At 35.1% G+C, this 228,309-nt stretch overlaps 18 protein-coding genes, 3 long non-coding RNA genes, 2 other non-coding genes and 3 pseudogenes across 46 annotated transcripts; 2 read left to right on the forward strand and 24 right to left on the reverse strand.

Annotated features, from left to right (window-relative positions):
- Positions 1 to 5,749: 5,749 nt before the first annotated feature.
- On the reverse strand, positions 5,750 to 6,532 carry LOC148587228 (uncharacterized). The gene is made up of 2 exons (XR_015911568.1): positions 6,344 to 6,532; positions 5,750 to 6,256 (listed from the first exon to the last, which is right to left on the reverse strand). It is a non-coding gene; the product is annotated as an uncharacterized LOC148587228 (long non-coding RNA).
- Positions 6,533 to 15,054: 8,522 nt separating this feature from the next.
- LOC132186784 (rust resistance kinase Lr10 pseudogene) lies at positions 15,055 to 15,933 on the forward strand (annotated as a pseudogene).
- Positions 15,934 to 20,851: 4,918 nt separating this feature from the next.
- LOC132176946 (putative disease resistance RPP13-like protein 1) lies at positions 20,852 to 70,428 on the reverse strand. 2 transcript variants are annotated; one of them, XM_088513224.1, is made up of 10 exons: positions 58,891 to 60,775; positions 58,729 to 58,850; positions 57,885 to 58,247; positions 56,773 to 57,603; positions 56,633 to 56,694; positions 56,476 to 56,544; positions 55,498 to 56,356; positions 55,339 to 55,417; positions 21,793 to 21,921; positions 20,852 to 21,510 (listed from the first exon to the last, which is right to left on the reverse strand). In XM_088513224.1, exons 1-3 carry the CDS (start codon positions 60,729 to 60,731, stop codon positions 57,886 to 57,888), a joined length of 2,325 nt encoding a protein of 774 aa, XP_088369350.1. In that variant the 5' UTR covers positions 60,732 to 60,775; the 3' UTR covers positions 20,852 to 21,510; positions 21,793 to 21,921; positions 55,339 to 55,417; positions 55,498 to 56,356; positions 56,476 to 56,544; positions 56,633 to 56,694; positions 56,773 to 57,603; position 57,885. The 2 variants fall into 2 exon arrangements, 1 of the variants encoding a protein (XP_088369350.1); XR_015911420.1 differs by lacking the exons at positions 55,498 to 56,356; positions 56,476 to 56,544; positions 56,633 to 56,694; ... (2 more) ...; positions 58,729 to 58,850; positions 58,891 to 60,775 and adding exons at positions 67,696 to 68,535; positions 68,655 to 68,723; positions 68,812 to 68,873; ... (1 more) ...; positions 69,702 to 69,805; positions 70,068 to 70,428.
- LOC148587229 (uncharacterized) lies at positions 36,043 to 72,691 on the reverse strand. Of its 5 annotated transcripts, none has more exons than XM_088513233.1 (8): positions 72,533 to 72,691; positions 38,917 to 39,200; positions 38,603 to 38,829; positions 38,325 to 38,525; positions 37,661 to 37,775; positions 37,509 to 37,581; positions 36,694 to 36,817; positions 36,043 to 36,380 (listed from the first exon to the last, which is right to left on the reverse strand). In XM_088513233.1, exons 3-7 carry the CDS (start codon positions 38,609 to 38,611, stop codon positions 36,718 to 36,720), a joined length of 498 nt encoding a protein of 165 aa, XP_088369359.1. In that variant the 5' UTR covers positions 38,612 to 38,829; positions 38,917 to 39,200; positions 72,533 to 72,691; the 3' UTR covers positions 36,043 to 36,380; positions 36,694 to 36,717. The 5 variants fall into 5 exon arrangements, with proteins under 5 accessions (XP_088369359.1, XP_088369357.1, XP_088369360.1 ...); XM_088513231.1 differs by lacking the exon at positions 72,533 to 72,691 and adding an exon at positions 39,402 to 39,494 and having other exon boundaries at positions 38,603 to 38,826; XM_088513234.1 differs by lacking the exon at positions 72,533 to 72,691 and adding an exon at positions 39,402 to 39,494 and having other exon boundaries at positions 38,325 to 38,522.
- LOC148587230 (putative disease resistance RPP13-like protein 1) lies at positions 70,514 to 71,449 on the reverse strand. The gene has a single exon (XM_088513907.1). The coding sequence runs from the start codon at positions 71,447 to 71,449 to the stop codon at positions 70,514 to 70,516; it is 936 nt and encodes a 311-aa protein (XP_088370033.1).
- Positions 72,170 to 72,724, reverse strand: LOC132173612 (putative disease resistance RPP13-like protein 1). The gene has a single exon (XM_059585150.2). It carries the CDS (start codon positions 72,722 to 72,724, stop codon positions 72,170 to 72,172), a length of 555 nt encoding a protein of 184 aa, XP_059441133.2.
- Positions 72,725 to 76,994: 4,270 nt separating this feature from the next.
- Positions 76,995 to 105,801, reverse strand: LOC132167460 (uncharacterized). Its single transcript, XM_088513235.1, has 4 exons — positions 105,753 to 105,801; positions 104,581 to 104,803; positions 77,539 to 77,665; positions 76,995 to 77,214 (listed from the first exon to the last, which is right to left on the reverse strand). Exons 2-4 carry the CDS (start codon positions 104,781 to 104,783, stop codon positions 77,083 to 77,085), a joined length of 462 nt encoding a protein of 153 aa, XP_088369361.1. The 5' UTR covers positions 104,784 to 104,803; positions 105,753 to 105,801; the 3' UTR covers positions 76,995 to 77,082.
- On the reverse strand, positions 82,135 to 85,551 carry LOC148587231 (uncharacterized). 5 transcript variants are annotated; one of them, XR_015911421.1, is made up of 9 exons: positions 85,459 to 85,551; positions 84,974 to 85,257; positions 84,660 to 84,886; positions 84,382 to 84,582; positions 83,718 to 83,832; positions 83,566 to 83,638; positions 83,366 to 83,445; positions 82,751 to 82,874; positions 82,135 to 82,439 (listed from the first exon to the last, which is right to left on the reverse strand). XR_015911421.1 is itself a non-coding variant. In XM_088513227.1 (8 exons), exons 3-7 carry the CDS (start codon positions 84,666 to 84,668, stop codon positions 82,775 to 82,777), a joined length of 498 nt encoding a protein of 165 aa, XP_088369353.1. In that variant the 5' UTR covers positions 84,669 to 84,883; positions 84,974 to 85,257; positions 85,459 to 85,551; the 3' UTR covers positions 82,135 to 82,439; positions 82,751 to 82,774. The 5 variants fall into 5 exon arrangements, 4 of the variants coding, with proteins under 4 accessions (XP_088369353.1, XP_088369355.1, XP_088369352.1 ...); XM_088513227.1 differs by lacking the exon at positions 83,366 to 83,445 and having other exon boundaries at positions 84,660 to 84,883; XM_088513229.1 differs by lacking the exon at positions 83,366 to 83,445 and having other exon boundaries at positions 84,382 to 84,579.
- Positions 85,486 to 89,640, reverse strand: LOC132176926 (putative disease resistance RPP13-like protein 1). Of its 2 annotated transcripts, none has more exons than XM_088513223.1 (3): positions 89,542 to 89,640; positions 85,942 to 89,403; positions 85,486 to 85,660 (listed from the first exon to the last, which is right to left on the reverse strand). In XM_088513223.1, the coding sequence occupies exons 1-2, from the start codon at positions 89,555 to 89,557 to the stop codon at positions 85,997 to 85,999; spliced, it is 3,423 nt and encodes a 1,140-aa protein (XP_088369349.1). In that variant the 5' UTR covers positions 89,558 to 89,640; the 3' UTR covers positions 85,486 to 85,660; positions 85,942 to 85,996. The 2 variants fall into 2 exon arrangements, with proteins under 2 accessions (XP_088369349.1, XP_088369348.1); XM_088513222.1 differs by having other exon boundaries at positions 85,942 to 89,409.
- On the reverse strand, positions 98,898 to 100,233 carry LOC148587232 (uncharacterized). 2 transcript variants are annotated; one of them, XR_015911426.1, is made up of 5 exons: positions 100,174 to 100,233; positions 99,965 to 100,063; positions 99,812 to 99,881; positions 99,571 to 99,727; positions 98,898 to 99,388 (listed from the first exon to the last, which is right to left on the reverse strand). It is a non-coding gene; the product is annotated as an uncharacterized LOC148587232 (long non-coding RNA). The 2 variants fall into 2 exon arrangements; XR_015911425.1 differs by having other exon boundaries at positions 99,812 to 100,063.
- LOC132176673 (putative disease resistance protein RGA3) lies at positions 100,593 to 102,586 on the reverse strand. Its single transcript, XM_088513225.1, has 3 exons — positions 101,638 to 102,586; positions 101,251 to 101,354; positions 100,593 to 101,111 (listed from the first exon to the last, which is right to left on the reverse strand). Exons 1-2 carry the CDS (start codon positions 102,550 to 102,552, stop codon positions 101,277 to 101,279), a joined length of 993 nt encoding a protein of 330 aa, XP_088369351.1. The 5' UTR covers positions 102,553 to 102,586; the 3' UTR covers positions 100,593 to 101,111; positions 101,251 to 101,276.
- A 3,134-nt stretch (positions 105,802 to 108,935) lies between the features above and the next one.
- LOC132177004 (putative disease resistance RPP13-like protein 1) lies at positions 108,936 to 116,814 on the reverse strand. 4 transcript variants are annotated; one of them, XR_015911422.1, is made up of 10 exons: positions 111,821 to 112,283; positions 111,498 to 111,733; positions 111,358 to 111,417; positions 111,220 to 111,260; positions 110,981 to 111,100; positions 110,788 to 110,875; positions 110,556 to 110,670; positions 110,404 to 110,476; positions 109,589 to 109,712; positions 108,936 to 109,273 (listed from the first exon to the last, which is right to left on the reverse strand). XR_015911422.1 is itself a non-coding variant. In XM_088513236.1 (8 exons), the coding sequence occupies exons 1-2, from the start codon at positions 116,599 to 116,601 to the stop codon at positions 112,394 to 112,396; spliced, it is 429 nt and encodes a 142-aa protein (XP_088369362.1). In that variant the 5' UTR covers positions 116,602 to 116,814; the 3' UTR covers positions 110,557 to 110,670; positions 110,788 to 110,875; positions 110,981 to 111,100; positions 111,220 to 111,260; positions 111,358 to 111,417; positions 111,498 to 111,733; positions 111,821 to 112,393. The 4 variants fall into 4 exon arrangements, 2 of the variants coding, with proteins under 2 accessions (XP_088369362.1, XP_088369363.1); XM_088513236.1 differs by lacking the exons at positions 108,936 to 109,273; positions 109,589 to 109,712; positions 110,404 to 110,476 and adding an exon at positions 116,284 to 116,814 and having other exon boundaries at positions 110,557 to 110,670; positions 111,821 to 112,504; XM_088513237.1 differs by lacking the exons at positions 108,936 to 109,273; positions 109,589 to 109,712; positions 110,404 to 110,476 and adding an exon at positions 116,284 to 116,814 and having other exon boundaries at positions 110,557 to 110,670; positions 111,358 to 111,420; positions 111,821 to 112,504.
- Positions 112,501 to 115,370, reverse strand: LOC132176887 (putative disease resistance protein At3g14460). 2 transcript variants are annotated; one of them, XM_059589055.2, is made up of 2 exons: positions 112,789 to 115,370; positions 112,501 to 112,580 (listed from the first exon to the last, which is right to left on the reverse strand). In XM_059589055.2, exon 1 carries the CDS (start codon positions 115,263 to 115,265, stop codon positions 112,842 to 112,844), a length of 2,424 nt encoding a protein of 807 aa, XP_059445038.2. In that variant the 5' UTR covers positions 115,266 to 115,370; the 3' UTR covers positions 112,501 to 112,580; positions 112,789 to 112,841. The 2 variants fall into 2 exon arrangements, with proteins under 2 accessions (XP_059445038.2, XP_059445030.2); XM_059589047.2 differs by having other exon boundaries at positions 112,501 to 112,604; positions 112,789 to 114,488.
- An 8,450-nt stretch (positions 116,815 to 125,264) lies between the features above and the next one.
- LOC132173597 (uncharacterized) lies at positions 125,265 to 128,841 on the reverse strand. The gene is made up of 10 exons (XM_088513238.1): positions 128,092 to 128,841; positions 127,756 to 127,837; positions 127,332 to 127,481; positions 126,912 to 127,101; positions 126,771 to 126,830; positions 126,625 to 126,693; positions 126,372 to 126,497; positions 125,860 to 126,040; positions 125,710 to 125,773; positions 125,265 to 125,600 (listed from the first exon to the last, which is right to left on the reverse strand). Exons 8-10 carry the CDS (start codon positions 125,906 to 125,908, stop codon positions 125,498 to 125,500), a joined length of 216 nt encoding a protein of 71 aa, XP_088369364.1. The 5' UTR covers positions 125,909 to 126,040; positions 126,372 to 126,497; positions 126,625 to 126,693; positions 126,771 to 126,830; positions 126,912 to 127,101; positions 127,332 to 127,481; positions 127,756 to 127,837; positions 128,092 to 128,841; the 3' UTR covers positions 125,265 to 125,497.
- LOC148587233 (putative disease resistance RPP13-like protein 1) lies at positions 128,115 to 134,223 on the reverse strand. The gene is made up of 2 exons (XM_088513908.1): positions 132,218 to 134,223; positions 128,115 to 128,928 (listed from the first exon to the last, which is right to left on the reverse strand). Exons 1-2 carry the CDS (start codon positions 134,221 to 134,223, stop codon positions 128,115 to 128,117), a joined length of 2,820 nt encoding a protein of 939 aa, XP_088370034.1.
- Positions 134,224 to 140,559: 6,336 nt separating this feature from the next.
- LOC148587234 (uncharacterized) lies at positions 140,560 to 141,403 on the reverse strand. Its single transcript, XR_015911427.1, has 3 exons — positions 140,861 to 141,403; positions 140,703 to 140,781; positions 140,560 to 140,593 (listed from the first exon to the last, which is right to left on the reverse strand). It is a non-coding gene; the product is annotated as an uncharacterized LOC148587234 (long non-coding RNA).
- A 10,787-nt stretch (positions 141,404 to 152,190) lies between these two features.
- On the reverse strand, positions 152,191 to 154,541 carry LOC132176910 (cytochrome P450 705A22-like). Its single transcript, XM_059589072.2, has 2 exons — positions 153,642 to 154,541; positions 152,191 to 152,835 (listed from the first exon to the last, which is right to left on the reverse strand). Exons 1-2 carry the CDS (start codon positions 154,539 to 154,541, stop codon positions 152,191 to 152,193), a joined length of 1,545 nt encoding a protein of 514 aa, XP_059445055.2.
- A 4,056-nt stretch (positions 154,542 to 158,597) lies between these two features.
- Positions 158,598 to 159,133, reverse strand: LOC148587235 (uncharacterized; annotated as a pseudogene). The gene is made up of 3 exons (XR_015911424.1): positions 159,044 to 159,133; positions 158,893 to 158,956; positions 158,598 to 158,783 (listed from the first exon to the last, which is right to left on the reverse strand). The product of XR_015911424.1 is annotated as an uncharacterized LOC148587235 (transcript).
- Positions 158,598 to 166,253, reverse strand: LOC132176817 (putative disease resistance RPP13-like protein 1). Of its 5 annotated transcripts, none has more exons than XM_059589029.2 (10): positions 163,071 to 166,253; positions 162,232 to 162,437; positions 161,406 to 161,598; positions 161,102 to 161,207; positions 160,815 to 160,905; positions 159,967 to 160,163; positions 159,728 to 159,840; positions 159,040 to 159,224; positions 158,893 to 158,956; positions 158,598 to 158,783 (listed from the first exon to the last, which is right to left on the reverse strand). In XM_059589029.2, exon 1 carries the CDS (start codon positions 166,133 to 166,135, stop codon positions 163,445 to 163,447), a length of 2,691 nt encoding a protein of 896 aa, XP_059445012.2. In that variant the 5' UTR covers positions 166,136 to 166,253; the 3' UTR covers positions 158,598 to 158,783; positions 158,893 to 158,956; positions 159,040 to 159,224; positions 159,728 to 159,840; positions 159,967 to 160,163; positions 160,815 to 160,905; positions 161,102 to 161,207; positions 161,406 to 161,598; positions 162,232 to 162,437; positions 163,071 to 163,444. The 5 variants fall into 5 exon arrangements, with proteins under 5 accessions (XP_059445012.2, XP_059445011.2, XP_059445008.2 ...); XM_059589028.2 differs by having other exon boundaries at positions 159,044 to 159,224; positions 159,938 to 160,163; XM_059589025.2 differs by having other exon boundaries at positions 159,938 to 160,163.
- Positions 166,254 to 170,655: 4,402 nt separating this feature from the next.
- On the reverse strand, positions 170,656 to 174,206 carry LOC132163984 (disease resistance protein RPP13-like). 3 transcript variants are annotated; one of them, XM_059574389.2, is made up of 2 exons: positions 171,094 to 174,206; positions 170,656 to 170,980 (listed from the first exon to the last, which is right to left on the reverse strand). In XM_059574389.2, the coding sequence occupies exon 1, from the start codon at positions 173,809 to 173,811 to the stop codon at positions 171,145 to 171,147; it is 2,667 nt and encodes an 888-aa protein (XP_059430372.2). In that variant the 5' UTR covers positions 173,812 to 174,206; the 3' UTR covers positions 170,656 to 170,980; positions 171,094 to 171,144. The 3 variants fall into 3 exon arrangements, with proteins under 3 accessions (XP_059430372.2, XP_088369513.1, XP_059430364.2); XM_088513387.1 differs by having other exon boundaries at positions 170,656 to 171,004; XM_059574381.2 differs by having other exon boundaries at positions 171,078 to 174,206.
- Positions 174,207 to 185,530: 11,324 nt separating this feature from the next.
- LOC132176713 (putative disease resistance protein At3g14460) lies at positions 185,531 to 192,643 on the reverse strand (annotated as a pseudogene). The gene is made up of 7 exons (XR_015911576.1): positions 191,992 to 192,643; positions 190,458 to 190,621; positions 188,609 to 188,942; positions 188,465 to 188,554; positions 187,606 to 188,368; positions 187,262 to 187,349; positions 185,531 to 187,127 (listed from the first exon to the last, which is right to left on the reverse strand). The product of XR_015911576.1 is annotated as a putative disease resistance protein At3g14460 (transcript).
- A 4,086-nt stretch (positions 192,644 to 196,729) lies between these two features.
- LOC132192261 (uncharacterized) lies at positions 196,730 to 199,644 on the reverse strand. The gene is made up of 2 exons (XR_015911586.1): positions 199,129 to 199,644; positions 196,730 to 197,299 (listed from the first exon to the last, which is right to left on the reverse strand). It is a non-coding gene; the product is annotated as an uncharacterized LOC132192261 (transcript).
- Positions 199,645 to 204,227: 4,583 nt separating this feature from the next.
- Positions 204,228 to 207,313, forward strand: ATAB2 (RNA binding protein). Its single transcript, XM_059604233.2, has 5 exons — positions 204,228 to 204,733; positions 204,834 to 204,903; positions 205,880 to 206,051; positions 206,234 to 206,377; positions 206,926 to 207,313. The coding sequence occupies exons 1-5, from the start codon at positions 204,228 to 204,230 to the stop codon at positions 207,183 to 207,185; spliced, it is 1,152 nt and encodes a 383-aa protein (XP_059460216.2). The 3' UTR covers positions 207,186 to 207,313.
- A 932-nt stretch (positions 207,314 to 208,245) lies between these two features.
- On the reverse strand, positions 208,246 to 210,640 carry LOC132167690 (stress-response A/B barrel domain-containing protein HS1). Its single transcript, XM_059578700.2, has 2 exons — positions 210,444 to 210,640; positions 208,246 to 208,594 (listed from the first exon to the last, which is right to left on the reverse strand). The coding sequence occupies exons 1-2, from the start codon at positions 210,581 to 210,583 to the stop codon at positions 208,414 to 208,416; spliced, it is 321 nt and encodes a 106-aa protein (XP_059434683.1). The 5' UTR covers positions 210,584 to 210,640; the 3' UTR covers positions 208,246 to 208,413.
- A 3,253-nt stretch (positions 210,641 to 213,893) lies between these two features.
- LOC132168250 (U1 spliceosomal RNA) lies at positions 213,894 to 214,054 on the reverse strand. Its single transcript, XR_009438775.2, has one exon. It is a non-coding gene; the product is annotated as a U1 spliceosomal RNA (small nuclear RNA).
- A 993-nt stretch (positions 214,055 to 215,047) lies between these two features.
- On the reverse strand, positions 215,048 to 223,883 carry LOC132185945 (uncharacterized). Its single transcript, XM_059599767.2, has 13 exons — positions 223,756 to 223,883; positions 223,230 to 223,644; positions 221,372 to 221,549; positions 221,249 to 221,298; positions 220,553 to 220,645; positions 220,385 to 220,473; positions 220,032 to 220,110; positions 219,524 to 219,606; positions 218,545 to 218,623; positions 217,710 to 218,445; positions 216,955 to 217,041; positions 216,187 to 216,811; positions 215,048 to 215,624 (listed from the first exon to the last, which is right to left on the reverse strand). The coding sequence occupies exons 1-13, from the start codon at positions 223,785 to 223,787 to the stop codon at positions 215,483 to 215,485; spliced, it is 2,688 nt and encodes an 895-aa protein (XP_059455750.2). The 5' UTR covers positions 223,788 to 223,883; the 3' UTR covers positions 215,048 to 215,482.
- Between the last annotated feature and the right edge of the window lie 4,426 nt (positions 223,884 to 228,309).

The following is a 228,309-nucleotide window of genomic DNA, read 5'->3' on the forward strand; positions in this document are numbered from 1 at the left end:
GCAAAGCAAGCACAACATTAGCATAAAATAGTGTAGTCGATGTTTTGAAGACAAGTTTTTCGTGGGGCACGGCAAATTTGTTATAGTATTAATTAAATGATTAAATTTACCTATTTCTATCAGCTTAAGCTTTTGGGATAAATTGTAACTTAACAAAATTAAGCACAAACAATCACAACATTGTCATAAAACAGAAAAATAATAAATAGGGTGAAAACCCAAAAAAAAAAATTATGTCACTTCAACTATATATTATAGCTCTGTATTTTTCAGCGCAAGAGAACTTTTAGGATTAAAGAGCCTTGCAAGAGGTTAAGTGGTAACGGGAAATGTGGGAAACTTGGGATATCAGAAAGAGAGGAAAAATAGGTCATAAAACTCACAGGATTATCTTTTCTTTTTTTTTCTTCCTAATTTCACCAATCTCATACCTAACTAGTAGTCAAGAATAATTTTGATGGAAAACACCAAGTTTTATATTTGTTTACTACTTATGTACGTGTCTATACCAAAAAAATAGATGAAACCTTAGCCACTCCAATTTTATGATTTCGGGAGGAATTGAACTATATATATTGAGTATGTTTTTCAAACTTATTCCTTCTTGTGATGTTTTTAATTTTGGTTTATTTTAATTGATTAAGATGACCCGAAGAAAGATTGAGGTTAGGATTGAGCCTAGTAATGGTAATAGAACAATATTGATTGCTATATATTATGAGTCGGGTTTTAATCTTTGAAAGGCTACTCTGACTCTCTACATATATCACATGCAACAAATTAATCATTACAATCTTCAAGTTTATGTGGTTATGCCCAAAGAAAGGAGCCAAATGTGAATGAAAGAAATTTCAAGGACATTGCCTTTGAAAAAAGAGAGATTGCAATTTACAAAAAGAAATGCAAAGCACAACGGATATATTAATTTTTTAAGATCAATAATGGTGGGAGAGGCCCACGCCAACGTGAAAATACAGATCGAGATAAAGCAACCAAATGATAATAGTAGGAAAGATATCTCTTTCTATAGTTTTTTCTTTCTGTGGGGCATTTAGGTTTTAGGGTATGTAAGTATTGTTATAGTAGTATACTCCATCCCTAAGAGAAGAAATTTATATCTAGTGATTCAAGAGCCAAACAAGTGAAATAATTTTATCAAATCTAATTTTCAGTGCATAAGAGGTACCGTAAATATTTTATTCCGCTATGCATTATATTTCTAACTATAATAATGGTAAAAGATGTGAACGGGTATTCTCTCTAATATTGTTTTTAAAATGATAGAAACTTTTTACAAGTTGATTTGTATGAAATTTCTTACAAATTATCTTTTAAAAGTAACATGCATGTGTCATTAGAATTGAGAAACACGTTTTTTTTTTTTTTTAATAGCGTATACTTCTCATATGGTTTTTTTTTTTTTTTTTTTTTTAATATCAATAAGAAAGTATGTACTTTATCGCCTAAGATGTGGTTGTGATGTTTAAAGAAGGAAAGAAGAGTTTTTTTTTGTTTCCCCTCTTTCTCTGTTTCTTTTTAAGGTCACACGATGAATGTCTTGCACAGATAAAACATGTGAGAAAGAAGGGAGAAGATAAAGTCTAGAGGTGAGCGACACTTGGACTCCCAAGTGTTTGGGTGAGTCAAAAATTCAGACGTTGGGTTACTAAAAGGGTGAGAAAACATTTCAGACGTTAACGGATAGAAAGATTCAACGAAGGGTTAATCCCAGGGTTTGGCCCAAGTTGTGAAAACCTTGATCTTGGATGTTTGCTCCCTTTAAGATCTAAGGTTCAATATCTCTTGGGTGCAAATAATCCCTTGGGGCCACACCCCCTGGTAAAAAGATAGCGATTTATCCAGTTTCGTGTAGGAAAATTTTTGAGGGTACGGTGCACGGAACCGAGGTTTACTCTGCAGGGGTGGGTCCAAAGGATCCTGCCTTATAGAGGTTCTCAAAAAAAAAAAAAAAAAAATTCAACGAAGGGTGGAAATTCGTGATTTATGTGTCGGGTTTGCATCGTGTCAATGTATGAGCATAAGACTATATAGGTCAATTATAACCCAACACATTTAATTAAACGGGTCAGACTCCTTAACCCTAACACTTTAATTTAGTGTTGAGTTCATAGATTATGTCAAAAATTACCAGCCATAAAATTAACGGCCATTTTAAAACAAAACATATATTCTCATATATTAGAGACCACACGTTTTATTAGACTGGGTTGAGTAACTATAAGAAATTTCTATCTCAACATCAAAGCGGATAAAACATCTATAATCACTAAAATCAATAAACCCAAGTCATTTATGACCCATTGTCTATTATTTATGTGTATTTTTGCACTATAATTTTTGTTTTGGGTATCCTGTTGGAGAGTATATCTCTTTTTCGGTGTTTTAATCTTTCTACCCATCTCTCATTTGCTTAGAAAATACAAAATACAAAATACAGGTCATGCCAACTGCCCCACTAGGAAATGTTTCCACCACATAAAGATAAAGACAATCAGTATGTCATTATATTATAGCATGCGTTGAGATTTCAGCTTTGAGCGGACAAGCATTATTATTCATCATGTAATATAGCACGCGGCGTGCCATTTTTTTTTAACAAAAAAAAAAAAAATTAAAAAAAAAAATTTTGCACTATCGTGCGTGGGTGTGCCACGCACGACGCGTGCTGCCAATCATGTCTCATACTTTATGGGTAATGTAATATAGCACGCAGCGTGCCAAAACATTTTTTTTTAACACAAAAAAAAAAAAAAAAAAAAAAAAAAAAAATTGCACTGTCGCACGACGCGTGCTGCCAATCATGTCTCATACTTTATTATAGTTTAATTGAACTTTATGCCCAACGGAAATGTGAAAGCGAGAAATTCCATGGACATTGCCTTTAAATAAAGAGATTGCAATCTGAAAAAGGAAGTGCACGTACAACGGATATATATATATATCCTCAAATCAATAATTGAAGTAAATAGGGCGCCATTAATTACTCTAAGACAGCCTATAAAGTGTGTAAAAATGTTTTCCACAAGAGGGTGAAAAAGCAAGGCAATTTTCTTAAGGCTGTTTTTGTGAAAAAAACTGTAAATAGTGTTTGAAAGATATCTCATTGTATGGCTTTCTTGTGTGAGAGGCGTATTGCTTTAGTAGTATGCTTTCCTGCTGGAAGAAAAAAAAATGGTAATTCAAGAGCCAAACCTGTCTTTATCAAATCTAATTTTTGAAACATGAGAGGTACTGTAAATATTTTGTTCGAGAGCCAAACACGTAATTAGATTTGTATTATGGTTCTTATCATGATTCATGTCGTGTTATTAATAAAGAAAACAGAAGGGTCATTTTAGTCTGTTGATCTTTTTTTTTTTTTAGGATAAAATTTTCTTTTAAATTAGATCAGGAAAAATGTCTCCAAAACAGTCAATGAAATTGACATGCATCTATCTTAAAGCATGCAAAAATACATGTAAAAATCACAAGTTCTAATGACAAATATCGCATACTCTGTTTATTCAATTAAAAATATATATAAAAATTGCGTGTTTTAAGAACAAATGTAAGTTAAATAAAAAAGATTGTAAAAAATTTATTCCAAAGAAAACTTTATTCTAATATTAGCCCACTGTGACAAAATATATGTAGCCCATCAAAGTTGAAGGGAAGAACCAAATGTTGAGGTGGTGTTATATAGGCCGGCCTAGATAACAGTTGATGAGCTTGTATGAATTCCACACAAGGCCCTAAAATATGAATTTGAGTTAGTCGAATTCCCCATTCAAATATGAATTAAATATAACATTTAATGGTAATTTTCACTGTTACGTCATGAGATATACTTAAAAGTATATTTAGCATTTTTCATGAAAAAGAGGGGATGTTCTCCTTGATGGCAAATGACATTCAAATATTAAACATTTAAATACCGCTCAGCAACTCGTGTCATATTGTTCAAATTTTGTTGTTCATATGTGACAACAAAAACAATTTAAAAGAGTTCACTTTGAACAGCCAAAATTGAAAGGTAAACAATCTACGAGATTTTTTTTTTTTTTTTTTCAAATTAAAAGGAAAAAAGAATAACACCATCTCTCAATACTACAAAGTATTGAATGAAATATACAATCAGCAATAGTTCATCAATGCCCTGAGAACTATCTCCATCTCTAACAGCTTCCAAAAATAGTATTTACTACTATTTAATTGAAAAGCCAGTCAAGCTATTGTTGAGAACCAAATTCCTGCAGCTGATATCTAGAGAAGCTAATCTTGTCTGCACTGAAGAAATGATCGTTGTCACAAGAAGATAACCATTCAAGTAAAAGGTTTCTATTCCAGGAATTAATAGACAAGAAGGAATCTGCCCTCCTTCTTTACTTCAATTTCATATGCTGCCTTGTCTTTGATCATACATAGCCAGAAGTTGCACTATCCCACTTGCTCATTGGAAAATGAAGAAAGGATCATTGTCTCATAGATCTTTGGGATGATGTTTGTTGATCTGATTTTAATATCCATAAAACGAGATTCCACTGATTATACATGGCTGATTATGGACAGCAAAAGAAATACAAGCCCCAAAAGACAACTAGACAAGACAATTTCCTATGAGCAGAGACTATATATATCCCCTGCTACTAGGTAAAAATTATTGTTAAAGCAGGAGAGCTTACAAATTATTTTCACTTTTGTATCAATAATCTGAACCAGATAGATGATTTTTTTTTCTGAGCAATATGATAGATGAATTTAATTTTCTACAATAATTACTCCAAGAAATAAATTTTAAAGGTTCAAAATCAAAATGGAATAAGTTTCAAATGGGGAAAACTCTGCAACAAAATTGTTATTAAATAGTATATTAAAATCTCACCTAATTTAAAAAAGAAAAGAAAAGAAGCCTTGTAGTTTTTCTGCATTTGGAGTATGATAGTTGGGTATGAAGAAGAGAAAGTGTTTCTTTCCAGAATTTCAAGGGCCTAGTATTTGCAATGCTCAAGATCACTTTTCGACACCGCAGAAACAACTTGAAAGTGATAATAACTCATATGATGAGAGAGACATGTATTTTGAAAACAATTAATTCACAAGAAAGAATAACATCGTTATCTCTGATTTCTTCACACAAATTCAAATGTTCATTAGAGTAAAATCTGAATATTTGAACCACCAGCTAGAACACCTGCAGCAGAGGAGCTTGCCATCAAAGCAACAAGACACCCTGCTAATTACATCATAGGGTTTGCCCCCACAAAAATAACCTAGTCAGAGGAGAGATTCTTACTATGATTCTGTGCTATTGTTATAATAACTAGAAAAGTCTTTCATCTTTGAAAGATTTGATGGAAATTGAATTGTTCTAATTATCAAGTGAAATAGATTTCCTAGTTTAATAGATAAACCAAATCAGAACTTTTCAATGATGTTTGCTGATCTCATATTGTTGACAGCAATAATACTATCCTTGGTTCAATTATTAGACTAGAAATAATACCCTTTGCTTTTCCCTTGGTTTATTATTTAGACTAGAAACAACTATGTTTATATCAAAAACTCCAAATATATTTACATGATTTTAAGTGAAACAGCAATATGACAAGGCAGAATGGGGGAGTGTTTGCAAATCAAAATGAAAAATATCACATGCCAAAAATATAACAGAGAAGAAACAATAAAGAATTTCATCTAGCAACCTTCCAGGTTCTAACACTACATCACAGATATTACCAAACACACATACCAAGTTCTGTAAAGTGCAATGCCATCCCTTAAGATCACAAGTTCAGGTGACAGCTCATGGGAGCCAAAAACCTTAAGGTACTCCATTGCCGTTGTTAAAAGCCCATGACTTGCTAAAGTTTCAGCATATGTCTCAACAAGCTTACACAAAGATTTACCCAGTTGCCAAGGCAAGAACAATAGTCTTTTCCACCAAATCCTAATCAAAACCCTAATCAATCTCTCTCTCTGATCACTTTGAAGGCCCCTCTCCTTGATCCGCTGTATGCTTCTCGTAGTAGTGGTAGGCGGCTGCGCCAGAGAGCACCGCCAATGTCAAAGCTTGTGCGTGCATCCAAGCCACAAGAAGTGGACGCATTTTAGTATCTCACACACAAACTCAGGCCTCTGTGTTTTTTAGATGAATAGCTCAAGAAGTTCAGGCCTTGAAGAGATGGAAGTTACCTTGCATGAATATGCCTAAGGCTTGGCTTCAGGGGAGATCTTGTACGTGATGCCCAGAGCGCCCCTATAACACCCATTTCATGATACTAATTATTAGCTACTAGTAAAAAAAACATGAACGTATATATTAATTGAGAAAGAGGATTACTACGGACTTATGCTGGTCAGCTTGTGCTCTGAGACCCAAGACAGAATTGCTTCCATGTTCTTTTTCTTCTTCTTTTACTAAGTTCTCAGCATACCAGTGAGTAGAATGAGTGGGGTGGAAGTGGGTAAAAGTCTACATGATGAAGCAAATAGGACACAGAGCAAAGTCCATTCCTCTAACTCTGCAAACGGTTCATCGATGATGATTAAAAAGAAAAGGTACAAATAGAGAGAGTAGGGGTGAAATAGCGGTTGCGGTTAGCGGTTAGTGGCTAAAACCGCTAACCGCAACCGCCTAGGCGGTTAGTAAATTTTACTAACCGCCTCCGCTAACCGGGCGGTTAACCGCCCGGTTAGCGGTTAACCGCTTTGGAATAACCGCTTTTTTGGGCTGTTTTCTTTGGACCGATTTTGGGCCGGGTTTGGGCCGGTTTTGGGCTCACTTTAAACATTTTTTTTCTCATTTTAAACATTTTTTTTTCCCTTTCCATGGCCATTTTAGCATTAAAAATAGCTATATACCAAAATCTTGTTGGCCACCTTCTACAAATCTACACATCATATAATATACAAATAAAATTACAACAAAATCATCACTTCACTTGTAGTCTTATACATAAACTCACAAGCAAGTTCATAAACTCACACATAGAAATAAAATAAAACACAAACAAATTCATAAACTCACAAGCAACCAAAAAAACCAACATATATGGTTAAACTTGAAGCTTGAGGCTCATTTCAATCAACCAAAAAAAGTTCATAAACTCACAACTTATTGTTATTATATATATATAATATATAAATATATATTATATTTTAAAAAAAGCGGTTAGCGGATTTCCAAAACCCACTAACCGCTAACCGCAACCGCCTAGGTGGTTAGCGATTTTTACTAACCGCTTTCAAAGCGGTTAGGCGGTTAGCGGTTAACGGTTATAACGGTTAGCGGTTAGCGGTTGCGGTTAGGCGGTTTTAAATTTCACCCCTAAGAGAGAGAAGCTTAGCATTAACATGTTCTTAACAAAGATGTCGGGCCTGTTTGGAAAAGGGAAAAGCTATCTAGAAGCTGAATGGTAAATGGATGGAGGAGATGTTCCCATTGACTATAACTTTTCCTAATTAACAACAACTCCACCTGGAAAAGCTGAAATTTCCTTCTTCCACATTTGGCTTCTTCCTGTTTTCTAGTATGACGCTAATAATTTCAACTGAAAATAATTTCCCGAAAAATGATTTCCTGAAAAATATTTCACGCGTACGGAAAATGACAATTTCTTTTTTTTAATATACATATATTTTTTCATTAAATCATATTAAACTTTAAATGTACGGACAGGTCCAGGGACCCTGTTGGGACCCGCCTGGGACTTGACCGAGACTCGTCTAGACCTTGACCGGGACCTGCCAGGAACATGATCGGGACTCACCCTAAACCTACCCAGTACTCGCCCAGAACATGTCCAGGACTTGACCGGGACCCGACCGGGATCTGTCCGGGACTTGACCGGAACCTGCCCGGGATTTGACCGGGACTCGCTCGAGACCTACCCGGGACCCCCCAGGGACTTGACCTGGACTCGCTTGGGATATGCCTAGGACCCGCATGGGACTTGATTAGGTCCTGTCCAAGACTAGACCGGGACCCACCCGGGAGATGACCAAGACCCGGGTCCCGGTCAAGTCTCGAGCAGGTTTCGGGCGCGTCCCGGTCAAGTCCCGGACAAGTTCCGAGCGAGTCCCAGTCATGTCCTAGACAAGTCCCGGTCAAGTCCTGGGAGGGTCTCGGGCAGGTCCTGGGCGGGTCCTTGTCATGTCCCAGGCGGGTCCTGGTTAAGCCACGAGTGGGTTCCGGTTATGTCTCAGGCGGGTCCCGGTCAAGTTCCAGTTGGGTCCCAGGCAAGTCCCGGGCGGGTCCTTGTCAAGTCCCGGACGGGTCCTTGTCAAGTCCCGGACAAGTCCTGGTCAAGTCCCGGTTAGGTCCTGATCAAGTCTTGGGCGGGTCCCGGTTATGTCCCGGGTGAGACCCGGATAGGTCTTGGTCAAGTTCCAGACAGGTCTGGGTCAAGTCCTGGGCGGGTCCGAGTCAAGTGTTGACGGGTCCTGAGCGAGTCTTGGCAAGGTATGTAAATTTGAGAATGAGATACTTAAAGTCAGAAAATGGTTTACGGTTTTCAAAACCGTAAACCATTTTCTAAGCCATTTTACATCGAAAGAAACGGATAGATATATATATATATATATATATATATATATATATATATATATATATATCCCCTGCTACTTGGTAAAAATTATTGTCAAAGCAGGAGAGCTTCGAAATTATTTTCCCCTTTGTATCAATAATCTGAACCAGATAAATGATTTTTTTCTTTTTTTTTTTTTCTGAGCAATAATTAATCCAAGAAATAAATTTTAAAGGTTCAAAATCAAAATGGAAAAAGTTTCAAATGGGGGAAAACTCTGCAACAAAATTGTTTCATTCGGATTTAATAAAAATAGTATATTAAAATCTCACCAAATTTAAAAAAAGAAAAGAAGCCTCGTAGTTTTTCTTCATTTGGAGTATATGATAGTTGGGCATGAAGAAGAGAAAGTGTTTCTTTCCAGAATTTCAAGAGCCTAGTATTTGCGATGCTCAAGATCACTTTTCAACACTGCAGATGAGAGAGTCCTGTATTTTGAAAACAATTAATTCACAAGAAAGAATAACATCTTTATCTCTGCTTTCTTCACACAAATTCAAATGTTCATTAATTAGAGTAAAATCTGAATATTTGAACTACCTTTAGATAAGATGAAGGCTCATCCTAAATTATTGGTCCAATATGCTCTTCCATAAGGATGCACCTCCAACGTGAGCAGTATCTAATGCATCCAGCCCCATTTTATTTGCAGATATGCACTATGCAACAGCCCCCTTGTAATCTCCAACAACTAAAGCACGTACGACACCATCATCAAATGTTGTGTTAGCAATCTCCTCAAATCCATCTGGTTCTAATTGCAATTTTTCTGAATCGCGCAGTATTCCCGACAGCAGAATTACAACAAGAGCTTGACAAATGTGTATAATTCTTTTTTTTCCAATTGACTGACCAAATTGTCTTCAATAAATAAGTTGTACACATAAACTCTGAGGATGCTCATTGGCATCTCTAATGGTCCCTCGCCTTTCAAAAAAAAAAAACATAAACATAAACAAAAACAAACACAAAAACAAAAACAAAGTTTTGCTAGAACATGCAGAGTAACTATAAAAAAACAGATACCAAACATAAGAATGACATTGATTGAAATGCTACACGTCTAAATGAATCATGTTATATTAATCAAATTTTTGCTTTTGTATTAAAGATAAAATCACAAGGGCGACATAATTCAATGGCCCCAAAAAATGACACAATATGTAGATGAGAATAGAAAACAGCTTGAAGCACCATCTATTAAGACACTTTGAACACTCAAAACTGAAACCATCTAGGAATTGTTTAAATTAAAATGAAAAACAATCAGCGATAATCTTCAATATCCTGGGAAATATCTCCACTACAACCTCCAAAAATAGCATTTAAGTGAAAGGCAGTCGAGCTATTATGAAGAACCAAATTCTTGCAGCAAAAATCTTGAGAAGCATGCCTGTGCACATCACATTTATAGATTGACAGCTCACGAATCTTTGAGAATAATGGAAAGGACTTGAGAGAAGTGCAGTGGTCCAATGTCAAATATTCAAGGGATGAATAGTTCAGGTGCATTGGGAGCTTTAACATCGAACAGTTTTTTATGCTAAGCTCATGTATTCCAATCGACAATTCATTTAATCCAACCGTATTGCAATCTGAAAGCGTCACTTTATGTCGAGAAGAAGTCCCAGGGAGTGAAGCCACTAGCTGGGGACAATTTTGAATTAAAAGTTGGACTAAAGAAGGAAGATGGACAGGCAACTCCCCTGTTAGCTTAGAGCATTCAGAAATCCGAAGCTCTCTAAGATTAGGAAAAGCTCCACCTTTGTTTTCAGCCTCAAAAGGAAACCATACCTTCCACTCCAACATCTTCTCGAACCGTAGAAATTCCAAGGCTCCAAATGGTTTCCTTGAAGAAGATCTACGGCCGTAAAACTGACGACCTACGGTAACAACTCCATCCAACCGAACAATCCAGAGGCTCTGCAGAGAGGGTAGTTGCCCAAGTGGTGGCAAGCTACAACAAAATTTAGAGTGTTCGAGACGAAGAGATGCTATATTAGAGAATGAATCATCCCCAACCCAGTTTGGAAAACTTGTACCACCATAGCCGTAGATACTAAGGCTTCTCAATATTGACTGGGGCACGAGACAATTAAGTAGAATTCCATGACTTTCTGAAGCACTAGTATCAACTCTCCATTTCAATTCCAACTTCTCAAGGTACTTATCCCTCAAGTTTATGTCCATAGCATCTACCACAAATTCAACATTTTGGAGCTCTAAAACGAAAAGCGATCCTTGAAGATTTCTAAGTTTCCCTAACTCTTCAATGCCAGATCTACTACGTTTGCTGATGATAAATGTAGATAATGTCTGAAGACATTTTAGTTTACCAAGATTTATCGGCATCTCCCTCATAATAGTTTCTGTAATATCAAGATGACACAAATTAATGAGTTTATGCAAATCTCTTGGAAAGGCAACAAGAGAGCCACAATGTGATAAATTCAATATTTGCAAATTGCACAACTTATGTATGGAATTAGGCAATCTTTCAATCGACGTATGACTAAGGTTCAAATAACGTAGTTGTTTGAATTCACAAATTGCATCCAGCAATTCACTTAAGCCCATAGTGTGAGATAGAATGAGCACCTGTAGGCATCTTATCTTTGGTAATAAAAATTTGGTTCTAGAATCCCAAGAATTTATTTCTATGATAGTGCGCAACCCCTTAGCTTCGTGAAAGGGTCTTAAACTTCTTAATATCAAAGTTTTGGTAAGAAAACGAGAAATGACAAGTCTTCCTTAGAATTTCACGAGAGTTGTCATCTTCATGGCATAAAGTGAATTCTTTAGATATAAACTTTGTCAAATCGCTGACAACATCATGCATTATATATTCATCAAAATTGGATTGTTGGAATAATGATGTTGATACAAGAGCAAGAAAGTAATCACCACCAACTTCTTTCATTGTTTTGTTTTGGAGTTGTGGCAAGAAACCTTCTGCCATCCATAAAAAGATTAATTCATCTTTTTTGAAAGCATGATCCTTTGGGAATATGGAGCAATATGCAAAGTATCACCTTAAAGGTGGCAAAAGATATTGATAACTTAATCTTAGAGCAGGAAGTATGTCTGTCTCCTTAATTGGTGAATCCCATAAGTCACTTTTCAATACCTTATCCCATTCAATAAATATCTAAATTAGACCGCAAAAGAGCCCCAATTGCCTTGATTGCTAAAGGTAAGCCTTTGCACTTTTCTACTATTTGCCTTCCTATTTCTTCTAGTTGTGGATATGCATTAAAGTTAACCTCGTGGAATGCATATTTTGCAAATAGAAACCAACAATATTCTTTAGGCAACTCATTTATAGGATAAATTATACTAGCATGCATGATTGATACAACCTCCTGATCGCGTGTTGTTATACGATGACCCTACTTCCTTGTGCCCCCTGATTTAAAGGGTTTGCTTAGGAGCTCCCAATAAGCAAACTTCTTATTCCAAACATCATCTAAAACCATTAGAAATTTCTTCTTCATCAATTCCTCTTTTGAGTTTTGTTTGAACTTGATCTAGATCATTAGTATCATAAGTTTTTTTAGTTACTTTCTCAGCAATTGTTTTTGTTAGCTTTAACACGTCAAAGTCATCCGAGACACAAACCCATGCTTTATGGTCAAAATGCCCCTTTAGCCTGTCGTCTTTGTAAACAAGCTGAGCAAGGGTGGTTTTGCCAATTCCCCCCATACCGACTATGGCAATCACACCCATCTCATCGCCACTTGCACCATCATCAGAGAGCAGCGGGTGAATTACTGACTCCTTATCATCATGTCTACCAAAAATATATATGAGATTCATCAACCAAAGAAGTCGACCAAGTTTTCACCAGAAGTAAGTACCCTCCTAACCTATGATAAAATGTAGATATAGTTCTAGGAGTTGTTCATGGAATTAAAGAAGAGAAACGAAAAAATGGTAAAGTGAGAGAATGCAAAACACATAATAGTTAAAGTGTGACCCACATATGCATACCATGTATGGTTTAATTAGACAAGTAATTTATTCCAAATAAAGAATTAATTGTAAAATCATAATTGGAATTGATTTTTTATTCATTTATGGGAGAAATAATTGATGAAAAGTTTTAATTGTAGGTCCATATATAACTTAGCCTGTAAATGCATAATTTGAGTATTCATCTGTAAGGCATTATTGGGTATAAGTTAAAAGACAACTCTCTACAAAATTCTTTTCACGTTTATGTTGTTGAAATTCTTTAATTTGTTTGAATAAATATGATTAAAGTAATTCTAGTTTTATTTTATTTTATTTTGATACGTGAACAAGAAGTTGAGAAATATAATTGATACGGCAGAAATAAGACTAGTTCCAAGTCCACCATGATTGGTCTAGTCTCTCTGATTATCAATCAATTAGTGAGTTTTGGTTTCCACTGCTCGAATGAATGTGGCCAAGTGTGGTGGACTCCACACCATTTGATTGAATCAAATTCATGGAAGAAAAAGGGCACCACTGATTTTTCCACGCCATTAATATTTGACCAAGAAAACTTGAAAGGCGACTTGGTATGGAGAGCATCTTCTATAAGGTCATGCAGCAATTAAATGGGGTGTTTTTGCTACCAATCAGAAGTTAATCATACTAAATTTAAGCTTAGGAAAAAAAATACAACCACACCTGATTAATACCAAATTTAAGTTAAAAAAATAATTAATTATTAAAAAAAAAACGTATAAGGCAATCACCCATGGGGGAGCTCGCCGCCACCCCAGCCAGATTTGGGTTGGCTCGTGGCCACCCCTAGGCCATGGGGTGGACACTACCAATGGTGGCTGGGGTGGGCGCGCCGCCACCCCCGCCACCATTGGGGGTGGCTCGCGGGCCACCCATAGGCCTTGAGGTGGCTCTGCATACTTCTTAATTACAAAGGGATAAAAATTTCCTCCAAACCAGTTTGAAGAAAATATTTTCAAACTCATTTAAAATAGTGTCAAGTGTTTATAAACATTTAACAGGCATGTTAAATTTAGTCTAAATTAGTAAACTGATATTAATGACGTTAAGAATTTAATAAGCCTTTTAAATATTTATAGACACTTAACACTATTTAAATGGGTTGAAAAATATTTTCTTTAAACTGGTTTGAAGTAAATTTCAGTCCATTACAAAATTCTTTTGGGGTTTTATAAGGCATGACTATTAAAGCTCTTGTGGCCGTCTGCAATTAGCAGTGAGCTTTGGATTCCATTGATCGAATGAATCCGGCCAAGTGTGGTGGACTCCACTCCGTGATAATTGAATCAAATTGGCGAGGGAAAAGAGAAACCAGGAAACTGATTTTTCCACGCCATTAATATCTGACAAAGAAATTAGCTTGAAAGTTGACTTGGAGTCAAACAGCTGGTATATATACATTATTTACTTTGTCTACAGACTACAATCCATAGCCGTGGGAGCTATTCCCTCTCTTAGAATCCTCTCTCTCTCTCTCGCTCTCTCTGCTTTCTCTCCATGGCAAGAGGAATTATCTTCCCTGTTGGACTCACGATCCTAATTGTTGTTGTCTTAGGCCATCAAACTTGCAGTGCTACTGCTGAGGATAGTCATTACTGTCCTCCTTCTTCCTGCGGCATTAATATCCGTAACATTATTTTGCTTTTCCCTATTTCTTTCTTTTTCTTAATTCTAAAATTTCAAACCGCTGACGTTATTATTTTCTTTTTAATAAACAGGCATTGACAGACTACATGAGATATACACAGGTAAGGTTTCTCTATGTCTCCTTTGATTTCCATCTTCTTCTTCTTCTTCTTCTCCTTTGAAGCACGAATTGAAATAGTTCCAACATCATATGTAGACAAAAGATGAAATATTAAATTCCAAGTTTTCCAAACATACACTGATGTTAATATTGTTTTTCTTTGTCAAAACAGGACCAGATGCAAAACGACGAGAGCTTATCTATGAGAAACGTGAGGTTTCAATATGAAAATGAAGCAAGTAGAGGATAACCATGTGCTTGGGAAACGGTTAATTGAGATTGTTTATGCAATTTTATTAATTAATTTGTTTTTCCTATTTCTTGCAGCTCCTCCAATCAGATTTCTGACGTACAGGAGACTGGCGTATGGTAAGAACTAAGAACCTTCTGTACGTCTTTTGATCTTTAATTTTATTTAATTTTATTTTTTTTTCGTTTTCAGCGAATCATTAAACATGCAGCCAAAATGAAATATTAATTATTAACAAAAAAAAAAAAAAAGATTTACATCAATGCCGCAACATGTATTCGCTTACAATCTATTTTGGTGATGTTCTTCTATAGGAATATTCCACGCAGCAAAAATGCTACTGGCGACTCCATTTGTGATTGCATTCTTGATATTTAAATGTTATAGGAGGCGTTTATCAATGAATGATACTGTTAAAGAATTTCTACAAAGCCAGAATAACATCATGCCAATAAGACTCTTACTCAGAAATTAAGAAGATGACCAAAAGTTTCAAGGAAAAACTGGGTGAAGGAGGCTTTGGCACTGTATTTAAAGGAACACTTCCAAGTGGTCATTTCGTAGCTATAAAGATGTTCGACAAGTCCAAAGCCAATGGACAAGAGTTTATAAATGAAGTTGAGATTGTGGGAAGGATTCACCATGCTAATGTAGTGCAACTCATTGGTTTCTGCGTTGAAAGATCTAAGCGGGCACTTGTGTATGAGTTTATGCCTAATGGCTCCTTGGAAAAATACATATTTTCACCAGAAGTAAGTACCGTCCTAACCTATGATAAAATGTATGATATAGCTCTAGGAGTTGCTCATGGAATTAAATATCTACATCAAGGATGTGACATGCAGATTTTGCATTTTGATATCAAGCCTCACAATATTCTTATTGATGAGAGTTTTAATCCCAAGGTTTCTCAATTTGGCTTGGCAAAGCTATATCCAAAAGATGACAATATCTTTTTGACTGCTGCAACAGGGACGTTAGGATACATGGCACCTGAATTGTTCTACAAAAACATTGGAGACATCTCATGCAAAGTTGATGTTTATAGTTTCGGAATGTTATTAATGGAAATGGCAAGTAGAAGAAGGAACTTGAATGCATTTACTGACCATTCAAGCCAAATTTACTTTCCAACTTGGGTTTATGACCAATTGATAGGCGAAAAGGACATAGAATTGGGAGATGTTACAGAGGATGAAAAGAAAATAGTTAAGAAGATGATCATAGTTGCGTTATGGTGTATACAGATGAAGCCTATTGATCGCCCTTTAATAGACAAAGTCGTGGAAATGCTTGAAGGAGAAGTTGAGTTACAAATGCCTTCAAAGACTTTCTTATCATCAGCAGAAAGTCCATGATGAATTCTAGAGAGGATTCAAATCAAACTTGCTTATCAATTCAATCAAAAGAATCAAGTTAATCAACTCAGTTCTAACCGAGCCCTTTTGCCTTTGTGAACCGCTTAGTGCGGCCATTGGAGAGGCTCGGAAGGTTCCATTGCCTACTGTTTGTTTTCTTTTATATCTCTGTATTGCCTTTTTTGTTTGGTTTTTGTAGTTGGGGAGGCCACCTCGTTTTGTTTGTTTTCTCTCCCTGTAACCCTTGTCCTATTATTGATTAAAAAAAAAAAAAAATGATGTGAGTCTAGGCAATTAGTTTTATCATTTTTATTTGATAGCACAAAGATGCTTGATATTTATGTGTGGTAAATAAGAATTCCTTTGATTTATGATAACTTGCCTTATTACATCATCACTTTTGTTTGAACTCTATTTTCTCATATATAAGAAATGAATTTAGTTTAAGTTGGAGAAGGTACGATGCTATTCTTTTCCATTACCATTAATCATCTACTACTTTGTAAATTTGGCATATCAGATTGAACCCAAATTTTACTGGCACTATCCCAAAAAAACAATGTTGATGATGAGAATGGTTATCGCTAGAGGTCATAGTGTGAAGGAAATACAATTTACCTTACAAGCAAAATTCTTGTGCATGTACATGAAAATTTTGTGTCACTTTGACATTATTAATTATTTGAACAATTCCAAGCATCATGTTAATTCTTTTTCATGAAACTTTTGTATACGTAAAGTTCTCACCTGAGTAGACCCATTGGTCATATAATCTGTGTGAGAGGAAATACATAGAAGGGATGACTCATTATATAATAGTTTATTACCATATATGATTTATGTGTAGTACTCTCTAGAGAAAACCTTTTATTAGGACTATCCTGATAACACCTTTTTTACAGCTCCCACTTAATAACCGACATATAAGCAAAAACATAAAAAGTGCACAAAAATAACTTGGACCAAAATACACTAGATTTTAAGGTGATAAAATCCCTAAAGGGTTAACCTTTTACCTCTAGGTTTTAGTTTTGAATCCAAAAACGAGTTTTGAGGCATTAAAAACGGGTTTTAATGTATTTTTTTCTCTGATTTGGTGAGATTGTTCTCACTTTCATTTTTTTTTGCATTTTTCTTAAATTGATGATGTGTTGTCACATGGTAATTGGAGGCTGCAAAAGACGTGTTATCAGGATGGACCTAATAGTAAGGGCTCTCTATTCTTTATGTGAGAGCTATTCCAAGAAAAAAAAATTAGAATAAATAAATTTATGGTCATTATTGAAGTACCTAATACTATTAAAAAAAAATCATGTGTCATAAGGGCCAAGTGAGAGAATGCAAATCTCATAATAATTAAAGTGTGACCCACATATATATGCCATGAACGGTTTAATTAGACACGTAATTTATTCCAAATAAAGAATTATTTGTAGAATCATAATTGGAATTGATTTTTTATTCATTAATGGGATAAATAATTGATGAAAATTAAGTTTTAATTGAAGGTCCATAACCTAGACTATAAATACAGAATTTGAGTATTTCATCTTTAAGGTATTATTGGGTATAAGTTAGAAGACAATTAAGTCTCTAAAAAATTCTTTTCAGCTCTATGTTGTTGAAATTATTTAATTTGTTTGAATAAATATGATTAAAGTAATCCTATTTTTATTTTTTATTTTGATGTGTGAACAAGAAGTTGAGAAATGTAATTGACACGGCAGAAAGAAGACTAGTTCCAAGTCCACCATGATTGGTCTAGTCTCTCTGATTATCAATCAATTAGTGAGTTTTGGATTCCACTGGACGAATGAATGTGGCCAAGTGTGGTGGACTCCACACCATGTGATTGAATCAAATTCATGGAAGAAAAAGGACACCATGAAACTGATTTTTCCACACCATTGACGAAGAAAACTTGGAAGGCATAGGGCCAAGAACATAACTCTAATCACAAACACATTAAATATGATCGCACCATACACGTACGCATACATGGTCCATGTGATTTAATTCTCATCGTCTAAAATACGCTTGAAGTGGGTGTATAAATAAATGAACCATTTAATAATTGACTACTCCTTTTCAACCTAAACCACTCCCCATAATATTTGATTCGAAATAAATGTGGAAGTTGGGAGATCCAAGATAATGAAGGTTGAATCCATAAATTATGATATGTCCATAGAACTTAACGTATTTGAGTGGTCACAAGGAAATGCCAGAGTTGGAAATGTTGTTAATATCCCTTTCCTTCGTTACGCTGTGCCTCAAATTTCAATCACCATTGACTTGGTGTCAATCTGAGTAAATGCCCATCACGCCATGGGACCTACAAAATTTACGACACTGAAGCTTCAAGGAAAATTCCCTCGCTTTTTTTCTTCTGTATTGCAGACCATAGGGGAGACTCAGAAGCGTAGGCCAAGAGCATATATAACTCTAGTCAGAAACACATTAAATATGATCACCATACACACATACAAGGTCCATGTGATTGAATTCTCATCGTCTAGAATATGGTGTATAAATAAATGAACCATTTAATAATTGATTACGCCTTTTCAACCAAAATTAATGAATTTATAACCATAATACTCGCTTCCAAATAAATGCATTTGGAAGTTAATTGGAAGATCAAAGATAATGAAGGTTGAATCCATAAATTATTATGATAGGTACATAGAAGTTAACGTATTTGACTGGTCACATATGAAAAGTGGTATTTCAAGGAAATGTCGGGGTTGGAAAAATTGTTAATATCTCTTTCCTTCATTACGCTGTGCCTCAAATTTTAATCACCATTGACTCGGTGTCAATCTGAATAAATGTCCATCACGCCATGGAACCTACAAAATTAATTATGACAAGATAAATCAGTTTCAAGTCGGTTTAAAATTCATACCAGCATCAACAATAGCCTTTTGCTATTTAAAATTTGTTAAAAGTGATTAAGAAAAGCTAGTTGTGAGATTTTCGATTTCCATCTAAATATTTTAGGCAACAGATATAAGCTTCAAGCTTCTTCAAACTGCTCACACCGCAGTTTTGTATTGTGTTACATAATATGCTTGTCACCATCATCGACTTAATAGTGGCGATTAATTATGAAAATTTCATTCAATCGGAAAAAGTCAGTGATTATTCAGACTTTTTTTGTTGGCGGCGACAAGGGATTTTCGCCCCTACATTAAGCAATACCATGTCCCGATTAAACTTACATATGTTTTTAGAGCATAAATTTTTTCACATGCATTTTTAATAAAGCATGTCAGATTAATATTCCTACAACATAATTGGGAGTAAGTCTTTTTTTTTTTTCTTTTTTTTTTTTCGTACTTAACATGGATTCCGTCATTCTGAGGATGCTCCTTGGACCTTAGCATCTCTAATGGTCTCAGGCCTTTCAAGAAACCTAATCTTAAAAGAGCAAAAATAACAAAAACAAAAACAAAAACAAAAAAACAAAGTTTCGCTAGAACGTACAATTATAGCAACTATAAAAGAACAGATACTAAACATAAGAATGACATTAAATGAATCATGTTATATAACTCAAATTTTTGCAATTGTATTAAAGATAAAATCAGCATAATTCAATGTAGGGGTGTCAATGCTTTTGCTAACCGTTATAACCGCTAACGGCTTAACCGCTTAATCGTATTAACCGCTAACCGCCTAACCGCTATAACCGCCTAGCGGTTATTGGGTTTACTAACCGTAACCGCTAACCGCCTTTTTATATAATATATTTTTATAATTATAATTATAAAAATATTTATACATATAACATAATCACTTGATCATTAAATCACAATTTTTTTAAAAAATAATTAAATCACAATTTGAGTATTAATATATTATCATTATAATTTATATGATTATATCATATAATCACTTGATCATTAAATTACAATTTTTTTTAAAAAAATAATTAAATCACAATTTAAGTATTAATATATTATCACTATAATTTATATGATTATATCACATGATCAATTGATCATTAAATCATTTGAATGTATAATAACAAATTATACATATATAATATGACATAACTCATAAGTATACCAATTCATACTAATACAACAATTAAATATCTAGAGACTTATTTCAAATATACGTTATAAACTTATAAGTCTATATATGTTATAAGTCTATATAAGTCTACATATGCATATGAATAATATAAATGTATAATATTAATACTTAATCATATGATTCAATGCCAATTCAAACACTTTATTCAAGACTTTAAGTGAATCATATTATTAATGTACAATGATGATATGATTCGTATAATATCAAATTAAGTAAATGACATTGGATTGAACAATGACCAATGTGTTACTTATAAACACAATTTAAGTATTAATGTATTATCATTATATGTTGTGACAATTGTTTGAATTCTGAACTTTTTTTTATATGTTGTGTTGAATTTTTATTTTTTTTTATTTTTTTTTAAAAAATAAGTTAACCGGTTAGATTTAATATTTAAGGAAATTTTTTTAAAGTACAAGTAAATGTTAATTTTGGGTCAAATATTTTGATTTTTCAATATGGGCTCTTTTTATAGCAATTGGGCACAAGAAGACACTAAAAATACAAACAACCAAAATTAGGGTAAAAAAAAAGCCCAAAAAGGCCCAAAAACCCCAAAAATAAGAAGCTCAAAAAGGCCCAAAAAGCCCAATTTTGAAAAAACAGTTAGCGGGCGGTTATCTATTTCACTAACCGCTAAACGGCGGTTAATCGTTAACCGTTAACCGCTAGGCGGTTAACGGTTGCGGTCAGTAAAATTTACTAACCGCTAAGGCGGTTACAGTTAGCGGTTATTGTCAATAACAGCTAACCATAACCGCCTTGACACCCCTAATTCAATGGCCCTAAAAAATGACACAAGATGTAGATGAGAATAGAAAACAGCTTGAAGCACTTCATTAAGACACTTTGAACACTCAAAACATAAACCATCTAGGAATTGTTTAAATTAAAATGAAAAACAATCAGCGATAATCCTTCAATATCCTAAGAAATATCTCCACTACAACCTCCAAAAATAGCATTTAAGTGAAAGGCAGTCAAGCTGTTATGAAGAACCAAATTCTTGCAGCAAAAATCTTGAGAAGCATGCCTGTGCACATCACAGAAAGGATCATCGCTCCAAGAAGTTCTCAATCCATCACTCAGATACTATAAGGAATATGCGCCGTCTTTAGAAACAACTGAAAGTACTTCGCTCATCAGGTTTCAAAATATTGATTTTTAAGCCCATTGGGGAAGAATCTTGAGAGCATCATAACATCTAAACAAATTTTTGCTTTCTAGCGAGGAGAAAAGAGCTTGTCTAAGGTTTCTGGTGCAGAACTAACTTTTTGTAATTTCACAGTCATAGAAGAACAACATTTTTAAGAAGAGTTTTCAGATGCATTTGTCATTCTTTAGAAAAATACTTTCATAGAGGGTGAGAGATATCACACCTCAACTCTTCAAGAGACTCAGTAGTGAGTATGATGAAGCCAACACTCTTTCCTTGAATAAATGGCCTTGCAATAGGTTGAGTGGGAAATTCTGGATACAAGAGAAAGAGGAAAAAGAGGTCATAGAACTCATATCTAACAGGATTATTTAAAGTTAGTGACAGGTAAAATATTAAAAATAAGATGTATGCAAAATATTGTTAAGAGTTTGGGAATCAAACAATATCAACATGTTAAATGATAGAAATTTCTCAAATGACAAGCTAAAAAGCGCTTTACAAATGATATGCAGATACAAGGCATGAACGGTAGTTTATTTTCCATCAAATCCTAATCATACTCCAAAAGTTTTGCCTTTGGTTAGAGAATATACATGTCTAAGATCTCTCTCTGATCACTTTGAAGAATGACTCTCTCCTTGCTCCGCTGTACACTTCTCATAGTAGTTGTAGATGGCTGCGCCAGAGAGCACCGCCAATGTCGAACACTTGTGCGGTGCATTCTAGCCACAAGAAATGGAAATTTGTGTTTAAATCAAAATAGAATTATTAAACGAAAATAAAGGATAGTACCCTTACCCTTAACCCAGTTTGATCCGGCACAATCAGCAAAGCCTATTGGAAGAGAATGACAGCAATTGACCATCTGCAACGAGTGGAGTTTGCATTTCATTCCGGAGGACCTGCCCAAAATGCAAAACTCCACTAAGAAGTTAGAACCCAACTGATTTGAACTCTTTTGGGCTTTTAATTATTTTTTGAATTAGACAAATGAATGCAAATCAAAACAAAATTATTAAACGAAAATAAAGGAAGAATAAACAAGAGGACAAGGCAATGTGTTTCATCAGAGGTAGTAGCTAAGAAAAATTAAAATAGAAGCGGTATATTCATAAATTATAGGTGGCCGAAAAGGAAAGTACCTTACTATAAAATAAATTATACCTCATTCAAGCTGTATGTGAGAAATCTTGCAATTCAATATATATGATAATATATCTCACATTGAGATATAAACATAAAGCAAGAGAAGATAAAAAGAAAATTAAATAAAGAGGGAGAAATAGAGAATTTGAAAACCTTTTGTTTTTTTCATTAAGACAATTCAATGCATTACAAATAAAAAATCAAAAAATCGGTTCAAACATAAATTATGGGAGAAAGAGAGATTTAAGATATTTAAGTGGAGATAGAGGGAGAGAGAGAGAGACCTACGGATTTATGGGAGAGAGAGTTAAGACCAAAAAAAAAAAAGGAGTTAGGAGGACACATGTTGCAATTCTAAGCACTCCCTACGTCAAAACTCGGCTTTTATGGGAGAGTGAGAGTTAGCACAATTAATTAAAAAAAAAAAAAAGAAATCAGATATAAAATTATGAGAGAGAGATTTAAGACATTTAAGTGGAGATAGAGGAAGAGAGAGAGAGAGAGAGAGAGAGAGAGACAAAATTATGGGAGAAAAAAATAGTTAAGACACTTAAACCATATAATTAGTTTAGAGAGAGAAAAGAAAAGGTTCAAACATAAAATTATATTAAAAAAAAAACGGTTGAAACATAAATTATGGGAGAGTGAGAGTTAGCACAATTAATTAAAAAATAAAAAAAAACGAATTCAGATATAAAATTATGGGAGAGAGATTTAAGACAATTAAGTAGAGATAGAGGGAGAGAGAGAGACAAAATTATGGGAAAGAGAAATAGTTAAGACACTTAAACCATATAATTAGTTTAGAGAGAGAAAAGAAAATGTTCAAACATAAAATTATATTAAAAAAAAAAACGGTCGAAACATAAATTATGGGAAAGAGAGAGAGATTATGGGAGAGTGGGAGTTAGCACAATTAATTAAAAAAAAAAAAAAAAGAATTCAGATATAAAATTATGGGAGAAAGATTTAAGACATTTAAGTGGAGATAGAGGGAGAGAGAGACAGACAAAATTATGGGAGACAGAAATAGTTAAGACACTTAAACCATATAATTAATTTAGAGAGAGAAAAGAAAAGGTTCAAACATAAAATTATATTAAAAAAAAAAACGGTTGAAACATAAATTATGGGAAAAAAAGAGATTATGGGAGAGTGAGAATTAGCAAAATTAATTAAAAAAAAAAAGAAGAAAAAGAATTCAAATATAAAATTATGGAAGAGAGATTTAAGATAATTAAGTGGAGATAGAGGGAGAAGGAGAGATTGACAAAAACGATTGAAACACAAATTATGGGAGAGAGTTAGCACAATTAATTAAAAAAAAAAAACGATTGAAACACAAATTATGGGAGAGTGAGAGTTAGCACAATTAATTGTCTTAAACCATAGAATTAGTTTAAGACATTTAAGTAGAGATAGAGGGAGAGAGAGAGAGAGACAAAAAACGGTTGAAACACAAATTATGGGAGAGTGAGAGTTAGCACAATTAATTAAATGTCTTAAACCATATAATTAGTTTAAGACACTTAAGTTGAGATAGAGGGAGAGAAAGAGACGTGGGAGATGGAGTTAGGAGGACACGTGTCGCAATTCTAAGCATTCCCTACGTCAAAACTTGGCTTTTATATATATATATATATATGATTATACCTCATTCAAGCTGTATGTGAGAAATCTTGCGCCATTCTTCATCTCCTTCTCTCCTTTCCGACTCTTTCTCCAACAAAGGACATCCGACTATACTTAAAGTAGAAAGGGAGGCAGGCAGCCCGTCTTCTGGCATGCACTCGAGCTTAGGGCAGTACCAAATTTCCAATTCTTCGAGAGCAATGAGGTGTTGAAGCCCCTTCTTGTCCAAAGATTTCAATTTTTGAAAGGATCCGATGTTAAGATGGGTAAGACTGGTAGGAAGAAACCCCTCATTTGGAAAGGACTCCACATCGTTAGCGTTGTCCCAAATCTTGAATCTTCTAAGACACTGGAGTTTTTGCAATCCCCACCCCATTTGGTTCGCAAAGAGTTTATCGCAAAAGCTGATGGAAATTTCATTTAGATTGGAAGGCAATCCCCCTTTAGTAAATGACTCAACTTCTGGACAATCATGTATTTCCAATTTCTCAAAAGAAGGCAGTTGCCCTACCCAGTCCGGAAAACTTTTACCATCATAGCACCTAATAGTGAGACTTTTCAAGTTCGAATGGGGCTGGAGACTACTTAAGACAACTATTTGCCTTACTACAGTATTATCTTTCGACCAACATGCCCAGCTCAACTCCAACTCCTCAAGGTACTTCTTATCCACCAAGTTTAAGTCATTAGCATCCGTAAGAGATGTAACATTTTGGAGGTTCTGAATATAAAGTGATCCTCTCAGAAGATTAAGTTTTTTTAACTCTCCAATGCCGCATCCACTATCTTTGCCGACGACAAATTTAGTAAATGTCCGAAGACTTTCTGGTCTACCAAGATGTCTTGGCATCTCCGTTATATAGCAACTATAAGTAATATCACGATGACGTAAATTAATGAGCTTACATATCTCTTGGCAATGCTACAAGTAAACAACACGATCAATTCAATGTCTGTAAATTGTACAACTTACAAACAGAATCAAACAACCTTCTAATCGGAGTGTAAGAAAGGTTCAAATAACGTAGATGTATAAGTTTACCAATTGAATTTGGCAACTCAATTAAGTCCTTATAGTGAATTAGACTAAGCACTCTTGAAAGCGTGCAAAGTTCTTATGAAAAGATAAATGGCGAGTGTTGCTTACAATTTCAGTAGGACAATCATCTGCAAGGCTTACAGTGAATTGTTTAGATATAAATGTTGCCAAATCACTAACAAGATCATGCATTATATATTTATTGCGATAGGATTTTTGGAATAATGATCTTGATACAAGAGCAAGGAAGTAATCATCACCAACTTCTTTCATTGTTTTATTTTTGTGTTGCGGCAAGAAACCTTCCACCATCCATAATAAGACTAATTTGTCTTTTTTGAAAGCATAATCCTTTGGAAATATGGAGCAGTACGCAAAGCATCGCTTTAGCTTTGGCAAAAGATGTTTATAACTTAATCTGAGAGCAGGAAGGATGCCAGTCTCTGGCAAATCCCATAATTCACTTCTCAATACCCTATCCCATTCATCAACACCTGATTTAGACTGCAAGACAGTCCCAATAGCCTTGATTGCTAAAGGTAGGCCTTTGCACTTTTCTAGTATTTGTCTTCCAATTGCTTCACACTCTGGACGTTCATCAAAGTTACCATTGTGAAATGCATATTTTACAAATAGCAACCAACTATCTTTGTTGGGTAACTCATTTATATGATGAGTTGCATTAGCGAACATAGCCGATGCAACCTCCCGATCGCGTGTAGTTACTATTACCCTACTTCCTTGTGCCCCAGATTTAAGAGCATTACTTAAGACCTCCCATTTGGCATTATTCTTCTCCCAAACATCGTCTAGAACACGAAGGAATTTCTTTCCAGTCAACTTCCCCATGAGTTCATTTTGAAGCTGATTTAAATTCTTACTACCAACATTAGCAGACGAATCTACTGTCTCTCTAATTATTTTCATTACCGTGGATACATTAAATGGATCTGAAACACAAACCCATACTTTAAGGTCAAAATGCTCATTCACCATGTTGTCATTGTAAACAAGCTGAGCAGTGGTAATTTTGCCAATCCCCCTCATGCCGACTATGGCAATCACACCCATCTCATCGCCATTTGCACCATTTGAGAGCAGAATGTAAATTATTGCATCCTTATCATCATGCCAAGCAAAAGAACGAGATTCATCGATGACAGAAGTCGTGGCCAATCTTTCTGATGAATTCCCTTCATTAACTTCTTTTAGACCTATATTCTCCTTATGTTTTACTAAAGCTTCGAGTCTGTCAACTAGCTTCTCTATCTCTTTGTTTACATTGTTAACAAAACAAGTAGACTCTCCTTTTACAATATTGTTAACAAAACAAGTAGAGATGAGATTACGTACCTTACTTACACTGGCTCCAACTTTAGCCTTTAGCTTATGTGTATTCTCTTTAGTAGCATTCTCTTTCAAGATGTCATCTGCATCATCGATAGCATCTTGCTTCTGTACCAAAACTTCGGTAGCAATCTCGTCCAAGATGACCTCTGCATCATAAACGGCTTCTTTCAGCATATCAAGCCACACTTTACACATTATGATTGTTAAACTGCATGTCCTCAGCATCTGTAACTACTGCATTCACGGACAGCAATGTCAACCGCAACCTCCTTAAGAGTTCATCATTCACTTTTCGTCCCCGAAAGAAGTTAACGAATTCGAGAGACACCATTTTTTCAAAAACCACTTGGAGGAAGGGAGAGAGAAATATGCCTGCAATCTCAGCCATGTTATCTTGTTTGCAAATCGAAGGAAACGAAGGAAGGAATGCTAAGAGCAGAGAAAAATGAGTTTGGAAGTTGTGTTTTGCTTCTACACCGAAGAACATATATAGGAAACAGCCGACGAAAGAAAACAAAAAAAGTAATGGACCCACACGCCCTACCCACGTGTTTCTTCTTTTGCAGCGTTGGAGAAAATTAATCAAAGGAAATGCAAAGGTTTTCAAGACAAGGAAATGTAAATAAAACAAACACATTTTGAAAATTTCATATATTGTATAAACATCGATCAAAATGTAAGACTTGGTCCTCGATGAAAGAATTGGCCAAGACAATCTCTTTACAATGATGTTAAATTTTAATCATATTGGGATGAATTGAAGAAATTAGGAATGAGGTTATGATATTGTTAACTTTTAGGGGAAACTTCACTAAGGACCCCCAAACTTCCACCCGTTTTGAAATACCCTCCCTAAACTTCAAAATCTCTAAATTTAGTCCCCTGAACTTTTAATTGTTTTCAATTTGGACCACTCCGTCAGATTGTAAACGTCACATGACGTTCATACCCCTGACTTTTGTATAAAATTTCAACTTCTAAAACATTTTTTATTTTAAAAAAAAAAAAACAAAAATCAGGGATATTTTGGTCTTTTTTTGAATTTTTAACGGCTAAAATTAACGGAAGGGTCAAAATTGAGAGCAATTGAAAGTTCAGGAGACTAAATTGAGAGATTTTGAAGTTCAGGGGGGTATTTCAAAACGGGTGAAAGTTTGGGGGTCCTTAGTGAAGTTTCCCCTAACTTTTATTAGTTTCAATTTTATTGGGAAAAAAGAGGAAGAAGCTTGCAATTGTGTATTGAAAGCCTAAGGAAATAATTCATGCACTACTACGTACAGCCTAATGAGATATTAATTAGGGGAAACTTCACTTTCGCTCCCTGAATTTTCACCCCATTTTACAAACCCCCTTTGAACTTCCAAATCTCTCATTTTGGACCCCTGAACTTTTAATTACACTCAATTAGAATCCTTCCGTTAATTTTAGCCGTTAAAAATACAAAAAAAAAGACCAAAATGTCCTTATTTTCATGTTTTTTTAAAATAAAAAAAAAAGTTTTGGAAGTTGAAGTTTTATACAAAAGTCAGGGGTATAAATGTCATGTAACATTTAAAAGTTGACGGAGGGGTTCACATTGAGAGTAATTGAAAGTTCAGGGGTCCAAAATAAGAGATTTGAAAGTTCATGGGGATTTGTAAAATCGAGTGGAAGTTCAAAGGGTCAAAGTGAAGTTTCTCCTATTAATTATTACCCAAAAAAGATAACAAGTACTGCATTTAATTACTATGATTTGAGCTGTAACTATACTTAAAAATATATACATATTTACATGCAACAATGCCACAAGATGTGTTCGCAATAATTAAAGTGTGACCCACATGTCACCGTTTAATTAGACAAATAACTTATTCCCAATAAGAAATTATTTGTGAAATCATAATTGGAATTGATTTTTTATTCATTTATAGAAGAAATAATTAATGAAAAATTTTAAATGAAGGTCCATAACCTAGCCTATATATATATATATATATATATATATAGAAAAATCCATTTTACCCCTCTAAAGTTTTAGGAGTTTTTTCAATTTGAACCCCAAAGTTTAAAAATTGGCAATGCACCTCCTAATGTTTCAAAAGTTTTCAATTTAAACCTTCTGTTACTAACTTTCGTCAAATTAGACGGAAATCTATGAAATTACGTAATTACCCTCAGACACTTTCTTTTTTTCTTTTTCTTTTTTTAATTTAACGGAAATTAGTAACGGAAGGTTTAAATTGAAAATTTTTGAAACATTAGGGGGGTACATTGCCAATTTTTAAACTTTGAGATTCAAATTGAAAAACCTCTGAAACTTCAGGGGGTATATATATATATATATATATTAGGAGAATTTTTCATATTCATTCCTTGAAAAAGATCAAAAGCATAAAGTTCTTACATCAAAGAGTATAAAAGCTCTAATAAATCATAGCCAAAGCTATGAGGTTACAACATCATAAAGACAAACATAAAAATTTTACAATCAAAATCTATCTATGACTTTAACATTCGCTAATTCATGTCTAAACTTTAGTTACAGACTTAATCTAATACATAGGTAGTGCATATTCTCAACTCACCGAAACTAATCCTCCTCGACCCAAAGACCAAGATAAAAACATTCATTCAAAGATCGCTCATGAAAGTAGATCAAAGGAAAAGTTAAACCCTTATTTAAAAACACAATAAAAAAGCTAGAAAGCAATTACAGCAGTCGGAGAGAGGGAGGCGAAGCACACTGGCTGGCGCATGGTAGATGAGATGGTGCCGTTTTGCTCTAATGGGCAGCTGAGGAGTCGAGGAGCACAGTAGGGCAGCGCGTGGCTAAGCGAAACCAGTTGAGGAGACTAGATCTAGAGCCCAACCGATTTCGAGGAGGCGAAGAGCGATGAAGTATAGTGGAGGGTGGACAGAGCCAACGCAGCATAAGCAAATGGATGGCAGGAGCAACTGGACTGGTTAAACAAGCCAAAAAAATAAACTGAAGAAAAAAAAAAAAAAAAAAAGACGGAGAGGGTGAGGAAAGAAGGGAGGAGTAGGGGTAAGGGAAAAGGAGGGAGTAAGAGCTCCCTACTCCCCACAAGCTTTTTCTCTCTAGGAGAAAACCTAGGGCCGGCTATTCAGAAAAGTTTCAAGGTTAAAAAGAAGTTAATCTATAAATACATGCAGAATTTGAGTATGAGAAATGATTGATATCAATAATTTGCCAATATTTCTCTCGTATTTTCTTACAAATTTAATAGAACAATTATTAAATTTTGTTTATCTCTATTGGAATCTTCAAATCACCAATTATTAAAAGTTGATTTATCTCTATTGGTGATTTGAAGATTCCTTGCGGATGGCCCATTCCTTTGTCCGGTTTTGGTTGCATAGAAAGAGAAGAGAAAAGATAAAAAGAGATAAAGCAACTTTTAATACGTGAGCTTCGGATTCCATTGATCGAATGAATCCGGCCAAGTGTGGTGGATTCCACACCGTGTTGATTGAATCAAATTGATGAGAGAGAAAAAGAAAGCTTGAAAGTTGACTTGGAGTCAACCAGCTGATAAATGCCATTCATTTCATTGCGGTTATGTTTGGCAAGAGGCCGGACTGGAAAGAGGACTCATGATCCAAAACACAAAACACAAAAAAAAAAAAAAAAAAAAAAAAAAAGCACATTTTCTTTTCTCAAAATTAATCATAATATTTTTACTTTTTACATTAAATCAATAACTTTTTATTATTATTCAAATAAAAAAATCATAACAAAACAATTTTTTTTTTCTTTTTTATACAATATTTTTACTTTTTTTCCTTGCATCAATAAAATCAGCTACAGTACCAATTAACCCACTCCATTTTTCAAGCCCCTTCCCAAACACAGCCACAATAAAGTGGGCTTCTTTATTATTGGTAGGCAAATGTGTATTGTATGATACAGATTAAATTTAATTAATTTAATAATGTACATGATGTTGTCGCGTTATTTAAATTTTAAATAATGTGACAATATATACACAATTAAATGTAACAAAGCATATTAAAAATTTCATGTATCGTATAAACATCAAAATGTAAGACTTGGTCATCGATGAAAGAATTGGCCAAGGCAATCTCTTTACAATGATGTCAAATTTTGGTTGATCTCAATCATATTGGGATGAATTGAAGAAAGAATGAATTCATGATATTGTTAACTTTGATTGGTTTCAATTTTATTGGGAAAAAAAGAGGAAGAAGCTTGCAATTTTGTATCGAAAGCCTAAGTAAATAATTCATTCACTACTACAGCTTTAATTAGCTCAAGGTGAGATTTGTTTATGCAATTTTATTAACTATATTTTTTTTCCTATTTCTTGCAGCTCCTCCAATCAGATTTCTGACGTACAGGACGGTAGACTATGGTAAGAACTTAAAAGCTTTCTGTCTTTTGATCTTTAATTTTTTTTTTTTTTTTTTTCGTTTTTAGCGAATCATTATACATGCAGCCAAAATGAAATATTAATTATTACCCAACAAATATAACAAGTACTGCACTTAATCACTATGATTTGAGCTGTAGCTATATATATATATATATATATATGCAACAATGCCACAACATGTGTTCGCAATAATTAAAGTGTAACAAACATGTCCTGCATGTACGTTTAATTAGACAAATAATTTATTTCAAATAATTAAGGAATTATTTGAAATTGATTTCATCATAGTTGTACGCATTAGCAAGTTTGGTTGCTTTTACCAGGTTTTCCAAATTATTGCCACCAATTTGAAGCACTACAGGATGTTGTTCTGGAGAAAATGCCAAGAGTCTGTCCTGAGCAATAGAAATAAAAATATAAAGAATCAGGGGTATCCAGTTAGCAACACATCAAATGAACCGATATATTTGGGAAAATGAGAGTGTAATAAGTTGAATATAAATTGTTCTCAAAACCCAAACAATTAGTTGTATTAAAAATTTTCCTACTTAAACATGCAAATATAACACCAAACTCTTAAGACGCAAACAAATCATGTTTTTACAAATTTCAAAATGCTTCACCCTACAAAGTCACTTTCCTTTCAAATTCTAAATTCTTTAGTTGTTCATAATATTGGATGTATCCAAATTCATTCAAAAGGCAAGTCTTTTACTAACTTACCAGATTATCCTTCTGATAAACAATTGTTTCAGCTGCAAGCATCTCTGTATAGAGCCATGCGTGTTTTGATATGAGCCGAGCAAGAGTCCTGTAATGATTATCTGTCCAGTCCATCATTGGAGCAACACTGGAGACAAGCACCAAAATCAAACTAAGTTTAAAGAATCTATATACTTAATAGTATTCAGATATGGAATTGAAATAAATGAACATCCACCTAAACCAAGGAGGAAGATACTGCTCGGCAACCATCACGGCATTTGCAAGTACTTGATCTTTTTGAGTATGGACAGACACGCTACTTGACTTGGTCCAATTCCTGTTAAATATATCAAACGGCAATCTCGTATAGTTTTTAAGGATATTTGGATAAATAGGAGTAAATGGAGCTGTCAGAGAATATCCTGCAAACTTCATCATCCCTCTAATCAAACCATTGCCTGATCCATTAGGAACCCATCCATCAAATAAAACTATAAACACATGAAAAAAGAAGAAGATATATTTTTTGTTTTTGCGAGAGAGAAAAATTATTGACTGCATGCATATAAACTCCTAGAAGATGACATACAGTAAAGGAAACCCAAGTTGCATAGATACTACCAGAGCCGCAACAACAAGAATTTCATGTTTCCCTTTGAAAGAAGATTCAATCTTTATATAAGTCAATAAAAGAGCAATACCGCATGGATTGCAGTTTTGTAATTACAAAGCTTTTAAACGCAACCAGCTTAATATTGCTATATTCTAGAGAGGAATTCTTCAACGAAAACCAAAAAGGTGTCAACAATCTAAATGGTATCTTTGCTTTGTGTAAATTGAGCAAGTCATATCCTAAGCAGGGTTAAATTGAGCTTTGTGTAGCGTACTCGATCGACTTCAAAAACTTCAGAGCGACAAAGAATCATTAAGGAAAAAAGAAAAAAGAAAAAAAGGGGACCACTGAAAATTCTTCTTAATGCTACTTCTAGACCCAATTATCAAAGGCCAAAGCACAAAATTTCTAGACCATTAAATAACAGGGAATAACTTCAATGCAATAAAAGCAAGTACCACAAAAAACAAAGAAACAAAAACAAAAACAACGAAAGAAAAATAAGCACAATTCTTTTTTTTTTATAAGTGATTCAATCTCATTACAGAGCACATAGGGGCGCAACCCTAGAGAACAATAAGCACCAAATTAACATGAAATGCAACTGAAGCATACCTATTGAAGATTAAATTCAGAAGATAAGCAAATAAACAAACCGGCTGAGAGAATGAAACCAAAGCGGCATTTTCTCGAACAAGTGGTGAGCATGGGATTGTTATACGTGCATACACACTTTATACATAAATATATACAATATATCAGTGTATGCGTGTGCATATAGGGATTAGGGTTTACATGAGAGTTGTTGTGGAACTTCAGGGGCCTCGCCGGAGAGAGTTCTACCGTGTGGTTTTTCTTTTTTATATATGCTTTATCCACGGCAAATATTAATTTTATCATCTATGGTCGACCATACGAGGTCGTTTTGGTTCCAAATGGGCAAATATTGACTAAAGTAATTTCATGTTTTAGCCATTTTTTAATTAGATAATTTAAATTTTATTACTTTTAACAAATAATTTAGGGTAAAGTCCAATTAATCCCCTCAAACTATCACCCCAATGACAATCTACCTCTCAAACTATCAATTGCGACAATTTACTTCTCAAACTACCAAAACAATTTCAATGTACTCCCCAATGCTAGCAAAATGACGAAATTACCCTTGTAAAAATTTCAATAAGACAAAAATATCCTTAAATTTTTGAAAAAAAATTAAATTTTAGTATTTTTGTTTTTATTTTAGTAAGGGTAATTTCGTCATTTTGTTAAAATTAGGGGTACATTGTCATTGTCTTGGTAATTTATATGGTAAATTGTCGCAATTGATAGTTTGAGGGGTAGATTGTCATTAGGATGGTAGTTTGACGGAGCTAAGTGGACTTTACATAATAATATATCATTAAGCAAAATATATCATTAAGCAAATCTTTAGATGCAATTAATTAAGCAAAATATATCATTTTTTTTATAAATAATACGTAATAATATGATAAAAGTGAGCTATTTTTAGTTAAAAATAATGATTAATATTTTAAAACTTAACCAGAGAAGTATCTAAAGATTTGATCTATGGAATGTGAAACTATTTATTTTATATTTTGTGTTAAGTAATTGATTAAAAATAAATAAATTTAAACAAGAAAGATGATTAGGGAATTGCAAAGACCATGCTCATAGAAATTAGTTTACGTATAGAATAGAAATAGCAATCTATTATACTAGTGCTATTTCATTCTAATTTTCTTTTCTTTTCTTTTTTCAGATCTTGTGTACATTTAACAAATTCTCAAAATAGGAAGAAAATACCCTCTGCACTTTATTGATCAAGGTAGCACCAAAATATATGTAGATTTGAAGTTATATAATTGTTTAGCTAAAAGAAGAAAAAGAAAAGTTAAGAATTCTATAAATCCTTAAGAAGAAAAAAGATAAGAGAGTACTATTCTTTATCTAGCTACCATCTCATATTGAAAAACACTAATAGCATTTGGAAAAAAACGAAGTCAAAGTTTAAAATTTATACCATAATCAATAATACCCTTTTGCTATTTAAAATGTGTTTTATACACATTTCAATTTTTTTTTTTTTTTTTCAAAAGCTAGTTTCTAAATGATGTGTCACCATCTCATGAGATTTATTATTTTGGGAAGTGTGTCACCAACTCATGAGATTGTAACACATCATTTGGGAAGAAATTTTAAGATATACAGCATTTCTCGTTTTACAAATGATTGATAAAAGCTAGTTGCAGGAGTAGAAATAGGATTTGTAGTATGGAGGGCAATTTTTTTTTTTTTGGTTGGGGAGATGGACCGACTTATATAAATACAGAAGCACATAGATACATATAATCTTTTTATATGTGTTTGTGGGTGTTTACATAAAATAAAGCATAGAAATTTTATGTTTAATCTCATGTCATTGCAAATACACAATAGTATAAACAATTAGCAAATTAATAGCTTAAAAAAAAAAAAAAAAAAAAAACTTAGCAAAATAGACTAAACACAATCTATAGGGTCCAAGAAAAAGGTATATCTGAGTGTGAACTTTTTTTCCTAACGATTTTGCAATTATAAATTATTAAACTATTTAACTTGTGATGTTAAAAAAAATATTGTAAACCTAAATGACTCAAAATAACAACTCAAAAAAATGATTGCTATCGAGAAGCCACTCAAAGAACTAAAACCATTTAACTTTTTCTTTCACATATTCAATGAGAGTCCCAAACCGAATTAAGTTTTTGATTAGAAGTGAACTAGAATATAGATAGAAACTAAATGAATTGGGTATTTTAGGTGTTTTTATGTTGAAAGAGGGGGCAAAATAATAATAATAATAAAATCAAAAGGGGACACAAGTAAATTTATTTTTTTTTGGGGGGGGGGGGGGAACTAAAAAATAATAATTAAAAGGGACACAAATAATATTTTGGGGACGGGGACAAATATATGAATTTTGGGGAGACAAATTTATAAATTGGTATATTTGAAGGACATTTATGAAAATTTGTAAAATTTTGAGGGGTACGGGTCCGCCCCTAACTAGTTGTGAGATTTTCCTTTTCCAACGAAATATTGTAGGTAATGGAAAGAAGCTTCGAGCTTCTTCAAATTGCTCACACCGCAGTTTTACTAGTCACCACCACCAACTTGGTAGTGGCGATTAGTTATGAAATTTTCATTTAATTAGATAAATTCAGAGCATGTTTAGGATTGCGTTAAAGAGTTTAAAAATTACTTTTAGTATCTAAAAAGTTGTGCTAAACAAAAGTTGATATATTTGGTAAAAAATTTCAAAATTTTTTTTTTTACTCTAAAAATTGTCAAAACGTACTTTTGACAAAATCTTAAAAATGAAGCTTTTGTCAAAAAAACGTATTTTTAACTTAAAAGCTCTGTTTTTCAAACTCAATTCCAAACAGGCTCTCAGTAGTTATTCTGACGTTTCGGGGTTAGCGGTGGCAAGGGGCATTAACCAATATACCGTCCTAATTAAATTGACATATGACTTTAGAACATAAAATGTTTCACATGCATTTTTAATGAAACATGCCAGTTTAATATTTGTCCAATCGATTTTGTAAGAAAACTTTTTTTTTTAATTGTAATAAACATGGATTCCGAGGATGCTCCTAGGCATCTCAAATGGTCCCATGCCTTTCAAGAAACCTAATCTTAAAAGGCAATAATAATAATAATAATAATAATAATAATAATAACAAAAAAAAAAAATAACAAAAAAGAATAGATACCAAAACATAAGAATGACATTGAAATGCTACTCGTCTTAATGAATCATGGTATATTACTCAAATTTTTGCTTTTCGTATTCAAGATTGTTAGGGGTGAACACCAATTTTAGATGCTCAGCGGAATTAATTTACTCCTTTGTGCAAATTAAATAGTCACAGTAGTATAATAATAATAACAAAGCAATCCACAAGCAAGACAACAAGGTTTTTACGTGGAAAACCCTCTAATGCGAAGGTAAAAACCACGGGACCTAGTCCAGTTAAATTTTTCACTATCAACAATAATGAGTTTACAATTGTCTTTTCTAAAGAAATATCTAGAGGTTATCACCACATCAAGAATACATATATTTATAGAAAGGATATCGCTCCAAGAAGTTCTCAATCCAGCACTCAGATACTATAACAAATACGGTGCCATCTTTAATTCAATCTCACATTTAGCATTGTCTTCATCATTTTGCTTTCCATGTTACCGGAGAGAGATTCTGGAGATTGCCGAGCAACTCTTTATCCCATGATGAGAGCATTGAAACACATTCTGTTGAGAAAAAAAAAAAAAAAAAAAAAAAAAGGAAAATTTGGTAAGAGTGAAGAAAACATATGAAAGTGCTCAGCTCATCAGGTTTCAAAATATTCATTTTTAAACCCATTGGGGAAGAATCATGGAGCATCATAACATCTAACCAAATTTTTGCTGTCTACTGAGGAGAAAGGAGCTTGTCTAAGGTTTTTGGTGCATAACTAACTTTTTGTAATTCCACAATCAAAGAAGAACAACATTTTTAAGAAGAGTTTTCAGATACAACTGTCATTCTTTAGAAAAATAGTTTCAGAGGGTTTCGATTTCACACCTGAACTCTTCAAGAGACTCAGTACTAGTGAGTAAGAAGCCAACACTCTTTCCTCGAGATCATTATTTCAGCCCAGGAGGAGTTCCAAGAATAAAGGGCCTTGCAATAGGTTGAGTGGGAAATTCTGGATATAAGAGAAAGAGGAAAAAGAAGTCATAAAACTCATACCTAACATGGATTATTTATAGTTTGTGACAGGCAAAATCTTAAAACTAAGATATGTGCAAAATTATGGTTAGAATTTTATAATCAAACAGCATCAACATGTTATATGCTAGAAATTTCTCAAATGGCAAGCTAGAAAAGCTTTAGAAATGATATACAGATGCTAGGTAAATGAAGTTTGATTCAGAAGATTTATAAGTGAACTAATTCTAGCTCTAAGGGTGTGAAGCTAATTGATTCATGTAAAACTTGGGCAGTAGACAAATACAGTCGAAAAAGAAACATATTTTAGAGTTAATGCGAAGCTCTATATGCCAAACACCAAGTAAAAATTAATAGTACTAGATGAATCCTATAACACAGTACCAAACACCAACGCAAGAACACTAGTCTTTTCTATCAAATCCTAATCAAACTCCAAAAATTTTGCCTTCTGGTTAGAGAACACACATGTCTAAGATCTCTCTCTTATCACTTTGAAGGACTCTCTCCTTGCTCCGTTGTACGTTTCTCGTAGTAGAGGTAGGTGGCCGTGCCAAAGAGCACCGCCAATGTCACAAGAAGTGGACACATTTTAGTATCTCCCACACAAACTCACTCCTCTGTTTTTTAAGATGAATAGCTTTAGGCCTTGAAGAGATGGAAGTTACCTTGCATGAATAAGCCAAAGGCTTGGCTTCAGGGGAGATCTTGTACATGAATAGGCTGGTGATGCCCCAATTCCTGATGCCCAGAGCGCCCCTACATTAGCTACTAGTAAAAAACATGAACATATTGATTGAGAAAGGGGATTACGACTGACCAATGCTGGTCAGCTTGTGCTGTGAGACCCAAAACTGAATTGTTTCCATCTTTTTCCTCTTTTTCTTCTTTTGCCAGTGAGTAGAAGAATGAGTGGGGTGGATGTGGGTAAAAGTCTACATGATGAAGCAAGATTGTCACAAAGCAAATCCATTCCTCTGTGCAAACTGTTCATTGATGATGATTAAAAAGAAAAGGAATAAATAGATTGAAAGAGGTCTTTAAAAACCCACTTCCTCAAGTCAGCAGTACAGTCAACCAAGTTTAGAAAGAAAGCCACAAGGGACATCTTTAGAGGTCTGGTCACGAGCTTACATATATCTACATTTGCACTAACAAAAAGTAAGATCCTCTATAACTCAGAACGAAGTAATTCTAACCTAATAAGTGAAAACGATAGGCATAAACAAGCCACAGATAAATGACCTGAACAAACTAAATTCAAATTCAAAGATCTCCCCATTTCTCTCCAGGCCATTTGCACACAATCTTCAATCTCTTTGCAGCCTGAACAAACCCCAAAATGACCTGCAACTCGTCCATTTGCTTCACCACCATAAAAATGGAGTTTTTATTACAGAGTAATGCTATCTAGTATTAAAAAGCTGCTTGAACTAACAATGTAAGTACAAGGAAAAGGGAGAAGCAACCAGTTTTGAAAGTACCTGCGACATGAAATGCCTCTGAACAACATCAACTAGTCTCTCTTTTGATGGGTTGGGGATAGCATCAACATAGCAATCCAATATGTTAGAACACAAAAAAAGCGACTCAATTAACTTTCTCCTATTAGAAAAACTCACAAGGTTTAAGTGTCGCCAATATCTCCACGAAACAGCCATCTCCAATGTGCTTAAGTCAACCTTCTGCCGAAAAGATGTTTTAGTAGAGAACTAACAGTAAATAAGTTTGATAATAAACTCCAAAAACGTTTTTCACCTACCAAAAACATTGTACAACTCAAAATGGAAGAATCAGGATTGAGCTTGTGCAATGTTAATTGAATTGATTTCTAAATTCAAAATGTCAACAAACATCAGTTTCCCTCAAGTCAGTCTGACAAATGAAGAGGGAGCACCAATTGAGAAGAAGTGAGTAGACTCAGTTGACCATCTGCAACCGAATCCATGAGCACACAAGTGGAGTTTGTATTTCATTCTAGATTACCTGCTGCAAAGGCAAACACCACTCAAAAATTGGGCCAAGCATTCTATCCTCAACAAATAGAGAAATTAGCTGGTTGAAAAGAGAAAGCACCTGACTAAACAAATTGTCTTCAGTAAAGAGACACTGCCCAATAAATACACCTTTGAACCACCAATTGGAACAGCTGCAACAGAGAAGTTTGGCACGAAAGCAAAAAGACATCCCAACAGAACGTTTTCACCATAGCAAAAAGACATCCCAATTGAACTACTCTTATCCCAGTTTGTACCAGCACAATTAACAAGGCCCATTGGAAGATGTCATACTAATTAATGACGAGAATGGAACCCATTGAGAAGAAGATACGAAAACAATGCCCAGGAGCGGTTGACCATCTGCAGCAAAAGCCATGAGCACACAAGTAAAGATTGTACTTCACTCCTGATTACCTGCTCAAAACCCAATTGATATGAGATCTTTTGGGCTTTTAATTCTTTTATGATTTTGATTAGTTAAATTAGAAATTCGTGTTCAACTCAAAACATAATTATTAAAAGAAAATAAAGGAAGAATAAACAAGAGGAATGTACCCTTACCCTTAACCCAGTTTTTTGGCGCCAAGGGAGAATATAAAAGTAACTCATGCTAGTGAACTCAAGATAGCAGAACCTGTTACCCTTAATTTACCCAGGTTGATCCGGCACAATGAACAAAGCCTACTGGAAGAGAATGACAGCGCGCAGTTGAGAAGAAGATGCAGAAAAATGTGTAGAGTTTGTATTTCATTCGGATGACTTGCTGCCCAATTAAAAGACAAAACACCACTTAGAACGAACACAACTGATTTGAACTCTTTTGGGCTTTTAATTCTTTTCTGATTTTGGATGGGTTAAAATACCATTAAATTAGACAAATGAATTCAAATCAAGACAGAATTATTATACGAAAACAAAGGAAGAATGAATAAGAGGACAAAGCATTATATTTCATCAAAGGTAATAAATAGCTATGAAAAATTAAAATATAAATGGTAAAGTAAATTGATAAAATATTATTAGGTGGCTGAAAAAGGAAAGTACCTGACTATAAAAGTGGATTATATGACAGAAAGAGGAGACTCTTGATCAGCTAGTACTAAATACATTTGTTGGGCACGTGAGCAATCTTGCGCCATTCAGGTCCTTCTCTCCTTTCCAACTCTTTTTTCAACAACGGACATTGATATATATCTATAGTAGAAAGGGAGGCAGGCAGCCCGTCTTCTGGCATGAACTCGAGCTTAGGGCAGTTCCAAATCTGCAATTCTTTAAGAAAAGGGAGGTTTTGAAACCCCTTCTTCCCCAAAGATTTCAAATTAGGGAAGCCACGGATGCTAAGATAGGTAAGACTGGTAGGCAGCAATCCCTCATCTGGAAAGGACTCCACATCTTCAGAATCGTCATGGATTGAAAATCCTCTAACACACCAGAGATTTTGCAAACCCAACCCCATCCGGTTCGCAAAGAGTTTATCACAATAGTAGATGGAAATTTCATTCAAATTGGAAGGCAAGCCCCCTTCAGGAAACGACTCAACTTGTGGACAATCTTCTATAGTCAATGTCTCAAGAGAGGGAAGAAGCATGTGCATCTTGTCGGGTAGCGACCGAAGACTCCTACAATGCCGGATTTCGAAATCTTTAAGGTTGGGGGCACGCAATCCTCCTTGTGGAAAATATGCAAAATTAGGGCACTGATGGATGCGCATACTCGAGAGGAGTAAATCACGTTCATGTTGTTCTCCAACAGTAAGAGATTCTAGATCCCGACAAGCCTCGATTGACAGCTCACGAATCTTTGAGAATAATGGAAAGGACTTGAGAGAACGACAGTGCCCCAATGACAAACATTCAAGGGAAGAATAGTTCAGGTGCATTGGGAGCTCTAACATCGAACACTTTTGGATTCTAAGCTCTTGCATTCCAATCGACGATTCATTTAATATAACCGTTTTGCAATTTGAAAGCGTCAGTCTACGTAGAGAAGAAGCCCTAGGGAGTGAAGCCACGAGCTGGGGACAATCATGAATGGAAAGTTCGACTAAAGAAGGAAGATGGACAGGCAACTCCCCTGTTAGCTTAGGGCATCCAGAAATCCATAGCTCTCTAAGATTAGGAAATGCTCCACCTTCGTTTCCAGCCTCAAAAGGAAACCATTCCTTCCACTCCAACATCTTCTCGAACCGTAGATATTCCAAGGCTCCAAATGGTTTCATAGAAGAAGACCCACTGCCGTAAAACTGACGCCCTATTGTAACAATTCCATCCAACCCAACAATCGAGAGGTGCTGCAGAGAGGGTAGCTGCCCAAGGGGTGGCAAGCTACGGCAAAATTTACAGTCTTCTAGACGAAGAGATGTTATATTAGAGAATGAAGCATCCCCAACCCAGTTTGGAAAACTTGAACCACCATAGCCGTAGATGCTAAGGCTTCTCAATATTGAATGGGGCTCGAGACAATGAAGTACAATTTTATGATTTTCTGAAGCACTAGTATTAACTCTCCACTTCAATTCCAACTTCTCAAGGCACTTATCCCTCAAGATTACGTCCTTAGCATCGACTGGAAATTCAACATTTTGGAGGTCTAAAATAGGAAGCGATCCCCGAAGATTTGTAAGTTTTCCCAACTCTTCAATGCCAGATCCACTATGTTTGCTGACGATAAATGTAGATAATGTCTGAAGACATTTTAGTTTACCAAGATTTATCGGCATCTCCATTATCATAGTTTCAGTAATATCAAGATGACTCAAATTAATGAGTTTATGCACATCTCTTGGCAAGGCAGCAAGAGCCCAACAATGTGATAAATCCAATATTTGCAAATTAGTGAGTCCATGCAAATCTCTTGGCAAGGCAACAAGAGCCCAACAATGTGATAAATCCAATATTTGCAAATTAGTGAGTCCATGCAAATCTCTTGGCAAGGCAACAAGAGACGCACAATGTGATAAATTCAATATTTGCAAATTGCACAACTTACATATGAAATTAGGCAACCTTTCAATCGAAGTGTAAGTAAGGTTCAAATAACGTAGCTGTTTGAATTTACCAATTGCATTTGGCAACTCTTTTAAGCCGATATTGTGAGATAGAATGAGTACCCGTAGGCCTAGGCATCTTATATTTGGAAATAAAAAATTGGTTCTATAATAATGCAAAGGATTTATTTCTACGATAGTGCGCAACCCCTTAGCTTCGTGGAAGGTCTCAAACTTCTTAATATCAAATCTTTTGTAAGAATATGAGAAATGGCGAGTCGTGCTTAGAAATTTACAAGAAATGTCATCTTCTTGGCACAAAGTGAATTCTTTAGATATAAACTTTGTCAAATCACTGATAAGATCATGCATTACGTATTCATCGTGCTTGGATTGTTGGAATAATGATCTTGATACAAGAGCAAGGAAGTAATCATCACCAACTTCTTTCATTGTTTTGTTTTGGAGTTGCGGCAAGAAACCTTCTGCCATCCATAAAAGGACTAATTTATCTTTTTTGAAAGCATGATCCTTTGGGAATATGGAGCAATATGCAAAGCATCGCTTTAGAGGTGGCGAAAGATATTTATAACTTAATCTTAGAGCAGGGAGGATGTCTGTCGCAGTAATTGGCAAATCCCATATTTCACTTCTCAATACCTTATTCCATTCATCAACATCTAATTTAGACCACAAGAGAGCCCCAATCGCCTTGATTGCTAAAGGTAGGCCATTGCACTTTTCAACGATTTTTCTCCCTATTGCTTCTAGTTCTAGATATGCAATAGAGTTACTATCGTGGAATGCGTATTTTACAAATAATTTCCAACAATCTTCTTTGGGTAACCCCTTTGTACGATGAATTGCTTTAGCGCACATGACTCTTGCAACCTCATAATCACGTGTTGTTACGATGACCTTACTTCCAGGTGCTCCAGATTTAAAAGAATTATTTAAGGCCTCCCATTTAGGAGAACTCTTCTCCCAAACATCGTCTAAAACAAGTAGGAATTTCTTTCCTACCAACACACCCTTGAGTTTAATTTGAAGTTGATTCAGATTCTTAATATCATTGAGTTCCTTTCGAAGTTCATTTCGAACCTCAACATCACCATGTGACAGAATAATTTCCTCCAAAATTGTTTTTATTATCACGAACACATCAAATGGATCTGAAACACAAACCCATACTTTTAGGTTAAAGTGCTCTATCACCTTATTATCATTATATGCTAATTGAGCAAGGGTGGTCTTGCCAATTCCTCCCATGCCGGCTATGGCAACCACGCCTACTTCATTGTCACTCGCATCATTTGAGAGAAGCGAGTTAATTATCGCCTCCTTATCATACTTCCTACCACAAATATCAGATTCTTCAATCAAAGAAGTTGTGGGCAGTCTTTCTGATGTATTTCCTCCAACTCCAACGCCTTCTCTTAGGCCTAACTTCACTTTTTCTTCTACTAGAAAATCCAGTTTGTCAAGTAGCTTTTTTATCCTTTTTTCTACCTTCTTGACAAAACGAGAAGTAGAGATGGGGTTACGTACCTTACTTCCAAAGGTTCCAAGTTCAGTATCCAACTTGCGTTGCAGGGCTTTTGTAGCAATCTCGTCCAAGACGTCCTCTGCATCATAGACAGCATCTTTCAGCTCATCAAGCCACTTTTTCACATCGGTGTTTGTAAATTGCTTGTCCTCCGCATCTTCAGCCACTGCATCTACGGGCAACAATTTTATCCTCAGCTTCATTAAGAGTCCATCATCCACTTTTCGTCCCCGAAAGAAGTCAACGAATTCAGGAGACGCCATTTTTTCAAAAAACACTTGGAGGAAGGGAGAGAGAAATATGCCTGCAATCTCAGCCATGTTTTGTGCTTTTGCAAATCAAAGGAAACGAAGGATGGTGATCGTAAACAGCTGAGCAAAATGAGACTGGAATGCAAGCTATCTTACGCTTTCTTCGCCGATCGAAGAAGGTATATGGGAAACATGCTCATGAAAGAAAACAAAAAAAAGTAATGGACCCACACGGCCCTACCCACGTGTTTCTTCTTTGCAATGTTGGAGGAAATCAAAGGAAATGAAGGTGGGTGATTGACGTCAATTTAATCGGCCAAGTTTTGTATTTATACATGTCTAAACCCAAAAATAGATGCAAACATATTAATTTAATTGAATATGTTTTTCAAAGTTAATTAGTTTGGTTTATTTCAATTGATTAAGATGAATTCAAGAAAGATTGAGCAGCTAGCTAGTAATAGAAGAATATTGGTTGCTATATATTATCATGAGTCGGGTTTTAATATATTCTGAATTTATTGATCATATAAAATATTTCATCTTCTCGAAAATCACATGCACTGCAATCTAGAAGCCAAATGTGAATGAATGAATGAAAGAAAGAAATATCATGAACATTCCCTTTGAAAAAAGAGAGATAGCAATGTATAAAAAGAAGATCAATAATAGCGGAATGTCCACATGAAAATATAAAGATAAAGATAAAGCAACCAAAACCGGACAAAGGAATGGGCCATCCGCAAGGGCCAAGGAGTCTTCAAATCACCAAAGAGATAAACCAACTTTTGCGTAAAAAAAGAAAAAGAAAAAAGAGATAAAGCAACTTTTAATTCGACTAAAGTTTTTCCTGTTCCCCACTTCAGTACTTATTTACAATACAAAAAGTGACTTAGCGGTAGACAAGTTAACACCTGACATATTTTCATTCAAAATGCTTGTCAAAAAATAGAAGGTGCACTGCAATCATTTCTCAAACTAAACAGAAAAAAGAAACAATGTATCAACAATTCCAAAATTCTCAAGATATGGGGAAGAGAGGAGTATACGAGAATAACAGCTTGACACATCAGTCAATTTCAGCTTATATGGGAGGTTGCACAAAATTTCTCTTTTGTGCCCACCATTCACAACTTGACATATCAAGTTTATCAACCAATTTCACAACAAGGAAAACAATACATCCACAACAGATTATATACTATGAGATAAAAAAATTATTATTATTATTATTATTAAAAAAAAAAAAAAAACCAAAATTGAAGGGGTGGCTGGCTGGCCACCCCTCCCCCCAAAAGGAGGTGGGGGCGGTGGTAGCCACCACCTCTAGCTCATGGGGTGGCCGTGCGGGCCACCCAACCAGATGTAGGGGTGGCCACGCGCCACCCCCATGGGTTGGGGTGGCCCGCACAAGCCACCTCCATCCAGGCCATAGGGTGGCCAGTGAACCACCCCATGGGCCACCTAGCAAGATCTGGGGTGGCTGCCCTCCCCCCATGGGCTGAGGTGGCCCACGCGAGCCACCCCTTCAATTTTGGTTTTTTTTTTTTTTTTTTTTAAATAATAATAATAATAATAATTTTTTTTTTATCTCATATAGAGTATTGTTTGGTGTGGTTGTGTCTTTGTTTTAAGTGTAAATCTTGTGAAATTGGCTGATGTATTAGCTTTTGATTTTGTGCAACTTCCCACCAAAGATGCTCTCGAAGTTTATATGTGAATCTTATTAAGCAGTGACCTCAACTCTTACAACTATTGACCCAAAATCATGTAAGGTTGGGGCATACAATACTCCTCTTGTAAAAAGATACAAAATCAGGGCAAGAACAGATTATAATCTCCAAGGTGACTAAAATTATCAACCGAAAAATCACATAGGCAGTGTAATTCAATGGCCGAAAAACCGCATTTATGTGAAAGCCAATCAAGCTATTATAAACAACCAAATTGCAGTAGTTGCATATCTAGAATCCATGCTTTTTTTTTTTTTTAATTGAATCGGCTACAGGGAATCCATGCTTGTGTGCATCAAATAAGAAGATAGCCACTCAAGCAAAACAAGCACAATATTAGCATAAAATAATGTTGTTGATGTTTTGAAGACAAGATTTTCGTGGGGCAGGGCAAATTTGTTATAGTGTTAATTAAATGATTAAATTTATCTATTTCTATTAGCTTAAGTTTTTGGGATAAATTGTAACTTAACAAAATTAAGCACAAGAGAACTTCTAGGATTAAAGAGCCTTGCAAGAGGTTAAGTGGTAACAGGAAATGTGGGAAACTTGGGATATCAGAAAGAGAGGAAAAATAGGTCATAAAACTCACAGGATTATCCTTTTTTTTTTCCCCTAATTTCACAAGTCTCATACCTAACTAGTAGTCAAGAATAATTTTGATGGAAAACAAGAAGTTTTATATTTGTTTTCTACTGTACGTGTCTATATCAAAAAAAATAGATGAAACCTTAGCCACTCCAATTTTATGATTTCGGGTGGAATTGAACTATATATATTGAGTATGTTTTTCAAACTTATTCTTTCTTGTGATGTTTTTAATTTTGGTTTATTTCAATTGATTTAGATGACCCGAAGAAAGATTGAGGTTAGGATTGAGCCTAGTAATGGTAATAGAGGAATATTGGTTGCTATATATTATGAGTTGGGTTCTAATCTTTGAAAGGCTACTCTGCCTCTCTACATATATCACATGCAAATTAATCATTACAATCTTCAAGTTTATGCGGTTATGCCCAAAGAAAGGAGCCAAATGTGAATGAAAGAAATTTCAAGTACATTGCCTTTGAAAAAAGAGAGATTGCAATTTGCAAAAAGAAATGAACAGCACAACGGATATATTAATTTTCAGATCAATAATGGTGGGATAGGCCCACGCCCACGTCCACGTGAAAATACAGAGATAAAGCAACCAAATGATAATAGTAGGAAATAGTAGGACATTTGTCTTTGAAAAAGGAGAGATGACAATCTAAAAAGAGAAGATCAATAATTGTAGAGATGCTCATATTCACGTGAAAATACAGAGATAAAATAAAGTAACCAAAACCGGACAGAGGAATGGGCCATCCGCAAGGAATTTTCAAAATCACCAAGGTGGTGTTTAGTGAATGGGTTGGCCTAGACACTGTAGTTAATGTATATTGATGTGAAAAAAAATAAAAATATTTTATATAAAAAAGTGAAAAAATGGTATGAAAAAGTAAAAAAATTTTGTTTTATAGTGATTTTTTTATTTGAATAATAATAAAAAAGTGAATAATGTGATATAAAAAGTGAAAATATTAAAATGTTTTGATGATTTTTTTGAAAAATTGTGATAAATAGTGTCTAGGCCAACTCCAACTCTTTTACCAAACAAGGCCTTGACAGAGATAAACCAACTTTTGCGTAGAAAGAGAAGAGAAAAGACAAAAAGTACGTGAGCTTAATTTGGATTCCATTTTTTTTTTTTTTTTTTTAAGTTTTAATATATATATAATTTAAAAGTATGAATAATTTAAGTTTTGTTATTAAAAATTGTGTGATTTTTGACTGTCCAACCTACACATATAAGATGAAACAGTACCATTTTAACTACGGTGTCAACTCCGGGCTGTTGGCAAACACAGCCACCGTGTTGATTGAATCAAATTGATGAGAGAAAAAAGACACCAGGAAACTGATTTTTCCACACCATTAATATCTGACAAAGAAAGCTTGAAAGTTGACTTGGAGTCAACCAGCTGGTAAATGCCATTCATTTCATACAATAAAGTGGGCTTCTTTATTATCGGTGGGCAAATGTGTCTTGTATGATCCAGATTAAATTTTATTAATTTAAGAGAAAATGTATGATAAATCTTTGAGTTAGTCTTTCAAAATTTTAATATTCTTAAATTTTTTTTTTTTTAAAAAAAAAATTTAGTCCCTGGATCAATTAAAATAACAATAAAACCCTTGTCGTTAAAGACGTTAAATAACTTTAAAACGCACCATTTTAATGGACCCTTGCCACCCCTGGCCACTACCCAATCCCTATGGGATGGCCGTGAGCCACCCCAGAGGGGGGTTTGGGGTGGCCTCCTCCACCCATAGGATGGCTCGCGGCCACCCCATGGGGGTTTGGGGGTGGCCTGCGGGCTACCCCAAAACCGCAGGCCACCCCAAACCCCCCACGAGGTGGCCCGCGGCTACCCCATGGGTTTTGGGGTGGTTTGCGGCCACCTTATTGGGGTTGGGTGGTGGCCACTGCCACCCCTGGCCACCCTTAATTTTTTTTTTTTTTTAGATTTAATTTTTTAAATTAAATTAATATTTTGATGGAATAAAACAGTGCGTTTTGAAGTTGTTTAACGTTTGTTAAAAAATTTTAACGGCAAGGGTTTTATTGTCATTTTAATTGATCAAAGGACTAAATTTTCGAAAAAAAAAAAAAAAACTTAAGGATATTAAAATTTTGAAAAGTTGACTCAAGAATTTATCATACATTTTTCTTTAATTTAATAATATACATGTATACATTGTCACGTCATTTAAAATTTAAATGATGTGATAATAGACATATTATTAAATGGAAACACATTTTGAAAATTTCATGTATTATATAAACATCAAAATGTAAGACTTGGTCCTCGATGCGAAAGAATTGGCCAAGGCAATCTCTTTAGTCTTTACAATGATGTTAGTTATGATATTGTTAACTGGTTTCAACTTGATTGGGGAAAAAGAGGAAGAAGCTTGCAATTGTGTACTGAAAGCCTAAGTAAATAATTCATTCATTATTAGCTCAAGATTGTTGACAAGGCATAGAATCAAGCTCTCAAGTCTCAACCTAATTGAAAGCCCAGAGATATAAAGTCAAGAGGATTATATTGTTGCTTTTATTTCTTCTTAATCATGGCCCTACCCCTAGGTGAGATTTGTTTATGTAATTTTATTAATTATTGTGTGTTAATTTTGATTGATTTCAATTGATTAAGATGAACTTTAGAAAGATTTGAGGTTAGGATTGAGCCTACTAATGGTAATAGAAGAATATTGGTTGCAATATATTATCATCAGTCGGGTTTTAATCTTTGAAAGGCCTCTCTATGCAAATTAATCATTACAATTTACAAGTGTGTGCCCAAATGTGAATAAAAGAAATTTCACGTGTCGTCCTTTGCACCGATGAGGGGAAAATACATTAAATGCCAAGCATTAAAAGCCATATGTCAACTGTTATGATTGGTCCCTCTCCACCATAGCTGTTCAAGAAGAGATATGCTCCTTTGCATTCTCTGCACCATCTACTCACCATCTATGTGTCTTAATTTTATTTTATTATTATTTTTTTTTTTTGACAAAGTCAAGATGCACTCACATGAGATGGTGAGTAGATGGTCTTGGGAATGAAGAGAGGCATTCCTCGTTCAAGAAAGAAGACAACTCGCAATGGTTAATGGTCACATGGCTCTCTGCCCCAGTAGCTGCATATGGTCATTAATTGGTGAGCTGATCAAGAAAGAAGACAACTGGCAATGGTCAATGATCACATGGCTCTCTGCCCCAGTAGCTGCAGAGGTCATTAATTGGTGAGCCGATAAGAAAGAAGACACTGGCAATGCTCAATGGTCACATGCCTCTCTGCCCCAGTAGTTGCAGGTGGTCATTAATTGGTAAACTTTGGATTTGTGTTCATGTATCCTAAATTTAACTAAATCCTTTGAGTAGCTACATAATTTAGTGTTTATATAACTAAGATATTATTTTCATGTTATCCAGAGATAGTTTAATTGAGGAATATTATCCTCTCCAGTTCATAATAAATTAGAGAATATTCAGTTCATGATCAAAATTTTTTCTCAAAAATCTTATGGTCACAAATATGACACATATTCCATCAATAAAAATAATAATAAAATATTATTTTAAATTAAAAAACAAATTAATAAAAAATAAGGGGATGGCTGGCCACCATAGGGCCACCCCTATGGTGGCCAGCCACCTCCCTTATTTTTTCTTATTTTTTATTAATTTATTTTTTAATTTAAAATAATATTTTATTATTATTTTTATTGATGGAATATATGCCCCATTTGTGGCCATATGATTTCTAAGAAAAAATCTTGGCCATGGACTGGAGAGGATCCTGTTCCCTCAATTGGTTGGAACTATATTTAATAAAGTGAAATTTACTAATTTGAATTCTCTTCTCCCTTCTTATGTGGACATGTTAAAAAAAAAAAAAAAAAAATCATTTACATTATTTTAAGAACATAAATTTCTTTGGAGATTTTTTTTTTTTTCAACCCACTCCAATAAGTGACAAGTATCATCTCTCACATATATTTTTTAATATTTTAAGCGTAATTTATTGTCATTTCATTAATTAAGGAACTCAAACATTAATTTTTTAAAAACCCAATAATGTTGAATGGCACTTGCCACTTATTGGAGTGGGTTGAAGAAAATTTCCTCCAAACCAATTTGAAGAAAATTTGTGTTCTTATTTTAATATAAATATTTATCTTTAATCTTTAATCTTTAATTTTTTTTGTTTTTCATTGCGAATTGTATTAGAATTTTGTGAAAAATGTGAAAGGAGGTAGGGAATTTATATTTTGTAAATAAATAATATTTTAATGATATAGGAAAATGTAAGGAAAATTATTGTAAAATATATTTTAATAGGGAAGCAAAAAGTAGTTTTATTCCCTAAACTTATAAAATCAAATTGAAGCTGCTGTTAGTGCTCTAAGCCCTTTAAAAAGAATTTATACTACATGCTTTTCTAGCGTTTTTCTTGTGTTATTCTAGTCTTATATGGATATTATTTTATAAAAATTAAGTGAGATAAATAAGAGCAACTTTCTGCTTTGTTTTTTTTTATAAAATAATATCCACCTAGGATCAAAAAAACACAAGAAGAACACTAAGAAAACACCTAACATTCCATCTTAAAAAATGTCATCGTTTTTTTTTTTCTTATGAAAAAATGGTAGGCCAGAAATACCAATTGTGACTATCTTATCTTGACATTGTTAAATCAACCGTTATCCTCAAAGCTTAAACTTATAAGAAGATGTAAATTTAAACACTTTTAAAGTGTGTAAAAATGTTTTGCACAATAGGATGAAAAATCAAGGCAATTTTCTTAAGGCTGTTTGTGTGAGTATGGTGTGAAAAAAAGCTGTAAATAGTGTGTGAAAAAAGATATCTCTTTGTATGGCTTTCTTTTTGTGTGAGAGGCATTTAGACCGTGAGTATTGCTCTCGAAGTATGCTTCAGCTGCTGAAAGAAAAAAACAAAGGTAATTCAAGAGCCAAAAACGTCTTTTATCAAATCTAATTTTTGGAACATGAAAGGTACTGTAAATATTTTATTCAAGAGCCAAACACGTAATTAGATTTGTATTATGGTTTTTATCATGACTCGTGCCGTGTTATTAATAAAGAAACCGAAGGGTCATTTTAGTCTGCTGATTTTTTTTATTCCAAGGAAAATTTTATTCATGTTTGTCTTACATCCCAATATTAGCCCACTGTCACAAAATATATGTAGCTCATCAAAGTTAAAGGGAAAAAAAAAAAAAACTGTCTCAACATATCACTAAATAACCAAAGATTGAGGTGGTGTTATAGGCCTAGATAATAGTCAATGGGCCCATATGAATTCCACACAGGGCCTGAGGGCCCTAAAATATGAATTTGAGTTAGTCGAATTCCCCATTCAAATATTAATTAATAAACATATATAAGTCCAGCCCAATCCAATATTGCATTCCCCTCCCCCCCCCCCCCCCCCAAAATGATATTTTTTAATTTTTATGAAAGAAATTATTTTGCATCAAGTTTTATCCCAACGAAAAACACTCCAATCAATGAGTATTGGATTGGATTTTTTTTTTCCCTCTCTATTTAAATTGATTTTGTTTCAATTTAGTATTGATCGGAAATGGAGAACTTTATCTGCCAGGGAACCTATCTTAAGATTTGCAACCAATTTTTTTTTTATCATCAATCAACTCCATAACTGAAAAATCAAACATGACAATCTCCTTGTACGTCCAATTCATAAATGTTGGCAAAACAAAGTCCAAAATAGTCACTAACCCCATTATACATGATTTTTGGTGGAAAAAAGAAGTTCATCTGTACTATTTATTAATTTAGAGTAAATGCTCCTAGTCCTAGGCATCTCTCTAATGGCTCCACGTAACACTCTTTTTAAGTGTTCACTCTTTTAGGTGAGAGTGTAAAATTACTATAAGATGAAATAACAAATAAAAGTAAATATAACATCCAATGGTAATTTTTACTATCACGTCAAGAAAAATGTACTTGAAAGTATGTTTAGCATTTTTCATAAAAAGAAAAGAAAAGAGGGGATGCTCTCCTTGATGGCAAATGACATTCAAATATTAAACATTTAAATAATAGGGTTAAATACTAAATTGGTCCCTAGGGTTTCACAACTTTATTTTTTCCCCCCTGGGTTTTCATTTTTATCACAGGAGGTCCCTGTGGTTTTGATAAGTGACCAAATTAGTCCATCCGTTAGTTGACCGTTAGTTGACCGTTAAACTGGACACGTGGACCAATCAGACGTCGACACGTGGCACATATATTAATTTTTTTTTAATTTTTTTTTTAATTAAAAAAAATGTTTTTTTTTTAAAAAATATATTAAAAAAAAAAAAAAAAAAAAAAAAAGAAAAATCGGAAAAAACTGGGGGTGGCCGAGCCACCCCCTTGGCAATTTGGGGGTGGCTCGGCCACCCCCTTTGGCCATGGGGGTGGCCTGGCCACCCCCATCTGGCCGGATGGGGGTGGCCGAGCCACCCCCTGGGCACCAGGGGGTGGCTCGGCCACCCCCTTGGGCCCCAAGGGGGTGGCCGAAACCACCCCCGGTTCCCACTGGGGGTGGCTCGGCCACCCCCATGGAGCCTTGGGGGTGGCCGAAACCACCATTGGGGGTGGTTTCGGCCACCCCCAAGGCTCCATGGGGGTGGCCGAGCCACCCCCAGTGGGAACCGGGGGTGGTTTCGGCCACCCCCTTGGGGCCCAAGGGGGTGGCCGAGCCACCCCCTGGTGCCCAGGGGTGGCTCGGCCACCCCCATCCGGCCAGATGGGGGTGGCCTGGCCACCCCCATGGCCAAAGGGGGTGGCCGAGCCACCCCCAAATTGCCAAGGGGGTGGCTCGGCCACCCCCAGTTTTTTCCGATTTTTCTTTTTTTTTTTTTTTTTTTTAATATATTTTTTTTAATTTTTTTTTTAAAAAAAAACATTTTTTTTAATTAAAAAAAAATTAAAAAAAAAAATTAATATATGTGCCACGTGTCGACGTCTGATTGGTCCACGTGTCCAGTTTAACGGTCAACTAACGGTCAACTAACGGATGGACTAATTTGGTCACTTATCAAAACCACAGGGACCTCCTGTGATAAAAATGAAAACCCAGGAGGGAAAAAATAAAGTTGTGAAACCCTAGGGACTAATTTAGTATTTAACCCTAAATAATATTCAAATGCCACTCAACGACTCGTGTCATATCATTCAAATTTTGGTGTTCATATGGGACAACAAAAAAAAGCTTCAAAGAGTACACTTAAAAGACTTTAAACTGCCAAAATTGAAAGGTAAACCATCTATGAGTTTTTTTAAATTAAAAGCAAAAAAAGAATAGCACCATCTCTCTATACAAAAAAGTACAAAATGAAAAAAAAAAAAAAAAAATCAGCAATAGTTCATCAATGTCCAGAGAACTATTTTCGTCTTTAACAGCTTCCAGATATAGCATTTAATTGAAAGCCAGTCAAGCTATTGTGGAGAACCAAGTTTTTGCAGCCGATATCTAGCGAAGCTAATCATGTGTACACTGAAGAAAGGATCATTGTCACAAGAAGAAATCAAATAAAAGGTTTCTATTCCAGGAATTAAGAGACTAGAGGGAATCTGCCCCCCTTCTTTACTTCAATTTCATATGCTGCCTTGTATTTGATCAGAAGTAGCCAGAAATTGCACTATCCCACTTGCTCATTGAAAAATGAAGAAAGGATCATTGTCTCATTGAAAACTCCTGTGATGATTGGTTGTTGGTGGGCTGGGGAAAAGAAAGCACAAACAGGAACAACATTAGCATAAAACAACAGAGTGAACAATAATTGTAGCATGAAGAGTGAGGAATTCTGGGTAGAAGAGAAAGAAGAAAAAGAGGTCATATTATATCTAACACAAAATAAACATGTTATAGAAGGTCTATGAAGTTACTAAGAAGCTCTACATACCAAACACCAAATACAAATTCATATTATCGAATCTCCTCCACAAGAAGGACACCAGCAATTTCCACCATATGGACTGCTAGCAAGACTTGGCTGCAATTGTCTGTTGTTGTTTCCAAAGCACGAAACATCATTTGAAAAGCACACCTAAGAATCCTTTAAAGCAACACAACAAAATTAGAAATTAAATAGGAGCTAAAACTGCTATATCACATAGAAAAGAGATTCACGATTAAAGCACCTGATAATATGACCAAGGGGCATCAACCAAGCCAAAATTGGATTGTTCAGCACCATTTACTGCTACACCTTGTGTTTGAGAGTTTTCAAAACACAGCCCTGGCTTCTTTTTCTGCATCAAACATTAAACATATCTGTCAACATGAAACCACGTATTGAAATAAATTTCCACTATAATAAATAAACGAAATCAGATCTACTAGCAAAAACCACAATCCGCATTTGCGGATGCAGATAGTGCTTTTAGAGTATGAGATGCGCTAATAATCGATTCATGTAACACTTGGGCAGTAGATTAATTAATACAGTACAAAAGTATACATATTACAGAGTTAACACGAAGCTCTATATACCAAACACCAAGTAACAGTTAATAGTACTAGATGAATCCTATAACACAGTACCAAACACCAAGGCAAGAACAGTACTATTTTCCATCAAATCATTGTTCCACTGTATGCTTCTCGTAGTAGTGGTAGACGGCTACTCCAGAGAGCACCACCAATTGCAACACTTGTGCGTGCATCCTAGCCACAAGAAGTGGATGCATTTTAGTATCTCACACACAAACACACTTCTCTTTTCTTTTTTAGATAAATAGCTCAAGAAGTTCAGGCCTTGAAGAGATGGAAGTTACCTTGCATGAATTTGAATTAGCCTGAGGCTTGGTTTTCAGAGGAGATCTTGTACATGAATCAACTAGTGATGCCCCAATTACAGATGAGCGCCGCTATATTAGCCACTAGTAAAAAACATGAACATACTAATTGAGAAAGAGGATTACTACTGACCAATGCTGGTCAGCTTGTGCTCTGAGAACCAAGATTGAATTGCTTCCGTCTTCTTTTTCTTCTTTTACCAAGTTCTGAGTATACCAGTGAGTAGAATGAGTGGGGTGGAAGTGGCAAAGGCAAACGCCACTCAGAATCCAACCGATTTAGAATCTCATGGGCTTTTAATTCGTTTCTTTTTTTTAAAATTTTTGATGGATTAAATTAGACAACTAGCATCAAATTAAAACAGAATTATTAAATGAAAATAATGGAAGAATATGGTAGATGGCTGAGCCAGAGAGCACTGCCAATGTCAACACTTGTGCAGTGCATTCTAGCCACAAGAAATGGAAGCATTTTAGCATCTCACACACAAACTCACTTCTCTGTTTTTTAAGATGAATAGCTCAAGAAATCCAGGCCTTGAAGAGATGGAAGTTACCTTGCATGAATTTGAATTAGCCTAAGGCTTGGTATCAGAGGAGATTTTGTACATGAATAAGCTAGTGATGCCCCAATTCCTGATGCCCAGAGCTCCCCTATATTAGCCACTAGTAAAAAACATGAACATACTAATTGAGAAAAGAGGATTACTACTGACCAATGCTGGTCAGCTTGTGTGCAGACAACCAAGACTAAATTGCTTGCGTCTTCTTTTTCTTCTTTTACCAAGTTCTGAGTATACCGGTGAGTAGCATCAGTGGGGTGGAAGTGGCTAAAAGTCTATATGATGAAGCAAGTATGTCACAGAGCAAAGTCCATTGCTCTCTCTGTGCAAACTGTTCAATGAGGATGATTAAAAAGAAAAGGAATAAATAAATTGAAGTAAATGCAGGAACTTCATGATCAATACGAGCATGACACATTTTGTTATAATAACTACTATAAAGATCGTGATCATTGCAGACAGTTTTGATTTGGCTTGTCTGACTTTTTGGGAATAGTACAAAGGCCAAGATCATGTCAAAAATTCATAATCTCACAATATATTCATAACCTCATAATTTTGTAGAACAAAAAACTTAGCATTTATATAGTTTCACAAGATAGAGGTTGTCCAATGTTAATTGAATTGATTTCTAAACTCAAAATGTCAACAAACATCACTTGCCCTTAAGCCTGTCCAGCACAGATGAAGAGGTCTTTAAAAGCCCACTTCCTCAAGTCAACAGTACATTCAACCAAGTTTGGAAAGAAAGCCACAAGGGACTTCTTTAGAGGTCCGGTCACGAACTTACATACATCTACATAACTACACTACCAAAAAGTAAGAACCTCTGTAACCGAAAATGATAGACATAACCAAGCCACTGATAAATTCTTAGGTACCAGGATCATCATCAGTTAGCATAGACAACCGAATTCAAAGATCTCCCCATTTCTCTCCAGGTCATTCGCACAGTCTTCAATCAATTCGCAGCTGGAACAAACCCCCAAATGACCTGCAACTCGTCCATTTGCTTCACCACCAGAAAAATGGATTTTTCATAACAGAACAATGCTATCTACTTTTAAAAAGCTGCTTGGAATAACATTGTAAGTACACGAAAAATGGAGAAGCAACCAGTTTTGCAAGTACCTGCGACTTGAAATGACTCTGAACAACATCAACTAGTTGCTCTTTTGATGGGTTGGGGACAACATCCACCTAGCAATCCGATATGGTAGTACACAAAAATATGACTCAATAGTGGCAACAGATCAACATGTAACTTTCTCCTATTAGAAAAACTCACAAGGTTAAAGTGCCCCAATATCTCCACAAAGCAGCCATCTCCAGTTTGCTTAAGTCAACTTTCTGCGAAGAAGAAGTTTTAGTAGAGAACTAAACAAAAAATAAGTTTAATAATAAAACCCAAAAACATTTTTCACCTACCAAAAACATTGTAGAACTCAAATGGCAGAATCAAGATTGAGCAAGTCCAATGTTAATCGAGTCGATTTCTGAACTCAAAATGTCAACAAACATTATTTGCCCTTAAGCTAGTCCGACACAGAGTAGGAGCGGTTGACCATCTGCTACTGAATCCATGAGCACACAAGTGGAGTTTGTATTTCAACCCATCTGTGGTGGACAAAGTGTCTTCAGTAACCAAATTATGTGCAAAAAACCGGAGAAAGAGGGAAAAATGATCACATAAATTGATCATAAGAGCACAAAGAGACAACGCGCAATAAATACACCTTTGAACCACCAATTGAAACAGCTGCGGCAGAGGAGTTTGCCACCAAAGCAAAAAAGACATCCCAACAGAATATTTACACCATTTTAGAGTTCTCGTACCAACGGCAAAATCAACTGCTTTTAACCCAGTTTGTACAAGCATAATTAACAAATCGCATTGGAGGATGACATATTAATTGATGAAGTGAATAGAACCCATTGAGAAGAAGATACGAAGAAAATGCCTAGGAGCAGTTGACCATCTGTAGCATTAGCAAGGCCATGAGCACACAAGTACAACTTGTATTTCACTCCAGATTACCTGCTCAAAAGGCAAAACCCAACTAATATGAGATCTTTTGGGCTTTCAATTCTTTTCTGATTTTTGATTGGTTAAATTGGAAATTCGTGTTCAAATCAAAATATAATTATCAAACGAAAATAAAGGATAGTACCCTTAACCCTAACCCAGTTTGATCCGGCACAATCAACAAAGCCTATTGGAAGAGAATGACAGCATTTGACCATTTCATTTCGGATGACCTGCCCAAAATGCAAAACACCACTTAGATAGATAGAACCCATCTGATTTGAACTCTTTTGGGCTTTTAATTCTTTTCCGAATTTGGATGGCTTAAATTAGAGAAATGAATTCAAATCAAAACAGAATTATTAAACAAAAATAAAGGAAGAATAAAGAAGAGGACAAGGCATTGTGTTTCATCAGAGGTAGTAGCTAATTAGAAAAATTAAAATAGAAACGGTATATTCATAAATTATAGGTGGCCGAAAACGAAAGTACCTTACTATAAAATAAATTATACCTCATCCAATCCGTCTGGCCAAATCAATATATTTGTTGGAGACGTGAGAAATGTTGCGCCATTCTTCTCCTTCTTTCCTTTCCCACTCTTTCTTCAACAAAGGACATCCGTTGATCCTTAAAGTAGAAAGGGAGGCAGGCAGCCCGTCTTCTGGCATACACTCGAACTTAGGGCAGTATAAGATAACCAATTCTTCAAGAGCAGTGAGGTGTTGAAGCCCCTTCTTGTCCAAAGATTTCAATTTTTGAAAGAATCCGATGTGAAGATGGGTAAGACTGGTAGGAAGCAACCCCTCATTTGGAAAGGACTCCACATCGTTAGCGTGGTCCCAAATCGTGAATCTTCTAAGACACTGGAGTTTTTGCAAACCCCACCTCATTCGGTTCGCAAAGAGTTTATCACAACAGTTGATGGCAATTTCATTTAGATTGGAAGGCAATCCCCCTTCAGTAAATGACTCAACTTGTGGACAACAAGATATAAACAATTTCTCAAGAGAAGGCAGTTGTCCTATCCAGTCCGGAAAACTTTTACCACGATAGCCTATCATAGTGAGACTTTTCAAGTTTGAATGGGGCTGGAGACTATTTAAGACAACCATTTGCCTTCCTGAAGTATCCTTGGTATTATCTTCCCGCGAATTCCACTCCAATTTCAACTTCTCAAGGTACTTCTTATCCACCAAGTTTAAGTCATTAGCATCCGTAAGAGATGAAACATTTTGGAGGTTCTCAATACAAAGTGATCCTCTCAGAAGATTAAGTTTTTTTAACTCTCCAATGCCGCATCCACTATCTTTGCCGACGACAAATTTAGTCAACGTCCGAAGACTTTCTAGTCTTACCAAGATGTCTTGGCATCTCTTTCATGTTCCAAGTTTCAGTAAAATAAAGATGACGTAATTTAATAAGTTTATGCGTATCACTTGGCAATGCAACAAGACGAAAACAACATGATAAATTCAATGTCTGTAAATTATACAACTTACAAACATGATAAATTCAATGTCTGTAAATTATACAACTTACAAACAGAATCAGGCAACCTTTCAATTTTAGTGTAAGAAAGGTCCAAATAACGTAGATGTATAAGTTTACCAATTGAATTCGGCAATTCAGTTAAGCCTTCACGTCCAAATAGACAGAGCACCCGTAAGCAGCCTACCATTGGTAATGGAAATTGGGTTTCAGATGTGTCGGCCCTAAAGAAATTTAATGTTACGACAGTGCGCAACCTCTTAGCCTCTTGAAATCTCCCAAAATTCTTATGAAAAGATAAATGGCGAGTGTTGCTTACAATTTTGGGAGGACAATCATCTGCAAGGCTTAAAGTGAATTGTTTAGATATAAATGTTGCCAAATCACTAACAAGATCATGCATTATATATTTATTGTCATAGGATTTTTGGAATAATGATCTTGATACAAGAGCAAGGAAGTAATCATCACCAACTTCTTCCATTGTTTTATTTTTGGGTTGCGACAAGAAACCTTCGGCCATCCATAATAAGACTAATGTATCTTTTTCAAAAGCAAAATCTTTTGGGAATATGGAGCAGTACACAAAGCATCGCTTTAGCTCTAGTGAAAGATGTTTATAACTTAATTTGAGAGCAGGAAGGATGCCAGTCTCCTTAATTGGCAAATCCCATAATTCACTTCTCAATACCCTATCCCATTCATCAACACCTAATTTAGACCGCAAGAGACTCCCAATAGCCTTGATTGCTAGAGGTAGGCCTTTGCACTTTTCTAGTATCTGTCTTCCAATTGCTTTACGCTCTATACGTGCATCAGAGTTACCATTGTGAAATGCATATTTTAGAAATAGCAACCAACTATCTTCGTTGGATAACTCATTTATATGATGAGTTGCATTAGCGAACATAACAGATGCAACCTCCCGATCGCGTGTAGTTACGATGACCCTACTTCCTTGTGCCACACTAGATTGAAAGGGTTTGCTTAGGAGCTCCCATTCAGCATACTTCTTATTCCAAACGTCATCTAAAACAAGTAAAATTTTCTTTCCTATCAACGTTTCCATGAGTTTAATATGAAGCTGATTTAGACTATCACTATCGCTAGGTGAATCTAGTTCCACTAGAATTGCTTTCGTAAGCTTTAACACATCAAAATCATCCGAAACACAAACCCATGCTTTAAAGTGAAAATTCTCCTTCACCCTATTGTCATTGTAAACAAGCTGAGCAAGGGTGGTTTTGCCAATTCCTCCCATGCCAACTATGGCAATCACACCTATCTTATTGCCACTCGTATCATCATCAGAGAGCAACAATTTAATTACCTTCTCCTTATCAGAATCCCTACCAAAAATACTAGACTCTTGAACCAAAGAAGTCGTGGGCAGTACTCTTTCGAATGGTTGCCCTCCAACACCTGCGCTCAGACCTAAAGCACTTATTCTTTTCTCTAGTTCTTCTAATTTGCCAAGTGCAGCATTTATCTCTCCTTCTATCTTATTGACATTATGAGAGGGAGAGATGTGTCGTACCTTGCTTACAATGGTTCCAAATTCAGCATCCAGCTTCCGTATCAAATCTTTGGTAGCAATCTTGTCCAAGATGTCCTCAGCATCATAGATGGTACCTTTAACCTCATCGAGCCACTCTTTCACATTAGCCTCCGTGAATTGCCTGGCCTCGGCGTCTTCCAGCACTGCGCTCACGGACAGCAATGCTGTCTTCAACTTCCATAAGAGTTTGTCGCTGAGTTTTCGTCGACGGAAGAAGCCCTCGAACTCAAGAGATGCCATTTTTTCATAAAACACTTGGAATAAGGGAGAGAGAACTATGCCTGCAGCTGTAAGTGCAAGCTCAGCAGCCATGTTGTTATCTTGTTTGCAAATCGAAGGAAAGGAAAACGAAGGAATTGGTGATCGCAAAAAGCAGAGCAAAATGAGAATCGAAGTAGGTTATGTTCATATTGAAACAGACTTCCTAGTGGAGTGATGGACGCGTAAACGAAATTTCTTTGATGTTGTGTAAGTAGACCCAACTAATTAACGTTTGGATACTGAATTGAACCCGTTAGATTGCGACAGGTATCCCATAATACTGCATGAGGGACACGTATTTCCAATTTCAACGGGTTAACGCGTTGCCTAAGCCACTTCTTTAAACTTCTTTTATTTGTTTTGTGTAATGCTTTAAAAGTATATACAGTAGAAATAGATAGGCAATTAAAGCTATCATTATTGGTTTTGGCTTTAAACTTAGATAAGCAAAGCTACAAGGCACCGTCAATTAATTATGATCTTAATATATAATATTATATATTCCTGTGAATATACATTAAAAAAAAAAAAAAAAAAGGTAGAAGCAATAATGTGTAAGTAAGGAAGAAATTTCTTGGAGATTGCATTTTAAAATAGAGAGAGGACAATAATTAGAAGACGGACATATCCTCGATCAAACGATAATGCTAAAAAGCGCGCGATAATGCTAATGCTAAGAAGCAATCAAAGCAAAAGTTACAAAGTGCATGCCAATTGCCAACCAACAAGTTTTACCTTATCCTGAGATTTGAGTGAACAGATGTCTCATTACAGAGATAATAAGTGAGTGAAAATAGCATTATTATATGTTAGAACATATATAAGAACAATAGCATTATAATATTTTTTAAGTTGTTAGAAAAATAGGTGTTTTTATACTCTAAAAACAATTTCAGAAGACATATTTCTAGGGATCTTCTTGAATATGTTTTTCAAACTTATTCCTTATTTTGATGATGCTGAATTTGGTTTATTTCATTTGATTAAGATGAATCGAAGAAAAGACAAAAAGAGATAAAGCAACTTTTAATACGTGAGCTTTGGATTCCATTGATCGAATGAATCCGGCAAAGTGTGTTGGACTCCGGCCACACCGTGTTGATTGAATCAAATTGAACAGAGAAAAAAGATATATACTAGGAAACTGATTTTTCCACACCATTAATATCTGACAAAGAAAGCTTGAAAGTTGATTGGTTTCAATTTTATTGGGAAAAAAAGAGAAAGAAGCTTGCATTAATATTGTGTATGGAAAGCCTAAATAAGTAAATAATTCATTCACTTCTACAGCTTTAATTAGCTCAAGGTGATCGAGATTTGTTTATGCAATTTTATTAATTATGTATTTTTTTTCCTATTTCTTGCAGCTCCTCCAATCTAATTTCTGACGTACAGGACTGTGCACTATGGTAAGAACTAAGAACGTTCTGTCTTTTGATGTCTAATTTTTTTTTTTTTTCTTTTTTAACTAATCATTAAACATGCAGCCAAAATGAAATATTAATTATTACCCAAAAAAGATAACAAGTACTGCACTTAATTACTATGAATTGAGCTGTAACTATAGTACTAAAAAAAATATATAGATTTACATGCAGCAATAATGCCACAACATTTGTTCGCTTAATTACAATCTATTTTGGTGATGTTCTTCTATAGGACTATTCCAACAAGCAAAAATGATACTGGCGAGTAGTGGAGTACTCTATTTGTGATTGCATTCTTGATATTTAAATGTTATAGGAAGCGTTTATCAATGAATGATACTGTTAAAGAATTTAAACAAAGCCAGAATAACCTCATGTTTGAAGGAGGATTTGGTACTGTATTTAAAGGAACACTTTCAAGTGATTGATTCGTAGCTATAAAGATGTTCGGCAATTGTCCAAAGCCAATGGACAAGACTTTATCAATGAAATTGACATTGTGGAAAGGATTCGCCGTGTTAATGTAGTGCAACTCATTGATTTTTGCATTGAAAAATCTTAGGCGGTCATTCCTAATGGCTCCTTGGAAAAATACATTTTTTCACCAGAAGTAAATACCCTCCTAACCTATGATAAAATGTATGATATTATAGTTCTAGGAGTTACTCATGGAATTAAAGAAGAGAAATGAAAAATGGTCAAGTGAGAGAATGCAAATCTCATAATAATTAAAGTGTGACCCACATACGGTTTAATTAGACACGTAATTTATTCCAAATAAAGAATTATTTGTAGAATCATAATTGGAATTGATTTTTTATTCATTAATGGGATAAATAATTGATGAAAATTAAGTTTTAATTGAAGGTCCATAACCTAGACTACAAATACAGAATTTGAGTATTTCATCTTTAAGGTATTATTGGGTATAAGTTAAAAGACAATTAAGTCTCTAAAAAATTCTTTTCAGTTCTATGTTGTTGAAATTATTTAATTTGTTTGAATAAATATGATTAAAGGAATCCTATTTTTATTTTTTATTTTGATGTGTGAACAAGAAGTTGAGAAATGTAATTGACACGGCAGAAAGAAGACTAGTTCCAAGTCCACCATGATTGGTCTAGTCTCTCTGATTATCAATCAATTAGTGAGTTTTGGATTCCACTGGACGAATGAATGTGGCCAAGTGTGGTGGACTCCACACCATGTGATTGAATCAAATTCATGGAAGAAAAAGGACACCATGAAACTGATTTTTCCACACCATTGACGAAGAAAACTTGGAAGGCATAGGGCCAAGAACATAACTCTAATCACAAATACATTAAATATGATCGCACCATACACGTACGCATACATGGTCCATGTGATTTAATTCTCATTGTCTAAAATACGCTTGAAGTGGGTGTATAAATAAATGAACCATTTAATAATTGACTACTCCTTTTCAACCTAAACCACTCCCCATAATATTTGATTCGAAATAAATGTGGAAGTTGGGAGATCCAAGATAATGAAGGTTGAATCCATAAATTATGATATGTCCATAGAACTTACGTATTTGAGTGGTCACAAGAAATGCCAAAGTTGGAAATGTTGTTAATATCCCTTTCCTTCGTTACGGTGTGCCTCAAATTTCAATCACCATTGACTTGGTGTCAATCTGAGTAAATGCTGATCACGCCATGGGACCTACAAAATTTACGATACTAAAGCTTCAAGGAAAATTCCCTCGCTTTTTTTCTTCTGTATTGCAGACCATAGGGGAGACTCAGAAGCGTAGGCCAAGAGCATATATAACTCTAATCAGAAACACATTAAATATGATCACCATACACACATACAAGGTCCATGTGATTGAATTCTCATCGTCTAGAATACGCTTGAAGTGGGTGTATAAATAAATGAACCATTTAATAATTGATTACGCCTTTTCAACCAAAATTAATGACTTTATAACCATAATACTCGCTTCCAAATAAATGCGTTTGGAAGTTAATTGGAAGATCAACGATAATGAAGGTTGAATCCATAAATTATTATGATAGGTACATAGAAGTTAACGTATTTGACTGGTCACATATGAAAAGTGGTATTTCAAGGAAATGCCGGGGTTGGAAAAATTGTTAATATCTCTTTCCTTCATTACGCTGTGCCTCAAATTTTAATCACCATTGACTCGGTGTCAATCTGAATAAATGCCCATCACGCCATGGAACCTACAAAATTAATTATGACAAGACAAATCAGTTTCAAGTCGGTTTAAAATTCATACCAGCATCAACAATAGCCTTTTGCTATTTAAAATTTGTTAAAAGTGATTGAGAAAAGCTAGTTGTGAGATTTTCGATTTCCATCTAAATATTTTAGGCAATAGATATAAGCTTCAAGCTTCTTCAAACTGCCCACACCGCAGTTTTGTATTTGTTACATAATATGCTTGTCACCATCATCGACTTAATAGTGGCGATTAATTATGAAAATTTCATTCAATCGGAAAAAGTCAGTGATTATTCAGACTTTTTTAGTTGGTGGTGACAAGGGATTTTCGCCCCTACATTAAGCAATACCTTGTCCCGATTAAACTTACATATGTTTTTAGAGCATAAATTTTTTCACATGCATTTTTAATAAAGCATGTCAGATTAATATTCCTACAACATAATTGGGAGTAAGTCTTTCTTTTTTTTTTTTCGTACTTAACATGGATTCCGTCATTCTGAGGATGCTCCTTAGCATCTCTAATGGTCTCAGGCCTTTCAAGAAACCTAATCTTAAAAGAGCAAAAAAAAAAAAAACAAAAACAAAAAACAAAAAACAAAGTTTCGCTAGAACGTACAAGCATAGCAACTATAAAAGAACAGATACTAAACATAAGAATGACATTAAATGAATCATGTTATATAACTCAAATTTTTGCAATTGTATTAAAGATAAAATCAGCATAATTCAATGTAGGGGTGTCGCGGACGGTTAAAAACCGCCCGCTAACTGCTAACCGTTATAACCGCTAACGGCTTAACCGCTTAATCGTATTAACCGCTAACCGCCTAACCGCTATAACCGCCTAGCGGTTATTGGGTTTATTAACCGTAACCGCTAACCGCCTTTTTATATAATATATTTTTATAATTATAATTATAAAAATATTTATACATATAACATAATCACTTGATCATTAAATCACAATTTTTTTTTTAAATAATTAAATCACAATTTGAGTATTAATATATTATCATTATAATTTATATGATTATATCATATAATCACTTGATCATTAAATTACAATTTTTTTTTTTAAAATAATTAAATCACAATTTAAGTATTAATATATTATCACTATAATTTATATGATTATATCACATGATCAATTGATCATTAAATCATTTGATTGTATAATAACAAATTATACATATATAATATGACATAACTCATAAGTATACTAATTCATACTAATACAACAATTAAATATCTAGAGACTTATTTCCAATATATATTATAAACTTATAAGTCTATATAAGTTTACATATGCATATGAATAATATAAATGTATAATATTAATACTTAATCATATGATTCAATGCCAATTCAAACACTTTACTCAAGACTTTAAGTTAATCATATTATTAATGTACAATGATGATATGATTCGTATAATATCAAATTAAGTAAATGACAGTAGATTGAACAATGACCAATGTGTTACTTATAAACACAATTTAAGTATTAATGTATTATCATTATATGTTGTGACAATTGTTTGAATTCTGAACTTTTTTTTATATGTTGTGTTGAATTTTTTTTTTTTTTAAAAAAAAAAAGTTAACCGGTTAGATTTAATATTTAAGGAAATTTTTTTAAAGTACAAGTAAATGTTAATTTTGGGTCAAATATTTTTGATTTTTCAATATGTGCTCTTTTTATAGCAATTGGGCACAAGAAGACACTAAAAATACAAACAAACAAAAATGAGGGTAAAAAAAAAGCCCAAAAACCCCAAAAAAAAGAAGCTCAAAAAGGCCCAAAAAGCCCAATTTTGAAAAAACGGTTAGCGGGCGGTTATCTATTTCACTAACCGCTAGACGGCGATTAATCGTTAACCGTTAACCGCTAGGCGGTTAGCGGTTGCGGTTAGTGAAATTTACTAACCGCTAAGACGGTTACAGTTAGCGGTTATTGTCAATAACAGCTAACCATAACCGCCTTGACACCCCTAATTCAATGGCCCTAAAAGATGACACAAGATGTAGATGAGAATAGAAAACAGCTTGAAGCACTTCATTAAGACACTTTGAACACTCAAAACTGAAACCATCTAGGAATTGTTTAAATTAAAATGAAAAACGATCAGCGATAATCCTTCAATATCCTAAGAAATATCTCCACTACAACCTCCAAAAATAGCATTTAAGTGAAAGGCAGTCAAGCTGTTATGAAGAACCAAATTCTTGCAGCAAAAATCTTGAGAAGCATGCCTGTGCACATCACAGAAAGGATCATCGCTCCAAGAAGTTCTCAATCCATCACTCAGATACTATAAGGAATATGCGCCGTCTTTAGAAACAACTGAAAGTACTTCGCTCATCAGGTTTCAAAATATTGATTTTTAAGCCCATTGGGGAAGAATCTTGAGAGCATCATAACATCTAAACAAATTTTTGCTTTCTAGCGAGGAGAAAAGAGCTTGTCTAAGGTTTCTGGTGCAGAACTAACTTTTTGTAATTTCAGTCATAGAAGAACAACATTTTTAAGAAGAGTTTTCAGATGCATTTGTCATTCTTTAGAAAAATACTTTCATAGAGGGTGAGAGATATCACACCTCAACTCTTCAAGAGACTCAGTAGTGAGTATGATGAAGCCAACACTCTTTCCTTGAATAAATGGCCTTGCAATAGGTTGAGTGGGAAATTCTGGATACAAGAGAAAGAGGAAAAAGAGGTCATAGAACTCATATCTAACAGGATTATTTAAAGTTAGTGACAGGTAAAATATTAAAAATAAGATGTATGCAAAATATTGTTAAGAGTTTGGTAATCAAACAATATCAACATGTTAAATGATAGAAATTTCTCAAATGACAAGCTAAAAAGCGCTTTACAAATGATATGCAGATACAAGGCATGAACGGTAGTTTTTTTTCCATCAAATCCTAATCAAACTCCAAAAGTTTTGCCTTTGGTTAGAGAATATACATGTCTAAGATCTCTCTCTGATCACTTTGAAGAATGACTCTCTCCTTGCTCCGCTGTACGCTTCTCGTAGTAGTTGTAGATGGCTGCGCCAGAGAGCACCGCCAATGTCGAACACTTGTGCGGTGCATTCTAGCCACAAGAAATGGAAGCATTTTAGCATCTCACACACAAACTTACTTCTCTGTTTTTTAAGATGAATAGCTCAAGAAATTCAGGCCTTGAAGAGATGGAAGTTACCTTGCATGAATTTGAATTAGCCTAAGGCTTGGTATCAGAGGAGATTTTGTACATGAATAAGCTAGTGATGCCCATATTCCTGATGCCTAGAGCTCCCCTATATTAGCCACTAGTAAAATACATGAACATACTAATTGAGAAAAGAGGATTACTACTGACCAATGCTGGTCAGCTTGTGTGCTGAGAACCAAGACTGAATTGCTTCCGTCTTCTTTTTCTTCTTTTACCAAGTTCTGAGTATACCAGTGAGTAGCATCAGCGGGGTGGAAGTGGCTAACAGTCTATATAATGAAGCAAGTATGTCACAGAGCAAAGTCCATTCCCTTCTCTGTGCAAACTGTTCGACGATGATGATTAAAAAGAAAAGGAATAAATAAATTGAAGTAAATGCAGGAACTTTATGATCAATACGAGCATGAAACATTTTGTTATAATAACTACTATAGAGATAGTGATCATTGCAGACAGTTTTGATTTGGCTTGACTGACTTTTTGAGAGTAGTACAAAGGCCAAGATCATGTCAAAAATTCATAATCTCACAATATATTCATAACCTCATAATTTTGTAGAACAAAAACTTAGCATTTATACAGTTTCACAAGATAGAGGTTGTCCAATGTTAATTGAATTGATTTCTAAACTCAAAATGTCAACAAACATCAGTTGCCCTTAAGCCCGTCCGGCACAGATGAAGAGGTCTTTAAAAGCCCACTTCCTCAAGTCCACTGTACATTCAACCAAGTTTGGAAAGAAAGCCACAAGGGACTTCTTTAGAGGTCCGGTCACGAACTTACACTACCAAAAAGTAAGAACCTCTGTAACCGAAAATGATGGACATAAACAAGCCACTGATAAATTCTTAGGTACCAGTATCATCATCGGTTAGCATTGATAACCGAATTCAAAGATCTCCCCATTTCTCTCCAGGTCATTCACACAGTCTTCAATCAATTCGCAGCGGGAACAAACCCCAAAATGACCTGCAACTCGTCCATTTGCTTCACCACCATAAAAATGGATTTTTCATAACAGAACAATGCTATCTACTTTGAAAAAGCTGCTTGAAATAACATTGTAAGTACACGAAAAATGGAGAAGCAACCAGTTTTGCAAGTACCTGCGACTTGAAATGACTATGAACAACATCAACTAGTTGCTCTTTTGATGGGTTGGGGATAACATCCACCTAGCAATCCAATATGGTATTACACAAAAATATGACTCAATAGTGGCAACAGATCAACATGTAACTTTCTCCTATTAGAAAAACTCACAAGGTTAAAGTGCCCCAATATCTCCACAAAGCAGCCATCTCCAGTTTGTTTAAGTCAACTTTCTGCAGAGAAGATGTTTTAGTAGAGAACTAAACAATAAATAAGTTTAATAATAAAACCCAAAAACATTTTTGACCTACCAAAAACATTGTAGAACACAAATGGCAGAATCAAGATTGATCTTGTCCAAAGTTAATGGAATCGATTTCTAAACTCAAAATGTCAACAAACATTAGTTGCCCTTAAGCTAGTCCGACACAGAGTAGGAGCGGTTGACCATCTGCTACCGAATCCATGAGCACACAAGTGGAGTTTGTATTTCAACCCATTTGTGGTGGACAAATTGTCTTCAGTAACCAAATTATGTGCAAAAAACCGAAGAAAGAGGGAAAAATGATCACATAAATTGATCATAAGAGCACAAAGAGACAATGCCCAATAGATACACATTTGAACCACCAATTGAAACAGCTGCGGCAGAGGAGTTTGCCACCAAAGCAAAAAAGACATCCCAGCAGAATATTTACACCATTTTAGAGTTCTCGTACCAACGGCAAAATCAATTGCTTTTAACCCAGTTTGTACAAGCATAATTAACAAATCGCATTGGAGGATGACATATTAATTGATGAAGTGAATGGAACCCATTGAGAAGAAGATACGAAGAAAATGCCTAGGAGCAGTTGACCATCTGTAGCATTAGCAAGGCCATGAGCACACAAGTACAACCTGTATTTCACTCCAGATTACCTGCTTAAAAGTCAAAACCCAACAAATATGAGATATTTTTGGGCTTTTAATTCTTTTCTGATTTTTGATTGGTTAAATTGGAAATTTGTGTTTAAATCAAAATAGAATTATTAAACGAAAATAAAGGATAGTACCCTTACCCTTAACCCAGTTTGATCCGGCACAATCAGCAAAGCCTATTGGAAGAGAATGACAGCAATTGACCATCTGCAACGAGTGGAGTTTGTATTTCATTCCGGAGGACCTGCCCAAAATGCAAAACTCCACTAAGAAGTTAGAACCCAACTGATTTGAACTCTTTTGGGCTTTTAATTATTTTTTGAATTAGACAAATGAATGCAAATCAAAACAAAATTATTAAACGAAAATAAAGGAAGAATAAACAAGAGGACAAGGCAATGTGTTTCATCAGAGGTAGTAGCTAAGAAAAATTAAAATAGAAGCGGTATATTCATAAATTATAGGTGGCCGAAAAGGAAAGTACCTTACTATAAAATAAATTATACCTCATTCAAGCTGTATGTGAGAAATCTTGCGCCATTCTTCTCCTTCTCTCCTTTCCGACTCTTTCTCCAACAAAGGACATCCGACTATACTTAAAGTAGAAAGGGAGGCAGGCAGCCCGTCTTCTGGCATGCACTCGAGCTTAGGGCAGTACCAAATTTCCAATTCTTCGAGAGCAATGAGGTGTTGAAGCCCCTTCTTGTCCAAAGATTTCAATTTTTGAAAGGATCCGATGTTAAGATGGGTAAGACTGATAGGACGAAACCCCTCATTTGGAAAGGACTCCACATCGTTAGCGTTGTCCCAAATCTTGAATCTTCTAAGACACTGGAGTTTTTGCAATCCCCACCCCATTTGGTTCGCAAAGAGTTTATCACAAAAGCTGATGGAAATTTCATTTAGATTGGAAGGCAATCCCCCTTTAGTAAATGACTCAACTTCTGGACAATCATGCATGTATTTCCAATTTCTCAAAAGAAGGCAGTTGCCCTACCCAGTCCGGAAAACTTTTACCATCATAGCACCTAATAGTGAGACTTTTCAAGTTCGAATGGGGCTGGAGACTATTTAAGACAACTATTTGCCTTACTACAGTATTATCTTTCGACCAATATGCCCAGCTCAATTCCAACTCCTCAAGGTACTTCTTATCCACCAAGTTTAAGTCATTAGCATCCGTAAGAGATGTAACATTTTGGAGGTTCTGAATATAAAGTGATCCTCTTAGAAGATTAAGTTTTTTTAACTCTCCAATGCCGCATCCACTATCTTTGCCGACGACAAATTTAGTCAATGTCCGAAGACTTTCTAGTCTACCAAGATGTCTTGGCATCTCCTTCAAGTTCCAAGTTTCAGTAAAATAAAGATGACGTAAATTAATAAGTTTATGCGTATCACTTGGCAATGCAACAAGACGAAAACAACATGATAAATTCAATGTCTGTAAATTGTACAACTTATAAACAGAATCAGACAACCTTCTAATCAGAGTGTAAGAAAGGTTCAAATAACGTAGATGTATAAGTTTACCAATTGAATTTAGCAACTCAGTTAAGTCCTTATAGTGAGTTAGACTAAGCACTCGTAAGCAACTTGTCGTTAGTAATGGAAATTGGGTTCCATTTATATAGCCACTCAATCTTAGGACAATGCGCAACTTCTTAGCCTCTTGAAAGCGTGCAAAGTTCTTATGAAAAGATAAATGGCGAGTGTTGCTTACAATTTCAGTAGGACAATCATCTGCAAGGCTTACAGTGAATTGTTTAGATATAAATGTTGCCAAATCACTAACAAGATCATGCATTATATATTTATTGCGAGAGGATTTTTGGAATAATGATCTTGATACAAGAGCAAGGAAGTAATCATCACCAACTTCTTCCATTGTTTTATTTTTGGGTTGCGGCAAGAAACCTTCCGCCATCCATAATAAGACTAATTTGTCTTTTTTGAAAGCATAATCATTTGGAAATATGGAGCAGTACGCAAAGCATCGCTTTGGCTTTGGCAAAAGATGTTTATAACTTAAGCTGAGAGCAGGAAGGATGCCAGTCTCTGGCAAATCCCATAATTCACTTCTCAATACCCTATCTCATTCATCAACACCTGATTTAGACCGCAAGACAGTCCCAATAGCCTTGATTGCTAAAGGTAGGCCTTTGCACTTTTCTAGTATTTGTCTTCCAATTGCTTCACACTCTGGACGTTCATCAAAGTTACCATTGTGAAATGCATATTTTACAAATAGCAACCAACTATCTTTGTTGGGTAACTCATTTATATGATGAGTTGCATTAGCGAATTGAACATAGCCGATGCAACCTCCCGATCGCGTGTAGTTACTATTACCCTACTTCCTTGTGCCCCAGATTTAAGAGCATTACTTAAGACCTCCCATTTGGCATTATTCTTCTCCCAAACATCGTCTAGAACACGAAGGAATTTCTTTCCAGTCAACTTCCCAACAGTTCATTTTGAAGCTGATTTAAATTCTTACTACCAACATTAGCAGACGAATCTACTGTCTCTCTAATTATTTTCATTACCGTGGATACATTAAATGGATCTGAAACACAAACCCATACTTTAAGGTCAAAATGCTCATTCACCATGTTGTCATTGTAAACAAGCTGAGCAGTGGTAATTTTGCCAATCCCCCCATGCCGACTATGGCAATCACACCCATCTCATCGCCATTTGCACCATTTGAGAGCAGAATGTAAATTATTGCATCCTTATCATCATGCCAAGCAAAAGAACGAGATTCATCGATGACAGAAGTCGTGGCCAATCTTTCTGATGAATTCCCTTCATTAACTTCTTTTAGACCTATATTCTCCTTATGTTTTACTAAAGCTTCGAGTCTGTCAACTAGCTTCTCTATCTCTTTGTTTACATTGTTAACAAAACAAGTAGACTCTCCTTTTACAATATTGTTAACAAAACAAGTAGAGATGAGATTACGTACCTTACTTACACTGGCTCCAACTTTAGCCTTTAGCTTATGTGTATTCTCTTTAGTAGCATTCTCTTTCAAGATGTCATCTGCATCATCGATAGCATCTTGCTTCTGTACCAAAACTTCGGTAGCAATCTCGTCCAAGATGACCTCTGCATCATAAACGGCTTCTTTCGGCATATCAAGCCACACTTTACACATTATGATTGTTAAACTGCATGTCCTCAGCATCTGTAACTACTGCATTCACGGACAGCAATGTCAACCGCAACCTCCTTAAGAGTTCATCATTCACTTTTCGTCCCCGAAAGAAGTTAACGAATTCGAGAGACACCATTTTTTCAAAAACCACTTGGAGGAAGGGAGAGAGAAATATGCCTGCAATCTCAGCCATGTTATCTTGTTTGCAAATCGAAGGAAACGAAGGAAGGAATGCTAAGAGCAAAGAAAAATGAGTTTGGAAGCTGTGTTTTGCTTCTACACCGAAGAACATATATAGGAAACAGCCGACGAAAGAAAACAAAAAAAGTAATGGACCCACACGGCCCTACCCACGTGTTTCTTCTTTTGCAGCGTTGGAGAAAATTAATCAAAGGAAATGCAAAGGAAATGAAGGTGGGTGATAGACGTCAATTTAGTTGGCCAAGTTTTGTATTTATACATGTCTAAACCAAAAAATAGATGCAAACATATTATTAATTGAATATGTTTTTCAAACTTATTTTGGTTTACTTCAATTGATTAAGATGAATTAAAGAAAGATTGAGCAGCTAGTAATAGAAGAATATATTGGTTGCTATATATTATCATGAGTCAGGTTTTAATATATTCCAAATTTATTGATCATATAAAATAATACATATCAATTATCATCGTGTCGAGGATCACATGCATTATAATCTAGAAGCCAAATGTGAAAGAAAGAAATTTCATGGACATTGCCTTTGAAAAAAGTGAGATGTCTATCTAAAAAGGAAATTTCATGGATTATTGTACGATCCAATTAAATTTTGTATATTTAATAATATATACGTTCATATTGTCACATCATTTAAAATGTAAATAAAACAAACACATTTTGAAAATTTCATATATTGTATAAACATCGATCAAAATGTAAGACTTGGTCCTCGATGAAAGAATTGGCCAAGACAATCTCTTTACAATGATGTTAAATTTTAATCATATTGGGATGAATTGAAGAAATTAAGAATGAGGTTATGATATTGTTAACTTTTAGGGGAAACTTCATTAAGGACCCCCAAACTTTCACCCATTTTGAAATACCCTCCCTAAACTTCAAAATCTCTAAATTTAATCCCCTGAATTTTTAATTGTTTTCAATTTGGACCACTCCGTCAAATTTTAAACGTCACATGACGTTCATACCCCTGACTTTTGTATAAAATTTCAACTTCTAAAATGTTTTTTATTTAAAAAAAAAAAAACAAAAATCAGGGATATTTTGGTCTTTTTTTGAATTTTTAATGGCTAAAATTAATGGAAGGGTCAAAATTGAGAGCAATTGAAAGTTCAGGGGACTAAATTGAGAGATTTTGAAGTTCAGGGAGGTATTTCAAAACGGGTGGAAGTTTTGGGGTCCTTAGTGAAGTTTTCCCTAACTTTTATTGGTTTCAATTTTATTGGGAAAAAAGAGGAAGAAGCTTGCAATTGTGTATTGAAAGCCTAAGGAAATAATTCATGCACTACTATGTACAGCCTAATGAGATATTAATTAGGGGAAACTTCACTTTCGCTCCCTGAATTTTCACCCCATTTTACAAACCCCCCTTGAACTTCCAAATCTCTCATTTTGGACCCCTGAACTTTTAATTACACTCATAATCCTTCCGTTAATTTTAGCCATTAAAAATACAAAAAAAAAAGACCAAAATGTCCTTATTTTCATGTTTTTTTAAAATAAAAAAAAGTTTTGGAAGTTAAAGTTTTATACAAAAGTCAAGGGTATAAATGTCATGTAACATTTAAAATTTGACGGAGGGGTTCACATTGAGAGTAATTGAAAGTTTAGGGGTCCAAAATAAGAAATTTGAAAGTTCATGGGGGTTTGTAAAATCGAGTGGAAGTTCAAAGGGTCAAAGTGAAGTTTCTCCTATTAATTATTACCCAAAAAAGATAACAAGTACTGCATTTAATTACTATGATTTTAGCTGTAACTATACTTAAAAATATATACATATTTACATGCAACAATGCCACAAGATGTGTTCGCAATAATTAAAGTGTGACCCACATGTCACCGTTTAATTAGACAAATAACTTATTCCCAATAAGAAATTATTTGTGAAAACATAATTGGAATTGATTTTTTATTCATTTATAGAAGAAATAATTAATGAAAAATTTTAATTGAAGGTCCATAACCTAGCCTATATATATATATATATATATATATATAGAAAAATCCATTTTACCCCTCTAATACATAGGTAGTGCATATTCTCAACTCACCGAAACTAATCCTCCTCGACCCAAAGACCAAGATAAAAACATTCATTCAAAGATCGCTCATGAAAGTAGATCAAAGGAAAAGTTAAACCCTTATTTAAAAACACAATAAAAAAGCTAGAAAGCAATTACAGCAGTCGGAGAGAGGGAGGCGAAGCACACTAGCCGGCGCATGGTAGATGAGATGGTGCCGTTTTGCTCTAATGGGCAGCTGAGGAGCCGAGGAGCACAGTAGGGCAGCGCGTGGCTAAGCGAAACCAGTTGAGGAGACTAGATCTAGAGCCCAACCGATTTCGAGGAGGCGAAGAGCGATGCAGTATGGTGGAGGGTGGACAGAGCCAACGCAGCATAAGCAAATGGATGGCAGGAGCAACTGGACTGGTTAAACAAGCCAAAAAAAATAAACTGAAGAAAAAAAAAAAAAAAAAAAAGAAGAAAAAAAGACGTAGAGGGGGAGGAAAGAAGGGGGGAGTAGGGGTAAGGGAAAAGGAGGGAGTAAGAGCTCCCTACTCCCCACAAGCTTTTTCTCTCTAGGAGAAAACCTAGGGCCGGCTATTCAGAAAAGTTTCAAGGTTAAAAAGAAGTTAATCTATAAATACATGCAGAATTTGAGTATGAGAAATGATTGGTATCAATAATTTGCCAATATTTCTCTCGTATTTTCTTACAAATTTAATAGAATAATTATTAAATTTTGTTTATCTCTATTGGAATCTTCAAATCACCAATTATTAAAAGTTGATTTATCTCTATTGGTGATTTGAAGATTCCTTGCGGATGGCCCATTCCTTTGTCCGGTTTTGGTTGCATAGAAAGAGAAGAGAAAAGATAAAAAGAGATAAAGCAACTTTTAATACGTGAGCTTCGGATTCCATTGATCGAATGAATCTGGCCAAGTGTGGTGGATTCCACACCGTGTTGATTGAATCAAATTGATGAGAGAGAAAAAGAAAGCTTGAAAGTTGACTTGGAGTCAACCAGCTGATAAATGCCATTCATTTCATTGCGGTTATGTTTGGCAAGAGGCCGGACCGGAAAGAGGACTCATGATCCAAAACACAAAACAAAAAAAAAAAAAAAAAAAAAAAAATTATTTTCTCAAAATTAATCATAATATTTTTATTTTTTACATTAAATCAATCACTTTTTATTATTATTCAAATAAAAAAATCATTACAAAACAATTTTTTTTTTCTTTTTTATACAAAATATTTTTACTTTTTTTCCTTGCATCAATAAAATCAGCTACAGTACCAATTAACCCACTCCATTTTTCAAGCCCCTTCCCAAACACAGCCACAATAAAGTGGGCTTCTTTATTATTGGTAGGCAAATGTGTATTGTATGATACAGATTAAATTTAATTAATTTAATAATGTACATGATGTTGTCGCGTTATTTAAATTTTAAATGATGTGACAATATATATACAATTAAATGTAACAAAGCATATTAAAAATTTCATGTATCGTATAAACATCAAAATGTAAGACTTGGTCATCGATGAAAGAATTGGCCAAGGCAATCTCTTTACAATGATGTTAAATTTTGGTTGATCTCAATCATATTGGGATGAATTGAAGAAAGAATGAGGTTATGATATTCTTCACTTGATTGGTTTCAATTTTATTGGGAAAAAAAGAGGAAGAAGCTTGCAATTTTGTATCGAAAGCCTAAGTAAATAATTCATTCACTACTACAGCTTTAATTAGCTCAAGGTGAGATTTGTTTATGCAATTTTATTAACTATATTTTTTTTCCTATTTCTTGCAGCTCCTCCAATCAGATTTCTGACGTACAGGACTGTAGACTATGGTAAGAACTTAAAAGCTTTCTGTCTTTTGATCTTTTATTTTTTTTATTTTTTTTTCGTTTTTAGCGAATCATTATACATGCAGCCAAAATGAAATATTAATTATTACCCAACAAATATAACAAGTACTGCACTTAATCACTATGATTTGAGCTGTAGCTATATATATATATATGCAACAATGCCACAACATGTGTTCGCAATAATTAAAGTGTAACAAACATGTCCTGCATGTACGTTTAATTAGACAAATAATTTATTTCAAATAATTAAGGAATTATTTGAAATTGATTTCATCATAGTTGTACGCATTAGCAAGTTTGGTTGCTTTTACCAGGTTTTCCAAATTATTGCCACCAATTTGAAGCACTACAGGATGTTGTTCTGGAGAAAATGCCAAGAGTCTGTCCTGAGCAATAGAAATAAAAATATAAAGAATCAGGGGTATCCAGTTAGCAACACATCAAATGAACCGATATTTGGGAAAATGAGTGTAATAAGTTGAATATAAATTGTTCTCAAAACCCAAACAATTAGTTGTATTAAAAATTTTCCTACTTAAACATGCAAATATAACACCAAACTCTTAAGATGCAAACAAATCATGTTTTTACAAATTTCAAAATGCTTCACCCTACAAAGTCACTTTCCTTTCAAATTCTAAATTCTTTAGTTGTTCATAATATTGGATGTATCCAAATTCATTCAAAAGGCAAGTCTTTTACTAACTTACCAGATTATCCTTCTGATAAACAATTGTTTCAGCTGCAAGCATCTCTGTATAGAGCCATGCGTGTTTTGATATGAGCCGAGCAAGAGTCCTGTAATGATTATCTGTCCAGTCCATCATTGGAGCAACACTGGAGACAAGCACCAAAATCAAACTAAGTTTAAAGAATCTATATACTTAATAGTATTCAGATATGGAATTGAAATAAATGAACATCCACCTAAATCAAGGAGGAAGATACTGCTCGGCAACCATCACGGCATTTGCAAGTACTTGATCTTTTTGAGTATGGACAGACTCGCTACTTGACTTGGTCCAATTCCTCTTAAATATATCAAACGGCAATCTGCTATAGTTTTTAAGGATATTTGGATAAATAGGAGTAAATGGAGCTGTCAGAGAATATCCTGCACACTTCATCATCCCTCTAATCAAACCATTGCCTGATCCATTCGGAACCCATCCCATCCATCAAATAAAACTATAAACACATGAAAAAAGAAGAAGATAAAAATGATTTTTTTTTGCGAGAGAGAAAAATTATTGACTGCATGCATATAAACTCCTAGAAGATGACATACAGTAAAGGAAACCCAAGTTGCATAGATACTACCAGAGCCGCAACAACAAGAATTTCATGTTTCCCTTTGAAAGAAGATTCAATCTTTATATAAGTCAATAAAAGAGCAATACCGCATGGATTGCAGTTTTGTAATTACAAAGCTTTTAAACGCAACCAGCTTAATATTGCTATATTCTAGAGAGGAATTCTTCAACGAAAACCAAAAAGGTGTCAACAATCTAAATGGTATCTTTGCTTTGTGTAAATTGAGCAAGTCATATCCTAAGCAGGGTTAAATTGAGCTTTGTGTAGCGTACTCGATCGACTTCAAAAACTTCAGAGCGACAAAGAATCATTAAGGAAAAAAAAAAAAGAAAAAAAAAGGGGACCACTGAAAATTCTTCTTAATGCTACTTCTAGACCCAATTATCAAAGGCCAAAGCACAAAATTTCTAGACCATTAAATAACAGGGAATAACTTCAATGCAATAAAAGCAAGTACCACAAAAAACAAAGAAACAAAAACAAAAACAACGAAAGAAAAATAAGCACAATTCTTTTTTTTTTATAAGTGATTCAATCTCATTACAGAGCACATAGGGGCGCAACCCTAGAGAACAATAAGCACCAAATTAACATGAAATGCAACTGAAGCATACCTATTGAAGATTAAATTCAGAAGATAAGCAAATAAACAAACCGGCTGAGAGAATGAAACCAAAGCGGCATTTTCTCGAACAAGTGGTGAGCATGGGATTGTTATACGTGCATACACACTTTATACATAAATATATACAATATATCAGTGTATGCGTGTGCATATAGGGATTAGGGTTTACATGAGAGTTGTTGTGGAACTTCAGGGGCCTCGCCGGAGAGAGTTCTACCGTGTGGTTTTCCTTTTTTATATATGCTTTATCCGCGGCAAATATTAATTTTATCATCTATGGTCGACCATACGAGGTCGTTTTGGTTCCAAATGGGCAAATATTGACTAAAGTAATTTCATGTTTTAGCCATTTTTTAATTAGATAATTTAAATTTTATTACTTTTAACAAATAATTTAGGGTAAAGTCCAATTAATCCCCTCAAACTATCACCCCAATGACAATCTACCTCTCAAACTATCAATTGCGACAATTTACTTCTCAAACTACCAAAACAATTTCAATGTACCCCCAATGCTAGCAAAATGATGAAATTACCCTTATAAAAATTTCAATAAGACAAAAATATCCTTAAATTTTTGAAAAAAAATTAAATTTTAGTATTTTTGTTTTTATTTTAGTAAGGGTAATTTCGTCATTTTGTTAAAATTAGGGGTACATTGTCATTGTCTTGGTAATTTATATGGTAAATTGTCGCAATTGATAGTTTGAGGGGTAGATTGTCATTAAGATGGTAGTTTGACGGAGCTAAGTGGACTTTACATAATAATATATCATTAAGCAAAATATATCATTAAGCAAATCTTTAGATGCAATTAATTAAGCAAAATATATCATTTTTTTATAAATAATACGTAATAATATGATAAAAGTGAGCTATTTTTAGTTAAAAATAATGATTAATATTTTAAAACTTAACCATAGAAGTATCTAAAGATTTGATCTATGGAATGTGAAACTATTTATTTTATATTTTGTGTTAAGTAATTGATTAAAAATAAATAAATTTAAACAAGAAAGATGATTAGGGAATTGCAAAGACTATGCTCATAGAAATTAGTTTACGTATAGAATAGAAATAGCAATCTATTATACTAGTGCTATTTCATTCTAATTTTCTTTTCTTTTCTTTTTTCAGATCTTGTGTACATTTAACAAATTCTCAAAATAGGAAGAAAATACCCTCTGCACTTTATTGATCAAGGTAGCACCAAAATATATGTAGATTTGAAGTTATATAATTGTTTAGCTAAAAGAAGAAAAAGAAAAGTTAAGAATTCTATAAATCCTTAAGAAGAAAAAAGATAAGAGAGTACCATTCTTTATCTAGCTACCATCTCATATTGAAAAACACTAATAGCATTTGGAAAAAAACGAAGTCAAAGTTTAAAATTTATACCATAATCAATAATACCCTTTTGCTATTTAAAATGTGTTTTATACACATTTCAATTTTTTTTTTTTTTTTTTCAAAAGCTAGTTTCTAAATGATGTGTCACCATCTCATGAGATTTATTATTTTGGGAAGTGTGTCACCAACTCATGAGATTGTAACACATCATTTGGGAAGAAATTTTAAGATATACAGCATTTCTCGTTTTACAAATGATTGATAAAAGCTAGTTGCAGGGGTAGAACTAGGATTTGTAGTATGGAGGGCGATTTTTTTTTTTTTGGTTGGGGAGATGGACCGACTTATATAAATACAGAAGCACATAGATACATATAATCTTTTTATATGTGTTTGTGGGTGTTTACATAAAATAAAGCATAGAAATTTTACGTTTAATCTCATGTCATTGCAAATACACAATAGTATAAACAATTAGCAAATTAATAGCTTAAAAAAAAAAAAAAAAACTTAGCAAAATAGACTAAACACAATCTATAGGGTCCAAGAAAAAGGTATATCTGAGTGTGAACTTTTTTTCCTAATGATTTTGCAATTATAAATTATTAAACTATTTAACTTGTGATGTTAAAAAAAATATTGTAAACCTAAATGACTCAAAATAACAACTCAAAAAAATGATTGCTATCGAGAAGCCACTCAAAAAACTAAAACCATTTAACTTTTTCTTTCATATATTCAATGAGAGTCCCAAACCAAATTAAGTTTTTGATTAGAAGTGAACTAGAATATAGATGGAAACTAAATGAATTGGGTATTTTAGGTGTTTTTATGTTGAAAGAGGGGGCAAAATAATAATAATAATAATAAAATCAAAAGGGGACACAAGTAAATTTTTTTTTGTTTGGGGGGGGGGAAACTAAAAAATAATAATTAAAAGGGACACAAATAATATTTTGGGGACGGGGACAAATATATGAATTTTGGGGAGACAAATTTATAAATTGGTATATTTGAAGGACATTTATGAAAATTTGTAAAATTTTGAGGGGTACGGGTCCGCCCCTGACTAGTTGTGAGATTTTCCTTTTCCATCGAAATATTGTAGGTAATGGAAAGAAGCTTCGAGCTTCTTCAAATTGCTCACACCGCAGTTTTACTAGTCACCACCACCAACTTGGTAGTGGCGATTAGTTATGAAATTTTCATTTAATTAGATAAATTCAGAGCATGTTTAGGATTGCGTTAAAGAGTTTAAAAATTACTTTTAGTATCTAAAAAGTTGTGCTAAACAAAAGTTGATATATTTGGTAAAAAATTTCAAAATTTTTTTTTTTTACTCTAAAAATTGTCAAAACGTACTTTTGACAAAATCTTAAAAATAAAGCTTTTGTCAAAAAAACGAATTTTTAACTTAAAAGCTCTGTTTTTCAAACTCAATTCCAAACAGGCTCTCAGTAGTTATTCTGACGTTTCGGGGTTAGCGGTGGCAAGGGGCATTAACCAATATACCGTCCTAATTAAATTGACATATGACTTTAGAACATAAAATGTTTCACATGCATTTTTAATGAAACATGCCAGTTTAATATTTGTCCAATCGATTTTGTAAGAAAACTTTTTTTTATAATTGTAATAAACATGGATTCCGAGGATGCTCCTAGTCCTAGGCATCTCAAATGGTCCCATGCCTTTCAAGAAACCTAATCTTAAAAGGCAATAATAATAATAATAATAATAATAATAATAACAAAAAAAAAATAACAAAAAAGAATAGATACCAAAACATAAGAATGACATTGAAATGCTACTCGTCTTAATGAATCATGGTATATTACTCAAAAATTTGCTTTTCGTATTCAAGATTGTTAGGGGTGAACACCAATTTTAGATGCTTAGCGGAATTAATTTACTCCTTTGTGCAAATTAAATAGTCACAGTAGTCTAATAATAATAACAAAGCAATCCACAAGCAAGACAACAAGGTTTTTACGTGAAAAACCCTCTAATGCGAAGGTAAAAACCACGGGACCTAGTCCAGTTAAATTTTTCACTATCAACAATAATGAGTTTACAATTGTCTTTTCTAAAGAAATATCTAGAGGTTATCACCACATCAAGAATACATATATTTATAGAAAGGATATCGCTCCAAGAAGTTCTCAATCCAGCACTCAGATACTATAACAAATACGGTGCCATCTTTAATTCAATCTCACATTTAGCATTGTCTTCATCATTTTGCTTTCCATGTTACCGGAGAGAGATTCTGGAGATTGCCGAGCAACTCTTTATCCCATGATGAGAGCATTGAAACACATTCTGTTGAGAAAAAAAAAAAAAAAAAAAAAAAGGAAAATTTGGTAAGAGTGAAGAAAACATCTGAAAGTGCTCAGCTCATCAGGTTTCAAAATATTCATTTTTAAACCCATTGGGGAAGAATCATGGAGCATCATAACATCTAACCAAATTTTTGCTGTCTACTGAGGAGAAAGGAGCTTGTCTAAGGTTTTTGGTGCATAACTAACTTTTTGTAATTCCACAATCAAAGAAGAACAACATTTTTAAGAAGAGTTTTCAGATACAACTGTCATTCTTTAGAAAAATAGTTTCAGAGGGTTTCGATTTCACACCTGAACTCTTCAAGAGACTCAGTACTAGTGAGTAAGAAGCCAACACTCTTTCCTCGAGATCATTATTTCAGCCCAGGAGGAGTTCCAAGAATAAAGGGCCTTGCAATAGGTTGAGTGGGAAATTCTGGATATAAGAGAAAGAGGAAAAAGAAGTCATAAAACTCATACCTAACATGGATTATTTATAGTTTGTGACAGGCAAAATCTTAAAACTAAGATATGTGCAAAATTATGGTTAGAATTTTATAATCAAACAGCATCAACATGTTATATGCTAGAAATTTCTCAAATGGCAAGCTAGAAAAGCTTTAGAAATGATATACAGATGCTAGGTAAATGAAGTTTGATTCAGAAGATTTATAAGTGAACTAATTCTAGCTCTAAGGGTGTGAAGCTAATTGATTCATGTAAAACTTGGGCAGTAGACAAATACAGTCGAAAAAGAAACATATTTTAGAGTTAATGCGAAGCTCTATATGCCAAACACCAAGTAAAAATTAATAGTACTAGATGAATCCTATAACACAGTACCAAACACCAACGCAAGAACACTAGTCTTTTCTATCAAATCCTAATCAAACTCCAAAAATTTTGCCTTCTGGTTAGAGAACACACATGTCTAAGATCTCTCTCTTATCACTTTGAAGGACTCTCTCCTTGCTCCGTTGTACGTTTCTCGTAGTAGAGGTACGTGGCTGTGCCAAAGAGCACCGCCAATGTCACAAGAAGTGGACACATTTTAGTATCTCCCACACAAACTCACTCCTCTGTTTTTTAAGATGAATAGCTTTAGGCCTTGAAGAGATGGAAGTTACCTTGCATGAATAAGCCAAAGGCTTGGCTTCAGGGGAGATCTTGTACATGAATAGGCTGGTGATGCCCCAATTCCTGATGCCCAGAGCGCCCCTATATTAGCTACTAGTAAAAAACATGAACATATTGATTGAGAAAGGGGATTACGACTGACCAATGCTGGTCAGCTTGTGCTGTGAGACCCAAAACTGAATTGTTTCCATCTTTTTCCTCTTTTTCTTCTTTTGCCAGTGAGTAGAAGAATGAGTGGGGTGGATGTGGGTAAAAGTCTACATGATGAAGCAAGATTGTCACAAAGCAAATCCATTCCTCTGTGCAAACTGTTCATTGATGATGATTAAAAAGAAAAGGAATAAATAGATTGAAAGAGGTCTTTAAAAACCCACTTCCTCAAGTCAGCAGTACAGTCAACCAAGTTTAGAAAGAAAGCCACAAGGGACATCTTTAGAGGTCTGGTCACGAGCTTACATATATCTACATTTGCACTAACAAAAAGTAAGATCCTCTATAACTCAGAACGAAGTAATTCTAACCTAATAAGTGAAAACGATAGGCATAAACAAGCCACAGATAAATGACCTGAACAAACTAAATTCAAATTCAAAGATCTCCCCATTTCTCTCCAGGCCATTTGCACACAATCTTCAATCTCTTTGCAGCCTGAACAAACCCCAAAATGACCTGCAACTCGTCCATTTGCTTCACCACCATAAAAATGGAGTTTTTATTACAGAGTAATGCTATCTAGTATTAAAAAGCTGCTTGAACTAACAATGTAAGAACAAGGAAAAGGGAGAAGCAACCAGTTTTGAAAGTACCTGCGACATGAAATGCCTCTGAACAACATCAACTAGTCTCTCTTTTGATGGGTTGGGGATAGCATCAACATAGCAATCCAATATGTTAGAACACAAAAAAAGCGACTCAATTAACTTTCTCCTATTAGAAAAACTCACAAGGTTTAAGTGTCGCCAATATCTCCACGAAACAGCCATCTCCAATGTGCTTAAGTCAACCTTCTGCCGAAAAGATGTTTTAGTAGAGAACTAACAGTAAATAAGTTTGATAATAAACTCCAAAAACGTTTTTCACCTACCAAAAACATTGTACAACTCAAAATGGAAGAATCAGGATTGAGCTTGTGCAATGTTAATTGAATTGATTTCTAAATTCAAAATGTCAACAAACATCAGTTTCCCTTAAGTCAGTCTGACAAATGAAGAGGGAGCACCAATTGAGAAGAAGTGAGTAGACTCAGTTGACCATCTGCAACCGAATCCATGAGCACACAAGTGGAGTTTGTATTTCATTCTAGATTACCTGCTGCAAAGGCAAACACCACTCAAAAATTGGGCCAAGCATTCTATCCTCAACAAATAGAGAAATTAGCTGGTTGAAAAGAGAAAGCACCTGACTAAACAAATTGTCTTCAGTAAAGAGACACTGCCCAATAAATACACCTTTGAACCACCAATTGGAACAGCTGCAACAGAGAAGTTTGGCACGAAAGCAAAAAGACATCCCAACAGAACGTTTTCACCATAGCAAAAAGACATCCCAATTGAACTACTCTTATCCCAGTTTGTACCAGCACAATTAACAAGGCCCATTGGAAGATGTCATACTAATTAATGACGAGAATGGAACCCATTGAGAAGAAGATACGAAAACAATGCCCAGGAGCGGTTGACCATCTGCAGCAAAAGCCATGAGCACACAAGTAAAGATTGTACTTCACTCCTGATTACCTGCTCAAAACCCAATTGATATGAGATCTTTTGGGCTTTTAATTCTTTTATGATTTTGATTAGTTAAATTAGAAATTCGTGTTCAACTCAAAACATAATTATTAAAAGAAAATAAAGGAAGAATAAACAAGAGGAAAGTACCCTTACCCTTAACCCAGTTTTTTGGCGCCAAGGGAGAATATAAAAGTAACTCATGCTAGTGAACTCAAGATAGCAGAACCTGTTACCCTTAATTTACCCAGGTTGATCCGGCACAATGAACAAAGCCTACTGGAAGAGAATGACAGCGCGCAGTTGAGAAGAAGATGCAGAAAAATGTGTAGAGTTTGTATTTCATTCGGATGACTTGCTGCCCAATTAAAAGACAAAACACCACTTAGAACGAACACAACTGATTTGAACTCTTTTGGGCTTTTAATTCTTTTCTGATTTTGGATGGGTTAAAATACCATTAAATTAGACAAATGAATTCAAATCAAGACAGAATTATTATACGAAAACAAAGGAAGAATGAATAAGAGGACAAAGCATTATATTTCATCAAAGGTAATAAATAGCTATGAAAAATTAAAATATAAATGGTAAAGTAAATTGATAAAATATTATTAGGTGGCTGAAAAAGGAAAGTACCTGACTATAAAAGTGGATTATATGAAAGAAAGAGGAGACTCTTGCTCAGCTAGTACTAAATATATTTGTTGGGCACGTGAGCAATCTTGCGCCATTCAGGTCCTTCTCTCCTTTCCAACTCTTTTTTCAACAACGGACATTGATATATATCTATAGTAGAAAGGGAGGCAGGCAGCCCGTCTTCTGGCATGAACTCGAGCTTAGGGCAGTTCCAAATCTGCAATTCTTTAAGAAAAGGGAGGTTTTGAAACCCCTTCTTCCCCAAAGATTTCAAATTAGGGAAGCCACGGATGCTAAGATAGGTAAGACTGGTAGGCAGCAATCCCTCATCTGGAAAGGACTCCACATCTTCAGAATCGTCATTGATTGAAAATCCTCTAACACACCAGAGATTTTGCAAACCCAACCCCATCCGGTTCGCAAAGAGTTTATCACAATAGTAGATGGAAATTTCATTCAAATTGGAAGGCAAGCCCCCTTCAGGAAACGACTCAACTTGTGGACAATCTTCTATAGTCAATGTCTCAAGAGAGGGAAGAAGCATGTGCATCTTGTCGGGTAGCGACCGAAGACTCCTACAATGCCGGATTTCGAAATCTTTAAGGTTGGGGGCACGCAATCCTCCTTGTGGAAAATATGCAAAATTAGGGCACTGATGGATGCGCATACTCGAGAGGAGTAAATCACGTTCATGTTGTTCTCCAACAGTAAGAGATTCTAGATCCCGACAAGCCTCGATTGACAGCTCACGAATCTTTGAGAATAATGGAAAGGACTTGAGAGAACGACAGTGCCCCAATGACAAACATTCAAGGGAAGAATAGTTCAGGTGCATTGGGAGCTCTAACATCGAACACTTTTGGATTCTAAGCTCTTGCATTCCAATCGACGATTCATTTAATATAACCGTTTTGCAATTTGAAAGCGTCAGTCTACGTAGAGAAGAAGCCCTAGGGAGTGAAGCCACGAGCTGGGGACAATGATGAATGGAAAGTTCGACTAAAGAAGGAAGATGGACAGGCAACTCCCCTTTTAGCTTAGGGCATCCAGAAATCCATAGCTCTCTAAGATTAGGAAATGCTCCACCTTCGTTTCCAGCCTCAAAAGCAAACCATTCCTTCCACTCCAACATCTTCTCGAACCGTAGATATTCCAAGGCTCCAAATGGTTTCATAGAAGAAGACCCACTGCCGTAAAACTGACGCCCTATTGTAACAATTCCATCCAACCCAACAATCGAGAGGTGCTGCAGAGAGGGTAGCTGCCCAAGTGGTGGCAAGCTACGGCAAAATTTACAGTCTTCTAGACGAAGAGATGTTATATTAGAGAATGAAGCATCCCCAACCCAGTTTGGAAAACTTGTACCACCATAGCCGTAGATGCTAAGGCTTCTCAATATTGAATGGGGCTCGAGACAATGAAGTACAATTTTATGATTTTCTGAAGCACTAGTATTAACTCTCCACTTCAATTCCAACTTCTCAAGGCACTTATCCCTCAAGATTACGTCCTTAGCATCGACTGGAAATTCAACATTTTGGAGGTCTAAAATATGCAGCGATCCCCGAAGATTTGTAAGTTTTCTTAACTCTTCAATGCCAGATCCACCATGTTTGCTGATGATAAATGTAGATAATGTCTGAAGACATTTTAGTTTACCAAGATTTATCGGCGTCTCCATTATCTTAGTTTCAGTAATATCAAGATGACTCAAATTAATGAGTTTATGCAAATCTCTTGGCAAGGCAACAAGAAACGTACAATGTGATAAATTCAATATTTGCAAATTGCACAACTCACATATGGAATTAGGCAACCTTTTAATCAGAGTGTTAATAAGGTTCAAATAACGTAGCTGTTTGAATTTACCAATTGCATCTGGCAATTGGTAAATTGCCAGATTGTGAGATAGATTGAGTACCCGTAGGCATCTTATATTTCGTAATAAAAAATTGGCTCTATAACTCCAAGGATTTGGAAATACAATAGTGCGCAACCCCTTACCTTCGACGGTCTCAAACTTCTTAATTTCAAATGCTTCGTTAAAACATGAGAAATGGCGAGTCGTGCTTAGAAATTTACAAGAACTGTCATCGTCTTGGCATAAAGTGAATTCTTTAGATATAAACTTTGTCAAATCACTGATAAGATCATGCATTACATATTCATCGTGCTTGGATTGTTGGAATAATGATCTTGATACAAGAGTAAGGAAGTAATTATCACCAACTTCTTTCATTGTTTTGTCTTGGAGTTGCGGCAAGAAACCTTCTGCCATCCATAAAAAGACTAATTCATCTTTTTTGAAAGTATGATCCTTTGGGAATATGGAGCAATATGCAAAGCATCGCTTTAGAGGAGGTGGCGAAAGATATTTATAACTTAATCTTAGAGCAGGGAGGATGTCTCTCGAATCCCATATTTTACTTCTCAATATCTTATTCCATTCATCAACATCTAAGTTAGACCGCAAGAAAGCCCCAATCGCCTTGATTGCTAAAGGTACGCCGTTGCACTTTTCTACGATTTTTCTCCCTATTGCTTCTAGTCCTAGATATGCATTAGAGTTTCTATCGTGGAATGCGTATTTTACAAATAATTTCCAACAATCTTCTTTAGGTAACTCCATTATACGATGAATTGCTTTAGCGCGCATGACTCTTGTAACCTCACAATCGCGTGTTGTTACGATAACCTTACTTTCTTGTGCCCCATATTGTAAAGCATTACTTAAGGTCTCCCATTTGGGATATGTCTTATCCCAAACATCATCTAAAACAAGTAGAAATTTCTTTCCTTTCAACTCCTCCCTGAGTTTAATTTGAAGCTGATCCAGATTATTAACATTACAAGGTGGATGAGTTACTACCTCCAAAATTGACTTTATTACCATGAACACATCAAATGGATCCGATACACAAACCCATATTTTTAGGTCAAAGTGCTCAGTCACCCTATTATCCGAATATGCTAATTGAGCAAGGGTGGTCTTGCCAATTCCTCCCATGCCGAGTATGGCAACCACACCTACTTCATTGTCACTTTCATTGTCACTCGCATGATTTGAGAGAAGCGAGTTAATTATCGCCTCCTTATCATTATTCCTTCCACAAATACTGGATTCTTCAAATAAAGAAGTCGTGGGCAGTCTCTCTGATGGATTCCCACCAACTCCAACACCTTCTCTTAGGCCTAAATTCTCCTTTCGTTTTAAAAGAAAATCCAGTTTGTCAATTAGCTTTTCTATCCTTTTTTCTACCTTCTTGACAAAACGAGAAGTAGAGATGGGGTTACGTACCTTACTTCCAAAGGTTCCAAGTTCAGTATCCAACTCGCGTTGCAGGGCTTTTGTAGCAATCTCGTCCAAGACGTCCTCTGCATCATAGACAGCATCTTTCAGCTCATCAAGCCACTTTTTCACACGGTCGTTTGTAAATTGCTTGTCCTCCGCATCTTCAGCCACTGCATCTACGGACAGCAATGTCATCTCCAACTTCATTAAAAGTCCATCTTTGAGTTTTCGTCCCCGAAAGAAGTCAATGAATTCGGGAGACGCCATTTTTTTAAAAAACACTTGGAGGAAGGGAGAGAGAAATATGCCTGCAATCTCAGCCATGTTTTGTGCTTTTGCAAATCAAAGGAAACGAAGGATGGTGATCGTAAACAGCAGAGCAAAATGAGACTGGAATGCAAGCTATCTTACGCTTTCTACACCGATCGAAGAAGGTATATATATATAGGAAACATGCTCATGAAAGAAAAAAAAAAAAAGTAATGGACCCACATGGCCCTACCCACGTGTTTCTTCTTTGCAATGTTGGAGGAAATCAAAGGAAATAAAGGTGGGTGATTGACGTCAATTTAGTCGGCCAAGTTTTGTATTTATACATGTCTAAACCCAAAAATAGATGCAAACATATTAATTTAATTGAAAATGTTTTTCAAAGTAAATTAGTTTGGTTTATTTCAATTGATTAAGATGAATTCAAGAAAGATTGAGCAGCTAGCTAGTAATAGAAGAATATTGGTTGCTATATATTATGAGTCGGGTTTTAATATATTCTGAATTTATTGATCATATAAAATAATACATATCAATTATCATTTTCTCGAGAATCACATGCATTGCAATCTAGAAGCCAAATGTGAATGAATGAATGAAAGAAAGAAAGAAATTTCATGAACATTCCCTTCGAAAAAAGAGAGATGGCAATGTATAAAAAGAAGATCAATGATAGCGGAATGTCCACATGAAAATATAAAGATAAAGATAAAGCAACCAAAACCGGACAAAGGAATGGGCCATCCGCAAGGGCAAAGGAGTCTTCAAATCACCAAAGAGATGAACCAACTTTTGCGTAAAAAAAGAAAAAGAAAAAAGAGATAAAGCAACTTTTAATACGATTAAAGTTTTTCCCTTTCCCTACTTCAGTACTTATTTACAATACAAAAAGTGACTTATCGGTAGACAAGTTAACAGCTGACATATTTTCATTCAAAATGCTTGGCAAAAAATAGAAGGTGCAATGCAATCATTTCTCAAACTAAACAGAAAAAAGAAACAATGTATCAACAATTCCAAAATTCTCAAGATATGGGGAAGAGAGGAGTATACGAGAATAACAGCTTGACACATCAGCCAATTTCAGCTTATATGGGAAGTTGCACAAAATTCCTCTTTTGTGCCCACCATTCACAACTTGACATATCAACCAATTTCACAACAAGGAAAACAATACATCCACAACAGATTATACACTATGAGATAAAAAAATTATTATTATTATTATTAAAAAAAAAAAAAAACCAAAATTGAAGGGGTGGCTGGCTGGCCACCCCTCCCCCCAAAAGGAGGTGGGGGCGGTGGTAGCCACCACCTCTAGCTCATGGGGTGGCCGTGCGGGCCACCCAACCAGATGTAGGGGTGGCCACGCGCCACCCCCATGGGCTGGGGTGGCCCGCACAAGCCACCTCCATCCAGGCCATGGGGTGGCCAGCGAACCACCCCATGGGCCACCTAGCAAGATTTGGGGAGGCCGCCCTCCTCCCATGGGCTGAGGTGGCCCACGCAAGCCACCCCTTCAATTTTGGTTTTTTTTTTTTTTTTTTTTTTTTTTTTAAATAATAATAATAATAATTTTTTTTTTTATCTCATATAGAGTATTGTTTGGTGTGGTTGTGTCTTTGTTTTAAGTGTAAATCTTGTGAAATTGGCTGATGTATTAGCTTTTGATTGGTGCATAAAAATTACCTTTTGTACAACTTCCCACCAAAGATGCTCTCGAAGTTTATATGTGAATCTTATTAAGCAGTGACCTCAACTCTTACAACTATTGACCCAAAATCATGTAAGGTTGGGGCATACAATACTCCTCTTGTAAAAAGATACAAAATCAGGGCAAGAACAGATTATAATCTCCAAGGTGACTAAAATTATCAACCGAAAAATCACATAGGCAGTGTAATTCAATGGCCGAAAAACCGCATTTATGTGAAAGCCAATCAAGCTATTATAAACAACCAAATTGCAGTAGTTGCATATCTAGAATCCATGCTTTTTTTCTTTCTTTTTTTTTTTTTTTTAATTGAATCGCTACAGGGAATCCATGCTTGTGTGCATCAAATAAGAAGATAGCCACTAAAGCAAAACAAGCACAATATTAGCATAAAATAATGTTGTTGATGTTTTGAAGACAAGATTTTCGTGGGCCAGGGCAAATTTGTTATAGTGTTAATTAAATGATTAAATTTATCTATTTCTATTAGCTTAAGTTTTTTGGGATAAATTGTAACTTAACAAAATTAAGCACAAGAGAACTTCTAGGATTAAAGAGCCTTGCAAGAGGTTAAGTGGTAACAGGAAATGTGGGAAACTTGGGATATCAGAAAGAGAGGAAAAATAGGTCATAAAACTCATAGGATTATCCTTTTTTTTTTCCCCTAATTTCACAAGTCTCATACCTAACTAGTAGTCAAGAATAATTTTGATGGAAAACAACAAGTTTTATATTTGTTTTCTACTGTACGTGTCTATATCAAAAAAATAGATGAAACCTTAGCCACTCCAATTTTATGATTTCGGGTGGAATTGAACTATATATACTGAGTATGTTTTTCAAACTTATTCCTTCTTGTGATGTTTTTAATTTTGGTTTATTTCAATTGATTTAGATGACCCGAAGAAAGATTGAGCCTAGTAATGGTAATAGAGGAATATTGGTTGCTATATATTATGAGTTGGGTTCTAATCTTTGAAAGGCTACTCTGCCTCTCTACATATATCACATGCAAATTAATCATTACAGTCTTCAAGTTTATGCGGTTATGCCCAAAGAAAGGAGCCAAATGTGAATGAAAGAAATTTCAAGTACATTGCCTTTGAAAAAAGAGAGATTGCAATTTGCAAAAAGAAATGAACAGCACAACGGATATATTAATTTTCAGATCAATAATGGTGGGATAGGCCCACGCCCACGTCCACGTGAAAATACAGAGATAAAGCAACCAAATGATAATAGTAGGAAATAGAAGGACATTTGTCTTTGAAAAAGGAGAGATGACAATCTAAAAAGAGAAGATCAATAATTGTAGAGATGCTCATATTCACGTGAAAATACAGAGATAAAATAAAGTAACCAAAACCGGACAGAGGAATGGGCCATCCGCAAGGAATTTTCAAAATCACCAAGGTGGTGTTTAGTAAATGGGTTGGCCTAGACACTGTAGTTAATGTATATTGATGTGAAAAAAAATAAAAATGTTTTATATAAAAAAGTAAAAAAGTGGTATGAAAAAGTAAAAAAATTTTGTTTTATAGTGATTTTTTTATTTGAATAATAATAAAAAAGTGAATAATGTGATATAAAAAGTGAAAATATTAAAATGTTTTGATGATTTTTTTGAAAAATGGTGATAAATAGTGTCTAGGCCAACTCCAACTCTTTTACCAAACAAGGCCTTGACAGAGATAAACCAACTTTTGCGTAGAAAGAGAAGAGAAAAGACAAAAAGTACGTGAGCTTAATTTGGATTCCATTTTTTTTTTTTTTTTTTTTAAGTTTTAATATATATATAATTTAAAAGTATGAATAATTTAAGTTTTGTTATTGAAAATTGTGTGATTTTTGACTGTCCAACCTACACATATAAGATGAAACAGTACCATTTTAACTACGGTGTCAACTCCGGGCTGTTGGCAAACACAGCCACCGTGTTGATTGAATCAAATTGATGAGAGAAAAAAGACACCAGGAAACTGATTTTTCCACACCATTAATATCTGACAAAGAAAGCTTGAAAGTTGACTTGGAGTCAACCAGCTGGTAAATGCCATTCATTTCATACAATAAAGTGGGCTTCTTTATTATCGGTGGGCAAATGTGTCTTGTATGATCCAGATTAAATTTTATTAATTTAAGAGAAAATGTATGATAAATCTTTGAGTTAGTCTTTCAAAATTTTAATATTCTTAATTTTTTTTTTTTTAAAAAAAAAATTTAGTCCCTGGATCAATTAAAATGACAATAAAACCCTTGTCGTTAAAGACGTTAAATAACTTTAAAACGCACCGTTTTAATGGACCCTTGCCACCCCTGGCCACTACCCAATCCCTATGGGATGGCCGTGAGCCACCCCAGAGGGGGGTTTGGGGTGGCCTCCTCCACCCATAGGATGGCTCACGGCCACCCCATGGGGGTTTGGGGGTGGCCTGCGGGCTACCCCAAAACCGCAGGCCACCCCAAACCCCCCACGGGGTGGCCCGTGGCTACCCCATGGGTTTTGGGGTGGTGGCCAGGGGTGGCAGAGCCACCCCTGGCCACCCTTAATTTTTTTTTTTTTTTTTAGATTTAATTTTTTAAATTAAATTAATATTTTGATGGAACAAAACAGTGCGTTTTGAAGTTGTTTAACGTTTGTTAAAAAATTTTAACGGCAAGGGTTTTATTGTCATTTTAATTGATCAAAGGACTAAATTTTCGAAAAAAAAAAAAAAAAAAAAACTTAAGGATATTAAAATTTTGAAAAATTGACTCAAGAATTTATCATACATTTTCCTTTAATTTAATAATATACATGTATACATTGTCACGTCATTTAAAATTTAAATGATGTGATAATAGACATATTATTAAATGGAAACACATTTTGAAAATTTCATGTATTATATAAACATCAAAATGTAAGACTTGGTCCTCGATGCGAAAGAATTGGCCAAGGCAATCTCTTTAGTCTTTACAATGATGTTAGTTATGATATTGTTAACTGGTTTCAACTTGATTGGGGAAAAAGAGGAAGAAGCTTGCAATTGTGTACTGAAAGCCTAAGTAAATAATTCATTCATTATTAGCTCAAGATTGTTGACAAGGCATAGAATCAAGCTCTCAAGTCTCAACCTAATTGAAAGCCCAGAGATATAAAGTCAAGAGGATTATATTGTTGCTTTTATTTCTTCTTAATCATGGCCCTACCCCTAGGTGAGATTTGTTTATGCAATTTTATTAATTATTGTGTGTTAATTTTGATTGATTTCAATTGATTAAGATGAACCGAAGAAAGATTTGAGGTTAGAATTGAGCCTACTAATGGTAATGGTAATAGAAGAATATTGGTTGCGATATATTATGATCAGTCTGGTTTTAATCTTTGAAAGGCCTCTGTACATGAGGAATGCTTCACTTCATTCTGGCCATCATCTCCCCCACCATCTTCACTTCATCATTTTGTTTTTTTTTTAAAATAAAATAAAAAAAAGAAGAAGAAAGAAGTAGAAAGAGGAGATGGTGGGGGAGATGGTGGGTGGAATGCAAAAAAACATGGGTGCGCCCCTACTATGCGGTCGGACCTTAAAAGTGGTCTTTTGCAACAACCATTCATGTGTGGACACATAATCCAGTGCATTTTAACAAAATAAGATCAAAAACACTAGATAAACTCACGCCCAAACTACAAGGAACCCACGGCGCCAGGGAACCCACAACCAAACCACCGGCGCCGGCAAGCATCCCACGGCGCCGTCCATCCCTCTGCGCCGGCCAGACCCACGGCTGGGTCTGGCTTGACCCAGCCGCACTTCCGCCCAGACCCAGCTGCTGGGTCACTACCTCCGGTCACCCTCTCCGGCCTCTTTTCTGACAAATCCAGCTTCAAAATCAGCTTCTAATGCCTTAAAACTCGTTTCTAATGCCTCAAAACTCATTTTTGAATTCAAAACTAAAATCTAGAGGGGAAGATTAACCCTTAGAAATTTTTTCATCCTAAAGCCGGAATAAATGACTCACGGTGCCGGAGAATGTCACTCACGGCGCCGGAGCCAGACCCGCGACCAGACCCACGCCGTGGGTCTGGCCGGGTGGTTGGGTCTGACTGGCCGTGGGTCTGACGAGACCCACGGCCATCGTTTCAGCAGAGACTCACGGGGGTGTTTGTTAAACACCCCAGCACTGTGCATTTTCCATGGTACTGTTCATGAAAAAATGAATAAAAAAAAAAATAATAATGATTGGTATGGAAAAATGAAAAAGTGGTATTGGAAAATAAAAAATTTTGTTTTGTAGTGATTTTTTTATTTGAATAGTAATAAAAAGTAAATGATGTGATATAAAAAGTGAATGATTTGATATAAAAGTGAGAATATTTTTTTTGAAAAAAATGAAGTGAATAGTGTGGTGGAGAATGAATAGTGCCAAGGAATTTAACAAACAAGCCCTTTGTTTCTGCCTCTGTAGTTCAATTTTTCTTGCTTTTGAGTTCAAAATCCAGTGCATTAGGTTGTAGATTATTTGTGTGCATTTTTTGTGCTTTAGGTGATGTGTCTTTGTGCTATTAGTTGCTGCAAAAGATCCCTTTTGCAGATGGACCGCATAGGAGGTTTACTCAAAAAACATTCTCCCTCTGTACATATAGCACATGCAAATTAATCATTACAATTTACAAGTTGTATGCCCAAATGTGAATAAAAGAAATTTCACGTGTCGTCCTTTGCACCGATCAGGGGAAAATACATTAAATGCCAAGCATTAAAAGCCATATGTCAACTGCTATGATCGGTCCCTCTCCTCCATCCGTAGCTGATCAAGAAAGAAGACAACTGGCAATGGTTAATGGTCACATGGCTCTCTGCCCCAGTAGCTGCATATGGTCATTAATCGGTGAGCTGATCAAGAAAGAAGACAACTGGCAATGGTTAATGGTCACATGGCTCTCTGCCCCAGTAGCTGCATATGGTCATTAATTGGTGAGCTGATAAGAAAGAAGGCACTGGCAATGGTCAATGGTCACATGGCTCTCTGCCCTAGTAGTTGCAGGTGGCATTAATTGGTAAACTTTGGATTTGTGTTCATGTATCCTAAATTTAACTAAATCCTTTGAGTAGCTACATAATTTAGTGTTTATATGACTAAGAAATTATTTTTCTGTTATCAAGAGGCAGTTTAATTGAGGAACATAATTTTTTTCAGTTCATAATAAATTAGAAAATATTCAGTTTATGGCCAGAATTTCTTCTTAGAAATCCTATAGTCACAAATATGACACATATCCCATCAATAAAAATAATAATAAAATATTATTTTAAATTAAAAAACAAATTAATAAAAAATAAGAAAAAATAAGGGGGATGGCTGGCCAGTGGCCACCGTAGAGGTAGCCCCTATGGTGGCCAGCCATCCCCTTATTTTTTTCTTATTTTTTATTAATTTGTTTTTTAATTTAAAATAATATTTTATTATTATTTTTATTGATAGGATATGTATCCCATTTGTGGCCATAGAATTTCTAAGAAGAAATCCTGGCCATGAACTGAAGAGGATCCTATTCCCTCAATTGGTTGGAACTATATTTAATAAAGTGAAATTTACTAATTTGAATTCTCTTCCCCTTTCTTATGTGGATATGTTAAAAAAAAAAATAAAAAATAAAAAATCATTTACATTATTTTAAGGACAAAAATTTCTTCGGAGAATTTTTTTTTTTCAACCCACTCCAATAAGTGACAAGTATCATCTCTCACATATATTTTTTAATAATTTAAGCGTAATTTATTGTCATTCCATTAATTAAGGAACTCAAACATTAATTTTTTAAAAACCCAATAATGTTGAATGACACTTGCCACTTATTGGAGTGGGTTGAAAGAAATTTCCTCCAAACCAATTTGAAGAAAATTTGTGTTCTTATTTTAATATAAATATTCATCTTTAATCTTTAATCTTTTATTTTTTTTGTTTTTCATTGCGAATTGTATTAGAATTTTGTGAAAAATGTGAAAGGAGGTAGGGATTTTATATTTTGTAAATAAATAATATTTTAATGATATAGGAAAATGTAAGGAAAATTATTGTAAAATATATTTTAATAGGGAAGCAAAAAGTAGTTTTATTTCCTAAACTTATAAAATCAAATTGAAGCTGCTGTTAGTGCTCTAAGCCCTTTAAAAAGAATTTATACTACATGCTCTTCTAGCGTTTTTCTTGTGTTATTCTAGTCTTATATGGATATAATTTTATAAAAATCAAGTGAGATAAATAAGAGCAACTTTCTGCTTTGTTTTTTTTATAAAATAATATCCACCTAGGATCAGAAAGACACAAGAAGAACACTAATAAAACACCCAACATTTCCTCTTAAAAAATGTCATCGTTTTTTTTTTCTTATGAAAAAATGGTAGGCCAGAAATGCCAATTGTGACTATCTTATATTGACATTATTAAATCATCAGTTATTTTCAAAGTTTAAACTTATAAGAAGAGGTAAATTTAATCACCTATAAAGTGTGTAAAAATGTTTTGCACAAAAATCAAGGCAATTTTCTTAAGGCTGTTTGTGTGAGTATGACGTGAAAAAAGCTGTAAATAGTGTCTGAAAAAAGATACCTCTTTGTATGGATTTCTTTTTGTGTGAGAGGCATTTAGACCGTGAGTATTGCTCTAGAAGTACGCTTCAGCTGCTGAAAGAAAAAACAAATGGTAATTCAAGAGCCAAACACGTCTTTTATCAAATCTAATTTTTGGAACATGAGAGTAACTGTAAATATTTTATTCAAGAGCCAAACACGTAATTAGATTTGTATTATGGTTCTTATCATGATTCATGCCGTGTTATTAATAAAGAAAACCAAAGGGTCATTTGAGTCTGCTGATTTCTTTTATTCCGAGGAAAACTTTATTCCGAGGATAACAGTCGATGGGCCGTATGAATTCCACACAGGGCCTGAGGCTGAGGGCCCTAAAATATGAATTTGAGTTAGTCGAATTCCCCATTCAAATATTAATTAATAAACATAAGTCCACCCAATCCAATATTGCATTCCCAACGAAAAACACTCCAATCAATGAGTATTGGATTGGATTTTTTTTTTCCTCTCTATTTAAATTGATTTTGTTTCAATTTAGTATTGATCGGAAATGGAGAACTTTATCAGCCAGGGAACCTATCTTAAGATTTGCAACCAATTTTTTTTATCATCAATCAACTCCATAACTGAAGAATCAAACATGGGAATCTCCTTGGACGTCCAATTCATAAATGTTGGCAAAACAAAGTCCAAAATAGTCACTAAGCCCATTATACATGATTTTTGGTGGAAAAAAGAAGTTCATCTGTATTATTTATTAATTTAGAGTAAATCTCCTCGTCCTAGGCATCTCTCTAATAGCTCCACGTAACACTCTTTTTAAGTGTTCACTCTTTTAGGTGAGAGTGAAAAATTACTATAGTATGAAATAACAAATAAAAGTAAATATAACATTCAATTCAATGGTAATTTTTACTACCACGTCAAGAAAAATGTACTTGAGAGTATGTTTAGCATTTTTCATAAAAAAAAAGAAAAGAGGGGATGCTCTCCTTGATGGTAAATGGCATTCAAATATTAAACATTTAGATAATATTCAAATGCCGCTCAACGACTCGTGTCATATCATTCAAATTTTGGTGTTCATATGGGACAACAAAAAAAAGCTTCAAAGAGTACACTTAAAAGACTTTAAACTGCCAAAATTGAAAGGTAAACCATCTATGAGTTTTTTTAAATTAAAAGCAAAAAAGAATAACACCATCTCTCAATACAACCAAGTACCAAAGGAAAAAAACAATCAGCAATAGTTCATCAATGTCCAGAGAACTATTTTCCTCTTTAACAGCTTCCAGAAATAGCATGTAATTGAAAGCCAGTCAAGCTATTGTGGAGAACCAAGTTTTTGCAGCTGATATAATCATGTGTATACTGAAGAAAGGATCATTGTCACAAGAAGAATTCAAATAAAAGGTTTCTATTCCAGGAATTAAGAGACTAGAGGGAATCTGCCCCCCTTCTTTACTTCAATTTCATATGCTTCCTTGTATTTGATCAGAAGTAGCCAGAAATTGCACTATCCCACTTGCTCATTGAAAAATGAAGAAAGGATCCTTGTCTCATTGAAAACTCTTGTGATGATAGGTTGTTGGTGGGCTGGGGAAAAGAAAGCACAAACAGGAACGACATTAGCATAAAACAACAGAGTGAATAATAATTGTAGCATAAAGAGAGGAATTTTGGGTAGAAGAGAAAGAAGAAAAAGAGGTCATATTATATCCAACACAAAATAAACATGTTATAGAAGGTCTATGAAGTTACTAAGAAGCTCTACATACCAAACACCAAATACAAATTCATATTATCGAATCTCCTCCACAAGAAGGACACCAACAATTTCCACCATAAGGACTGCTAGGAAGACTTGGCTGCAATTGTCTGTTGTTGTTTCCAATGCACGAAACATCATTTGAAAAGCACACCTAAGAATCCTCCCTTAGAGCAACAAAACAAAATTAGAAATTAAGTAGGAGCTAAAACCGCTATATCACATAGAAAAGAGATTCACGATTAGAGCACCTGATAGTATGATCAAGGGGCGTCAACCAAGCCAAAATTGGATTGTTCAGCACCATTTACTGCTACACCTCTATATACCAAACACCAAGTAACAGTTAATAGTACTAGATGAATCCTATAACACAGTACCAAACACAAAGGCAAGAACGGTACTATTTTCCATCAAATCGTTGTTCCACTGTACGCTTCTCGTAGTAGTGGTAGACGGCTACTCCAGAGAGCACCACCAATGTCAACACTTGTGCGTGCATCCTAGCCACAAGAAGTGGATGCATTTTAGTATCTCACACACAAACACACTTCTCTTTTTTTTTTAAGATAAATGGCTCAAGAAGTTCAAGCCTTGAAGAGATGAAAGTTACCTTGCATGAATTTGAATTAGCCTGAGGCTTGGTTTTCAGAGGAGATCTTGTATATGAATAAGCTAGTGATGCCCCAATTACAGATGAGCGCTGCTATATTAGCCACTAGTAAAAAACATGAACATACTAATTGAGAAAGAGGATTACTACTGACCAATGCTGGTCAGCTTGTGCTCTGAGAACCAAGATTGAATTGCTTCCGTCTTCTTTTTCTTCTTTTACCAAGTTCTGAGCATACCAGTGAGTAGAATGAGTGGGGTGGAAGTGGCAAAGGCAAACGCCACTCAGAATCCAACCGATTTAGAATCTTATGGGCTTTTAATTCGTTTTTTATTTTATTTTTGATGGATTAAATTAAACAACTGGCATCAAATTAAAACAGAATTATTAAATGAAAATAATGGAAGAATAAACAATTGGGCAAAGCAGTATATCCTCAACAAAGAGAGAAATTAGCTAGTTTAAGAGAGAAAGTACCCGACAGTAACGTGGATACTTTTAACAATCAATTCCAAATCAACCCATTTGTGGTGGACAAATTGTCTTCAGTAACCAAATTATGTGCAAAAAACCGGAGAAAGAGGGAAAAATGATCACATAAATTGATCATAAGAGCACAAAGAGACAATGCCCAATAAATACACCTTTGAACCACCAATTCAAACAGCTGCGGCAAGGAGTTTGCCACCAAAGCAAAAAAGACAGCCCAACAGAATATTTACACCATTTCAGAGTTCTCGTACCAGTGGCAAAATCAACTGCTTTTAACCCAGTTTGTACAAGCACAATTAACAAATTGCGTTGGAAGATGACATATTAATTGATGAAGAGAATGGAACCCATTGAGAAGAAGATACGAAAAAAAAGCCTAGCAGCAGTTGACCATCTGTAGCAAGGCCGTGAGCACACAAGTACAACTTGTATTTCACTCCAGATTCCTGCAGAAAAGGCAAAACCCAACTAATATGAGATCTTTTGGGGTTTTAATTCTTTTCTGAGTTTTGATTGGTTAAATTGGAAATTCGTGTTCAAATCAAAATAGAATTATTAAACGAAAATAAAGGATAGTACCCTTACCCTTAACCCAGTTTGATCCGGCACAATCAATAAAGCCTATTGGAACAGAATGACAGAATTTGAGCATCTGCAACGAGTGGAGTTTGTATTTCATTTCGGATGAACTGCCCAAAATGCAAAACACCACTTAGAAGTTAGAACCCAACTGATTTGAACTCTTTTGGGCTTTTAATTCTTTTCTGAATTTGGATGGGTTAAATTAGACAAATGAATTCAAATCAAAACAAAATTTATTAAACGAAAATAAAGGAAGAATAAACAAGAGGACAAGGCATTGTGTTTCATCAGAGGAAGTGTAGTAGCTAAGAAAAATTAAAATAGAAATGGTATATTCATAAATTATAGCTGGGCGAGAAGGAAAGTACCTTACTATAAAATAAGTTATACCTCATTCAATCCGTCTGTCGAAACGAATATCTTTGTTGGGACGTGAACAATCTTGCGCCATTCTTCTCCTTCTTTCATTTCCCACTCTTTCTCCAACAAAGGACATTGGGAGATCCTTAAAGTAGAAAGGGAGGCAGGCAGCCCGTCTTCTGGCATGCACTCGAGCTTAGGGCAGGACGAGATATGCAATTCTTCAAGAGCAGTGAGGTGTTGAAGCCCCTTCTTGTCCAAAGATTTCAATTTTTGAAAGGATTCGATCTGAAGATGGGTAAGACTGGTAGGAAGCAACCCCTCATTTGGAAAGGACTCCATAGCTATGTCCTCCGCAATCGTGAAACTTCTAAGACACTGGAGTTTTTGCAAACCCCACCCCATTCGGTTCGCAAAGAGTTTATCACAACTGCTTATGGTAATTTGATTTAGATTGGAAGGCAATCCCCCTTCAGGAAATGACTCAACTTCTGAACAATGATCTATTTTCAATCTCTCAAGAGAAGGCAGCTGCCCTACCCAGTCCGAAAAACTATTACCACGATAGCCTTCAATAGTGAGACTTTTCAAGCTTGAATGGGGCTGGAGACTTTTTAAGACAACTATTTGCCTTTCTGAAGTATCCTCGGTATTATCTTTCGACCATCTCCAGCTCAATTCCAACTTCTGAAGGTACTTCTTATCCACCAAGTTTAAGTCGTTAGCATCCGTAAGAGATGTAACATTTTCGAGGTTCTCAATAGAAAGTGATCCTCTCAGAAGATTAAGTTTATTTAACTCTCCAATGCCACATCCACTATCTTTGCCGACCATAAATTTAGTTAATGTCTGAAGACCTTTTAGTCTACCAAGATGTCTGGGCATCTCCATTATATTGTGAGTATCAGTAATATCAAGATGACGTAAATTAATGAGTTTATACATATCTCTTGGCAATACTACAAGAACAAAACAACATGATAAATTCAATGTATGTAAATTATACAACTTACAAATAGAATTAGACAACCTTTTAATCCAAGTGTGAGAAAGGTTTAAATATCGTAGATATATGAGTTTACCAATTGAAAATTTGGCAACTCAGTAAAGTCCTTATAGTGAGTTAGACTTGAAAGAAAGCAAAGAAAATTGCTTTTGGCGGAATGAAGTCTCAGCTTCGTTCTCATTGTATATATAGGCAAAGAGTTACAATTGTAATCAAGTTTGACAAACCCAAACTTGATACAAACTAGGAGACCTAATTCAATACAAATAAGTAAAACAAATACAACTAGAACACTAAAGAGAAGAGATAAGAACAACTATAAGGATAATACTAAAAGATAAGAACAACTATAAAACAGACTCTATTGGTTCCTTAACAGCCCCCCTCAAACGAATGGGAGGGGGAGTAACCATGAGTTTGTCTCTGAGGAAAAGAAATCGAGAGGAGGTAAGGCCCTTTGTAAAGATATCAGCACATTGATCTTGAGTTGGGATGTAGCTAGCACAAAGATCTTTGTGAAGAATTTTCTCACGGATGAAGTGGTAGTCAACTTCTATATGCTTGGTACGAGCATGGTAGATGGGATTAGAAGCTAAAGCAATAGCTCCTATGTTATCACACCAGAGTACAGGAGGATCATGGAGAGAAACTTGCAATTCTTTGAGTAGCATTCGAAGCCATGAGAGTTCAGCAGCTGTAATGGCCATTGCACGATATTCAGCCTCGGTGCTAGACTAAGCACTCGTAAGCAACTTGTCATTTGTAATGGAAATTGGGTTCCATCTATATAGCCACTCAATAAATTTAATCTTAGGACAATGCGCAACCTCTTAACCTCTTGAAAGGTCGCAAAACTCTTAGGAAAAGATAAATGGCAAGTGTTGCTTACAATTTCGTGAACAATCATTTGCAAGGCTTAAAGTGAATCGTTTAGATATAAATGTTGCCAAATCACTAACAAGATCATGCATTATATATTCATTGCGATAGGATTTTTGGAATAATAATCTTGATGCAAGAGCAAGGAAGTAATCATCACCAACTTCTTCCATTGTTTTATTTTTGGGTTGCGGCAATAAACCTTCCGCCATCCATAATAAGACTAATTCATCTTTTTCGAAAGCATAATCCTTTGAGAATATGGAACACTACGCAAAACATCGCTTTAGATCCCACGAAAGATGTTTATAACTTAATCTGAGAGCATGAAGGATGTCAGTCTCTGGCAAATCCCATAATTCACTTCTTAATACCCTAACACATTCATCAACACCTAATTTAAACCGCAAGATAGTCCCAATAGCTTTGATTGCTAAAGGTAGGCCTTTGCACTTTTCTAGTATTTGTCTTCCAATTGCTTCACACTCTAGATGTGCATCAAAGTTATCATTGTGAAATGCATATTTTACAAATAGCAACTAACTATCTTCGTTGGGTAACTCATTTATATGATGAGCTGCATTAGCGAACATAGCTGATGCAGCCTCCCGATCGCGTGTAGTTACGATGACTCTACTTCCTTGTGCCCCAGATTTAAGAGCATTACTTAAGACCTCCCATTTGGCATAATTCTACTCCCAAACATCGTCTAGAACAAGAAGAAATTTCTTCCCAGTCAACTTCCCCATGAGTTCATTTTGAAGCTGATTTAAATTCTTACTACCAACATTAGCAGACGAATCTACTCTCTCTATAATTATTTTCATTACCATGGATACATTAAATGGATCTGAGACACAAACCCATACTTTAATTTAAGGTCAAAATGCTCATTCACCATGTTGTCATTGTAAACAAGCTGAGCAATGGTAGTTTTGCCAATCCCCCCATGCCGACTATGGCAATCACACCCATCTAATCGCCATTTGCACCATTTGAGAGCAGAATGTTAATTATTGCATCCTTATCATCATGCCTACCAAAAGAACGAGATTCATCGATGGGAATTGAAATAAAGGAACATCCACCTAAACCAAGGAGGAAGATACTGCTCGGCAACCATCACGGCATTTGCAAGTACTTGATCTTTTTGAGTATGGACAGACACGCTACTTGACTTGGTCCAATTCCTCTTAAATATATCAAACGGCAATCTCGTATAGTTTTTAAGGATATTTGGATAAATAGGAGTAAATGGAGCTGTCAGAGAATATCCTGCAAACTTCATCATCCCTCTAATCAAACCATTGCCTGATCCATTAGGAACCCATCCATCAAATAAAACTATAAACACATGAAAAAAGAAGAAGATATATTTTTTGTTTTTGCGAGAGAGAAAAATTATTGACTGCATGCATATAAACTCCTAGAAGATGACATACAGTAAAGGAAACCCAAGTTGCATAGATACTACCAGAGCCGCAACAACAAGAATTTCATGTTTCCCTTTGAAAGAAGATTCAATCTTTATATAAGTCAATAAAAGAGCAATACCGCATGGATTGCAGTTTTGTAATTACAAAGCTTTTAAACGCAACCAGCTTAATATTGCTATATTCTAGAGAGGAATTCTTCAACGAAAACCAAAAAGGTGTCAACAATCTAAATGGTATCTTTGCTTTGTGTAAATTGAGCAAGTCATATCCTAAGCAGGGTTAAATTGAGCTTTGTGTAGCGTACTCGATCGACTTCAAAAACTTCAGAGCGACAAAGAATCATTAAGGAAAAAAAAAAAAAAAAAAAAGGGGACCACTGAAAATTCTTCTTAATGCTACTTCTAGACCCAATTATCAAAGGCCAAAGCACAAAATTTCTAGACCATTAAATAACAGGGAATAACTTCAATGCAATAAAAGCAAGTACCACAAAAAACAAAGAAACAAAAACAAAAACAACGAAAGAAAAATAAGCACAATTCTTTTTTTTTTATAAGTGATTCAATCTCATTACAGAGCACATAGGGGCGCAACCCTAGAGAACAATAAGCACCAAATTAACATGAAATGCAACTGAAGCATACCTATTGAAGATTAAATTCAGAAGATAAGCAAATAAACAAACCGGCTGAGAGAATGAAACCAAAGCGGCATTTTCTCGAACAAGTGGTGAGCATGGGATTGTTATACGTGCATACACACTTTATAGATAAATATATACAATATATCAGTGTATGCGTGTGCATATAGGGATTAGGGTTTACATGAGAGTTGTTGTGGAACTTCAGGGGCCTCGCCGGAGAGAGTTCTACCGTGTGGTTTTTCTTTTTTATATATGCTTTATCCACGGCAAATATTAATTTTATCATCTATGGTCGACCATACGAGGTCGTTTTGGTTCCAAATGGGCAAATATTGACTAAAGTAATTTCATGTTTTAGCCATTTTTTAATTAGATAATTTAAATTTTATTACTTTTAACAAATAATTTAGGGTAAAGTCCAATTAATCCCCTCAAACTATCACCCCAATGACAATCTACCTCTCAAACTATCAATTGCGACAATTTACTTCTCAAACTACCAAAACAATTTCAATGTACCCCCCAATGCTAGCAAAATGACGAAATTACCCTTATAAAAATTTCAATAAGACAAAAATATCCTTAAATTTTTGAAAAAAAATTAAATTTTAGTATTTTTGTTTTTATTTTAGTAAGGGTAATTTCGTCATTTTGTTAAAATTAGGGGTACATTGTCATTGTCTTGGTAATTTATATGGTAAATTGTCGCAATTGATAGTTTGAGGGGTAGATTGTCATTAGGATGGTAGTTTGACGGAGCTAAGTGGACTTTACATAATAATATATCATTAAGCAAAATATATCATTAAGCAAATCTTTAGATGCAATTAATGAAGCAAAATATATCATTTTTTTATAAATAATACGTAATAATATGATAAAAGTGAGCTATTTTTAGTTAAAAATAATGATTAATATTTTAAAACTTAACCAGAGAAGTATCTAAAGATTTGATCTATGGAATGTGAAACTATTTATTTTATATTTTGTGTTAAGTAATTGATTAAAAATAAATAAATTTAAACAAGAAAGATGATTAGGGAATTGCAAAGACTATGCTCATAGAAATTAGTTTACGTATAGAATAGAAATAGCAATCTATTATACTAGTGCTATTTCATTCTAATTTTCTTTTCTTTTCTTTTTTCAGATCTTGTGTACATTTAACAAATTCTCAAAATAGGAAGAAAATACCCTCTGCACTTTATTGATCAAGGTAGCACCAAAATATATGTAGATTTGAAGTTATATAATTGTTTAGCTAAAAGAAGAAAAAGAAAAGTTAAGAATTCTATAAATCCTTAAGAAGAAAAAAGATAAGAGAGTACTATTCTTTATCTAGCTACCATCTCATATTGAAAAACACTAATAGCATTTGGAAAAAAACGAAGTCAAAGTTTAAAATTTATACCATAATCAATAATACCCTTTTGCTATTTAAAATGTGTTTTATACACATTTCAAATTTTTTTTTTTTTTCAAAAGCTAGTTTCTAAATGATGTGTCACCATCTCATGAGATTTATTATTTTGGGAAGTGTGTCACCAACTCATGAGATTGTAACACATCATTTGGGAAGAAATTTTAAGATATACAGCATTTCTCGTTTTACAAATGATTGATAAAAGCTAGTTGCAGGAGTAGAAATAGGATTTGTAGTATGGAGGGCAATTTTTTTTTTTTTGGTTGGGGAGATGGACCGACTTATATAAATACAGAAGCACATAGATACATATAATCTTTTTATATGTGTTTGTGGGTGTTTACATAAAATAAAGCATAGAAATTTTATGTTTAATCTCATGTCATTGCAAATACACAATAGTATAAACAATTAGCAAATTAATAGCTTAAAAAAAAAAAAAAAAAAAAAAAAAAAAACTTAGCAAAATAGACTAAACACAATCTATAGGGTCCAAGAAAAAGGTATATCTGAGTGTGAACTTTTTTTCCTAACGATTTTGCAATTATAAATTATTAAACTATTTAACTTGTGATGTTAAAAAAAATATTGTAAACCTAAATGACTCAAAATAACAACTCAAAAAAATGATTGCTATCGAGAAGCCACTCAAAGAACTAAAACCATTTAACTTTTTCTTTCACATATTCAATGAGAGTCCCAAACCGAATTAAGTTTTTGATTAGAAGTGAACTAGAATATAGATGGAAACTAAATGAATTGGGTATTTTAGGTGTTTTTATGTTGAAAGAGGGGGAAAATAATAATAATAATAATAATAATAATAATAAAATCAAAAGGGGACACAAGTAAATTTTTTTTTTTTGGGGGGGGGAGGGGGGGGAACTAAAAAATAATAATTAAAAGGGACACAAATAATATTTTGGGGACGGGGACAAATATATGAATTTTGGGGAGACAAATTTATAAATTGGTATATTTGAAGGACATTTATGAAAATTTGTAAAATTTTGAGGGGTACGGGTCCGCCCCTGACTAGTTGTGAGATTTTCCTTTTCCATCGAAATATTGTAGGTAATGGAAAGAAGCTTCGAGCTTCTTCAAATTGCTCACACCGCAGTTTTACTAGTCCCTACCACCAACTTGGTAGTGGCGATTAGTTATGAAATTTTCATTTAATTAGATAAATTCAGAGCATGTTTAGGATTGCGTTAAAGAGTTTAAAAATTACTTTTAGTATCTAAAAAGTTGTGCTAAACAAAAGTTGATATATTTGGTAAAAAATTTCAAAAATTTTTTTTTTACTCTAAAAATTGTCAAAACGTACTTTTGACAAAATCTTAAAAATGAAGCTTTTGTAAAAAAAACGTATTTTTAACTTAAAAGCTCTGTTTTTCAAACTCAATTCCAAACAGGCTCTCAGTAGTTATTCTGACGTTTCGGGGTTAGCAGTGGCAAGGGGCATTAACCAATATACCGTCCTAATTAAATTGACATATGACTTTAGAACATAAAATGTTTCACATGCATTTTTAATGAAACATGCCAGTTTAATATTTGTCCAATCGATTTTGTAAGAAAACTTTTTTTTTTTAATTGTAATAAACATGGATTCCGAGGATGCTCCTAGGCATCTCAAATGGTCCCATGCCTTCCAAGAAACCTAATCTTAAAAGGCAATAATAATAATAATAATAATAATAATAACAAAAAAAAAATAACAAAAAAGAATAGATACCAAAACATAAGAATGACATTGAAATGCTACTCGTCTTAATGAATCATGGTATATTACTCAAATTTTTGCTTTTCGTATTCAAGATTGTTAGGGGTGAACACCAATTTTAGATGCTTAGCGGAATTAATTTACTCCGTTGTGCAAATTAAATAGTCACAGTAGTATAATAATAATAACAAAGCAATCCACAAGCAAGACAACAAGGTTTTTACGTGGAAAACCCTCTAATGCGAAGGTAAAAACCACGGGACCTAGTCCAGTTAAATTTTTCACTATCAACAATAATGAGTTTACAATTGTCTTTTCTAAAGAAATATCTAGAGGTTATCACCACATCAAGAATACATATATTTATAGAAATGATATCGCTCCAAGAAGTTCTCAATCCAGCACTCAGATACTATAACAAATACGGTGCCATCTTTAATTCAATCTCACATTTAGCATTGTCTTCATCATTTTGCTTTCCATGTTACCGGAGAGAGATTCTGGAGATTGCCGAGCAACTCTTTATCCCATGATGAGAGCATTGAAACACATTCTGTTGAAAAAAAAAAAAAAAAAAAAAAAAAGAAAGGAAAATTTGGTAAGAGTGAAGAAAACATCTGAAAGTGCTCAGCTCATCAGGTTTCAAAATATTCATTTTTAAACCCATTGGGGAAGAATCATGGAGCAGCATAACATCTAACCAAATTTTTGCTGTCTACTGAGGAGAAAGGAGCTTGTCTAAGGTTTTTGGTGCATAACTAACTTTTTGTAATTCCACAATCAAAGAAGAACAACATTTTTAAGAAGAGTTTTCAGATACAACTGTCATTCTTTAGAAAAATAGTTTCAGAGGGTTTCGATTTCACACCTGAACTCTTCAAGAGACTCAGTACTAGTGAGTAAGAAGCCAACACTCTTTCCTCGAGATCATTATTTCAGCCCAGGAGGAGTTCCAAGAATAAAGGGCCTTGCAATAGGTTGAGTGGGAAATTCTGGATATAAGAGAAAGAGGAAAAAGAAGTCATAAAACTCATACCTAACATGGATTATTTATAGTTTGTGACAGGCAAAATCTTAAAACTAAGATATGTGCAAAATTATGGTTAGAATTTTATAATCGAACAGCATCAACATGTTATATGCTAGAAATTTCTCAAATGGCAAGCTAGAAAAGCTTTAGAAATGATATACAGATGCTAGGTAAATGCAGTTTGATTCAGAAGATTTATAAGTGAACTAATTCTAGCTCTAAGGGTGTGAAGCTAATTGATTCATGTAAAACTTGGGCAGTAGACAAATACAGTCGAAAAAGAAACATATTTTAGAGTTAATGCGAAGCTCTATATGCCAAACACCAAGTAAAAATTAATAGTACTAGATGAATCCTATAACACAGTACCAAACACCAACGCAAGAACACTAGTCTTTTCTATCAAATCCTAATGAAACTCCAAAAATTTTGCCTTCTGGTTAGAGAATTTACATGTCTAAGATCTCTCTCTTATCACTTTGAAGGACTCTCTCCTTGCTCCGTTGTACGCTTCTCGTAGTAGAGGTAGGCAGCTGTGCCAAAGAGCACCGCCAATGTCACAAGAAGTGGACACATTTTAGTATCTCCCACACAAACTCACTTCTCTGCTTTTTAAGATGAATAGCTTTAGGCCTTGAAGAGATGGAAGTTACCTTGCATGAATAAGCCAAAGGCTTGACTTCAGGGGAGATCTTGTACATGAATAAGCTGGTGATGCCCCAATTCCTGATGCCCAGAGCGCCCCTATATTAGCTACTAGTAAAAAACATGAACATATTGATTGAGAAAGAGGATTACTACTGACCAATGCTGGTCAGCTTGTGCTCTGAGACCCAAAACTGAATTGTTTCCATCTTTTTCCTCTTTTTCTTCTTTTGCCAGTGAGTAGAAGAATGAGTGGGGTGGATGTGGGTAAAAGTCTACATGATGAAGCAAGATTGTCACAAAGCGAATCCATTCCTCTGTGCAAACTGTTCATTGATGATCATTAAAAAGAAAAGGAATAAATAGATTGAAAGAGGTCTTTAAAAACCCACTTCCTCAAGTCAGCAGTACAGTCAACCAAGTTTGGAAAGAAAGCCACAAGGGACATCTTTAGGGGTCTGGTCACGAGCTGACATATATCTACATTTGCACTAACAAAAAGTAAGATCCTCTATAACTCAGAACGAAGTAATTCTAACCTAATAAGTGAAAACGATATGTATAAACAAGCCACAGATAAATGACCTGAACAAACTAAATTCAAATTCAAAGATCTCCCCATTTCTCTCCAGGTCATTTGCACACAATCTTCAATCTCTTTGCAGCCTGAACAAACCGTAAAATGACCTGCAACTCGTCCATTTGCTTCACCACCAGAAAAATGGAGTTTTTATTTCAGAGTAATGATATCTAGTATTAAAAAGCTGCTTGAACTAACAATGAAAGTACAAGAAAAAGGGAGAAGCAACCAGTTTTGAAAGTACCTGCGACATGAAATGCCTCTGAACAACATCAACTAGTCTCTCTTTTGATGGGTTTGGGATAGCATCCACATAGCAATCCAATATGTTAGAACACAAAAAAATTGACTCAATTAACTTTCACCTATTAGAAAAACTCACAGGGTTTAAGTGTCGCCAATATCTCCACGAAACAGCCATCTCCAATGTGCTTAAGTCAACCTTCTGCCGAAAATATGTTTTAGTAGAGAACTAACAGTAAATAAGTTTGACAATAAACTCTAAAAACGTTTTTCACATACCAAAAACATTGTACAACTCAAAATGGAAGAATCAGGATTGAGCATGTGCAATGTTCATTGATTTGATTTCTAAATTCAAAATGTCAGCAAACATCAGTTGCCCTTAAGCCAGTCCGACACAAATGAAGAGGAAGCACCAATTGAGAAGAAGTGAGTAGGCTCAGTTGACCATATGCAACCGAATCCATGAGCACACAAGTGGAGTTTGTATTTCATTCTAGATTACCTGCTGACTGCTGCAAAGGCAAACACCACTCAAACATTGGGCCAAGCATTCTATCCTCAACAAATAGAGAAATTAGCTGGTTGAAAAGAGAAAGTACCTGACTAAACAAATTGTCTTCAGTAAAGAGACACTGCCCAATAAATACACCTTTGAACCACCAATTGGAACAGCTGCAACAGAGAAGTTTGGCACCAAAGCAAAAAGACATCCCAACAGAACGTTTTCACCATAGCAAAAAGACATCCCAATTGAACTACTCTTATCCCAGTTTGTACCAGCACAATTAACAAGGCCCATTGGAAGATGTCATATTAATTAATGACGAGAATGGAACCCATTGAGAAGAAGATACGAAAACAATGCCCAGGAGCGGTTGACCATCTGCAGCAAAGCCATGAGCACACAAGTAAAGATTGTATTTCACTCCTGATTACCTGCTCAAAACCCAATTGATATGAGATCTTTTGGGCTTTTAATTCTTTTCCGATTTTGATTAGTTTAATTAGAAATTCGTGTTCAACTCAAAACATAATTATTAAAAGAAGATAAAGGAAGAATAAACAAGAGGAAAGTACCCTTACCCTCAACCCAGTTTTTTGGCACCAAGGGAGAATATAAGTAACTCATGCTAGTGAACTCAAGATAGCAGAACCTGTTACTCTTAATTTACCTAGTTTGATCCGGCACAATGAACAAAGCCTACTGGAAGAGAATGACAGCGCGCAGTTGAGAAGAAGATGCAGAAAAATGTGTAGAGTTTGTATTTCATTCGGATGACTTGCTGCCCAATTAAAAGACAAAACACCACTTAGAACGAACACAACTGATTTGAACTCTTTTGGGCTTTTAATTCTTTTCTGATTTTGGATGGGTTAAAATACCTAAGAAAAATTAGACAAATGAATTCAAATCAACACAGAATTATTATACGAAAACAAAGGAAGAATGAATAAGAGGACAAAGCATTATATTTCATCAAAGGTAATAAATAGCTATGAAAAATTAAAATATAAATGGTAAAGTAAATTGATAAAATATTATTAGGTGGCTGAAAAAGGAAAGTACCTGACTATATATAAAAGTGGCTAATATGAAAGAAAGTGGAGACTCTTGCTCATCTAATAATCTATATTTTTGTTGGGGACGTGAGCAATCTTGCGCCATTCGGGTCCTTCTCTGCTTTTCAACTCTTTCGTCAACAAAGGACATTTCCATATAATTATAGTAGAAAGGGAGGCAGGCAGCCCGTCTTCTGGCATGCACTCGAGCTTAGGGCATAAGTAAATCATTAATTCTTTAAGAGCAGTGAGGTTTTGAATCCCCTTCTTCTCCAAAGATTTCAAATTTGGAAAGCCATTGATATGAAGACAGGTAAGACTGGTAGGCAGCAACCCGTCATCTGGAAAGGACTCCACATCTTCAGATTTGTAACTGATTGAAAATTCTCTAACACACGAGAGATTTTGCAAACCCCACCCCATCCGATTCGCAAAGAGTTTGTCACAATTTTGGATGGAAATTTTATTCAAATTGGAAGGCAAGCCCCCTTCAGGAAACGACTCAACTTGTGGACAATCCTTTATATACAATTTCTCAAGAGAGGGAAGAAGTATGTGCATCTTGTCGGGTAGCGACCGAAGACTCCTACAAACCCGGATTGAGAAATGTTTAAGGTTGGGGGCACGCAATCCTCCTTGTGGAAAATATGCAAAATTAGGGCAACCATCGATTCGCATACTCGAGAGGAGTAAATCATGTTCATGTTGTTCTCCAACTGTAAGAGATTCTAGATCCCCACAATCCTCGATTGACAGCTCACGAATCTTTGAGAATAATGGAAAGGACTTGAGAGAACTACAATGCTCCAATGTCAAACATTCAAGGGATGAATAGTTCACGTGCTTTGGGAGCTCTAACATCGAACAGTTTTTGATTCTAAGCTCATGTATTCCAATCGACGATTCATTTAATATAACCGTATTGCAATTTGAAAGCTTCACTTTTTGTCGAGAAGAAGTCCCAGGGAGTGAAGCCACGAGCTGGGGACAATCATAAATGGAAAGTTCGACTAAAGAAGGAAGATGGACAGGCAACTCCCCTGTTAGCTTAGGGCATCCAGAAATCCAAAGCTCTCTAAGATTAGGAAATGCTCCACCTTCGTTTTCAGCCTCAAAAGGAAACCATTCCTTCCACTCCAACATCTTCTCGAACCGTAGATATTCCAAGGCTCCAAATGGTTTCATAGAAGAAGACCCACTGCCGTAAAACTGACGGCCTATTGTAACAATTCCATTCAACCCAACAATCGAGAGGTGCAGCAGAGAGGGTAGTTGCCCAAGTGGTGGCAAGCTAGAGCAAAATTTACAGTCTTCTAGACGAAGAGATGTTATATTAGAGAATGAAGCATCCCCAACCCAGTTTGGAAAACTTGTACCACCATAGCCGTAGATGCTAAGGCTTCTCAATATTGAATGGGGCTCGAGACAATGAAGTACAATTTTATGATTTTCTGAAGCACTAGTATCAACTCTCCACTTCAATTCCAACTTCTTAAGGTACTTATCCCTCAAGATTACGTCCTTAGCATCGACTGGAAATTCAACATTTTGGAGGTCTAAAATATTAAGCGATCCCCGTAGATTTGTAAGTTTTCCTAACTCTTCAATGCCAGATCCACTATGTTTGCTGACAATAAATGTAGTTAATGTCTTAAGACATTTTAGTTTACCAAGATTTATCGGCATCTCCATTATCTCAGTTTCAGTAATATCAAGATGACTCAAATTAATGAGTTTATGCACATCTCTTGGCAAGGCAGCAAGAGCCTTACATTGTGATAAATCCAATATTTGCAAATTAATGAGTTCATGCAAATCTCTTGGCAAGGCAACAAGAGACCTACAATGTGATAAATCCAATATTTGCAAATTAATGAGTCCATGCAAATCTCTTGGCAAGGCAACAAGAGACTTACAATGTGATAAATTCAATATTTGCAAATTGCACAACTTACATATGGAATCAGGCAACCTTTTAATCTGAGTGTTAGTAAGGTTGAAATAACGTAACTGTTTGAATTTACCAATTGCATCTAGCAACTCACTTAAGCCATACTTGTGAGATAGAATGAGTACTCGTAGGCCTAGGCATCTTATATTTTGTGAAAAAAAATAGGTTCCACCACTCCAGCATCTTATTATTGGTGGAACAAAAGATGTTCTATCACTCCAAGAATTTATTTTTATGATAGTGCGCAACCCCTTAGCTTTGTGGAAGTTCTCAAAGTTATTAATATCAAATGTTCTGGAAGAATATGAGAAATGGCGAGTCGTGCTTAGAAATTTACAAGAATTGTCATCATCTTCGCATAAAGTGAATTCTTTAGATATAAACTTTGTCAAATCACTGATAAGATCATGCATTACATATTCATCGTGCTTGGATTGTTGGAATAATGATCTTGATACAAGAGCAAGGAAGTAATCATCACCAACTTCTTTTATTGTTTTGTTTTGGAGTTGCGGCAAGAAACCTTCTGCCATCCATAAAAAGACTAATTTATCTTTTTTGAAAGTATGATCCTTTGGGAATATGGAGCAATATGCAAAGCATCTCTTTAGAGGTGGCGAAAGATATTTATAACTTAATCTAAGAGCAGGGAGGATGTCTGTCGCATTAATTGGTGAATCCCATAATTCACTTCTTAGTACCTTATCCCATTCATCAACATCTAATTCAGACCCCAAGAGAGCCCCAATCGCCTTAATTGCTAAAGGTAGGCCTTTGCACTTTTCTACGATTTGTCTTCCTTTTGCTTCTAGTGCTAGAAATTCATTAGAGTTACTATCACGGAATGCATATTTTGTAAATAGTGACCAACAATCTTCTTGTGATAACTTCTTTATATGATGAGTTGCACCGGCGTGCATAACTCTTGCAACCTCGAAATCGCGTGTTGTTACGATAACCTTACTTTCTTGTGCCCCAGGTTTTAAAGCATTACTTAAGGTCTCCCATTTGGGATATGTCTTATCCCAAACATCGTCTAAAACAAGTAGAAATTTCTTTCCTAACAACATCTCCCCGAGTTTAATTTGAAGCTGATCCGGAGTATTAACATTACAAGGTGTCTGAGTTACTACCTCCAAAATTGACTTTATTACCATGAACACATCAAATGGATCTGATACACAAACCCATATTTTTAGGTCAAAGTGCGCATTCACCCTATTATCCGAATATGCTAATTGAGCAAGGGTGGTCTTGCCAATTCCTCCCATGCCGACTATGGCAACCACACCTACTTCATTGTCACTCGCATCATTTGAGAGAAGCGAGTTAACTATCGCCTCCTTATCATTACTCCTTCCACAAATACTAGATTCTTCAAATAAAGAAGTCGTGGGCAGTCTTTCTGATGGATTCCCACCAACTCCAACACCTTCTCTTAGGCCTAAATTCTCCTTTTGTTTTTACTAGAAAATCCAGTTTGTCAAGTAGCTTTTCTATCCTTTTTTCTACCTTCTTGACAAAACGAGAAGTAGAGATGGGGTTACGTACCTTACATCCAAACGTTCCAAGTTCAACATCCGACTTGCGTTGCAGGGCTTTTGTAGCAATCTCATCCAAGACGTCCTCTGCATCATAGACAACATCTTTCAGCGTATCAAGCCACACTTTCACAGCAGAATTTGTAAATTGCTTGTCCTCCGCATCTTCAGCCACTGCATCTACGGACAACAATTTTATCTTCAGCTTCATTAAGAGTTCAGCATTCACTTCTCGTCCCCGAAAGAAGTCAACGAATTCAGGAGACGCCATTTTTTCAAAAAACACTTGGAGGAAGGGAGAGAGAAATATGCCTGCAATCTCAGCCATGTTTTGTGCTTTTGCAAATCAAAGGAAACGAAGGATGGTGATCGTAAACAGCAGAGCAAAATGAGACTGGAATGCAAGCTATCTTACGCTTTCTACACCGATCGAAGAAGGTATATAGGAAACATGCTCATGAAAGAAAACAAAAAAAGTAATGGACCCACACGGCCCTACCCACGTGTTTCTTCTTTGCAATGTTGGAGGAAATCAAAGGAAATGAAGGTGGGTGATTGACGTCAATTTAGTCGGCCAAGTTTTGTATTTATACATGTCTAAACCCAAAAATAGATGCAAACATATTAATTTAATTGAATATGTTTTTCAAAGTTAGTTTGGTTTATTTCAATTGATTAAGATGAATTCAAGAAAGATTGAGCAGCTAGCTAGTAATAGGAGAATATTGGTTGCTATATATTATCATGAGCCGGGTTTTAATATATTCTGAATTTATTGATCATATAAAATAATACATATCAATTATCATCTTCTCGAGAATCACATGCATTGCAATCTAGAAGCCAAATGTGAATGAATGAGTGAAAGAAAGAAATATCATGAACATTCCCTTTGAAAAAAGAGAGATGGCAATGTATAAAAAGAAGATCAATAATAGCGGAATGTCCATGCGGGCCACCCAACCTCCTTCTGGGCTGGCTGTCCACAGCATGACTGGTCTAATCTCTCTGGCTATCAATCAATTAGTGAGTTTTGGATTTCACTGGTCGAATGAATGCGGCCAAGTGTGGTGGACTCCACACCATTTGATTGAATCAAATTCATGGAAGAAAAAGTTTTGCAAGAACATTGTTAATTAAGTGATAGTTTAAAGGGATATGTTGGTTTTCCCCTTTAAAGTGCGTCCAAACACATTTTTTACTTTGTGATGCAGGTGAATAATAATAATAAAGTTGATTTATTATTTATACCTTAGTTTTCCTTTTACAATAAGGATTGTGTTTTTTCTTTCCTATTAAGATTTGTTTTCATTTTCCTTTTCAATTTAGGAGGTGCCTAGTCTATATAAAGACATTTAGTTTTTGTTATTTTTCAATTCAGTTTGAACTACCAATTAAATTTAAGTCTTTCAAAGTTATTTTTATGTTTGTTTATTTTGGTCAATTAGGATATTTCTCTTCCCTATTTATTAATTTTTCTCTTCCTGAACTTAGTTTCTGCTACTATTATACTCTGTGAGAATAATCTTAATTCTACCCGGTGTCACTTTGTCTGCACTCCACATGTGTGGGAGGTATACGCTCTCTTAGAATCACCTCTCTGGGCCGTGTATGTGGACCAACTCATTAGCGTCATACTAGAAAACATGAAGAAGCCAAATGTGAAAGAAGGAAATTTCATGGGCATTGCCTTTGGAAAAACAGATGACAATCTAGAAGGTTTTGATAGTTCTAATAAGATATTAGATACCACTTCTCCTCTCCATTTCTAATGAAATGGATAGTACTCATTTAATGATATATATTATTTTATTTTATTTTTAAAAAACGTGTCAACATTAACTTTATACATACGGCTAGATGGATTGGTTTTAAATCTTCAGCATAATAACAAAAAAAAATTATATATATAGGGTTCGTTTGGAATTGCGGTTTCAATAAGTGCAATTTTAAAAATAGTTTTTTTTTTTAAAAAAAAAAAAAATCGTAAAGGTGTTTGGTAAAACATGTCAAAAAGTATTTTTTTTATCAAATATTTGTTATGCAAAATCATAATTTTGGTTTAAATTCGCACTTTTTCAAATAAGCATCCCTAGCCTGCTTATAGAAATCGCAGTTTTTATTATTATTTTAATTTTTTTTTAAAAAAAAAAATTTTAGATTAAGTGCTTTTTCTTGGAAGAGAATATCAAAGAGAAAAAAGAAAAGATAATTTCCACGTGTCCTCGTCCCATTAAAAAAATGGAAAACATTCTCTTGCGTTGGTCAGCTGCCACCAATCTCAAGCCTAAAGTTCTATTTTGGCTTTCTGTTTGTACATGTCTATATGCTAAACAAGAAAAAAATTGTATAATCTTTAGAATTTAAAAAGATGATCGTGAGTTCTCTTCCAAAATATTTTTGTACAGACCTATATACAACCAGGGGCAGAACTAGAATTTCAAATTTTGGTGTTCATATGTGACAACAAAAACAATTTAAAAGAGTTCACTAAAAAGACTTTGAACAGCCAAAATTGAAAGGTAAACCATCTATGAGTTTTTTCAAATTAAAAGGAAAAAAAGAATAACACCATCTCTCAATGCTACAAAGTATTAAATGAAATATACAATCAGCAATAGTTCATCAATGTCCTGAGAACTATCTCCATCTCTAACAGCTTTCCAAAAATAGTATTTAATTGAAAAGCCAGTCAAGTATTGTTGAGAACCAAATTCCTGCAGCTGATATCTAGAGAAGCCAATATTGTCTACACTGAAGAAATGATCGTTGTCACAAGAAGATAACCATTCAAGTAAAGGGTTTCTATTCCAGGAATTAATAGACTAGAAGGAATCTGCCTTCCTTCTTTACTTTAATTTCATATGCTGCCTTGTCGTTGATCATACACAGCCAGAAGTTGCACTATCCCACTTACTCATTGGAAAATGAAGAAAGGATCATTGTCTCATTGAAAACTCTTATGATAATAGGTTGTTGGTGGGCTGGGAAAAGAAAGCACAAACAGTGAAAAACTCTAAACAGATAAATATCACAATTTTATGCGGAATTGACGGTTATTTATCAAACAAACAATCACCAAAATATAAACAATCACACACAAAAATTTTGATGACGAAGAGAAAACCTTTTAGAAAACGTTCTAAAAGTAAAACCTCTCCTGGGCAGCCAAACCCAAGAAATTACTATCAAAAGATTATCCAGAGATTACAAACACTAGGAACACTTATAATCTTTTGCAAGACCTTGACTCTGTAAGATCGACAAGCCTTCAACTTGTCTCCTCGCTTACAATCTTCTTCAACGTGATTCTCCTTTATCGGACCCTTCCGATAGACTTCAATTAAGTACACAATCAAAACTAACAAAAATCCTCTAAGAGGAATCAATTTGGCTCACAACAAAATAATCACTCAAGCACAGCCTCACACGAACTCTTTGGGGGTGAAAATTCGTGTTTCTCTCTTCTATAATGATGTATATATATCAGTACATCAAACCCTAGACTTGGGCCCATTAAAAACACGTTTTTGGGCATAATAGGTACAGGGTGTCCAGACAGGTTAATGGGCTATCCGGATACGGCCTTGTGGAGCAAAAATAAGGTTTCTGGAATTGCGGTCCAGACACGGGGAAGGCCTGTCCGGACCCGTCCTGTCCAGTCTTGATCAACAACACCGATTGATGGGTGTTTGTGGTCCAATTGAGCTGAAATTTTGCAGGGACGTTCATAACACATGAATCTACATTATGAACGGTAAAGATTGGATTCTGAGCATTCTATATCAGTGTTTGAGCCTGTGAATAGTAGCATCTGCATTTTGGAACTGAATTAAGCCAACACAATAACTAATAAACTCCCTCTTTGGCAATTCAGTGACAAGACCAAAATGCCGAGCCAATCCCATCATCTCCCCATATTTACTCCTCATTTTTGTCACAAAATGACAAAAGGTCTTCATATTTCCTGAAACACTTCATAAAATATATCAAGACATATGTGGAATAGGAATACAGAAATAAAACTCATGATCACAAAAAAATGACGTAGAATGCAAGATCATGAACACACATCACCAAAACCTCTCTCTCAACATATGACTCAATAATCAACAAGATGCTAAAAAATGCAAAACATGTTTCTCTCCCTCAAAAGTCAAATGAACACAAATGATAACACATCAATGACTCATGTATTGCACAATGAATATCTCAAATATGCTCCAAATATGCAAAATATACATGCATAAGACTAGAAATGGCAAGAAACTCATATTGCTTAACTCAAGCAAAGAAAAATGTTCCATTCAACCCATGCTTGTGTGGTGTGTGTGTAAGCCATCCAAAGAGAAAAATTTTCAACTTACAAAATGAGGAGAAAGTTTCACCACCATGAGGTTTTAACAAGTATATTAAATCAAAAGTCAAACCTTATCATACTAGGGCCTAACCACTCTCATCCTATACATTTCTCTTTGTAAAACATTTTGCACAAGTTTGACACAGAGATAAATTCCTTTTGGAATATGATCTTTTGATTTTATTTGTTTCACTATTTTGTTTATTTTTCTCTTTGAGAAAGTGTCCTTAAACTTTTGGTGCTTATCACAAAAGAGAAAGAAGGAATTTTTAAGCCCTAGATTCAACTAGCATATGGTCAATTTGAAAAATATGATTAGTCAAAAATCTCACATGGTTACCTAACCGACCTCACAAATAAAGTGAAATAAAACCTCAATTTAAGCTTAATTGTGCACAAGAGATAAAGCATAGGTAAAATGTATCACATAAGCTCAAGCTTTAGGTAACCACAAAAACAAGTCCATTGACATAAATTTTTATCTCATGCATATTAAGAACATTCCAAGACACAATGAATTAAATTCATAAAAAGCAACATGAGAAATTAATGAACTATCTAGGTGCATAAGACAAAAAAAAAAAAAAAAAAAAAAAAAAACTAAAGTAAAATATTTTTGTCTTTTTGTTATTTTTCACAAAAGAAATGCACACAAACAAAATACAATGAAAAACAAAATAAAACAAAAATGCAATGAAAAACGAAAAACAACATGCTCTATGATATACAAAGATATGCAAGAAAATCAATCCTAGGCATGTGGGTGACTCACCTAACATAAGGTGAGATCATCACCACTCACCCTCAAAGGGTGAATGATATCATCCTTCCTAACCCAAACTTGAGAAATCTTAGGTCTAGACTTATGACTTTGCTCAAACTTATCTAGCCTAGATAGCACTTCTCTCATCATTATGACCAGACCCTTACTTTCTTTCCTAGAATATGAATTTTCATTTATATGCACATGAGGTTTCAAATTAAAACAGTGAGGTCGAATGTGATCCACTTTGCCACAATGATGACATGTAGGGACAAACCTTTGAGAAGATAATTTCTTAGGAGGATGCACGACTCTAGGTGTAGGGTAAGATGCATGAGACTCAATGTAGATTTTCTTACCTTTCTTACCTTTAGGAGTCGGAGCAACTACTTGCTTTTCTTCACTTGAAGATTCTTCTACTTTCACTGGTTTAACAAAAACAGTCTTTGAAGTAGAAGCACGGTTAGAAGACAAAGAAGCAGTTTTATCAAATCCTAAGCAAGATCTGTCGCTAGAATGCTTTTGAATATGCAACATTTTATCAAGCTTTTCACTAGAGAATTTACTCAAGTGATTTCTAGATGCAATCAGATCATTTTGAAGGGATTTATTTTTAGCAATTAACACATGATTTTCAGATTTGAAAGTATTACAAACAGCATGTGAATTACTCAAAGATTTCAACAAATTATCACTTTCAAGCTCAAGATTCTTAAAATCCTTAACAATTTTCAAGTTAGTATTTCTAAGCATAGAAAACTTTTCCATTAAATTGTTAAAGGAGTTTTGAAGATCATTAACCCTATTTGATTCATTATCAGAGGCAGATTGAACATCTGATTGATTAGAATCATCAGAATCATAGGATGCAACAAAAGCCATATAATTAGGAGTTTCTTCCTCATCGGTGTCACTCAAGGTAATATTGAAGGCTTTTTGGTCTTTTAGCTTATTACTCTTGAGATTAGCACAATCATTGTGAACATGACAATAGCCAAAACACTCATAACATTTTGGACCACGTGGGTCTCTTTTATTTCTTTCCTGAGTATTTCCTTTTTGTTTTCCAAATCTCTTGAAAATTCTATGTTCATTCTTATAAAACTTTCTAGCTATCAAGGCAAGTTCCTCATCATCTGGTGATTCCTCATCAGATAACTCATCAAAGTTCTTCTTAAGAGTTCTAAGGGCAATATCCTTATTTTTCCTAGGTTGAGGCAAAGAAAACTCATAAGTCTGAAGAGCACCAACTAACTCTTCTATCCTCATGTTTTCCAGATTAGTGCATGACTCAATGGCTGTTACCTTCATTTTGAATCTTTCAGGGAGTGATCTCATGACCTTTCTAATAATCTTAGTGTCAGAAACTTTATTTCCTAGATTTATCATGGAATTTCTAGTTTCACTAAGTTTACCAAAGAAATCATTAAATGTCTCATCCTTTAACATTTTAATTTCCTCAAACTTAGAAACTAACATTTGAAGTTTTGAAGCTTTAACAAGATTTGTTCCTTCATAAGTAGTTTCTAGGATCTCCCATGCATCTTTGGCACTATCACAATTTAAAATTCTAGAGAACTCAGTTTGTGAAATTGCCAAGTATAAAGCACTCATAGCTTTGCCATTCGCCATACAAGTTTGTTTTTCATCATTAGACCATTCAGCTGTCGGCTTATCTAGAGCTTTAAATCCAGATTCAATGACATGCCAAACGTCTATAGATTTTAAGAAAAATCTCATACGGGACTTCCAATAGCCATAATTTGATCCATCAAAATTAGGCACAGTATTAAGGGTTTGAGACATCTTAAACAAGAAACAAAGATCACACTTAAGAATTTAATCTTTCACGGAGTGAACCCGCTCTGATACCAATTGAAAAACTCTAAACAGATAAATATCACAATTTTATGTGGAATTAACGGATATTTATCACAAATAATCATTAAAATATAAATAATCACACACAAAAATTTTAGTGACGAAGAGAAAACCTTTTAGAAAACGTTTTAAAAGTAAACCCTCTCCGGGGCAGCCAAACCCAGGAAATCACTATCAAAAGATTATCCAGAGATTACAGACACTAGCAACACTTACAATCATTTGCAAGACCTTGACTCTGTAAGATCGACAAGCCTCCAACTTGTCTCATTGCTCACAATCTTTTTCAACGTGATTCTCCTTTTTCGGACCCTTCCGATAGGCTTCACTTAAGCACACAATCAAAACTAACAAAAATCCTCTAAGAGGAATCAATTTGGCTCACAACAAAATAATCACTCAAGCATAGCCTTACACGAACTCTCTGGGGGTGAAAATTCGTGCCTCATCTATAATGATGTATATATATATCAGTACATCAAACCCTAGACCTGGGCCCACTAAAAACACGTTTTTGGGCATAATAGGTACGGGGTGTCCGGACAGGTTAATGGGCTGTCCGGACACTGCCTTGCGGAGCAAAAATAAGGTTTCTGGAATTGTGGTCTGAACACGGGGAAGGCCTGTCCGGATCCGGCCTGTCCAGTCTTGATCAATAGCTCTAATCGATGGGCGTTTGTGGTCCGATTGAGCTGAAATTTTGCAGGAACGTTCATAACACATGAATCTACATTATGAACGGTGAAGATTGGATTCTGAGCATTCTATATCAGTGTTTGAGCCCGTGAATAGTAGCCTCTACATTTTGGAATTGAATTAAGCCAACACAATAACTAACAAACAGGAACAGCGTCAACATAGAGTGAAAACCAGCTCTGCATTTTTCAGTGCAAGAGAAGTTAGATGTTGGCATAAAGGGCCTCACAACAGCTTAAATGGTAACATGAATAGTGAGGAATTTTGGCTATATCATTTGGAAAAGAGATGCAGGAAGCACCTGATAATATGATCAAGGGGCATCAACCAAGCCAAAATTGGATTGATAAGCACCATTTAGTACTGCTACACCTTGTGTTTGAGAGTTTTCGAAACACAGCCCTGGCTTCTTTTTCTGCATTAACCATAAAACATATTCGTCAACAGAAACCACATATTGAAGTATCATTTGGAGTATGATACTTGGGTATGAAGAAGAGAAAGTGTTTCTTTCCAGAATTTCAAGGGCCTAGTATTTGCAATGCTCAAGATCACTTTTCGACACCGCAGAAACAACTTGAAAGTGATAATAATTCATATGATGAGAGAGACATGTATTTTGAAAACAATTAATTCACAAGAAAGAATAACATCTTTATCTCTGATTTCTTCACACAAATTCAAATGTTCATTAGAGTAAAATCTGAATATTTGAACCACCAGCTAGAACACCTGCAGCAGATGAGCTTGCCATCAAAGCAACAAGACACCCTGCTAATTACATCATAGGGTTTGCCCCCACAAAAATAACCTAGTCAGAGGAGAGATTCTTACTATGATTCTGTGCTATTGTTATAATAACTAGAAAAGTCTTTTCATCTTTGAAAGATTTGATGGAAATTGAATTGTTCTAATTATCAAGTGAAATAGATTTCCTAGTTTAATAGATAAACCAAATCAGAACTCTTCAATGATGTTTGCTGATCTCATATTGTTGACAGCAATAATACTATCCTTGGTTCAATTATTAGACTAGAAATAATACCCTTTGCTTTTACCTTGGTTTATTATTTAGACTAGAAACAACTATGTTTATATCAAAAACTCCAAATATATTTACATGATTTTAAGTGAAACAGCAATATGACAAGGCAGAATGGGGGACTTTTTGCAAATCAAAATGAAAAATATCACATGCCAAAAATATAACAGAGAAGAAACAATAAAGAATTTCATCTAGCAACCTTCCAGGTTCTAACACTACATCAAAGATATTACCAAACACACATACCAAGTTCTGTAAAGTGCAATGCCATCCCTTAAGATCGCAAGTTCAAGTGACAGCTCGTGGGAGCCAAAAACCTTAAGGTACTCCATTGCCGTTGTTAAAAGCCCACGACTTGCTAAAGTTTCAGCATATGTCTCAACAAGCTTACACAAAGATTTACCCAGTTGCCAAGGCAAGAACAGTAGGATCTTTTCCACCAAATCCTAATCAAAACCCTAATCAATCTCTCTCTCTTATCACTTTGAGGGCCTCTCTCCTTGATCCGCTGTATGCTTCTCGTAGTAGTGGTAGGCGGCTACGCCAGAGAGCACTGCCAATGTCAAAGCTTGTGCGTGCATCCTAGCCACAAGAAGTGGACGCATTTTAGTATCTCACACGCAAACTCACTTCTCTGTATTTTTTTGATGAATAGCTCAAGAAGTTCAGGCCTTGAAGAGATGGAAGTTACCTTGCATGAATATGCCAAAGGCTTGGCTTCAGGGGAGATCTTGTACATGATGCCCAGAGCGCCCCTATAACATCCATTTCATGATACTAATTATTAGCTACTAGTAGAAAAACATGAACGTATTAATTGAGAAAGAGGATTACGACTGACTTATGCTGGTCAGCTTGTGCTCTGAGACCCAAGACAGAATTGCTTCCATGTTATTTTTCTTCTTCTTTTACCAAGTTCTCAGCATACCAGTGAGTAGAATGAGTGGGGTGGAAGTGGGTAAAAGTCTACATGATGAAGCAAATAGGACACAGAGCAAAGTCCATTCCTCTAACTGTGCAAACTGTTCATCGATGATGATTAAAAAGAAAAGGTATAAATAGATTGTAGTAAATGCAGAAACTTCATGATCAATACATGCATTAAACCTTTTGTTGTAATTCAGCGAATCATTTCTTTTTATTGAAATTTTGGTGTTCATATGTGACAACAAAAAACAGCTTAAAAGAGGTCACTAAAAAGAAAGCCACAAAGGACTTCTTTAGAAGTCTGGTCTGGAGCTTATATAATCTACATAACTACACTACCAAAAAGTAAGAATCTTTGTAACCGAAAACGAGCCACTGATAAATTGTTACAGATATCACTGCAGAAGGAAGTGGACATTTAGGTACCAGTATCATCAGTTAGCATAGACAACCAAATTCAAAGATCTCCCCATTTCTCTTCAGGTCATTCGCAGTCTTCAATCAATTCGCAGCCTGAACAAACCCCAAAATGACCTGCAACTCGTCCATTTGCTTCACCACCAGAAAAAATGGATTTTTCATTTTTCAGAACAGAACAATGCTATCTACTATTAAAAAGCTGCTTGAACTAACATTGTAAGTACACGAAAAAGGGAGCAGCAACCAGTTTTGCAAGTACCTGCGACATGAAATGCCTCTGAACAACATCAACTTGTTGCTCTTTTGATGGGTTGTGGATAGCATCCACCTAGCAATCCAATATGTTAGTACACAAAATAGTGGCAACAGATCAACAAGTAACTCTCTCCTATTAGAAAAACTCACAAGGTTAAAGTGTCACCAATATCTCTACAAAGCAACCATCTCCAGCATGCTTAAGTCAACCTTTTGCAAAGAAGATGTTTTAGTAAAGAAGTTAACAGTAAATAAGTTTAATAATAAACCCCAAAAACGTTTTTCACCTACCAAAAACATTGTACAACTCAAATGGCAGAATCAAGATTGAGCTTGTCCCACGTTAATCGAATCAATTCCTAAACTCAAAATGTCAACAACCATCAGTTGAGAAGAAGTGAGTAGGCACAGACGCACAGTTGACCATCTGCAACCGAATCCATGAGCGCACCAGTGGAGTTTGTATTTCATTATCGAATACCTGCTTCAGAGGCAAACACCACTCAGAATCCTACCGATTTGGAATCTTTTGGGCTTTTAATTTGTTTGTTTGTTTGTGTTTTTTTTTTATTTTTTTATGGACTAAATTAGACAATTGGCATCAAATTAAAACAAAATTATTAAACGAAAAATAATGGAAGAATAAACAATTGGGCAAAGTATTCTATCCTCAACAAAGAGAGAAATTAGCTGGTTGAAGAGAGAAAGTACCTGCCAGTAAATATTGTCTTCAGTATGTTTACACCAATCAATTCCAAATCAATAACTATCCTCAACAAAGGAGACTTTTAACAATCTATTCCAAATCAACCCATTTGCGCTGAACAAATTGTCTTCAGTGACCAAATTATATGCAAAAATCTGGAGAAGAGGGAAAAATGATCACACAAATTGATCATAAGAGCACAAAGAGACAATGCCCAATAAATACGCCTTTGAAGCATCAATTGAAACAGCTGCGGCAGAGAAGTTTGCCACAAAAGCAAAAAGACATCCCAACAGAATATTTACACCATTTCAGAATATTAACAATCAACTGATTTTAACCCTGTTTGTACAAGCACAATGAACAAACCGCATTGGAGGATGACATATTAATTGATGAAGAGAATGGAACCCATCGAGAAAAAGATACCAAGAAAATGCCTAGGAGCAGTTGACCATCTGTAGCAAGGCCATGAGCACACAAGTACAGCTTGTATTTCACTCCAGATTACCTGCTCAAAAGTCAAAACCCAACTAATATGAGATCTTTTGGGGTTTTAATTCTTTTTTGATTTTTGATTGATTAAATTGGAAATTCGTGTTCAAATCAAAATAGAATTATTAAACGAAAATAAAGGATAGTACCCTTACCCTTAACCCTAACCCAGTTTGATCCTGCACAATCAACAGAGCCTATTGGAAGAGAATGACAGCATTTGCGAAGAAGATGCAAAAAAAAAAAAAAAAAAAGAGTAAAGGAAAGTACCTGACTATAAAATGAATTATACCTCATTCAATCTGTTCGTTGTAATGAATATATTTGTTGCGGACGTCAGCAATCTTGCGCCATTCTTCTCCTTTCCTTCGCCACTCTTCCTCCAACAAAGGACAGAAGGGGATCATTAAAGTAGAAAGGGATTTAGGCAGCCCGCCTTCTGGCATGCACTCGAGCTTAGGGCAGTTGTAGATCCGCAATTCTTCAAGAGCAGTGAGGTGTTGAAGCCCCTTGTTGTCCAAAAATTTCAATTTTTGAAAGGATCCGATGTGAAGATGGGTAAGACTGGTAGGAAGCAACCCCTCATTTGGAAAGGACTCCACAACGTTAGCATTGTCCAAAATCTCGAAACTTCTAAGACACTGAAGTTTTTGCAAACCCCACCCCATTCGGTTCGCAAAGAGTTTATCACAGCCGAAGATGGTAATTTCATTTAGATTGGAAGGCAATCCCCCTTCAGTAAATGACTCAACTTGTGGACAATCGCGTATTTCCAATTTCTCAAGAGAAGGCAGTTGCCCTACCCAGTCCGGAAAACTTTTACCATCATAGCCCCTGATAGTGAGACTTTTCAAGTTTGAATGGGGCTGGAGACTAGCAAGTACAACTATTTGCCTTTCTGAAGTATCCTCGGTATTATCTTCCCGCGAATTCCACTCCAATGCCAACCTCTCAAGGTACTTCTTATCCACCAAGTTTAAGTCGTTAGCATCCGTAAGAGATGTAACATTTTGGAGGTTCTTAATACAAAGTGACCCTCTCAGAAGATTTGTAAGTTTCTTTAACTCTCCAATGCCACATCCACTATCTTTGCCGACGGCAAATCTTCTATATATAATAGGGGAGTTTTTAGTAGAATGGCATAAAATTGCGACATGTGGCGTTTTAAAATGCTACCAAGTGTCATTTTAAGTTAAAAACAATCAAAAGTTGTTATGTTTCACACTTTCACTCAAATACTGTTTCCTCTTCCATTAAATTTGATAAACTAACCGTCTTTACATTTTAAAACATTACATACGACAACGAAAAAAAGAAAATCATCTTCGTCAACAAGGTTCTCTTCTCTTTCTTTTTCTTTTTGTGCTTCTTGAGAAAAGAAAAAAAAATGTTCGTTTAATTTGCACAATTTTTTGTCTCTCCAAACGTTTTTCAGTTTGTTTCTAGATCGTCCTCCTGTTCAAAATATTTCAAAAATCAGATTTAATTACGTTTGTACAATTTTTGTTATCTCCAAATGGTTTTCTCCTCCTCTTCAAAATATGTCAAAAATCAGATTTAATTACGTTAGTACATTTTTTGTTCTCTCCAAGTGTTTTTCAGTTTGTTTTGATTTCAATATTTTGTTTCACTTTCACTCAAACATGGCTTCCCCTTCCATTGAAGGTGATAAATTAACCGTCTTTACAGTTTAAAACATCACAGACTACAACAAATAAACAGAAAATTATTTTCATCAACAAGGTTTTCTTATCTTTCTTTTTCTTTTTGTGCTTCTTGAAAAAAAAAAAGTTCCATTTAATTTGTACAATTTTTTTCTCTCCAAAATTTTTTCAGTTTGTTTCTAGATCGTCTTCCTGTTCAAAATATTTCAAAAATCAAATTTAATTAGGTTTGTACACATTTTGTTCTCTCCAAATGTTTTTCTTCTCCTGCTCAAAATATTTCTAAAATTAGATTTAATTACGTTTGTAAAATTTTTGTTCTCTCCAAATGTTTTTCAGTTTGTTTTGATTTCAATATTTTGTTTCTAGATCGTCCTCCTGTTCAAACTATTTCAAAATTTAGATTTGATTCTGTTTGTACAATTTTTTTACACTTCAAACGTTTTTAAGTTTGTTTTGATTTCAATATTTTTTCAAATTAAAAAAAAAAATGTATAAACACATACTAACAAGAAATCATATTTGCAATTGCAATTCATTTAACTACAAATATTTACACAAACTGTTCAAAAACAATGTCACTAAAACTATAGTAATATTTGTCTTGATTTTTTTCTTTTTCAAATTATCCTAATTTATCATGTTTGTAAATATAGAATACAAGTGATTGCTTTTTATTTCTTTTGGAAATAATTTACAATACGCCTAGAGGTATAGCCATTATTTTTCTTGAATTTTTATTTAATACCTTTATTTTGTTTTGTAGCATTAATTGCTTAATGTTGTTAGTGTACGTTTTTCTCTATAGATTTCCTTGCTATATAAATATTACAATTAATAAAATGAATTGTTATATAATTATATTATTTAGTTGAAATATGATTCAAAACAATGTCACTGAAACTATTGTTATATTTATCTTAACTTTTTTACAATATATATATATATATATATATATATATATATATATATATATCATGTTTGTAATTAAATGCAAGTGATTTCTTCTTCTTTTTTTTTTTTCATTATTCTTCTTAATTTTTATTTAGGTTCTTTACTTTTTTTTTCTAGCATTAATTTCTAACAATACATTTTGTTTGTATTGCACTCTTTAGTTAAAATAATTAACATGGCAGATCTATAATTGATATGCTTTTAAGGTTGTTTTAAAATGCATTCCTATTTTTCATTTTTGGTTAAATTGAAATTAAGATTGATGCCAATTTTTCACTTTTAAGTACAAAAACATAGCTTTATGATATAATAACTTAAATTGTTCTTATCCAATTTGTAGATTATCTCATTATCTATTATGTTTGACACATATATGCTTTTATGTGAATATATAATTTGTAAACACCCGCGCATGTCGCAGGTTATAGAGTTTTCTATTTGTGTTTTTGATAAGAGATATGACGATTTTTTAGTTTACGATATTGTACATTGATAGTTTTTTTCCTATGTTTAATGCACATTGTTTAGGTGCTTAATTGATTGTTATCATTGGCTTTAAAGGTTTTATTGGAGCAAAAAAAAAGTATATAGCGAAGACAACTCTTTTCTATTATATTAGTATTTTTCATTTTCTGTTTGACTTTATATTTTGTGTTCCTGTTCTTATCTTTTCAATTTTTGTCTTTATCTTCTATTCTAATTTATATATTTTGTTTAATTCTAATTGCTTAATTTTCCCTTTTTGTAAATTTTATAATGAATTAAGGGAAATAATGGTGAGAGAGTTTTCTATCGTTGTTTTTGATACGAGGTATGACAATTTTTTAGTTTACGCTGCTGTTCATTATATATATAAATATTGTCTGATCAAGGACATTGCGTAGGAAAAAATAAAGTATAGAATAAAGAATTGATCGACAACATTGGCTTTTAGAGTTTTTATAATAGATTTTGATTTTTACCTTCAAAATTTTTATGAGGTTATATCAAATTAATTTTTGGGTAGCCTAATAGTTAATATAAGAAATATGATGTGTGTGATAATGTGTTATTTTGATAGTCAGGAATATTTACAAGACTCATTTAGGTACTTATAAGATTGTTACAATTAGGCTTTTATGGTGGGTATGAAGAATGCTAAGCTTACAAACACATTTTACAAAAAATACTTTTTCAAACTGATGTGGTACAGAAAAACTAAAAATATATAAAAATAAAAGGTTTTTTTGAATGATTATATAGTCAAAAAAATATTTATAGTTCCTTTCGTTTTATACTACATCTATAAGTACAACTATTTAATTTGTTTCAATTTATAAGGATTACACTTTATAAAATTCTAATTTAATGATAACCATGATTTAATGAACGTTTTTTTTTTTTTTTTTTTTAATTTTTTTTTTTTATTTTGGATAGCCAATTAGTTAATTCAATGAGGAGAAGGAAATTAGTTAGTGTAATTTCTTAAACTTCTCTCTTTGAAAGTATTTTAAATAAAGTTATTTTTGAGAATGCAATTATGCAAGGATAAGGCCTAAGGGTGGAAAAATGACTTGAGCATTTGTGTTGTTGTAAAATGTAAATGGTCTCTCAATGATTTTCTTTTTCTTTTAAAGCTTTATAGAAGGTTTTTTTTTTTTAAAAAAAAAAAACAAAAACTTTATTTTTTTTGCTTATGTCATTTATACATCCACTAATTGTTATTATTATTATTATTATTATTATTATTATTATTTCTGTCCTTTCATTTTTAAAAATGTACAACCCGTGCATTGCACGGGGTACAAGCTCGTTCAGTTAATGTCCGAAGACTTTTTAGTCTATCAAGATGTCTTGGCATCTCCATTAGGTACAAAGTTCCAGTAATATCAAGATGACGTAAATTAATGAGTTTATGCGTATCTCTCGGCAATGCAACAAGATTAGAACAATATGATAAATTTAATGTCTGCAAATTGTACAACTTACATATGGAATCAGGCAACCTTTCAACACTAGTGTAAGAAATGTCCAAATAACGTAGATGTATAAGTTTATCAATTGAATTTGGCAACTCAGTTAAGTCTATCTGGAGAGTTAGACTGAGCAATCGTAAGCAGCTTGTCATTAGTAATGGAAATTGGGTTTCATATATGTTTTCCCTCAATAAATTTAATTGTAGGACAGTACGAAACCTCTTAGCCTCTTGCAAGCTCGCAAAATCCTTATGAAAAGATAAATGGCGAGTGTTGCTTACAATTTCAGGAGGACAATCATCTGCCATGCTTAACGTGAATTGTTTAGATATAAATTTTGCCAAATCGCTAACAAGATCATGCATTATATATTCATTGCGATCGGATTTTTGGAATAATGATCTTGATACAAGAGCAAAGAAGTAATCATCACCAACCTCTTCCATTGTTTTATTTTTTGGTTGCGGCAAGAAACCTTCCGCCATCCATAATAAGATTAATTTGTCTTTTTTGAAAGCATAATCCTTTGGAAATATGGAGCAGTATGCAAAGCATCGTTTTAGATATGGCGAAAGATATTTATAACTTAATCCTAGAGCAGGAAGGATGCCTGTTTCCTCAATTGGTAAATCCCATAATTCACTTCTCAATACCCTATCCCATTCATCAACATCTAATTTAGACCCCAAGAGAGCCCCAATCGCCTTGATTGCTAAAGGAAGGCCTTTGCACTTTTCTACTATTTGTCTACCTATTACTTCTCGCTCGAGACATGCGTCAGGGTTAAGATTGCGGAATGCATATTTTTTAAAAAGTGACCAGCAATCTTCCTCAGACAACTCCTTTATAGAATGAATTACCTCAGTGACCATGACTCTCGCAACCTCATAATCACGTGTTGTTACGATAACCTTACTTCCTTGTGCTGCAAATTTAAGAGCATTACTTAAGACCTCCCATTTGGCATAATTCTTCTCCCAAACATCGTCTAGAACAAGTAGGAATTTCTTTCCAGTCATCTTCTCCTTGAGTTTATTTTGAAGCTGATTTAAATTCTTACTATCATCATTAGCAGACGAACTCATTTCCTCTAGAATTGTTTTTGTTAGCTTTAACACGTCAAAATTATCCGAAACACAAACCCATGCTTTAAGGTCAAAATGCTTTTTCACACTACATTCATTGTATACAAGCTGAGCAAGGGTGGTTTTGCCAATGCCCCCCATGCCGACTAGGGCAATCACACCCATCTCAGCGCCACTTGCACCTTCTGAGAGCAGCAAGTTAATTATTGCATCCTTATCATCATGCCTACCAAAAGTACGAGATTCATCTATGACAGAAGTCGTGGGCAATCTTTCTAATGAATTCCGTTCATTAACTTCTCTTAGACCTATATTCTCCTTTAGTTTTACTAAAATATCCAATCTGTCAAGTAGCTTTTCTATCTCTCCTTCTACCTTGTCAACAAAACTAGTAGAGATGGGATTACGTACCTTACTTACAATGGCTCCAACTCCAGCTGCATCATCGACAACATCTTGCTTCCGTACCAAATCTTTGGTAGCAATCTCGTCCAAGATGTCCTCTGCATCATAAACAGCTTCTTTCAGCTTATCAAGCCACACTTTCACAGCAGGATTTGTAAATTGCTTGCCCTCAGCATCTGCAACCACTGAATTCACGGACAGCAATGTCATCTGCAACCTCATTAAGAGTCCTTCATTGAGTTCTCGTTCCCAAAACAAGCCAACGAACTTGTGAGACGCCATTCTTTCAAAACACACTTGGAGGAAGGGAGAGAGAAATATGCCTGCAATGTCAGCCATGTTTTGTGCTTTTGCAAATCAAAGGAAACGAAGGATGGTGATCGCAAACAGCAGAGCAAAATGAGACTGGAATGAAAGCAATCTTACGCTTTCTACACCGAAGAATGTATATAAGAAACATGCTCACGAAAGAAAACCAAAAAAGTAATGGAACAACACGGCCCTACCCACGTGTTTCTTCTTTGCAATGTTGGAGGATTTCAATTAAAGAAATAGAAGAATATTGGTTGCTATATATATATTATGAGTCGGGTTTTAATATATTCTGAATTTATTGATCATATACAATAATACATATCAATTTTCATCTTCTCGAGGATCACATGCATTACAATCTGAAAGAATTTTCAAGGACATTGCCTTTGAAAAAAGAGAGATGGCAATCTACAAAAGGAAGATCAATAATAGTGGATAGGCCCATGTCCACGTAAAAATACAGAGATAAAGATAAAACACCAAAACCGGACAAAGGAATGGGCCATCCGCAAGGAGTCTTCAAATCACTTTTGCGTACCAAAAAAAAAAAAAAAAACAAAAAAAAAGATAAAGCAACTTTGAATACGACTAAAGTTTTCCCCCTTCTCTACTTCAAATTCTTCAATGCTTATTTACAATACAAAAAGGGAGTCATCGGTAGACAAGGTTAACACCTTTAACTGACATAATTTCATTCAAATTAAATGCTTGTCAAAAAATAAAAGGTGCATTGTAAATTTGTAATCATCTCTCAAACTAAACAGAAAAAAAGAAACAATGTATCAACAATCCCAAAATTCTCAAGATATGGGGAGAAGAGGAGTATATATGTGAATCTTATTAAGCAGTGACCTCTACTCTTACAACTATATATTCACCCAAAACCATGAAAGGTTGGGGCATACAATACTCATTTTGGAAAAAAAGATACAAAAGTAGGGCAATAATAGATTATAATCTCCAAGGTGACTAAAATCATCAACAGAAAAATCACATAGGTAGTATAATTCAATGGCCGAAAAACCGCATTTATGTGAAATCCAATCAAGCTATTATAAAGAACCAAATTGCAGTACTTGCATCTCTAGAATCCATGCTTGTGTGCATCAAACAGAGGATTATGGCTCCAAGAAGATAGCCACTCAAGTAAAAAAGTCCCTAATCCAGCAATAAATACTAGAAGGGATCTGTGCCTTCTTTACTTCAATCTCTCACATTTTGCCCTGTTGCCCTGCCCCATAATAGCACAAACAAAACAAGCACAACATTAGCATAAAATAGTGTTGTCGATGTTTTGAAGACAAGTTTTTTCGTGGACCAGGGCAAATATAAGCACAAGCTTAGGGAAAAAAAAAAGAAGAAAAAGCACAAACAACTCAGAAATTAAAAAAGTGTCGAACACAAGAACCCAAAACGAAATTACAGTGTAAAAAATACACATAAATAGTAGGCAATGGGTCATAAATGACCCGGGTTTATTGATTGTAGTGATTATAGATGTTTTATCCACTTTGATGTTGGGATAGAAATTTCTTATAGTTACTCAACCCAATCTAATAGCACATGTCTTCTCTAATATATGAGAATATATATATATTTTTTAACTGTCATTAATTTCAGGGCTAATAATTTTTGAAATGACCTGTAAATTCGACATGAAATTAAAGGATTATGGTTAAAGAGTCAGACCTATTTAATTAAATAAATTGAGTTAGAGTTGATCTACATAGTTTTACACTCATGCATTGACACAATTCAAACTCGAAACGCAAATGACGCAATACGCTAATTCGCTACTGAAAGAAAAAGTGTGTAAAATTGAAGTAAATACGGTGCGTCCATTATTCTAAGACAAACTATATAAAGTGTGTAAAAATGTTTTGCACAAGAATGTGAAAAATGATGGCAATTTTCTTAAGGCTGTTTGTGTGAAAAAAGCTGTAAATAGTTTGTGAAAGATATCTCTCTGTATGGCTTTCTTTTTGTCTGAGAGGCATTTAGATACTGAGTATTGCTCTAGAAGTATGCTAATTCACTACTGAAAAAAATAATAATAATAAAATAAAATAAAAAATAAAATAAAATCCATTAGGAGAATAAAGAATAACAATAGGATAATAATAATAATAATATGGTCCATACTAACACTAGGAGAATGAAGAAAATGAATATGATAATAATAGATAGAAAAAGAATATGTAGAAAAGAAAAAAGGAGAATAAAAGAAGAACTCACTTACACTCCAAAGGAGAATATATACTAACTAGGAGAATGAAGAAAAGGAATATGATAATAATATATAGGAAAAGAATATGTAGAAAAGAACGAGTGAGACAAAAGGAGAATATATAAAAGAAGAACCCACTTACACTACAAAGCTTTTGATGAAAAAGAAAAAGGAATATATACTTGAATTAACCAAGCTGCATACCTGGTGAAAACTCATGGAAACAACAGACTTTCCTATAAAATGTCGATCGAGTAGGTATTTGATTAGTTCAACATATTCACAAATCACAATCCCCCAAACAAAACTTTATTCTTGTTTGTCTTAGATCCCAATATTAGCCCACTGTGACAACTTTATCTGCCAGGGAACCTATCTTAAGATTTGCAAGCAAAATTTTTTTTTTTTTTTAATCTATCATCAATCAACTCCATAACTGAAAAATCAAACATGGGAATCTCCATGGACGTCCAATTCATAAATGTTGGCAAACAAAGTCCAAGATAGTCACTAAGCCCATTATACATGATTTTTGGTGGAAAAAAGAAGCTCATTTGTATTATTTATTAATTTACAGTAAATGCTCATAGTCCCGGGCATCTCTAATGGCTCCACGCCTGTAAAAGAACCTCACCTAATACAGAAAGAAGAACATTACACATATTTTTAAGTGTTTCACTCTTTGAGGTTGCAGAAAAAAATTACTATTGAATGAATAACAAATAAATATAACATTTAATAATAATTTTTACTGTCACGTAAAAGAAAAACATACTTAGAAGTATGTTTAGCATTTTCATAAAAATAAAAAATAAAAAATAGTTTTTAGCAAATTCATACAAACTCATCTAATAAATTGACATGTGTCCCATGACTATTAAAAAACACATGTGAGAAGCACATGCTTTAAAAAAAAAAAACGTGTATTTCACAAATGTTAAGGTACAAGTGTCACTTTAGTAGATATGTTTGTACGTATTAGCTACAAATCAGTTTGTAACAAATTTTTGTTCGGAGGAAGATGCTCTCCTTGATGGGAAATGCCATTCAAATATTAAACATTTAAATAACATTCAAATGCCGCTCAGCGACTCGTGTCATATTATTCAAATTTTGTTGTTCATATGTGACAACAAAAAAACAGCTTTTAAAATAGTACACTTAAAAGACTTTAAACAGCCAAAATTGAAAGGTAAACCATCTGAGTTTTTTCAAATTAAAAGCAAAAAAAAAAATAACACCATCTCTCAATACAAATACAACCAAGTACCAAATGAAAAAACAATCAGCAATAGTTCATCAATGTCCTGCGAACTATTTTCGTCTCTAACAGCTTCCAAAAATAGCATTTAATTGAAAGCGAGTCAAGCTATTGTGGAGAACCAAGTTTCTGCAGCCGATATATAGTGAAGGCTTGAAGCCAATCATGTGTACACTGAAGAAAGGATCATTGGCACAAGAAGAATTCAAGTAAAAGGTTTCTATTCCAGGAATTAAGAGAGTAGAGGGAATCTACCCCCCTTCTTTACTTCAATTTCATATGCAGCCTTGTATTTGATCAGAAGTAGCCCGAACTTGTACTATCCCACTTGCTCATTGGAAAATGAAGAAAGGTTCATTGTCTCATTGAAAACTCTTGTGATGATAGGTTGTTGGTTGGCTGGGGAAAAGAAAGAACAAACAGGAACAACATTAGCATAAAACAACAGAGTGAATAATAATTGTAGCACATAGGGTGAAAACCAATTAATGCAGAAGCCAAGTTTTTAATATATGATAGCTCTGCATTTTTCAGTGCAGGAGAAGTTAGTTGTTGGCATAAAGGGCCTCACACAACAGATTAAATGGTAACATGAAGAGTGATGAATTTTGGCTAGAAGAGAAAGAAGAAAAAGAGGTCATATTATATCTAACACAAAATAAACATGTTATAGAAGGTCTATGAAGTTACTAAGAAGCTCTACATACCAAACACCAAATACAAATTCATATTATCGAATCTCCTCCACAAGAAGGACACCAACAATTTCCACCATATGGACTGCTAGGAAGACTTGGCTGCAACTGTTTGGTGTAGTTTCCAAAGCACGAAACATCATTTGAAAAGAACACCTAAGAATCCCTTTAAGCAACACAACAAAATTAGAAATTAAATAGGAGCTAAAACCGCTATATCACATAGAAAAGAGATGCACGATTAAAGCACCTGATAATATATGATCAAGGGGCATCAACCAAGACAAAATTGGATTGATCAGCACCATTTACTGCTGCACATTGTGTTTTGAGAGTTTTCAAAACACAGCCCTGGCTTCTTTTTCTGCATTAAGCATAAAACATATTCGTCAACAGAAACCACATATTGAAATAACTAGAAAAGTAGTACATCCTAGAAAGATTTTGTGGAAACTGAATTGTTCTACATATCAAGTGAATTAAAATTTTCAGTATAATAAATAAACAAAAACAGATCTTTTGGATGATGTTTGTTGATCTGATTTCAATATCCATAAAACAAGATTCCACTGATTTGCAGATATGATTATGCATGGCTGATTGTGGACAGCAAAAGAAAATACAAGACTCAAACTATATATATCCCCTGCTACTTGTTGGTAAAAATTATTCTCGGCTGAAATTAGGCAAAGACAACAGACTTTTCCATCAAATACTTGAACAACAAGCCTCCTAGCCAGAATATACATGTATAAATGCATCACTAAAGTAGTAATTAACCTGCAGAAGACCAACATAAGATTCCCTAATTTCCCTTTGCTCTTAGTCTGAAGGCTTGACCAAACTTCCACTGTTTTATCAATATATCCCACACGTATATATCAAAGAGTAGTAGCCAATGTGTTAGAGCCAGTCATTAGTATAGAAGCGTGTCACTTAAAATAGTCCATTCCTCTGTCTGCAATAATCGTTCGTCAATGATAATTAAAGAAAAACATAAATAGACTTTAGTAGATAGAATAACTTCATGATCAATTCATACATATCACATGCATGTGAAATTATTAGGATAACCTCCAGAGAGAGAGCCATATTTCCAAGACACAAAATGCAAACATTTCATTGAGCAGAGCCAAGGCTGCTTATCTTACCACCTGTTTATAAAATATTATTTTCAAAGCAGGAGAGCTTACAAATTATTTTCCCCTTTGTATCAATAATCTGAACCAGATAGATGATTTTTTTTTTTTTTTTTTTTTTTTATGAGCAATATGATAGATGAATTTAATTTTCTACAATAATTACGCCAAGAAATAAATTTTAAAGTTTCAAAATCAAAATGGAATAAGTTTCAAATGAGGGGAAAACTCTGCAACAAAATTCTTTCATTCGGATTTAATAAAAATAGTATATTAAAATCTCACCTAATTTTTTTTTTTTTTAAAAAAGAAGCCTTGTAGTTTTTCTTGATTTGGAGTATGATAGTTGCGTATGAAGAAGAGAAAGTGTTTCTTTCCAGAATTTCAAGGGCCTAGTATTTGCAATGCTCAAGATCACTTTTCAACACTGCAGAAACAACTTGAAAGTGATAATAACCCATCTGATGAAAGAGTCCTGTATTTTGAAAACAATTAATTCACAAGAAAGAATAACATCTTTATCTCTGATTTCTTCACACAAATTCAAATGTTCATTAGAGTAAAATCTGACTATTTGAACTACCTTTAGATAAGATGAAGGGTCATCCTAAATTGTTGGTCCAATATGCTCTTCCATAAGGATGCACCTCCAACGTGAGCAGTATCTAATGCATCTGCCCCATTTTATTTGCAGATATGCACTATAAGGGTGTGAAGCTAATTGATTCAAGTAACACTTGGCAGTATATAAATACAGTACCAAAATAAACATATTCTAGAGTTAATACGAAGCTCTATATATCAAACTCCAAGAAAAAAATCAATAGTACTAGATGAGTCTTATAACAAATATCGTACCAAACGCCAAGGCATGAACAGTAGTTTTTTCCATCAAATCCTAAACAAACTCCAAAGTTTTGCCTTCTGGTCAGAGAACATACATGTCTAAGATCTCTCTCCGATTACTTTGAAGAATGACTCTTTGCTTGCCCCGCTGTCCGCTTCTCGTAGTAGTGGTAGACGGTTGCTCCAGAGATCGAGCACTGGCAATGTCAACACTTGTGCGTGCATCCTAGCCACAAGAAGTGGATGCATTTTAGCATCTCACACACAAACTCACTTCTCTGTTTTTTTAAGATGAATCGCTCAAGAAATTCAGGCCTTGAAGAGATGGAAGTTACCTTGCATGAATTTGAATTAGCCTAAGGCTTGGTTTCAGAGCAGATCTTGTACATGAATAAGCGAGTGATGACCCAATTCCTGATGCCCAGAGCGCCCCTATATTAGCCACTAGTAAAAAACATGAACATACTAATTCAGAAAGAGGATTACTACTGACCAATGATGGTCAGCTTGTGTTCTGAGAACCAAGACTGAATTCTTCCGTCTTCTTTTTCTTCTTTGACCAAGTTCTGAGTATACCAGTGAGTGGCACCAGTGGGGTGGAAGTGGCTAAAAGTCTACATGATGAAGCAAGTATGTCACAGAGCAAAGTCCATTCCTCCATCTGTGCAAACTGTTCGACGATGATGATTAAAAAGAAAAGGAATCAATAAATTGAAGTAAATGCAGGAACTTCATGATCAATACGTGCATGAAACGTTTTGTTATAATAACTACTATAGAGATAGTGATCATTGCAGATAGTTTTGGTTTGGCTTGTCTGACTTCTTGGGCAACAATACAAAGGCCAAGATCATGTCAAAAATTCATAACCTCAAAATATATTCAGAAACAAAAACTTAGAATTTATATAGTTTCACAAGATAGAGGTTGTCCAATGTTAATTGAATTGATTTCTAAACTCAAAATGTCAACAAACATCAGTTGCCCTTAAGCCCGTCCGGCACAGATGAAGAGGTCTTTAAAAGCCCACTTCCTCAAGTCAGCAGTACATTCAACCAAGTTTGGAAAGAGATTCAAACTAGTAACCTTCACTTCATGAGGCGTGGTCCATAACCGATTGAACTATCTCTTGAGAATGTGTGAGAGGCATTTAGATCATGTGTATTGCTCCAGTAACATTCTTCATCGCTGAAGGAAAAAAAATTGGTAATTCAAGAGCCCAACATGTTTTTATCAAATCTAATTTTTAGAAAATGAGAGTTACCATAAATATTTTATTCAAGAGCCAAACGCGACGCATAATTAGATTTGTATTATATACATATAGTTCTTCTCATGGTTCATGCCGTGTTATTAATGAAGAAAAAAGAACGGTCATTTGAGTCTGCTGATTTTTTTTTTTAATGTGAATTACTCAAACATTGTTTGTAAGATAAATTTTTCATCCAAATTGGATCAGAGAAAATGTCTCCAAAACAGTCTATAAAATTGATATGCATCTATCGTGGAGCATTCTAAAATACATGTAAAAATCACAAACTCTAATGACAAATGTCGCATACTCTGTTAATTCAATTAAAAATATACGTAAGAATTACGTGTTCTAAGAACAATGTAAGTTTAATAAAATAAAAAAACTAAAAATTTATTTCAACTAGCTTGTTTACTTTATTCTTGTTTGTCTTAGATCCCAATATTAGCCTACGGTGACAAAATATATGTAGCCCATCAAAGTTAAAGGGAAGAAAAAAAAAAAAAAAAAGACTGTCTCAATTTTTTATTTTATTATTATTATTATTATTATTTTTTCCAAGTATCAATAAAATAACCAAAGAATGAGGTGGTGTTATAGGCCTAGATAATTGTCGATGGCCTGTATGAGTTCCACACATGGCCGTAAAATATGAATTTAAGTTAGTCGAATTACCCATTCAAACATGAATTAATAATTCAATCCAGAGAGAGCAAACGCTCTCTTCTCTCTCCTCTAGAATCCCCAACACCCTCGTTCGGCAGCCATGGAGGAGGGAGACGCTGTCTTCCTCCTCCCCCCTTTTTCTCTCTTTTTCCATTCTCCTTACTCCCCCTCCCCTTCTTGCCTCTTCAGAGGCCAAAACCGTCTCTTTAGAGACCCTATCTGCCTTCTCGGAGGCCTTATCTCTGTTCAAAAATTGTAATGGTCCATCCTCCTCCACAAAACCTCAAACCACCTCCATCACCAGAAGCTCCAAGTCTGGATTTCGCAAATTTTTTGAAAGCTTTGGATATGTTTTTTTCAAAATTTATTCTCTTGTTTTCAGGAAATCTTGGGTGCACACGAGCCATCCCACTGGGTTCCAGGCGGTCTCCGCCATCGTCTACCACCAGCGATCCACCCATCCAACCACCACGCGCCGATGCGTGTTCAACACGCGCCTGCGAGTAGATCTTACTCGCGGGTGCGTGTCCCTCACGCGCCGCTCCACCAATCGCCGACCTTCTGGTTTCCTTTCCGGCTCGGTGGCCTGTGTGTCTCCGACTGCACTGTTGCTGTTTTTTGGACATTTTTATCTGCTTTTTAGCTTGTCTTTGTTTTCTGTAATGTTGTGTTACTTTCTGATAAACCTGATCTGGTTAGATTTTAGACTTTTTGTAAGTGAAGTGGTTTTTTTCTTTTCTTTTTGGTTTCCTTTTGGAAACCTTTTTTCCACGGTTACTGTGCATCTAAATCTCCATGGCTTTTTTGAAAGTCTGTTTATATGCTTGATAGGAGTATTCGTACTCCCGATGGTAGTATCCATCAGATTGCGCCGCGGCAAGGGTTTTCTCTGGCTGCATTCGCAGATGACTTCCATCTTCATCTACTTTAAAGAGTTTGTAGTCTATTTAGATTGGGTTTATATGTCTAAGTTTTTTAGCTTTAAGTGTCTGTCCTGTAACTTTCTAATGCTTTAATGGATTTCGGTTTGTTACAAAAAAAAAAAAAAAAAAAACATGAATTAATAAAGATAAGTCCAGCCTAATCCAATATTGCATTCCTAAAATCCCCCCCAAAAAATAAAAGATTGCTATTTTTTAATGAAAAAAATTATTTTGCATCATGTTTTATCCCAGCGAAAAACACTCCAGTCAATCAGTACTGGATTGGAGGTTTTTATTTTTTTTATTTTTTTTTATTTTTTTATTTAAATTGATTTTGTTTCAAATCAGTATTGATCGGAAATGGAGAACTTTATCTGCCAGGAAACCTATCTTAAGATTTGCAAGCAATTTTTATCATCAATCAAACTCCACTACTAAAAAATCAAACATGGCAAGATCCTCGGACGTCCAATTCATAAATGTTGGCAAACAAAGTCCAAAATAGTCACTAAGCCCATTATACATTATTTTTGGTGGAAAAAAGAAGCTCATCTGTACGTATTATTTATTAATTTACAGTAAATGCTCTAAATTAAAAAGACTTCACCTAGGCATCTCTAATGGTTCTACACCTTTAAAAAGACCTCACCTAATACAGAAAAAAGAGTCTTACACATATTTTTAAGTTTTCACTCTCTGAACTGACAGTGAAAAATTGCTATTAGATAAAATAACAAATAAAAGTGCATATAGTATCAAATGGTAATTTTCACTGTAACGCTAGGGAAAAAGTGCATTTTTTCATAAAATAATAATAAAAAAGGAGGGGGGGGGGGGGGGTTGGGCGGGCGGGGGGCGGGGAATGCCGCTTAGCTCAATGACTCATGCATATTTTTGAAAAGCATATATAGCAATGAGCAATTATCAACAATGCAGGGAAGATTAAGGTAAACTCACCTTTGCACACAGATGACACACTTTCTTCCAATTAACTTCATGGTAAGGTTGAGTGTAGAGTTTCTCCCTCAATTGAAGAATGAGAGGTGTGATTGGGCCCACAAACCTTTTCCCATACAAGTAAGACATGGGCGCATGTACACCATGCGGCAGAAGCACCACATTTTAGCTGCATTTTGAGGGAATAGGCAATTGATACGCATTGTGTAGCAAATTTAATTATCAAAAAGAAGAACAAGCTCTCTATAACCGAAGTGCTAACCATTTTTCAGTTAAACACTATACTTAGTTTTCAACATTAAAATAAATAATTTCAAAAAAAAAAAAAATTCCGTTATGCAATAAGGATCTAAAGTACACGGACATTTTTAGGAAATACAATGAAGTAGTAAGCAAATATATGTACAAACCTGGATGCATGGGAAGACATGAAGGAAGGATCCAAAATTCCGGAGGCATTGGGTTAATTGGTTCCAATCCACTTGGTGTGGATTGGAACAAACATATTACTTGCATTTTTTTGGGTTAAAAAGAATACAACTAGCAGTTGCATCAAAGATGAAAACTGAAAAATTCTAAACAGATAAATATCACAATTTTATGCGGAATTAACAGATATATATCAAAACAAACATTCACCAAAATATGAACAATCACACACAAAGATTTTGGTGACGAAGAGGAAACCTTTTAGAAAACGTTCTAAAAGTAAAACCTCTCCGGGGCAGCCATACCCAGGAAATCACTATCAAAAGATTATCCAGAGATTACAGACACTAGGAACACTTACAACCCTTTGCAAGACCTTGACTCTGTAAGATCAACAAGCCTCCAACTTGTCTCCTCGCTCACAATCTTCTTCAACGTGATTCTCCTTTATCGGACCCTTCCGATAGACTTCAATTAAGCACACAATCAATACTAACAAAAATCCTCTAAGAGGAATCAATTTGACTCACAACAAAATAATCACTCAAGCACAGCCTCACACGAACTCTCTGGGGGTGAAAATTCGTGCTTCTCTCTTCTATAATGATGTATATATACCCCCGACAAAACCCTAGACCTAACCCACTTAAAATCATGTTTTTGGGCCTAAAACTTACGGGGTGTCTGGACATGTTAATGGGCGGTCCGGACACGGCTTTGCGGAGCAAGATTTTAGTTTCTGGAAATGAGGTCCGGACCCGGGGAATTGCGGTCCGGACCCGGCCTGTCCAGTCTTCATCAACAGCTCCGATCGATGAGCGTTTGTGGTCCGATTGAGCTGGAATTTTGCAGGGACGTTCATAACACATGAATCTACATTATGAACGGTGGAGATTGGATTCTGACCATTCTATATCAGTGTTTGAGCCGTGAACAGTAGCATCTGCATTTTGGAACTAAATTAAGCCAACACAAGAACTAACAAACTCCCCCTTTGGCAATTCAGTGACAAAACCAAAATGTCGAGCCAATCCCATCATCTCCCCATATTTACTCCCCCTTTTTGTCACAGAATGACAAAAGGTCTTCATGTTTCCTGAAACACTTCACAAAATACATCAAGGCATATGTGGAACAAGAAGACATAAATAAAACTCATGATAAAAAAATGACGTAGAATGCGTGATTATAAAGAAACATCAGCAAAAGTCCCCCTCAATGTATGACTCAATTAACAACAGGAAACTGGAAATGCAAAGCATGTTTCTCCCCCTTAAAAGTTAAAAGAACACACATGATAACACATCAATGACTCATGTATTGCACAATGAATATCCAAACATGCTACAAATATGCAAAATATACATGAGACTAGAAATGGCTAGAAACTCATATTGCTTAACCCAAGCCAAGAAAATGTTCCATTCAACCTATGCTTGTGTGGTGTGTGGGTAAGCCATCCAAAGAGAAAAATTTTCAATTTACAAAATGAGGAGAAAGTTTCACCACCATGAGGTTTTGACAAGTATATCAAATCAAAAGTCAAACCTTATCATACTAGGGCCTAGCCACTCTCATCCTATACAATTCTCTTTGTAAAATATTTTGCACAAGTTTGACACAGTGAAATAAATTCCTTTTGGAATATGATCTTTTGATTTTATTTGTTTCACTATTTTGTTTATTTTTCTCTTTGAGAAAGTGTCCTTAAACTTTGGTGCTTATCACAACAGAGAAAGCAGGAATTTTTAAGCCATAGGTTCAACTAGCATATGGTCAATTTGAAAAATATGACTAGTCAAAAACCTCATATGGCTACCTAACAGGCCTCACAAATAAAGTGAAACAAAACCTCAATTTAAGCTTAACTGTGCACAAGAAATAAAGCATAGGCAAAAAGTACCACATAAGCTCAGGCTTTAGGTAACCACAAAAACAAGTCCATTGACACAAATTTTCATCTCATGCATATTAAGAACATTCTAAGACGTAAGGAATTAAATTCATATAAAGCAACATGAGAAATTAATGAACTATCTAGGTGTATAAGACAAAATAAAGAAAAGAAAGAAAAAAAAAACAACCAAAGTAAAATATTTTTGTCTTTTTGTTATTTTTCACAAAAGAAATGCACACAAACAAAATACAATTTCAAAACAAAATAAAACAAAAATGCAATGAAAAACGAAAAACAACATGCTCTAGGATATGCAAAGATATGCAAGAAAAACAATCCTAGACATGTGGGTGACTCACCTAACATAAGGTGAGATCATCACCACTCCCCCTCAAGGGGTGAATGGTATCATCCTTCCTAACCCAAACTTGAGAAATCTTAGGTCTAGACTTATGGCTTTGCTTAAACTTATCTAGCCTAGATAACACTTCTCTCATCATTATGACCAAACCCTCACTTTCTTTCCTAGAATAGGAATTTTTATTTATATGCACATGAGCTTTCAAATTAAAACAGTGAGGTCGAATGTGACCCACTTTGCCACAGTGATGACATGTAGGGACAAACCTTTGTGAAGGTAATTTCCTAGGAGGATGCACGACTCTAGGTGTAGGGCAAGATGCTTGAGGCTCAATATAGATTTTCTTACCTTTATTACCTTGAGGAGTCGGAGCAACTACTTGCTTTTCTTCACTTGAAGATTCTTCTACTTTCACTGGTTTAACAAAAACAGTCTTTGAAGTAGAAGCACGGTTAGAAGACAAAGAAGCAGTTTTATCAAATCCTAAGCCAGATCTGTCGCTAGATTGCTTTTGAATATGCAACATTTTATCAAGCTTTTCACTAGAGAATTTACTCAAGTGATTTCTAGATGCAATCAGATCATTTTGAAGGGATTTATTTTTAGCAATTAACACATGATTTTCAGATTTGAGAGTATTGCAAACAACATGTGAATCACTCAAAGATTTCAACAAATTATCCCTTTCAAGTTCAAGATTCTTAAAATCCTTAACAATTTTCAAGTTAGTATTTCTAAGTATAGAAAACTTTTCCATTAAATTGTTAAAGGAGTTTTGAAGATCATTAACCCTATTTGATTCATTATCAGGAGCAGACTGAACATCTGATTGATTAGAATCATCAGAATCATAAGATGCACCAAAAGCCATATAATTAGGAGTTTCTTCCTCATCAGTGTCACTCAATGTAATATTGAAAGCTTTTTGACCTTTTGGCTTATTACTCTTGAGGTTAGCACAATCCTTTTGCACATGACCATAGCCAGAACACTCATAACATTTTGGACCACGTGGGTCTCTTTCATTTCTACCCTGAGTACTCTCTTTTTGTTTTCCAAATTTCTTGGAAATTCTATGTTCATTCCTAAAATACCTTCTAGCTATCAATGCAAGTTCCTCATCATCTGGTGAATCCTCATCAGATAACTCATCAGAGTTCTTCCTAAGAGTTCTAAGGGCAATATCCTTATTTTTCCTAGGTTGAGGCAAGAAAAACTCATAAGTTTGAAGAGCACCAACTAACTCTTCTATCCTCATGGTATTAAGATCAGTGCATGACTCAATAGCAGTTACCTTCATTCTGAATCTTTCAGGGAGTGATCTCATAACTTTTCTAATAAGCTTAGTGTCAGAAACTTTCTTTCCTAAATTTATCATGGAATTTCTAATTTCACTAAGTTTACCAAAAAATTCATTGAATGTCTCATCCTCTAACATTTTAATATCCTCAAACTGAGAAACTAACATTTGAAGTTTTGAAGCTTTAACAAGATTAGTTCCTTCATACGTAGTTTCTAGGATCTCCCATGCATCCTTGGCACTATCACAATTTGAAATTCTAGAGAACTCAGTTTGCGAAATTGCCAAGCATAGAGCATTCATAGCTTTGTCATTCGCCATACGAGTTTGTTTTTCAACATTAGACCATTCAGCTGTCGGCTTATCTGGAGCTTTAAATCCAGATTCAATGACATGCCAAACATCTATAGATTTTAAGAAAAATCTCATTCGGGGTTTCCAATAGCCATAATTTGATCCATCAAAATTAGGCACAGTGTTAAGGGTTTGAGACATCTTAAACAATAAACAAAGATCACACTCAGGAATTTAATCCTTCACAGAGTGAACCCGCTCTGATACCAATTGAAAAATTCTAAACAGATAAATATCACAATTTTATGCGGAATTAACAGATATATATCAAAACAAACATTCACCAAAATATGAACAATCACACACAAAGATTTTGGTGACGAAGAGGAAACCTTTTAGAAAACGTTCTAAAAGTAAAACCTCTCCGGGGCAGCCATACCCAGGAAATCACTATCAAAAGATTATCCAGAGATTACAGACACTAGGAACACTTACAACCCTTTGCAAGACCTTGACTCTGTAAGATCGACAAGCCTCCAACTTGTCTCCTCGCTCACAATCTTCTTCAACGTGATTCTCCTTTATCGGACCCTTCCGATAGACTTCAATTAAGCACACAATCAATACTAACAAAAATCCTCTAAGAGGAATCAATTTGGCTCACAACAAAATAATCACTCAAGCACAGCCTCACACGAACTCTCTGGGGGTGAAAATTCGTGCTTCTCTCTTCTATAATGATGTATATATACCCCCGACAAAACCCTAGACCTAACCCACTTAAAATCATGTTTTTGGGCCTAAAACTTACGGGGTGTCCGGACATGTTAATGGGCGGTCCGGACACGGCTTCGTGGAGCAAGATTTTAGTTTCTGGAAATGAGGTCCGGACCCGGGGAATTGCGGTCCGGACCCGGCCTGTCCAGTCTTCATCAACAGCTCCGATCGATGGGCGTTTGTGGTCCGATTGAGTTGAAATTTTGCAGGAACGTTCATAACACATGAATCTACATTATGAACGGTGGAGATTGGATTCTGACCATTCTATATCAGTGTTTGAGCTGTGAACAGTATCATCTGCATTTTGGAACTGAATTAAGCCAACACAAGAACTAACAAAAACCAAAACAAGTCAAAGGTAGGGATGTTGTCATTGATCCAATGGTACCGTTCATAGCCTGGTCAATCTAAGAAGATGTTTCTGTGTTAAATATCATTAGCAAAAGTTTGTTATGTTGTTGATGATTTATCTCGGTATCACAAAAAGTTCCCTGATGTATACTTTTACTTGAATATCAATGATGACACTTATTAAAGAAAAAATGATAATAATTATGAGTCTCACCAAGGGGGAAGGAAGAATAATGGGCCAGCACTTTCAGCAGGCCAATGGCCATCACTGGCTTGCAAGGCAGAAAAGAAATGGACCGCCCTTCTCAGTGCAGCTGTGGCCTTTTCATATGTGATTTCCTCTCCATCCTCGACCTTTACCGGGGGAATTGTTTGTTTGAAGTTTTTCTCCTTAAGAAACTGCAATCATTTTGACAAAGAAATGATCATATTGGAGTAAATAATTTCTGAATTATTAGATATCTTATGATATTATGAATTTTAAAGCTGTTAGATTATTCTATATTCAGAAGTTGGAGTGCAATGTCATCACCTACTAATGCCAAAGAATTTCATTTCCAAAATCAACAGGATTAGCGGCAGAGAAATACATTCCCTTAAGCCTGTGGAGCATCGGTCATTTGCACCATCTCTCCGGGCCCCTTGGCTCTACGGGTGACTATATTGGCGCAGGCTTTTGCTATTATATATAAGGGAAACTTCACAAAATTCCTCTAAACTTTTACGCGTTTTTAAATTATCTCCTCAAAGTTTAAAAAGTCTCTATTAGAGTATCGAACTTTCAATTTTTTATAATTTACCTCCTATGTTAGGATTTTTCATTAAATCTTATCAAAATTTTCAAAATACCTCTGTTTTTTATTAAAAAAAAATTTGCAAAGATTCAAGTATTGGCTAGGATTTAACGGACTTTGAAAAAATATTTACGCCAAAATCTTTGCAAAAATACCTACGCCTCAAATATATGTGAAGCGCTTTCCAACTCTCCATATTACAATGTGAATACGGATGTGGATATCTAAAATGATTATCTGCATTTTGGGGATGCGGCTATAGATATTACAAATAACCGCATTCACATGTACACTCCTACCTGACATGACCGAAATCTGATACACAATATATGGCTAGTACTAATTATTGACATGGCCCGTGAAGTTACACAAACCTAACACAAAATTAGTAGGTTGCATGGGTTTGAGAGATCTAACCGATTTAACTTAATGTGTCGGGTTAAAATAGACATATCGTGGACGCCGGCTTGCCATATCTTACCAGCTCATTCTTCGTTCTACATGACATGAATCATTATTTGATTTTATGGATGTTGTTTGTCATTCAGCTAATGTACAGCATATATATATATATATATATATATATATATATATATATATATATATATATATATTCGGAGCTCAGAAAATTTACATGTGACATTGTTCGAAGCCTTCCTAGCTAGTTCCATGGCACATAAAATTTACAGAAGTACTACTAAACCATGACACATTGACAGGAACAGGAAAGTAGATGTTTTGAGTGTAGAGGATCAAATGATATTGGTATAGATCAGAGAGAGAAGATGGGAATACCTGCATTCGCCACAGGAGATCACTGCTAGGTTTCACGTGAAATCGGTTCTTTTAGAAATTTTGACGAGCCCCTTCAACCTGAGCCCTCTCTTGTTGAGGGTCAAACTCCCATATCTGCCTTCAGCAAAATTGTTTGTGCTGAAGATAAAAGGGTCTTTTCCACCCTCTGCTATCTTAAGCCTCCACATATTCTTCCTTATTAGTTCTTTCAATCACTTCGATCTCTCTTCTCTTCTTCTCTGTATCATGCAGCTATTTTAGTCACCAACATATATACATATATATAGAAAGGATGCTGTTCACAAGTTTGAAGTACAAGCAAGAAGACTTTCGAGAGCAAGCTCCATACAACTCTTTCATCTTCACCAAAAGCTGTCTCTGTGACATGATTATATGTGTATGTCTGTGTTGGACCATTAACTATGAATCCACCTAAAATTAATTGGTGTGTGAAGGAAAACAAACTCAAGGGTTTGATGGACCTTAACATTGCGCTGAATGGATTTGTTTTTAGAACAATTGCGGGGAGCGCGTCTCCTAATAGTTTGGTATTCATTTGTCACTGTCTTCAGGGTTAGAACCATGTTGGGCCTTGGGACACCTTGGACCCCCCAAGGCCCAAGGTGGTCCCCAAAAAAAAATTACAAAAATTCTATAAAATTTAATTTTTGACCCCCCAAATTATTTTTTTAGAATTTTACCTCCCAAACACAAATCTCTAGTTTCGCCCTTGATTGTCTTGGCACAACATTTGGCAGTAGGTGTAAACCCAATTAATGACCTGAAGAAAATAACAATGAAATAAAAGTAAAAGCGAAAATAAAATAAAATAAAGACAAATGATTTTTAAGTAATTTGGTCTACGAACTATATCCACATATAAAGCCCTAAAAACTATATTATGATTTTACAATATAAAATGGTGTTTATTTATAGGAATGTAGAAAGAATACAAAATAATATAGTTGATAAAATCAAGTCAGAATTAAATGTATCTGATTTGATTTGATTTTATCGATTACGATTACATTGAAGCAGCAAATGGGTTGAAGTGAACAACTGGACGAGCTTTGAGTGGGTGAAGCATGCTCAAGCACAGGCCTGGTCCAAATTGCATATCAACCTTTCCTCCATCGTCTCCATCTCCATCAACCTTCCAATCAAAGCATTGAACCAAAGATGCAACCGTAGTATTCATCAAGCTGAATGCCAGTGTTGTTCCTGGGCACCCTCTCCTCCCCGCCCCAAATGGAACAAAATTGAACTTTTGTCCACTGTTCACTTGATCACTTTGATTCTTGAACGAAACCAAGAACCTCTCTGGGAGGAACTTATTAGGATCATCCCATGAATCTTTATCCCTCATGATGGCATAAAGATTGATTGCCACTTGAGTTTTTTCGGGTATATCAAACCCATTGATTTTGCAGTTTTGGCGGCATTCTCGAATTATCAGAGGGCCTGGTGGGTATAGTCTTAGTGCTTCCTTCACAACCGCTTGCAAGTAAGGGAGATTTGGGATATCTGATTCTTCAACAAGTCTAGTTTTTCCCACAACAGATTCTATTTCCTCTCTGACCTTCTTGAACACACAAGGATGATTAATTAGCTCAGCTATTGCCCATTGCATTGCGTCTGCTGAGGTTTCGGTGCCCGCAATGAAAAGATCCTGGCATGCATGCATGTATAAGAGAAAAATTCAAAGCCTTGATGAGTATAATTTCTCCTATTAGATGGTAGAGGGCTAATCTTAGCTGCAGCCTTCCTGTGAGGGGAAAGCAGCTGCCTACAAAAGGAGAATTAAGTAGGAGTGGGTATCGGTTCGGTCAGTGTTGGTAGGAACATTTTCACCTACCGATTCGTGAAAGTCGATTAATTAACTGACTTCATACCGACAACGAATAATTTTGACATTTTTGGTTAGTCGGTTTTCATATTAAGATTTATCAACTTCTTTATAACTATAGAATCAATAAAGCATATGCTTTATAAATAAAAAGAAAAAGTAAATTCATAGAATATAGACCAAAAAGGACAACCACAAATCAGCTTACAAACACAACAAGGAAACCTACACATAAAATTCAAAATTCACTTGAAAAATGGGTTAATTGTCGGTTAACTGACAAAAAAAAGTTTTTACTGCCTACCGAACTGAAATATTGATGTCGAAACAATATTTTAATTTCGCCTATCGACAGCTAGAAGTCAATTGTCTGTTGGTAACAGTTCAGTGGCGGTCATTAAACAGCCAGTAAGTAATAAACGGTTAATCTGCTTACCCCTAGAAATAAGTCTCGATGAATGCTTTGGCTAAATAGTTAATGGCGCAGAAAAAAGCTTTGTTAGTCATACAATATCAGTTAAGACTTGAGAATGTTGCTGTGCTTTTCTGAAGAAAGCAAAGGAAAACAATATATACTGACAGAGCTAAATAAAGAGAGAGAGAGAGAAGTAAAGGAAGGAGAAATTTACCATAATGAAAACCTTGATATGGGTCCTTGTAATCCTAACCTCAGCCTGCTCATCTTGGGAAACCTCCAAGAGTATATCAATCAAATCCTTACCCTGATCATCCCTGTGGCCGTTCCCTCTCTCTTCATGCTCCTTCATGGCCCTCTCCAAAAGCCCATCATACCTTCTGCTCAAATCCATAGCCTGTTTCCCGTACATCCAAAAACTCAGATTCTTCAAAGGCCCCAACACATCCCCAAAGCATATCTTTTCGACCAGCTCAAAGGACTCCTTCACCAACTCTCTAACCCTCTCTGCCTCTCCTCCTTCCTCTGAACACATACTGCTCATCACCATCCTGCATGTCACGTTGTTCGTAAGTCTCATCAGCTCAGCACCCACATCAACGACACCATCTTTCCTCTCGAACACTCTCCTCAACAATCTCTCCATTTCTTCACGTCGAACAGCCACTGACCGCTCAACCTGTCGAGTGCCAAGCAGTTGAGTCACGGACAGCTTCTTCATGAACCTCCAGTAGTCACCATACGGGGCAGTGAAGAACCGTGAAGTTTCAAACGGTAGCTTATCAGAAAAGGCGAATATAGGCCGAGAAGCAAAGGCGAGATCATGGGTATTGAAGATTTCTGCAGCTACGGTGGCTGAGGAAACGACTATACACCGTGTCGCACCAAGGCGGAGATAGAGTAGAGGGCCATATTTGGTGGAGAGGCGGTGCAAGGAGTTGTACAAGGATGGTGTGAGGAAGAGGTACTGGAGGTGGCCGATGATCGGGAGGGCCGGTGGGCTGGGCATCAAGTGAAGACCGGTGGGTTTGTTGAAGAAGATGGATCGGATTAGGAGGGTTGAGATGAGAGACACGACGAAGAGGAAGGAGTAGCATTGGATGTCGGTGATCATGATTATGAATTACTATTAGGCGGGTTGGTTTGATTCACTTTGTTTTGTTTTGTTTCGTTTTCTTTTATACTGCATGGTTTTCCCAGGTAAGAGGCATAGACGTACTATGACTGAATTAGTAGTTTGATTAATCATATATTATATATATAGAAATTAGGTATGCAGGCTGCAGCTCCTCTCATTCCCCCACGTTTAACATTTTGAGAGTTGAATATTGACGATATCCAACACTCTGATTTAGAGCAAGAAATAGAATGTCGAACAACTGCACGGAAATGAAATCTCTCTCTAACATGTCGTGAAACCAGTTGTTAGATAACAATAAATGGAACAAAATTTTTGCGGGCTGAATGTGACAGTTTTTTTTAAAAAACAACACAAAAGATTTTCGTTGGAGAGAAGAGCTTCTCTTTCTCTGCACGAAAAGAGAGGAAAGCCTACAAAAGAATCGCTGCAAAAATCTGCTGAACGTGACAGTTTTTTTTTTTTTTTCCCTTTAAAAAAAAAAAAACAAAACAAAAACACAGCAGAGAATTAGCAAAAGCCGTTAAATGAAGAGAAGTGCTGGCTTCATATATATTTCAAAGAGAAAAATGCAAAATCAGATATACGTAGTTTATCTAAATTGCAATAAGTTTTTAATTTTGTTGTGTCAAAATGTTTTGAAAATTTTCTAAGTATGTATAAATAACAACTTTCTTTCAGAGTAAATAACAAATTATTAAAAAAAAAAAAACAAAAAATTACACATGTTACTTCCACGTGTTCTAAGCAATTGACAATGTTCTTAACAAATTTTCAATTGTGACAATGTCATTTCAAACTATCACCTAATTGGGAGAATATTGACGATGTTAATTTTAATAGTTTGGAAGAATATTGTTAATTAAGTTGCAGTTTGAGGGGTAAGTAAACTTTCTCCTTTAAAGTGCGTCCAAACACATGAAATGTCTCACTCGTTTCTCCCGGAAAAAAAAAATAATAATAATAATATCTCTTTCCTTGAATGTTGAATGCTATCTTTCCCATTTTTCATGTTATGTAAAAAGAAACTATTCTTTTACTCCAAACTTACACTTCAATTGTAATATATATATACTTTTTTAAAAAAATAATAATAATAATTATTATAAGGGAGTTGTAATTGACCCTATAAACTATTAGCCTATTTTACTTAGCAATCTGCCATTAGGATTTTTGGTTAAATTAAATGAAAAATGGGTCACTTGCTACATGAACTAAAATGACAATAATACCTCTCTTTTTTTTTTAAATAAAAATAAAACATTGTTGCTAAGAGACAAACAACCCGGAGGGTCTCCATGGAGGAGAGCCATGGCCAATCGTGGATCTTGTGGGTCTCTACGGAGTGGAGACTCGCTTCAGCTAGCCACGAGTCGATCTTTGCATATTTATTTTTTAAAGTAAAGGTTATATTGGTATTTTCAGACTTTTTATCGAGGATATAATGAACATTTCATGTGTTTGTTGTCCAAGTTAATAAAAAAATTCTAATGTGGGAGGCTATAGTTTGGGAAGTCAATTATAACTTTTTAAAACTTGAGAGACGACATTGCAATTGAGGTGCAAGTTTCAGTAAGTCTAGTTTTTTCTTACTGCCACATTTAGCCGGGCTCTAACACAAGCTGTCAAAGTGTTGATAAACAATTAAATTTACCTTTTCTTAGTATAAACTTTTTTTTAAAAAAAAAGTTACGACTTGTAATTTAACATAGTATAGAGCTAAAAGATCAGAATTCGAATCTTTACTTCATCATTCACTTCTTCAAATTGGGTTGCCTTCAAGTCTTTTGGTTGGGAATAGAGATTACAAGATTAGTTGGGGTTTTTCTTTTTTGGTAAAAAGGAGCCAAGTCTTTCAAATTGTTGTTGGCTACGGCCAATGACGCTGATAATCTGATTTCACCTCGTAAAAATTTCATAATAATTAAAGTGTGACCCACATATGTCATGTACGGTTTAATTAGACATGTTCCAAATAAATAATTAATTGTATGATCATAATTGGAATTGAGTTTTTATTTATTTATGGGATAAATAATTGATGAAAAGTTTTAATTGAAGGTCCATAACCTATATAGACTATATAAATACAGAATTTTTTTTTTTGCTAATTGAATGAGGGAAAAGGACTACAGAGGAAAATCTTTCCCATTCTTTAAAGATAAAATACAAAATTTGAGTATTTCATCTTTAAGGTATTATTGGGTATAAGTTAGAAGACAACTCTACAAAAAAAATTTCAGTTTTATGTTGTTCAAATTCTTTAATTTGTTTGAATAAATATGAGTAAAGTAATTCTAATTTTATTTATTTGTTTATTTTTATTTTGATGTGTGAACAAGAAGTTGAGAGATGTAATTGACACGGCGGAAAGAAGACCAGCAAGTTCCAGGTCCAGCATGACGTACTGATCTAGTCTCTCTGATTATCAATCAATTAGTGCGTTTTGAATTCCACCGGTCAAATGAATGTGGCCAAGTGTGGTGGCCGGACTCCACACCATTTGATTGAATCAAATTCATTGAAGAATTGAAAAAGGGCACCACTGATTTTTCCACGCCATTAATATTTGACCAAGAAAACTTGAAAGGGGACTTGGTAATGCCATCAGAAGTTGATAAAAGTTTTATTAAAAAAAAAAGATGTTAATTCTCTTCTAGAATCATTTAGATTAAGTACTTTTTCTTGAAAGGGAATATCAAAGAGAAAAAGAAAAGATTATTTCCACGGATAGAGATTCCACTGATTTCCAGATATGATTATACATGGCTGATTGTGGACAGCAAAAGAAAATACAAGCCCCAAAAGACAAACGCAATTTTCTATGAGCAGAGACTATATATATATATCCCCTGCTACATGGTAAAAATTATTGTCAAAGCAAGAGAGCTTACAAATTATTTTCCCTTTTGTATCAATAATCTGAACCAGATGGATGTTTTTTTTGTTTTTGTTTTTCAGAGCAATATGATAGATGAATTTAATTTAATAAAAATAGTATATTAAAATCTCACCTAATTTAAAAAAGAAAAAAAGCCTTGTAGTTTTTCTTCATTTGGAGTATGATATACTTGGGTATGAAGAAGAGAAAGTGTTTCTTTCCAGAATTTCAAGGGCCTAGTATTTGCAATGCTCAAGATCACTTTTCAACACTGCAGAAACAACTTGAAAGTGATAATAACCCATCTGATGAAAGAGTCCTGTATTTTGAAAACAATTAATTCACAAGAAAGAATAACATCTTTATCTCTGATTTCTTCACACAAATTCAAATGTTCATTAGAGTAAAATCTGAATATTTGAACCACCAGCTAGAACACCTGCAGCAGAGGAGCTTGCCATCAGGCATCAAAGCAACAAGACACCCTGCTAATTACATCATAGGGTTTGCCCCACAAAAATAACATAGTCAGAGGAGAGATTCTTACTATGATTCTGTGCTATTGTTATAATAACTAGAAAAATCTTTCATCTTAGAAAGATTTGATGGAAATTGAATTGTTCTAATTATCAAGTGAAATAGATTTCCTAGTTTAATAGATAAACCAAATCAGAACTCTTCAATGATATTTGCTGATCTCATATTGTTGACAGCAATAATACTATCCTTGGTTCAATTATTAGACTAGAAATAATACCCTTTGCTTTTACCTTGGTTTATTATTTAGACTAGAAACAACTATGTTTATATCAAAAACTCCAAATATATTTACATGATTTTATGTGAAACAGCAATATGACAAGGCAGAATGGGGGAGTGTTTGCAAATCAAAATGAAAAATATCACATGCCAAAAATATAACAGAGAAGAAACAATAAAGAATTTCATCTAGCAACCTTCCAGGTTCTAACACTACATCAAAGATATTACCAAACACACATACCAAGTTCTGTAAAGTGCAATCCCATCCCATAAGATCGCAAGTTCAGGTGACAGCTCATGGGAGCCAAAAACCTCAAGGTACTCCATTGCCGTTGTTAAAAGCCTATGACTTGCTAAAGTTTCAGCATATGTCTCAACAAGCTTACACAAAGATTTACCCAGTTGCCAAGGCAAGAACAATAGTCTTTTCCACCAAATCCTAATCAAAACCCTAATCAATCTCTCTCTCTGATCACTTTGAAGGCCACTCTCCTTGATCCGCTGTATGCTTCTTGTAGTAGTGCTAGGCGGCTGTGCTAGAGAGCACCGCCAATGTCAAAGCTTGTGCGTGCATCCTAGCCAGAAGAAGTAGACGCATTTTAGTATCTCACACGCAAACTCACATCTCTGTGTTTTTTAGATGAATAGCTCAAGAAGTTCAGGCCTTGAAGAGATGGAAGTTACCTTGCATGAATATGCCTAAGGCTTGGCTTCAGGGGAGATCTTGCACGTGATTCCCAGAGCGCCCCTATAACAGCCATTTCATGATACTAATTATTAGCTACTAGTAAAAAAAACATGAACGTATTAATTGAGAAAGAGGATTACTACCGACTTATGCTGGTCAGCTTGTGCTCTGAGACCCAAGACAGAATTGCTTCCATCTTCTTTTTCTTCTTCTTTTACCAAGTTCTCAGCATACCAGTGAGTAGAATGAGTGGGGTGGAAGTGGGTAAAAGTCTACATGATGAAGCAAATAGGACACAGAGCAAAGTCCATTCCTCTAACTGTGCAAACTGTTCATCGATGATGATTAAAAAGAAAAGGTATAAATAGATTGTAGTAAATGCAGAAACTTCATGATCAATACATGCATTAAACTTTTTGTTGTAATTCAGCGAATCATTTCTTTTTATTCAAATTTTGGTGTTCATATGTGACAACAAAAAACAGCTTAAAAGAGGTCACTAAAAAGACTTTAAACAGCCAAAATTGAAAGGTAAAGCATCTCTGAGTTATTCAAATTAAAACAAAAAAATAATAAAACCGTCTCTCAATACTACCAAGTATTGAACAAAAACAGTCAGCAATAGTCCGTCAATGTCCTGAGAGGTACGTATCTCCACTAACAGCTTCCAAAAACAGCATTTAATTGAGAGCCAATAAAGCTATTCTAGAGAACCAAATTCCTGCGACTGATATCTAGAGAAGCCATTCTTGTTGTGTACACTGAAGAAATGATCTTGTTACAAGAAGAAAAACATTCAAGTAACAAGTTTTTATTCCAGGAATTAGATACCAGAAGGAATCTGCCCTTCTTTACTGCAATTCCACATGCTGCCTTGTCTTGATCATTCACTTTAGTGTACGTATCCAGAATTTGCACTCATCCCAGTTGCTAGCTCTAAGAACCTAAACCAGGCAGAAACAAAAGAAATTAAACAACTAGGACTTATGATCTTGAGTATTGCAACATAAATTAAATTTTATGTATTACAAAAAAGTGTACTTGGATTTGAAGAACAATACTGAAATCACCATTGTCCAAAGCCTGGCAAAGCTGAACAAGCTAATCGATAGCAGTTTTCAATATGTCCTCACTGTGAGCTTTACAAAACAATGCACTAAATTTCCTTGAATTATCTTCTATTTCATGCTTAGCTGAATTTGCATGTGAACCTTCCTATCTTCTGATGTCTAATTGAGAACTCTTGTGATGATAGCTTGTTGGTGGCCTGGGGCAAAGTAAGCACAATCAGGAACAACAACAGCATAAAACAACAAAGTGAATAATAAGTAGCACATAGGGTGAAAAACAATTAATGCAGAAGCAAAATTTTCAATATATGATGGCTCTGCATTTTTCAGTGCAAGAGAAGTTGGCATAAAGGGCCTCGCAACAGGTCTAAGTGGTAACATGCGTGGGAAATTTTGGCTAGCAGAGAAAGAGGAAAGATGTAGATAATAGGGTTTTCCGCATACAAATTGCTAAAATAACTACAAAAGTCATCCATCTTAGAAAGATTTGATGGAAACTGAATTGTAATAAAATTGAATTCTCTTGTGTAATAAATACAAAATCAGATCTCTTAGATCATGTTTGTTGATCTCATTTCAACATCCATAAAGTGAGATTTTACTGCTTTCCAAATATGATTATTCATGGTTGATTGTAGAAACAAGAGAAAAGAAATGCACCAAAAGAAACAAAAAAAAATAAATAAATAGAGATAGCTAAACAGAGATAGCTATGCTGAGCAAAAGTTGTCAGTGTTGTGTAAAAGTGACGGTGTTTTCACATATAGAGCCAAATTATTCAAGAACATGCAAAACACACAAACTCCTGGTTCTAACAGTATATCAAAGGCATTACCAAAAGCACATACCAGGTTTTGTAGACGGCAACATGAGCCCTCAACATCAAAAGTTCAGGTGACAATTCATCTGAGCCCAAGCATTTATAGTACTCCTTTGTTGCTGTTAAAAGCGCTCGACTTGTTAATATTCAGCATATTTCTCAACAGGCTTACACAAAGATGCACTGAATCACTTTTGCCTAGTTTCCTAGGCAAAGACAATAGTCTTTTCCATCAAATTATAATCAAATACCAAAACAATAAGCCTTCTAGCCAGAATATACATGTCTAAATGCATCTCTAAAGTGGTGATTAACCTGAAGAAGATCAACATAGGATTCCCTTTGCGCTAGCAGCCAATGTGTTACAACCGGTCATTAGTATAGAAGCAAGTGTGTCACTGAGCATAGTTCATTCCTCTATCTGCGATAACCGCTCGTCAATAATAATTAAAGAAAAACATAAATAGATTGTAGTAGATGGCATAGCTTCATGATCAATGCATACGTATTATGCGCACATGAAATTATTATGATAGCTACCAGAGAGAGAGAGCCATATTTGCAAGACCCATAATGCAAACATTGCATTGAGCAGAACCAAGGCCGCTTATCTTATCACCTGTTTATAAACTATTATTGTCAAAGCAGGAGAGCTTATAACTTCACAGCATCCTGTTTGGCAGCGAACTGTCAGCAATCATCAGGTCCATTGTTGACCTTGATTTCCAAGAGTCTGCTAACTGGTTGCCTACACATTGGGCATCTGTTTGACTGGAGTGTCAAGACCTTAGCACTGCCACTGCATCCAAAGACTGAAACAAAACAAAATTTAGCCACACCAAGCAAGTAAAAGCTCTTTATGTTCAGATTTTCAAAGCTAAAATAAATTTACAAATTTGTACATAAATGAAGACCAAAAACGGCATAGTTCACCACCCCTTACAGCACATGGGTGATTAATAGAGGATATTCTATTTAGTAGCAAAATTGCTCTGGAGAAAAAGTTGGGGGTGGCAATTGGTTAACAGAAGCAAAATCCACTTCTCCCTGCACCACCTGTGGCCTTGCAAGGGATAGTGCATGTCCATGTCCATGTCCAACTTAAAAACGAAAATGTGACAAATTATTTTCCCCTTAATACCAATAATCTGAATCTGATAGATGATTTTTTTTTTTTTTTCCTGAGGTCTATGATAGATGATGATACTTGCATTATGAATAAGAGAAAGCGTTTCTTTCCAGAATTTGAAGGGCCTAGTATTTGCAATGCTCAGTATCATTTTTCAGCACTTCAAAAACAACTTGAAAGTGATCATAACCCAAATGGTGAGAGAGACCTGTATTTTGATAACAGTTAATTCACGAGATAGATTAACATCTTTTTCTCTGATTTCTTCACACAAATTCAAATGTTCATTAGAGTAAAATATGAAGATTTGAACTACCTTTAGGTAAGATGAAGGCTCATCCAAAAATATTATTGGTCCAATATGCTCTCCCATAAGGATGCACCTCCAACGTGAGTAGTAACTAAAACACCAGCCCCATTTTATTTGCAGATATGCACTATGCAACAGCCCCCTTGTAATCTCCAACAACTAAAGCACGTACGACACCATCATCAAATGTTGAGTTAGCACTCTCAGTGGAGCTGCACAGACGAGATGGTTATAAAAAGAGCTATTACACTGGATTTCACAGTCAATAGAACTGACAATAGAAAAAATGATAGGCGTGGGTAAGGAAAGCTATAAATTCTTATGGCATGCATCAACACCTAAATTACTTCTTAGGATGTATAATTTCTTTCTTCCCTCTGTGAAGAGATCACTGCTCTAAAACTTTAAAATAACTTAATGATTAATTTCTGTTTCAATTCCCAATGAAATTCAAGATTTTTTTTATGCAAAATGATTAGCAAGTAGATCGAAAACTGTTGTTCCGAGAATGAGACGGGATCAGCCGAAAGGGAATTGCACCAAATAAAAGCCAGTTGAGAAGAAGTGAGTAGGAGCCTTTGACCATTTGCAACCAAATCCAAGAGCACACAAGTGGAGTTTGTATTTCATTGTAAATGACTTGCTCTAAAGGCAAACATCGCTTAGAATCCAACAAATTTGGAATCTTCTGAGCTTTTTATTCTTTTTTCGGTTTTTGATGGATTCAATTAGACGAATGACTTCAAATCAAAACAAAATTATTAAACGAAAATAATGGAAGAATAATCAAATGGGCAGAGCATTCTGTTCCATCGAGAAATTAGTTGGTTGAAGAGAGAAAGTACCTTTGTGCCTAAATTAATCCATTTGTGACGGACGTGAGCAATGTTGCAGCATTCTTCTCCTTCTTTACTTTCCCACTCTTTCTCCAACAAAAGACATCTGTAGATATGTAGAGTAGAAAAAGAGAGGCAACTCGTCTTCTGGCATGCACTCGAGCTTAGGGCAATTATGGATGTCCAATTCTTCAAGAGCAGTGAGGTGTTGAAGCCCCTTCTTGTCCAAAGATTTCAAATTTTGAAAGCCATTGATGTGAAGAAGGTAAGTCTGGTAGGCAGCAGCCGCACCTCTGGAAAGGACTCCACATCTTCATATTTGCCAATGACTAACAGACGGGAGGTTTTGCAAACCCCATCCCATCCAGATGATCTTTAACCTCCTAACTTCCCATAGCTTTGGATGGTAAGCTATAATGCATCAAATTGTCAGCGTCACGAATATTAAGTTCGGCTAAAGAAAGAAGATGGACGGGCAAACTTCCTGTTAGCTTAGGACATTCATAAATTTGAAGCTCTCTAAGATTAGGAAAAGCTCCACCTTCGTTTTCAGTGTCAAAAGAAAACCATTCCTCCCACTTCAACATACGTTTGAACTTTAAAACTTTCAAGGCTTCAAATGGCTTAATTGAAGAAGATCCGCTGCCATAAAACTCCTGACCCACTTTAACAACTTCCACGAACCCAACAATAGAGAGGTCCTGCAGAGAGAGCAGTTGCCCAAGTGGTGGCAACTTGCAACATTGGGTACAGTGTTCTAGACGAAGAGATGTTATATTAGAGAATGAAGTATGCCCGACCCAGTTTGGAAAACTTTTACCACCATAGCCATTGATAGCAAGGATTTTCAAGCTTGTATGGGGTTGGAGACAACTAAGTACGATTATTTGACTTTCTGGATCATTAGCATCAACTCTCCACTCCATTACCAACTCTGTAAGATAATTCTCCCTCAAGATCATACACGTAGGAGATTCAACATTTTGTAGCTCTAAAATAGTAAGCGATCCCCGAAGATTCGTAAGTTTTCCTAGCTCTCCAATGCCAGATCTACTGTGTTTTCCAACGATAAATTTAGTTAATGTCTGAAGACAGCTTAGTTCACCCATATTTATCGGCATCTCCATTATCATCTTAGCTTGAGCAAAATCAAGATGACGCAAATTAATGAGTTTATACAAATCTGTTGGAAAGGCAGCAAGATACCAACAATTTGATAAATTCAATGTTTGCAAATTGCACAACTTACATATTGAATCAGGCAACCTTTTAATCCTAGTGTAAGAAATGTCCAAATAACGTAGATATATAAGTTTACCAATTGAATTTGGCAACTCAGTTATGCTCTGATGGTGAGATAGAGACAGCACGCGTAAGGATCTTGAAAATTGGGATACATCCCTATAAATTGCAGACTGAACATCAGAATTTCGAATAAAAGTACGAGAAATGGTGCGCAACCTTTTAGCCCTATGAAAGGTCGCAAACTTCTTAATATGAAATTTTGAATAAAAATACGAAAAATGGCAAGTGTTGCTTGCAATTTCAGGAGAGCAATCATCTTCATGGCTTAAAGTGAATCGTGGAGATATAGACTTTGCTAAATTGTAAACAAGATTAGGCATTATATATGAATTGTGCTTTGATTGTTGGAATAATGATCTTGATACAAGAGCAAAGAAGTGATCATCACCAACTTCTTCCATTGTTTTGTTTTTCGGTTGCAGCAAGAAACCTTCTGCCATCCATAATAAGATTAATTTATCTTTTTCGAAAGCATAATCCCTTGGAAATATAGAGCAGTATGCAAAGCATCGCTTTAGATGTGGTGAAAGATATTTATAACTTAATTTTAGACCAGGAAGGATGCCTGTCTCCTCAATTGGTAAATCCCATAACTCACTTCTCAATACCTTATCCCATTCCTCAACATCTAATTTAGACTGCAAGAGAGCCCCAATCGCCTTGATTGCTAAAGGTAAGCCTTTGCACTTCTCTACGATTTGCCTCCCTATTGCTTCTAGTTCTAGATATGCATTAGAGTTACTATCGTGGAATGCACAGTTTTCAAATAGTGACCAACAATCTTTTTTGGATAACTCCATTATAGAATGAGGTGCACTAGTGGACATGACCGATGCAACCTCATAATCACTTGTTGTTACGATGACCTTACTTCCAGGTGCTCCAGATTTTAAAGCTTTACTGAAGACCTCCCATTTGTCATAACTCTTCTCCCAAACATCGTCTAAAACAAGTAGTAATTTCTTTCCTATTAACGCCTCATTGAGTTTAATTTGAAGTTGATTCAGATTCTTGCTATCATCATTAGCAGATGAACTAACTTCCTCTAGAATTATTTTTGTTAGCTTTAACACGTCAAAATCATCCGAAACACAAACCCATGCTTTAAGGTCAAAATGCTTTTCCACACTGTCTTCTTTGTATACGAGATTAGCAAGGGTGGTTTTGCCAATCCCCCCCATGCCGACTATGGCAATCACACCTATATTTTTGTCATCATCTGAAAGCAACGAATTAATTATCGCCTCCTTCTCAGCATGCCTACCAACAATATTAGATTCATTAACCAAAGAAGTTGTGGGTAGTCTTTCTGATAGATTCCTTCGTCCAACACCTTTACGTAGACCCAAACAACCCAATTGTCTTGCTAAACACTCCAATATGTGAACTGCATATTTGATCTTTCTTTCTACATTCTTGACAAAACGATAAGTAGAGATGGGGTTACGTACCTTACTTCCAAAGGTTCCAAATTCAGCATCCAGCTTCTGTCGCAAGTCTTTGGTAGCAATCTCGTCGCAGATTTCCTCTGCATCACACATAACATCTTCCAGCTTATCAAGCCACTCTTTCACATCAGGCCTTGTAAATCGTTGTTCCTCCGCATCTTCAAGCACTGCATTCACGGACATCAATTGTATCTTCAACTCTTTTAGGAGTTTGTCGCAGAGTTTTTGTCCCTCGAAGAAGTCAACAAATTCGCCAGACGCCATTCTTTTAAAAAACACTTGGAGGATGGGAGAGAGACATATGACTGCAACCCCAGCCATGTTTTCTGCTTTGCAAATCAAAGGAAACGAAGGAAGATAAAATGAGACTGGAATGCAAGCTATCTTAATATCTTTAGCTTTTTACACCGAAGAAAATATATTGGAAACAGCCAACGGGCAATGGACTCACAGGCTGCATTTTTTTTTTTTTTTTTTTTTTTTTCACTCACAGTCTCACAGGCTGCTTGCTCGTGAAAAATAATTTTTTTTCTCAAAAGGTGTTTTATCTTTGTCCGGATTTGATTGCTTTATCTGATCTCTATATTTTTCCGCGGGCATGGCCCCTCCCACTATTATTGTTTTGAAAATATATCCCTTGTGCTGTGCACTTCTTTTTGTAGATTGTCATCTCTCTCTTTTTTCAAGGACAATGTCCTCGAAATTTCTTTCATTCACATTTGGCTTCAAAATTGTAATGATTAATTTGAATGTGATCATCAAGAAGATGGTAATTGATATGTATATGAATTATGATCAATAAATTCAGAATATATTTGGAGAGGCAGAGTTGCCTTTCAAATATTAAAACCCGACTCATAATATATAGCAACCAATATTCTTCTATTAGACTATTACTTTACTAGGCTCAATCCTAACCTCAATCTGTCTTCTGTCCATCTTAATCAATTGAAACAAACTAAAATTAAAATCATCACAATAAGGAATAAGTTTGTAAAAAAAAAATTCAATTAATATAATTAAATTCAACTAGAAATTATAAAATTAGAGTAGCTAAAGTTTGCATCAATTTTTTTGGTATAGAGAAAACAAAAATAAAAATAAACACTTCATAAAGGACCCTTGAACTACCGCACGTTTTCCTGAATTTCAAAAACTCTTAATTTTATCCTCCAAACTTTCAATTTGATACAATTTACCCTATCCATCAATTTTTTCTAGTAAAACTCATAAAAAACAAAATTACCTTTGATTTTCTTAAAAAAAAAAAAAAAAAAAAAAAAAAAAAAAAAAAGGTCACAAGGTGGCCCAACCGTGGCCCCGCGGGTCACCTTGTGATTTTTTTTTTTTTTTTTTAGTAATTTCATTAAAGACCCCTGAACTTCCACCCAATTTGACAAACATCCAAAACTTCAAAATTTCTACATTTAGTCCCATGAACTTTCAATTGCAATCAATTTGGACCATTCGTCAGATTTTAAACATTAAATGACGTTTATATCCCTACTTTTATAAAATTCCAACTTTACCTATAATTTCAAAACTTTTTTTAATACTATAGTTACAGCTCAATTCATAGTAATTAAGTGCAATACTTGTTGTCTTTTTTGGGTAATAATTAGTTGAGATTCGCTGCAATCTTCTCTCTCCCCACCATCTTCTCTCTTCTTTTTTTTTTTTTTTTTTTTTTGTAACAAACCACTTTATAGAAAAAAAACCAACAAAACACAAACCCTTATAAAGAAGGACAAGAAGGGGGTGGATTCTTTCCACTACAGATGGGAATAGAAGGGGGGGGGTTGGGGGAGAATAAGGAGAGAATGCAGCCCGAGAGAACTCTTGCCGCGGCCCTATATGCCATATAATAGGCGCAGAAGTTTGTATTTCTGTTAACTTTTTTAGCCTCCAAATAGAGGAGGCAGGAAAAAGTGATAAAGTTTCAAAAATTACATGTTCAATATGCCAATCCAAAGCATTAGATGGATTCTGTAAAGATAAAATAACAATAGATCGAGGAGCCCCCTTCTAGAATGAACTTGTCAAGGTGCAAGGAAGCTGTCAGGAAACCAGCCAAGAGAGCTGCTTGAGCTTCTTCGGACAACAAGTAGGCCTAACTTGGGAGAAGATTTTGATGATCTGGCTTTTGAAGTCTCTGCAAACAGTTGCTTGAATAGAGAAGTTATCTCTAATGGCTGTATCAAAATTTACCTTGAAGTAATCTATAGGAGGAGGAGACCATAGCTCTAGCTCTGATTGGATGTGACTTTGAAGTCCAGGCTCCATCTCTCTCTTTTAACATCTTGATTTGTTTCAAAAAATAAATAAATAAATACCAGAGAGAGAAGATGGTGGGGAGATGGATGGGAGAATGCAAAAAAGCATTTGCCTAATTAATAACTCATTTTGGCTGCATATTTAATGATTAGCTAAAAACGAAATAATAATAATAATAATAACAATAATAATAATTAAAGATCAATAGATAGAAGTTTCTTAGTTCTTACCATAGTCCATAGTCCTGTACGTCAGAAATCTGATTGAAGGAGCTACAAGAAATAGGAAAAAAAAAATGAATATATATAATTAATAAAATTGCATAAACAAATATCACCGAGGGCCATGCTTAAGAAGAAAATGATTGAGATCAACCAAAATTTAACATCATTGTAAAGAGGTTGCCTTGGCCAATTCTTTCATCGAGGACCAAGTCTTACATTTTTGATGTTTATACAATAAATGGAATTTTCAATATGTGTTTGCGTTTAATAGTATATATATTGTCACATCATTTAAATTTTAAATTACATCATAACATCAACATGTATATTATTAAATTAATAAAAATTAATATGTATCATACAATACACATTTGCCTACCAAAATGGCATTTACCAGCTCGTTGACTCCAAGTCAACTTTCAAGCTTTCTTTGTCAGATATCAATGGCGTGGAAAAATCAGTTTCCTGGTATATATCTTTTTTCTCTGTTCAATTTGATTCAATCAACACCATGTGGCCGGAGTCCACCCATGCATGCACTTGGCCGGATTCATTCGATCAATGGAATCCAAATTAAGCTCACATACTTTTTGTATTTTCTCTTCTCTTTCTACGCAAAAGTTGGTCTATCTCTATTGGTGATTTGAAGATTCCTTGCGGATGGCCCATTCCTTTGTCCGGTTTTGGTTGCTTTATTTTATCTCTGTATTTTCACTTGAATATGGGCCTCTCTACAATTATTCATCTTCTTTTTTTAGATTGTCATCTCTCCTTTTTCAAAGACAAATGTCCTTCTATTTCCTACTATTATCATTTGGTTGCTTTATCTCTGTATTTTCACGAGGACGTGGGCGTGGGCGGCCTCTCCCACCATTATTGATCTGAAAATTAATATATCCATTGTGCTGTGCATTTCTTTTTGCAAATTGCAATCTCTCTTTTTTTCAAAGGTACATTTGGCTCCTTTCTTTGGGCATTAACCTGTAGATTGTAATGATTAATTTGCATGTGATATATGTAGAGAGGCAGAGTACGTAGCCTTTCAAAGATTAAAACCCGACTCATAATATTTAGCAACCAATATTCTTCTATCAGACTATTATTATTACTAGGCTCAATCCTAACCTCAATCGTTCTTCAATCCATCTTAATCAATTGAAATAAACCACAAATAAAAACATCACAATAAGGAATAAGTTTGTAAAACATATTTAATATATATAGTTCAATTCAACCAGAAATAATAAAATTGGAGTAGCTAAGATTTCATCTATTTTTTGGTATAGACACGTACAGTAGAAAACAAATATAAATTAAACTTGTTGTTTTCCATCAAAATTATTCTTGACTACTAGTTAGCTAGGTATGAGATTGGTGAAATTAGGAAAATAAAATAAATAAAAAAGATAATCCTGTGAGTTTTATGACCTATTTTTCCTCTCTTTCTGATATCGATCACAAGTTTCCCACACATCGCCTGTTACCACTCAACCTGTTTCAAGGCTCTTTATAATAGCTTGATTGGCTTTCACATAAATTCTGTTTTTCGGCCATTGAATTATACTGCCTAGGTGATTTTTCATTATAAATTATACGTATGGAAACAAATATTTTTACATGTTTAAATTTTTATGGATTAAAATAAAACAAAGTGTCTTATGATAGTTTTTTTTTTTTTTTGTAATTTATACATTCATGCAATGTTTTGTATCACTATTTTTAGTAATGTATTGGTTTTTAACTTTAAATGTTTTTTATTTAAAGATATGATATATATTTTTTATACGTCTTTTTTAACATATAATGAAAAGTACAATGAAAATGCGTTTAAATTTTAAAACTAAATTATAATAAAGAATCTCGCGGGTATACGTATATAAAAGACAAGCAAGAATTAAAGAATAACGGTTACATTAAAGAGAAAAATATCAATAAGAGAATAACGTACGGTTAACGTTTCCTTTGTTTGCAGTGAGTGCGAACGTTTCCTTTGCTGCATTGAACGTTTCAGAACAAATAACTGGAAAATTGAAACCACCTACCACGAAACAAAGACCTTTCCCCCAAAATCCATGATGGAGAGTGCTATTCAATTTCACGCACGTAACTCATAATAGCAATTGAACAGGACAATCGCATAAGAGCAATATATATATAGAAAGAAACACCATTTTAGTTTCCGTTGAGGTTCTCCGTTATCAAGTAATAAATTAATGTAATGCTCTGAAAAATTAATTGACTAATAATTAATTCATCAATATGCCTCTCCGTCTAATTCTCCAAAGAACTGCATGAGATACTCAGTTCTATATTTCCATGAATGAATGACAAACAGAGTTAACTAAAAGCATCACAACATATATATAGCATAACATAAGTCAAACATGGTCATCAAATGTGGTGGTCTAGGACCGACCATCAAGTCAAATATATAAATATTACAACCCCCAAGTAAAATCTTCAAACTCCAGACATATATATAATGAAAGCCCAAATAAACATCAAATACCAAGGTCACATTTGGTTCATCAGTATCCCACAAGCGCTTCATTAATTTACTCGAGATCAAACTCGATCGATCCTCAAACATAATCTTGATTATATATATCCTCCACGTACATGAATATACCATAATGCAGGCCGGGTTCTCCATCATCTAACTGATTAACTATAAAAAAACGTACACATGTTCCTAATTACATTAGGAAAGATAGAAGTGTAAAAAGGGACAAATTCGAATGAGAATAGAAAATAAAATTACTTACAGGGAATGAGAAATACCGGCATGATATTGCTGGCTCTCGATCTGGATGACGTCACCAAGTCAATGAGTCAGTCAGGTATAGGAGGTTGGATCAGTAGCTTAAACCCAACCTCCTTCTGCAACTCCCGAAGCATCTTTGCCCAGCCTGAACTTCGTATCGCCTCCACATCTCGCAAAGTGGTCAAACTCCATAGTTCCGGTGGGCTAATCAATTCATTGCACTCGATGATAATCAAACGTATAAGGCTTGGCATTGCACCTTTCTCCTGTATCCATTCTTTAATTTTCATTTGATTCAATTTGAGGACGTGGAGTTGAGGAAACGAATCAGCAATGACGCGGATACTAATATCATGCTGAGTTTCTAAGGCACGATTTGGCTTATAACCTCTACCTTCTAGTTTCAGTATCCGAAGATGGGGAAGCTTTCCCAGCATTGTCAGGCCGCCGCCGACTTCTAACTCAACACTCTTTAAGGTTAGCTTGGTGATTGTCGATGGAAATAAATTCGGATCGGTAGGAAGCATGCAACAATCCTCAATTCTCAAGATTTCAAGATGATTTAAAGAGCGGAGGCATGGAAATACATTGGGGGCCTGCCACACGTAGTCAAATGAACACCACTCAAATTGTATTTTTAATTTCCTAACATTAGGAAACTTGCCCAGTACGACCGGGAAACTTTTCTTTTGACGATCATACAGAAGAAATGCTATGGAAAGGACTTCGAGCTTCCCTAGAGCTTCCTTCGAATCCCAAGGTGACGACAATCTTTTTTTCCTGATGAAAGGTAACGGCAATCTATCGGACAGGTACAGATTCCTTAAACGTTTTAGCCTAAATATCCCGTTCGGCAAACAAGATCTGTCTGTAAGAGAGCCCTTTACGTAAAGGGTCTCAAGATTCGTAAGGTTGCCAATGCAATCTGGAAAAACACTCAGAGAATTACTGAATTCCATCCTCAAGTACCTCAAATGGATCAATTTTGCTAAGCTTTTGGGCATGGCTGGGATTCGCAGAATCTCAAAATTAAGCACCCGAACTAATTTGAAGTTTTTGTGGACCCAAGTCCAGGCATCTTCGTCAGAAAAACCATCATTGCCAAAGAAGAACAAAGAACGGGCATATATTGAGATAGAGGGGTTTGAAGACATGCATACACGAGTACTACTGCCATCAGTACCAAGGATGGATAGTCTACGGGAATTGTTTGTGGAGAAATTGTTACGTGATTGAACCTCAAGAAACTTCTCTTCCGCACTTTCTTTTATGCAGAGGTCTCGCAGAAGATCATGGATACGGCATGTCTTTATTCCTCTGTCTATTCTCCTACTAGCCACTTGGATCAAACTTCGATCTACGAGCTCCTCCAAGTAGCCTTCAGCAACATCCTCGATGTTTCGATTGTCATTGTGTTGTATGAAGCCCTCCGCTACCCACAGCTGCATTAATCGCCTTACTGGGATCTCAATGTCTTCTGGAAATATACCAAAATACAAAAAACATGGTTTCAAGCACATGGGTAGATCAGTGTAGCTCAAGAATAGTATTTTTGGACATATATCATCATCACGAGCAAGGAAAGTTGTTACATGACCAACATATTTCGACCATATGTGGAATGACTTCTCCTTGTTTGTTAAAATGCCAGCTAATACTACAATTGAAAGGGGTAAACCTCGACAACCTTTTGCGATTTGTCTTCCCGGAATTTCTAATTCCACAGGACATGTTTTCCCTCGAAACACCTTTTTCTTAAAAAGTTCCCAACTGTCCTCTTCGTTAAGAAATGGGAGATCGTAAGGAAGAGTATGGCTTACATGCAATGCCACTTTTTTTATACGACTGGTAATCAATATTCTGCTTCCCTTGGAGTTATCAGGAAATGCATTTCTTATCTTATCCCAATCCTCAGTTGTCCAAATATCGTCCATGACTATTAGGTACCTCTCTTCTTTCAAGTATTCGAACAACTCCTTTATTAATTCATCCTCACTCATGCCTTCAAGTTTCCTTCTCAACCCATCTGGTATTTGCATCTGCTTTAAAATTTGAAGCAACAAATCTCTAGCTCTGAAATCTTGAGATGCATATACCCATGCACGGCAGTTAAAGTGACTCATGACGCCAATTTTATTATTATAGACTTTCTTGGCGAGAGTGGTCTTGCCTAGCCCACCCATACCGATTATTGAAATGACATCAAGCTTGCGATCCCCATGAGTAAGTTGCTTCACCAATATCGCTGAGTCATCAACGAAGCCCACCACGTCATCTTCCTCGACTTGTCTCCTATGTCTGTGCAATGTTTCATCCTCCGCATCAACACTAGCTTCAGCTCCTTCAATGCCGTACCTTTCTCTATTGTTGAAGATCTGGCTGATTGTATCATTGATGCCTACTATCTTCGTTCCAACATTTCGAATCCTCTTTGCGTGAGAAGGGATATCAAGCATCCTCCCTATCGTGCTCCTCTTCCTGTATTCTGTGACCTCTAGGATGAATGTGTCGATAACATCTTCAGCCTCGTAAGCCGCCTCCCTGATTTGTCCGACTACCTCCTTCACCATTTCATCGTTCCGTTTTCCCAATGAGTTCTTCAGGAAGATATTTATCATTCTGAGCTCCCTAATAAGTGATTTGACTCTATCCTCCACTCCAGCAAGGAAATTTGCTTCGTCTATGAGTAGATTGGGCAAGTATCCTAGGAGGAAAGCGACAACACTGTCGGCCATGTTTGCTTATCTTCTCTCCCTTAAAAAATCTTCTACAAACTCACAAACTTGTCTGCATTTCTTTGTGTATGTGGATGGCATTCTACATCTGTTTGGTTACTGAGAATTACGTTGGAATGAAAACAAAATCGTTTGACTTATACTGGCACTTGGTTCAAGAATGAAAAAGAAATGGTGCGTGGTCGTTGTTTTCTGGGTTCGGAAGGAAATGGAAATGAAAATGTATAAGTCGATCTGAGAGGAAGAAAATGAGAAAGAAATAAATCATACAGATCTGAGAGGGCAGAGGCGCTGGTTGAGGAAAAAAATTGGAGAAGATGATCAGAAGGAATTGCAAGATTGACAAGCCCAAGGGTGACAAGCGGTAAGTCCCGTGAGATGAAAATGAGAGAACAAATGAGTGGGTTTGCTTTGTTTAAGAGATCCGGTGTTTTAGTGTACATGATATTTGTTTGGCAAATCCCACTCCCCTCTTCTTCCTTTATTTTTATTTCTAAAATAAAAATAAAAATAAAAATGAGTGGGTTTGCTCTGTTGCTAAAAACTGACCCGATGCTATTCTTCAAAAATTCAATTTATAACGTTTTTATTTTTTATATCACATCAATTATTTTTTATTACTATTTAAATTAAAAAATTACTATAAAACAAAAATTTTCACTTTTTTATACTAAATATATATTTTTTACATTTTTTTCACATAAATCAATTTTTACAATTAAAAAAATAAGTAAAAAAAAAAAATTAGGCATTACAAAACATAGCCCAAAGGAGATGATGGTGGGGTGCATAGGGCTGTTAAGAGAGCAAGCCGCTCGCGAGCGAGCTAGAACTCGACTCGTGCTCGACTCGAATATTAAATGAAGCGTTTCGTGAATATGAATCCTAGCTCAAATATTAAACAAAGCTAGCTCGGCTCGACTCGGCTAAGCTCGTGAGCAACTCATATAAGGCTCGAATTTGTAGTTATTCATATAATTCCTCATATTAATATTAAGAATTAATGATTTTTTTTTCCTAATAGCATCATTTTATTATAAAATTATGCATATCCTCTTTCTTCGAAACCAAGTGCCTTATTGTATTGACTCGGGCTCCATATACCGCTAGCCAGACTAAGCAAATGCGCATATGCAAGCTGGTTTCTTAAGTCGTTTAAGAATACTTGAAGTTTAAATTTATAATAAAAAAAATTAATTAATAAATTAAATTAATTAAATTAAATATAAGAGCTAGCTCATGAACTGGCTCGGCTCGGCTCGACTTATTATGAGCTCGAGCTCGAGCTCGAGTAAAATTTAAACAAGCCGAGCCCAAACAAGGGAAGCTTGTTCAAGCTCGGCTCGTTTACACCCCTCCGTGCATATCTACATCAATTTAGTTGGCCAAGTTTATGAAATAATTGTGCAAGTGGACATGACAGGTCGTGAACGGATCCGGCTTGCATCCGGTAGTGAAAAACGGTACCGTTTTCAACTAAACGGTAGCCTAAAATAAAATGGAGTGCCCGATTGGCCAAGGGGTAGCCGGCCACCCCATTTTTGGCTATGGGCGTGGTTGGAGCCACCTCCCATGGCCGGTCTGGGGATGGCTCTAAACTTGCTGCAAACTCACTGAAGTCCGACGAACTTGATGCGAAGTTTGGCAACCCTGTGGCGAGATTGATGAACTTGAGCTGAGCCTGCGAGGCCACTGGACGATGCTCACTGTGGAGTTTGTCACTCAATGGTGGAGATTGGAGCTCGCTGCTCGCGTAGTTGCTTGCGAAATTGCGAGCAGAAACTGCTAGATCGTGGGCGAAGGCCATTGGTTCGCTGGCGGGATGATGTTCGCTAAAGACATTGCCTTGTTTAAAAGCTTGGAAATAGGCAAAGTGTTCCGTTTTTATCGCCAAATTCATCAAACTCGTCGTCGATCCTAATTGTCGGAGTGGTTTGAATCACCATCCCCCTCGTGGGAAAGAACCGCCGTATCCTCCATAACAATAGCAACCTCTTCTTTGCCGCCAACGTCATACTCGATATCGAGTTCATCCACCTTTTTTTTTTTTTTTTTTTTTTACCTTTTGGGGGTGGTCCGAGGCCATGGGGGTGGCTCTAGCCAACCTTGGCCAAAAATATTTTGTTTTAGTTTTTTTAATATTTTTAGCTTTTTAATATTTTTTTATATATATAATTTTTAAGTTTTAATGAACTTTTTATTATTAGTTTTTTAAACCTAATTTTTAACTGAGCAAAACGTTACCGTTTAGTGGAAAACAGTACCGTTTTCCACTACCACATGCATGCGGTAGTTTTCACTAGGGGTGTCAACTCGGTCCCGGTTCTCGGTTATTGGCCAAAATTGGGAATCGAAACCGGGGTACCTCGGTTATTGATTTTGGGAAACCGGAACCAAGTAACCAGTTCCCGGTTAACCGGTTATACAATAACTGGCCAGTTTTTGTTTGTACCCGGTTATTCGGTTTTTTTTTTTTAAAAAAAAAAAAAAAAAAATTGTATTTTGAGCTTATTTTAGGTATTGAGCTTAAAATAAACCAATTTTTTGCACACAATTGATCCATTTATAAATACAGAAATAAATATAAAAGCAACCAAAGCTGGATAAAGGAATGGCCGAGTAGGCCATTCGCAAGGTGTCTTCAAATCACCCAACTTACTATCAAGAGTAGTTGTTCAATGGCCCAAGAAAATCTCGAAAGTGGTTAGGCATGTATTAGGGTATGGGTTCGAATTTTCGCAATGGAGAATGCCCACATATGTCTGATTAGTATTAGCTACCTTGGTTTCCCTTGATGCCCTAATAGGGCTGGGTCAGACTATGGCTCAATAGGCCTGGGTATCGGTCAAAACGGTTCGATTTTGTCTCTTATCGGTTATTAACCGATAATTTTCGGTTAAACGGTTTATTAACCGATACCGGGCCAATAAGAATTTTAACTGAAATTATCGGTTATAATGGTACACGGTTAAACGGTTCAGTTATAACCGGCTTAACCGTGGGCTTTATATTGATTTATTTTGTTAGGCCAAAATAAGTTTTTTTTTTTACTTTTGAGAGTCCAAATACTTTTTGTTGGGCTAAAATAACTTATTAAAATTGAGTTGTTTTAGGGTCCAAATACTTTTTGTTGGGACCCAAATATTTGTTTTTTAGGCTAAAAAGCTTCAAGCTTTTTTATATTGATCTACCACAACTTTTTTTTTTTATATATATTATAAAAAACATTTTTCCAAAGCAAATGGATTAATTAACATAATGAATGCTAATTAGAGTAAGAAAACTAGTTAATGAAAAATGTTTTTACCAAAGGCAAAGAAATCTCATCCAATGCCATCACTAAAAAAAAATCAAACATACCCAAACCCAAATTAAGATAAGGTTACATAGGTATATATATAATCCCAAAACTACATCGTTTTGGCATCCCTACTTAACGGTTTATACCGGTTAAACGATTAACTGATATGAAATTTCTAACCGGACCGATAAGCATACCAGTATAAAAAATTTAACCGATAAGAATATTGATATATCAGTTACGGTTAATATCGGTTCGGTCGAAACTGGCACACAGTCGATAATCAGTAACCGGTTAATTTGCCCACCCCTATGGCTTAGTCAGACTTGATGAAGCACTTGTAATTCCCACCGTTTAGACCCTTCATGTGTAGCTCCCAACAGATAAGTATTACTATGATCATGCCTAGCTAAAATAGCCACAATTAATATCGTCGGCCTATCTTTTGATTAAAAAAGAGATAACCCAAATTTTTGCGCAGAATAAGAAAAGAGAAAAGACAAAAAGAGATAAATCAACTTTTGCGTAGAGAAAGAGAAGAGAAACGACATGATCAAATGAAGCCGGCCAAGTGTGGTGGACTCCACACCGTGTTGATGGAATCAAATTGATTAGAGAAAAAAGGGATCAGGATCCCCAGCAATGGCTGGAGAATTGCTGATGGGTTTTTTTATTAATCTGAACCATTAGATTTCATCCAATGGTATAAATCTCGCCACGTGTCCCATTTCAAAAAATATAATAAAATGTTATATATATTTTAAAAAATAAATATAAAATAAAACAATAAAAAAATAATTTAATAATATGGGTGGCTGGCCACCCCAGTTTTCCCCATAGGAGGTGGCCGGCCACCCCAGCCCAGCCATGGGGGTGGCCGAAGCCACCCCCCAAGGGCCGATTGGGGGTGGCCGGCGCCACCCCCATGGCCCTAGGGAGTGGTTCGGCCACCCCCTAGGCCAAACCCAAAACCAAATATTTTTGGGTTTGGCCCTAGGGGGGTGGCTCGGCCACCCCCCAAGGGCCGGTTGTGGGTGGCCGGCGCCACCCCCATGGGCCATGGCCCTAGGGGGTGGCTTGGCCACCCCCTAGAGCCAAACCCAAAAATATTTGGTTCTGGGTTTAGCTTAGGGAGTGGCCGAACCACCCCCTAGGGCCATGGGGGTGGCCGAAGTCACCCCACAAGGGCCGGTTGGGGGTGGCCGGCGCCACCCCCATGGCCCTAGGGAGTGGTTCGGCCACCCCCTAGGCCAAACCCAAAACCAAATATTTTTGGGTTTGGCCCTAGGGGGGTGGCTCGCCCCCCGTCCCCGTCCCCCCCCCCCCCCCCCCCCCCCCTTAGGGCCATGGGGGTGGCTTCGGTCACCCCCCAAGGGCTGGTTGGGGGTGGCTGGCGCCACCCCCATGGCCCATGGCCCTAGAGCCACCCCCCTAGGGCCAAACCCAAAAACAAATTTTTTTGGGTTTGGCTCTAGGGGGTGGCCGAATCACCCCCTAGGACCATGGGAATGGTGCTAGGCACCCCCAACCGGCCCTTGGGGGGGGGGGGGGGTGGGGGGCTTCGGCCACCCCCATGGCTGGGCTGGGGTGGCCGGCCACCCCCTATGGGAGAAAATGGGGTGGCCAACTATCCTCTATTATTAAATTAATTTTTTATTATTTTATTTTATATTTATTTTTTAAAATATATATAATATTTTATTATATTTTATGAAATGGGACACATGGCAAGATTTAGACCGTTGGATGAAATCCAACAATCCAGATTAACAAAAAAAACTCATCAGCAATTCCCCATTGGGGATCCTGATCCAGAAAAAAGATACCAAGAAACAGATTTTTCCACACCATTAATATCTGAGAAAGAAAGCTTGAAAGTTGACTTCGAGTCAACCGGCTGGTAAGTGCCACTCATCTCAAAGTGGGCTTCTTTATTACTGGTAGGCAAATGTATACTGTATGATATAGATTAAATTTTATTAATTTAATAATATACATGTTAATGTTGTTACGTCATTTAAAATTTAAATGATGTGATAATATATATACTATTAATGTTAAAACGTCCAAAATGATGTGGTTTAATATTAAAAGGGTCCAAAGTGAGAGAAAACCAAAGTTCAGGAGGTCTAAGTGAGAGTTTTAGAAATTCATGAAGGGTTTTTCAAATCAGCTTGAAATTCAGGAGGGTTTTCTAAAGTTTCCCTTAAAAATTATTATAAAAAAAAATAGATCACAAGGTGACCCACGGTTAGGCTACCTTGTGACCCTTTTTTTTTTTCCTTTTTTTTTTCAATTTTTTCAATGATTTTTTTTTAAAAAATCGAAGGGTAATTTTGTTTTTTAGGGGTTTTAACAACAAAAAAATGACGGAGAAGTAAATTGCATCAAATTGAAAGTTCGAGGGATGGAATTGAGAGTTTTAAAAATTTAGCCCGTCTTCTCAAAAGTCAAAATGCACGGTAGTTAAAAAGTCCTTTATGAAGTTTTCATTTTTATTTTTGTTTTCTCTGTACCAAAAAAATAGATGCAAACTTTAGTTACTCTAATTTTATAATTTCTGGTTGAATTTAATTATATTATTTGAATTTGTTTTTAAAACTTATTCCTTATTTTAAGGATGTTAATTTTAGTTTATTTCAATTGATTAAGATGGATCGAAGAAAGATTGAGGTTAGGATTGAGCCTAGTAATAGTAATAGTCTAATAGAAGAATATTGATTGCTATATATTATGAGTCGGGTTTTAATATTTGAAAGGCTACTCTGCCTCTCTAAATTTATTCTGAATTTATTGATCATAATTCATATACATATCAATTATCATCTTCTTGATGATCACATTCAAATAAATCATTACAATCTTGAAGCCAAATTTGAATGAAAGAAATTTCAATGATGTTGCCTTTGGAAAAAAAAAAAAAAAAAAGAGATGGCAATCTAAAAAATAAGTGCACAGTACAATGGATATATTTTCAGAACAATAATAGTGGGAGAGGCCCACCCCGCTGGAAAATACAGAAATAAGATAAAGCAATCAAATCCGGACATTTTTAATTATAGGGATCATGATCTTCCTACACCTATCAGCTTGATTAATGTGGCGTCTTTCAGATAAAATAAAAGAAAAATGGGCTCCATTAATTATGAAAAATTCTAAGTGCTCTTATATTATTCTCTTCTAAATAGATATTAAAATCCAAGTAAGAGAAATAAGTTTTTAAAGTAAGATCATATTCCTACTTTTAGAGGAAAAGATGGTACGTAGGTATATTTTTCTATATTAAATAAATAAAAAAAAGAAATGTGATCACCTTTGTCTTGGTCATGGGTGGCTCTGTGGCTTTCTCAATTGACTAGGGGTAGTCGGCCGCCACCCCAAACAGATAAGGTTGGCCACTTTACACCTTAGCTGGGCCACCCCTCTCCTCTACTGAGACCACTTTTTTCTTTATTTTTGTACTTTCTTAAAAAAAAAAAATAAAAAAAAAAATGTCTAATACTTGTGTCTTTGGAAAAACAATACAAACAATTTTACAACTTACAGGATTGAGTCAATTTGGTCGGTAAAGATTACGTGTCAATGGCTAAGTTTATGAGTCAGATTAGTAGGTGCTTGTTAGCTGTCTGAAAGCATGAATTAAGTTATATTGTTATTATTTTTTATTTTTTTCCTTTTGTTGGGCGGCTTGACTTGAAATTTCAGCCCCTTTTCTTTTTTGTAATCCCCATCAGCAATTTTCTGTTACAAGAAAAAATTAAATAAGTTATCAAATATTTCCTTGTATCTTTCATTAGCAGCACTGAGTGGTTGAGCTTTTTGCTCCAAAATAGAATGGTATCTTGCAGCAATATTCTTATTAACTTAAAAAAAAAAAAAATAATAATAATAAAATGCTTATTATCTTTCTTTCTTTTTCTTTTTTTTTTCTTTTTTTTAATTTCACCAATCTCATACCTAACTAGTAGTCAAGAATAATTTTGATGGAAAACAACAAGTTTTATACTTGTTTTCTACTGTAGAGTCTCTTTGAGATTGCGTTTGAAGGGTCTAAAAGTATTTTTAACACTCAAAAGGTCCGTTTAAAGAAAAAAGTACTCGTTTGATAAAAAAAAAAGTAAACGCACTTTTAAGGGTCCAAAAAGCCTAAAAATGGTCAAAACACACTTTTAACACAAATTTAAAAATGAAGCTTATATTTGAGAACACATTTTATTAAACTAGGTTGAGTAACTATAAGAAATTTCTATCCCAACAGCAAAGCGGGTAAAACATCTATAATCACTATAACCAGTAAACCCTTGCCTACTATTTTTGTGTATTTTTTGTACTGTAATTTTCATTCTGGGTGTCTTGTTGAAGAGCCTATCTCTTTTTGGGTGTTTTAATCCGTCAACCCATCTCTCATTTGCTTAGAAAATAAAAAATAAACATCCATTCAAAGCAGGTCATACCAGCTTCCCCACTAGGAATTGTTTCCGCTACATAAAGGAAAAGACAGTCAAATATGTCATTTTATTATAGCTCATCATCATAGCATGCGTTGAGATTTCAGCTTTGAGCGGACAAGCTGAAAAGATCGAGCCAAATGTGATGGAAAGAAATTTCATGGAAATTTCATCATATACTTTACTGTAGTTTAATTGAAGTTTATGACCAACGAAAAAGATCGAGCAAAATGTGATGGAAAGAAATTTCATGGAAATTGCCTTTGAAAAAAGAAGTCCACAACGGATATATATCCTCAAATCAATAGTTGAAGTATATAGGGCGCCCATCAATTACTCTTAGACAGCCTATAAAGTACGTAAAAATGTTTTGTACAAGAGGGTGAAAAATGAAGGCAATTTTCTTAAGGCTGTTTGTTTGTATGAAAAAAGCTGTAAATAGTATGTGAAAGATATCTCTCTGTATGCCTTTCTTTTTGTCTGAGAAGCTTTTAGATCGTGAGTATTGCTCTAGAAGTATGCTTCACTGCTGAAATTAAAAAAAAAAATGGCAATTCAAGAGCCAAACACGTCTTTATCAAATTTAATTTTTGAACATGAGAGGTACTGTACGTATGAAGTCCACAAGGGCCCTAAAATATGAATTTGAGTTGGTCGAATTCCCCATTCAAATATGAATTAATAAACATAAGTCCAGCCCAATTCAATATTGCATTCCTAAAATCCCCAAAAAATATAAAAGATTTGCTATTTTTTTTATGAAAAAAATTATTTTGCATCATGTTTCATTCCAACGAAAAACACTCCAATCAATCAGTATTGGACTGGAGTTTTTTTTCCTCTCTATTTAAATTGATTTTGTTTCAATTTAGTATTGATTGGAAATGGAGAACTTTATCTGCATCTAAAGATTTGCAAGCAATTTTTTTTATCATCAATCAACTCCATAACTGAAATGAACATGGGAATCTCCTTGGACGTCCAATTCATAAATGCTGGCAAACAAAGTCCAAAATAGTCACTAAGCCCATTATACATTATTTTTGGTGGAAAAAAGAAGCTCATTGTACGTATTATTTATTAATTTAGAGTAATTGCTCTAGTCCTGGGCATCTCTAATGGCTTCATGTAATACTCTTTTTAAGTGTTCACTTTTATGTGACAGTAAAAAATTACTATCGGATGAAATAATAAATAAAAGTACATATAACATCTAATGGTAATTTTTACTATCACATCAAGAAAAATGTACTTGGAAGTATGTTTAGCATTTTGCATAGGAAAAAAAGTCTTGGGTGGGGGGGAGAGGGAATGGGAATGTTATCCTCGATGGCAAATGACATTCAAATATTAAACATTTAAATAACATTCAAATGCCGCTCAGCGACTCGTGTTATATTATTCAATTTTTGGTGTTCATATGTGACAACAAAAAAACAGCATCAAAGAGTATAATTAAAAGACTTTAAACAGCCAAAATTGAAAGGTAAACCATCTATGAGTTTTTGTTTTTTTAAAAAAAATTAAAAGCAAAAAAGAATAATACCATCTCTCAATACAAATACAACCAAGCACCAAATGAAAAAAAAAAAAAAAAAAAACCAATCAGCAATAGTTCATCAATGTCCTGAGAACTATTTTGGTCTCTAACAACTTCCAGAAATAGCATTTAATTGAAGGCCAGTCAAGCTATTGTGGAGAACCAAGTTTCTGCAGCCGATATCTAGCGAAGCCAATCATGTGTACACTGAAGAAAGGATCATTGTCACAAGAAGAATTCAAGTAAAAGGTTTCTATTCCAGGAATTGAGAGACCAGAGGGAATCTGCCCCCTTCTTTACTTCAATTTCATATGCTGCCTTGTATTTGATCAGAAGTAGCCAGAAGTTGCTCTATCCCACTTGCTCATTGAAAAATGAGGAAACGATCATTGTCTCATTGAAAACTCTTGTGATGATAGGTTGTTGGTTGGCTGGGGAAAAGAAAGAACAAAAAGGAACAACATTAGCATAAAACAAGAGAGTGAATAATAATTGAAGCACATAGGGTGAAGACCAATTAATGCAGAAGCCAAATTTTTAATATATGATAGCTCTGCATTTTTCAGTGCAAGAGAAGTTAGTTGTTGGCATAAAGGGCCTCAAAACAGGTTAAACGGTAAACATGAAGAGTGAGGAATTTTGGGCAGAAGAGAAAGAAGAAAAAGAGGTCATATTATATCTAACACAAAAGAAACATGTTATAGAAGGTCTATGAAGTTACTAAGAAGCTCTACATACCAAACACCAAATACAAATTCATATTATCGAACCTCCTCCACAAGAAGGACACCGACAATTTCCACCATATGGACTGCTAGGAAGAGTTGGCTGCAATTGTTTGGTGTAGTTTCCAAACCACGAAACATCATTTGAAAAGCACACCTAAGAATCCTTTAAAGCAATACAACAAAATTAGAAATTAAATAGGAGCTAAAACCGCTACATCACATGGAAAAGAGATGCACGATTAAAGCACCTGATAATATGATCAAGGGGCATCAACCAGGCCAAAATTGGATTGATCATCACCATTTAATGCCCTGGCTTCTTTTTCTGCATCAAACATTAGGCATATCCGTCAACATGAAACCACATATTGAAATAACTAGAAAAGTCATCCATCTTATCTTAGAAAGATTTTATGGAAACTGACTTGTTCTATATGTCAAGTGAATTAAATTTCCATGGTATAATAAATAAACAAAATCAGATCTCTTAGCAAAAACCACAATCCGCATATGCGGATGCGGATAGCGATTTTAGAGTATGTGATGCGCTAATAATTGATTCATGTAACACTTGGGCAGTAGATAAATACAGTACAAAGTAAACATATTATAGAGTTAATTCAAAGCTCTATGTACCAAACACCAAGTAACAATTAATAGTACTAGATGAATCCTATAACACAGTACTAAACACCAAGGTAAGAACAGTAGTTTTTTCCATCAAATCCTAATCAAACTCCGGAAGTTTTGCCTTCTGGTCAGAGAATATACATGTCTAAGATCTCTCTCTGATCACTTTGAAGAATAACTCTCTCCTTGTTCCACTGTACACTTCTCGTAGTATTGGTAGACGGCTGCGCCAGAGAGCACCGCCAATGTCAACACTTGTCCGCACATCCTAGGCACAAGAAGTGGACACCTTTTAGTATCTCACACACAAACACACTTCTCTATTTTTTTAGATGAATAGCTCAAGAACTTCAGGCCTTGAAGAGATGGAAGTTACCTTGCAAGAATTTGAATTAGCCTATGGCTTGGTTTCAGAGGAGATCTTGTACACGAATAAGCTAGTGATGCCCCAATTCCTGATGCCCAGAGCACCCCTATATTAGCCACTAGGAAAAAACATGAACATACTAATTGAGAAGGAGGATTACTTCTGACCAATGCTGGTTAGCTTGAGCTCTGAGAACCAAGACTGAATTACTTCAGTCTTCTTTTTCTTCTTTTACCAAGTTCTTAGTATACCAGTGAGTAGAATCAGTGGGGTGGAAGTGGCTAAAAGTCTACATGACGAAGCAAGTATGTCACAGAGCAAAGTCCATTCCACTCTCTATGCAAACTGTTCAACGATGATGATTAAAAAGAAAAGGAATAAATAGATTGAAGTAAATGTAGTAACTTTATGATCAATATGTGCATGAAACGTTTTGTTATAACTACTACTATAGAGATAGTGATCATTGCAGGCAGTTTTGATTTGGTTTGTCTGACTTTTTGGGCAACAGTACAAAGGCCAAGATCATGTCAAAAATCCATAACCTCAGAATATATTCAGGAGCAAAAACTTAGCATTTATATAGTTTCACAACATAAAGGTTGTCTAATGTTAATTGAATTGATTTCTAAACTCAAAATGTCAACAAACATCAGTTTCCCTTAAGCCCATCCAGCACAGATGAAGAGGTCTTTAAAAACCTACTTCCTCAAGTCAGCAGTACATTCAACCAAGTTTGGAAAGAAAGCCACAAAGATCTTCTTTAGAGGTCTGGTCACGAGCTCTGTAACCGAAAATGATAGAGTGATAGACATAAACAAGCCACTGATAAATTGTTACAAACATCACGGCAGAGGGAAGTGGACATTTAGGTACCAGTATCATCAGTTGGCATAGACAACCAAATTCAAAGATCTCCCCATTTGTCTCCAGGTCATTTGCACAGTCTTCAATCAATTGCAGCCTGAACAAACCCCAAAATGACCTGCAAGTCGTCCATTTGCTTCACCACCAGAAATATGGATTTTTCATTTTTCATAACAGAATAATGCTATCTACTACTAAAAAGCTGCTTGAACTAACATTGTAAGTACACGAAAAAGGGAGTAGCAACCAGTTTTGCAAGTACATGTGACATGAAATGCCTCTGAACAACATCAACTAGTTGCTCTTTTGATGGGTTGGGCTAGCATCCACCTAGGCTCCTAGCAATCCAATATGCTAGTACACAAAAAAAGTGACTCAATAGTGGCAACAGATCAACAAGTAACTTTCTCCTATTAGAAAAACTCACAAGCTTAAAGTGTCCCCAATATCTCCACAAAGCAGCCATCTCCAGACTCCTTAAGTCAACCTTCTGCAAAGAAGATGTTTTGGTAGAGAACTTAACCATAAATAAGTTTAATAATAAAACCCAAAAACGTTTTTCACCTACCAAAAACATTGTACAACTCAAATGGCAAAATCAAGATTGAGCTTGTCCAATGTTAATTGAATTGATTTCTAAACTCAAAATGTCAACAAACATGAGTTGCCATTAAGCCACTCCGACACAGAGTAGGAGTGGTTGACCATCTGCTACCGAATCCATGAAAACACACAAGTGGAGTTTGTATTTCATTCTAAATGACCTGCTCCAAAGGCAAACACCACTCAGAATCCAACCGATTTAGAATCTTATGGGCTTTTAATTAGTTTTTTTTTTTTTTTTTTTTTTGATGGATTAAATTAGACAACTGGCATCAAATTAAAACAGAATTATTAAACAAAAATAATGGAAGAATAAAAAATTGGGCAAAGCATTTTATCCTCAACAAAGAGAGAAATTAGCTGGTTGAACAGAGAAAGTACCTGACAGTAACGTGGAGACTTTTAACAATCAATTCCAAATCAACCCATTTACGCTGGACAAATTGTCTTCAGTAACCAAATTACGTGCAAAATTCCGGAGAAAGAGGGAAAAATGATCACACAAATTGATCATAAGAGCACAAGGAGACAATGCCCAATAAATACACCTTTGAACCACCAATTGAAACAGCTGTGGCAGAGGAGCTTGCCACCAAAGCAAAAAAGACATCCCAACAGAATATTTACACCATTTCAGAGTTCTCGTACCAATGGTAAAATCAACTGCTTTTAACCCAGTTTGTACAAGCATAATTAACAAATCGCATTGGAGGATGATGAAGAGAATGGAACCCATTGATAAGAAGATACGAAAATAATGCCTAGGAGCAGTTGACCATCTGTAGCAAGGCCTTGAGCACACAAGTACAACTTGTATTTCACTCCAGATTACCTGCTCAAAAGACAAAACCCAACTAATATGAGATCTTTTGGGCTTTCAATTCTTTTCTGATTTTTGATTGGTTAAATTGGAAATTTGTGTTCAAATCAAAATATAATTATTAAACGAAAATATAAGGATAGTACCCTTAACCCTAACCCAGTTTGATCCGGCACAATCAACAAAGCCTATTGGAAGAGAATGACAGCATTTGACCATTTCATTTCGGATGACCTGCCCAAAATGCAAAACACCACTTAGATAGATAGAACCCAACTGATTTGAACTCTTTTAGACTTTTAATTCTTTTCTGAATTTGGATGGGTTAAATTAGAGAAATGAATTCAAATCAAAACAGAATTATTAAACAAAAATAAAGGAAGAATAAAGAAGAGGACAAGGCAATGTGTTTCATCAGAGGTAGTAGCTAAGAAAAATTAAAATAGAAACGGTATATTCATAAATTATAGCTGGCCGAAAAGGAAAGTACCTTGCTATACAATAAATTATAGCTCATTCAATCCGTACGTGGTAATGAATATATTTGTTGGGGACGTGAGCAATCTTGCGCCATTTTTCTCCTTATTTCCTTCCCCACTCTTTCTCCAACAAAGGACATTCGAAGATCCTTAAAGTAGAAAGGGAGGCAGGCAGCCCGTCTTCTGGCATGCACTCGAGCTTAGGGCAGGACGAGATATGCAATTCTTCAAGAGCAGTGAGGTGTTGAAGCCCCTTCTTGTCCAAAGATTTCAATTTTGGAAAGAATTGGACGTAAAGATGGGTAAGACTGGTAGGAAACAACTCCTCATTTGGAAAGGACTCCACATCGGTTTTTGCGTCCCAAAGCATGAATCTTCTAAGACACTGGAGTTTTTGCAAACCCCACCCCATTCGGTTCACAAAGAGTTTATCACAAAAGATGATGGAAATTTCGTTTAGATTGGAAGGCAATCCCCCTTCAGTAAATGACTCAACTTCTGGACAATCACGTATTTCCAATTTCTCAAAAGAAGGCTGTTGCCCTACCCAGTCCGGAAAACTTTTACCATCATAGCCCCTAATAGTGAGACTTTTCAAGTTCGAATGGGGCTGGAGACTATTTAAGACAACTATTTGCCTTACTACAGTATTATCTTTCGACCAATATGCCCAGCTCAATTCCAACTCCTCAAGGTACTTCTTATCCACCAAGTTTAAGTCCTTAGCATCCGTAAGAGATGTAACATTTTGGAGGTTCTTAATACGAAGTGATCCTCTCAGAAGATTAAGTTTTTTTTACTCTCCAATGCCACATCCACTATCTTTGCCAACCATAAATTTAGTTAATGTCTGAAGACCTTTTAGTCTACCAAGATGTCTTGGCATCTCCGTTATATTGCGAGTTTCAGTAATACCAAGATGACGTAAATTAATGAGTTTATACATATCTCTTGGCAATGCTACAAGAATAGAACAATATGATAAATTCAATGTCTGTAAATTATACAACTTACAAGAATATGCCCAGCTCAATTCCAACTCCTCAAGGTACTTCTTATCCACCAAGTTTAAGTCATTAGCATCCGTAAGAGATGTAACATTTTGGAGGTTCTTAATACAAAGTGATCCTCTCAGAAGATTAAGTTTTTTTAACTCTCCAATGCCACATCCACTATCTTTGCCAACCATAAATTTAGTTAATGTCTGAAGACCTTTTAGTCTACCAAGATGTCTTGGCATCTCCGTTATATTGCGAGTTTCAGTAATACCAAGATGACGTAAATTAATGAGTTTATACATATCTCTTGGCAATGCTACAAGAATAGAACAATATGATAAATTCAATGTCTGTAAATTATACAACTTACAAACAGAATCATGCAACCTTTTAATCCGAGTGCTAGAAATGCTCAAATAACGTAGATATATAAGTTTACTAATTGAATTTGGCAACTCAATTAAGTCCATATAGTGAGTTAGACTAAGCACTTGTAAGCAACTTGTCGTTAGTAGTGGAAATTGGGTTCCATATACGTAGCCACTCAATAAATTTAATCTTGGGACAGTGTGCAATCTCTTAGCCTCTTGAAAGCTTGCAAAATTCTTATGAAAAGATAAATGGCGAGTGTTGCTTACAATTTCAGGAGGACAATCATCTGCAAGGCTTAAAGTGAATTGTTTAGATATGAATGTTGCCAAATCACTAACAAGATCATGCATTATATATTTATTGCGATAGGATTTTTGGAATAATGATCTTGATACAAGATCAAGGAAGTAATCGTCACCAACTTCTTCCATTGTTTTATTTTTGGGTTGCGGCAAGAAACCTTCCACCATCCATAATAAGACTAATTGATTTTTTTTTTTTAAAGCATAATCCTTTGGGAATATGGAGCAGAATGCAAAGCATCGTTTAAGATGTGGCGAAAGAGATTTATAACTTAATCTTAGAGCAGAAATGATGCCGGTCTCAGTTGGTAAATCCCATAATTCACTTCTTAATACCTTATCCCATTCATCAACATCTAATTTAGACCACAAGAGAGCCCCAATCACCTTAATTGCTAAAGGTATGCCTTTGCACTTTTCTACGATTTGTCTTCCTTTTGCTTCTAGTTCTAGATATTCATTAGAGTTACTATCACGGCATGAATATTTTGTAAATAGTGACTAACAATCTTCTTGTGATAACTCTTTTATATGATGAGTTGCACTAGTGTGCATGACTCTTGCAACTTCGAAATCACATGTTGTTACGATACCTTACTTCCTTGTGCCCCAAATTTTAAAGCATTACTTAAGTTCTCCCATTTGGGATATGTCTTATCCCAAACATCGTCTAAAACAAGTAGAAATTTATTTCCTGACAACATCTCCCTGAGTTTAATTTGAAGCTGATCCGAATTATTAACATTACAAGGTGGCTGAGTTACTACCTCCAAAATTGACTTTATTACCAAGAACACATCAAATGGATCCGATACACAAACCCATATTTTTAGGTCAAAGTTCTCATTCACCCTATTATCCTTATATGCTAATTGAGCAAGGGTGGTCTTGCCAATTCCTCCCATGCCAACTACGGCAACCACACCTACTTCACGGTCACTCGCCACTCGCATCATTTGAGAGAAGCGAGTTAATTATCGCCTCCTTATCATTATTCCTTCCATAAATACTAAATTCTTCAAATAAAGAAGTCGTGGGCAGTCTTTCTGATGGATTCCCACCAACTCCAACACCTTCTCTTAGGCCCAAATTCTCCTTTTGTTTTACTAGAAAATCCAGTTTGTCAAGTAGCTCTTCTATCCTTTTTTCTACCTTCTTGGCAAAAGGACAAGTAGAGATGGGGTTACGTACCTTACATCCAAACGTTCCAAGTTCAGCATCCGACCTGCGTTGTAGGGCTTTGGTAGCAATCTCATGCAAGACGTCCTCTGCATCATAGACAACATCTTTCAGCGTATCAAGCCACACTTTGACATCAGGCTTTGTAAATTGCTTGTCCTCCGCATCTTCAGCCACTGCATTCACGGACGACAATTTTATCTTCAGCTTCATTAAGAGTCCATCATTCACTTTTCGTCCCCGAAAGAAGTCAATGAATTCGGGAGACGCCATTTTTTCAAAAAACACTTGGAGGAAGGGAGAGAGAAATATGCCTGCAATCTCAGCCATGTTTTGTGCTTTTGCAAATCAAAGGAAACGAAGGAAGGTGAGAGCAAAATGAGACTGGAATGCAAGCTATCTAACGCTTTCTACACTGAAGAAGGTATATATATAGGAAACATGCTCACGAAAGAAAACAAAAACAGTAATGGACCCATACGGCCCTACCCACGTGTTTCTTCTTTGCAATGTTGGAGGAAATCAAAGGAAATGAAGGTGGGTGTTTGACGTCAATTTAGTCGGCCAAGTTTTGTATTTATACATGCCTAAACCAAAAAATAGATGCAAACATATTAATTGAATATGTTTTTCAAAGTTATTTTGGTTTATCTCAATTGATTAAGATGAATTCAAGAAAGATTGAGCAGCTAGCTAGTAATAGAAGAATATTGCCCGGGTGCTATATATTATGAGTCGGATTTTAATATATTCTAAATTTATTGATCATATACAATAAATTATAATACATATCAATTATCATCTTCTCGAGGATCATATGCGCGCATTACAATATAGAAGCTAAATATGAATAAAAGAAATAAAGAAATTTCATGGACATTGCCATTGCCTTTGAAAAAAAAAAAAAAAAGAGATGGCAATCTATGAAAAGAAGATCAATAATAGTGGAGAGGCCCATATCCAAGTGAAAATGCATAAATAAAGATAAAGCAACCAAAATCGGACAAAGGATGGGCTATCCGCAAAGAGTCTTCAAATCACCAATAGAGATAAACGACCCACGGTTGTGCGCGTACAAAAAGAAAAAAAGATAAAGCAACTTTTAATACGTGAGCTTTGGATTCCATTGGTCGAATGATTTTTCCACACCATTAATATCTGACAGAAATTAGCTTGAAAGTTCTTGGAGTCAACCAGTTGGTAAATGCCATTCATTTCATACAATTGCCACGTCATTTAAATTTTAAATTATGTGATAATATATATACTATTAAATGTAACAAAACAAACACATTTTGAAAACTTCATGTATTGTATAAACATCAAAATGTAAGACTTGGTCCTCGACGAAAGAATTGGCCAAGGCAATCTCTTTACAATGATGTTAAATTTTGGTTGATCTCAATCATATTGGGATGAATTGAAGACAGAATGAATTCATGATATTGTTAACTTTGATTGGTTTCAATTTTATTGGGAAAAAAAGAGGAAGAAGTTTGTAACAACGATAAATTTCAACAACGATAAATTCCTCTTGCTAGCTTACAACAACGATAAATTTCAAGCTCTCTGAGATTAGGAAAAGCTCGACGTCTGTTGTCATCGTCAAAGGGAAACCATTTTTCCCACTTCGACATATACTTGAACCTTAGAACTTTTAAGGCTTCAAATGGCTTTACTGAAGAAGATCCGTAGCCATAAAACTCAAGACCCACCATAACAACTCCATTTAACCCAACAATAGAGAGGTCCTGCAGAGAGGGTAGTTGCCCAAGTGGGGGCAACCTGCAACACTCCTTACAGTCTTCTAGATGAAGAGATGCTATATTAGAGAATGAAGCATCCCCTACCCAGTTTGGAAAACTTATACCACCATAGTACTTGATAAACAGGCTTTTCAAGTATGGATGGGGCTCGAGACTATCGAGTACGATTTTTTGAATTTCTGAAGGATTGGTAACAACACTCCACGCATTTCACTCCAATACCAACTTCTTAAGGTACTTCATATCCCTCAAGCCTCTGCTCTTAGCATTAATAGGAAATTCAATATTTTGGAGCTCCAAAATAGAAAGTTCCAGAAGATTTGTAAGTTTTTCTAACTCTTCAATGCCATATTTACTATGTTTGTTGACCATAAATTTGGTTAATGTTTGAAGATCCTTTAGTCTACCCAAATGTCTTGGCATCTCCTTCATGTAATTAGTTGCAATAATATCAAGATGGCGTTAATTAATGAGCTTATGGATCTTTCTTGGCAAGGCAATAAGACGACAACAATGGGAAATTCAATATTTGCAAATTGCACAACTTACATATGGAATCAAACAACCTTTTAATCATAATGTAAGAAATGTCCAAATAATATAGATATTTAAGTTTACCAATTGAATCCGGCAACTTACTTATATCCTCATTGTAAGATAGAATGAGCACTCATAGTTGTAGGCATCTTATCATTGGTGATAAATGTTGGGTTCCAAGCATGTAGCATAAATCATCCCTAAAAATAGTGTGCAACCTCTCATCCTTACGAGGTTCAAACTTCTTAATATTAAAACCTTGTGGGAAATACAACAAATGGCGAATCTTGCTTTCAATTGCAAAACAAGAATCTTCTCCAAAGCTTAAGAGTAAATTATTTAGATATAAATTTTGCTAGAGTGTAAACATGACCATGCATTGTATAATTATTGCCACTTAATTGTTTGAATAATGATCTTGATACAAGAGTACGGAAGCACTCATCACCAACTTCTTCCATTGTTTTATTATCTTGAGGTTGTGGCAAAAGACCTTCCGCCATCCATAATAAGATTAATTTATCTTTTTCGAAAGCATAATCCCTTGGAAATATGGAGTAGTATGCAAAACATCGCTTTAGATGTGGCGAAAGATATTTATAACTTAATCCTAGAGTAGGAAGGACATCTCTCTCCTCCATTGATAAATTCCATAATTGACTTCTCAATACCTTATTCCATTCTTCAATATCTAATTTAGATGACAAGAGAGTCCCAATCGCCTTAATTGTTAAAGGCAGGCTTTCACACTTTTTTACGATTTGTCTTTCTATTGATTCTCACGCTAGACGTGCAACAAAGTTACAATTGTGGAATGCATATTTTACAAATAGCGACCAACAATATTGTTCGGGTAACTCATTTATAAGATGAGTTGCATTAGCATGCATATCCAATGCAACATTTTGATCGCATGTTGTTATGATGATTCTACTTCCATGTGCCCCAAATGATTCTCTCACTCAAATTGCTAGCAACAGTAATGCCTTATTTTGGGTTCTAAATTCTTCAACCCTAAACCTAAAGGTCTGCAATCTCATACCCTTATGGCACTCAACCTGTATGAGCTTGTGGATCGGCCCAAGTTATTGTCCCAAATAATGCTAACAAGCCTTTCAATGGTTTTTTCGGACTCAAAATGCAAAATCCAAATCAATATCAAAAAATACAACCAGAAAGACTTAGCCCAATGGCCCATGACCCATAACTCGCGCCCACTGATTAATTTATTTGTTTAGGTAAAGTCCACATACTATCTTCAAACTATCACAAAATTTAACAATGTCCCCTCCAAACTACCAAAACATTGTCAATGTCCCCCCTAAAGCTAGCAAAAAGATAAAATTGCGCATATATATTTCTCAATAAGACAAAAATACCTCCATAAATTTAAAAAATAATAATAATAATAAAAAATTAAAAATTAAAAATTAAAAAATTAAAAATTTTTAATTTAAAAAAAATGAATATTTTTTAAAACGAATATTTTTTTTAACAGAAAATTTTATTTATTTATTTTTTAATTTTGTTTTAGAAATTTTTTATTTTCTTAAATGAGAATTGTTAATTTGTTTAAAACGGAAATTTTTATTTAAAAAGTTATTAAAAAACAAAAAAAATTAAATTTTTTTCTTAAACATAGGATTTTAAAAAAAAAAAAAATCAAATTTACCACTTTGGATTTATTTATTTATTTAGTTTTAGGTTTTTTCTAGAACTTTTAGTATTTTTTGTTTTTATTTTACTAAGGATAGTTTCGCCATTGAGAGGAACATTGACAATTTTTTTAAGTTTGGGGAGGAAACATAATCAAAATTTAAAGTTTAAAGAGAACATTCTCAATAGGGTGATTTTTGAAAGGATATCTGAACATTCCCCTATTTGTTTTTTCCTCTCATTAGTGCTCTTCTCCATATTTCTCAGCCCCTCTTTCTTCACTTATTCATGGCATGACTTGGCAGCAGAAAATAGTTTCTTGTTTGCACTTTCAAATTGACTTTCTAATTTCTTTCTCTTTTAATTTTCTATGCTTAGGTTTTCTTTTTGGATAAAATTCTCCCCGTATAGGTTTTTTCACTGGAATTTTAACTTTAATATGTGAAAAGAATTAAAATTTTTAATAGGATTTACCTAGAAAGTGAACAAACCTGTTTTTCAACCAAATTGAGACACTTTCTAATACTTACACAGTTGCACACTTCACATTCATTATAGAACTTGAAGAAATTCAATAGAAGCGGGCCAAATGGCCTAAACTAGACCAAACGAGCTAGAAACTAGATTAAATTTTTTTTAAAAAAAAAAAAAAAAAAAAAAAAGGGAGAGAGAGAAAAAGTGCTAGAAACTAGCAAGAACCTTGCTAGATAAAACCACTATTTTCTATTGTATACTGACAATTTAAAGCGCAATTTGCTACCCAAATTGTTAGAGATCTCCGTCAATTTTTTGCCTAGCAATTTGAACAATAATTTATGAGAGAGCCTACATGAAATCTGTTAAACACTAGCCCAAACAGTAAGAATAAACCTACGAGTAATTAAAAAATACTCGTAAACTCTGTTCAAACAAAGCCCCCGGCAATCACAAAGATTTCAAAATATAAAATGGAGAAAACTTGACGGAATAGGATCGTCAATTTCAAGTGAAATGAAAAGAAATCATTTCATGGTCTATATTTTATTTTACTGATATAATGTAGTGCACAACAATTATGGTATTGTTTGCCAAAATTAATAAATTTTAGGCATAAAAATAAAGCCAAGCCCAAAGTAAAAAATACTAGAGTCCTCCAAAACTCAATTGTCTTGTTGGGGTAGCGATCATAATTTGTATATATTCTTTTATATCAAAGCAACTGATATAAGTGACCAATTTCCTTCTATGAAAATGATAGAAATCAAGCCCAAACTACTCATGTGCTTCCTTTCTACATGAGTAGTTTATTCAAAGCCCCATCGTGTTTTTCTTAAATGAAGAAGATCGGAAGCTAACAAGGAGTGAAGTAGAAAGGAAGCACAATCAAAAGTTGGCTGGCTCATCCTGGCAACCCAAACTATAGTAGTATGAACTCAACCCAATCATCCTGGCAATTAAACTATATATAGCTGAGAGATTTTAGCATTCAAAAATAGTTTACTTCAATTGAAAGAGAAATAATTAAATAAAAATACATTGATAAGATGCATCTTATTAATAATTTAAAAAAAACATTGCTGTGAATTACTCTAACAAGCACCTTCTTCATATTTTCCAAACGTCCAATAATACTCCTAATGCATCTGTTGAACAAAGGATGCAAGCAAAGTTAGTGAAGATTGTTGTTCACAATTACCTACCTAAATTAATAGGCAAACAACTGGATGTTTTATCCGCAAGTGCACGAGGTCAACATAGTAGTATAGTGTGTAAATACGGGTCATTCCCACGAGAATTGCTGAATCTTGCTTAAAATCAATTCCAATAGTAAACTAAAATAAAGATTGGGTTGAGTTCATAATGATAAAAAAGTAGGGCTTTGATATCCACCACTAATTATATTTAGCTAATATATCAATATGTCAATGTTTTGATCATGTTATGAATATCTAATGTTTGTCAACTTAATGGCATTGGTGTCTACTCTTTAAGCTATTGATTTTCCTAAACAACGAATTAGTCATGGGTGTCTACTCTAATTCTTTTCTCTTAAATAATGTAACATGAGTGTCTACTAAATTGTTCTTTAAGAAAACATAATAACTGTCAAAATCGACAAACACATGAAGCCTAGAGCATAGGTGTCTACTCCCGATTCCCCATGTTAATTAACCCAAGAATCGCAATGTGTATTATTTTGTTACTTATGTTAAACCTAGGACTCGGTCATCCAAATTGATTTAACTAATCCATACCACATGCACATGTTAATCAAGCACACATATGAGGAATTCATGAAACTAGGTGTTAATCAAGTTAAACATCATAACAAGATCATCACAAAGGCGCCAATATTGAATTATCAACAAAACATAACTAGAGCTTCAATCTAGCCCTACTAAATAATTTAGCTACACATAAAATTTATGTTAATCATCTTCATAAAATAAAATAAAATAAAGGAAAAGAATAAACCCGAAACTTGAACTTGAGGAGCTCCACTTCTTCTCCTTACAAGCATACCTATTCTAAAGACTTAAGGGTCTATTTATAGGCTTTAAAAATCCTTGACAAAGTAGTAAATCTAGAGATTTCGTAAGGTTTCAAAATCTATTACAATTGGGAGTTGGAAAACCCTAATATGGAAAGAAAGACATTCTAGCCACCACTTGATGTGTCTCCTACGCACGGGTGCGATCGATTGCAACCCGTGTGCACTCGATCACAGGTCTGCGATCGATCCTTTTTTGTCGTGCGCTCGATCGTTCATGGCCTGCTTCGTGCTGTGTCTTTCTGGTACTGTGCTCAATCGCAGGTCTGCTTGTGATCGATCGCATTGTCAGGGGGCTTCCATTTTGCCCTTCTTCTCTCTTTGAGCTCAAATCTTTTATATTTACTTCATTTTCTTCCAAACGCCTACAAAAGTATGGAAAACACAAAAATAAATTAAAATAACTTCATTAACTAAAACCAAATGATTAAAACATAAGGGTTGAAAATATAAATATTTTAATACTTAGCAAAGATCATCATGAGGAATACTATGCATATGTCCAACAATTGTAAGGTTTTCAACTCAATGATGCTTGTGTTAAGGAAATTGAAATAAAGAAACATATATGAGAATAATTTTCAGTTTCGCTCTCAAGAGATGTAGCAGTAGATAAACAATCTTTTTCATCTTTTTTTTCTTCCCTTAGCTTTCAAGTGACACAGTTGCCAACATTTCCAACTAAGTGCCATATATTATGAAGATAACAGTTAATGATATCTACTCTTAAAAGGTAAAAATATCTAAAAGCTTCATGAACATTTTTGTTTGTCTGATTATATCACTCTGGTTTGAAAACAAAAGAAATCAAGATAAAGCTTCATGATCAGCCAAAGTTGCTAACAAAGAAGCCAGCCAGTTAAAGCCCACCCGCGATCGGGGCCCCCATCAACAACACTCTAATTCAAGGCTCGATCACTGATCTGGCCCCCGAATCAAGTTTAGCCAACAAGGCGACACCATCAGGCTCTGTTTGGTAAAGAGTTAGGGTTCCCTCATTACTATTCATCGCCATTTTTCAAAAAAATCAACATCAAAACATTCTAACTTTTTTCACTTTTTATATCAAATCATTCACTTTTTATTATTATTCAAATAAAAAAATCACTACAAAACAAAACTTTTTCACTTTTTCATACCTTTTTTTTTTTTTTTTTTTTTTATCAAACATTTTTACTTTTTTTTTCACATCAATCTACATCAACTACAATGTCTAGGCCAACTCATTTACCAAACACCACCTAAAAAGGAGATCAAATCCTATCATCAGTCACGATTGCCACACAAATCCCATCTGTCATCGTAGTTCCCAAAGGCATTGTCATTAATTGATTAGACACACATTTAAAGCCTATATTTGAATTATCTCAAATTCAGTGGTACGATCACAATGCGCTTGTTGGTCTACAGTACTCCGACATGACCAATGTCCCATCAACTCCTTGGCTCGAGGAATACAAATAGCACACTTTTGCTGACACATACTACCTGGCCTGCTAGCACCACCCCTAATCTATGGATATAGGGGGACATGGGGAAATAGCCATCATGACTCGGTCTAAGGTGAAGTAAAAGAGCACGTGACGTGCTAAGCACGCCAGTGCAAAAAAAAATTTTTTTTTTTTGCATTAAAATATTAAAAGAAAAATTTCCTGCACGGCGTGCGGGCTCTGAATCACAACTCCTCAGTCTAATAATGAGACCTTATTTAAACCGCATGACATTTATAAATTAAGTTATCCATCAAAAGGGTGATAACTATCGTAGATATCGGAGCTATCTTATGCCGACCCTTGCCTAACCTCTTAGTCTTTTACAATTGTGAATCAGCCCACAGGTCAGAAAACACACCAACACTAGTCATAGTTAGTTCCTAATGGTTTCTATGGTATTAACAAGTACAAAAAGTAGCATCACTTCACAATTTATTAGCATATTAGTTTTTTAAAAGATTGAGGTTAGTCTTCTAGGGCAGTAAACTTCATGAACTTCCTATTTCAATCATCCACACCAATGATTGAATTGATTCAATAAATAGACTTCAGGAAAATCGAAGTACATGTATCAAAAGCAAAGTTGATAGATTTTGTCATTGCATAGAGTGCTCGCTCTTAGCTACGGTGAGAAAGCATATGCAAAACATAATGATTAGAAACAAAAACAAGCAAAAGAACATGGAATTGAGACGACATACCTTAGGGCCGTTGAGCTCCATCCATTCCCAACTCATCAAATTCGTGTAGGGAAAAACTTGCAACAATCTTTTATTCCTACTGCTGCTATTCCCGTAAATTTGAAGATCATCCTTCTTTGAATGGGTTAACAGATCGTACAAGACCAGCTGCCCCTCCGGATTCTGCAGAACGATCGGGATCTCCGAGAATAGATCGGTTGAGAGAGTTTGGGGTAAAGAAATCAGGATTTCCGATGAGAGTATGCCAAAATTTGGAAACGCACCTGAATCGGAATAGGGATTTTGGGGGCAGCCTGCTCAGTATATTCAATACCACTTCCTCAGGAAGATAGGTTGACATTGATGCGTTGCAAAGGGTAAAACTTTACCGAATAAATAAGTTAAAAAAAAAAAAATAAATAAATAAAAGGAGATGAAGCAAAACAACTTGAGAGAAGATATTATTAGAAGAGGCGTCTGGTCTCTCCCTCCCCTCTATCTAGGGTTTGTGGTAGACTGAGAGAGAGGGATGATGGAATGGCGTATTTAGGGCCGTTTGGGAGTGCGATTTTAAAAATTGCGTTATTAAAAATTACGTTTTTAAAATCGTTATTTTTTAAATTTGCATAGGCGTTTGGTAAAATATGTTAAAAAGTACTTTTTTATTAATTAAGTGTTTGGATAACATTAGCAAATAATTGCGATTTCATTGCCAAATAGGTAAATATTGCGCCAAATATTGTTTTAAGAAAAATCGTGATTTTGGTTTAAATTCGCACTTTTTCAAATAAGCACCTCCTAGTCAGCTTATAGAAATTGCAGATTTTTCCACGATTTTAAATTTTGCATTTTTAAAATCGCAATCTCAAACACTCAAAAATTGCGATTTAGTTTAAAAACGCAGATTATTCTTGAAAGACATGGGACACGTGAGTTCAGAGTTCCTCGAACGCCGCGGCAGTTAGCTGGCAAAGTGGGTGCGTGTTTAGGGGTCATGGGCCGTTGGGCTATAAGTCTTTCTGGTTGTATTTGGATTTTGCATTATGAGCCCCAAAAAGCCATCGAAAAGGTTGTCAGCATTATTTGGGTCAATAAATTGGCCGATCCACAAGTTCACTGGGTGTCTCATACAGATTGCAGGCCTTTAGGTTTAGGGTTGAAGAATTTAGAACTCAAAATAGGGCATTACTTTTGGACAATGATCCACAACAAATCTGCCAAATTGCTCGTAATTTGAGTGAGAGAATTATGCAGGATTATTCACTCTTAAGTAACCGGTTCAAAAATTATGCCTTAAAAATTCGGTTTATCCTTTACAAAAAAGGGGTTCACGTCACATGTCGCAATATTAAGGTACTTCTGAGAGTAATTCGACTTTTATATATATATATATATATATATATATATATATATATGATGCCTAACATCTGTTTGTATGACCTCTAATTTGAATAGTTTGGTCAGTTGTGTGGATTCTTTCAATGGAAAGATGCTAACTTGTGTGATCATGCTAAAGGAGTGTTGGATCGCTTGCATTACAGGGATGCGAAGTTGAGTAATGAGGTGATCCACTACAAGAAATTAGCTAATGAGCACTTTGTCGCCGCTATTACTTAATAGCGGCAACATGTTGCTACTAATTTTTGGTCGCTAGTAATCCGACGGTAATGATAAATAGCGGTGACTTTTGGGGTCGCCGCCCGTCATTAGCGGCGACTTTGTGTCGCCACTAATGACTTTTTTGTCACCGCAAAAATAGTTTGAAATGGGCTTCAAAGTCGCCGCTAATGATAACCCATTAACAGCAACTCGATGGTTGCCGCTACTGCTATGTTATTAGTGGCAACCACAAAGTCGTCATTAATGGGCTATCAGTAGCGGCGACTTGAAGGTCGCTGCTAATGATATGAGAAAAATTAAAAAAATAAATAAATAAAAAGATCAATAGTGACGACCTAGAGTTTGTTGAAAGAGTGTCTCAAACAGAGTATCAAACAACATAGTATCAAAAATTAAAAATATAAAAATATGGGAAAAATATAAAATAGCCTCCTAAACTATCAGCTAGTTGTAATTTGGCCCCCCAATGTTCAAAAAATGTAATAAAGTAGCCTCCAAACTACCAGCCAGTCGCAATTTGGCTACTCCGTTAACCAACACCGCCAAATTGGATGAAAAATGCAAAACGACGTCATTTTTTGAGATTAAGTTACTAAAATCCCCTTTTTTAAAAAAAAAAAAAAAAATCAATTTAAAAAATGCCACCAAAACGACGTCGTTTGGAGAAAAAAATTAAAAAACGGTGGTGATTTAGGGGTAGCTTGCCAGCCACCCCACAGGTGCTGTATAAAGAACATCATCCAGCTCAATATCAGATTTCAGTATCTGGCATGTACCTGTCTTCCTAAACTAACTGGCAAAGGCACGTTACAACCACAAGTTGACGCATTTAAAATCATAGAAAACGTATACCCATCAGGCTTCTCACTAGACAAAACCAGCCCATGTTTGAGGTACCCACCAATCAAATAATTATAAGCAGAGAGAGTTTTTTGAGGTAATTCATCAAACACTTGGCGTGCCTATTTCAGACAGTGACATTTCAAATTCAATATAATGAGTTTGATTGAGATATTGGTACCAGGCCTGAACCCAGTTTTGAGAATATGGGAATGTATCTTTTGGCCATGGGAAGGGTTATCTGAGTTGATGTAGTGTTGTAGAGCAGAGGAGAGAGCGGTGGCAGTTGGATGAGAGAGAGAGAGTAGTGTTGCCGAGAAAGTTTGGTTTGGTGTAGCCGGGAGTTTGTGGTTCTGGGGTGCTGAGAAAAATGATTGTTTGATTGTCGGTAGTCTAGCGTGCTTCACCTTCCCATTTCGTCTAACACAAACTGTTTGCGGAAAAAAAAAACAACTGATTGTCGTTATTCTGCCGCAAATTAAATTAGTTTCGCGGATAGAAACAGAAACGGAAAATATATATATATATATATATATATATATATATATATATATATATATATATATATTTTGTTTTCTATTTACTTCTATGTTTCTGTTCTGTTTCAATTTTGATTATTTTATTTTCTTTGTTTTTGTTTATTTATAATTCTTTTATTTATTTTATTTATTTTTCTTTCTTTGCTCTGTTTTGTTCATTATTTTTTTTTATTATTTATTATTTTGTTTATTTTATGTTTCTGTTTATTTTTGTTTAATTTTTTTTTTCTTCCGTTTCTGTTTCTATCCGCGAAACTAATTTAATTTACGGCAATGCGATCTATGCAATCAAGCGCAAGTGCATTGCGATTCTAACAACTCAAAAGTTGAGGGTTCTCCTCACCCTTATAAATGGCTCATCTCCTTAATACCCAAGAAATGTGGGACTTCCAACAATTACCTTTTTGAAACAGATGAAAGATGTAATTAATTAGAAAGTTACAAATAATTTGAAAACCAGGGAAAAAAAAACTTAGAAGGATTACCATAATTTAAACCTTTTTTCTTTCCTGAGCACCATACCAATTACTATAGACCTACTATTGAAAAATAAAGGAAAAAAATCGTGAAAATTGTTTTTGAGTTTTTATGATTGTTTTGCGTTTATGTTGTTTGTTTGTGATTTGTTTTGAGAACGAGAAAATTAAAATTAAAAAACAAAAATTATTTTAACAAACATAACCCCTTTCATCTTCCCATTTCTTACTTTGTATGAAGACAATTATACGCAGTTAGGGACATAACTTTCAAGGTTTTTTCTTTTTTTTAATACAAATATGTTAGTCCAAAAAAAAATGTTTTTTTTGGTTTGGCTTATGTGATCAATCCTCACTAGATGCATAAAAGCTTATTAGTTAATAGATATTGTCCTGGGGACAAAGAGGACAGAATTTTCTTTTAAATTGGGTTGGAGGAACTTCCTTCAACTAAATCTATAAAAATGATATGTGTCATTTGAACATGTGTAATGCACATGTTTTTTTAATAGTATGGACAAAGTTAGAATAAATAACATTAAAAACTCATGTGCATCTCACATGTTATTAAAAAAATGGGCATGTCATTTTTATAGACTTTAAAGGAAGTTCATCTAACCCAGTTTAAAGGAAAACTCTGTTCGGACATAAGATAATTTCACATGTACAGGTTGTAAATTATTGAGAAAAATGTAAAATTAGTCTATGCATATTTGGCAAGTAAGAGTCTCTTTAGGATTGCGTTAAAGAGATTAAAAAGTATTTTTACTACTTAAAAAGTTATGTCAAACAAAAGCTGGCATATTTGGTAAAAAAAAATTAAAAGTACTTTTTTACTTTTTTATTCAAAAATTGACAAAACTCACTTTTGGCATAAGATTTTACGAAAAAAGGTTTTTTGACTCAAAAATTCTATTTCTCAAACACAATTCCAAATAGACCTTAAATAATGCTTGGACTACTGGCCGGGTACGGAGATGCGTTAGAGACAAAGAGAGAGGTTTGACTTGAAATCAAGATTAGAACTTTAAAAAGAGAGATTTTAGTTAAGAAAACAAAGTTTAGGCAACTACAAAATGGCACTCAACGTCACTTTCAGAAACCCTAACAAAAATAATAGTTAAACCACATGGAGTAAAAGGTGTTTAACCCTCCTATTGTCAAACAAAGTAGTTATTCCATTAAATGCATTAAAATAAAATATTGACTACGAAATAATCCTCTCCATTTCATCCCTTATTCAACAAGGGCAAGGAAACAATGTAGATATTTGTTAAAGTATTAATTGAATAATTAAATTTATTATTTTTATTAGTTTAAAATTTTAAGATAAGTAGTAATTTAAGGTAATATTAAAGTCAAAATCTTAAGTTTAAACTTGAACTTTATATTAAAATAAGCCATAGGTTGTCTAGGACCGAGATATGCTAGAGCAGCCTCACATGTTGTCTATTCTCAGTGTGATTAAAAAAGTCCATGTCTGTCTAGGCCCAGATTTGCGCCACTTTTAAAATATCTGGTGATTTAATATTAAAGTGGGCTGAGGTTGGGCTTCAAATCTGCTGATTACATTTTATCAAGCCTGGCCCATTATCTCCAACGGATATATGTGGTGGAAGATAACCACCTACCTGTCTTCCTTCGTATGTCTCACACTCTCTTATCAGTTACACAGAGTACTTCCATGGCTACTTTAAGCTTCAACACCACCAGAATCAGAACCCCTCACAAACCCCTCTCCAACTTCATCTCCCTCACAAAACCCATCAAAATATCATGTAGTTTCTTCCGAAAACCTTCACAAAACCAAGCAAAACTCGGCCTTTTCCGGTCTGAAAGCTCGGTTTCTACACCAAACGAAGTGGAAGTTGATGATGAAGAGGACGACCCAACGGCAGAATTGAGCTATCTTGATCCCGAAACCGATCCCGAGAGCATTTCGGAGTGGGAGTTGGATTTTTGCTCTAGGCCAATACTTGATATCAGAGGGAAGAAGCTGTGGGAGCTTGTTGTATGCGACAGTTCTCTTTCACTTCAATACACAAAGTATTTTCCTAACAATGTTATCAATAGTGTCACTTTGAAGGATGCTATTGTATCTATAACCGATGATTTGGGCATCCCTTTACCGGAGAAAATCCGCTTCTTTAGGTGAATTGTTTGATAATATGTAGGAATTTTGTAGGATTTACACGATTATTTGTGTATTTTTATCAATTTCTTTAACAATTGGTTAATTGTTGGTTTGAAGGTCACAGATGCAGACAATTATAACAAAAGCGGGTAGGGAGCTTGGCATAAAACCAATTCCAAGTAAACGGGTGCGTATGGCTTCGTTATGTCTATGCTTTACTTTTCTATCTCTGTCAAATTTTATTTCATTTTATTTTACTTGAATCTGCTGTGTGTTGAGTTCAAAACCAAATTAGCTCCCATGTTGCTAAGAGCAAATTAGGATGAGATGATGAAAAAAGAAAATCGGAACTTTTATTGAATTTGATCACATTGTGCTAAATATGCATGGAGGATATATAACAGCAGATATTATAAACCCGCTGGACAAGTGATGAACTATTTCTTGAAAGAATCTGGATAGCATAGACAATTAGAAACAAATCTCAAACATAATATGCTGCAAATTCTCTGATGGCCGTTACTTGGGGTTTATGATTAGTTTAGTTGATACTTGCGAATGGACTTTTGGGGAAAAAGCCTAGCTGCAAAATCAATATTGAACACTTATCCCAAAAGGGTAAATTTAATCATTTAATTCATATTCTAACACTTCTCCTCACGTGTGAGGGAATATTCCTTGTTAACTAGTATTGATTTTGTAACTCCACTAGTGTGAGGAGGCACGAGAGATTTTTTTTTTTTTTTTTTTTTTTTTTAATTAAAAAGGGTAGGTCGGAGAGACCAATTGTGGTTATCTTACTTTGGCGTGACCATAATAGCACCTACCTGCTGGGAGCCGCACAGGAAGAGCCTAGACGGTGGAAACCGCAGGCGCTTTCTCAAGTCCGACTGAGTCATAACCTGACCCAGTCTCATCAGGACATCAATGGAAATCCAAGACAGTTAATACTAATCAAGCATATGTAAAAATTATCCATAGCGGAGATTCGAACTCACGCAATAGTACTTGAGGAGGCATGAGTTGAATACCCTTTTATCTGCCTAGTGTAGAGGGGATACTTTGGTTCTTTTACTTTCTATGGTAATACTGGCTCTGAGATTCTAGTTAAAACTGCTTGATCTATATTTACACTTACTGGGGTTGCCTTGATATTTTCTCAGTGTCTATCCCTACTTCTCTGGCTGGAAGAGCGCTATGAGACTGTATACAAGCGTCATCCCGGTTTTCAGAAGGGATCAAAACCACTTCTAGCTTTAGACAACCCTTTCCCAATGGAGCTCCCAGAGAATCTGTTTGGTGAAAAATGGGCATTTGTCCAATTACCTTTTTCAGGTACATTCACAGCAGCAGCTTCTGAAAGTTCAATTTTAATGTGGGGCAATGTCATCATGGCAGTATTTCACAAAACCTACTGTGATGTGTACAAATCTCACTTAAAAGGCCATGCTATTGCTATGATTTGCTCTTGTAATGCATTTCCCTAGCCTCTACTGATCTTACTTTCCTCTGTTCAGCTATTCGTGAGGAGATATCATCCTTGGAGACGAAATTTGTGTTCGGTGCAGGTCTAGATTTGGATTTACTGGGGATTGAAATTGATGACAAGACATTGGTTCCGGGACTGGCTGTCGCGTCTTCGCGTGCTCAACCTTTGGCGGGTATATATTCCTCTTATATCTTCATCTAATTCATGTTCCTTTTATTTGGTTCGTTATATACAATACCAATATGTTTTTCACATCATTTTGAAACCATCTCCCAATATATCCTACATCTGTCAGCATGCCAACTACAATGTGCACCTTGTCTTAAGAAACTTAATTCCAGTATGAAATATTTATTTGAAATGGAAGGTGAATTATAAAAACAATGTTCAAACTCATAATTTGTGCTTTGATTTATATTCTAACATAGAAGAACCATGCCATTTTTTGTTGCCATACTTGTTCTTTTGATGAAATTCTTAGCCAATTTATATCATTCAAGCAAGAAATCGGATTTGTTTGGTAACGACCTTGAGCTTTCACTTCACTACTTGTTCATCAGGCAAACTATCCCTTCGTTAATATAATGGTTGTCTCCAACTTCATAATGATTGTGGTATATAATTCTTCAATCTACCATCTCATTCCAAGTATGTCTTAAACGCTTTTATGCTGATCCAATGGCTATGAAGTATCATTCTAAAAAAAACCTGCTCTTTCAGCTTGGATGAATGGACTGGAAGTCTGTTCAATTGAAGCTGACATCAGCCGCGGTTGCTTGCTTCTATCTGTTGGAATTTCTACTCGGTATGTTTACGCTACCTATGAGAAAACTCCAGTAACAACAAATGAAGCTGAAGCTTGGGAAGCAGCAAAGAAAGCCAGTGGAGGCTTACATTTCCTTGCCATTCAAGAAGACTTGGATTCAGATGACTGTGTTGGATTTTGGCTCCTACTAGACTTGCCACCTCCACCTGTATAAATTTATCAATTCTTGAATGAATATTACCCTTCTAACACAATTTTTTCTCTCTTTAAAATTCCATTACTTTAGGCATCCTCCTGACTGCAGAAATGAATGTGAATTGAGGTTCTTTCTTCCTTTTTTTATCCTGAGCCAGGTTCACCATTTGCAATTTATGTGACTTGCACAAAATAAATATGCTGCATTCTGATAATTATAGGACAAATGAAACATTAAATGAAATCCATTGTCTTAGATTGTTGTGAGAGCAAAGCTGCACTTAGAACTAATTGTTTGCACTAAGAACCAGTATGGTGTATGAAAGATACGATGAGGCATAATGCATACAATAAAGAACTCTCAACATTCCCCTTCACAAGAAAAAATATTATAAAAAAAAAAAAAAATTGTTTCAATTCCAATCATAGACAAAGAGAAGTTCAAACTTTTTTTTAGTACAGAAAAGTGTGGAAGTACAGTTTGCTTTTGGGAGATTGAAAGTAACTCTTTTTTTCAAGCATTGGGTTCCCCCGGATTGAAGGTTTAATAATGGTGATAAGCAGAAAAATAGTTACTTAGCCAAAAGAATAGTTATAAAATCACTTATGAAACTTAATTTCACTTAATAACTAATTAATGTAGGACTTAGTACCAACGAACGCCTTTATAATTCATCCACCCAATTTGGACAATCCACCCGCCTAACGTAAAACTATTTCTGAGAGTGTTTCCATATCACTTGGCGATAAAGGGACAAGGGGTTGGGTGTCCTAAAGTGCCTTGATAGAAGATGTCCTTTTTTGTTGTGAATTGCAGCCTAAATTGACATTATTGAAGGAAGAGCTTGGAAAGCAACAAAATCTCTTATTAACAAACATATATAAGAAAAACACCTAATCAAAAAAAAAAAAAAAATCAAAAATCAAAAAGTCGAGAAAACTAGAAATATGAAAACACTCATAAGCAGCCATCCACTGGAATAGGGCATTGAAGAAAGAAGGCCTTTAATTTCGCCACCGTTCTCTCATTTTCCTGGTTATTGAACAACCCAATCGCTTAAATATTATGATAATCAAAATATGAATAACAGAAACACACTTAGATTCAAATAAATTCAAATAAATAAAGTTTCATCGCCATCAGCTTTGCATTTTATTGCAGATGCATAGACAAATATTCAATCAAATCAAACGAGTTGAATCTGTTCAGAGATGATGAAGCTGCAGCAGGATTGTAGATGAGTGTCTTAGCTAGAGACTTTGTAGTCAAACACCAGGTATTTCTCCACGTTAGGAAGGAGAGCCTTTGCGTATTCAGCGTGGGCAGGATGAGCAACATACTCTGAGACACCCTCCATATTCTCAAAGATGCATTCAAACACATGAGTGAAACCTTGGTTCTTGTTCCAGGTGCTCACATCCTTCCCCCTGTTACATCAAACAAATATAACAAATAAATCGTATGTATTTATTGTAATGAAAAATGCTAAACCTATAACTCTTGTTTTTCATGTTGACGTGGCATTATTGCGTCAGCTACTAAAAAAAACGTACCAAACAAGAAGGGAGAGTTGTAAAAAGCACTAATCTGACTTTGGTTCAACAGTTCGATCACTAGTTGAACCACGGATTTTTTAAAAGTAATGTTATTTAGTAAACTGTTATACAACTGTAATATAATTGGAATAATGTGACAATGAAAATTAACCATTGGTTTTTTTTATTTTACTTTTTACAAGTGCTTATTTAATGACTGGTTTTTCACTACTACATCATCAAATTGTATGGTAGTTATATAGCAATCTACTAAATAACATTACTCAATTTTTTAACATATTGAATATCTAATAAAGGAATATTTATAACTACTAATATGTGCAAAAATAAATTATAAATAAGCATAAAAAAAAATAACACATATTGTCTAGAAAGTTTGTGTAGGTCCATGATATTACATCTGGCCATTCAAACTTTATATTTTAAGTTTTTTTTTTTTTTTTTGGGAAACTTCACTAAGGACCCCTAAACTTCCACCCGTTTTGAAATACCCCTCCTGAACTTCAAAATCTCTCAATTTAGTCCCCTGAACTTTCAATTGCTCTCAATTTGGACCCTTCCGTTAATTTTAGCCGTTAAAAATTCAAAAAAAAAGACCAAAATATCCCTGATTTTTGTTTTTTTTTTTAAAAAAAAAAAAAAAAAACGTTTTAGAAGTTGGAATTTTAGACAAAAGTCAGGGGTATAAACGTCATGTGACGTTTAAAATCTGACGGAGAGGTCCAAATTGAAAGCAATTGAAAGTTCAGGGGACTAAATTGAGAGATTTTGAAGTTCAAGGGGGGTATTTCAAAACGGGTGAAAGTTTGAGGGTCCTTAGTGAAGTTTCTCCTTAAAAAAAAAAAGGGTTTTAAGGGTTTTCATAATCAAATTGACATAGAATAGTCAACTTACAATTCAATTCTTTAAAATCACTTACAGAATCCAATCTCACCTAACAAGAAAGTAATACGAGACTTGGGGCCTGTTTGTGATTATGTTAAATAGCTTAAAAAATACCTTTAATATCAAAAAATTTTAAAAGTACTTTTTTATTTTTTTTTTACTTAAAAAATGACCAAAACATATTTTTGGCAAAAGCTTTTGCCAAAAAGCGTTTCTTAAATTAAAAACTCTATTTCTCAAGCGCAATCTTAGACAGGCTCTTAATACCCATAAAATACCTTTACAATCTGTCTACTCAAGATAAACAATCACCCACATAATATAGGACTAACTTTTTGGGGTTTTAAAATAGGATCTCTAACTTCTCCTATATGAGGCTCCTTAAAATAAATTATCAAAGAATTTTATTTTATTTTTTTAATTTTTTTTTTGAAATATTAGTTGTTATTTTCGTTTTATAGAATGTTGGTCAATTTATGGGCTCCAAACACTTAATCGGCAACAAATAGCATTTTTTAGAGATTTTTTTACAAGTATAAAAACTAATAAAACTTTCGAAAATGCTATTAAAACACAAATTACATCCCTTCTGCGCTTTCTAACGAGATTGATTTACTCGTAAAAAAAAATGTGTTAATTTAAAAACTTAAACTTATGCATTTGAGTCCAATTATATTATATCATGCACTTAACTTAATTGTTTTAGGGAATTTGAAATTTTACATCACATATATATGAAACTCCAACATGAAATATTTTTATATACATTTCTTTTTCCCATATTCATATTTCCTAAAGAAGCAAAGAATGATAATAATCAACAAGAGAAGGTTACCATTGAAAAGATTTCATTGGCTCAACGAGGTTGACGAGGTTAGCCATTTCTCCGATGAGATGGTCAATTTGGGCCGGTGAAGTTCCATCCTTGAACTTTGCTATAAAGACATGTTTCACCACTCCCTTCTCTTCCTCCATTTTTGTTCTTTTTCTTTCTTTGAAAACTTTTTTTTTTTTTTTTTTTTTTCTATTCAATATGGGAGAGGGGGAAAGGGGATCTTTCTATGTAAACTTGAATGTGAATCCAAGATATATATACTCCTCAATCTTCTTCTTCAACCAATCTTTTTCTTCAACCACCCCCATCTATAATCTATATGCACAAATGTCACTCTCCCTTTTTTTTTTGGGAGGGGCAAGGCCACTCTCTTGCTTCTAACTGAGTAACTAATCATATTGTTCGCTATCACCTAATTTGTAATATTCCTCGAATTTGTAAAATTTACAATGTACTCTATCAATCTGCCAAGCCTTTTTAACTACTATTCCATTAAAATTTTCTGTTAAATCGTGAAAGAAGGGTTACTTGTGTTTCAATTGACCTAAAATGACAAAAATATCTCAAGTAACATGAAAAAGAGAATGAGAAGACCCACCGCCAACATGTTCGCAAAGTTTTTTTTTTTTTTTTAATATAACAGCGTGGTTATATTTTTATAAATTTTATGGGATATATTGAACACTTTGTCATATGTGGTCATGTGATGCGTTAGCAAAAAATCTTTAACAATAAAGGGCAAAATGAAAGTGCTTGAAAGATTGGAAGGGTATAATGCAAATTTTGAAAATTTGGAAAACATTGCAAATAGAGACGGAATCATAAAATTTTATGGGAGGGGAGGGGCCAGCCAAAATGTTTTTTCAATTCTTTAAAATTTTTTTTATTAAAAAAAAATTATTTTGGTTGTTTTTTATTAAATAAAGACAACCATAAGGGCCAAAAAAAGTGAGCATTTGAAAGTAATGGCCAAAAAATAAACATTTAAAAGTAAGGACCAAAAATAAAAAAACTTAAAGGGTATGACCCAAAAAAATTTAAGAATAGGGCCAAAAGTTTTTATTGGATATGGCCCAAAAATCTAAAAATAGACCCATATTGTTTTTTGGAGGGGCCCAAATAATTAAACTTAAAACTTTACTTTACTTTAATTTTTTTTTTTTTTTTTTTTTACTTATAATTTTTTTTTTTTCCCTTATGGGACCGTGGCCAACCTTGGTCCCCCCTCCCTCCCTCCGTCTCTAATTGCAAATTGGGCAGTAGTGTAATGCAAAAGTATGTTTTTCTTTTCAAATAATGCTAGAAATTATATTGTTATATCATCTTATTGTTATCTTTAGATTTTGTTATTATCCCATTGTGATTAACAGTGTCGATCAACTCTTGAATTTGTTCTAGTCTAAAACACGCTCTTTGAAGTAAATATTAGGGGGATATGAGAGTAAAATTATACAACCACATTGACCTCAATTAAAAAATAATAAATTAAAATTAAAAAAATAAATAAATAAATAAAGGAGGATATGATCACTTCATCTGTGGAATAAAATCATCAGTATCGTTCCGATCAAAAGTACGTATTCGGTGGTTTCTATCAAAAACAGCCTGTCATATGTCCATTTCTGGACACTAAAGGGCCATTAGTACTGGAGGAGACCCGGGACCATCCATGTTATATCTTTTTTCGGTCTCTTTCAATCTTTTTGCTGTTATAATTTATTATGGGTCGTGGATTACACATCATGGGTTGGTGTTACTATGCAGGACACCGATGAATAATATGAAATCAAAAACAAAGAGATCAAGAGAGATTCGAGATATATATTTACGTGATTCGGTAAGGTGTATGTTGAGAAATGATCTCACATTATCTGTATACAAGATTTAGAGCATGTTTATAAGGAATGGGCAACCCTCTCTTATTAAACCAATTTTATGAGATAAATTAGGTCTATGAATTTTTTCATGGTATCAGGTCCTACCACAGAACGAACGGGGCTCACACTACTCATCTCACATTACCTGTGCATGTTTATAAGGAATAGACAATTCTTTCTTATTGAACCGATTTTATGACATGAGTTAAGCCTATACAAAAAATTGCGACTATATTTTACTACTCGACCAATCACTAATTCCAACATGAGTACATGACAAAACCCAGCAAAGACGGGACCACTTGTTGCGTTGTAGAATCTAAATCCAATAGAGCAAAGTTATAAGCCTGAAAACTGACATCAGGGCTTGAATTCGGGTAGGTGGGTGTACCAGCAAACAAATTAGTCCTCCATTGGCCTTTTCCATTTGTTGGGTGGGAATGGTTACTACTGCAAAATCCTGATAACCAGCTGTAATTAACTTCACTCATGAGTTCAATGAAGATTTTATTGCGGATTATTGCTATGCCACCCACAATTGGATTGGGTTATGATGATATCAATAAAAAGATTCAATATGCTAGCCTGGATAACCAACTAGCTCTGGCTCACCAAACCCACAGCTATGGTTGTGAGTTAATTTCTACCACAGCCTCCTCTTGGTGGTTGTCTTTATCTTGCACGTGTTTAGGTAGGGTTGAATCCCTACCCGTTTATTTTGTCTCGGTGCTTAAACCATTTTTTGCAGCCCTTATTAAGAGGACCAGGTAATTTTATGACCCATTTTTTCCTTGTATTGCTTACAGTTGCACTATAATTTTCAGTTTAGGTCTGATGTTGAGAAACCCACCCAATTTTCAGTGTTTTAATCATGTAACCCTTTCTTTATTTGTTTAGAAAACAAAAAAAACAAAAAAAAAAAGACTCATGACTATTTTTTACTATTTTTCTTTTCTCCGTTCAAATATATATATATGAGAATATTTTGATCATTTTTATTGACATAATAGAGGGACCTATTTAATGTCAATTGAAAGTGTAAGGATCAAATCGAAATAGCATGAAAACGTACTAATCGAATTTTGATTATTCCCTAACTGAAAATTAAAATCTTTAACTTAGACCTTTATTTTAAAGGAAATATTAAGTGTTCTTCTAATGTTTTTCTAATGTCCTCTCAATTGTGATGTAATTTTTAAAATTACCAATAGATTAAAAGTCAATAATGATAATCTTAAATTTAACAATAATTTTAAAAGTCACATCATAATTGAGAGATCATCAAAAAAATACCTAACATTTTCTTTATTTTAAATCATTCATTACCCTAAAGAATGAATTTAATACTTATTCACAAAAAAAATATATATATATTGGTAGTGGTTGCCGTGTAACCCTTCCCATTTCCTTGTATTTGATTAAATTCCTATTACATAATAACAACCAATTATCACATAATAATAAAAATAGTGCTATAAAAATGAACTTAATAGAGTAAAAATGAAAGGGGGGGGAGGTAGAAAAACGAAACTGAAGACTTTTCACCTACAAAAGTTTGGAACTGAAACAATAGGCGGGGGCCGCGCGAACGCAGGCCCCCACTATCACAAATTATGACGTAGGCTCTGCCACTTGGGCAGACCTTAGGCGAGCACCCCTCCCAAGTGCAATGGAGGTCACTAGCCTAGGCCATGGGCCTTGTTGATCGCCCATCGACCCCGTCCAGGTAAGTATGTTTAAAAGCCTGCCTTACTTCCTATTTATACACCACACTCGCCTCTACTCCAACTTGCGTTATCGATGTGGGACTAATGCTGCCAGTATTTCTAGCTTAGCTCAGCAGTCGTCCTGTTTTTGTTGATTGTTTTCTAGTTTGAGCACTGCTGTAAACCCAAAGAAAAAACAACAAAAACAAAATGTTCGTCACCATCTGCAACCTGTTGCAGCTGCAGAAATGTTGTTCTATAAAAGAGACTTGAATCTATATGCCCATGCCCACAAAGGTGGATTTAAAGACATGAGTGAAAGGACCAGTTACAACCTTAGAACGAAGGTTCCACCATCGTACACAACCATAGAACGGACAACTTATGCATTAGGATTGGGTTACCTTCGAAATTTTTTGTTCGATTTGTGCAAAAAAAAATAGGCAAGGAATAGGACAGGGATGTGAGGTCCGAGTGCTCCGGGCAGGTGGGCCCCACACCCACCGCTGCACTTCACACTTCTCCTTCTTCCCTTTTGTTATACAATTCGAGCATAGAATTACAAGGAATCCTTGTCCTCACACATTTCAAACAAAAAAAATCAAGAATAATGGCCTTTAAATTTTTAATTTTTTTTTAATAATCATAGATTAACACTGCTACATCCACAAAGTATGATAAAAACAAAATAAAAGTGAGATTTTTAGGGTTTCTCAGCAAAATATTGTCACTTTTCCACTTTCTAAGTTCAAGCAACTCTGACATTCTCAGTCTTCAGCCCCATTTACACTACTTCATGTTATTTGACCTTTTGGCATGCTGTGCAACATAGTAATGAGTTCAACACTTAAAACAACACCCTTTATGAGTTAGAAGTAATGAAGCTTGGCTGTTTGTCAATAAAATTTGACGATGCATATTCAGTAAAATCCTCACAAAATTATTGTTTTCATTGGAATAAATAATAATAGGGTACACAGAAATCCCACAATAAAATGAGGAAAAAAAAAATCAACTTCACTAAGTAGGAAGAGGAAGATATCATTATTCATTAGCATCTTTGATAAATTCAATCCTTTTAATTATGCTAATAAATGGAGTATGTTATTCACAAAAGTACTCGCTAACAGGAGCTAATAGTTTTCAGTCCCCTACTTGGTTACAATGGACTCTCTCCTACATGTCCGAGTTCCACACAGAAGTGGCAGCTTAAGCAAAGCTACATCTAAGAATCAAGCGTATTCAGATTCATGTAAGGAAATGAAATATGGGAGAACTTTTTAGCTTGAAGAATAAACCCTAGCTGAACGAATATCATCAGCAGTACAACAAGCAACCAGAAGAACAAAACTCTGAACTTCTTGAGGCCTTGGGGAATGGAGAACTGCCTCTTCAGCTTTAAAATGGAAGAAAGCCTCCAGACAAAATAGACACTGATCGAGAAAGAGCACGGCCCTCATGTTCTCGATCTCTTCTGCTTCTGAGGAACGAAGCGAACCCCTTGTTTGCCAAGCTCCAAGGTTTTCACCTTACCATCATCTAGTGTGACAGCTAATGATGTTGTACCTTCAATTATGTTGGTAACCACTCCTTTGTGCCTAGATAAAAGTATTAAGGACAAATAACTTAATCCACAATGCACAGAAGTCACTAACAAAGTAATCAAGCCGTTGAAGGATTTAAATAAGAATGGGATTCATCATTCATTTTTTCATGACACTTGCAACACAAATAGCAAATCATCCACTTCATTTTTCTTTAATTTTATTGGATTTTTTTGCAAATTCATAAAGAAAGAGTACATGACATTCCTTCTATTTTTGGGGCCAAAGGATGAAGAGGTGGAGGGGTGTTAAGGATTCAATTGATCCAAGTGACCAGGCGTAGAAAAGTGTAGACCTGAGAAATCAAACTAGACTATTTTCAACCATTTTCAACATGGATCCAACCCAAAATTTTCCACTTCCTACTGTAGGACAGAACCATCAGATATGTTTTCTGCTTGAAAAAAAAAAAAAAAAAAAAAAAAAAAAAGGATCAAATTCGGCCTATAACTAACACACTGTTCTTAGTAGGCTGCTGTCTTTATTTTCCTTCACCATGATTTCCTTCCCCCACCCAACAACGGAGGAAAAAAAGGGAAAGAAAAGAAAAACTCACCACGAATTGTCAGATGACTGATGAACTTCAACTCTCTTTCCAATTGCGTCTTTACCCAACTTTTTCAGTATCCAATTAGCATCCATGATCTCATCCATCAAATTGTCTTGATGTGACACCGTCGTATCTTCAACTTCATTAAATGACGTTTTCTCCAAGGGAGATGGTCTCCTTCTTTTTGACCTTTGGCCCTTGACAGAACTCTTCTCCTCCTCAGGATGAGGAGAATTTTGATTTTCAAGAGTGGGTTTCTTAAATTTAAACTTCAGCAAAGGTTTGGAATCTTTTGGCAGAGATTGTGAACCAGGTGTCTGACCATAATCGTCATGACCTTCATTGTACATCTCAGGCTTGCTTTCTGATAGCTTTCCCCATACTTCCTTGCTACCTCTTACTTCACCTAAAGACCCATCTGTAGCCATGTTTCCTTCACTGTTTCTCTTTCCCAATGAAATACGTGTATGCTCTTGAGTAATAGTTTCATGTGCATCAGCGCTACTACCTCTGCCAAATTTGGGGTTTACATCAGAAACTTCTGGTCTAACTTTTCCTAATTTTAGCAAATTTCCTTCTTTCCCACCAACCTTCAAAAGTTTCAATTGGCCAAAGGTATCAGTTCTGTCTCCTGCAAATTGCAGAAAGTTCAAATGACTTTTGTTAGTGCAACTTAAAAGAAATATCAGATTCATCAGATGTAGTTTTAGGAACAAGGAGTTGAGGAGACACTCTTTTATTGAGGAAAAAAAAATCAAAAATCAAAACTCCGACCTTTACCATCACCGAGTTTAGCATTGCCAGCATATCTATCCACTGTAGGTTTGTCACTCGTTTTCCACTGGCTTGTATTTACACTGCCTGTCCATTAATATGCATATATAAGTCGTGCCAGAGAAGAGTCAGGGAGATAGTACTATTTATCATTTTTCAATAAACTGAATATTTAGTCTCTAAAGATAAGTCAAACCAATTATGTTAGAAAACATGCAAACGATGTGAAGTAAAGGCTAAACAATAGAACCAGCAAAAGGAGAGCCTAAAAGAAAATATTCAGGAAAACAAAATGTTGAAAGTAAAATCACTCATCGAAATTTGCCAAAGAAAAAAATGGTAGAGAACAATAAGCATATGAAGAGATTTAAATAGGTGAAGTATGGTGAGAATGACCAAGTCGGGCAGTGGCCATAAACATAAATTTAACAGCAATTTACCAGCAGTTTAAAAGTTTAAAAGTTATTTTATAGATGTTTATATCAAAGGCAAAACCACAAGGACTAACTGTTATCAATCATCCGCTAAAAACTTGAGTAAAGATAGTCCGCACCATAACCAGCACCATAACCATAAGCCTTGAATGACAAACTATATTAAACTCAACAGGACTAAGAAAAGTTAGTGCAATACCGACAAATTCTTGTTAAACACGCACTATCTATCATCCCCATCCAATGATTCATAACAATCATTCTTGTCTAACGATAATTATGAGGATACTGAAAAAGAAAAATTTAAAGCTGTAAGCTTACCATTGGATGTCATCAGATCTTGCTCTCTTTGGCAGCTTGAAGCATCAGACCTAGGAGAGTTAGTTACATTTATTTTTCGTGCACCTAGATTTATAACTAACTTCTTTCCTTTCACATTTTTTGACTTGCTGGCATGTTTTCCAGAGTCCTCTCCAGTATCCAACCCATGAGGCTTGAGCCGAACAACTCTAGAGGCCCTATCTTCATCACTCACCATCACCTCATCAACAAATTTGTGTTTCAAAACCCCTGGCTGATTGATTGAGCAAATCCCATCGGTGTGATTCATACTTCCAGCCACAGGAAGGGAATATTTTTCTGATCCTTCCTTCCTTTGGAACTGCTTATCATCACTCTTGTCATCATCCAAGCTGTATCCAAAAGACTGGGCGTCATTATGTCCTTCAAAACTCTCGTGGGATTCAGTTTTACCAACCAAAGGTGCCTCATATACTTTTTTCTTGGCATACTTTTTATTCGAAGATTTCTTTGCATAATCCTTGCTCTTTTTCGGTGACTTCTCAACTAACCCTTTGAGAGAAAACTTCAAGGACCGCCCGAATTCATTCTTTAATCTCGTAGGACCACTGTCTTCGTCATCTGAATAAGGTGAAATAGAAAATATTTCTTCTTGGGTGGGCAAACCTGCAGCAGCCCTCAAGCTAGCAATCAAATCTCGATCAGTTTCATCTCTTCTTCTCCAAAGCTCTTGAATAGCATCCTCGATACCATTTACCTGACATAAAATTTCAGTACAAAAACAGAAGTCAAATTCAACGACCCCTAAAACAAATGTATAAAACACATGGACGAACTCTCTCACTTTTCAACCAACCTGATAACACTCCCCACGACATGTGGGACATTTATACTGGAGATTTCCATCTACTTGAAACTGCAGATATTTGTCATCACTGCAAAATGTATTTTCAGAAATAAGCAATTAGTATCTTAAAGTTAAAAAATGAAAAAAAATGATTCACCTAAACCTTAAACGTCTTCTTCTTTTTCTTTTTCTTTTTCTTTTTTTGATAACGAGGAACACCTCCAAGGCAAGGACACTTTATGTACCCCACCCCTATTTAAGTAAACCTCAGACCCGTGTAAAGCGTCCCCTCCACACATATCAAGTAATACTCATAATTACCATTAGACAAGAATGATTTTTACATCTTAAAGGAGCACATGATTCTAAAAACTAAGAAAAAATAGAAACAGGCTCACTTCAAAAGGAATCTTGCTTCAACTGGACATCTCACCTGGGCCCCACAAAATAAATCTTGAACTTGAAATTGACATAATGGAAATAAGCATGTGCAAAAGCAGCAGACAAATCTTTTGGGGCTGCAATATTCCCTTAAACCCCTCTATTACTGGTGAATATGAGATTTGATTCCATATATCGTGCCAAGAGACTTTATCAGCTATACTAACTAGCATCTTCTCAAAAATTACAGATTTATTATGTTTTACTTTAAAGACAGTTGAAGGCAGTAAATAGCATGCTCGGAAGTTACTCTGTGGATCTAACAGATGTTATAAGCCTAACAAGACCTAACGTGCTAGTTTTCAAAACAAAGGATGCATTTTCCTCAGGGAAGGGGTGTTTGGGTCAGGACTTGGATGTAACAAGAAAAATTCCAGTAATTTTCAATCACAGAACCTAAAGGGGGAGATTATATATAGCTTTCAACGAAATATTGAAAGGAGAATGTGGTAGAGACCAAACATATATGTCCTCAGAAAACTGAAATTGAACACAATGATAGAGACCAAACATATCAAGTATATTTTTTAATGAACCAGAAGTGAACCTGATGCCATCACACTGGCAATGCACCCAGCGCTGGCAAACATCACAGCAAACCATTGGCGTTGATTCTGAATCTCTATAAACCTGCAAAATTGGACCAACGCACATAGTCAAGTTCTTTTTTTTTTTCTTTTTAAGCACAAAAAAGTATCAGATGTATCTGAACTCACAGGGAAGGAGAGGGAGCAAAAAGGAAATAACATATTTCAATCACTAATCAATTTTTTCTTCAAATGTGCACTTGGATAATCACTAATCAAGTTACATAAATACATGTACTGTTTTTTTCTTTTTTTCTATTGGTAAGGTGGACATTCCCATGGCCAGAGGAAATATTGTTTCAACTAGTACTCCTGGGCTAGATACATACACGTACCCCTAGAACACATTAACTTTTCCCCCTCATTACATAGGATCTACCCGAAAAACATTATGCAGTATACAACCAAAACAATAATGTGCAAATGAATAAACTGAAAGAACTTCATAAAGATCATACAAGAATATACCTTCAAACAAACAGGGCAATAATTCCCCTTTACAAACAATCTTCCACATGCATCACAGCAAGTGTAACCCAGAAACCACCTGTAAAGTTAAAAGGCAAATCATGAATCTAACTGCTAAAAAGCAAAGGAAATGCTAAGTTTCAGGGTGATTGGAGATCATTGTAAAACATTTAGAAATATTTTTTACCATCACTTGGATGGTAAAATTACAAATAAAAAGAAGCAAAACGGCTGTTACACCTTAAGATCTAAAGAACTTTCAGTCATCACAAAACAATATAACAATTAATTAAACATAAAATACAGAAAAGACCCTATTATCATGTGTCAACTTTGACGAAAACAATCAATACCTCACACTCGAGCCATTTCCAGGGACAGTGGAGGCACAGCTGTGACACCTTGTATGTTTTGGGCACAGATAAGGTCCAGAACTGACATTCTGCATTATCCATGAACAAATATAAGCAAGCTCTTTTAATGATGATATAAAACTTTGGAACAAGCAATTTACACCCCACCTTGTGAGAAGGCTGCTGGCAGTAACAATGGTGAGCGCCATCACACCTTTTACAGAACATAAATTTATTTGGGTCTCCAGTTTTTAGGCAAACCTGGATAAAGTAAAAGGCAAGAAAGTGTAAGATCATATAATAATCAGTATACACATGTTAGACCAACTTTACACGCAGCAAGTAATGAATTTTTATCTAGTGCAAAAGCACCATGTAACAACCAGATATGAATAACTTGATAGGCAAGGCACACGATCTCAATGGCAATCCATGAGGAAAACAATTTAAGGCAAAAAAAATGCTAACCTTCAGGAATTTATACAATTTACTGAACAAGGTTATTAAGAAATAGCACAACCAGATCCCCAGAACCTAACAAAGTCATAGTCATGACCCCAAAAGTAAGGTCAATCCGGACATCCATGCTGGACAAGTAGAAATTATCATTTTGGGCAAAATTCTTGTACTGAAATAGAGGAAAGTGAATTTGGGAAAAGAATAACGCTTTAAATTCATGGCTATGCATTAAAACCCAGCACCTTATTTCTCACACTCATGACTGAGTTTTCATTTTATTCTGCTAGTACAGTATAAGTACATAGTTCAACATAGGCCACAAATATGGAGTGTGGCATCATATCATTTTAACTTAAAAGCACGAATAAGAAGAAGAGTTCACTAATATTGCATGTCATTTTTTACCTCACAAATCCGACAAGAGGGGCAGACCCATGAGCTCCAGTGGAATAAATCTGCAACAAGTCCCACAAATGAGAGAATGTATTGGTAGGAGCGCCATAGATATGTTTGGCCGCTAAATCTTACCTCTATGTTGAGCCCAAGATTTCAAGCAGCTCCTGTGGTACTTCTTGCCACACTTCTTGCATGGAAGCATCCTTCTTGCTTTCTCACTACCTTCGTTTTCACCAAAAAAGCACAACCGGCACATTACATTCACATTGGACTGACCCTGCTCCTCTCCAACATGAGCTCCTGAGGCATCCTGTTTAATCAAAAACCCAATCAGTATAGCCACAGCAAGAACTAAGAACATAATGAACAAATAAACATTGAAAACAAAAGGCCTTCAAAGGTTCATTACACCATAAACCCAAATTGCCACCATAAAAATCCACAAAAAAACAAGCTAAAATGTTTTTTAATCTCATCGAGCCATAATGGCCATGCCATAGCAAATTAAAAGGAGTAACAAAACCTTATATATATATATATATATATATATATATATATATATATATATATATATATAAGTAAAAGGAGTAACAAAACTGATTGCAAAAGAAAATGAAAACCACTTTGTTTCCAAACCCCATTCTATACGGCCACATGAAAGATTTCTATTCCGTGTAGTGTCTCGTTAGATTAAGCAAATTTGTTGTTTTCAAGACCTTACCTTCCAAAATATAGGGTGCAAGTCGATTTCCTGTTATGTAACAAATATCTGTTTCCTTTACCTCAAGAAAAGAGGACATTACACACATCAAAAGGGATGCAGTGATAAATTTTACTGATGGGCTTCGTAAACTAGCAAAGGGGGCAAAATCAAACACCATCATATAAACTTTATAGTTCACAAACTCAAGCTTCAGAAAACCTAACACAAGGAAATTTTACACCAAACTTCAGGGAATAAAATGCAATAATTAATCCGCAAAACTAGCAATAGGGAAGCACTACAATCAAGTCAAACTTTCCAACATTCGGTTCCCTTCAAGAAAAATCTAAATAAACTGTCAATGCTAATACTAACCCACCCAAATCTTTTAACAAAGAACTTTCCCTAGCATCCAACATTACACAGTTTCAAACTTCTGCATGACACCACATAAACCATGTCAACCCAAAAAAGCATGAATTCAACTTGTACGCATTGAACAGCCAAACTACAACAAATCCCCCTACATTCTGAAAAATATGATAAAAGAAACAAACTATTTCACAAACGCAAACTAGAAATTTAAAATTCAAGCTCAAAGCAACCCCAATCCAGTGAAATTCACAAACCTAACCACCCATCCCCACAAACTCACAATCCAATAAGACTAATAACATAAAATCAAGACAAAATCCAAACAAAAAACGCATAAAAATTATTGTATAACCTATTTCATACACATAAACTAAAAACACAAATTCACGCTTAAACCAAACCCAAGCCCCTGTAATTCACAAATCTAGCCGCCAAATCAACCCCACAAACGCACACTCCACGAAAACTAAAAATGCAAAATTTAAGCTTTAAAAAGAAAAAAAAAAAAAAAAAACCTTATTCCCTGCAATTCACAAACCCAGCCGCCCAATCAACCCCACAAACACACACTCCACAAAAACTAAAAATACAAAATTTAAGCTTTTAAAAACTGATTCCCTGCAATTCACTATCCTAACCACCCAAAATGCCCCCCCACAAACTCACTCCACAAAAACTCGAAGCTAAAATTATGACAAAATCCGAACAAAAACACGCACAGAAACCATTGGACAGACCATTTAAGCTAGAAATCCAAAATTGAAGCTCAAACCAAATCCAATCCCCTCAAATTGACAAACCTAACCACCGCCCAAAATCAACCCCACCAACTCACTCCACAACAATTCAAACACAAACCACACACAAATTAAACTCAAATCCACCAATCGAGATGCAAGAAAGCTCCCTCACCACAGCGGCAACAGCAAGGTCTCCGGACTCGAACCGCCTAGCATAATCCTCGGCGGCGACCATCGCGGCAGCGGCCTTCTTCTGCAGCGCCATACGCTTGCTCTGCGCGGACGCAGCCGCCGCAACCTCGTCCACCACACTCCCTCCACCTCCACCTCCACCTCCACTGCCACCACCAACCCCCTTCTCCGCGACCGCCGCCGCAGCCTCCGGCGGCGGCGGCAAAGGCGTGACCCTGGGGACCAGCACCTGGACGGTGCCATTTCTCCCGGGCTTCCCCTTCCCCTCCTCCCTCGCCCCCCATGGGTCTCTCAGAAACGCCTCGATCCTAGAAACCTCCTGCAGAAAGTCATTCCTGCCCTTCCCGCTGTGAAGCCCCCGCGGAAACCCTAACGAACAGAAACAGATTCGCCGGCTGCAAAACAGAAAGAGCTTCAGAGAGAGAGAACTAGAGAGAAGCGCGGTAGAGAGTGTGCGTGTGCAAGTGTGAAGAGAGAATTAGAGAGGGAGAGAGAGCGAGGGGTACCATGTAATTGGGCAACCGACGTGAAAGGCCATGTAGAGCAAAAATTTTTGGCGAATTTGAAAATTTTTTTGGGTTTGGGTCTGAGTGTGTGTGAGTTAGGTATCGCCTTTCGCACTCGCTCGGCTTTCTTTTTTTTTATTATTATTATTATTTTCCAAGATTCGGGATTCTTTTTTCTTTTTTCTTTTTTAAAATTCAAGCGGCCATGTTAGGCTGTGTTTGGTGGGATAGGAGAGGTATTGTGCTTTGAAACGCGGAGTTTTGGAGAGGGGGTTTGGGGATTGTGTAAGGGAAGGTATGATGTGGTTGTGGTTTTGTGACCAATGAGCAGCTGACATGGTAGTCTTTTTGGAAAGGATGGGAGTGGTCAAAGTCATTAGGCAATAGGAAGCGGCCACGTTTGTTAGCTGATTTTTTTTTTTTTTCAATAACACTTTTGAACAAAACAAAGCAAAAAACAGGAACATGAGAACCAAAACACTAGGGAGGAGGTGGATCGTTGCCACTACAAATGGAGACAGAAGAGAGGAGAGAAAAGTAGGTGGGAATACAGCCAGAGTGATAGGAGTGTCAAAAATTACTGGGGAACCGGAACCAAAACTGGGAAACTGGAAAATTGAAAACCGAGGACCTGGTTCCGGTTCCGGTTTGGAAAAACCAAAAACCGGGTACCCCAGTTCTGGTACCCGGTTTTTATCGGATTATCGGAATCGAGTGCATATATATAAAAATATTTTTATATATTTTTATATATATTGAATTAATATAAAATTTTATATATGTACACTTTAGGTAATTGAATTAATATATATAAAAACTGGTTACCGGACCAAGTAAAAACTGGAATCGGCCAATAACCGGGGTCCCGGTTGCTCAAATCCAAAAACCCAGTACCTCGGTTTTGGCAAAAAATCGGGAAACCGGACCAGGTTGACACCCTTACAGGGTGAGCTCTAGCTCGCGGCCCAGTAAGCTACATGGTGAGTGCAAAAGTTTGCACTTCTGTGTTTGTTAGTTGATTCAGATTTAGTCAATTTGCATGTTTTGGTTCTTCACAAAATGTTTTTTTTTAAAAAAAAAAAAAAAAAATTCCTTGTTGGGCTTGTACTGAAAAATATTTTGTTTGCTAATGGGGTTGGTGCGAAAGAAGGGACAGTATCTAAGTGTGTCGTTGTGTGGATGTTCGCTAAGAGGAACTTGAAGAGAAAAATGTTGGACATAACATGTTTTATGTCTTAGGTTTTATTTGTTTCAATATAAAATGTTTTTTATCCGAAAATGTTCAATGAAAACTAGATAATTTACCCTTTTTGGTGGCAAATCCGAAAACAACCTGAAAAACATTTTCAAGTGTTTCGTTAGAAGCTGAAAATGCTCTGGTGATAGACATCGATAGTTGATAGCGGCGGTGTTGTGAGGTTGACCGCTATTGCTAGGCAAAGGCAATGGTGGTCGCCGATTGCAAAAGCAAGAGAGAATATAAAGTGAGATTGTACCGAGATTGAATTTCGGTGATCTCGATCGATCGAGATGAGAGATTGATTGACTGAAGAGAGCATCTCAATGCGTCTACGTCTACACACGCCAAATGAAATCAATGGTTGGGATCAACTCACATGTGTGGGGTGCGGGAAGTGACTATACATTTAATGCACGCTCGGTAGATTGAAAGTAAGACTCAATCGATTGAGCTCAACCCCAACGACCTTCTTGAGCCTATTTAAACATGAAAAACAAAGGGGAAGGAAGGCTTATTTATTTTATTTTCTCCTTCAAATGAGGGAGAATCCAAGTGAGAATGGTAGAGAATAGAGAGAAAAAAGGGGAGATGAAGATGATTGGTGTTAGATCAAGATCCGGCCAATCGGAAGAGTCGTTGAACCTGAAATAGCTGAGACCATGAAAAGCCCAAACCATTCGCAAGGCCCAAGACACCCGTGGCCTGAAAAGTCTTGTCTACAGTGTAGACCAGCCCAGCAGTCCAAATACACGAGGTCAGACGGCCCATTGCAACACACGTTCATGCTCGCCTTGAATAGTGGAATATCGATGTTCGGGGCCCACGCCGAGGTTCAGGTTTGCATATCATGCTCGCCACTACCCAAGTCCACCATCACCGTGGGATGAGGTCGTCAAGCAAGATTCGATCGGCCTCGATAAAAGAGAAAGTAAACGTCTAATCGGAATAAATGAGCTATCACATAAGGTGAATTATGTCACGCCCATGTCCCATCAAAGCCCCGCCGTACTCAAAAGGATCATCGTGACTGTACGGGAGTCAGGCGGATCTTACCTGCTTGCCTTGCCTTCGATCCACAGGCGACACGTGTCGTGCTCCGGTGCTATCCTAGCACGAATCTCAAGAAAGAGAGGTATAAGTAGGAAAAATTTGTAAATGAGAGGAGGATGAACAACTGTAAACAAAAAAATAAAAATAAAAATAAAAAATAAAAAGAAATAAACGAGTATTTTTCATGAATTCCTTGATGAGTTTGGTGTGATTTTCCAGTGTGATCCGAATAAGTGGCCGGCAAACTATGTGAACAATTGGATTCGTGAAAAGCTTAAATAGTTAAATCCATACATTTTCAATTTATGTATTGATAATTTAAGTTGATTTAGATTGGTGTTGTGAGAATCATGAGAGGAAAATGGTAATGGAATAAGGCCCCGTTTGGTTTGCGGAATAGACCATTAGAATGGATTAGCTAATCCTAGGTATAGTTATTCATTTGTTTGGTAACACATTATTCCTGTAAATAGTTTATTTACATGGGACTACTAATCTCACATACATAGGATTAGATTAGTCACTAAAAAATGAGTAACTTAACTAATCCTTAAGGAATAAATACATTTTTCAAAAATACCCATATAATTTTATTTTATTTTTTAAAAAAAAAAAACTTAAAACAAAATAAAAAAATGAAAAAAATGAAAAATAAAGTGAGTGGCTTAACTACACATTGTGGTGGTCGGTCACCCACAAAAGAGGTTGGGGGTGGTTGCACCACCCCTAGTTGCCTTGGGGGACCACCCCCAAGCCCCCTCCGTCGCATTTTGGGGTGTTTAATATGAGTTTGAAAAAAAAAAATATATATATATATATAGGGTTTTTCGTAATTTTGATTCATTTTCAATTTTTGCATGTGTATTGTTACCAAACTAAGGAATATGAATGACCCTTCTATTCTACACTCTTCTTTTTCTAGTAGTACCTATTCATTTTCCAATGGACTAAACATTTCGCGAATCAAACGAGGCCTAAGAGTCTTTAGGAGTTTTTATGGAATGATAAAGGTGTTAGAGTTAGGGTTTAAGTATATCTGAAAATAATTGAAATTTTGACTGTAGTAGTGGTTTTGGGAAGTGAAGAAGTATTGTTTTTTTTTGTTGTATTATGATAGTAAGAAGTTGGGATTCAGCCTGTAAGCAAAGGATTCAGCAAAAAAGTGTATATGATTATGGAAAATAAAATGCTATTAATTTCAAGTTTTAGACTTTATTATCGAAGAAAATGGTCTCTATCTCATTTTAACAACTTTGCAAAAGCATGTTGTCACAATAGTTTTCTAAAACTTTGCATCCGTTATGAAAGAAAAGCTTTGCTTGGTTTAGAACCAAAAAAATTTGATAAACAAAGAGAGGTGAAGTTTAAAGTAAATAAGGGCTCACATGATACACCTATAATTGGTTTGACTATTTTGCTTACTGAACCGTGGACTAATTGTTTTCACATGTAAAATTGTTAATTTTATAGATATAATTGCAAGGAGCGAGGAAGGAGCCGATAGTTACTTGGACTACTACGCTACGATTTGGCCGTCGGGGGTAGTCAAACCTTTTGAGGTCCATGATAGATTTTTCATAGAGGACCGATTAGGCTCAAGTCTCGACTATGTTTAGGCTTTTGGGATACAATGTACAGCCTAGGGAAATGGTAACGTTTATATGTAAACATACATGTTTCCAAGTTAACATTATATTTATTGTTTATAAAATGAGTTTGTGGTGTAAAAAAAATACATGTCAAATTTCGTTGCATGATTTAAGGTAATAATAGTAGTGTCACAAGATAATGCAAAATAGAGCCTTTGATGCGGCATGAGAAAATAATAAATTAGTTTTATATTTTTAAGAGTTAGTATTTTGCAATTTAGTATTGAGCTTGGTCGATAGCCAGTCAAAATAGGGTTAAGAGTTATTTTTATAATTAGATAATGGGTTTAGCACAAAGTTAATTAAATTAGGGTTAAAGTTTATTTTACAATGTCTATTTAAATGCTTTATGTCCTCTATGAAGATCAAATTATAATAAATGAAAAAGATGTTTTATTAGAGGCATGATTTTTCTCTTCTTCTTGATGATGCTAAAACTCAATTGTTGACTGGTGAGACTCTGATCAACGTGATTTATCTTATTTTTTTGTTATTTGTTATTTATTTAATTTTCATTGTTATCCTTCCGTCCTGCGTCATATTTGGCAGGGCATTATAAAATAAAGGGGGCAAAAAATAAGGTAAAACTTTAAAATTTTTACATAACCGATTCAT

Source organism: Corylus avellana, chromosome 2 (genome assembly GCF_965113065.1).
Source record: "Corylus avellana chromosome 2, dhCorAvel1.hap1.2, whole genome shotgun sequence".
NCBI lineage: Eukaryota > Viridiplantae > Streptophyta > Magnoliopsida > Fagales > Betulaceae > Corylus > Corylus avellana.

Coding starts and splice junctions, on each gene's coding strand:
- LOC132176817 (XM_059589029.2), bottom strand. CDS start 166,135: ATGGCTGGGGTTGCAGTCATATGTCTCTCTCCCATCCTCCAAGTGTTT.
- ATAB2 (XM_059604233.2), top strand. CDS start 204,228: ATGTCTCACACTCTCTTATCAGTTACACAGAGTACTTCCATGGCTACT. Junction 204,904..205,879: donor AACCAATTCCAAGTAAACGG/GTGCGTATGGCT, acceptor ATATTTTCTCAG/TGTCTATCCCTACTTCTCTG. Junction 206,378..206,925: donor GCGTGCTCAACCTTTGGCGG/GTATATATTCCT, acceptor CTGCTCTTTCAG/CTTGGATGAATGGACTGGAA.
- LOC132176946 (XM_088513224.1), bottom strand. CDS start 60,731: ATGGCTGCTGAGCTTGCACTTACAGCTGCAGGCATAGTTCTCTCTCCC. Junction 58,851..58,890: donor AAGTTGTATAATTTACAGAC/ATTGAATTTATC, acceptor TAATTTACAGAC/ATTGAATTTATCATGTTGTT. Junction 58,248..58,728: donor AGAGATGCCAAGACATCTTG/GTAAGACTAGAA, acceptor GGTGGGGTTTGC/AAAAACTCCAGTGTCTTAGA.
- LOC148587231 (XM_088513227.1), bottom strand. Junction 83,639..83,717: donor GCACAAGCTGACCAGCATTG/GTCAGTCGTAAT, acceptor TCTGGGCATCAG/GAATTGGGGCATCACCAGCC. Junction 82,875..83,565: donor CTTTGGCTTATTCATGCAAG/GTAACTTCCATC, acceptor TCTTATATCCAG/AATTTCCCACTCAACCTATT.
- LOC148587233 (XM_088513908.1), bottom strand. CDS start 134,223: ATGGCTGACATTGCAGGCATATTTCTCTCTCCCTTCCTCCAAGTGTGT. Junction 128,929..132,217: donor ACTGAACGAGCTTGTACCCC/GTGCAATGCACG, acceptor TATTATATATAG/AAGATTTGCCGTCGGCAAAG.
- LOC132173612 (XM_059585150.2), bottom strand. CDS start 72,724: ATGTGTAAAGTGTGGCTTGATATGCCGAAAGAAGCCGTTTATGATGCA.
- LOC132176910 (XM_059589072.2), bottom strand. CDS start 154,541: ATGATCACCGACATCCAATGCTACTCCTTCCTCTTCGTCGTGTCTCTC. Junction 152,836..153,641: donor ATATCAAGGTTTTCATTATG/GTAAATTTCTCC, acceptor CATGCATGCCAG/GATCTTTTCATTGCGGGCAC.
- LOC132173597 (XM_088513238.1), bottom strand. CDS start 125,908: ATGGAAGCAATTCTGTCTTGGGTCTCAGAGCACAAGCTGACCAGCATA. Junction 125,774..125,859: donor GCACAAGCTGACCAGCATAA/GTCAGTCGTAAT, acceptor TGGATGTTATAG/GGGCGCTCTGGGCATCATGT. Junction 125,601..125,709: donor CTTTGGCATATTCATGCAAG/GTAACTTCCATC, acceptor TCTTGTGGCTAG/GATGCACGCACAAGCTTTGA.
- LOC148587229 (XM_088513233.1), bottom strand. Junction 37,776..38,324: donor AGAGGCATTTCATGTCGCAG/GTACTTTCAAAA, acceptor TTCATCATGTAG/ACTTTTACCCACATCCACCC. Junction 36,818..37,508: donor CTTTGGCTTATTCATGCAAG/GTAACTTCCATC, acceptor TCTTATATCCAG/AATTTCCCACTCAACCTATT.
- LOC132177004 (XM_088513236.1), bottom strand. CDS start 116,601: ATGGCTGAGATTGCAGGCATATTTCTCTCTCCCTTCCTCCAAGTGTTT. Junction 112,505..116,283: donor TTGGAACGTTTGGATGTAAG/GTACGTAACCCC, acceptor TTAATTGGGCAG/CAAGTCATCCGAATGAAATA.
- LOC132185945 (XM_059599767.2), bottom strand. CDS start 223,787: ATGGCCTTTCACGTCGGTTGCCCAATTACATG. Junction 221,299..221,371: donor ATCTTGGGCTCAACATAGAG/GTAAGATTTAGC, acceptor GACTTGTTGCAG/ATTTATTCCACTGGAGCTCA. Junction 215,625..216,186: donor CAGTCATCTGACAATTCGTG/GTGAGTTTTTCT, acceptor ACTTTTATCTAG/GCACAAAGGAGTGGTTACCA.
- LOC132163984 (XM_059574389.2), bottom strand. CDS start 173,811: ATGGCCGACAGTGTTGTCGCTTTCCTCCTAGGATACTTGCCCAATCTA.
- LOC148587230 (XM_088513907.1), bottom strand. CDS start 71,449: ATGGAAGAAGTTGGTGATGATTACTTCCTTGCTCTTGTATCAAGATCA.
- LOC132167460 (XM_088513235.1), bottom strand. CDS start 104,783: ATGATGAAGTTTGCAGGATATTCTCTGACAGCTCCATTTACTCCTATT. Junction 77,666..104,580: donor TATCTTCCTCCTTGGTTTAG/GTGGATGTTCCT, acceptor GCTTGTCTCCAG/TGTTGCTCCAATGATGGACT. Junction 77,215..77,538: donor TTTATCAGAAGGATAATCTG/GTAAGTTAGTAA, acceptor TCTATTGCTCAG/GACAGACTCTTGGCATTTTC.
- LOC132176887 (XM_059589055.2), bottom strand. CDS start 115,265: ATGGCAGAAGGTTTCTTGCCGCAACTCCAAAACAAAACAATAAAAGAA.
- LOC132176673 (XM_088513225.1), bottom strand. CDS start 102,552: ATGTATAAACTCATTAATTTACGTCATCTTGATATTACTGATACTCAC. Junction 101,355..101,637: donor CGACAGACGGATTGAATGAG/GTATAACTTATT, acceptor CATTTTGGGCAG/TTCATCCGAAATGAAATACA.
- LOC132167690 (XM_059578700.2), bottom strand. CDS start 210,583: ATGGAGGAAGAGAAGGGAGTGGTGAAACATGTCTTTATAGCAAAGTTC. Junction 208,595..210,443: donor CCAATGAAATCTTTTCAATG/GTAACCTTCTCT, acceptor TTGATGTAACAG/GGGGAAGGATGTGAGCACCT.